This window comes from Melanotaenia boesemani, chromosome 4 (assembly GCF_017639745.1).
Source record: "Melanotaenia boesemani isolate fMelBoe1 chromosome 4, fMelBoe1.pri, whole genome shotgun sequence".
NCBI classification, from domain to species: Eukaryota; Metazoa; Chordata; class Actinopteri; order Atheriniformes; family Melanotaeniidae; genus Melanotaenia; species Melanotaenia boesemani.
Genome location: NC_055685.1, coordinates 14,932,571 through 15,180,825, shown reverse-complemented (window position 1 = coordinate 15,180,825; position 248,255 = coordinate 14,932,571). Strand labels below are relative to the sequence as shown.

The following is a 248,255-nucleotide window of genomic DNA, read 5'->3' as shown; positions in this document are numbered from 1 at the left end:
CCATTCCCACAGACATTTATACCTGAAAGGCACATCGGGAGCGGACACAGTTGGGCTCTCCTGTTGAAGCCATATTCCTTTCCACTAATATGTGCATTTATAGTTCCACAGTTTCTCCAGCAGATTGGAGAATTACCTTTATAGTGAAATTTCTGGTGAGGTGTAATAAAATATCTTTTCAGACTTTTCCAACTAAATTCTTTCCAGCTAAGTGAACTACTGCATTTCCTTTGATATGCCAATATTGCAATCCGTTTTTCTTCCATAATTTTCATTCCTCCCTCCTTTTCCTATTTAGATTTAATATATAGTGAATAGAATGTTTTTTTTTTATTTGAGTCCTTTATATATACCAGAAATAATGCCTCTATCTTTATCTGAACTATATGCTCTGTTAAACAGGTCTGACAGCTGTTTACTTGATTCTGCATCAGTTTTTATTTTTTCACCGATAAAATGTTATATCTGTAAAAATAACAGTAAAAATCTTGTGTTTCCAATAGGTATATTTCCTTGATCATTTCCAAACCTTCCTTCATTATCTTGCAAATAGCGGCCAGTCCTTTACATGTCTATCCATCCATCCATCCATCCATCCATTGTCTGCCGTTTATATACAGTTGGCTCAAGGGGGCAGCTGCCTAAGCAGGGAAACCCAGACTTCCCTCTCCCCGGCCACATTCACCAGCTCATCCGGGGGGATCCCGAGGCTTTCCCAGGCCAGCTGAGAGATGTAGGTCATCCAGCGTGCCCTGGGTCTTCCTCTGGGCCTCTTACCGGCGGGATGTGCCCGAAAAACCTCACTAGGGAGGCATCCAGGAAGCATCCTGACCAGAGCCACCTCAATTCATAGCCCCTCCTGAATCACCAAGCTTGGGTTACCGCCACAACAGGCACCGACAACCTTGCACCCACCGCTGCAGCTGGCCGCCATAACAATAGAGGCACAGAACACAGCCCACTCAGACTTTATGTCCCCCGCCTCACCCAGGACGTGGTTGAAGGTCTGCAGGAAAGAGAATTAAAACTCTTTCTTACAGGGGACTCTGCCAGACGTTCCCAGCAGACCCTCACAACATGCTTGGGTCTGCCAGGCCTGACCAGCATCCTCCCCCACCATCTGAGCCAACTCACCACCAGATGGTGATCAGTTCACAGCTCCACCTCTCTCTTCACCCGAATGTTCAAGACATGCTGCCACAAGTCCGACGACACGACTACAAAGGTGATCATCGAACTGCAACCTAGAGTGTCCTGGTCCCAAGTGTACATGTGGACTCTCTTATGTCTTAACAAGGTGTTCGTTATGGACAATCCATGACGAGCATAGAAGTCCAACAACAAAAAACAACACACGGATTTAGATCAGGGGGGACATTCCTTCCAATCACACCCCTCCAGGTCTCGCTGTCATTGCCCACGCAGCTATTGAAGTCCCCCAGCAGAACGAGGGAGTCCCCTTCCAAGGACTCCAAAAAGGGTGGGTACTCTGAACTGCCATTTGGTGCATAAGCACAAACAACAGTCAGGACCCATGCCCCCAGATGAAGGCAGAGGGAGGCTACCCTTTTGTCCACCAGGGTAAACCCCAACATACAGGCACCAAGTCGGGGGCAATGATCATGCCCACACCCAGTGTCCGAAATTAACTTTTTGCCTCACCGGTAGATGAAAAAATCCACCGGCCAAACATCTTCTTTTAATGGCCAAATTATTAAATTATTTTACACACAGATACCTCTACGCACATGTTATTTTCTATAATACTATGTTGTATTGTATCCAAACTGAAAGTGGAAGTCACAGCACATTAAACAAAGGCTACAAGAAAATGGTTTCATTTGATAAAGTGTTAATGTCTGAAATTATTAACTAAAACCTAATCAGACTCCTCCCTCTCTACTCTTCATTTACACAGTCTGTGAAGTCTGGCTTCCTGCTTCACGGAAAGAAAGGGAAATACAGCCTACCTGTGATGTTGAAGGCACCACCAACGCTTTTCTCAAGCTTTCATACTCCAAGCTCATTCAGCAGCTACTCTGGCAACAGCATCTCACGCAGACATTTGTTTCCCAAAAGCTAAAATCATTCTAATGTGTGGCTTTTGGTCAATCTGAAATGATGATGTTTTAAAGTGCGATTGAATCCATTTTAAAGCATTTGCTGATTAACAACTTTAGTCCCTTCAAAATTGGAGAAGATCAATAAGCATATGTCATACTGAGGCCTTGGTTGGTGTGGTCATGTGACTTTTGTCAACCTATCAGGACAATGCTTGCAACACTTCAGTGTCACATGCTCGATAGTAATATCACTAGAGTAGGGCAGTGGGCAATATTTATAAAAGTAACTTTTGGACTTGTATTAATTTTTTGTTTTTCAGGTCACCAGCTGCTGATTGTTTTTTTTTTTCTTTTTTTGTTTCTCTTTTTTTGGGGGGGGGGGGGGGGGGGGGTTGGTTTTTGGTTTGTTAGTTACAACTGTGTTTAGCTTATCTTTGGTAGTAGTTTCATTTTCTTTTTCTGTATAAATTGATCAATTTGGCTTTATTCATTCTGCTGTGGTTTTAATTTGTGGTCTTCTTTTAATAATTTGTGCTTTGGGAATCCCACTTTGTGCTTGGTTTGATGCACTGGGTACACAAGGGCTCCATGTTTAAGTTTGCAGTGAGGTTTGTTGTGTTCATGAGTTGAGAGTGGTGGCACACCTGAAGTTTCCCCTCCACTGTTGGCCACAGCTAGTCTCATATATATGTTTGGCTATTTAGCGTTTAGCCTTTTATTTGAATAAAGATTTTTATATTTGTGTGGTTTAATTTTAATTTAAGATATTTAGATTTTTTGTATTAAAAACATATTTAACCCGCACCCACATCTGTGTGTTCAACAGGAGCGAGCCTAGCATCCTTTAATTTCCTGGGGTCCTACACCCCAGGTGGCATTGTTAGTCACCCAAGTTCCACCTGTTGTAGAAAAAAATTACCAAGAGTCTGGAATGAGTAAAAGTATTAAAAAGTTTATTACAGGAGAATTATTGAATACAGAATTACTTGCAAGTAATGAGAGTGGTCATCCCAACTCGCGTGAAGTCAAGAGAGACTCTGGAGAGGCAAGAGGAAAAACAATAGATATACATTTCTGTAGAAAGAATCCTCCTTCCTGAAGACCTTGGGTGGACACACAACTCCAAGAGCTGGCGTCAAAACAACTTCATATAGTTGTGTCTCCACCAGAACCAGTCTGACTAAGGGTCTGGGGCAGGACCAGATAAAGGTCATCTTACCCTCGTAGTGAACTTTTAACAGAGCATGTTTATGAAGAGAATAAACCTTAAAAGTAAATAAAAGCATGATGAGTAAAAATGTACAATGTAAAAAGTGTAAATGAATATAGTAAAGGAAGTAATTATAGGTGTGATTATAATATTATATATAGAGCATAATAAGTATAATTTCTTCCACACACCATTTTATATAAAACATTAATAAACTTTAGTCTTCAATCTCTCCATTTTTGACAATACCACTCATACTGTACCACTATGCCACATATGGTATAAAAAACAAAAAAACTGAACATATGAAGAAGGCAAGCCTTGAGGTAAATCTGTGTGTGGTTTGGGGTTACCTAATTTATTTTACTGTTGGGCAGCCAACATGGTTAGGTTGACATATTGGATCACCATGTTTGCAGATAAGTCAGGACCTATCTGGTCTGATATGGAAGTAGGAGCTACACTCACACTATTTGCAAAATATTTCCTAGCACTACCTTTTCAATGTTAACTGTTCATTCCTTAATGTGATAGTGACAGGGTGAGACGACAACGCCAACTGGGAAATTTCACCCTAGTTGCCCCCCACAGGTTCTTACATGCACTAGGACAACAGATAGGGTTGCCTAAAAACTCAAGTTTAATACCAAACTTAAAAATAAGACAAAAAAGAACAATTAGTAATCCCCTCAAGTTATCACTCTTGGCCATTCTTACTTCTGGTTGAGTGAACGCTGGCATGTCTGTCGCCGCTGCTCACTGGTAAAAAGCACTGGTAAAGCAAACGTTGTTTGGACAGCAGTGGATGGTGTTACTGGCCAGCAACTACGGAGTTATCGGTCTTCATGAGATACCGACGCTGGCTTTCTGTAAGCAACCCTACCTGTGGCTAATTTTCCGACAAATTCCTATCTGGACCCTCTGGCTCATTTTTCTCTTCACAAGAAGCTGTGTGGATTCTCCAGACCATACGCTGGTTTGCAGTATGCTGGCTCCTTGTGTCTCTTGTCCACTTGCAAGCAGGCGCACTCCTCCAGCATTCTGCTGCTGAACTTTTAAAACTTCGGTGCCACACCTGCACTCCACAGCCACCACCTGGTCTTGACATCCACCCGGACATTGCCTTTCTGCCCCGTCAGAGATACATTCACCGTGGATCGCGCGGAAAGCTTCAGTACAATGACTCTTACTCCATAAAATCAACTTGGTCCACTACTCGCCGTCATCCCAGTAATGCTGGCCGGGGTGTTAATCACAGTGTCCTGGCCAGCCTGCCTAGGTCAGCTAACCCTAAGCCAAGAACAATTCCACCACTGTCAGCTTCGGCCTCCTTAACATCCGCTCTCTCAGCAGCAAAGGGCATCTGATCCAAAATGTTCTTATTGATCGAAAGCTAGACTTCTTGTGCGGAAACTTGGCAGCAACCAAATGACTTTGCATCGCTCAATGAGTCAGCTCCGCCTGGGTTTGTCTGCCCCGCGCATGTGGCAGGGGTGGAGGTCTCGCAATGTTACACCGCGAGAGTTGGAAAGTCGTACCTGTCCCTGCTGCTCCTGTGTTCTCCTCGTTCGAGTACTCTGCCTCACTGCTGCCTGGACCCTCTCCTACAATTGTTGCTACCATCTACCGTCCTCCAAAACATAACAAGGACTTTTTAAATGACTTCTCCAATCTTCTTACACTTCTCTCATCTCTGACGTCAAACGCAATTACTCTTGGTTACTTTAATATTCATATGGACAATAACAGTAATGCTCTCTCCAAAGACTTTTCATCTTGTCTAGAAAGTTTTGGTCTGCAACAATACATTAACTTCCCAACTCATTGTAAAGGTAATATTTTGGATTAAGTCTGCTGCTCTAGTATCACTCCCATTGACTGGAAACTTCATATGCTCCCATACACTGACTATAGACTCATTACTTTAAATGTCAACCTCCTTCTGTCCAGAATCATTCTCCTCCAGACCATCTCATTCCATAGTGTTAAGGACGTCAACATTGAGACTTTTTCTTCTGAAATTATCAGTTTTCCCAGTCCACATGCCAACTGTTCACCTGATGATCTGGTTCCCCACTATAACCACAATCTTCATACTCTTCTGAATATTCATGCTCCACTGAAAACCAGATCCTTCTCTTTCACCCGCTCTGCACCCTGGTTCACTCCTGCCTTTCGTCAGCTCAAATCCCAAGGACGACAACTGGAACAACACTATAACAAAACTGGACTCACTATTGTTACGGCCCCTGGCCTGTCAGTCTGGTGATGGAGCCTGTCAGCATGGTGATGGAAAGTGGATGCAGCTGTGCCTCGCTGAGAAGGTGATGATTTCCACCAGGAGCTGCACTTCTCCTCCCCTCTCCCCCGCCGGGATTGGCCAATGGCCGCGCTGGGACTTCCTGGAAGGGGCGGAGCTTCGGGCACAAAAGCCGGCAGTCTCCTTCACTCGAGGCGACTGTGTTCTTGGGCATGCAGTTCGCCGGCTTGGCTAAGAGACTATTCTATGTGTATCCCTGTGTGGGTTTGTACTGGCTGGAGTGTTTGTAAGAGCTTTTTCCTTTTGACAGATTCTTGGTTTAAAGAAAAGACTATCTGTGATTTGCAGTTTGTGCTTTGACATTTTGGATAATAGAATATTTGGTTTATAAGTGCTTTGTATTTTGGTTTGCATTGTCAACAGTAGATAGTACCCTCAATAGGAGGAGGTTTAAGTTAGTCATTAGTATTCGTTTGTTTTGTATATTATTGTTAACCTGAGAAAGGACACTTTATGTTGGTTTTATAGCCGGACATGGTATGTTTTTGTTTATAGGAATTCCTTTTGTTTAGTAGAACCCGGTAATTGTACTTTTGTTTATAGGAATTTTTTTGTGTATTGAATAAAAACGTTTATTTTATACCATTGGGGACGTCCAGTCCGGTTTTGTTACTGACCCTTATCCCCTGGACAAAAGGGGGTCATAACACTATACACAAAGAAATGTACAATAATCATGTAATGCTATACAAGGACAGTCTCCCCTTAGCAAAATCTGCTTACTACTCTGGTGTCATTCAATCCAATCAACACAACTCCAAAACTCTCTTCTCTCTCCTCACCAATATTACAAAGCCGTGTAGCATATGTGTTGCAGATGCTGGTAATGATGGTGATAACACAAGGTTTGGACTAGTGATCAGAGATCTAAACTCAGCTCAGGGAGGATAGGAATTGCATTCAAGAACACACGTAGTCAAGATGTGGTGCAAAAAGTGAAATATATTAGAGTTGAAAAGTATGTACAATATTTACACAGTGCACTCATATAAACCAATTCATTGTTCCGCGTAACACAAAGATGTAAACAGTAGTTTCAGAGGGTTTCAGAATAAAGGAATTACGGAATTTATCCAAGTCCGAATAATGCAGCTAATGTGTGTGGAGGAGAGCAGGCTGTAGCGCCTCCTACCGCACTCAAGTTGATTAGATAAATCTTGGTCTGTAGTCTCTAGATGCTTCAGGCTTGAGGCCTAGTGGTAGCTCGCCATCCAGGTAATAGAAGAAAGACTAGGGTAAAGGGGAACCTGGCCTGTATGACCAGGACCACAAATTAATACTGTCAATGGGTATTAGCAAGTGTAAATACTTTTAGCATAAATATTCATATCACTTAATTGACATTAACATATTCATAATCTACATGTACATGATTAACCATAAAACTGTTTGAAATTATCACAATATAAATTCACAAACACTAAATCATCAATAGAGTACTCTTAAATTAACGTTCATTATATTAACATGATTCAATGTTGCACCAGAACACAATGCACAAACATGTCAACAGTAACTGGTATTTAACCAATCATAGAATGAAAGTCTATGGGAAACAGAAACGCAGCTAGCGCCCGCGCTAAGCTAACGCTCCCAACACCATACCAAACAATATTAGCATTAGCTTCAACATTAGCCACAAACAATGACACTCACCAGTTCCCATTTGGATCTATACAATACACAGACACGGTTTCTCACGGTAGATAGGTAGAGGTATCTATGAACTGAGAACATACCAGTAAGTAAGGTGAATATTTTGGAAAAGGACGACTTTTAGAGCAGATTATGTCTTTACCTGCAGCAGCACCGAAACATTGTCCAGCCCCACACACGCTCTCTCAAACAGTGGGCGGCGGCATGTTTATTGAACCTACCGCGAGAGACACGCGAAGTCTCGCGGCAAATCCCGTACGTAGTCTCGCGGTAATTCACACTTAGTGCATAAAGCTGAACAATGAGAAGACGCACCAAGGAGAGAACAAAGCCTAAAAACGGCTGGGTTACACCCTCCCCCCGTTTGAACATGCACGTCCTCGCTGCATGGTAACAACACGACTCTACGATTAAGGGGCCATGTCAGCTGCAGGGACATAATTCAAAGCCTCAGTGCAGGCGTTAGACAAGCCTTGAAATAAGGTCTGAACAACAGAAATTAATGGATTGCCCAATGAGGCATAACGCAATCGATTTGGCGATTGCCGCTGCCTAGTGGAGCGTCTGAGGGTTGTCCCACCCTCCCCTGGTTCCCCAGGTACCGAGGAAGAAACATGAATCACAGGGCCCGATGATAACTCAGATTGGTCGGGCTCTACACCTTCAACCTCGGGCTCCACAGACAACTCAACATCAGGTGGTTCTTCTGACACATTAAGGGGTATTTCTTCTTCCACAGGCAGTTCCACAGGTTCCTCCGCCTCATCTCCAGAAGTGGACGGACTGTCTCCATCTGGCGATGGCAGAAACTCCTCAACCTTTGGTAAGTGGTTTTCAGGTGAGGTGGTAGAGGTGGAGGTCGTTACTGGGGCTGGCTGTGGGGAAGAATCAAGGTTAACCATGTCATTAGAGGGCGATGACGTGGAAAACCCCCCAGTGCCATTTGATTCAACCAGGGGTTCAAGTCGAACAGCTCTCTCCAAACTAAACTTAACTGGTAGTTGGACAGGACTGTCATAGACAACGGAATCAACATCCCCGTCATCTAAAGTAGCAACAAGATCAGGGTGTTGGGTTTGGCTGCGAGTTACTGGCCTGCGAACAGGAACAGTCACAGGAACATCTTCAGCTGGACTAATAGGCAGGAACCCACAGGGTAGCAGAAGATCTCTGTGCAATGTATGTGTGGGTCCATCCTTTGTCTCAGGCCTCACGGTGTACACAGGGAGGTCCCCTGCACGCTTGACAACAATGTACACCTCTTGCTCCCACCGGTCTCCCAGTTTGTGTTTGCCCCTCAGTCGGACGTTACGGACAAGCACTCTATCTCCCACCTCCAAACTGCAGGGTATAACACGCTTATCAAAGCGGCTCTTGTTTCTGTCAGCTGACTTGAGAGCATTCTGTTTAGCCAACTTGTAGCTTCCCTCAAGGCGGGACCGAAGATTCTTGACACATTCAGAGTGGGAAACAGATGGAGGTTCGCGGACAGGTAAACCAAAAGCAAGGTCAACAGGAAGACGTGGACATCGGCCAAACAGGAGTTCGTAAGGAGTGAACCCTGTCACCTCATTTCTCGTACAGTTGTATGCGTGTACAAGGGGTTTCACGTACTCCCGCCACTTTGACTTTTGTTTATTTTCCAAAGTGCCTAACATACTCAAGAGAGTTCGGTTGAACCGTTCAACTGGATTGCCCCGTGGATGATACGGAGTGGTTCGAGTCTTCTTAATTCCAATCATCTCACAAAGCTCCCGAATCAATTTAGATTCGAAGTCTGGGCCTTGGTCGGAGTGGATACGCTCTGGGATGCCGTAATAAACCATGAAATCAGCCCAGAGACACTTAGCGACCGTCTTGGCTTTTTGGTTGGGAGTCGGTATTGCAACAGCGAATTTCGTGAAATGATCCGTGAGTACAAGGATGTCTTTAACGTTGGCACTGTCAGGTTCGAGAGACAGAAAGTCCATGCATAGGAGTTCAAGAGGACGACTGGTTTTGAAATTTACCAGTGGGGCTGCTTTCTCGCTTAATGCCTTGCGTCGTACACATCGGTCACAGGTTTTAACAATTCGCTCCACATCGGCTGCCATTTTCGGCCAAAAGAACCTTTGACGTACCAGATCGAGGGTGCGTTCTATACCCAGGTGCCCCATATCATGGTGGAGTGCTCGAAGGACTATGGGACGAAGATTGGGGGGAAGAATCAGTTGGAGAGTGAGTTGGTCTTCCTCCCGTCTTCTCCTGTACAACACACCGTCCTCCAGCTCCAACCGGCTCCATTCTCGGAGCAGCAAGGACAGCTCTGGTAGCTCCTCTCGAGCCGTGGGAGGAATTTTTTCACCCGTCCTAAGCCGATGAATGACCTCACGAATGGAAGGGTCAGCCTGTTGTTCTGCTTCCAGATCACTATGGGACAGAGATGGAATGACTGGTAGGCCATGGCAATCCTCCTTGGTATACGTGTCTGGAATGACGTTAATGTTGGCCGACAGAGACTCAACCAAAGTAATAGAATGTGAAATGTTTGGCTGTAGCTGTGCCCTTACCAAACTACTCTGGCAGATGGCTTCCACAATGTCTGGAGAGATTTCCTCAGCATCAGCAGACTCACACAACTGCTTTGTGAGATGATGAACCATGTCCCCTTCTTCACAGGACTGGTCCTCAGCTGAAGTGTCTTCGTGAGACCGTCTTGACAGAGCATCAGCATCAAAATTATGTTTGCCAGCACGGTACTGTAGTTTAAACGAGTAGGTGGAAAGCGCGGCTAACCATCGATGGCTGGTGGCATCTAGCTTTGCTGATGTCAGGACGTACGTGAGGGGGTTGCTATCAGTAATGACAGTAAAATTAGCACCATAAAGATAGTCATGTAACTTCTCCGTCACACTCCATTTTAAGGCCAGAAACTCGAGCTTATGGGCCGGATATCTCGACTCACTCTGGGACAGGCCTCGACTGGCATAGGCGATTACCCGAAGCTTGCCTTCCTGTTCTTGGTATAACACAGCACCTAGGCCTGTGGTGCTTGCGTCTGTGTGGAGAATGTAGGGCAGCTTAGGGTTAGCAAATCCCAGTACAGGAGCAGAAGTCAGTTTTTCAATTACTGTCTCAAAGGCAAGTTGGCAGTCCGAGGTCCATCTTTCTCCAAAAACTAGCTTGGGGTCAAAATACTTGTTAGTAGGCCCCTTCAGTTTGGTAGACCGATGAACTGGTGGGTAGCCACGAGTGAGGATGTTCAGCGGTTTGACCAGGGTGGCATAATCCTTTATAAAACGTCTATAGTAGCCAGCAAAGCCCAGAAAAGATCTCAGCTCTTTCAGGTTGCGGGGAACTGGCCAGGATTTTAGTGTAGAAATCTTCTCTGGGTCGGTTTCCACACCCTGCTCAGACACGACGTGACCCAAATACCGCACACTGGTCTGGAAAAATTTGCATTTCTCTGGGGATAACTTTAAACCACATTCCTCCAACCGATTGAGTACTCGCAGAAGTCTTTCCTCGTGTTCCTCCAGAGAAGCAGAGTAAACGATGAGGTCATCAATGAATACCAGCACTTCCTTAAGGTGCAGGTCCCCCATGCATTTCTCCATCAGACGCTGGAAGGTACTTGGGGCATTGGTCACTCCCTGGGGCATTCGGTTCCATTCCCAGAACCCAAGAGGGGTGACAAATGCAGTTTTTGGCTTATCCTCTTCGCACATCTCAATTTGGTAATATCCAGATTTCAAGTCCAAGACACTGAACCATTTAGATCCAGTTAAAGCTGAGAAGGATTCCTCCAGGTTTGGAAGGGCATAGGCATCCTTCACAGTCTGCAGGTTCAACTTCCTGTAATCAATGCACAGCCTTACATTGCCGTTCTTCTTACGGACCACCACTATGGGAGAAGAAAAGGGTGACTCGGACTCCCTGATGATTCTGGCTTCAAGCAGGTCCCGCAGATGTCCGCGAACAGCTTCAAGATCTTGAGGGTGAATGGGACGTGCTCGATGCTTGAATGGAGTTTCATCTTTGAGTTTGATGTGATGCTGAACTCTGTCTGTGCAGCCAAGATCCATGTCATGATGGGAGAATACATTGGGCATGCTATTCAGCTTAACTGTTATACGATTCTTCCATTCAAGTGGGATAGGTGAATCACCGAAGTTAAACTCCAGGGTGGTTTTCTTGTTGTCTTTGGTTGTAGAAGCAACAGCTTGCTGTGACAGGATGGTTGGTGCTTCTCCAAAGTCAGCAATGATGGACAAGGGTGGAATCAATGCATCATGCTCTGACTCATTTTTGATGACAACTGGGACTTTATATGGTGAATGGCGTGGAAGAGTAATCAGGCAACTCTGGACACACAGACCCCCAGGTAGAGCCGAAGAGGGATGCTCGATGATAGCCCACTTGGCGGTAATCGGAGTGTCGACCTTGGCAGAGCCTTCCAAAACAATGGTTTGACCAGCAGGAATGGAAACTGGATTTTGGCTCATCAGTCGCACGTATCCGGCATTCCCTATCTGGTTCTGTCGATATTTCAGCTCCAGGAGCTTCAGCACTGCACGATAGCCATGGGTACTGGGCTGAAAGGTGTTGAACTCACTGCTGAGATACTGGGCATACAAGGTCTCAAGAGTATTCATGCCAAGGAGTACAGATGAGGGGCTCTCAGGGCGAACATCTGGAACAACCAGGGCAAGAGTTTGGACTTCAAACTCATATCCTAAAAAGTCCTTAGGAAATGTCACTGTTATTTCAACATAGCCCAGGTATGGCACAGACTGTCCTGCAGCGCCTTCCACTTCCAGCAGGTTATCCAGCGACTTCACAGGTTGATGAAAAAGGTTCTTGTTGTAGAACGAAACAGGAATAGTGGTCACCTGCGAGCCCGTATCTAGCAAACAGTTGCAGTGGAATCCAGATAAGTTAACGGTGGCAGAGCATTTCGAGCCGATCAGCCCCTTCGGTAGTCGATTGAGGACCCTCGCCTCAGTTGATTGCTCTGCACACTGCGCCATTCTCTTCTTTTTCTTGGGACTGGTTTGATCCCGGGCACCCCTTTGTCCCCCAACAGGCACCGGATCTAGTTTAACGGGTTCTGGCGAGAAAGATCCTGCTGCTTTTGGGCAAACTGTTTCTTCTTTTTGGCAACAAGTGCTGAATTCGGGTCATTCTCGCACTGTGGTCTTATATGTCCATCTTCACCACATCTAAAACAGTAACCTGGTTTAGACTGAGGTGTAGATCTACGTGACGATGGAATCACAGAGGTTTCAGGTTTACCAGGACGCTTGTTGTAGGTCTTAGTCTTGAGTGGAAAAGAGGTTGAGCGTGGCTGGTGAGTGGTCAGCAACTCCAACTGTCGCTGAACATCAGCTAGCTGTTGGGCCAGTTGCTGTGTGAGGCGGGTCAAGGCGGCTACAGCTCCCTTCTCCTCGCTGTTAATATGTGCAACCTGCGCGTGGGTGGTAACTTTTTGTTTTGTGGACCCCAGATGTTGCTTCATGCGGAAGGCTTTGGCAGCTTCCCGGTCCTCCTCTGTACGCAGAAGAAGCAACAGTTCAGTGAAAGGCGGTGGCTGTAGTTTTTTCTGTTTCAACTGAAGTTCTGTAATCAGATTATCGTCCCAGCACCCACGGCAAAACTGGTTCAAAAGATGGCGGCTGATGTCAGTTTCTGCAGCTCCTCCCCTTTTCACAGCAGCATTAAGTGCAACTTGGAGCCGTTGGAGGTAGACTGATGACTTCTCACCGGCGTTCTGGAAAGTGTCCATAAATTTTGCAAAAAGTTCATCTCCATCTTGCACTGTAGCGTATGCAGAGTCAAGTGTCTCAAGATATACAGTGGGCAGCGTATCAGGCTTTAGATGCTTGATGATGTCAGCAGCTGGAGGTAGAAGACTGTCCACTATCTGTCTCGAACGCTGAAGGTCAGACACGGATGGATCCTTTAATAATAATTCCACCCCTGATCTCCAGGTTTCGAAGTCTGCTTCATGGCTTGGACTGGGCACACGTCCTGAGAATACACGGAGTCGCTGATGGTGATTAGTAGTGTCCTCACTTTTCACAATGTGTTCCACGACGTAGCGCTGGACCTCAGGTGGGTGGAGATCCAGGGTGGACATAGGCCGTCGTGGCGGTGGTTGTGAAGTGGGATCTGGTGGTTGGCTTGGCTCACTTCTGGGGCTGGGCACCGCAGTAGGTGAACCTGGCACTCTGGCGACTTCGGTATCCGTGGCTTGCTCCTCCATCTGTGGAGCTGAGTGAAGTGCAGCAATGGAGAGACCAATCTGAGTCATCATAGCTTTAAGTACCTCCCCGTAATCCATGCCAGTCAACTTGGCTAGGTCCGACAGATCAGACAAGTATGATGTAGTTTTGGTTTTCGCCACATGCGCGGTGCACACAGTAGGTAAGTCCGAAATACAATAAGATGAAGTACGATCTTCAGATACTAAAGTATATGGTAACTCGGGACGCAATGCTTCAACAGCGGCACCGGAACAAAATTCAACCACAAGTGATGCGTCAAATTCAGAATCAGCTTCGGAAATAATTTCAAATTTATTTATCTTACCATACCGTTTTAAAAACTCAAAAACCTCATCATTTTTTTCTGTTACTGATATGCCCTCAACCAAAATAGCATTTGGTATTTTTATGTCACGCTCCAAAAACAACTCCATTATAATGAAAAATAATAAAATAAGTCACAGTGTGAGTTAAATACAATTGACCAATCCTCCTGGCTAGCTCGCCAGATTTATGTAGCATATGTGTTGCAGATGCTGGTAATGATGGTGATAACACAAGGTTTGGACTAGTGATCAGAGATCTAAACTCAGCTCAGGGAGGATAGGAATTGCATTCAAGAACACACGTAGTCAAGATGTGGTGCAAAAAGTGAAATATATTAGAGTTGAAAAGTATGTACAATATTTACACAGTGCACTCATATAAACCAATTCATTGTTCCGCGTAACACAAAGATGTAAACAGTAGTTTCAGAGGGTTTCAGAATAAAGGAATTACGGAATTTATCCAAGTCCGAATAATGCAGCTAATGTGTGTGGAGGAGAGCAGGCTGTAGCGCCTCCTACCGCACTCAAGTTGATTAGATAAATCTTGGTCTGTAGTCTCTAGATGCTTCAGGCTTGAGGCCTAGTGGTAGCTCGCCATCCAGGTAATAGAAGAAAGACTAGGGTAAAGGGGAACCTGGCCTGTATGACCAGGACCACAAATTAATACTGTCAATGGGTATTAGCAAGTGTAAATACTTTTAGCATAAATATTCATATCACTTAATTGACATTAACATATTCATAATCTACATGTACATGATTAACCATAAAACTGTTTGAAATTATCACAATATAAATTCACAAACACTAAATCATCAATAGAGTACTCTTAAATTAACGTTCATTATATTAACATGATTCAATGTTGCACCAGAACACAATGCACAAACATGTCAACAGTAACTGGTATTTAACCAATCATAGAATGAAAGTCTATGGGAAACAGAAACGCAGCTAGCGCCCGCGCTAAGCTAACGCTCCCAACACCATACCAAACAATATTAGCATTAGCTTCAACATTAGCCACAAACAATGACACTCACCAGTTCCCATTTGGATCTATACAATACACAGACACGGTTTCTCACGGTAGATAGGTAGAGGTATCTATGAACTGAGAACATACCAGTAAGTAAGGTGAATATTTTGGAAAAGGACGACTTTTAGAGCAGATTATGTCTTTACCTGCAGCAGCACCGAAACATTGTCCAGCCCCACACACGCTCTCTCAAACAGTGGGCGGCGGCATGTTTATTGAACCTACCGCGAGAGACACGCGAAGTCTCGCGGCAATTCCCGTACGTAGTCTCGCGGTAATTCACACTTAGTGCATAAAGCTGAACAATGAGAAGACGCACCAAGGAGAGAACAAAGCCTAAAAACGGCTGGGTTACAGCCGCCTGACTCTCTTCCCACCACATGCAATCCACTGACTTCTGTAACTCACTCATGTCTTTCTTTGTCTCCAAAATCTCTGACATTCACCAACGCCTGGCCTCGTGGGGAGCTGCAGTCTCTGGAGTGGACTTCACCCCCACCTACTCATCACCCATAACCACATTCTCTAGTTTTATTCTCCCCTCCGTCCAAGACATCTCTGAATTTTTCCTCAAATCCAATCCCTACAGCTCTTGTTAAAACCTGTCTCTCCTCACTTGCTCCCCTCATCACCAACATCATTCACTCATGCCTAATCTCTGGAACCATCCCTCTTGCATTCAAAACCGCTACAGTCACCCCTATCTTGAAAAAAAAAAACCTGGCTTGGACCCCACTAATTTCAATAACCTTCGTCCAATTTCTAATTTCTTCATTTCCAAAATCCTTAAAGTCTGTTGCTTCTCAACTTCATAACCATCTTATCACTAACAATATTTAGGAGCAGTTTCAATCTGGTTTCCATCCCCTTCACAGTACTGAAACAGCACTCCTCAAAATCTCCAACAACCTTCTCATAGCTTCAGATTCAGGTTTACTATCCATTCTCATCCTTCTTGACCTCACAGCAGCATTAGACACCATCTCTCACAGCATTCTCCTTGACAGACTATCATCCATTGGCATCTCTCACATCCCCTCGCCTGGTTCACTTCTTACCTTTCTGACCGCACACAATTCAGTCGACTGAAATCCCATGTATCAAACTCTTACTCTGTCTCTGCTGGTGTGCCCCAGGGCTCAGTCAAAATGGCGCTTTTGGCCTGATGCCAAGTTACTGCAGCAGATGAGAGATAGTGAGAGAGACAGTCCACCTGACAAAGGCAGAACCAATACAGGCTGCCCCAACCACGGCCAGCAAACTGCCAAACTGTAGACAAAATTAAGGATCTGTCATATCCAAGAAACAGGAAACCTTTTCTGAACACAGTCAACATTTATGACACTTACGGTGAATCGGCGGTCAGAGTCACCTGGCAAAACCCGCCACGCCAACTGCCAACATGCCACAGAAAGGATAAAGCCACATGCTGAGAAGCAGAGACCAAGTAAGCCATTAAGCTACCTGCTCCGCCCTACAATTACCACATGATGGGTCACATCTGATGGATGAAAATTGGAGAGAGAGTAAAGGGTGGACGCAGGGATGCCCACAGAGATTTTTTTTAGGGGTGGCCATATGGTGGCCAGAGAAAATAGCAGTGTGGCCAAAGGTTATTAAATCTATGATGCGTAACTACACAAGTCCATGCAGTCTGCTGAACAAAAACATGAAGTGGGTCAGTTTGAGCTTATGGCACATAAGAACTCCTGATCAGAAGTGTTCTTAAAAAAAGACTAAATGAAATTATCTGCCATTATATAGGGAAGGCTGTTTTCATTTATTACAGCCTTGGTTGTGTGGGTGGGGGACCAAATTCAGCTAGGGGGTCTGGAGGCATGCCATATAGGGTAATATAATAATGTTATATTATCCCATAATGGCATATTGGGAGGGACATTTTGGGCATATCTGAACAGACTTGTTCCTCTCAATATATATGGCGACTACAGCGTTGACCTACTCAAACAACCTTAATGCACAACAGCACACTGACTCTTCTCTCCATTAGATTGCACATTTATTATCAATTTGGATTTATTTACAATCTCATGTGTTTATTTTATCAATATTTGTGACCAAAGACAAAATTACAGGGGCAAAATGGCAAAGAGAGGGCAAAAAATCACTCACTCACTCACTCACTCACTCACTCACTCACTCACTCACTCACTCACTCACTCACTCACTCACTCAGGGATCTGTGTGACCAACAAGCAGTAAACATGGAAATTATTATACTCCAACCACTTATGAATGAAGAACCACTTGTTGTTGAAGCCCTGTCTCCTGTCGTTGTACACGGTCCAAGGGTAAACCTTTAGATATGGCTGTTTTGGTCCATCTGCTCGTGACTGGGACATGTCTAGAATTACAAAGAAAAACAGTCATTATTATAAAAATATAATGACAAGACCTTCTTTCAGAACTGATCTGCTAAACATCAATTCTACCACCAGGAAAACATCATCCTCACCTGCTGGGCAATGAGCAGGTCCACTATCTGGAGGCCTGGGCTGGTCGGGATCCAGCTGTTCTGAGCCCTCTACTGTAAAAGATATTGATCATCATATGCAAATAAACAGAGCCTTCTGTTTCTATAAGAAGATTTAGTCTCTGAGTGTTACTACAGCCCCCAGATTACAACATCAGGATATCATTTTTAACTATTACTGTTCATCCCCAAAGGGGAAGCTGGAGTAATAAACAAATAACAGTTATCGAAGAAGCACAAGGACCGTAATCTTATACTCCAAGAAAAGGTCTAGGATTCGATCAACTCTGTGATATTGTTCTGAGAAATAAATCAAGTATACCTGACGTCCGTAGTAAGTCAGGGAAACATTTGTGGTTGGCTTAAGTTGCCTTCAGGTGTAAACACAATGTCATTCTCTGTCTCTGGTTCTTTCTCTGGCTGACTAGCATTTGCCCTGTGCTGATCTCCTGTAACTAACTGTCTCTTAGAGAAGAAGGAGGCAATATCTTTGGAAGACTTTCTCTTCATTGTCTGCAAAATGACATAATGTTAGCACACAGTGACTAATTAAATCATGACTCTATTATAGCAAATTCTTTATAATGTTAGCTGCCTGGTCAGAGCCATTCAGACAGCTAACGTTAACTATCATTAAAGACAAGTTCACAAGGTTGTTAGAAATGTTCTCCATCTAACGAAGATAAGGTTAATAATGTTATCAACTACCTAACCTATGCAAACGTTAATTTATGAATGGCTTGATTTGCTGAACACTGGCTAACGTTAGCGTCGTAGCATTAGCGCATGTAACGGTAACTATATTGCCATTCATTCCAGGTCATCTACATCCAGATGTTAGCACTAGCCATCATCCCTGTAATTATTTAAACCCCACCAACAGCTGGCAGAAAACCATTAAACTGAAGTACTTGTGGTTTTATCATATACTTACTGATGAGCCTGTTGTAGAGCTAATTGTGTCCATTCTATTACCAGTGGCAACATCGCTCTTTGATCTTCCCGCTTCGGTGTCGTTGCTCTAAGGCCCTTTCAGTAGGACCCTACATGTGAGGTGCCCTCTGCGTACCTGATTAAGATACTTTTTATTTACTTTTTTATTAGCTTTTGAAATAGTTTGACTTTCAAATGTAAACAAAGTGTGCTGTGCCGTGTTAATAGTAAAAAAAAAATAAAAAATAAAAATAAAAATACAATATTTTCTGGGGTGGCCAGTGGGGTGGCCAGCTTTTTGTTCAGGGTGGCACTGGCCACCCCTGGCCACCACTTGGGGGCGTCCTTGGGTGGACGCCTTTCCCACCACATTAACATACAGTAAATCCATTTAATACAGGACCAATGTCAAAATGTATACATTAATTCTCAACAGCTGTCCTCATATATGGGACAAAGTCAAAGTAGCATGGGAGAAAGAAATTGGAGAAATTATATCAGCAGACACGTGGAAAATTGGCATACAGCGAATACATACAGACATACATCAGAGATAGCATGATCCAGTTTAAAGGTGACATATTATGCTCTTTACTTCCAATCTTAAACAATTCTCTGATATCTCAATGAAATCTTGGCACCCTGCTTTGGTCAAATCAGCATTTAGTTTGAGTGCAACAGCTTCTTTCTCACTCTACTGAAGCAGCTCCTCTCACTAAGCTCTGTTTAAATGGGTAAAGCTGGAGAGAGGGGGGCAGGCAGCTGCTGGCTCCGCCCAACCCTCCACTCCATCTTCCTGGAGGTGGGCCATTGCTGAGGTGATTGACACAGCTTAGCACCACCATGGTGAAACAGCTGATTGTAACATATTGGAGGAACAAAAACAGTCAGGAACAGAACCTTAAGGACCTGGAGTTAGACCCTAAGCTGGTCCTGATGAAGTTTGAGCATGAAGACCTCAACAGAACGTTGGTGAAAGGTTAGTTTGACATTTACTGATGCATCTGTATTATTATTATTATTATTATTATTATTTGTGTGTGGAAGTGAAGCGCTATGCAAACATGACGTAAACATATCTGATATTGGGTTATAACAGGAATCCCCAACTGCAGTCCTCAAGGCCCACTGCCCTGCAGGTTTCCTGCTTCAACACACCTGAATCAAATTAATGGCTCAATAGCAGACTTGTTCAGAGCTTGTCAGACATCCATTTAATTTGAACCAGGTGTGTTGCAGCACACACATAAACACAGAATACCTGAAGGATAGTGTGCCTTAATGACCAGCGTTGGGGATCACTGGGTTACAGGGTGACCAGACCTCCTCTTTTACCCAGACATGTTCTCTTCCTTTTTGTTTTAGCTCTCAGAGATGTCTACATGAGGATGTGTGATCACATTAGCAATGCATGTGTAGCAGTTATTATTGTTTTTAACTAATTTGCATTTTAAATTTAAAATATAATTGTTTAGTTATCACAAAATATTCCAATAACATACACGCATGTATGTTAAAATGGCCTAAAGATGTCTACAGAGCCTGAGAATGTCCAACAGATACCACAGGTTGGATGGATTAGTAGTAATCATGGCAAGATTTTCTTTTTTTTAACCTGTCCTGTCCAGCATCATAGCAAGCAAAATAATAATCTGGTTGCTGTATCGTGCTGAACAAATTTGCTCTGCCAAGGGGAGGCCTATGGGTAAGGCTCCTCTTGATAATCTGATCCATTTATTTACTTTGAATCACGGAATCGATGTAATCTTCCTGGACCTGAGCAGAAGGGACAGAAAAAGATGGAAAATAGCAAAAAGATGCAAAAGGGAAAGAAGAAAGGAGACAAAAACATCACAGACAGAAGGAAATAACGCTTCAATCCACACCATCACCAGACAACAAACTGTTACACCTGTACATGAACACACCAGAAAATTTCCTACAACTTTTACAAAAAACAAAGGCAAAAAACAAAAAAACAAAAAAACAACAGAGCTGCTAGTCATTAAGAGTTTTTAAATAATAACTAAATCAAAAAGACATATCATGAAAGTAGCATAAAAGCAACCAGATACTAACTCACAGGGAAAATTAAAAAAAGAATTATCTCTTAGTATATAAACCCACTGGACAACTCAGTGACTGTGTCAGCATGCATAGCATGAGGAATAAGGAGTGATCAGTGATGAAGAGTGGTGAGTGAGATCGTGCGACCACGCCTCTATGGAGGTCAAAGGCGTGGCCAGGGCAGTCCAGAGACCTGGGCCCTCAGCAGCAGCCCCCGAGCACGAACCCAAGCTACCCCACCATGAAGACGACTCCAGCCCCACCCGAAGGGCGGCAGAGGAGAGCCCCAGCAAGAGCCCCCTACGGTCTTAGGGCACAGGTCCCAATGGGCCAAGATCAGCACCCGACAGCCCCGCCAGGGACCGGCCACCCAGGGCAGCCCAAGCGAAGGGCCCAGGAGCCCAGAGGCGGCTGCCCCACCCCCCAAAGGTAGAAGGCCTGCACCATGCCTAGGAGGACCAGCCCCCCACCACCCCCACCCCTTACCCCGGACAACACACACCCTGATGTTCCAGCCGCACATCCCGGGAACCAGGGCGCCATCGACCCCCTCCCCCCACCCTCCACCTACTCCAATCTGCACCCCATATAACCCCACACTCACACCTTCCCCTGTGCCATACCCACAAGCACTCACTATCACACAGTCACATCACATATAACCCACCCACCATGCCCTTGGGAGACACCCCAGGGGGACCAGATGACAGTGAACCCCAAGCACCCCCCCCAACCGACCCAGCACCCACAGAGCCAGAAGCTCACTAGCGCAGGCACCCAGGGTCCCGGCACCTGGGACAACCGCCTCCCCCCGCTCGCCCCCGGGTGTGAGAGGTCCCTATTACCCTCTCCCTCCCCGCTCCGGACTGTTTATGTAGTGTGTGTTGTTTGCAATTAAAATTGAGGGGCAGTGAGCGCAATGTGCCGAGAGCCAGGCCACCTAAGTGGCCCTGCCCGACACACCCCCCAGGTGTTATTTGTGTGTTGTGTTTCTTGTGTTTTGATGTCTAAGTGCAATTAAAACTGAGAGGCGAGTCGCCACGGGGTGCATCCGAGGAGACCACTGAATGGCCCCCTCTGCTCCACCCCGCATGGCGTGCACGCCTCCCAAATCCCTACGTGTGTGTGTGTGTGAGACAGAGAGAGCGGGAAATAAGAGGGGTCTGGGGATGTAAGTCCAGAGGGAAGTTCGCTTCCCTCTGGATGTTGAGCCTCTAGTGGCATTAGGCACCCCTGCTCCCTGGGAGGTCCCCCAGGGCAAGACAGGCCAAGAGAGGCCGCCCCCCCACGACCGGGCCATAAAGGGACTGCCGCCACTGACTCCAGAAGGCACCCATCCCCCACATGCCTAACGGGGAATGAGAGGATGGGGATGAGGACAGCGGCAGAGCCCAGACCCACGGCACACCACCCCCAGGCCCGCCCAGGCCCCCCCACAAGTGCACACACACAGAAACACGTGCACGCACCTATATCCTTGTCCACTCCCGCTCATCCTAACACACACACACACCTCCTCACGCCCACCCACACAGAATAAACACTCACACAGCATACAACCCTCCCAATCTCACTCCCCGGCCCCCCCTCCTTCCCGCCATGCCCTGTGGGAGACATCCCAGGCAGACCAGAGAACGGCAAGCCCCAGATCGGGCCCCCACCGCCATCCCCAGCCACCCCCTATCACCTCCCACCCAGATGTGGCCGACCGGGCATCCCCCAAGAACAGCAGCCCCTCATCAGCGCAGCCGCCCCGGTTTCCAGCCCCTAGGGCCACCACCTCCCTCTGCCCACCCCCGGTATAGCCCTGGGGAAGAAGGGGAAGAGGTGTCCTCATTGTCCTCCTCCTCCTCCCCACTCATGACTGTTTGTGGTGAGTGTGTTTTTTGCAAGTAAAACTGGGGGGCACTGACCATATTGTGCTGGGAGCAACGTCATATTAGTAGACCCGCCCTCCATGCACCACATGACACGCCCCCCAAGAGGTTGTTTGTGTGTTGTGTTGGTGTTTGTCTAAGTGTGGTTTAAACTAAGAGGCGAGTTGCCACAGAGTGCAGCTAAGGAAGTCACTTGTGTCTATGTGTTTGTATGTAAGAGAGACAGAGAGAGTGGAGAAGAAGCGGTATCCGGGGATGTAAGTCCGAAGGGAAGAGAACCTCCCTCTGGATGGTGAGCTGCTAGCAGCACTAGGCACCCCCGATCCCCAGGAGGCCCCCCAGGGCAAGACAGGCCAGAGGCAGCCGCCCCCCCACAACCAGGCCATGCAGCAACTGCAGCCAACAAGCCGCCACCGACCCCAGAAGACACCCACCCGCCAGACACCCAGGGAGGAAGGAGAGGAGCAGAAGGAGAATAGCGGGAGAGCCCAGATCCATGGCCCACCACCCCCAGGCCCACCCAGGCCCATCCCACAGCGTCATGTCATCCCTCCCCACCCTACCTACTCACCTATGATCTTGCACACTCCCACTCATCCTAGCGCATACATACACACACACACAAACATACCCACACAAACATCATCCAAAGCATAGACACGCACAACATATAAACATCCCTGTCTCACACTCCAGCACCTCCCCCTATAATCTTTCTCTTCATTGCTGGGGCTGTGGCAGGCAGTATTTACACCTGGCTGTTTCTCTGTAGTGTTGCGGTCCACTGACTGCCCAAGCTGTGTTGAAAGCCACATACCATGCAGTTCCACCACGTGGTGTTCTACTTGGTGGTTAAGTTTAGTGCCAAGGCAGCTCATCAAGACCTGTCACAGTATTCCTGGTTTCTTCTCTCTCCCTCCCCATGGGAAGGGATGTTTTGGTAAGACGACATTCACTCTGCAGACAGAGCGGGATATTAATCTTCATAATATGATTAGTGTGTTTTCTTTTTTTAGATACAGGAAGTAGCGTGCCTGTGCTTGGGGTTGAGGCTACTGTTTTGTCTCTGCTTGGATTCACGCCCGCTCCTCCAGTTCATCAGCGAGTGTAGAAATAAACTTCTGTGCCTGATAATTTACTCTTGACACCCTGGAGCAAGGGGTAAATTACGGATTGATTGTTACTGAGGATGCAGCCCAGATCTTAATATTGTTTGGCTCTTTTTGGTTTCTTTGCTTCTAATTTTGATTTAATTATTTAAAGTGTGTTGTGCTGCATGTTTAACCCCTTTTTTGTTTACAGGGCTCAAAGCCGCTGCATGATCTAAACCCTGGCATATAGGGTTACTTGGGGAATTGTCAACGTTTATTTTTCTTCAACTGTGTTCTTTTAAAAAGAAAATTGTAAAATAAAATAAACTTTTTATGGGAATCCATCTGCCATGGTGCATTTTATTTGGACCTACTTTTTTAGTTTTTAGGTTTACTGGGGGTTTAACTCCCCCAGTTGGCGTTGTCACTTTTCTTTTAATATAGAAATCTTTTGGTGCCTTGGCACCTTGCTACATTTTGCCGTTTGTCAGCAGGATGCACCACTTCGGTAAGATTTGATTCCCTGCTTTGGCATTGCTTTTATTTTTGACAGTATACTGTGTTGGGAGACAAAACAGCAGCTGTAGCTCACTAATACACCAGCAGGTGGAGATGCACCAGCAAGAGCACTGACGGCCCAACCGGAGGAGCAGTCCAGCTATGGTTTGTACCAGTGTGGGGTATTAAGTAATTGGAACGGAATTTGTGGCCAGCTGATGGCCATTTCGCTAGACATAGGTGGTGCGGCCCTGACTCTCCAGCTTAATTTTTCTTTCTATTTATTTGGCGCACAATCAGCTACGTCAAGCAAATCGATCTCTATGGCAACGTCCCCAGGCAAGCACCGACACAGGCACCAGCATGCGTGTACAACTTAAAACAGATGAGAACTTTACACATTGGCAAACACGGCTCGAGTAACGCAGAAAAGCACATTACTGTAGTCCAGTCAAGTAATTTCGTTAGACAGATTTTAAGTGGATGTTACAACGGATAGTATCCAACTTTTTGCACATGCGAGGCACTGGTGGGATTAAAGCCCATGATCTCTTGTTTACTAGACAGGCACTTTGACCAACTAAGCCACAGCACCCAACCTATCATGCACATATACATTTTTGAGGATTTTCTCCGAAGTGAGGGACATAACCTTTGGTAGATGCTCAATGAAGAGTAACATTTTAAATAATCAGTTACTGACAGCCCAATTTCCCTTCAGATCAATAAGGAATGAAGATGCGCACTGCTTAATTATCACAACAGATGGGTAGAGGGCACCAAAAATCTTGCAATGAATGGTATTATCAGAAGACTGCCAAGAATCTGCAATGACATGTAGCACATCCACATATGCCATACACAATGGGCAAAAGTTGGACTTTCAAGCACCGGTCTGTAATGGGTTGCAGTGAAATTTAGCTGCTTAAGACTCTGGATGATGTGAAGGAGAGGGACTCCAGAGGGCCAGGAGATATTCATGTACAACTATCTGCAATCATGTGCATGCTGTAGCAATACAAAGTGTTGAGAAGGGAGCGTAGAAAACTTGCGGGCTATTGCGTCTGCCAGTCAGTTAACATTTGAACCCTCAACTATGGTGAATTCTGGAAAGAGCTTGTTAAAAAAAAAAGGCGTTCAGCGTCAACCTTGGTAAAGGTACATAGTACTTGAATGTATGGCAGGGTTTAAGCACAAAGTTGAATTTTAATGTGTACTTTCGTACTGTTGTTTGTCAGCAATGTTTGACCCATACCAAGGCCACAAACAACTGTGATGTGTAAGAAAGAGCATAATCCAGGAAATATAACACCTAATATCCAACTTTCAAACTTACAAGGCACTGCTGGGATTTGAACTCAGGATCTCCTGTTTACAAGACAGGCACTTTGACCAACTAAGCCACAGCGCCCAACCTATCATGTATATACACATTTTTCAGGATTTTCTCCAAAGTGAGGAACATAACCTTTGGTAGATGCTCAATGAAGGGTAACATTTTAAATAATCAGTTACTGACAGCCCAATTTCCCTTCAGATCAATAAGGAATGAAGATGCACACTGCTTAATTATCACAACAGATGGGTAAAGGGCACCAAAAATCTTGCAATGAATGGTATTAGCAGAAGACTGCCAAGAATCTCCAATGACACGTAGCACATCCACATATACCATACACACATCCACATATGTCATACGCAATGGGCAAAAGTTGGACTTTCAAGCACCGGTCTGGAATGGGTTGCAGTGAAATTTAGCTGCTTAAGACTCTGGATGATGTGAAGGAGAGGGACTCCAGAGGGCCAGGAGATATTCATGTACAACTATCTGCAATCATGTGCATGCTGTAGCAATACAAAGTGTTGAGAAGGGAGCGTAGAAAATTTGCGGGCTATTGCGTCTGCCAGTCAGTTAACATTTGAACCCTCAACTATGGTGAATTCTGGAGAGAGCTTGTTGAAGAAAATAAAGGTTTCCAGTTTCAGCCTTGCTAAAGGTACATAGTACTTGAATGTATGGCAGGGTTTAAGCACAAAGTTGCATTTTAGTGTATACTTTTGTACTGTTGTTTGATCCATACCAATGCCACAAACAAATGTGATGTGTAAGAAAGAGGATAATCTACAAAATACAATGGATAACATCCAACTTTTAGAGCATGCAAGGCACTGCTGGGATTTGAACCCAGGATCTCCTGTTTACGAGACAGGCGCTTTGACCAACTAAGCCACAGCGCCCAACCTGTCATGTGTATATACATTTTTCAGGATTTTCTCCAACGTGAGGGACGTAACCTTTGGCAGTTGCTGAAAAAAGAGTAACATTTTAAATAATCAGTTACTGACAGCCCACATTTCCCTTCAGATCAATAAGGAATGAAGATGCACACTACTTATTTATCACAACAGATGGGTAGAGGGCACCAAAAATCTCAAAATGAATGGTATCTTTTGAGAAGACTGCCAAGAATCTCCAATGACAATAAACAAATCCACATATGCCATACACAATGGGAAAAGGTTGGACTTTCAAGCACCGGTCTGAAATGAGTTGCAATGAAATTTAGCTGCTTAAGACTCTGGATGATGTGAAGGAGAGGGACTCCAGAGGGCCAGGCCATTGACAAGACCATTGTACAACTATCTGCAATCATGTGCATGCTGTAGCAATACAAAGTGTTGAGAAGAGAGCGTAGAAAACGTGCGGGCTATTGCGTCAGCCAGTCAGTTAACATTTGAATCCTCAACTATGATGAGTTCTGGATAAAGCTTGTTAAAAAAAAAAAAAGGCTTCCAGCTTCAACCTTGGTAAAGGTGCGTAGTACTTGAATGTATGGCAGGGTTTAATCACAAACTTGCATTTTACTGTATACTTTCGTACTGTTGTTTGTTAGCAATGTTTGACCCATACCAAGGCCACAAACAACTGTGATGTGTAAGAAAGAGCATAATGCAGGAAATACAACAACTGATATCCAACTTTTCACACTTACAAGGCACTGCTGGGATTTGAACCCAGGTTCTCCTGTTTACAAGACAGGCACGTTGATCAACTAAGCCACAGCTCCTAACCTATCATGCATATATACATTTTTCAGGATTTTCTCCAAAGTGAGGAACATAACCTTTGGTAGATGCTCAATGAAGAGTAACATTTTAAATAATCAGTTACTGACAGCCCAATTTCCCTTCAGATCAATAAGGAATGAAGATGCATCACTGCTTAATTATCACAACAGATGGGTAGAGGGCACCAAAAATCTTGCAATGAATGGTATTATCAGAAGACTGCCAAGAATCTGCAATGACATGTAGCACATCTACATATGCCTTACGCAATGGGCAAAAGTCGGACTTTCAAGCACTGGTCTGGAATGGGTTGCAGTGAAATTTAGCTGCTTAAGACTCTGGATGATGTGAAGGAGAGGGACTCCAGAGGGCCAGGAGATATTCATGTACAACTATCTGCAATCATGTGCATGCTGTACCAATACAAAGTGTTGAGAAGGGAGCGTAGAAAATTTGCGAGCTATTGCGTCAGCCAGTCAGTTAACATTTGAACCCTCATCTATGGTGAATTCTGGAAAGAGCTTGTTAAAAAAAAAAAGGTTTCCAGCTTCAACCTTGCTAGAGGTACATAGTACTTGAATGTATGGCAGGGTTTAAGCACAAAGTTGGATTTTAGTGTATACTTTTGTACTGTTGGTTGATCCATACCAATGCCACAAACAAATGTGATGTGTAAGAAAGAGGATAATCTACAAAATACAAAGGATAACATCCAACTTTTAGAGCATGCAAGGCACTGCTGGGATTTGAACCCATGATCTCCTGTTTACTAGACAGGCACTTTGACCAACTAAGCCACAGCGCCCAACCTGTCATGTGTATATACATTTTTCAGGATTTTCTCCAACGTGAGGGACGTAACCTTTGGCAGTTGCTGAAAAAAGAGTAACATTTTAAATAATCAGTTACTGAAAGCCCACATTTCCCTTCAGATAAGTAAGGAATGAAGATGCACACTGCTTATTTATCACAATAGATGGGTAGAGGGCACCAAAAATCTCACAATGAATGGTATCTTTTGAGAAGACTGCCAAGAATCTCCAATGACAATAAGCAAATCCACATATGCCATACACAATGGGAAAAGGTTGGACTTTCAAGCACCGGTCTGAAATGAGTTGCAGTGAAATTTAGCTGCTTAAGACTCTGGATGATGTGAAGGAGAGGGACTCCAGAGGGCCAGGCCATTGACAAGACCATTGTACAACTATCTGCAATCATGCGCATGCTGTAGCAATACAAAGTGTTGAGAAGAGAGCGTAGAAAACGTGCGGGATATTGCGTCAGCCAGTCAGTTAACATTTGAACCCTCAACTATGATGAGTTCTGGATAAAGCTTGTTAAAAAAAAAATAAAATAAAGGCGTCCAGCTTTAACCTTGGTAAAGGTGCGTAGTACTTGAATGTATGGCAGGGTTTAATCACAAACTTGCATTTTACTGTATACTTTCGTACTGTTGTTTGTTAGCAATGTTTGACCCATACCAAGGCCACAAACAACTGTGATGTGTAAGAAAGAGCATAATCCAGGAAATACAACAACTGATATCCAACTTTTCACACTTACAAGGCACTACTGGGATTTGAACCTAGGATCTCCTGTTTACAAGACAGGCACTTTGACCAACTAAGCCACAGCGCCTAACCTAGCATGCACATATACATTTTTCAGGATTTTCTCCAAAGTGAGGAACATAACCTTTGGTAGATGCTCAATGAAGAGTAACATTTTAAATAATCAGTTACTGACAGCCCAATTTCCCTTCAGATCAATAAGGAATAAAGTTGCATCACTGCTTAATTATCACAACAGATGGGTAGAGGGCACCAAAAATCTTGCAATGAATGGTATTATCAGAAGACTGCCAAGAATCTCCAATGACATGTAGCACATCCACATATGCCATACGCAATGGGCAAAAGTTGGACTTTCAAGCACCGGTCTGGAATGGGTTGCAGTGAAATTTAGCTGCTTAAGACTCTGGATGATGTGAAGGAGAGGGACTCCAGAGGGCCAGGAGATATTCATGTACAACTATCTGCAATCATGTGCATGCTGTAGCAATACAAAGTGTTGAGAAGGGAGCGTAGAAAATTTGCGGGCTATTGCGTCTGCCAGTCAGTTAACATTTGAACCCTCAACTATAGTGAATTATGGACAGAGCTTGTTGAAAAAAAAGAGGTTTCCAGCGTCAACCTTGCTAAAGGTACATAGTACTTGAATGTATGGCAGGGTATAAGCACAAAGTTGCATTTTAGTGTATACTTTTGTACTGTTGTTTGATCCATACCAATGCCACAAACAAATGTGATGTGTAAGAAAGAGGATAATCTACAAAATACAAAGGATAACATCCAACTTTGAGAGCATGCAAGACACTGCTGGGATTTGAACCCAGGATCTCCTGTTTACTAGACAGGCACTTTGACCAACTAAGCCACAGCGCCCAACCTGTCATGTGTATATACATTTTTCAGGATTTTCTCCAAAGTGAGGGACGTAACCTTTGGCAGTTGCTGAAAAAAGAGTAACATTTTAAATAATCAGTTACTGAAAGCCCACATTTCCCTTCGTTCAGCAAGGAATGAAGATGCACACTGCTTATTTATCACAATCGATGGGTAGAGGGCACCAAAAATCTCACAATGAATGGTATCTTTTGAGGAGACTGCCAAGAATCTCCAATGACAATAAGCAAATCCACATATGCCATACACAATGGGAAAAGGTTGGACTTTCAAACACCGGTTTGAAATTAGTTGCAGTGAAATTTAGCTGCTTAAGACTCTGGATGATGTGAAGGAGAGGGACTCCAGAGGGCCAGGCCATTGACAAGACCATTGTACAACTATCTGCAATCATGCACATGCTGTAGCAATACAAAGTGTTGAGAAGAGAGCGTAGAAAATGTGCAGGCTATTGCGTCAGCCAGTCAGTTAACATTTGAACCCTCAACTATGATGAGTTCTGGATAAAGCTTGTTAAAAAAAAAAATAAAATAAAGGCGTTCAGCTTTAACCTTGGTAAAGGTGCGTTGTACTTGAATGTATGGCAGGGTTTAATCACAAACTTGCATTTTACTGTATACTTTCGTACTGTTGTTTGTTAGCAATGTTTGACCCATACCAAGGCCACAAACAACTGTGATGTGTAAGAAAGAGCATAATCCAGGAAATATAACAACTGATATCCAACTTTTCACCCTTACAAGGCACCGCTGGGATTTGAACCCAGGATCTCCTGTTTACGAGACAGGCACTTTGACCAACTAAGCCACAGCGCCCAACCTATCATGCATATATACATTTTTCAGGAATTTCTCCAAAGTTAGGAACATAACCTTTGGTAGATGCTCAATGAAGAGTAACATTTTAAATAATCAGTTACTGACAGCCCAATTTCCCTTCAGATCAATAAGGAATGAAGATGCATCACTGCTTAATTATCACAACAGATGGGTAGAGGGCACCAAAAATCTTGCAATGAATGGTATTATCAGAAGACTGCCAAGAATCTGCAATGACATGTAGCACATCCACATATGCCATACGCAATGGGCAAAAGTTGGACTTTCAAGCACCGGTCAGGAATGGGTTGCAGTGAAATTTAGCTGCTTAAGACTCTGGATGATGTGAAGGAGAGGGACTCCAGAGGGCCAGGAGATATTCATGTACAACTATCTGCAATCATGTGCATGCTGTAGCAATACAAAGTGTTGAGAAGAGAGCGTAGAAAACGTGCGGGCTATTGCATCAGCCAGTCAGTTAACATTTGAACCCTCAACTATGATGAGTTGTGGATAAAGCTTGTTAAAAAAAAAATAAAATAAAGGCGTTCAGCTTTAACCTTGGTAAAGGTGCGTAGTACTTGAAGGTATGGCAGGTTTTAATCACAAACTTGCATTTTACTGTATACTTTCGTACTGTTGTTTGTTAGCAATGTTTGACCCATACCAAGGCCACAAACAACTGTGATGTGTAAGAAAGAGCATAATCCAGGAAATACAACAACTGATATCCAACTTTTCACACTTACAAGGCACTGCTAGGATTTGAACCCAGGATCTCCTGTTTACAAGACAGGCACTTTGACCAACTAAGCCACAGCGCCTAACCTAGCATGCACATATACATTTTTCAGGATTTTCTCCAAAGTGAGGAACATAACCTTTGGTAGATGCTCAATGAAGAGTAACATTTTAAATAATCAGTTACTGACAGCCCAATTTCCCTTCAGATCAATAAGGAATGAAGTTGCATCACTGCTTAATTATCACAACAGATGGGTAGAGGGCACCAAAAATCTTGCAATGAATGGTATTATCAGAAGACTGCCAAGAATCTCCAATGACATGTAGCACATCCACATATGCCATACGCAATGGGCAAAAGTTGGACTTTCAAGCACCGGTCTAGAATGGGTTGCAGTGAAATTTAGCTGCTTAAGACTCTGGATGATGTGAAGGAGAGGGACTCCAGAGGGCCAGGAGATATTCATGTACAACTATCTGCAATCATGTGCATGCTGTACCAATACAAAGTGTTGAGAAGGGAGCGTAGAAAATTTGCGGGCTATTGCGTCTGCCAGTCAGTTAACATTTGAACCCTCAACTATAGTGAATTCTGGAGAGAGCTTGTTGCAAAAAAAGAGGTTTCCAGCATCAGCCTTGCTAAAGGTACATAGTACTTGAATGTATGGCAGGGTTTAAGCACAAAGTTGCATTTTAGTGTATACTTTTGTACTGTTGTTTGATCCATACCAATGCCACAAACAAATGTGATGTGTAAGAAAGAGGATAATCTACAAAATACAAAGGATAACATCCAACTTTCAGAGCATGCAAGGCACTGCTGGGATTTGAACCCAGGATCTCCTGTTTACTAGACAGGCACTTTGACCAACTAAGCCACAGCGCCCAACCTGTCATGTGTATTTACATTTTTCAGGATTTTCTCCAAAGTGAGGGACGTAACCTTTGGCAGTTGCTGAAAAAAGAGTAACATTTTAAATAATCAGTTACTGAAAGCCCACATTTCCCTTCAGATCAGTAAGGAATGAAGATGCACACTGCTTATTTATCACAATAGATGGGTAGAGGGCACCAAAAATCTCACAATGAATGGTATCTTTTGAGGAGACTGCCAAGAATCTCCAATGACAATAAGCAAATCCACATATGCCATACACAATGGGAAAAGGTTGGACTTTCAAGCACCGGTTTGAAATTAGTTGCAGTGAAATTTAGCTGCTTAAGTCTCTGGATGATGTGAAGGAGAGGGACTCCAGAGGGCCAGGCCATTGACAAGACCATTGTACAACTATCTGCAATCATGCACATGCTGTAGCAATACAAAGTGTTGAGAAGAGAGCGCAGAAAACGCGCGGGCTATTGCGTCAGCCAGTCAGTTAACATTTGAACCCTCAACTATGATGAGTTCTGGATAAAGCTTGTTAAAAAAAAAAAAAAATAAAGGCGTTCAGCTTTAACCTTGGTAAAGGTGCGTTGTACTTGAATGTATGGCAGGGTTTAATCACAAACTTGCATTTTACTGTATACTTTCGTACTGTTGTTTGTTAGCAATGTTTGACCCATACCAAGGCCAAAAACAACTGTGATGTGTAAGAAAGAGGATAATCTACAAAATACAAAGGATAACATCCAACTTTTAGAGCATGCAAGGCACTGCTGGGATTTGAACCCAGGATCTCCTGTTTACAAGACAGGCACTTTGACCAACTAAGCCACAGCGCCTAACCTGTCAAGCACCTATACATTTTTCAGGATTTTCTCCAAAGTGAGGTACATAACCTTATGTAGATGCTCAATGAAGAGTAACATTTTAAATGATCAGTTACTGACAGCCCAATTTCCCTTCAGATCAATAAGGAATGAAGATGCATCACTGCTTAATTATCACAACAGATGGGTAGAGGGCACCAAAAATCTTGCAATGAATGGTATTATCAGAAGACTGCCAAAAATCTGCAATGACATGTAGCACATCCACATATGCCATACGCAATGGGCAAAAGTTGGACTTTCAAACACCGGTCTAGAATGGGTTGCAGTGAAATTTAGCTGCTTAAGACTCTGGATGATGTGAAGGAGAGGGACTCCAGAGGGCCAGGAGATATTCATGTACAACTATCTGCAATCATGTGCATGCTGTACCAATACAAAGTGTTGAGAAGGGAGCGTAGAAAATTTGCGGGCTATTGCGTCAGCCAGTCAGTTAACATTTGAACCCTCAACTATGGTGAATTCTGGAGAGAGCTTCTTGAAAAATAAGAGGTTTCCAGCGTCAACCTTGCTAAAGGTACATAGTACTTGTGTGTATGGCAGGGTTTAACCACAAAGTTGCATTTTAGTGTATACTTTTGTACTGTTGTTTGATCCATACCAATGCCACAAACAAATGTGATGTGTAAGAAAGAGGATAATCTACAAAATACAAAGGATAACATCCAACTTTTAGAGCATGCAAGGCACTGCTGGGATTTGAACCCAGGATCTCCTGTTTACTAGACAGGCACTTTGACCAACTAAGCCACAGCGCCCAACCTGTCATGTATATTTACATTTTTCAGGATTTTCTCCAAAGTGAGGGACGTAACCTTTGGCAGTTGCTGAAAAAAGAGTAACATTTTAAATAATCAGTTACTGAAAGCCCACATTTCCCTTCAGATCAGTAAGGAATGAAGATGCACACTGCTTATTTATCACAATAGATGGGTAGAGGGCACCAAAAATCTCACAATGAATGATATCTTTTGAGGAGACTGCCAAGAATCTCCAATGACAATAAGCAAATCCACATATGCTATACACAATGGGAAAAGGTTGGACTTTCAAGCACCGGTTTGAAATTAGTTGCAGTGAAATTTAGCTGCTTAAGACTCTGGATGATGTGAAGGAGAGGGACTCCAGAGGGCCAGGCCATTGACAAGACCATTGTACAACTATCTGCAATCATGCACATGCTGTAGCAATACAAAGTGTTGAGAAGAGAGCGTAGAAAACGTGCAGGCTATTGCGTCAGCCAGTCAGTTAACATTTGAACCCTCAACTATGATGAGTTCTGGATAAAGCTTGAAAAAAAAATAAATAAATAAAGGCGTCCAGCTTTAACCTTGGTAAAGGTGCGTAGTACTTGAATGTATGGCAGGGTTTAATCACAAACTTGCATTTTACTGTATACTTTCGTACTGTTGTTTGTTAGCAATGTTTGACCCATACCAAGGCCACAAACAACTGTGATGTGTAAGAAAGAGCATAATCCAGGAAATACAACAACTGATATCCAACTTTTCACACTTACAAGGCACTGCTAGGATTTGAACCCAGGATCTCCTGTTTACAAGACAGGCACTTTGACCAACTAAGCCACAGCGCCCAACCTATCATGTATATACACATTTTTCAGGATTTTCTCCAAAGTGAGGAACATAACCTTTGGTAGATGCTCAATGAAGGGTAACATTTTAAATAATCAGTTACTGACAGCCCAATTTCCCTTCAGATCAATAAGGAATGAAGATGCACACTGCTTAATTATCACAACAGATGGGTAAAGGGCACCAAAAATCTTGCAATGAATGGTATTAGCAGAAGACTGCCAAGAATCTCCAATGACACGTAGCACATCCACATATACCATACACACATCCACATATGTCATACGCAATGGGCAAAAGTTGGACTTTCAAGCACCGGTCTGGAATGGGTTGCAGTGAAATTTAGCTGCTTAAGACTCTGGATGATGTGAAGGAGAGGGACTCCAGAGGGCCAGGAGATATTCATGTACAACTATCTGCAATCATGTGCATGCTGTAGCAATACAAAGTGTTGAGAAGGGAGCGTAGAAAATTTGCGGGCTATTGCGTCTGCCAGTCAGTTAACATTTGAACCCTCAACTATAGTGAATTCTGGAGAGAGCTTGTTGCAATAAAAGAGGTTTCCAGCATCAGCCTTGCTAAAGGTACATAGTACTTGAATGTATGGCAGGGTTTAAGCACAAAGTTGCATTTTAGTGTATACTTTTGTACTGTTGTTTGATCCATACCAATGCCACAAACAAATGTGTTGTGTAAGAAAGAGGATAATCTACAAAATACAAAAGATAACATCCAACTTTTAGAGCATGCAAGGCACTGCTGGGATTTGAACCCAGGATCTCCTGTTTACTAGACAGGCACTTCGACCAACTAAGCCACAGCGCCCAACCTGTCATGTGTATATACATTTTTCAGGATTTTCTCCAAAGTGAGGGACGTAACCTTTGGCAGTTGCTGAAAAAAGAGTAACATTTTAAATAATCAGTTACTGAAAGCCCACATTTCCCTTCAGATCAGTAAGGAATGAAGATGCACACTGCTTATTTATCACAATAGATGGGTAGAGGGCACCAAAAATCTCACAATGAATGATATCTTTTGAGGAGACTGCCAAGAATCTCCAATGACAATAAGCAAATCCACATATGCCATACACAATGGGAAAAGGTTGGACTTTCAAGCACCGGTTTGAAATTAGTTGCAGTGAAATTTAGCTGCTTAAGACTCTGGATGATGTGAAGGAGAGGGACTCCAGAGGGCCAGGCCATTGACAAGACCATTGTACAACTATCTGCAATCATGCACATGCTGTAGCAATACAAAGTGTTGAGAAGAGAGCGTAGAAAACGTGCAGGCTATTGCGTCAGCCAGTCAGTTAACATTTGAACCCTCAACTATGATGAGTTCTGGATAAAGCTTGTTAAAAAAAAAATAAAATAAAGGCGTCCAGCTTTAACCTTGGTAAAGGTGCGTAGTACTTGAATGTATGGCAGGGTTTAATCACAAACTTGCATTTTACTGTATACTTTCGTACTGTTGTTTGTTAGCAATGTTTGACCCATACCAAGGCCACAAACAACTGTGATGTGTAAGAAAGAGCATAATCCAGGAAATACAACAACTGATATCCAACTTTTCACACTTACAAGGCACTGCTAGGATTTGAACCCAGGATCTCCTGTTTACAAGACAGGCACTTTGACCAACTAAGCCACAGCGCCTAACCTAGCATGCACATATACATTTTTCAGGATTTTCTCCAAAGTGAGGAACATAACCTTTGGTAGATGCTCAATGAAGAGTAACATTTTAAATAATCAGTTACTGACAGCCCAATTTCCCTTCAGATCAATAAGGAATGAAGTTGCATCACTGCTTAATTATCACAACAGATGGGTAGAGGGCACCAAAAATCTTGCAATGAATGGTATTATCAGAAGACTGCCAAGAATCTCCAATGACATGTAGCACATCCACATATGCCATACGCAATGGGCAAAAGTTGGACTTTCAAGCACCGGTCTGGAATGGGTTGCAGTGAAATTTAGCTGCTTAAGACTCTGGATGATGTGAAGGAGAGGGACTCCAGAGGGCCAGGAGATATTCATGTACAACTATCTGCAATCATGTGCATGCTGTAGCAATACAAAGTGTTGAGAAGGGAGCGTAGAAAATTTGCGGGCTATTGCGTCTGCCAGTCAGTTAACATTTGAACCCTCAACTATAGTGAATTCTGGAGAGAGCTTGTTGAAAAAAAAGAGGTTTCCAGCGTCAACCTTGCTAAAGGTACATAGTACTTGAATGTATGGCAGGGTTTAAGCACAAAGTTGCATTTTAGCGTATACTTTTGTACTGTTGTTTGATCCATACCAATGCCACAAACAAATGTGATGTGTAAGAAAGAGGATAATCTACAAAATACAAAGGATAACATCCAACTTTTAGAGCATGCAAGGCACTGCTGGGATTTGAACCCAGGATCTCCTGTTTACTAGACAGGCACTTTGACCAACTAAGCCACAGCGCCCAACCTGTCATGTGTATATACATTTTTCACGATTTTCTCCAACGTGAGGGACGTAACCTTTGGCAGTTGCTGAAAAAAGAGTAACATTTTAAATAATCAGTTACTGAAAGCCCACATTTCCCTTCAGATCAGTAAGGAATGAAGATGCACACTGCTTATTTATCACAATAGATGGGTAGAGGGCACCAAAAATCTCACAATGAATGATATCTTTTGAGGAGACTGCCAAGAATCTCCAGTGACAATAAGCAAATCCACATATGCCATACACAATGGGAAAAGGTTGGACTTTCAAGCACCGGTTTGAAATTAGTTGCAGTGAAATTTAGCTGCTTAAGACTCTGGATGATGTGAAGGAGAGGGACTCCAGAGGGCCAGGCCATTGACAAGACCATTGTACAACTATCTGCAATCATGCACATGCTGTAGCAATACAAAGTGTTGAGAAGAGAGAGTAGAAAACGTGCAGGCTTTTGCGTCAGCCAGTCAGTTAACATTTGAACCGTCAACTATGATGAGTTCTGGATAAAGCTTGTTAAAAAAAAAAAGGCTTCCAGCTTCAACCTTGGTAAAGGTGCGTAGTACTTGAATGTATGGCAGGGTTTAATCACAAACTTGCATTTTACTGTATACTTTCGTACTGTTGTTTGTTAGCAATGTTTGAGCCATACCAAGGCCACAAACAACTGTGATGTGTAAGAAAGAGCATAATCCAGGAAATATAACAACTGATATCCAACTTTTCACACTTACAAGGCACTGCTGGGATTTGAACCCAGGATCTCCTGTTTACGAGACAGGCACTTTGACCAACTAAGCCACAGCGCCCAACCTATCATGCATATATACATTTTTCAGGAATTTCTCGAAAGTGAGGAACATAACCTTTGGTAGATGCTCAATGAAGAGTAACATTTTAAATAATCAGTTACTGACAGCCCAATTTCCCTTCAGATCAATAAGGAATGAAGATGCATCACTGCTTAATTATCACAACAGATGGGTAGAGGGCACCAAAAATCTTGCAATGAATGGTATTATCAGAAGACTGCCAAGAATCTGCAATGACATGTAGCACATCCACATATGCCATACGCAATGGGCAAAAGTTGGACTTTCAAGCACCGGTCTGGAATGGGTTGCAGTGAAATTTAGCTGCTTAAGACTCTGGATGATGTGAAGGAGAGGGACTCCAGAGGGCCAGGAGATATTCATGTACAACTATCTGCAATCATGTGCATGCTGTACCAATACAAAGTGTTGAGAAGGGAGCGTAGAAAATTTGCGGGCTATTGCGTCAGCCAGTCAGTTAACATTTGAACCCTCAACTATGGTGAATTCTGGAGAGAGCTTCTTGAAAAATAAGAGGTTTCCAGCGTCAACCTTGCTAAAGGTACATAGTACTTGTGTGTATGGCAGGGTTTAACCACAAAGTTGCATTTTAGTGTATACTTTTGTACTGTTGTTTGATCCATACCAATGCCACAAACAAATGTGATGTGTAAGAAAGAGGATAATCTACAAAATACAAAGGATAACATCCAACTTTTAGAGCATGCAAGGCACTGCTGGGATTTGAACCCAGGATCTCCTGTTTACTAGACAGGCACTTTGACCAACTAAGCCACAGCGCCCAACCTGTCATGTATATTTACATTTTTCAGGATTTTCTCCAAAGTGAGGGACGTAACCTTTGGCAGTTGCTGAAAAAAGAGTAACATTTTAAATAATCAGTTACTGAAAGCCCACATTTCCCTTCAGATCAGTAAGGAATGAAGATGCACACTGCTTATTTATCACAATAGATGGGTAGAGGGCACCAAAAATCTCACAATGAATGATATCTTTTGAGGAGACTGCCAAGAATCTCCAATGACAATAAGCAAATCCACATATGCTATACACAATGGGAAAAGGTTGGACTTTCAAGCACCGGTTTGAAATTAGTTGCAGTGAAATTTAGCTGCTTAAGACTCTGGATGATGTGAAGGAGAGGGACTCCAGAGGGCCAGGCCATTGACAAGACCATTGTACAACTATCTGCAATCATGCACATGCTGTAGCAATACAAAGTGTTGAGAAGAGAGCGTAGAAAACGTGCAGGCTATTGCGTCAGCCAGTCAGTTAACATTTGAACCCTCAACTATGATGAGTTCTGGATAAAGCTTGAAAAAAAAATAAATAAATAAAGGCGTCCAGCTTTAACCTTGGTAAAGGTGCGTAGTACTTGAATGTATGGCAGGGTTTAATCACAAACTTGCATTTTACTGTATACTTTCGTACTGTTGTTTGTTAGCAATGTTTGACCCATACCAAGGCCACAAACAACTGTGATGTGTAAGAAAGAGCATAATCCAGGAAATACAACAACTGATATCCAACTTTTCACACTTACAAGGCACTGCTAGGATTTGAACCCAGGATGTCCTGTTTACAAGACAGGCACTTTGACCAACTAAGCCACAGCGCCCAACCTATCATGTATATACACATTTTTCAGGATTTTCTCCAAAGTGAGGAACATAACCTTTGGTAGATGCTCAATGAAGGGTAACATTTTAAATAATCAGTTACTGACAGCCCAATTTCCCTTCAGATCAATAAGGAATGAAGATGCACACTGCTTAATTATCACAACAGATGGGTAAAGGGCACCAAAAATCTTGCAATGAATGGTATTAGCAGAAGACTGCCAAGAATCTCCAATGACACGTAGCACATCCACATATACCATACACACATCCACATATGTCATACGCAATGGGCAAAAGTTGGACTTTCAAGCACCGGTCTGGAATGGGTTGCAGTGAAATTTAGCTGCTTAAGACTCTGGATGATGTGAAGGAGAGGGACTCCAGAGGGCCAGGAGATATTCATGTACAACTATCTGCAATCATGTGCATGCTGTAGCAATACAAAGTGTTGAGAAGGGAGCGTAGAAAATTTGCGGGCTATTGCGTCTGCCAGTCAGTTAACATTTGAACCCTCAACTATAGTGAATTCTGGAGAGAGCTTGTTGAAAAAAAAGAGGTTTCCAGCGTCAACCTTGCTAAAGGTACATAGTACTTGAATGTATGGCAGGGTTTAAGCACAAAGTTGCATTTTAGCGTATACTTTTGTACTGTTGTTTGATCCATACCAATGCCACAAACAAATGTGATGTGTAAGAAAGAGGATAATCTACAAAATACAAAGGATAACATCCAACTTTTAGAGCATGCAAGGCACTGCTGGGATTTGAACCCAGGATCTCCTGTTTACTAGACAGGCACTTTGACCAACTAAGCCACAGCGCCCAACCTGTCATGTGTATATACATTTTTCACGATTTTCTCCAACGTGAGGGACGTAACCTTTGGCAGTTGCTGAAAAAAGAGTAACATTTTAAATAATCAGTTACTGAAAGCCCACATTTCCCTTCAGATCAGTAAGGAATGAAGATGCACACTGCTTATTTATCACAATAGATGGGTAGAGGGCACCAAAAATCTCACAATGAATGATATCTTTTGAGGAGACTGCCAAGAATCTCCAGTGACAATAAGCAAATCCACATATGCCATACACAATGGGAAAAGGTTGGACTTTCAAGCACCGGTTTGAAATTAGTTGCAGTGAAATTTAGCTGCTTAAGACTCTGGATGATGTGAAGGAGAGGGACTCCAGAGGGCCAGGCCATTGACAAGACCATTGTACAACTATCTGCAATCATGCACATGCTGTAGCAATACAAAGTGTTGAGAAGAGAGAGTAGAAAACGTGCAGGCTTTTGCGTCAGCCAGTCAGTTAACATTTGAACCGTCAACTATGATGAGTTCTGGATAAAGCTTGTTAAAAAAAAAAAGGCTTCCATCTTCAACCTTGGTAAAGGTGCGTAGTACTTGAATGTATGGCAGGGTTTAATCACAAACTTGCATTTTACTGTATACTTTCGTACTGTTGTTTGTTAGCAATGTTTGAGCCATACCAAGGCCACAAACAACTGTGATGTGTAAGAAAGAGCATAATCCAGGAAATATAACAACTGATATCCAACTTTTCACACTTACAAGGCACTGCTGGGATTTGAACCCAGGATCTCCTGTTTACGAGACAGGCACTTTGACCAACTAAGCCACAGCGCCCAACCTATCATGCATATATACATTTTTCAGGAATTTCTCGAAAGTGAGGAACATAACCTTTGGTAGATGCTCAATGAAGAGTAACATTTTAAATAATCAGTTACTGACAGCCCAATTTCCCTTCAGATCAATAAGGAATGAAGATGCATCACTGCTTAATTATCACAACAGATGGGTAGAGGGCACCAAAAATCTTGCAATGAATGGTATTATCAGAAGACTGCCAAGAATCTGCAATGACATGTAGCACATCCACATATGCCATACGCAATGGGCAAAAGTTGGACTTTCAAGCACCGGTCTGGAATGGGTTGCAGTGAAATTTAGCTGCTTAAGACTCTGGATGATGTGAAGGAGAGGGACTCCAGAGGGCCAGGAGATATTCATGTACAACTATCTGCAATCATGTGCATGCTGTAGCAATACAAAGTGTTGAGAAGGGAGCGTAGAAAATTTGTGGGCTATTGCGTCTGCCAGTCAGTTAACATTTGAACCCTCAACTATAGTGAATTCTGGAGAGAGCTTGTTGAAAAAAAAGAGGTTTCCAGCGTCAACCTTGCTAAAGGTACATAGTACTTGAATGTATGGCAGGGTATAAGCACAAAGTTGCATTTTAGCGTATACTTTTGTACTGTTGTTTGATCCATACCAATGCCACAAACAAATGTGATGTGTAAGAAAGAGGATAATCTACAAAACACAAAGGATAACATCCAACTTTTAGAGCATGCAAGGCACTGCTGGGATTTGAACCCAGGATCTCCTGTTTACTAGACAGGCACTTTGACCAACTAAGCCACAGCGCCCAACCTGTCATGTATATTTACATTTTTCAGGATTTTCTCCAAAGTGAGGGACGTAACCTTTGGCAGTTGCTGAAAAAAGAGTAACATTTTAAATAATCAGTTACTGAAAGCCCACATTTCCCTTCAGATCAGTAAGGAATGAAGATGCACACTGCTTATTTATCACAATAGATGGGTAGAGGGCACCAAAAATCTCACAATGAATGGTATCTTTTGAGAAGACTGCCAAGAATCTCCAATGACAATAAGCAAATCCACATATGCCATACACAATAGGCAAAAGTTGGACTTTCAAGCACCGGTTTGAAATTAGTTGCAGTGAAATTTAGCTGCTTAAGACTCTGGATGATGTGAAGGAGAGGGACTCCAGAGGGCCAGGAGATATTCATGTACAACTATCTGCAATCATGCGCATGCTGTAGCAATACAAAGTGTTGAGAAGGGAGCGTAGAAAATTTGCGGGCTATTGCGTCTGCCAGTCAGTTAACATTTGAACCCTCAACTATAGTGAATTCTGGAGAGAGCTTGTTGAAAAAAAAGAAGTTTCCAGCGTCAACCTTGCTAAAGGTACATAGTACTTGTGTGTATGGCAGGGTTTAATCACAAACTTGCATTTTACTGTATACTTTTGTATTGTTGTTTGATCCATACCAATGCCACAAAGAAATGTGATGTGTAAGAAAGAGGATAATCTACAAAATACAAAGGATAACATCCAACTTTTAGAGCATGCAAAGCACTGCTGGGATTTGAACCCAGGATCTCCTGTTTACGAGACAGGCACTTTGACCAACTAAGCCACAGCGCCCAACCTGCCATGTGTATATACATTTTTCATGATTTTCTCCAAAATGAGGGACATAACCTTTGGCAGTTGCTGAAAAACAAGTAACATTTTAAATAATCAGTTACTGAAAGCCCACATTTCCCTTCAGATCAGTAAGGAATGAAGATGCACACTGCTTATTTATCACAACAGATGGGTAGAGGGCACCAAAAATCTCACAATGAATGGTATCTTTTGAGAAGACTGCCAAAAATCTCCAATGACAATAAACAAATCCACATATGCCATACACAATGGGCAAAAGTTGGACTTTCAAGCACCGGTCAGGAATGGGTTGCAGTGAATTTTAGCTGCTTAAGACGCTGGATGATGTGAAGGAGAGGGTCTCCAGAGGGCCAGGCCATTGACAAGACCATTGTACAACTATCTGCAATCATGCGCATGCTGTAGCAATACAAAGTGTTGAGAAGAGAGCGTAGAAAACGTGCGGGCTATTGCATCAGCCAGTCAGTTAACATTTGAACCCTCAACTATGATGAGTTCTGGATAAAGCTTGTTAAAAAAAAAAAAGGCTTCCAGCTTCAACCTTGGTAAAGGTGCGTAGTACTTGAATGTATGGCAGGGTTTAATCACAAACTTGCATTTTACTGTATACTTTCGTACTGTTGTTTGTTAGCAATGTTTGACCCATACCAAGGCCACAAACAACTGTGATGTGTAAGAAAGAGGATAATCTACAAAATACAAAGGATAACATCCAACTTTTAGAGCATGCAAGGCACTGCTGGGATTTAAAACCCAGGATCTCCTGTTTACGAGACAGGCACTTTGACCAACTAAGCCACAGCGCCCAACCTATCATGCATATATACATTTTTGAGGAATTTCTCCAACGTGAGGAACATAACCTTTGGTAGATGCTCAATGAAGAGTAACATTTTAAATGATCAGTTACTGAAAACCCAATTTCCCTTCAGATCAATAAGGAATGAAGATGCATCACTGCTTAATTATCACAACAGATGGGTAGAGGGCACCAAAAATCTTGCAATGAATGGTATTATCAGAAGACTGCCAAGAATCTCCAATGACATGTAGCACATCCACATATGCCATACGCAATGGGCAAAAGTTGGACTTTCAAGCACCGGTCTGGAATGGGTTGCAGTGAAATTTAGCTGCTTAAGACTCTGGATGATGTGAAGGAGAGGGACTCCAGAGGGCCAGGCCATTGACAAGACCATTGTACAACTATCTGCAATCATGCACATGCTGTAGCAATACAAAGTGTTGAGAAGAGAGCATAGAAAACGCGTGGGCTATTGCGTCAGCCAGTCAGTTAACATTTGAACCCTCAACTATGATGAGTTCTGGATAAAGCTTGTTAAAAAAAAAATAATAATAAAGGCGTCCAGCTTTAACCTTGGTGTTACGGCCCCAAGCTTGGACCGAATCTGCAGAGGGTGCTGGACTGCTGCACTCCCACATTTGCGCAGCATTGGCTGAAGACGTCCTCGAAGTTCCCTCCCTCCAGCGACCGGATTGGACGATGGCGCTTCGGGAAGGACCGCCCAGAGGGACCACGCGACCATAAAAGCTGGTCAATGTCATCCCAACAGGGCGGCTGTGTGGTTGGTTAACACCAGTGCGCCAAGGGTGGCTTTGGTCTGTGAGTGAAACTGTGTGGATTTGGAAGTAAAACTGGTAGATGGTAATATTGGACTTTGAGCATTTTTCTGGGTTGTGTATAAGTTGTGAAAAGACTCTCTCTCAGTTAAGTTTATTTATTGTTTTCTCCTGTTGTGCATCCCAGGGTTTCTGGTGGATTTTTTTGTTATTAATAAAGATAGTTACCTGAAGAAGGACACCTTTTGTTAGTTAGTTAGTTTTTTCTTACATAGGATCCTTTCTGTTATCTTTAAGGCTCCCGGTGTGATTTGTGACTTTGTGTTTTGTTTTGCTTTGTGCCGTGGTAAAGGAATAAAACGTTTGTTTTCCTTATATATTCCTGTGTTGTTCATCTTTTGCTGCGTCCCCCCCGACCCCTAGCGGGGGAGCCGTAACAAAGTGGGGCTCGTCCGGGAGCTTATTGATAACAGGTGTGCGGAGAGACTCTTTTCACTTACTTGTGAGTTGTTACATTCTGCAAACAGGAGTGGCTTGTGGGAAGATGGCTCTCTTTGACCTGGAGGCATTCAAAGAGAATCCCTCTTTGGATCAAGTGAACGCATGCCGAAAGGATGATTTGGCTGTGTTAGCAGACTTCTATGAGATCCCTCTGTCGCGCACTCTGAAAAAGGCAGAGATGAGGGCGGCAGTGGTGGCTGGTCTGGTGGAGAGGAAGGTGCTGGAGGCTGTGGGTGGGCAGACGGAGCTGGCATGTGTGAAGAGCCCGCCTGTGGAGGCGGGGCTCCAGAAGGCTGAGCCGGAGAATCTGCCCGAGGCAGATGTCTCTGATAATGGGTCAGAGGGAGTTGACAGGCCCGAGACTCCTGTCACTCTTCCCCGGTTTGAACCGTTCACCCTCGAAGGCAGCTCAGGCACTTCCCCGGTGGAAGCCCGGGTGAAAGTGAAATTAGCCAGGCTGCATTTAGAGGCCGAGGAGAAGGCCCAGCAACGGCAGCAGCAGCTCGAAATCCGGCGGCTGGAAATCGAGGCTGATAAGGCTGTCCGGTTGCGCCGCTTGGAGCTGGAAGCTCAAGCAGGTTTACCCGCAACGCCCCGCGCTGGTACCTCTGCCGGTCCCCCGCCTGTTGCCTCGTCTTCTGGGTTTTTCGACATCACTAAGTGCATACAGTTTGTGCCTAGCTTCAGAGAGTCTGATGTAGACTGTTATTTTTCTGCTTTTGAGCGCATCGCTTTAGCGCTGCACTGGCCACATGATGTGTGGGCACTCCTGGTACAATGTAAACTGTCTGGAAAAGCTCAGGAGGTGGTTGCCGCTCTTCCGCTGTTAGATAGTCAGCGGTATGAAATTGTGAAGGCCGCCGTCTTAAAAGCATATGAACTAGTACCTGAGGCATACAGACAAAAATTTAGAGGTTTCAGAAAAGACCAACGCCACACTTATGTAGAGTTCGCAAGAGAGAAAAGCATTTTGTTTGACCGCTGGTGTGCTTCATGCGGTGTTAACTCTCTTGGAACATTAAAAGAATTAATATTGTTGGAAGAATTTAAAAGACAACTGCCCGATAATATTGTGGTTCATTTAAACGAACAAAGAATAAGTTCTTTATCTAGGGCCGCGGTGGTGGCAGACGAGTATGTTCTTACACATAGAACGGTATTTCAGCCGACAGTGAAGTCGACTGTGTACGTGGCATCCAACCGAGGGAGAAATAAGCCCTTGCCGGATAGAGTTTGTTTCTGTTGCCGTAAGCCGGGACACTTAATTGCCCAGTGTCCGCAGCTAAAACAAAATGAGTCAGCCTCCCTTCCAAGGAAGGAAGTGGGCTTTGTACACAAACTGGAAAACACTACTGCCACGAATTGCGGAGTGGATCCCTGTTTTAAACCTTTTACTATGGTGGGAACGGTTTCAGTGAACATGTCTGACGCTGAGCAGAAGCAGGTCTGTATTCTGCGGGACACAGGTGCTTCCCAGACACTCATTCATGCTGATACGCTTCCCTTTACGGAGAAATCGTATGCGGGTTACAATGTGATCTTACGAGGCGTGGAGATGGGTTATGTACCCCAGCCAGTTCATTATGTGTGTTTACAAACTGATTTAATTTCAGGTGTATTTCCGATGGCTGTTTGTGCTGCACTGCCCATTGCTAATGTGGCTGTCCTACTAGGAAATGACATCGCGGGGGGAAAAGTTGTTCCTGCCCTGGAAGTCCTGGACAAACCCGATAAAGATAAGTTACGCGCTGTGGGCGTGGTTACACATGCACAAGCTCGAAGAAATAAGTCTAGAGATGAGGCTGTGGATCTCTCTGACTGTTTCCTCTTGTCTTCCTTTTTAGAGTCTGCTGTACCGTTTGAGACGGTGGAGGGGGAGACCGCTAAGGGGGCGGAGGTCCCCGACAAAAAGGCTCAGGAGTCTCCGCTGCCCCGGGCTGGTCCCTCTCTTCCGGTGTCACGTGACCGGTTACGTATGGCGCAGGAGGGGGATCCCACGCTGATACGTTGTTACCAAGAGGTGGTGAGTGCTGACAGTTTGACCACAGGTAACTGTAAGTTTTACATACAGGATGGAGTGCTTATGAGACGTTGGTGTCCGGTGATGATTCCTGGAGCTGACTGGAATGTGGAGACTCAGATCGTGGTTCCCGAGCTCTACCGTCCCCAAGTTTTAGCACTAGCTCACGATGATCATTGGTCGGGACATTTGGGCATACGAAAAACATACAGCCGAGTGCTAAAACATTTTTACTGGCCTGGATTAAAAGGAGATGTCGCTGCCCACATACGTAGTTGCCATGTATGCCAGATAGTGGGAAAGCCCAACCAGAAGATTCCGCGCGCACCTTTACATCCAGTTCCGGTAGCTTCAGAGCCGTTTGAACATCTAATAATAGATTGTGTAGGCCCGTTGCCACGAACTTGTGGTGGAAATGTGTTTCTGCTCACACTGATGTGTGTCGCCACTCGTTACCCGGAAGCAATACCGTTGCGCCGGATAACCACTCGCTCAGTGATCAAATCATTGCTAAAGTTCTTCTCCACTTTTGGGTTACCTCGGGTGATCCAATCTGACCAGGGGAGTAACTTCACGTCTAGAGTGTTTAAACAAGTGCTTAGTGATCTAAACATTAAACATGTAACTTCGTCCGCGTACCACCCTGAAAGCCAGGGGGCTCTAGAACGGTGGCATCAGACATTAAAGTCAATGTTAAAGAAATACTGTGAACAGGAAGGACGTCAGTGGGATGAGGGACTCCCTTTTCTGTTATTTGCAGCCCGCGAGGCTCCGCAAGAATCACTAGGATTTAGTCCCACCGAGCTGGTGTTCGGACATGAATTAAGGGGTCCGCTTAAAGTTTTGAAGGACAAACTGCTAGAAACTCCAATGTCCTCTCAACAAAATGTCTCGGAGTATGTGACCGCGTTCCGAGACAGGCTCAAGCATACACGCGCATTTGCATTAGAAGCGCTGACGTCATCACAAGTGGCTATGAAGCGCCGACACGACAAAAAGGCAGTTCTCCGAGTATTTCGCGAAGGTGATAAAGTGTTAGCTTTACTCCCTGTGACAGGCACGGCCCTGAATGCTAGATTCGCGGGTCCGTACGTCGTGAAGCACCGTTTAAGCGAAACCGACTATGTGATTGAAACCCCTGAGCTCCGCCGTAAGACCAGAGTTTGCCATGTTAACATGCTTAAAGCCTACACGACCCGGCAGGCCCATGCTCCGCCTCCGGTGGGAGATCTCATGACTAAGACCGATGCCGCTCATCGAAGTGTGGGGGTTACTGTGGCTGAACCCTTCACCTCCGACAATACACTGTGTGAGAAGATTGAGGCGAAATTGACGCCTCGATTGGCGAATTCGGAGATGCTGGTTTCCTTCCCAGGGACAACCAGTCATCTCGATCCTGAGTGTAGAGCCGATTTAAACTCACTGATTACACGCCATCGGCGTCTATTTAATGACATTCCATCACGCACTACTGTTATAACTCATGACATTGAGGTAGTCCCCAACACACCCATAAAACAGCATCCGTACCGGTGTAGTCCAAATAAGCGTGCCTTAATGAGACAGGAAACGGATTATTTACTGGTAAACGGGTTTGCAAAACCCAGCAACAGTCCGTGGAGCTCTCCCTGCTTGGTGGAGACTAAGCCCGATGGTTCACCCCGTTTCATTACGGACTACCGGAAAGTGAACGCCTTAACAGTTACCGATGCTTATCCGTTGCCGAGAATAGATGATTGTGTGGATAGTGTGGGATCTGCAACGTTCGTAACAAAGTTGGACATGTTAAAAGGATACTGGCAGGTGCCGTTAACCGAAAGGGCATCTGACATTTCCGCTTTTGTAACCCCGGATCGTTTTCTCCAGTATACCGTTATGGCGTTTGGAATGTGCAACGCACCAGCCACATTCCAGCGCCTGGTGAATACTTTATTCTCTGATTTGCCATATTGCACTGCGTACTTGGATGATATCGTGGTGTACACAAATACGTGGAATGAGCACCTCGCTGCTCTGGAGATGGTGTTTACACGTCTAGGTGACGCTTCGCTCACTTTAAACCTGGCGAAATCTGAGTTCGGCCAGGCGACTGTAACATATTTAGGGAGACAGGTAGGCAGAGGGAAAGTGCGCCCTCTGGACGCCAAAATAGCTGCCGTGGAGAAATACCCGATACCTGAAAACAGGAAAGCCTTACGACGATTTTTAGGAATGGCAGGATATTACAGAAACTTCTGCAGGAACTATGCGACGGTTGTAAGTCCGCTAACTGAGCTCGTGAGCCCGAAACGTGAGTACCGGTGGACCCAAGAATGCCAGCATGCCTTTGAGTGTGCTAAGGCGCCCCTTAAACATGCACCAGTATTGACAGCACCCGACATGAGTAAGCCCTTTAAACTGGAGATCGACGCTAGTGCTGTGGGGGCTGGCGCCTTGCTCCTGCAGACTAGTGACGATGGGACTGATCACCCCGTCAGCTATTTCTCCAGGAAATTCGCGGGACACCAACTGCATTACTCCACCGTCGAAAAAGAAACCTTGTCATTACTGCTCGCACTCCAGCACTTCGAGGTGTACGTGGGATCCTCCCGGTGCCTGTGCAAGTTTATACGGACCACAACCCCCTGACATTTCTTAGTAGGATGTATGACCACAACCAAAGATTAATGCGTTGGGCACTGGCAGTTCAGGAATATCATCTTGAAATTAAGCATAAAAAAGGAGTGGAGAATGTCTGTGCAGATGCTTTGTCCCGTGTTTACAGTGACCCCTAATGCCTGTGTATCACCTCGTCCTGTTTGATTAATTTATGTGTATATGTTGAGGTTGGAACGTAGAAAGCACCGCAGGCCAACATTTAAGTGTGGGGGTGTTACGGCCCCAAGCTTGGACCGAATCTGCAGAGGGTGCTGGACTGCTGCACTCCCACATTTGCGCAGCATTGGCTGAAGACGTCCTCGAAGTTCCCTCCCTCCAGCGACCGGATTGGACGATGGCGCTTCGGGAAGGACCGCCCAGAGGGACCACGCGACCATAAAAGCTGGTCAATGTCATCCCAACAGGGCGGCTGTGTGGTTGGTTAACACCAGTGCGCCAAGGGTGGCTTTGGTCTGTGAGTGAAACTGTGTGGATTTGGAAGTAAAACTGGTAGATGGTAATATTGGACTTTGAGCATTTTTCTGGGTTGTGTATAAGTTGTGAAAAGACTCTCTCTCAGTTAAGTTTATTTATTGTTTTCTCCTGTTGTGCATCCCAGGGTTTCTGGTGGATTTTTTTGTTATTAATAAAGATAGTTACCTGAAGAAGGACACCTTTTGTTAGTTAGTTTTTTCTTACATAGGATCCTTTCTGTTATCTTTAAGGCTCCCGGTGTGATTTGTGACTTTGTGTTTTGTTTTGCTTTGTGCCGTGGTAAAGGAATAAAACGTTTGTTTTCCTTATATATTCCTGTGTTGTTCATCTTTTGCTGCGTCCCCCCCGACCCCTAGCGGGGGAGCCGTAACACTTGGCAAAGGTTGTGTATACTTTTGTACTGTTGTTTGATCCATACCAATGCCACAAACAAATGTGATGTGTAAGAAAGAGGATAATCTACAAAACACAAAGGATAACATCAACTTTTAGAGCATGCAAGGCACTGCTGGGATTTGAACCCAGGATCTCCTGTTTACTAGACAGGCACTTTGACCAACTAAGCCACAGCGCCCAACCTGTCATGTGTATATACATTTTTCAGGATTTTCTCCAACGTGAGGGAAGTAACATTTGGCAGTTGCTGAAAAAAGAGTAACATTTTAAATAATCAGTTACTGAAAGCCCACATTTCCCTTCAGATCAGTAAGGAATGAAGATGCACACTGCTTATTTATCACAATAGATGGGTAGAGGGCACCAAAAATCTCACAATGAATGGTATCCTTTGAGAAGACTGCCACAAATCTCAAATGACAATAAGCAAATCCACATATGCCATACACAATGGGAAAAGGTTGGACTTACAAGCACCGGTCTGAAATGAGTTGCAGTGAAATTTAGCTGCTTAAAACTCTGGATGATGTGAAGGAGAGGGACTCCAGAGGGCCAGGCCATTGACAAGACTATTGTACAACTATCTGCAATCATGCGCATGCTGTAGCAATACAAAGTGTTGAGAAGAGAGCGTAGAAAACGTGCGGGCTATTGCGTCAGCCAGTCAGTTAACATTTGAACCCTCAACTATGATGACTTCTGGATAAAGCTTGTTAAGAAAAAATAAAATGAAGGCGTCCAGCTTTAACCTTGGTAAAGGTGCGTAGTACTTGAATGTATGGCAGGGTTTAATCACAAACTTGCATTTTACTGTATACTTTCGTACTGTTGTTTGTTAGCAATGTTTGACCCATACCAAGGCCACAAACAACTGTGATGTGTAAGAAAGAGGATAATCTACAAAACACAAAGGATAACATCCAACTTTTAGAGCATGCAAGGCACTGCTGGAATTTGAACCCAGGATCTCCTGTTTACAAGACAGGCACTTTGACCAACTAAGCCACAGCGCCCAACCTGTCAATCAGTTACTGACAGCCCACATTTCCCTTCAGATCAGTAAGGAATGAAGATGCACACTGCTTATTTATCACAACTAGATGGGTAGAGGGCACCAAAAATCTCACAATGAATGGTATCTTTTGAGAGACTGCCAAGAATCTCCAATGACAATAAGCAAATCCACATATGCCATACACAATGGGCAAAAGGTTGGACTTTCAAGCACCGGTTTGAAATTAGTTGCAGTGAAATTTAGCTGCTTAAGACTCTGGATGATGTGAAGGAGAGGGCACTCCAGAGGGCCAGGCCATTGACAAGACCATTGTACAACTATCTGCAATCATGCGCATGCTGTAGCAATACAAAGTGTTGAGAAGAGAGCGTAGAAAACGTGCGGGATATTGCGTCAGCCAGTCAGTTAACATTTGAACCCTCAACTATGATGAGTTCTGGATAAAGCTTGTTAAAAAAAAAATAATAATAAAGGCTTCCAGCTTTAACCTTGGTAAAGGTGCGTAGTACTTGAATGTATGGCAGGGTTTAATCACAAACTTGCATTTTACTGTATACTTTCGTACTGTTGTTTGTTAGCAATGTTTGACCCATACCAAGGCCACAAACAACTGTGATGTGTAAGAAAGAGGATAATCTACAAAATACAAAGGATAACATCCAACTTTTAGAGCATGCAAGGCACTGCTGGGATTTGAACCCAGGATCTCCTGTTTACGAGACAGGCACTTTGACCAACTAAGCCACAGCGCCCAACCTGTCATGTGTATATACATTTTTCAGGATTTTCTCCAAAATGAGGGACGTAACCTTTGGCAGTTGCTGAAAAACAAGTAACATTTTAAATAATCAGTTACTGACAGCCCACATTTCCCTTCAGATCAATAAGGAATGAAGATGCACACTGCTTATTTATCACAACAGATGGGTAGAGGGCACCAAAAATCTCACAATGAATGGTATCTTTTGAGAAGACTGCCAAGAATCTCCAATGACATGTAGCACATCCACATATGCCATACACAATGGGCAAAAGTTGGACTTTCAAACACCGGTCTAGAATGGGTTGCAGTGAAATTTAGCTGCTTAAGACTCTGGATGATGTGAAGGAGAGGGACTCCAGAGGGCCAGGCCATTGACAAGACCATTGTACAACTATCTGCAATCATGCACATGCTGTAGCAATACAAAGTGTTGAGAAGAGAGCGTAGAAAACGTGCGGGCTATTGCATCAGCCAGTCAGTTAACATTTGAACCCTCAACTATGATGAGTTCTGGATAAAGCTTGTTAAAAAAAAATAAAATAAAGGCGTTCAGCTTCAACCTTGGTAAAGGTGCGTAGTACTTGAATGTATGGCAGGGTTTAATCACAAACTTGCATTTTACTGTATACTTTCGTACTGTTGTTTGTTAGCAATGTTTGACCCATACCAAGGCCACAAACAACTGTGATGTGTAAGAAAGAGCATAATCCAGGAAATACAACAACTGATATCCAACTTTTCACACTTACAAGGCACTGCTGGGATTTGAACCCAGGATCTCCTGTTTACAAGACAGGCACTTTGACCAACTAAGCCACAGCGCCTAACCTGTCATGCACCTATACATTTTTCAGGATTTTCTCCAAAGTGACGTACATAACCTTTGGTAGATGCTCAATGAAGAGTAACATTTTAAATAATCAGTTACTGACAGCCCAATTTCCCTTCAGATCAATAAGGAATGAAGTTGCATCACTGCTTAATTATCACAACAGATGGGTAGAGGGCACCAAAAATCTTGCAATGAATGGTATTATCAGAAGACTGCCAAGAATCTCCAATGACATGTAGCACATCCACATATGCCATACGCAATGGGCAAAAGTTGGACTTTCAAGCACCGGTCTGGAATGGGTTGCAGTGAAATTTAGCTGCTTAAGACTCTGGATGATGTGAAGGAGAGGGACTCCAGAGGGCCAGGAGATATTCATGTACAACTATCTGCAATCATGTGCATGCTGTAGCAATACAAAGTGTTGAGAAGGGAGCGTAGAAAATTTGCGGGCTATTGCGTCTGCCAGTCAGTTAACATTTGAACCCTCAACTATAGTGAATTCTGGAGAGAGCTTGTTGAAAAAAAAGAGGTTTCCAGCATCAGCCTTGCTAAAGGTACATAGTACTTGAATGTATGGCAGGGTTTAAGCACAAAGTTGCATTTTAGTGTATACTTTTGTACTGTTGTTTGATCCATACCAATGCCACAAACAAATGTGATGTGTAAGAAAGAGGATAATCTACAAAATACAAAGGATAACATCCAACTTTTAGAGCATGCAAGGCACTGCTGGGATTTGAACCCAGGATCTCCTGTTTACTAGACAGGCACTTTGACCAACTAAGCCACAGCGCCCAACCTGTCATGTGTATATACATTTTTCAGGATTTTCTCCAACGTGAGGGACGTAACCTTTGGCAGTTGCTGAAAAAAGAGTAACATTTTAAATAATCAGTTACTGAAAGCCCACATTTCCCTTCAGATCAGTAAGGAATGAAGATGCACACTGCTTATTTATCACAATAGATGGGTAGAGGGCACCAAAAATCTCACAATGAATGGTATCTTTTGAGGAGACTGCCAAGAATCTCCAATGACAATAAGCAAATCCACATATGCCATACACAATGGGAAAAGGTTGGACTTTCAAGCACCGGTTTGAAATTAGTTGCAGTGAAATTTAGCTGCTTAAGACTCTGGATGATGTGAAGGAGAGGGACTCCAGAGGGCCAGGCCATTGACAAGACCATTGTACAACTATCTGCAATCATGCGCATGCTGTAGCAATACAAAGTGTTGAGAAGAGAGCGTAGAAAACGTGCGGGATATTGCGTCAGCCAGTCAGTTAACATTTGAACCCTCAACTATGATGAGTTCTGGATAAAGCTTGTTAAAAAAAAAATAATAATAAAGGCTTCCAGCTTTAACCTTGGTAAAGGTGCGTAGTACTTGAATGTATGGCAGGGTTTAATCACAAACTTGCATTTTACTGTATACTTTCGTACTGTTGTTTGTTAGCAATGTTTGACCCATACCAAGGCCACAAACAACTGTGATGTGTAAGAAAGAGGATAATCTACAAAATACAAAGGATAACATCCAACTTTTAGAGCATGCAAGGCACTGCTGGGATTTGAACCCAGGATCTCCTGTTTACGAGACAGGCACTTTGACCAACTAAGCCACAGCGCCCAACCTGTCATGTGTATATACATTTTTCAGGATTTTCTCCAAAATGAGGGACGTAACCTTTGGCAGTTGCTGAAAAACAAGTAACATTTTAAATAATCAGTTACTGACAGCCCACATTTCCCTTCAGATCAATAAGGAATGAAGATGCACACTGCTTATTTATCACAACAGATGGGTAGAGGGCACCAAAAATCTTGCAATGAATGGTATTATCAGAAGACTGCCAAGAATCTCCATTGACAATAAACAAATCCACATATGCCATACACAATAGGCAAAAGTTGGACTTTCAAGCACCGGTCAGGAATGGGTTGCAGTGAATTTTAGCTGCTTAAGACTCTGGATGATGTGAAGGAGAGGGACTCCAGAGGGCCAGGCCATTGACAAGACCATTGTACAACTATCTGCAATCATGCGCATGCTGTAGCAATACAAAGTGTTGAGAAGAGAGCGTAGAAAACGTGCGGGCTATTGCATCAGCCAGTCAGTTAACATTTGAACCCTCAACTATGATGAGTTCTGGATAAAGCTTGTTAAAAAAAAAATAATAATAAAGGCGTTCAGCTTTAACCTTGGTAAAGGTGCGTAGTACTTGAATGTATGGCAGGGTTTAATCACAAACTTGCATTTTACTGTATACTTTCGTACTGTTGTTTGTTAGCAATGTTTGACCCATACCAAGGCCACAAACAACTGTGATGTGTAAGAAAGAGCATAATCCAGGAAATACAACAACTGATATCCAACTTTTCACACTTACAAGGCACTGCTGGGATTTGAACCCAGGATCTCCTGTTTACAAGACAGGCACTTTGACCAACTAAGCCACAGCGCCTAACCTAGCATGCACATATACATTTTTCAGGATTTTCTCCAAAGTGAGGAACATAACCTTGGTAGATGCTCAATGAAGAGTAACATTTTAAATAATCAGTTACTGACAGCCCAATTTCCCTTCAGATCAATAAGGAATGAAGTTGCATCACTGCTTAATTATCACAACAGATGGGTAGAGGGCACCAAAAATCTTGCAATGAATGGTATTATCAGAAGACTGCCAAGAATCTCCAATGACATGTAGCACATCCACATATGCCATACGCAATGGGCAAAAGTTGGACTTTCAAGCACCGGTCTGGAATGGGTTGCAGTGAAATTTAGCTGCTTAAGACTCTGGATGATGTGAAGGAGAGGGACTCCAGAGGGCCAGGAGATATTCATGTACAACTATCTGCAATCATGTGCATGCTGTAGCAATACAAAGTGTTGAGAAGGGAGCGTAGAAAATTTGCGGGCTATTGCGTCTGCCAGGCAGTTAACATTTGAACCCTCAACTATAGTGAATTCTGGAGAGAGCTTGTTTAAAAAAAGAGGTTTCCAGCGTCAAGCTTGCTAAAGGTACATAGTACTTGATGCATATGGCAGGGTTTAAGCACAAAGTTGCATTTTAGTGTATACTTTTGTACTGTTGTTTGATCCATACCAATGCCACAAACAAATGTGATGTGTAAGAAAGAGGATAATCTACAAAACACAAAGGATAACATCCAACTTTTAGAGCATGCAAGGCACTGCTGGGATTTGAACCCAGGATCTCCTGTTTACTAGACAGGCACTTTGACCAACTAAGCCACAGCGCCCAACCTGTCATGTGTATATACATTTTTCAGGATTTTCTCCAACGTGAGGGACGTAACCTTTGGCAGTTGCTGAAAAAAGAGTAACATTTTAAATAATCAGTTACTGAAAGCCCACATTTCCCTTCAGATCAGTAAGGAATGAAGATGCACACTGCTTATTTATCACAATAGATGGGTAGAGGGCACCAAAAATCTCACAATGAATGGTATCTTTTGAGGAGACTGCCAAGAATCTCCAATGACAATAAGCAAATCCACATATGCCATACACAATGGGAAAAGGTTGGACTTTCAAGCACCGGTTTGAAATTAGTTGCAGTGAAATTTAGCTGCTTAAGACTCTGGATGATGTGAAGGAGAGGGACTCCAGAGGGCCAGGCCATTGACAAGACCATTGTACAACTATCTGCAATCATGCGCATGCTGTAGCAATACAAAGTGTTGAGAAGAGAGCGTAGAAAACGTGCGGGATATTGCGTCAGCCAGTCAGTTAACATTTGAACCCTCAACTATGATGAGTTCTGGATAAAGCTTGTTAAAAAAAAAAATAATAATAAAGGCTTCCAGCTTTAACCTTGGTAAAGGTGCGTAGTACTTGAATGTATGGCAGGGTTTAATCACAAACTTGCATTTTACTGTATACTTTCGTACTGTTGTTTGTTAGCAATGTTTGACCCATACCAAGGCCACAAACAACTGTGATGTGTAAGAAAGAGGATAATCTACAAAATACAAAGGATAACATCCAACTTTTAGAGCATGCAAGGCACTGCTGGGATTTGAACCCAGGATCTCCTGTTTACGAGACAGGCACTTTGACCAACTAAGCCACAGCGCCCAACCTGTCATGTGTATATACATTTTTCAGGATTTTCTCCAAAATGAGGGACGTAACCTTTGGCAGTTGCTGAAAAACAAGTAACATTTTAAATAATCAGTTACTGACAGCCCACATTTCCCTTCAGATCAATAAGGAATGAAGATGCACACTGCTTATTTATCACAACAGATGGGTAGAGGGCACCAAAAATCTCACAATGAATGGTATCTTTTGAGAAGACTGCCAAGAATCTCCAATGACAATAAGCAAATCCACATATGCCATACACAATAAGCAAAAGTTGGACTTTCAAGCACCGGTCAGGAATGGGTTGCAGTGAATTTTAGCTGCTTAAGACTCTGGATGATGTGAAGGAGAGGGACTCCAGAGGGCCAGGCCATTGACAAGACCATTGTACAACTATCTGCAATCATGCACATGCTGTAGCAATACAAAGTGTTGAGAAGAGAGCGTAGAAAACGTGCGGGCTATTGCGTCAGCCAGTCAGTTAACATTTGAACCCTCAACTATGATGAGTTCTGGATAAAGCTTGTTAAAAAAAAAAAAAGGCTTCCAGCTTCAACCTTGGTAAAGGTGCGTAGTACTTGAATGTATGGCAGGGTTTAATCACAAACTTGCATTTTACTGTATACTTTCGTACTGTTGTTTGTTAGCAATGTTTGACCCATACCAAGGCCACAAACAACTGTGATGTGTAAGAAAGAGCATAATCCAGGAAATACAACAACTGATATCCAACTTTTCACACTTACAAGGCACTGCTGGGATTTGAACCCAGGATCTCCTGTTTACAAGACAGGCACTTTGACCAACTAAGCCACAGCGCCTAACCTGGCATGCACATATACATTTTTCAGGATTTTCTCCAAAGTGAGGAACATAACCTTTGGTAGATTCTCAATGAAGAGTAACATTTTAAATAATCAGTTACTGACAGCCCAATTTCCCTTCAGATCAATAAGGAATGAAGTTGCATCACTGCTTAATTATCACAACAGATGGGTAGAGGGCACCAAAAATCTTGCAATGAATGGTATTATCAGAAGACTGCCAAGAATCTCCAATGACATGTAGCACATCCACATATGCCATACGCAATGGGCAAAAGTTGGACTTTCAAGCACCGGTCTGGAATGGGTTGCAGTGAAATTTAGCTGCTTAAGACTCTGGATGATGTGAAGGAGAGGGACTCCAGAGGGCCAGGAGATATTCATGTACAACTATCTGCAATCATGTGCATGCTGTAGCAATACAAAGTGTTGAGAAGGGAGCGTAGAAAATTTGCGGGCTATTGCGTCTGCCAGGCAGTTAACATTTGAACCCTCAACTATGATGAATTCTGGAGAGAGCTTGTTTAAAAAAAGAGGTTTCCAGCGTCAAGCTTGCTAAAGGTACATAGTACTTGTGTGTATGGCAGGGTTTAAGCACAAAGTTGCATTTTAGTGTATACTTTTGTACTGTTGTTTGATCCATACCAATGCCACAAACAAATGTGATGTGTAAGAAAGAGGATAATCTACAAAATACAAAGGATAACATCCAACTTTTAGAGCATGCAAGGCACTGCTGGGATTTGAACCCAGGATCTCCTGTTTACTAGACAGGCACTTTGACCAACTAAGCCACAGCGCCCAACCTGTCATGTGTATATACATTTTTCAGGATTTTCTCCAACGTGAGGGACGTAACCTTTGGCAGTTGCTGAAAAAAGAGTAACATTTTAAATAATCAGTTACTGAAAGCCCACATTTCCCTTCCGATCAGTAAGGAATGAAGATACACACTTCTTTTTTATCACAATAGATGGGTAGAGGGCACCAAAAATCTCACAATGAATGGTATCTTTTGAGGAGACTGCCAAGAATCTCCAATGACAATAAGCAAATCCACATATGCCATACGCAATGGGAAAAGGTTGGACTTTCAAGCACCGGTTTGAAATTAGTTGCAGTGAAATTTAGCTGCTTAAGACTCTGGATGATGTGAAGGAGAGGGACTCCAGAGGGCCAGGCCATTGACAAGACCATTGTACAACTATCTGCAATCATGCGCATGCTGTAGCAATACAAAGTGTTGAGAAGAGAGCGTAGAAAACGTGCGGGATATTGCGTCAGCCAGTCAGTTAACATTTGAACCCTCAACTATGATGAGTTCTGGATAAAGCTTGTTAAAAAAAAAAATAATAATAAAGGCTTCCAGCTTTAACCTTGGTAAAGGTGCGTAGTACTTGAATGTATGGCAGGGTTTAATCACAAACTTGCATTTTACTGTATACTTTCGTACTGTTGTTTGTTAGCAATGTTTGACCCATACCAAGGCCACAAACAACTGTGATGTGTAAGAAAGAGGATAATCTACAAAATACAAAGGATAACATCCAACTTTTAGAGCATGCAAGGCACTGCTGGGATTTGAACCCAGGATCTCCTGTTTACGAGACAGGCACTTTGACCAACTAAGCCACAGCGCCCAACCTGTCATGTGTATATACATTTTTCAGGATTTTCTCCAAAATGAGGGACGTAACCTTTGGCAGTTGCTGAAAAACAAGTAACATTTTAAATAATCAGTTACTGACAGCCCACATTTCCCTTCAGATCAATAAGGAATGAAGATGCACACTGCTTATTTATCACAACAGATGGGTAGAGGGCACCAAAAATCTCACAATGAATGGTATCTTTTGAGAAGACTGCCAAGAATCTCCAATGACAATAAGCAAATCCACATATGCCATACACAATAAGCAAAAGTTGGACTTTCAAGCACTGGTCAGGAATGGGTTGCAGTGAATTTTAGCTGCTTAAGACTCTGGATGATGTGAAGGAGAGGGACTCCAGAGGGCCAGGCCATTGACAAGACCATTGTACAACTATCTGCAATCATGCGCATGCTGTAGCAATACAAAGTGTTGAGAAGAGAGCGTAGAAAACGTGCGGGATATTGCATCAGCCAGTCAGTTAACATTTGAACCCTCAACTATGATGAGTTCTGGATAAAGCTTGTTAAAAAAAAAATAATAATAAAAGTGTTCAGCTTTAACCTTGGTAAAGGTGCGTAGTACTTGAATGTATGGCAGGGTTTAATCACAAACTTGCATTTTACTGTATACTTTCGTACTGTTGTTTGTTAGCAATGTTTGACCCATACCAAGGCCACAAACAACTGTGATGTGTAAGAAAGAGCATAATCCAGGAAATACAACAACTGATATCCAACTTTTCACACTTACAAGGCACTGCTGGGATTTGAACCCAGGATCTCCTGTTTACAAGACAGGCACTTTGACCAACTAAGCCACAGCGCCTAACCTAGCATGCACATATACATTTTTCAGGATTTTCTCCAAAGTGAGGAACATAACCTTTCGTAGATGCTCAATGAAGAGTAACATTTTAAATAATCAGTTACTGACAGCCCAATTTCCCTTCAGATCAATAAGGAATGAAGTTGCATCACTGCTTAATTATCACAACAGATGGGTAGAGGGCACCAAAAATCTTGCAATGAATGGTATTATCAGAAGACTGCCAAGAATCTCCAATGACATGTAGCACATCCACATATGCCATACGCAATGGGCAAAAGTTGGACTTTCAAGCACCGGTCTGGAATGGGTTGCAGTGAAATTTAGCTGCTTAAGACTCTGGATGATGTGAAGGAGAGGGACTCCAGAGGGCCAGGAGATATTCATGTACAACTATCTGCAATCATGTGCATGCTGTAGCAATACAAAGTGTTGAGAAGGGAGCGTAGAAAATTTGCGGGCTATTGCGTCTGCCAGGCAGTTAACATTTGAACCCTCAACTATAGTGAATTCTGGAGAGAGCTTGTTTAAAAAAAGAGGTTTCCAGCGTCAAGCTTGCTAAAGGTACATAGTACTTGTGCGTATGGCAGGGTTTAAGCACAAAGTTGCATTTTAGTGTATACTTTTGTACTGTTGTTTGATCCATACCAATGCCACAAACAAATGTGATGTGTAAGAAAGAGGATAATCTACAAAATACAAAGGATAACATCCAACTTTTAGAGCATGCAAGGCACTGCTGGGATTTGAACCCAGGATCTCCTGTTTACTAGACAGGCACTTTGACCAACTAAGCCACAGCGCCCAACCTGTCATGTGTATATACATTTTTCAGGATTTTCTCCAACGTGAGGGACGTAACCTTTGGCAGTTGCTGAAAAAAGAGTAACATTTTAAATAATCAGTTACTGAAAGCCCACATTTCCCTTCAGATCAGTAAGGAATGAAGATGCACACTGCTTATTTATCACAATAGATGGGTAGAGGGCACCAAAAATCTCACAATGAATGGTATCTTTTGAGGAGACTGCCAAGAATCTCCAATGACAATAAGCAAATCCACATATGCCATACACAATGGGAAAAGGTTGGACTTTCAAGCACCGGTTTGAAATTAGTTGCAGTGAAATTTAGCTGCTTAAGACTCTGGATGATGTGAAGGAGAGGGACTCCAGAGGGCCAGGCCATTGACAAGACCATTGTACAACTATCTGCAATCATGCGCATGCTGTAGCAATACAAAGTGTTGAGAAGAGAGCGTAGAAAACGTGCGGGATATTGCGTCAGCCAGTCAGTTAACATTTGAACCCTCAACTATGATGAGTTCTGGATAAAGCTTGTTAAAAAAAAAAAAATAATAAAGGCTTCCAGCTTTAACCTTGGTAAAGGTGCGTAGTACTTGAATGTATGGCAGGGTTTAATCACAAACTTGCATTTTACTGTATCCTTTCGTACTGTTGTTTGTTAGCAATGTTTGACCCATACCAAGGCCACAAACAACTGTGATGTGTAAGAAAGAGGATAATCTACAAAATACAAAGGATAACATCCAACTTTTAGAGCATGCAAGGCACTGCTGGGATTTGAACCCAGGATCTCCTGTTTACGAGACAGGCACTTTGACCAACTAAGCCACAGCGCCCAACCTGTCATGTGTATATACATTTTTCAGGATTTTCTCCAAAATGAGGGACGTAACCTTTGGCAGTTGCTGAAAAACAAGTAACATTTTAAATAATCAGTTACTGACAGCCTACATTTCCCTTCAGATCAATAAGGAATGAAGATGCACACTGCTTATTTATCACAACAGATGGGTAGAGGGCACCAAAAATCTCACAATGAATGGTATCTTTTGAGAAGACTGCCAAGAATCTCCAATGACAATAAGCAAATCCACATATGCCATACACAATAAGCAAAAGTTGGACTTTCAAGCACCGGTCAGGAATGGGTTGCAGTGAATTTTAGCTGCTTAAGACTCTGGATGATGTGAAGGAGAGGGACTCCAGAGGGCCAGGCCATTGACAAGACCATTGTACAACTATCTGCAATCATGCGCATGCTGTAGCAATACAAAGTGTTGAGAAGAGAGCGTAGAAAACGCGCGGGCTATTGCGTCAGCCAGTCAGTTAACATTTGAACCCTCAACTATGATGAGTTCTGGATAAAGCTTGTTAAAAAAAAAAAAGGCTTCCAGCTTCAACCTTGGTAAAGGTGCGTAGTACTTGAATGTATGGCAGGGTTTAATCACAAACTTGCATTTTACTGTATACTTTCGTACTGTTGTTTGTTAGCAATGTTTGACCCATACCAAGGCCACAAACAACTGTGATGTGTAAGAAAGAGCATAATCCAGGAAATACAACAACTGATATCCAACTTTTCACACTTACAAGGCACTGCTGGGATTTGAACCCAGGATCTCCTGTTTACAAGACAGGCACTTTGACCAACTAAGCCACAGCGCCTAACCTAGCATGCACATATACATTTTTCAGGATTTTCTCCAAAGTGAGGAACATAACCTTTGGTAGATTCTCAATGAAGAGTAACATTTTAAATAATCAGTTACTGACAGCCCAATTTCCCTTCAGATCAATAAGGAATGAAGTTGCATCACTGCTTAATTATCACAACAGATGGGTAGAGGGCACCAAAAATCTTGCAATGAATGGTATTATCAGAAGACTGCCAAGAATCTCCAATGACATGTAGCACATCCACATATGCCATACGCAATGGGCAAAAGTTGGACTTTCAAGCACCGGTCTGGAATGGGTTGCAGTGAAATTTAGCTGCTTAAGACTCTGGATGATGTGAAGGAGAGGGACTCCAGAGGGCCAGGAGATATTCATGTACAACTATCTGCAATCATGTGCATGCTGTAGCAATACAAAGTGTTGAGAAGGGAGCGTAGAAAATTTGCGGGCTATTGCGTCTGCCAGGCAGTTAACATTTGAACCCTCAACTATGATGAATTCTGGAGAGAGCTTGTTTAAAAAAAGAGGTTTCCAGCGTCAAGCTTGCTAAAGGTACATAGTACTTGTGTGTATGGCAGGGTTTAAGCACAAAGTTGCATTTTAGTGTATACTTTTGTACTGTTGTTTGATCCATACCAATGCCACAAACAAATGTGATGTGTAAGAAAGAGGATAATCTACAAAATACAAAGGATAACATCCAACTTTTAGAGCATGCAAGGCACTGCTGGGATTTGAACCCAGGATCTCCTGTTTACTAGACAGGCACTTTGACCAACTAAGCCACAGCGCCCAACCTGTCATGTGTATATACATTTTTCAGGATTTTCTCCAACGTGAGGGACGTAACCTTTGGCAGTTGCTGAAAAAAGAGTAACATTTTAAATAATCAGTTACTGAAAGCCCACATTTCCCTTCCGATCAGTAAGGAATGAAGATGCACACTGCTTTTTTATCACAATAGATGGGTAGAGGGCACCAAAAATCTCACAATGAATGGTATCTTTTGAGGAGACTGCCAAGAATCTCCAATGACAATAAGCAAATCCACATATGCCATACGCAATGGGAAAAGGTTGGACTTTCAAGCACCGGTTTGAAATTAGTTGCAGTGAAATTTAGCTGCTTAAGACTCTGGATGATGTGAAGGAGAGGGACTCCAGAGGGCCAGGCCATTGACAAGACCATTGTACAACTATCTGCAATCATGCGCATGCTGTAGCAATACAAAGTGTTGAGAAGAGAGCGTAGAAAACGTGCGGGATATTGCATCAGCCAGTCAGTTAACATTTGAACCCTCAACTATGATGAGTTCTGGATAAAGCTTGTTAAAAAAAAAATAATAATAAAAGTGTTCAGCTTTAACCTTGGTAAAGGTGCGTAGTACTTGAATGTATGGCAGGGTTTAATCACAAACTTGCATTTTACTGTATACTTTCGTACTGTTGTTTGTTAGCAATGTTTGACCCATACCAAGGCCACAAACAACTGTGATGTGTAAGAAAGAGGATAATCTACAAAATACAAAGGATAACATCCAACTTTTAGAGCATGCAAGGCACTGCTGGGATTTGAACCCAGGATCTCCTGTTTACGAGACAGGCACTTTGACCAACTAAGCCACAGCGCCCAACCTGTCATGTGTATATACATTTTTCAGGATTTTCTCCAAAATGAGGGACGTAACCTTTGGCAGTTGCTGAAAAACAAGTAACATTTTAAATAATCAGTTACTGACAGCCCACATTTCCCTTCAGATCAATAAGGAATGAAGATGCACACTGCTTATTTATCACTACAGATGGGTTAAGGGCACCAAAAATCTCACAATGAATGGTATCTTTTGAGAAGACTGCCAAGAATCTCCAATGACAATAAGCAAATCCACATATGCCATACACAAAAGGCAAAAGTTGGACTTTCAAGCACCGGTCAGGAATGGGTTGCAGTGAATTTTAGCTGCTTAAGACTCTGGATGATGTGAAGGAGAGGGACTCCAGAGGGCCAGGCCATTGACAAGACCATTGTACTACTATCTGCAATCATGCGCATGCTGTAGCAATACAAGGTGTTGAGAAGAGAGCGTAGAAAACGTGCGGGCTATTGCGTCAGCCAGTCAGTTAACATTTGAACCCTCAACTATGATGAGTTCTGGATAAAGCTTGTTAAAAGAAAAAAGGCTTCCAGCTTCAACCTTGGTAAAGGTGCGTAGTACTTGAATGTATGGCAGGGTTTAATCACAAACTTGCATTTTACTGTATACTTTCGTACTGTTGTTTGTTAGCAATGTTTGACCCATACCAAGGCCACAAACAACTGTGATGTGTAAGAAAGAGCATAATCCAGGAAATACAACAACTGATATCTAACTTTTCACACTTACAAGGCACTGCTAGGATTTGAACCCAGGATCTTCTGTTTACTAGACAGGCACTTTGACCAACTAAGCCACAGCGCCTAACCTATCATGCACATATACATTTTTCAGGATTTTCTCCAAAGTGAGGAACATAACCTTTGGTAGATGCTCAATGAAGAGTAACATTTTAAATAATCAGTTACTGACAGCCCAATTTCCCTTCAGATCAATAAGGAATGAAGTTGCATCACTGCTTAATTATCACAACAGATGGGTAGAGGGCACCAAAAATCTTGCAATGAATGGTATTATCAGAAGACTGCCAAGAATCTCCAATAACATGTAGCACATCCACATATGCCATACGCAATGGGCAAAAGTTGGACTTTCAAGCACCGGTCAGGAATGGGTTGCAGTGAAATTTAGCTGCTTAAGACTCTGGATGATGTGAAGGAGAGGGACTCCAGAGGGCCAGGCCATTGACAAGACCATTGTACTACTATCTGCAATCATGCGCATGCTGTAGCAATACAAAGTGTTGAGAAGAGAGCGTAGAAAACGTGCGGGCTATTGCGTCAGCCAGTCAGTTAACATTTGAACCCTCAACTATGATGAGTTCTGGATAAAGCTTGTTAAAAGAAAAAAGGCTTCCAGCTTCAACCTTGGTAAAGGTGCGTAGTACTTGAATGTATGGCAGGGTTTAATCACAAACTTGCATTTTACTGTATACTTTCGTACTGTTGTTTGTTAGCAATGTTTGACCCATACCAAGGCCACAAACAACTGTGATGTGTAAGAAAGAGGATAATCCAGGAAATACAACAACTGATATCCAACTTTTCACACTTACAAGGCACTGCTGGGATTTGAACCCAGGATCTCCTGTTTACTAGACAGGCACTTTGACCAACTAAGCCACAGCGCCCAACCTGTCATGAGTATATACATTTTTCAGGATTTTCTCCAACGTGAGGGACGTAACCTTTGGCAGTTGCTGAAAAAGAGTAACATTTTAAATAATCAGTTACTGAAAGCCCACATTTCCCTTCAGATCAGTAAGGAATGAAGATGCACACTGCTTATTTATCACAATAGATGGGTAGAGGGCACCAAAAATCTCACAATGAATGGTATCTTTTGAGGAGACTGCCAAGAATCTCCAATGACAATAAGCAAATCCACATATGCCATACGCAATGGGAAAAGGTTGGACTTTCAAGCACCGGTTTGAAATTAGTTGCAGTGAAATTTAGCTGCTTAAGACTCTGGATGATGTGAAGGAGAGGGACTCCAGAGGGCCAGACCATTGACAAGACCATTGTACAACTATCTGCAATCATGCGCATGCTGTAGCAATACAAAGTGTTGAGAAGAGAGCGTAGAAAACGTGCGGGATATTGCGTCAGCCAGTCAGTTAACATTTGAACCCTCAACTATGATGAGTTCTGGATAAAGCTTGTTAAAAAAAAATAATAATAAAGGCTTCCAGCTTTAACCTTGGTAAAGGTACATAGTACTTGTGTGTATGGCAGGGTTTAAGCACAAACTTGAATTTTACTGTATACTTTCGTACTGTTGTTTGTTAGCAATGTTTGAACCATACCAAGGCCACAAACAACTGTGATGTGTAAGAAAGAGGATAATCTACAAAATTCAAAGGATAACATCCAACTTTTAGAGCATGCAAGGCACTGCTGGGATTTGAACCCAGGATCTCCTGTTTACGAGACAGGCACTTTGACCAACTAAGCCACAGCGCCCAACCTGTCATGTGTATATACATTTTTCAGGATTTTCTCCAAAATGAGGGACGTAACCTTTGGCAGTTGCTGAAAAACAAGTAACATTTTAAATAATCAGTTACTGACAGCCCAATTTCCCTTCAGATCAATAAGGAATGAAGTTGCATCACTGCTTAATTATCACAACAGATGGGTAGAGGGCACCAAAAATCTTGCAATGAATGGTATTATCAGAAGACTGCCAAGAATCTCCAATGACAATAAGCAAATCCACATATGCCATACACAATAGGCAAAAGTTGGACTTTCAAGCACCGGTTTGAAATTAGTTGCAGTGAAATTTAGCTGCTTAAGACTCTGGATGATGTGAAGGAGAGGGACTCCAGAGGGCCAGGCCATTGACAAGACCATTGTACAACTATCTGCAATCATGCACATGCTGTAGCAATACAAAGTGTTGAGAAGAGAGAGTAGAAAACGTGCAGGCTATTGCGTCAGCCAGTCAGTTAACATTTGAACCCTCAACTATGATGAGTTCTGGATAAAGCTTGTTAAAAAAAAAATAACAATAAAAGTGTTCAGCTTTAACCTTGGTAAAGGTGCGTAGTACTTGAATGTATGGCAGGGTTTAATCACAAACTTGCATTTTACTGTATACTTTCGTACTGTTGTTTGTTAGCAATGTTTGACCCATACCAAGGCCACAAACAACTGTGATGTGTAAGAAAGAGGATAATCTACAAAATACAAAGGATAACATCCAACTTTTAGAGCATGCAAGGCACTGCTGGGATTTGAACCCAGGATCTCCTGTTTACGAGACAGGCACTTTGACCAACTAAGCCACAGCGCCCAACCTGTCATGTGTATATACATTTTTCAGGATTTTCTCCAAAGTGAGGGACGTAACCTTTGGCAGTTGCTGAAAAACGAGTAACATTTTAAATAATCAGTTACTGACAGCCCACATTTCCCTTCAGATCAATAAGGAATGAAGATGCACACTGCTTATTTATCACAACAGATGGGTAGAGGGCACCAAAAATCTCACAATGAATGGTATCTTTTGAGAAGACTGCCAAGAATCTCCAATGACAATAAGCAAATCCACATATGCCATACACAATAGGCAAAAGTTGGACTTTCAAGCACCGGTCAGGAATGGGTTGCAGTGAAATTTAGCTGCTTAAGACTCTGGATGATGTGAAGGAGAGGGACTCCAGAGGGCCAGGCCATTGACAAGACCATTGTACAACTATCTGCAATCATGCGCATGCTGTAGCAATACAAAGTGTTGAGAAGAGAGCGTAGAAAACGCGCGGGCTATTGCGTCAGCCAGTCAGTTAACATTTGAACCCTCAACTATGATGAGTTCTGGATAAAGCTTGTTAAAAAAAAAAAAGGCTTCCAGCTTCAACCTTGGTAAAGGTGCGTAGTACTTGAATGTATGGCAGGGTTTAATCACAAACTTGCATTTTACTGTATACTTTCGTACTGTTGTTTGTTAGCAATGTTTGACCCATACCAAGGCCACAAACAACTGTGATGTGTAAGAAAGAGCATAATCCAGGAAATACAACAACTGATATCCAACTTTTCACACTTACAAGGCACTGCTGGGATTTGAACCCAGGATCTCCTGTTTACAAGACAGGCACTTTGACCAACTAAGCCACAGCGCCTAACCTAGCATGCACATATACATTTTTCAGGATTTTCTCCAAAGTGAGGAACATAACCTTTGGTAGATGCTCAATGAAGAGTAACATTTTAAATAATCAGTTACTGACAGCCCAATTTCCCTTCAGATCAATAAGGAATGAAGTTGCATCACTGCTTAATTATCACAACAGATGGGTAGAGGGCACCAAAAATCTTGCAATGAATGGTATTATCAGAAGACTGCCAAGAATCTCCAATGACATGTAGCACATCCACATATGCCATACGCAATGGGCAAAAGTTGGACTTTCAAGCACCGGTCTGGAATGGGTTGCAGTGAAATTTAGCTGCTTAAGACTCTGGATGATGTGAAGGAGAGGGACTCCAGAGGGCCAGGAGATATTCATGTACAGCTATCTGCAATCATGTGCATGCTGTAGCAAAACAAAGTGTTGAGAAGGGAGCGTAGAAAATTTGAGGGGCTATTGCGTCTGCCAGTCAGTTAACATTTGAACCCTCAACTATGATGAATTCTGGAAAGAGCTTGTTTAAAAAAAACAGGTTTCCAGCTTCAACCTTACTAAAGGTACATAGTACTTGTGTGTATGGCAGGGTTTAACCACAAACTTGCATTTTAGTGTATACTTTTGTACTGTTGTTTGATCCATACCAATGCCACAAACAAATGTGATGTGTAAGAAAGAGGATAATCTGCAAAATACAAAGGATAACATCCAACTTTTAGAGCATGCAAGGCACTGCTGGGATTTGAACCCAGGATCTCCTGTTTACTAGACAGGCACTTTGACCAACTAAGCCACAGCGCCCAACATGTCATGTGTATATACATTTTTCAGGATTTTCTCCAACGTGAGGGACGTAACCTTTGGTAGATGCTCTATGAAGAGTAACATTTTAAATAATCAGTTACTGAAAGCCCACATTTCCCTTCAGATCAATAAGGAATGAAGATGCATCACTGCTTAATTATCACAACAGATGGGTAGAGGGCACCAAAAATCTTGCAATGAATGGTATTATCAGAAGACTGCCAAGAATCTGCAATGACATGTAGCACATCCACATATGCCATACGCAATAGGCAAAAGTTGGACTTTCAAGCAGAGGTCTGAAATGAGTTGCAGTGAAATTTAGCTGCTTAAGACTCTGGATGATGTGAAGGAGAGGGACTCCAGAGGGCCAGGAGATATTCATGTACAGCTATCTGCAATCATGTGCATGCTGTAGCAATACAAAGTGTTTAGAAGGGAGCGTAGAAAATTTGCGGGCTATTGCGTCTGCCAGTCAGTTAACATTTGAACCCTCAACTATGGTGAATTCTGGAAAGAGCCTGTTTAAAAAAAACAGGTTTCCAGCTTCAACCTTACTAAAGGTACATAGTACTTGTATGTATGGCAGGGTTTAACCACAAACTTGCATTTTAGTGTATACTTTTGTACTGTTGTTTGATCCATACCAATGCCACAAACAAATGTGATGTGTAAGAAAGAGGATAATCTGCAAAATACAAAGGATAACATCCAACTTTTAGAGCATGCAAGGCACTGCTGGGATTTGAACCCAGGATCTCCTGTTTACTAGACAGGCACTTTGACCAACTAAGCCACACCCCCCAAAATGTCATGTGTATATACATTTTTCAGGATTTTCTCCAACGTGAGTGACGTAACCTTTGGTAGATGCTCAATGAAGAGTAACATTTTAAATAATCAGTTACTGAAAGCCCACATTTCCCTTCAGATCAATAAGGAATGAAGATGCATCACTGCTTAATTATCACAACAGATGGGTAGAGGGCACCAAAAATCTTGCAATGAATGGTATTATCAGAAGACTGCCAAGAATCTGCAATGACATGTAGCACATCCACATATGCCATACGCAATGGGCAAAAGTTGGACTTTCAAGCAGAGGTCTGAAATGAGTTGCAGTGAAATTTAGCTGCTTAAGACTCTGGATGATGTGAAGGAGAGGGACTCCAGAGGGCCAGGAGATATTCATGTACAGCTATCTGCAATCATGTGCATGCTGTAGCAATACAAAGTGTTTAGAAGGGAGCGTAGAAAATTTGCGGGCTATTGCGTCTGCCAGTCAGTTAACATTTGAACCCTCAACTATGGTGAATTCTGGAAAGAGCTTGTTGAAAAAAAAGAGGTTTCCAGCTTCAACCTTGCTAAAGGTACATAGTACTTGTGTGTATGGCAGGGTTTAAGCACAAAGCTGCATTTTAGTGTATACTTTTGTACTGTTGTTTGATCCATACCAATGCCACAAACAAATGTGATGTGTAAGAAAGAGGATAATCTACAAAATACAAAGGATAACATCAAACTTTTAGAGCATGCAAGGAACTGCTGGGATTTGAACCCAGGATCTCCTGTTTGCTAGACAGGCACTTTGACCTACTAATCCACAGCCCCTTCTCTGCTACAGCTTCATAGATTGTCAGATAGACATGTCAGATGTTATTTATATACATGGGATGTTGAGCACCTTGCTATCGCCCAAAGAGCTAGTTCAATTTGCATTGTCAGCAGTGAGTCTGACTCTTTTCTGATGGCTGTTGTCCTCTGCCAAGCTAGCCCTTGTCAGTGATAATGATTATTGCCGTTATGAAACAGTTCCGCAGTTCTACTAAGGGTTGGTGGACTTGGAGTTCAGTTAGGATGGGCTTGCACCTTTGCTATTCTATAGATTATGTAGTTCTATTGGCTTCACTTCATGGGGAACAATAGTTCAAGAATCTGCAATGACAATTAACACATCCACATATGTCATCCCCATTTGGGAAATTATTTAGTTTTGCCAAGTAATTTTTTAATAATTTATTTAGCCATTTGGTTGCACTTTTTGTTGCATTCACAAATCAATTTCTATTCTATTCAAAGGTTGGATTTTTCAGTACCAGTCTGGAATGAATTGTTGTCAAATTGAGGCACAGAAGACTCTGGATAATGCTAAGGAGAGGGGCTCCACTGGGCGAGGAGATTGACAAGATTGTACAACTGTCTGCAATCATGCACATGATGTAGCAATACAAAGTGTTGAGAAGTAGGAGAAGCTGGAGGAGATGGAGGAGAAGAAAGTGGAGGAGGGAGAGTAGGAGAAGCTGGAGGAGATGAAGGAGAAGAGGCTGAAGATGGAGGAGAAGAAGTTCGAGGCCCAGAGGTGAGTTTGAAAGAAAAAACATATGTCATGACATTAAACATTGTGACAAACTTTAGAGTGATGACAATCTTTATCAGAGCTTCCAAAGTTCAAGCACCAGACATCCTGAGAGGCATGCTGTCTGAAGTCAGAGGTCTTTTTGATCGTGTGGAGGTCCTTGTGAGCAGGGACGAAGTTATGATTTCAGAAGTGGGGGGGACAGAAGTTTTTTTTTTGTTTGTTTGTTTTTTTTTTTTTTTTTTTTAATAAACCTAATCTTTCAGCTTTCTGTGTTTTCTAGTAGTTCTTCTAGTTTTCTTTTGCTACTTTTAAGCTTAATGTTCTCTTTTTTGGTTTGACTGGTTGTAAAGCATGTAGCAAAACATTATCACCCAGTCCTGTGTAATAATGATGATGATAATGATAATGTTTTGCTACATGCTTTACAACCAGTCAAACAAAAAAAACAAACAAAAAAAAAGAGGAACATTAAGCCTAAAAGTAGCAACAGAAAACTAGAAGAACTACTAGAAAACACAGTCAGCTGAAAGATTAGTTTTATAAAAAAGACGTCTGTTCTCAAGGGCTCATAAGCGGCAGCATCGATACGCTAACACTCTGATTGCTCCGCTCTCCTTCAGCTCTTCTCTTGGAACTAGCCTTCTCTAAAAGTTTTTCTTTTCCGACTCAATATAGGCACCTTTTCTGTCATAATGTCCTTACATTTAAGTGTGTAATTTATATATTTATATTTGTGTGTAAATATTGGATTGGGCTGTAAGCTCATGGACGCTGTTAGAGCATCTATTTTAAGGGTGGGGGTGTTACGGCCCAGGCCTGTCAGCTGGAAGGAATATGTAAATATGACTGTGTGAGTGCTTGCAGGTGATTGGCTGGGGTTCCTTCGGCTTCATTCCCTCCCTCCTAAGTCGTGGCAGTTGTGTGTGATTACAGCACAGCTCGCCACCTCCTCCGTGTGTTTAGTAACTGCACCTGTGTGTGCCTTTGATTGATCATTGTTACCTAGTGGAGATTTGGGTTTTGGTATTTGTGTGACTAGACTTGGTAATCATTGGTTTGAGTGCTTTAAGCCTCTAGACAGATATCTCTCCTTTTGTTTATGGTTTTGTATCTTTGTTCTCCTTTTTTTGTTGTTAAGTTGCCACTTTTGGGCTTGACCTGATTTCAGGACATTCTGAGTTGGTTTACTATTGTATAGAACGAGTTACACTTTTGTTGGTCGGAGTTAACAAGAAATGTTTATTGTTGTGCCTTCTTTTTCTTTTGGTAACTTTTAGTACCGGCACCCTACCTTGTTTTGTACTTTTATTTTATTATTGTAAATAAATTACTAATATTGTGAGTATTTGCCTCCAGCCTTATTTGTTGCTACCCCTCTTACCCCTAGACTACCGAGGGGTCATAATAGAAATGAATTTTAATGTAATAAGCTTGCCAAGCCCGGCTCTCGCTTCCTTGCCTTTGCAAGTGTTCCAAGCCTCTGAGAGTGCGTGATTCATGCAAGAAGAGGAGTACATGCAGACGGTTTTAGGGGGAGGGATAAATGGCAGATGAGTTTAATTGGTACTATCAACAACAAATCTTTAACAAGGAGTCACTTAAAATAGTTGAATGCTGTTTTTTCAGTCCAGGTGACTACCTTTTTTTTCTTTCCTTTTTTTGTGTTAGAGCATTTAATTAATTGGTTACAGTTGTGGCATAAAGAGAATTTTAGGCAATAGTAAAAAAAATGCTTTTGGAAAAGACCTCCTACCCTTAGTTTTAAGATATCTTCTGGTCAAAAATAATCATGGTTCATCAGCAGCATTGCCTAATATTTTCCTAATGTAAGTATGAATAAAACTCAAAATATAACAGATATGAAAAAGAATCTTTTTATTGCTGTGAATGTTGGAAACTGCAAATTGTCCCTCTTTAGGACTAAACATTACGTAGAACAAAGGGAAACCTCCACAAAAAATCCCCATGAAAAAACATTCATTCATTTCTTTTAGTCATTTAGTAACTGGAACAAATTAGCTTAAGAAATATGTGAAAAAAAGTAAATTTAATACTGATAAATATTTAAGCACTTGGATTACAGCAGACAAAACAGAGGCAGTTTAATTAAGTAGTGTATGAAAACCTGATATTAGATTAAAAAATTGAAACATAAGTAATTTTCCACAATAACAATCTACATTAAACCACAATTTGTTTATTCTTTGCATACTACTGTCCACTGATTTATGTGTTTAGGTGTTAAAATATCTAAGAAAAAATAATAGTAATAGAGTTCTCACTGCATCCACCCATCCATTTGCTGCTGCTTATCCAAGGTCAGAGCACAGGGGCAGCTGCTGCCTAGGCAGAACCAAAGTGCAGTTCTCGCTGCACTTTGGTATAATTCAAGAATAAAAAGATAAATATTAAATTGAATTATATGTATATTTCTAGAGAACAGCTTATTTATAATGAACAGCGATATGTTATAATTTGTGTGAGTCTTAGTTATTTTTAAAAAAAGTGCATTGTCTTAAAGTTGTTATAATGCGACTTTTGTTTTGATGTCATGGAAATATGTTCACATCACTTTTGTGGTCACTAAACAAATTTCTCAGGCATTGCACAAAATTAAAAGGCATATAAATTGCAAAATCTTTGAAAGATTAAAAAAAACAAAAACACAAGCAAAACAACTTTCATTTCAGTTTTGTTCAGTTAATCTTTTTGTTTTTTATTATTGTTTTAAATCACTGAATTTGGAAATTAATGACTACCAGCATTATATTGCCAGACATTTAAGCTTGGATTATACTTTAATTCTTCTTGTTATTTTTCTCTTTATGACCTATAGCTAATCCTTAGTGATAGATTGACCCATGTAGGACCACATTTCAAAGGTCAGTTTTCAGGCTATTCTGTTAGGACAGCTCACACCAAATATGAGGTAAGAACTGCATGCTGCATATTAATATTACTTCAGCGTCAGACAGGGCACATAGTAGATTCTAAAATATGATAAGGAACTTGCACAATGTTTAATGACACTACAGGAGGTTAGAGACTGTCGGTGACGCTGTTTTATAAATCAAGTACCACCGCACCTTATCTAGTGTACACTCAGCTAACAAACCTCTGTCACACTTCCGGGTCTCGAACCAATAGCAGCACAAATAGCGTGTCACGTGTTTAGCTCCACTGGCCTGTAACGTTCTCTCTGTGAGCTGAGCTGAAAGAGAGGTGAGTTTCCAATGTAAGTTCATGCGTACTAGTCCCTTTCTTTACTACTTTAACTGACGAGTTAATCGTCGAATGTCGTTATACTCTGCTCCATCAGCTACAGTACGTCTTTTTGTGCATTGTTTTTAGTATATTTCGTTTGGTCATGCAACGATCAGGTCCAGAAATGCAAGCAGTCCAAATGCATGCAGTGCCTCGCTCTTTCTATGATAATAGTCCTCCGCAGCTGTTCTATTTAGTTTTTTCTACTCTATGAAACGGTTAAAAATCCACTTAAAATTAATAAAACGCTACCTAAACTAAACTTCCTCGTGAAATTATATGTTTTAACTTAACCTTAACACAGGAAGTCACTGGTGATTATGTGAAGATCAATAGAAACACTGTGACCTGCTGCGCATTCTAATTTATGCTGGTTTGGTTTTAAACGGCCCACAAATTGCGAAAACACTCTTTCCCATTGTTACTACATCTATTTCTCACAACCACGATGAAGGCATAGCAGGGACAAATGTGAATTAAGTATGGTGTGGAAAATAAAGCTTTAAATTATTTAATTAATTACTTTTAATATCATTACTTTATTGATCTTTGAAGCACTTTATGCACGGATGCTCCCACCCATCAGTGTAGGGATCACCAACTCCGGACCTCTTGAGCCAGAGTATTGCAGGTTTCAGATGTTTACCTGCTGCAACACACCTTACCCAATACCCCAATTCCAAAGAAAAGTTGAGCAGCTGTGGAACCCCTAAAAGGGAGGGGGAAAAAACTGCAATGATTTGTAATCTCATAAAACAATGTTTTATTCATAATAAAATATAAAACAATATATTAGATATTAAAAGTTTGACATTTTATTTTTTCATGAAAAATATAGGCTCATCTTGAATTTTAATCTGATGGCAACAACAAATATGAAGAAAAAAAAAAGTGGGACAGGGTAAAGTTTACTACTGTGTAGCATCTCCTCATCTTATAACAACAATCCAATACTGTCTGGGAACTGTGGAGACCAGTTTCTGTACTTTTGGAAGAGGAATGTTGTCCCGTTGTTGTCTGATACAGGATTCAAGCTGCTCAACAGTCCTCAGTCTTCTTTGTTGTATTTTGCATTTCATGATGAGCTAAAATGTTTTCAGTTGGTAAAGAAGTTTAACCCTGAAAACTGAAAACCCAGATTCTTCTAATACAATATATATATATATATATATATATATATATATATATATATATATATATATATATATATATATATATATATATATATATGTCTGCAAAGGATGCAGTCTTTATAATTTCCCAGACAAAAACAGTAATAACACTAATAAAAAATAATATTGATAATAATAATTTCAGTTTGTCTAACCACTGAGCAGTTTTATATTTTTCCTCAGTCCGTAAAAACAAACAAACAAAAAAAAAAAAAGCCAGCAGTGTTCCTGGAATATGTTTATCTTATTCTTTGACTGATAGAGCTTTAACTTGCACTTTTGGATGGCACGATGAGCTTTGTTCAAAGACTATTTTTGAAAGTGCTTTTGAGCCCATGGAGTGATTTCCACAAGAAGAGTCATGCCTGTTTTAATGCACTGATGCCTGAGGGCCCAAAGTTCACAGGCAGTTACTTCTTATTTTCATCTATGTGTCTCATGCACACAGTCTTTTCTGGATTTTTGGAGTCTTTGGTGGTGTTGTGTACTGTAGATGATAGGATATTCAAAACCTTAACAATTTTACATTCAGGCAAATTATTCTAAAATTTCTTTGTGATTTGTGGACATATTTATTCGTAGATAGCTGACCCCCTGCCCATCTTTGGTTTTGGGAGACTCTGCCTCTCTAAGTTGCTTTTTTTATAATATCCAATCATATTACTGACCTCTTGCCAATGAACCTAATTGCTGTCTTTTCAATACCATTCACTTATTCAGCCTGTGTTGGTATCATCCCAGTTTCTTGAGGCATGTTGGTGTCAAATTCAGGATGATCTAATTCTTTTCATGAATTAGTAAAATTTCTTACTTGCAATATTTGATTTGTTTTCTGTGTTTAATTGTAAATGAGATTTTTGGTTGATGAAATTATTTACGTTTTACATAACACCACAACTGGTTATAGAATAATCTATGTTATATGATAAAATTACAGGTAAACTTATATTGTGATTGTTGGCAATAAGAAACGTTAGTGATATTATACTTTAGATGTTTTTTAACATCTATTTAATAACTTAATGACTAAAGTGACTAAATTTAATGTAGTTGACAATGAACATTTGCTGTAACTGTGTTTTGTAAAACATGACAACTGTTGGGTTGTTTTCTGTAGCTCTATAAAGTGTCTTCTCAGAAATGTTGTCATCATATATAGTTGCCAGTTTTCCATCTCAGCATATAAAAAAATAATAAATTAGATATAATGTTAAATAGATTTGGCATAACACCTTGCTTTCCAATATGTGAACATCTTGCACAGTCTACCGCAGACTTGGAGCTGAAATAATCTCTCTTACACAGAAGCAGTTTTATCTTATCAACTGACAATATTTATCATCAGAATTAGCCTGCTGCTGATCAGTACCCTGTTTCTTGTTTTGTCTTGGTCACAGCACCAGCCAAAGTTGCACTATGGGCCGCCTGGATGGGAAAGTGATTGTGTTGTCTGCCGCTGCACAGGGGATTGGACGTGCTGCAGCAATAGTAACGAGCTTTAACAAAACCTTTTTACTGATGTTTGTCTTTGGAATTCACACAACCTACTAGGTCCTGGCACAACATACTTCACATACTTTATTCAGTTTTTTTATTAACAGACTTTAATAATGTAAAATTCTCATGATGTTAATTTTTGAAACGACCCTTTGAGAAGGTGAAAGTAACCTTTTCCTTTCAGACCCCCGCACTTGGAAAACAGTGCCGTTTTGAAGCCCTTCTTACACAGATTAAAAAACAATGCTAATAGCTACTAGCATCCGACTTTTCAGTGCAATGGGATGTGTTTATTCAGCATTCAGTTCCACATCAAATATCTGCAAGTTTATCACTCGACTCATCAGCATTGATGGGAAAACAAAAACCAGGTTTTTGTCACAAAGTTTTGCTGAAGATGCTGGACTTGCAGCTGCAAGAATGCTTACCTCCTTTAGCAACTATAACGTCTTGTATTGGGGCTCTGAAACAACTTGCACTCAAGCATACAAGACAGATCAGTTTTAGCACTTTGCCAGACAGCTGGCAGCTCACTCTGTCTTGCTGTATGACATTAATATCTATGATAAACTACCCTTATTATCTCAGAAATCCACGTGCTTTTGGTCTATCGCAGCCTGCAGGACAGTGTAATGCCTTGCCCTCATGTTGTAGCTTATATGCTTGTTTTCTGGGACGTAGTGGCAACACTTGGATGTTCCTCTAGTTCTGTGTACATTGTAATGAATAGTGAGCATAAACAGACTACTTCTGGTAGTGTGAAGTGTTTTTTTTTCCTTTGGCTTGTTTTCACAGGTGTACCCATGTTCAAAAACTCATTTAAAAATGTTGTTTTTGGCATAAAGCAGTGTTGATATCTGTGCTTTATAAATAACATGCCGTGATTGCAGTTCTCAAGATAATGGAAACACATGTTCAGGTCAATCTTTGTGCACAACTTCTGGTGATGGTCTTGATACAAAGGTTAACAAAACACTTGAAAGTCTTGCATGCATCCTTGTCAAGACTGGGTCATCTGTCATCAAATCCATCGCCCCCTCAAGTGATTTCTTCAAGTGCTCCCTGGATTTGTCATCTTACATTGTGGCAGCACATTATATTCAAGTCACACAGGATTAAACAATGAAAACATGAAGCATGAAGGGGTTTGTTGGCCAATGTCTTTTACACTTTAAAATATGCCCATTGATTGGAGTTTAAATGACTTCCGGTTAGAAATTGACATTCTGTCTTTAGATGCTTCAGTGTTTGATCTTGACTTTGGATTTTCTGAATTATTCCCTGCATTAAGGCAGCAATTCAAATTTCTCAAGGAGGCAAACTAAACAAGCTCTCGTTGTTCCCTTACATTATTGTTTCATTAAAAACAATTAATTCATTTATTTATTTAAATTTAAAAGTAGATACACTACCAGTCAAAGTGTGGACACAATTTTGCATTAGATTTAATGGGAAAGTATGTTCAAACTTTTGATTAGTACTGTATACATTTATAAGTCACAGGATCAGAACAAGATGTTTTATCTCTGTAAGGTAATATTGGGATGCTTTTTGTGTGCCTTGACATGGAGACTTTAACCATTTGAACTGACTCAGGTCTTTGTAATTTCAGGCCTTTGCAAAGGAAGGAGCTCAAGTCACGGCGACAGACATAAATGGAGAGAAACTTAAAGAGCTGGATGGCATTGAAGGTAAGATCCATCACTGTTGGGCTCTAACTGCCATCTGCTGGGGAGCCAGGGTAGTGCAGCTGGATGCAGCTTGTTTGTTTTGACTGGGTACATGTGAGGAAGTTTATGACTTTGTTAAATCAGAAAATGAATCAAAATGTAAAAGTAAAACGTTAATAACATCCAAGTGAAGGAGCTAATTGCTGCTCATTGACTTCCGCGTTAGGTGAACTTATTAATTTAGTCATAAGCTGTATGCTATAAAGCTTTTTTTTCCACCATTCGTTTACAACAGCTTTTCTTAGTATTGACTCACGTGTTGTAGAGTCTGTGATACAGGTTTATGGTTCGGTATTGATTCCAGTATCTGTTGGACCTTGGACTGGAATAAATAGAAGAGTGTAAAGCCATTTCCTTTTGTCAACATGCTTCACTACTTAATGCCTAAATCTGTTATACTTAAGATGATTTAGGAAGTCAGAGGGCAGTGATGTATGATCAATGTAGCATGCAGGTATGTGTGACTGTAAATGTAAAACATTGTGATGACAGAGGACAGGGTAACTTTGGTTTAGTTGCTAATCTGTATTATATAATGCTCCAACGGGTTGTTGCACATAAAAAATAGGAAAACTAAATTGGATGAAGGTTATTATGAAGACAGGTAAGGGAGCAAATTTCTCAGCAAACACTACATCCTTCCCCTGCCTGTTGTTCATTCATTGATTCTTGTACCTACATAATGGCCCTAATTTGCAGAATTGTACTTTTCTCAAGACCGGTAAACCTCTGGCCAGAAAAAAAAAAAAAACACCTAAAAAATATATATATACCCAAAGCAAATGAAGAATTGCTCCATGATAATAAGGTTCATGTGCATGCTTTTGGTTTCTAGAGACATCTAAAAACCGCAGAGAATGTATTCCCTGTGTCAAAAATGTTGTGGTTGTTTCTACACTTCAGTAAATTACAATAATACCGAAGAGAAATTTGAGGTTTCTCCTCACCTTTTTACCCCTGTTGGACAGAAGACAACGCCATACTAAAAATGACTCCATGCACAAAGATGCAATTGATCACCTTCAGCAACAAAACCCTTTTTTTTTTTTAACCTGTGATGTCCAGCATCGTGATAGCAAAAAGATGATCTTTTGGATATTTTGGGGTGCCACTTGAATTTAAATGTTAATATTTATTATTATATTACTATTATTTTATTTTATAAATGTGTTTTTTGCCGAATTTGCTAATAACCGCTAAGCCAGACCAGAGAAACAGCAAAAGGAAAAAGATGGATAGAGGAGAAATGGGAAGAGAAAAGGGAGGACAAAACAAAAGGTAGAAAACAAACCACAACTACTGCAACCAAACCTAAACACAGAAACTAAACTGCTACACCTGTAAAGAAACAGTAAACATCCTAAAGGCTTCTAAGAAAACATAACAGACAATCATCAGGGGCACCTGTGAGAAGACAAAACCATTTCTAAACAATGTTTGTACTAAGATAGACTTTTGGGCTTTTTTTAACATGAGGATTTTAAGTATCTTGGGCCTTTAGGCAACAGTTGAAAACAAACCCCATTGTCCTGTAGATGATTGTAGGTGATTATGTCAATCGACTGTCTATTAAACTCTTTACTATTATGTTTTGCTATTATGATTAAAATAGCACCTTTTTTTTTTTTTTTTTTTTTTTTTTGTCTCTATCAGGAATCAGAACCAAAGTGGTGGATGTGACTAAGAGGGACCAAGTGGAAGCCCTGGCCAAGGAACATGACCATGTCGATATACTATTCAATGTTGCAGGGTACTTGTTTTTACACAAAACAATCCATCGTCTTTGTGTTTCTGAAACACTGTGACCACTTTAGGCATATTTGTCCATCTCCTTCTTAACTACATTTCTAAAATCCCTATACCATACAGTTAAGCCTCCACTTAACTGTTCTTCAGTCTCGTTACCACGGGTCCATTGTCACCTTTGGAGCTTAGTAATATGTATAGCAGTGGTTTGATAGTGTTTTTCAGAATTTTAATTCAGATTTAAAGCTTGGGTCATATATCCAAATGATTATTTGTCGAGTCTGTTTTGGCTGTTTTTCTGAATGTATTTATTACACACAGGTTTGTGCATCACGGCTCCATCTTGGACTGTGAGGAGTCAGACTGGGACTTTACAATGAATGTGAATGTGCGAAGCATGTATCTTATGAGCAAGGCTTTCCTGCCTAAGGTGACCCTTCTTCACTCTATCAGAAGCTTAACACAGCTTATCCCGTTGCCAAGAGCATGAAATACGTGCTGTTGAAAATCAAGCGACATATGCCTTTAATGTTGTTCTCATCCTTTGTCCACTTGGATTAGCTGAATTACTCTGAGCCCGTGACATGATGGGCAGTGACTGTCCAACTACTAATCCAGCTTTAGCCACAAACTTACCAAACTGCCTGCTTGAGAAATATAAGCTCAGATCATAGCACATTTGACAGTTTTTTTTAAAATTTTTTTTTTCCCCCATGAAAATGAAAACCTAATCCCATTAGATTCCTTCTTAATTTCCATTTATCAGTTATATCCTGTTAGTTAATGTGCCATCACTGTAGTTTCTTCTGTCTCCCTAGATGCTGGCAAAGAAGTCAGGAAACATTATTAACATGGCATCTGTTGCTTCAAGCATAAAAGGTAAAAGGTGATTTTTCATTCTTGTTCAACTTCTTGTAGAACAAATATTCTTCCAATGAAAAGGACATTAGGCTGTTGAAGTATGACCATTCATGGTAATCTTCTTACCTCAGATAATTGCTTTACGTCTGTGTGAGTGTGTACGTATGAGTGACAGATGTGCTTCCCGGACGCAGGTGTTGTGAACCGGTGTGTCTATAGTACCTCGAAGGCTGCTGTGATTGGACTCACCAAATCTATAGCTGCTGATTTCATTGAGCAAGGCATTCGCTGTAACTGTATTTGTCCGGGTAAGTCTTGCCCACCATGTAAAAGAAGATCCTGCCAGTGTGGATTTTTAGAAGGTCACTGGTATTTCAGTTTATGTTCAGTCTACCTGAGACCAAAGTTAATCAGTGTTATTAAAAGAATTACAGGGCTTACTGTGTGAAAGGATAGTAAGTGTTTTAAAAATACGCTGTACAAGTCTGCCTCTGCAAAGTCATTTTACATAAGTGTTGATCAATTTTATACTGGTGTGTTGTTAGTGCAACTTGATACTGTGATTCTGTATCCAGGTTTGTGTTATCAGGAAGGTTGCAAAGGTTTCTGATCTGCTGTTTCATACTTCCTCAGGGACTGTTGATACTCCATCACTGAGGGGTAGGATCCAGGCCCAACCCGACCCAGAGCAAGTAATGTGGATCCTGACTAACATTCTCTCCCTCTCAGTGTGACTGTAATCTCTGCATCAGCCATTTAACACATTATCTCTGGCTTCCACAAGAAGAAATTATGTTGAAGTCAATGAATGCTAAAACTGAAACTCCTCTACAGGCTTACAAGGATTTTATGGCAAGACAGAAAACTGGCAGAATGTGCACAGCTGAAGAGGTGGCATATCTCTGTGTGTACCTGGCCTCGGATGAGGTACCTGTGTAGTTTTTCTTTTTTCATATTTATTGAGTGTATCTACCCAATGTGTTCTCAGCCCTGTTGAGGTTTAGAGGCAAAGAAAGTTTTTATTACTTTATGAGTTGTTATGTAACCCATAATAACTGTGGTTTTATATGTCTTTATCCCCCACAGTCAGCCTACGTGACTGGGACAGAGCACATCATTGATGGAGGGTGGAGCCTGTAAAGAACTTGTAACAAACTCGTTGTGACAGTGTGGAGTTGTAGACACAACCAAAATCAAAAGGACGTGTATGTGATTGAATGATAACTTTAAAAATTCTGCATATTGATGCTGTCTTGGTTGGAATTGCCTTCTTTTTCTAATAAAACGTGTGCTGTACCTAAAAGATGCCAAATGTTGACACATCTTGCAATAAACACACAGCATATTAGAATGTCCTTTGTTTAAATTAGTTATTTTCTAAAGTAGTCTGTTTGGATTTTAGTGTGCATATGATGAAACATGTCACCATGACCACCTCAGACAGAGTAAGACACATGAAATGGTATGTTTGAATATACATATTAGTTTTTTGTTGAAAAATGTGGATTGGGTGATTATTATTATTTTTTAGATTTCATGTATCCTCATCACTATTATGAGTCATTTTAAAAAGGTAAACGACATGAAATGCAAATATACATAATAATAATAAATAAAAAATACAGTAGCCCCCCTCCCTACCCCCAAGGTCCTCCTAGACCCCTCAATCTCCAAACAAGCACCAGTGCGCACTATTTACTTGCCTGTTCACCACTAATCCGCTTCATTCCCATTTCCCAGCTGGTGTGTGAACCGAAGAAGTACCTGAGAACGCTGCCACTGGCAGTTTACAAACGATGGTAATACTTTCGATATGAGGTGAGGTGTTTTTCTTCTCTAATGTATTTTTGAAGAGACCTTTCTGGTCTGTGAGGGTCTCCGTACATATCTACCTACCTACCGTGATTTTGAATTGGAGGAAATGTTGACACTTGGTAAACGGAAGAACACAGTTAGCCAGTTACAGAGGAGACATCTAATATCGACCACGAGCTACCGTAAAAATATAACATGGTCCAGGAAACTGTGTTTGTTGAACGCTTAATGGGTTAATTACCTTTATTTGTTGTTAAAATGATGAACATGTAACTTAAAACGTAGCTTTCACTACATGTAAATCACAATGTGGGAGAAGAAAAGTACCACGGGATACTGCACTAAGTTAATGCAACCTTGGAAAAAGAGGGACAGTTAAAGGACAGAATAGGTCTTTTAAAACTACTTTTAAGAAAATTAGCAGATGTTAGTGAGGATGTATTGTCCGATAATGGATTAACAGGTATGGGTTATCGGGAGGCGCTGACTGAAAGGCTAGTTTATTAGCATAGCTTTGATTACAGTTGTTTCTAAATACGTGTATGCTACCTTAGTAAGCCTACACAAATAGCAAAGCAACATACCCAACAGTCTTACATCGCATTGGTTAACTGGATGGCTGCCGATGCTAGTTTTGTGGTCATCGACAACTCTAACCTACTTGCATTGGCACACAGTAACCAGTAACTAACTAGAATGTCAGTAACTAGATGTGCCATATGGTCGAGCTGTAAGCATTGATTAGTGTGGTCTGTTCTTAATTGGATTAACAAACGCCTGTTGCCAAAGGCACCCATCAAAACATTGTAGTAGCTTTACTTTGCCATGCACTACTCTGTTATAGCGGGAGCTAAAGCTAGCATATACTTTACACGTATAGTGCCCCATAATGCCCAATTTTTTTTAACTAGATAGGTAGCTGCAACTCGGTTATATTTTATACTAGTTCAAACTAGCTCAACTAGTAGGTGAGTTGAATAGAGGAAAATAAAATAAATAAAAAAAACGTCATTTTGACCAGTAACCATGTCAGTGACTCTTCCAAAAATAAACAATGATGAGTAAGGTAAATCTAAAAATAAATCAGTAACTGTGGCTAAAATATATGGTGAACAATAGTTAATTAGTTAATAAATTAATGGAGTGGAGCAAAAAGTTGGGAAGAGCAGGGACAATTGTAAAGAGTCAAAACACTTAAGTGATGATACACTGCTCAGCACATATTTTCTCTTTGCCAGATCACCAAACTGTCAATAAAATAGAAAAAAAAAATGTTATAGAATTTATTTGAGAGGGGGATTTTTTCTTCTCACAGATATTAACTTAAATTTTAGTTCTTATAGTTAGCATCAAAGCACAGAATGACAGTTGAAATTAGATCTAACATTTCACATTGTCCATTTCAACACCTACACCACTGTTGTCTGTTATTGACTCAGCAGTCATGTATTTAACCTCTGATAAAAATGTCTTGTATGAAAAGGAGCCTGAGGTCAGAGCTCAACGTCCAGAAGCAGAAGTAAAGGGACCACCCATCAATGGCCGATCACACCCCTCGGCTTGATTTACTGTGACAGAGAAACGAGAAGAACAGAAATTCAGTAGTGTACTGCCATGGAGGACTCTGAACAGAAACCCGCTACCTTGGAGCAGAACCCGGCATCTAGTCCAGCACACAGTCCAGTTCCCAGTCCGGTGCCCACTCCAGCACCCAGCCCAATGCTGGACAGAATCACTTTGGCCGCAGCAAACCATGTTGAGGTAATATATTACCACAATAATAATAATTTATTATTTTTACCAAGTTTACTCTGGTTCTTGTGTCTGCAAACAAATTCAGCTTTTTAAAAAAGAAAAGTAGTTTAAACTCCAATCCATTTGTGTGCAAGTGTGGAATCACAAGATTGAAAATGATAAACTTGTACATCTAAATGATTTGTTTTCACATTGTTTCTCAATCTCTTACACCACTCAACACAGTTATAATTATGCCTTGTGTCATACACTACACTCTTACTATGTCAGCATGCTGTGGAAACCACAGTTGTCAGCTTTAAGTCAAGCTCATATATTTTCTCAATCATTCCTCAGTATTTTAGTTAAAATGTTGTCAGGGCATCTTAACAAAAACATTATGTATTGTAGATAAATCACCGACATACTTTTCACCATGTTCTGATTTTCCTTTAAAGCACCTAAATGTGAACCAGATCCATGTTGTGGTACGGCGGTGTTCGACTCCAAATATAACAGAGGAGACCACTTATTTTATACCTCGCAACCCTGTGGTGGATGCTGGCACCAACACGGACCCACCTGTGGTTTGTTGCCCTTTACTTCACAGATTTTGTCCTTGTCCACCAAGAGGTCTTCTTGCTTCTATCATTACCAAAAGTAAGCATGTGAATTTATTGGTCACTGATTTTCTACCAGAGAAATACAGTCGTGTTTAGATGTATAAAGACATGGGTGTGTATGCAGACTCCAAATCGACAGTTTTTGCTGGCATTTAACCAAAATTCATAAAGGCAGGCATTCAGTCAATGCTTAGCTCATAGCATGTGAGTTCATTAAATGATTTGGCTTTAAAGATGTTTAAGAGGTTAAAATTATAGCATATCACTAATACATACCAGAAGTTCTTTTTCCCTCTCAATTTCTATAGTCCCTGTCAAGTCATGCTCACCCAGGATGGTGATGTAGTCCAGGTCTTCATAATTTACCTCGGGGTTTCCTGTTTCCTCTCTAGTCCTGTTGGCTGCTGTGCTCTTTGGGGTGGTTTGGTCCATAACAGAAGAAGAATGTCTTCCAGGAGGAAACCTGTTTGGCATAACAATACTCTTCCTTTGTGCACTCATTGGTGGAAAATTGGTCGTTCTCATCCGACTACCAAAAGTTCCACCATTCCCGCCACTTCTTGGTATGAAAAAAAAAAGTTTTTACTTTTTAAGTTAATGTTGTTTTTTTCTTCCAGACTAGGAGTAGGTGACTGCAGTCCTTGAGAGCCCTAGTCCTGCAGGTTTTAGATGTTTCTCTGCTCTAACACACCCGATTCCAATTAAATGGATCCAAGAGCTTAACAAGTTCTGCTCAGTGACTCATTCATTAGAACCAGGTATGTTAAAACAGGGAAACATCTAAAACTTGCAGGACTGCGGCTCTCGAGAATGGAAGTTGCCTACCCCTGTTCTAGGCATTTGTTTGTTTTATGTATGTGCACAGAGTGGTTCCTTCATCTGTTCAGTCAAAATTAGGCAAACTGAGGGTTTGCTGAATGGATAAAAATACAGTTTCAAACTTTGATAAGTATCCTTAAAAATACTTAAAATAGACAACATGGTCCTTCAGAATTAATTATTATATATTGTTCAGAACATTGAGACAAATGACATGGATAAGAACAGGGTGGATTATGGGTAGATTAAAGTGTAATTTAGTTTAGCTGATGCTATTAGTTTGCTGTGCATCCATCAGCAATGTATCAAATGTATTATAATTTACACATTTTTAGCTGTTTACACCTGAAAAGAATGTTAAGATTAATCAAGTTTAGAAGAAATATAGATTTATAGATTGTTTAAATCTGCATTATTAGTGTTCCCGAGCCACAATTTCCAGCATGCATGCCCTACATTCACAAAACAGATGAGCTTTATTCTGCTGTTCTGTAGCTTCGTGAGAAATAGTCTCAAAGAATAAACAGCACTTGATGATATAAAGGATAATCTTTCCTCTTCCCCACCTCTCTGCTCTGCTGCAGGTATGCTCCTGATGGGTTTCCTGCTGAGGAACATCCCTGTGGTAACAGATGGGGTGTACATTGACTACAGGTGGTCTGCTTCTCTGAGGAACATTGCTTTGGCTGTCATCCTGGCCAGAGCTGGTTTGGGGTTGGATCCCAAGGTGTGATTATATTCTACTAGTGAAGCACTCCACACTGCACTGAATTGTTTAGAGATACGATAATTATGGTGTAAAAAGTACTCACTGATTCAACAAATTCCAGTTAGAGCATCTCAAAAGTGATATATTTAGGTTGCTGGATGTATTTATACTAGTACTATATTTAGTTTCTGTTTATTCTAGCTCAGGTTTAATTGACAACCTGCATAGTTGTAAAGGCAATTTCAGATATCTTGCTTATTACTCAACTCATTGCTCAGCACTGTAAGACTTAAGTGTTTTGTTAATATTTTACATATCATTGCATACAACTGTTGAAATACCGTTAAAAGTGTGAAATCATGTATGTTTTCTTTTGCTAGGCTCTGAGAAAACTCAAATCTGTTTGCATACGTGTGGCAGCTGGGCCCTGCTTAGTAGAGGCCTGCACTGTGGCTCTCATCTCTCACTTCCTCATGGGCTTGCCCTGGGTGTGGGCCTTCATCCTCGGGTAAATATAACACTACTCACACTCTTTCTCACCTTAACTCGCTATTGCACATACTGTCACCAGCTGTAAAGAAACCTGGGAGCCACTGTAACCATCTGATTGACTGTTAGACTTCTTAATGGATTTAAACTGGAGGATTAATTGTGACTTGAGACCAAAGCAATATTGTTATCTATTGCTAGAATTTGGGTTATAACTTTTGGGATTTATTGCAGAACTTTATTTGAAAAGAAATTTTCTTGCAGTGTGTGTCTGAAATGTCAAATTTTACATTTTGATTTGCTTTGTCTGTGAAGGAGTTGGTTTAATAAAGTAAAATAAAAATCCATATCTTCTGCTTTTTAGCTTTGTTTTGAGTGCTGTAAGTCCAGCAGTGGTGGTTCCCTCCATGCTGCTGCTTCAAAAAAATGGATATGGCGTGGAGCAGGGCATCCCCACCTTGCTGATGGCTGCAGGCAGCTTTGATGATATTCTTGCCATCACAGGGTTCACCACATGCTTGGGCATGGCCTTTGCCACAGGTATTATGTGCAGCGACTAAAATGATTCAGTTTCATTCTCTCTGAAATGTAACACCAACTGATCTCCAGGGGAGAAGCAGCAAGTGGGTGAAGACTGAAAGAACTTAGGAAAAAATAAATACCGCTTGTAGTTTGTCAGGAGCTCAGCAGAGGGTGGAATTGTGCAGATTCTGTTGTATAACATCAGCATGCCAGTGTTGCTTTTGTGTAAGTAGTCTAAAAGAATAAACAACAGTAAAATTTCTATGAAAAGGACCTAATCTAGTTTATTTTCCCTTGTTTTTGTCACAACTTGTGTATTTTAAATCCTACCTTTACAGTAATAAAAAAGTGGTAATTTTGAACTTTGTAGTGCTGACTGGCTGTACACAGAACTCTATGAATAATATAAAGTTAACCTTCTTGAATATAAAAAAGGCAGGCAAAATATCTCTGCATAATGCGGCACTACAGTATTCAACACTAGATGGTGAAATAACTACAAATAAGCATCCCTTAAATTTATAATAAAATGAACTGGACTAGTCTCTGGTTGTATTTCTTGGAGGCTTTTTATATTAAACTGCATCATTTACAGACAAATTAACCTAATGAACTTGAAATCTAATGTAGTTGCTGTAACTGATTCTTTCAGGTTCCACTTGGTACAACCTCCTTCGAGGTGTACTGGAGGTCATTGGAGGGATGGTTGCTGGGATTGTCCTCGGCTTCCTGATTCAGTACTTCCCTAGTGTTGACCAGGTTTGCACTGTCACCCATCTTTACCTTGATATAAGCTTGGTGCTTGGAGGTCCTTACACTACTTTTAAACATACTCTGTAAAATAAACTGGGAGAAGTGACCCTTATATGCAGAATATTGTTAACCTGTTAGACTGATTCTTTTTTTTCTATTGAAATAATCTGAAATATAAACTTTTTCTTGTAGAAACATGTAGTGATGAAGCGGTCCTTCTTGGTGTTGGGTCTGTCTGTCTTTGCCGTGTTTGGCAGTGGAGTGGCAGGCCTTCCTGGCTCTGGAGGCCTCTGCACCCTGGTGTTGGCGTTCCTGGCTGGCCTCGGCTGGGGATCAGAAAAGGTGACTATATCTGCAAGCCACGTACTTTTTTTTTTTCCAGCCTCAATTAGCAATGAATCAAATTCAGTGTTTATTTTCAATAAGCTCAGTAGGAAACGCAGCAAGTGTCTCATCAGTGTCTGAGTTATTACACTGCTGTGCTGCTGCATGCCAAATTTGATTAACACTTTCTGTACACTGTGTGAAGGCACGTGTGGAGGAAGTGGTGGGGTGGGCGTGGGACGTGTTTCAGCCACTTCTGTTCGGACTGATAGGGGCTGAGATTCGAGTGTCGGAGTTGGAGGGACACGCAGTTGGTGAGACAACATAAAGCCTTAAAAACTAACAGTGTAATCATTGGAAAAAATGCAAATGTGACAGCATGAATGCATGTAAATATATTTGCGTAGCCAAACATGACATGAGAGACTGCTCTATCCTGTCCTGTAGATAATAAAATCCCTGTCTGTGTCGGCAACTCTTTAATTTACTCTCATGTTACTTTTCCTTGTAGGCTTCTTAGAAAACAGATCCTTGCTATCTTTCTTTAAAAAAAGTGTCCTATGGTGTCCTTGTGTGACTGTTGTCTACATGTCTTTCCAGGTCTGGGTATAGCCTCTCTGCTCATTGCTCTGCTGGTTAGGGTGCTGTTCACCTTTGTGTGTGTGTTGTGTGCTGGGTTTAACTTAAGGGAAAAAGTGTTCATAGCCCTAGCATGGATGCCTAAAGCAACAGTGCAGGTATGTTAGCATTGGAACATTGTTTGCAGTAAACCTATCTGTCTGGAAATGTTTTCAGTTTTCTGCTATCTTTATTTATTTATTTTTTTTTAAACTGTTTTTGTCCTTGTCCTCATCAGGCCGCAATAGGCTCCACAGCTTTAGACATGGCCAGAACAAAGGATGACAAGCTGCTACAGAAGTACGGCATGGACGTGCTGACTGTGGCTGTGCTCGCCATTCTCCTCACAGCACCCGTAGGAGCTCTTATTATAGGGCTCTCTGGGCCTCACATGCTCCAGAGACCGAAGAACTCAGTCTGTGGTGAGCGAGTCAAACCCAATTTATCAGCATTTTTCTTGGGTAGGTAAAGTCCGGCACTCAATCACTCAACTCAGCTCAGCAACCCTGCGTAACCTTGCTCGTAGTTGTGTTCCAGTGGTGAATATCCTTCCCTCGAGATGCTTTATCTACAGTACCTTTGTGATAGCTTTGCTAATAAAAGCAAGAATTTAAGTAGCTCTCGATCACTTGTGTTTACCTTTTCATTTGTGTCCACACAACTCACTGAACACTCGACAATTTCAAAATGACAACTCATGGCTGTAACCTAATGCTGAGCATTTGTTTTAGTTGTCTTATTACTAAAAAAAAATAAATAAATAAATAAATAAAAAATCTGTACAGTATCAGTTTTTCTTGACTCTTTATCATTTCTCTGTCACCTCTTCGTCTTCTATAGGGACTGCAGCAGGAAGTGAAGATGACAATGAAAGTCCAGTCACCTATGAGAGTACACTTTGACATTCAAATCCCTTGAAAGAGGACATTACATAAGACTTCTCACACCTCCGATGCTGAGCTGCTCTCTAGCCACCAAGGGTCTTTCCGATGGTCAGCGCCTGCTGTTTGAATCAGCCAGTATTTATAGCCTCTGGTGGTTTCCAGTCCCTACGTTCCGAACAAACGACCCATGTCCCACTATCTGCACTGTCATGCTGTATGAACGCTGTACAAGAGGCAGTAATGTGTTTAGCTCTAAATGAACATTTAATCAGCTATATGGTATTAGCATAAGGCAAATGGTTTACATTTTGTAAGGATGGACATAATCATATGTAATCTAGTGTTTGCCCATTTTTTATGACTAGAATTATTTGAACAATTTAAAAATTGTCAAGTTGAAACGTAACACTTATTTTATATTTATATATTTGTGTATAGCCCACCAAATCACGTTTTTGTGGGTTATGTGATGAAATGTTAATAGCAGCAGTAATTTGTTTTAATTAGATGACTCAGTTATGTTTTTCAGTGTTCTGCAGTCTTTATTTTAATGCTGTTGTGTTTTATTCACAAACGTGCTAGCCATGTGTGAGGGTAATAAGAATAGTTTGAATGTTTTATTAAGACTCAGGAGAGGTTAGTAATGCACTTTTCTTTTGTCTACAATGCTGCTGTAATATCTTCACTATCATCTACATGCACTGTGGTTTTCAGTGTCTGCTAAAGCCACATTTTTATAAAGAAATATAGTTTTCATAATTACATTTTTTACTGCAAAGTTAACAGTTTAACTTTGTTATTGTTTTCATTTATTTGAATTTTTATGACAGAAGCTGGAAGTTTGTGTATTAGACTATTTATGGAAAAAATGACAGTATCTTTTTATTTTCTTTTTTTTAAACCAAAGAATAAATAATGAATGTTTTTTATAGTCAATATTTACTGTTTGAAAAATGCTTTAAAACAGTTGTTTGTTAGCTCACGTCATGGTCAAGGAGCACCATCCAAAGCGGCATAACATAGAATTTTGATGACAGAAATAGTTGATTTTATTCTTTTTCCAGCACAGAAAATCCACTATACCATCTCTGTTTGGATCCGTTTTCATTAGACTGAAATGACTCAGACATTGGATAGATTGGAATGAACAGTCATGTCTACTTAAACTGAAAAAAATTCTTTGTTTTTCTTTAGCAGCATCACTGATTCAAATGTTAGCAAGAAAACATGCAAAGCCAGGTTGGTAAACAGCTGTAAAACCAAATGAAACTGGTCTTGGTTTTGTTCCCCTTAATAATGCAAGTCTCATGATGAAACTGATAAACAGAGGATAATGCACTTAGTAACAGTGTAATGAATTTAAACTTATTTAGACTCAGTCACATGAAGAGTTCTCCAAGCAAACAGCAAAAGAAACTAAAATCCTGTTAAAACTTTGAGTTAAACATGACCACTTTTTTTTTTCCTTTTCCCTTTTTAATTTAGCACAATTCATCCATAATCTAACAAAGATTCACCAACAGCTATTCATAAACATGGTCCTGAAAATATAGGTTTGACAATATAACCTAACTTATGAATTATTATGGATTAATCATAATGGAAATTCTCCAGCAAGAAGTCGGCTATATACAGTGATTCCTTAGGCAGCTCGTCTCATACTCCAATAGATTTGAAGGTAAAACTGGAGAAAGGATATTACTCAATAAGGCAGTGGTTTGAAATGCTTTAAGGCAAGAAAAGTAAAAAGACACAACTTAAACATTTAAATGTCTTTAACCAAAAAAGATGGACAAAATAAGTTGCCTCCCATACATACAATAACTTAGAAGAGAATATCTCACATCTTTAAAGAATGGGCATGGTAAAAATTGGCACACGTACTGCTTAAAGCAAGTGGGGGGAAAAGGCACATAAAACAGTAAGCTGTTTAATAAAGAATAGTCCAAAATAAAGATATATAGCACAAAATGTAAGAATTAGGTTGGACCACTAAATTGGAAATTTAATTCAAACTGCCATTTTACTGAAAAGACAACACGATGACTACAGAGGTCATCACAAAGTTGTCCGCTAAAGGTGGTCCCAGTCATTTTAATGGAGTCCAAAAAGACAGACACATGGACAAAATCCATTTTTAGTGATACAAAAAGGCTGTTTTGTGAACAATCTAATAAGTGATGAACAATACATAAAAAAAACAAAGACCTATATAACTTGCAAAATACAATGAAATAACTCGTCAGATTGTATTATTATTTAGAAAAAACATATATGACACAGAGACAAACAAAGTACAGACAAGTTAGACATAAACCCCCATCAGTGGTCATTTATAGTATCTTCTTCTTAAGTATGAGCGGTCCCACGTTGTCTCCAGTTAGTTCATTGTGCTTTAAGTGTGACTTGTCACAAACAGGAAACTAAAAAAGGAAACAGCTAAATGTTAACTGATTAGGAAGACGCAGAACCCCAAGATTTTGAAAAAAGTTGCTGCTTACATTATTTTAAGTGATAAGAATAAGTAACTAAAGCACAGCAACTCATTAATTGTCACATTAGATAAGCACATTTCACACAAAGCTGCATGTTGGAAATTGAACTTACAGTTTTGGAGCGCCAGCAGCGACAGTAACACACATTAGTGCAGTTCAGGTCCTCGATGTCTATCTCATTGACCACTTTAGGGTTCTCCTTCTGGATCTTCAGGTTGATCAGGCTGTCTTTCTGCTTTTTCTTCTTAGGCAGAAATGGACGAATGGTCAGATAGCCCAGCAAAGCCAGGATACCAAGCAAAGGCAGCAACCTGAGCCAATCAGACACTACAGACGAGAGATATGAAAAACACATTAGCAAAAAACACAAGACCACACGCATACTGTGTATTCATTATGAAGCTGTAAACATCCGTTACCATTTGCTTTGTACATGAAAAGTGTATGTGCAAAATATTAATATATTACTACTTTTTTAAGTAAAAAAACAAAACATTCTTACCAGGTCGACACAATCCAACATGAAAGGTTTTAAAATACTGCTGTATCTTGTGATATAACACTCATCCCAGCAATAACCCCTGATATACATGATCACTTTGTGCAATAATGAAACAAGACTTCTAAAATATTTAGTCTAGTTTATATTCTACTGCACATCCAGTCTGATGGTAAAGGAAATCACTGCATCTGCTGGACCAGCCATTCAGGACGGGTTCACATCTAGTCTGCATTTCACTTCTGCTGCATTATTACAGAGTATCATCTCACACCAGCAGGCAGCAGCTACCATGGGGAATGCCACTGTGAGACCTGGAAAGTGTTTTGGGAAAATCCATTGTACATGCCTCCCAGTACAAGTGTGTGTTTTTGGTTTTGTTATTTTATTGACACATCAGCTACTGTGTGTTGAAAAACTGGGAATCTGTTAAGATTCATCAGATGTAATCCATCCCTACTGTGGCCCCGTAGAGGTCGCTCTGCTCTCTTTTAGAGTTGGGATTGAAGCATACTTGGGTGTGTTGGTATTAGAGTTTAACACAGATGTACCTGTTTGCTTTATTCAAAGTACTGCAGCTGTAGCTCCCTCTGATGAGTAAATGGTGACCCAGTGGGAATGTATGTAAATTAAATGAAAGCGATTTCCAGTAGAGCGATAAATTGTGTCTGGAGTTAATTTTTGAGTTGATGAATTGGGGTTGATACAGTTAAGTTCATAGTCAAGTCATAAAATTGTCCCTTTTAACAAAGCTGCAGAGATATGAATATCTAGTGCACATAGTGCTTTATAGCGTTGTTGATGAACTGGTTTAACTGTGCAACCATCTACTGGTTAACTGGTGAGAATACCTGCATTTTTCTGTCACATATGACAAGAAACATGATATTTCAGTTTCAAACTGATTGACATTTTCATTTATGAATCTTATTGACAGACAGATCTAACTCTGGGCTGCAGACGGGCCTGTGGTAACTGGTAATCACTTGAACACAAATATTTGCAAATTTGTTACTGTCATTATTTGACATAATCACTTCCAATCATTTCAATTCACTTGTATTTTAACAGCTGGATAAAATTAACAAATGCCATCTTTCCAGTCACTATTTCCACCACAACATTCCTATTCTTTGGTTTAATGGTTCCTGTTGTTCAATGCACTTACCCTCAAACATTAACATTTTTCATAGTGTATGTTGTTATAATCATCTACTTGATACACCATGGTGTCACATCCAGCAGCCTGTCTTGTGTTCCTGTCTGCTCTGGAAACCCAGTTATGATGGAGGACCAGGATGGTCTTTGAAATAGCAATATAGCAAAAAAAAAAAAAAAAAAAAAAAAAAAAAAAAAAGAAATATATATATATATATATATATATATATATACACACACACATATTTGAAACCCACAATCAATACTCACTGCCAAACAACTAGTAGCTCAATGTTCCAACATCCACAGACGGCAACTGCTATCACAGCTTGAGATTGACGAGATACAACACAAATGCTACAGCGAGGGGGAGCCAGGAGGCCAGGTCAGGGGGGAGTTAACAACAACTCCCCATCCAGAAATTGGGTACGAAGCCCCAATAACACAATCACGCTGCACAAGGCAGCGACTGACCTAAGAGATAAGATCATGGCAAAAATGAACATCTGGCAACCCCGACGCCAATTACAGAGGCTGAGTATAGCACCATCAGAAAGTCTCCTGGAAGATGTGAATGCAGCTTTGAGAAAGATTCCTACAATGACCATCACTGAAACCAATGAGCTGATCTACACCTCAGCAGCAGTGATCCTTGAGGTGCTTGGCTATCAACCAAAGAGCAACCATAAAGATACATAACCACCATGGAAGAGGAGGTTGGAGGCTAAAATCAAGGCAGCTCGGAGAGAAGTGAGCCAACTATTAGAGCTCCAGAAAGGTGCAATGAAAAAACAGGTAACCAGGAGGTACAGCCCATACCTGAAGCACTAGAAACTGCCAACAATGACTCCAAGCCTTGGCCACCCGCCTAAAGAGGTACACAAGAGAAATTGAAGCAAGGCGAATAAACCGGCTGTTCTCAACTCAACCAGCTAAAGTGTACTCTCAGTGGCAGGGAAATAACAACAGGGCAGACCCGCCAAGGCTGGAGACTGAACAATACTGGAAAAGCATATGGGAGAAGGAGGCATCACACAACAGCGGTGCACAGTGGCTGATGGATCTAAGAGCAGACCACAGCAACCTCCCTGAACAAGAACCAGTAACCATCACAGCTGCAGACATTCAACAAAGAGTCTCAGGTATGAAAAACTGGACAGCACCAGGGCCTGACATGGTTCACACCTACTGGCTGAAGAAGCTAACAGCACTCCAAGAGTGCCTGGCAGCACAAATGACCCACCTACTAAAGGATGGGACCCACCCTGAATGGCTAACTTAAGGTCGGACAATCCTGATCCAGAAGGATCCCCTGAAGGGAACAGTTCCATCCAACTATCGGCCAATAACCTGTCTCCCCACCACATGGAAGCTCATGTCAGGCATCATAGCTGCTAAGCTAAGTGGGCACATGGATCAATACATGAGCACAGCACAGAAGGGCATTGGTAAAAATACCAGAGGAGCAAAACACCAGCTGCTGGTAGATAGAACAGTCGCTCGGGACTGCAGAACCAGGAATACCAATCTGTGCACTGCCTGGATTGATTACAAGAAAGCTTATGACTCAATGCCACACACATGGATCATGGAATGCTTGGAGATGTATAACATCAATAGGACTCTAAGAGCCTTCATTGCAAACTCAATGCGGCAGTAGATGACCACCCTTGAGGCCAACTACAAGCCAATTTCACAAGTGTCCATCAAATGTGGCATATGCCAAGGAGATGCCCTGTCCCCTGTGCTGTTCTGCATAGGTCTGAACCCCCTCAGCCAAATAATCACCAAGACTGGCTATGGATACCAACTCAGGAATGGGTCCACCATCAGTCACCTCCTCTACATGGATGACATCAAGCTGTACGCCAAGAGCGAGCGAGACATTGACTCACTGATCCACACAACCAGGATCTACAGCGATGACATCAGAATGTCATTTGGACTTGAGAAGTGTGGGCAGATGGTGACAAAGAGAGAGAAGGTAGTCTATACAGAAGCCGGTCATCAGATACCCTGCGGGAATAATAAGCTGGCCAAAGGAAGAGATTCAGATCACAGATGTGAAAACACGAAAGCTCCTGACCATGCATGGAGGGTTCCACCCCAAATCCAGCACCCTGAGACTGTACACTAAGAGCAAGGCAGGAGGCAGAGGACTAGTGAGTGTCAGAACCACTATCCAGGATGAAACATCCAACATCCTGGAATACATCAGGAAGATGGCCTCGGCGGACAAAGTGCTCAGTCTCAGGCAGTGGAAAACAGATCATGTGGTGATGGAGGAACCATCATGGGGGGAAAAGCCCCTCCACTGGATGTACCACCGACACATAACTGAAGTGGCTGATATTGAGAAATCCTACCAATGGCTAGAAAGGGCTGGACTGAAAGACAGCACAGAGGCACTGATCATAGCTGCACAGGAGCAGGCCTTGAGCACCAGAGCAATAGAAGCCCAGATCTACCATACAAGACAAGACCCCAGGTGTAGACTGTGCAAAGAGGCTCCTGAGACAATCCAGCTCATAACTGCAGGGTGTAAGATGCTGGCAGGGAAAGCTTACAAGGAGTGGCTGGTATATTGTACAGGAACATCTGTGCAGAGTACAGACTGGAAGCCCCGAGGTCAAGGTGAGAAACACCTCCGAAGGTGGTTGAGAATAACCGAGCTATGATCCTGTGGGTCTTCCAGATCCAGACCGACAAAATGGTAATGGCAAACCAGCCGGACATTGTGGTGATGGACAAACAGCAGAGGAAAGCAATACCAAGCGATTTCAACATCAGGAAAAAGGAACATGAGAAACTGGAGAAATACCAAGACCTGAAAGAAGAACTGGAGAAGGCCTGGAAAGTGAAGGCAACAGTGGTGCCCGTGGTCATCGGAACACTCGGGGCAGTAACCCCCAAACTGGAAGAGTGACTACAGCAGATCCCAGGACAAACCTCAGACATCTCGGTCCAGAAGAGTGCAGTCTTAGGAACAGCAAAGATACTGCGCAGAACCCTCAAGCTCCCAGGCCTCTGGTAGAGGACCCAAGCTTGGATGGATGAGACCGCCCACGGAGGGCGAGGGGACAATTTATTTTATATATATATATATACACTGCTCACAAAAATTAAAGGAGCACTTTAAAGAAACACATTAGATACATCAGATCTCAATATGAAGTTGGATATCTATACAAATAACGACAGGGCAATGTCTTAGGAACAAAAGGATGCCAAGTCTTTTAATGGAAATAAAAGTTTTCAGCCTACAGAGGGCTCAATTGTGTAGACACCCTAAAATCAGAGTGAAATGAAGATGTGGCAGGCTAGTCCATTTTTTCAAAAACTTAATTTCTGCAACTCAAAATGCTTTTCAGTATCTTGTGTGGCCCCCACGAGCTTTTATGCATGCTTGACAACGTCGCGGCATGCTCCTAATGAGACGACGGATGGTGTCTTGTGGCATTTCCTCCCAGATCTGTGTGAGGGCATCCCTGAGCTGTTGTACAGTCTGAGGAGCAACTTGGCGGCGCCTAATGGATCGAAACATAATGTCCCACACATGTTCTATTGGGTTTAAGTCAGGGGATCGTGAAGGCCATTCAATTGTTTCCATTCCTTCATCCTCCAGGTACTGCCTGCATACTCTTGCCACATGAGGCCGGGCATTGTCGTGCATTAGGAGGAAACCAGGACCTACTGCACCAGCGTAGGGTCTGACAATGGGTTGAAGGATTTCATCTCGATACCTTATGGCAGTCAGAGAACCATTTCCTAGGCAGTAGAGATCTGTGCGTCCCTCCATGGATATGCCTCCCCAGACTATCACTGACCCACCACCAAACCTGTCATGTTGAACGACGTTGCAGGCAGCATAACGTTCTCCTTGTCTTCTCCAGACTCTTTCACGTCTATCACAGGTGCTCAGGGTGAACCTGCTCTCATCTGTGAAAAGTACAGGGCGCCAGTGGCGGACTTGCCAATTCTGGTGTTCTTCAGCAAATGCCAGTCGAGCTCCACAGTGCTGGGCAGTGAGCATAGGGCCCACTACAGGACGTCGGGCCCTCAGGCCACCTTCATGAAGTCTGTTCCTGATTGTTTGGGTAGAGACATTCACACCAGTGGCCCTCTGGAGGTCATTCTGTAGGGCACGAGCAGTGCTCAGCCTGTTCCGCCTTGCACAAAGGAGCAGGTATCGGTCTTGCTGATGGCTTGAGGACCTTCTACGGCCCTGTCCAGCTCTCCGAGAATAACCACCAGTCTCCTGAAATCTCCTCCATGTTCTGGAGATTGTGCTGGGAGACACATTAAACCTTCTTGCTGCAGCACGTGTGGATGTGCCATCCTGGAGAAGTTGGACAACCTGTGCAACTTCTGTAGGGTTAAGGAATCGCCTCATACTGCCAGTAGAGATGATTACTCAAGCCAAAACCAGCACGAGTGAAAAATCAGCCAAAAAAGATCAAGAGGGAGAAACTTGAAATGACCTCCACATGTAAAACCAGTCCTGTTTTGAGGGTTTTCTGATTGTTGCCACTGTGGTGCACCTGTTGTTAATTCCATGAACACCAATACAGCTGAAAGTGATTAACGATGCCCTCAGCTGCTTAACCAACCAGAAAATTACCAGACAGGTTTAACTGATTTCATGCCAGGCCCAATCAAAAAAGTGTTCCTTTAATTTTTGTGAGCAGTGTATATACATATATATATATAGAGAGAGAGAGAGAGAGAGAGAGATTTTTTCCACTCCTTCTGATTCCATTTACATTCCATCAAGGCATGATAGACTCAGGTTGACTATAATGTGCATACTCCTCTTTATTCTTATCGTGTAAGGTGTTTTGGTAAGACCTGTACCCTATTCTAGGATAGGTAATTATTACTTCTCCTTCTTTGTTACCCATTCTTCTTCTAGCATCCATATGGATCATGTCCCAGCCCACTTTTTTTTTTTTTTTTGGCTCTTTGGTTACTTCATGACTGTTTTAAATTCTGCTTTACTTTGTGAAATCTGAGAAGAGTCAACGGTTTGTGAGGTTAGTGATTTTTGTGCTCTGATATCCACATCATCATTGACTCACCACACCAGTATGAGCAGGGACACAAGTAATATACTTCGATTGTCATATCTGTCTGATTTTCACTGTGAAATATGGCAAACAAGCTCCACTGTAGATTGATACACGATCTTTTGTATTATTAAGTGCAATATATGCTATAAAAAATTTATAGAATAAACGTCCAGTTTCAAAATCCTAATATTCCTTTAGGTTTACTAAGTATGTGAGCAAGAGTTTAAATCTCCTACTTACCATTTCTTCCAGTAAAGCTGTCAACTGAAAATGTTCTGCAAGCCCTGCTACATATATTCACCGCTTGTGCTTTTTCTACTTATAGATTTTTGAGGTTAATTCTGCAGCTGACATGTTGGTTTCACTTCAGTAATCCAATGTTGTTCTCATAAGAGCCAACTAAAAGCTCAGCAATGATCGGCTCACCAGTCCCAACCTGACAAACAAAACATAATTCATCTTCTTATATTTAGCTTTCATTTTATATACATGTTGCCTCTACGTTCATTTATTAAAATTAACCCCAAGAAACTAAACTATTCTAACTTGGAATGTTTGATTATATACTACAAAAATAAACTGATTTATGCATAATAGAAAAACAAAGCAGAGATATTTTGATTGATAACTTTAGACTTTATTTATTTGGCTATTGCTCTTCAGTCTGAATTGCTGTTTGTATTTGCATCTGTTTATATTTAACTCAGAGGGTCCCATTATCTGCATATAGGAATCTCCCTGCATATTGTTCCTCCTTCTCAAAAGTATAAATGATGATTATATTAAATAGCAAGGGGGAGCATACACAACCCTGTGGTGTGCCACTTTCTTCTGGATGCTAGAATATGTGTTCCATATTCTTATATCTATTGTTTTTTCATAGAAGAAACTGAAAATTAAATTAAATTAATCTGAACTCCTACATCTAAATTGACTTGATGAGAAGGTTTTCTTCTCAGAACATATCAATAGTTGTAACTATTTGTTTATTTGTTTGTGCTTTCCTGATCTCTGACTCCAGATAAACCAGAACACATGCTGTTTATTCCCTTTCTGATTCCATTGGTTTCCTAATTGAAATGTTAGTGCTATTTGGTCTTTAGATTGATGTGTCTGACAGGTTTGATTGATTGTTTCCACACAGTTGGCATTTTTCCAGTTTTCATTATTGTATTAAATCATTTTTCAAAACAACTGCAAATGAACTATAATTCACGTGTTTGTTATATAACAAACTCCATCTGTTTCTGAGGAAGTTTGCTGTGCAAACTTTGTGATGGCTGTCTTTTAACTTCATGGTAAATCCAAGATGTCTCCTGATGTAGTTCTTTCCATTGTAACATTTGGGATCAATTCAAGTGCACCATTCCTACAGTGATGAGCTGAAACTTATAAATTTTCAGAGTTGTGAGTCTTTACAAACACTTGTACTAAAAGTTCAGCCATGTCAGTTTTACTAATAACCACATAATTTGTTATGTAACACTACAATGTCATACTTTATGACATTCATTCATCTGTTCATTCTCCATGTTTCACCATAAACAACTGTTCACCTTTCTCTAAGCAACTGCAATAGTTTCTACAATATTCTTGTTTCGCCCTTCTTACAGTTGACTTCCGTCTCTTGCATCTCTAGTTAATGGTACTGAGATAATGATTATTGCCAAATGTTTTGCTAAATACTCCCTATGTTGAAACACCTGCTATATCAAATGAAGTCAAAGTCGGATCACATTTACTTTCTGTTTTATGTACTGTTATATCTTGTATCTTTCCATTATTATTACATACAAAACCCTTCTCATTAATAAACTCCCCCATGCTAATTCCATTTGTTCTGTATGTTAACTCTTCCATAGCACACATGCATTAAAGCTCCAACACCATATGACTTTAACCTTTACCTATCATCTAGTAATATTAAGTATATACTGATTTCTAGCCTATAATTTTACCTCATATAAATTAGCACAAATGATAATAATCAGTGATTCCCAGCTTCTTCTTTCCAGTCCAAAACCTGACTGTTATTGATCTGTGAACTTTCCCCAGATCTATCTTTTTATACCTCACCTCACTGTGCACAAATATCACCACACCTCTACTGTCTCCATCCTTTCTCTCATTCCTGACAGCAGTATAACCACACATTACCCACTCTGGTTTCAGTCATGTTTATCTGCATACATATCATGAGATTTATCTTACAAATTAAAAATAAGAATAAGTTAAGTATGGATAAGTTAACAAAAAGTGATGAAGAACTGTGTTTTTTAATTGCCTTATATTAGTAATAGGATTCACTGTAGTGCCATATTGTTGAAATTCTTGCTGAAACTTTGTTTTTAGTAAGTCCTTTTTCCCTCCTGCTACTTGACTGCATAACGCCTAACTCACGTCCTGGTTGATCAATTCCCTCTGTCCATTCTGTCCGTTGTCAAACCTGCTCTCATCTGTCCAATCACTGTCACCTATCATCACTTGAACCTGTCCTGTCTGTCCCAACCACCAGTCTGTTCACACCACATTATTTGTTCTCTTTTTATTCACTGTTTGAGCAATTGAACTGGGCATGAACAGGACTCATTGTGAATTATGAGGATCATCCTTTGGTAAGGCTTTGCATAATGTTTATAACCTTTAGTCTGGCACAGTACTGACATCCATGTGCAACACTTTATAGTATGGCACTATATGTTGTGCTGCATGACATTCCCAGTGGCTGGCTTTTAACAATTTATCACTTCAGACTGCAGTTCTTGACATTCAGGTTAATTTAAAAACCGTTTCCAAAAGCGACTGATGGGGGATGTTGACTTTAACCAGACTACTTTAAGGTCATTAGTAATTTGTTGATAGTGAGGAAGAAAATAAAACGATGATATTTTTGTATCCGGAAATGAGTACAAAAGGTGGGCTTTCTAAGTCGGGATGACAATTAGGTTCTCATTTGCATGCTAGCTGACTTAAGAGCTCTGTGCTAAATTTAAAATGTGTCATCTTCACAGGACAGTCAGAAGTAAAATAAAGCTGTTGTTATTAATTACCGGTTAACCTTGCAAATCCGCCGATCGTCTCTGGAAGCGGAAGCTTCTTGAGGTACGCTGGAAGCTGGAGTTTTATTATCCTTGAAATAGTTTCGAAAACCATCTTGAATTGCTCAGAAGGATAGGGTTTTCTGTTTGACTTGGATAGTTCCTGGGGTTCGTTTATGTCACTGCGTTCATTTCTGAGCGTAGCTTGGCGCCGGTACGTAAACCTCTTTGGTGAAACGTGAAAACTTAACCAAGCAGTGCGTAGATGGTTCCGTGAATCTACGTAAGAACAACGCGTGACTGTAGCTTGTGACCAATCAGCGTCGGAGGAGTTGGTGGTTTCTCATTGGATGACTCGAATAGTAAAAAAAAAAAAGAAAAAAGAAGAGTGGTCGGTGTCTGGAGTTCCTTATTATTATGAACAGCGTCTTTAAATACGCAAATACTGTTTTGAAAGAAACGTCTTAATGACGTGCCTCTCGGAAACAAAAACATGATTTAATCAAGTGTTGCATTATTTAGGGGGCCCCTTTTACAGTGAAGGGATGTACATACTTTTCCTCAAGTAATGCAAAACTACTTGGGAGTGGTTTTAACCCGTAAATATAAAACCACAATATGTTTTATTGTCTGCAGAGCATTACACACATATGATTATTGCAATGCAAATATTCCGAATATATTATTTATTATTTATTATTTATATATTATTTATTTAAACATTATTTAAACATAAACACTTTAGGTTGGTGTGTCCCAACCTAAAGTGTTTTTCTTTATAACATTCTTTGAAATTAATTATGTACACCAAGCTTAAGTTTCACATTTTAAGTTAAGTTTAGAAATATAAAGGGAACTTTTAGCAAAATCGTCTTGCTAATTACAAAAAAAAAGGGGGGGGGGGGTAAACTCAATTTGTTAAATTAAATTTGACAGGAACAAGATCAGAAATTGGTAAGTTTTAATTTTAGTTTTTTAAATACCATTCTTGCCACGTTTACTGAAATCATCAGCAAGATTGAGGCGCCCTCTACTGCTGACAAAATTTGACTCCTTTTAAGAGCTCCATTTGTGGAGGACTTCAATATCCAAAGTGCTTTGCGATTTCAAGGGTCCTACTACTTAGCCTGGTTAAAAAACAAAGAAAAAAAAAAACAAAATAAAACAAAATCAAAATATTGTCTGTGTTCCTCTAGCATCACTTTAATTTACATTTAACCGAAATGCTTGATTAGTAAAGTACATAATAAAGGAAATTGTTGTGAAACAATAACTTGTTTTCAAGCCCGTTTTCATGCTCCATGGGAATATCTGTAGTCAGCTGAATTGCGTTCGTAAGGTCCTCAGCCTCTTGTGTCATTGGTGAATGACCGAAGATGTCTCACAGCAGGTTGTTTGCAAGGCTGCTTTGTAAGTAATTAAGCAAACTTGACTTGAGATGAGTTGAGATGTTTGTGAGTTTTGTTTCTGTAAAACGAATGCACTCACGGTCTCTGTGCTGTACGTTAGCGGAGCGTTGCAGACCCATACAGTCTTGCCCTGACTAGCTGGGTTAGCTGTCAGTTAGCCTTCAAGCAAGTTAGCCACATTAGCCCCTCTATCGTAGTTGTATGAAGGTAAGCTGGTAAAGCTTACTGACAGTTAGCCACGTAGCTAACATGCTAACTTTTTGCTAACTTCCAGTGGAGACCCAGTTCCACCCCTGAAGTATTTGACCTTGCATGCTCTTTTGACTGAAAACGAATGTTTTCTCAGAATGTCAGTCAGAGTTGCATGTGCATTTTAATGCGTGTGGTGGTAGGGGACAGCTAAATTAGTTGTTCAGTCATATTGCTTGCAGATATGATTGTGATAACATGAACTTAAAATAGTTTAATTTAGAGTTTGTGTCAGCTCTGCTTTGCCAGCTGTGCAGCTGGTTTGTACTGCTAAACAATGCGAAAGAACTAATGTGCACAGTATTCACTATCGTCATTGTGTTAAGATATCTTGCTTTTGAGCAAACTGAACTTTGCACAGTGACATTGAGGCACTACAAGCAGACCAAAGTTCAGTCATCCATCCGGAGCTTGTACAATAGTTTATGTTTATCAGATATGTTGGTCCTGACCGACAAAAGGCAGAACCAAAATACATTAATCTGTCAAATTTTGATCTAAAGAAAATGCATCCAGCTAAAATCAAAACAAACAAAAAACGACAATACAGTCACTTCGTCACATTCTGTAAAAGTTTTACATTATTTTCAATTTATCTTTAGTATGTGACCTTTATTTTCAGCCTTTTTGTTACACACTTGAATCTGTGCACATCTCTATAAGCAAGTACTAGTGGAAGTGAATAAAAAAAAAAACATTAAAATGGATATCACTAGCTTCTCCTTTGCTCATTTATTGCTCTTGTAATTATGCCACACCACACACACCATTCAATTAAAAACAACAACAAACATTGAATTATTATCTAATCTCTTATCCTTTTAAGCCCACTGTGCATCACAAATGTGCTCTACAGTGACAGCTTTTGGTGTTGCAGCATTCAGCGACTGGATTTAGCTTGTGGAAGTTAGTGTGATGTCATCTGATTCTGCAGTAACATCTGAATAAAAACTGCGAAGCTGCAGCAAATTTCTTTGCTTTTTCAGTTATTGTTTAATAAATTAGTTTATAAAATGTCAGGAAGCAGGGGGAAGAAAAGGCCACCGCACATTCCCAGAGCTCATGGTGACATTTTAAAAGTTAGAGCCCGCAAACACTTTTATTTATTTATTTATTAACTGGATGCATTGATTCTAATTCTTTTGGCTGATTTAATTTCTGTTGATCCATAAATGGATCAATCAATGAGCGCCAAGTTATAATTTTAATCATTCTTGTTTTGATCAAAGGTATAATAAAACATGTATTGCATATGTGTGGCCGCACAAGTAAGAAACCTGCTCAGTCTTTGTCCTATCAGTTTTCTTGCAATAGTTGTGACAACACTTTTGCACTGTGACCCAGTCTGTCTGCTGCTTATTTAGTCTAAGTCCAGGTTTTGGAAACTGTTGTCTGTATCAGACCCAGACAAAGTTTGGAATAACTGGTACTAAAAGGAACCATAAAGCAAATGGGTGTGCTGCTGTCAAACGTGATATTTATTTATTTATTTTAGGTTTGGTACATCACTTTTAGTCTGTCTCTTCTCATTTTATAGATTTTTTTTTATTTACATCTTAACAGTAGGGCTGAATGATTAATTGTTTTGAAAATCAAAATCACAGTTTAAACATAATTGGCAAATTGCAAGGAACTCTATTCACTTTCATGTTACACAGCACCTAATTCAGGTTTTAATCCTGCAGCGTTTAAAAATAATAATTCCAGTTGTCTTTCCTGTGCAACAGTCATTTAAACATCATGTAACAGCTACACCCAGCTGTGAAGTTGAGGTGCATTTTCAAAACTCATCACAGATGAATTTTCCATAAATCACTGAAAAACTGTGACAAAAAAGACAGAAAACAACCCAACTTCTAAAATGTCCTGATGAAGTGAAAAAGAACGGTTTTACTGAGTGGAGTCACTCTAAATATTTGTAAAGTTCAGAACTCAGATAAAGCGTTAACCTACAAAGAATATTGGATCCATTTTAAGCCGTAATATGTCTCAAAAATAACTATAATAATGTTAGATTCATCTTGTTCTGCTGCTTCTCCATAATGGACATGAACTTTACATCATAGCACGACTGTTTCCATCTGAACCTCAAATTCAATTTACGGAGAGGGTTTAAAAATGCATATTTTTGTCTGACTTTCAGGTGGCTGAAGTGGTATATTTTCTGACACGTGTTGTCTGTCTGCTGGTTGTGTGCTCTCCTGCAATATTGTGCACCTGTCTGTCCATGTGCACCAGGGTAGAACTCTGCCATGTGCAATACAGAAAGCATGTAGCGAGACATGACACACTGAAGTGCAAATAATATAAAAGAAATCAGACTGTTTAGTTTTTAATACAAGGACCAAGTATAAACCTATTCTAAAGAAAATGTAACCTTCAGGCTTCAGTCTTTTGGCCACAGGCTGTACCTTGCAGATGATAAGTGAAGCTATGCATATTTCAGCATTGCATCCATGCATTAGAATATAGAGCAGTTCATGATTTGACTGCTCTATATTCTCATCTCGTGTGGTTATCCTCCATCTCATATTATAAATATATTTCTCTGTGTACACTGAGCAGAAGCTGGACATGAAAAGATTGAATCACAAATTAAATTGCAATATTTGTCAGAAATAATTCAGGCCTACTTGACAACTTCATAGCATAAACAACCAATTAAATGTATTTACAGTTCATCCTGGAAGTGTTTGTGGTCACATTTTCAGTGAATGGTAATGGCCGTGTCTGAAGGAAAGCTAATAGTGTTGCGTGGCAACAGTAAAAGAGGCTACTGCCAAAATACTGCAAAGTCCTTAAGTCTGTTGAGAATAATGCCTTCAAAGAAAAGTGAAAGCTCTTTAATCCTTCAACTCACTGGAAAAAGAAAGGTTTGAGTATTTTAAGATTTTTTGTTTAAACTTGTTGAATTTTCCTCTCTGCGATGACAGTTTATTACAGCAGGCTATAGTCATGTCTATACTTGGCACATTCAGTGTTGCTCATCTCATGAATTTAACATGTTTTAATGATTTTAGACACAAGGTCACTGTGTTCTTTCTCTGTCCATCAGTGCAGCAGAGTGGAGTGAGGCACTGTTATACAGGAACAAGAAAGAACCTCTACATCACCAAGAACACGAAGGTCATCTGCCAAGGTTTCACAGGGAAGCAGGTTTGTATTGACAACTTGTCCGTGTTATCACATGACAGCAGTTTATCTTACAGTAATCTTGTTGGGAAACTTAGTTTTCTCTTGCTGCACACAAATTCACTTATTTTCCTCATGTGAGGCTTTCTACATGACTAAAAGAGAAGCAGAGTCTCGGTTTATTGTTTACAGTACTCACCGTTGGTTTCCAGCTACAGTTTTTGTTGCTGTGGTTAAGCCTTCTTTTTCACTTAGGTAGATTTAGTTGCTTTTTTAAGTTTTTCTTTTTACAGCTTTATTCTTAAGTAGACAATTCATGGCACGTTCTCAAGTGAAGCACAGAGCTGACTGAGTTTTTATTTGAGCCTTTTTCTCAGGAGAGACAGACATCCAAGCAGAAGGAGTCTCATCACCACAGATATAAATATCATTTTGCATTGAACAGTTCTCACTGGGGCTGGTTTTGAAATTAGTTTTATTATCACACTAATTTTCTTGATGGTAAATGCTGAAACATGCTTGGCACTCTAGTCTGTTTTGTTGATGATAATGTAATGGTTGCCAGGCTCATCTCACGGTCTTAAGAAGGTGAAATTCAAACAATTCATTATCTCATACTGAAGAAAAGAAAAAGTCTTTTTTTGAGTCCCTAGCAATAACTCTGAAAGACAGATTGTCGATCCTTTTATATCTCTTTTTTTGTTTTTAATGCGCAGAAAAGTTTAGATGTCTCTGAACCAGACGAGGAGGATTAAAGTCATGACAAATGTGTTCAGCAAGCCAGAAACATGGATTGGACAGTTTTCTATCCCACCTCTGTCCTTATAGTCTTCAGCTTCCAATGTTAAGCTGTTAAATAAAGATTCTGTGAACACTGGGTAATTAGAAAAGGATGAGAAATGAAGCAAGTGCTATTGAGTGCACATTGCCGTGTCCTTGTCTGATAAGCCAGCCATTTCTCAAAATAACTGTCCCAACATTTGCGATTAAAAACGAGTGACCAAAACAGCAGAGTTAGCAGGGTGAAGGGCTTTATTACAAACGTGAGGGAAATGCTGATTCATAGCTTTTACTTATTCTTAATAGGCTAGTTATAACTTTTGAATCAGGTCATTTATTTGCACTTGCAGAGTGTCCTTCATCTCTCCTGCATCATCTATATTCTATTTGTAACTGAACGCCTTCTTGTTTAGCAGAATTTCCATTAAGAACAAGTTAAAACACCACTTATCTAACTATAAGTTACTTCCACTCATAATTGTACCTCCATTTCCTTTTGTCTACAGCTCTGCTTTTTTGTTTTTGTTTTGAATAGCCTCAAAAGTGACATTTATAAGTCCTGCAAGGAGTACAAGTAGACAGACTGCAAACACTGGGTACTTACATAAGTTTGTCCTGAAATATTTAAAATCTAAAGTGCATTTGTTTAGCTTGTATTAACAACACCTGAAGTCCAACCTGGAGTTTCTATTATTCATTTTTCCATCTAAGATGAATTTGTTTAAACATCTCTTCTTGTTTCCTCTGGGCTTAAACCAAGTTTGTTTGCACAGCACAAGTTTACATTAGCTGCCAATGGGATGATGAGTTCAAGGAAGAGGTTGTATTCAACTATGTAGCTTAATTTAGACTACAGGCTGATTATTACAGAGATATTGGCATCTGTTTATTTTCATTCAATAATTAAGACAAAGTTAATCAAAAATGCTCCTGTGTAAAATGTAGTTTGATGGGAGTCTGCAAACTGGGTTGAAGCAAGTAAATTTACATAATGTATCTGGAATAAAATGCACCAACTGTGGCAGCTCAGCTGGAACGCCTCCTCTACGGTTTACAGGGAAGTGATGGCTTGTGAAATATTCTTGCAAACTCTTTCGGGGAAGATGTTTTACAGTCCGTGTCGCCATTTTTGATTTGTTTTTCAAACGCTCCGCAAGGAGATTAAACTAAGCTTAGACCATTATTTATTTGTCAACAGTATTTTGATTCCTTTTCTAAGAATGTGTTTACTGGTAGCTTCATCCCCTACTAAAATCCTGCCTTAACCTAGCCACCAGGGTGATTAATCCCAGATGGAAGCACGTCTCCTTATAAGATTCTTTGCAGTGATATCTCATTATTGGTGCTGTAGACATGGCTGTATCCCACTTTTACTCACATATACACTTCTTCCATGCTTTCTCCTCCCATGTAGGGAACTTTTCATAGTCAGCAGTCTCTTGATTATGGCTCCCAGTTAGTTGGAGGTGTTTCCCCTGGTAAAGGTGGCAAGACACACCTTGGCTTGCCAGTCTTCAACTCAGTCAAGGAGGTATGTGCAATTCCCTACCCTTCTTTTAAACTAAGGTTTAAGATTTGAATTCAGTATCTTGAAAATTATTATTTTTATTTTTTTTTAAGAAACATTAGATGGCGCTATTTCACAACTTCAGGGTTTACATATTGAATGCACCACAAACTCCTTTTATTCCTTGCCTCAGGCAAAGGAAGGGACAGGAGCAGATGCCAGTGTCATTTACGTACCACCACCGTTTGCCGCAGCTGCCATCATTGAAGCCATTGATGCAGAAATACCCCTGGTGGTGTGCATCACCGAGGGCATTCCCCAGCAGGACATGGTGAAAGTTAAACATAAACTCTTGCGCCAGAGCAGCACCCGTCTCATAGGACCCAACTGCCCAGGAGTCATCAACGTAAGCACACACTCACTCACGCTGTCAGAGATTAAAGTAAAAATTCCTTTTTAATGAGCTATGGGTATTTGATATAATAGTGAAATGAAAACCTAATAGAAGTAGAATGTTTTTTCTTCAGCACTAGTTATCATATTCAGCTTTAATACATACATTAAAAATTATATTATTCCAAAAAAAATGAGTGTGTGCATTCATTCATTTTAGAAAAAGTAACAAAATAATCTACATAGAGATATGTTTGTTTACCAGTAAATATAAAATGAGTAAAGACAGATTTTAAGATTAGAAGTAGTAAAGCTACATTTCCAGTGTTAGAGAATATTAAATGTTTATATAATTGCTGTGGTATTGTACTATATTTTCATTCAGAATGTCTCTTTTTACAGCCTGGGGAATGCAAGATTGGCATCATGCCGGGACACATTCACAAAAGTGGAAGAATCGGTGAGGATCTCACACATCTAACTATCAGAAAAATATTTCCTTGTTTTACTTTATGAATGAAAGTACTTGGTATTTTTTAACACTAAAGGTTAATTACAAATACGTCTTGTGGCAGTAAACTAGTGACGTTATGCTTGAGTCCATCTGCTCGACTCTGTATTTCAATTTCAATAATTTTTTTTAAAGAATAGAGACCAGGCATATTAATGGACATTTCCACGTAAATATGCAAGATTATAGTCAATATCTAATCTCATATAATGACAATTCCAAGAATATATAACATACAGTAATGAACACATGATGGGAAACAACAACCATCTGTGTTGTACCTGGAGGGAACATTGTTGGTGTGTTTTTAGCCATTGCTTAGGACTATTTTTAAATAATGAATAATTATTGCTTTGCCTGATGATTACTGGTATTTTATTCCTAGATGGTGTACCTCTGAATTATCAGAATAACAGTTTCACTGAATTTGTTTTTACACTTGGGAGTTTTACAATCTCCTTTTATTAATAACCTTTTTTTTTATGAATATAGATGCTTAATGCTGTGGGACATTTCAGTACTTTATGAATGAGATGTGTCCAAGAAAATTTTATAACTGTCAAAATTGAGGGTGCTGTGTTTTTACATAATATCCCAGTAGTGGAAATGACACGTTTTTTTAGCCATGATTTTTATTGTTTGGTTTTTCGAACTGACAGGTTGTAGCCTGCTGGCAGTTGTTTGTAACCAGGTTCTATAGCAGTAGCTTAAATCAGAAAATATTGTGGCTTGCATAAAAACTTTGGCTGACTCTGTAGTCAGAGATGGTCGTATACGATGGAAGTTAGCTCAGTTATGTTTAATTGTTGTTGCAACATTCTTTATATGTTCCATAAATGTTAAGCAAGAGTCAAAAACAGCATCAAGGTATTTAAAAAATCCCACCACTTGAAGGTTATCTTGATTCACCATTACACTTGTGTCGAACCATTATGAAGCTCACGTGTTGCGAGCACTATTTTGATACATTGCTTCAGCATGCCAAAAGTCACGTGACCACCAGCCGAAGCTTTGTTGCGCCAGACAGGCTTCTAGCTGCTTCATGTGGATGTTTTAAAGGGGCTGCGCTTGCTAGTGTGTCAGTGTGTTTCAGTCCCTTACATCACAACTTAATTATATAGTAATGCAGTCACTTTCCCAGATGCATAAGTAATTTTTTTCTCCAGCTTTTCCTGTTTAAAGACACTGATTTAGCTGCAAAAACTTATTTTATGACAGATTGGTTATTTTAGCCTAAAGGCCACCTTTCATCATTTATATTAACAAGAAAAGAAAACAAAATCACTAGATTGAGACCCTATCCTTTATCAAACACTGAGTCAAAGATGAGAGAGACAGCCACACACTTCTACCTTCACTTTCCAGCTCAATGAACTAAGCTGATTTTTTTTTTTTTTTTTTTACAGCGTTGTACTAAAATGAGCTCTCGCTGTTTACTGCTTGATAATCAACACATTCTGCTGCTGGCTGGTGAACCTGTACAGTGTTTCTGTTTTACTGTCTTCATTTCAAACAGCATAATACCTGTTGGAGAGCCCTGTCATGATACTGATATGCTCTGTTTTTACTATGACGATAAGTCAATTTAATTTCATAAAGAGACTTGAAATAGCAGCTTGATCATTTTCATTATTTTATGAACCTTTTTCAAAATGTTTAGCAGCGTGTTTAGTGTGTGTGGCAACATGTACACACCCAACATGCTAAGATGTTTTTAACAAACTATCTTTCAGGTATTGTTTCCAGATCGGGCACCTTGACATATGAAGCTGTGCACCAAACTACGCAAGTAGGCCTGGGCCAGTCACTCTGTGTGGGTAAGCTACCAGTGACGTATTTTCTCTGTTAAAAAATGTCTTCAGTTGAAATTACTCTGGAAAAAAGTGCATATAGAGCCATAAGAAATAAATACAACAGATCTGAACAGACTTTTTTTTATTTATTTTTTTTTTTATTTCCTCATTTGAAAAATCAAATTCCCTGTTATATCAACAGATGCAAAAAATTAAACTGCACTGAACATCACTTTTCCACAGGTATATATTACATATAAAATATATTACACACACACACATATATTTATTTATTCATTTATTTATTTCATCATGCTGTACTTTGTGGTGACATTTAATGTGATTGTAGAGATTTGTGGTGTTGCCTTGCGGTGCTGCAACCAGGGCAAAACACACTTTATAAAGCAACTCGCACTGTTTGTCATCATCTGGCTTAAATCCAAAATACGTCCACATCGCTGCTAAAATGCGAACATTTTTTGGGTACAAGTTTGGTTCGGGTGAGGGGGTGACTCTCGCCACTACCACTTGGCTCCATTTAAACCTCCTTACTTTACTTTCCTCCGCTTTTACTCTCGCTCACTCTTTCCAAATACTCGACTGCAGGCCGGCTTCCTCCACTGAATCACATGTTGTAATGGCGCTTTACCATTGGTTGAGGGAGGAGGCAACAGCAGTGCTGCATTTGGGGATGCTTGAAAAAATCAAAAGTCAAATTTTTGATCTTTGCCTGTAAATGTTCTCAAAAATCTTAAGAATAGTATGTTTGTTTGATTTATGACCAAGTAAAGTGTGTGGTAATATTTCAGTTCTGTAGGTCACAGTTGTGTGAAATGTAAACAGCATATGCGTTCTGAGTGCTGATGTCATTTGGCTGGAATGGCCTGGTGACTTGAACCTACACTGAGATAAACATTACTTCTGTTTGGCCTTTTTGATTTGAACTTGAGTGCAATAGGATCACCATGTCAGGGAGGGGGAAAGAGGGTCAGAGTCTGGTGTCTCAGCAGTAAATGAGAGCTTAGCATTGTGACATCACCGCAGTCGTCAGCTGTTTAAGGGGGAATAGGAATTAGTTTAATCTTCCCTTGATTCATTTCCCCATCCTAAGCATACATGGGGAGGCAGCTGATGCTGAACAGGAAAAAGTTCCATTTAACAAGAAGGAAAACCTTCAGCAGAACCAAACTCTGGAAGGTCAACCATTTACCTTGACTTGTTGGGGGTTGGAGGGACTGGAAAAAGATTTATCAACAAGCACCACAACTTTAAGCCAGGGATACCTTCTGAGCAAAAATATGGGCAAATGCATGAAGTGCACTAAAGGGGACATGACAACATCTCAGGCAGGGATCTTTAGGCCTTTTGTTAAGCCATGTGGATTATTTACTTCCTTTGTTTTGTCTTTCAGCTGGAAACTCAAATCAAAAGCAGCACCATGAGAGAACGTATCATTAATTTCTCTACTGGTGAAAGAATTTTAACCAGTCACTGTCAGCCAGATCACATCATCAACCTAGAGAGCACGCAAAGTAGTGACCGTGTCCCCTAGTTCAAATTACACCACAAACTTTGAGGACATCTGTAATAATTAAGATGATTACCGCTGTGCTGCAGCTCTTTTCGATGTTGCTACTGTGACTGCAAACAAAACCACAACATAGACTTTTACTTAGCAACAGAGATTATTTAAATGTTTTAAAACCAGGTGACTTCTCAGAAGAATCTACGCAATCCCAAAGAGTTAATGTGGAAAACCTTCCATCATCTACCCATGTTTCCATTCCGCTTTAAGTTCTTTGATTCGTGCTGTGACTCGGTAACACGTGGATCTTTATAGTGTAATGGGAAGCTGTGGCATTACACTGTTCATTGTACTTGCTTGTAGTTGCGGATGCAGTTAGATATACTGTGAATACAAGCTTTATTTGTTTATATTTGATCAGCACCTTAAAACGGTTGCAGTGACATTGTCTGCATCTCTACACATTATGGCAATTCACAGGAAATAAATTAATCTTACTGAAAATTTATTTTGACCAATTTATGCACCACCAGAAAATGAATATTCAGGAGCAGCCTGGACAGGCCAATTCATGAATAACAACTTGACTCCATTATTATTTAAACATTTTAATTATGGAGTATCCTCCAGTCAGACTTCATAAAGCCAGTGCTGTAATGGTATTAAATATTGTAAAGTTCATTATGGGGGTTTATTGGCGGGTCAGCTTTAGACTTCTAAAGATTCTTGCATCTCCTCCAGGCAACTGCAAATTACAGTTAATACAATATTTAACATCACTTTCATCTTTGATGCTGGTAATATGATTCTCATTGCTTGTTATTCTTGTCTTCTTTATTCTTGGTGTTGCCGGTTGTTTTTTTTTAATTATCATTGTTATCATTAATATTTTTTCCCTTGTAGTATGAATCGAGGCCACATTGTTCCAGACTTGTTTTGTGGATGGCGATTGTGCTCTTTCACATGGTTCAAAATTTTTCTTCAAAATTTTTCTTCACTATTGCACCATTTTGATTAGCAAAAGCTTGGTAAAGTATGTTTATTGAATGTGGAAAGAAAGGCATAATTGGTGTTCAATGCTGAAATAAGTTTTGTTTGCACCAATTGGAGTAAAATGTAGAATTAGTGGAGAACGGTGCTTTGGCAAACTTTATACCAGTTTAACTTGATTCCTGACAGGAAAGACTTTCTCTTCGTTCTGTAGAGCTTTACTGCTTTTTTTCCATCTCATTGTAGCTTGCTCATACTACTACTGTTTCTACCAACCTCAACACCAATAAGGACACGAAATGCTATGTTGTGCAGTGGAAGGTTGCTTGACCAAGCTACACTGAATGTGGCCATGTGAAACAGTTTGGGTTGTGTCTTAATGCTGGTTGTCAGATTTTATTGACCTGAAGCCGCCTGTTTTTTTTGTTTTTTTTCATCTGACTCGTGGGCTGAATGACTAAGTGATCCTCAGATATTCACTTGAATTATCCTTTGAGAGTATTGAGTCATCCACTGTTTTTGTCTCCTGCAAGGTATTGGCGGGGATCCATTTAATGGTACAAACTTCATAGACTGTCTGGAGGTGTTCCTGCAGGATCCCAAGACAGAGGGCATCATCCTTATTGGAGAGATTGGAGGGAACGCAGAGGAGAACGCAGCCGAGTACCTGAAACAGCACAACTCTGTAAGCAAATAAGAAACTGGACAACCTTTATTTCACCTCACTCTCCTTGTAATATTTTCAGTGATTCACATATCTGTTCATATGAAAAATGTTTTGTTTTTTGGAATTAGCACTTAGTTATGCCCTTTTAAATCTATCCACTCCAGTGAACACAGCATCCCATCACACAGTGAGAACATGGTGGAGCTGCAAGCGTGTTCTGTCTCTTTGATCACAACCTCGGGCTTCCTCTCATTTCCCTGTGTTGATTTGTATGATCCAGGTAAACAGTGACAGATGGGATGCAGGTGTTACTCACAGGTCATGCTCGAGAAGTCTGCAGCGTGGACGAACAGTATACATTTCCTGATGCCCATATGTGATTAAAAAGCAGTAGGCAGTAGGGTGATGAGTTCTGTTGCTGAACGGCTGTGAGCTTATTGTTGGCATTTATAACTTCACCAGGACTGAAATTGGTGTTTTGCATTTTGCAGATTATTTTGCCATGTTAATTTTTCAGTGTGTATGTGTTTGTTTCTGTGTATGTGTGCATGCAGGGTGTGTTTCAGCTGAAAAATGGATTTGATTTGCCCTCAACTGCTCTAATGCATGCAAATCTCCTGCTGGCGTCTCAGGAGAATAACTTCTCTCAGTGAACAAATAAAGTACAAACACCCCCTCCCAATCACCCAGAGTGTTGACAGTGAGGGACAGTTCAAATGAATCACATGCATGAAAAAACCCAGTAGAGCATGGGAGTAAGCTGCAGATCTCACGTTGAAAGTCAGTTGTGTAGAAAATTGTTCATAAAAAGTGCTTTTAGACCTTATTTCTAATAGTCAAGGCCTGAACAAAGACGTCAGGACACATTGTTTTCACTTTGAATTGAGCTTAACTTTTTTTTTTTTCTTCATTTGAATACATTTGAATTCAGGTCACAGGAACACTAGTCTCACATAGCCAGACTTATCTTCACGGCTCTGTGCCAGCACCAGAGATTAGTCTGTCTGCACCAGTTATTATTTCTTATTTAAACTAAAAGGGGAAAAATTTTAATAATAAAAATAATACCTCTGGCTTGTTTAAATTTCAAACCAATTATAATCTTGTTGGGCAGTGCTAAGACCAGGATGCAGTAATAATGCCCCTGCAAAATGCTGTTGGGAAGCAAAACCTGCTGGAACATGACTTTCAAAAAGACAATCTGCAAAGTGTCTTCCCTAATGTAACATTACATTTTCTGCATGCAGATTGTTTTGGGGTTTTGAAAACACACAAGAAGAGAGAGAGACCTCCTTGTAATGTGTGTATATATATATATATATATATATATATATATATATATATATATATATATATATATATACACACAACTTTTACACCCTTTCTATTATCAGCAGAGGTTTACAAAACCAGAATTAATGTCAGTTAAATTTAAGATACAACAGTACAAATTATACTTAAAACGACAGTCTTCCCTGTTCAGTCTGCGTTGGGTTACAATTTCTGTTAATCATCAGTCTAACATAATTGAAGTAGTTTATTATTTTTCACCTGTCAGCAAATGCTGATTGGAGTTTTAGCTGAGGAGTATTTAGTTCTTCTTCAGTGTCATTTTGATGAAGGACTGAAGCGATTAAGCACCATCTAATTGCACCCAAAAGCCAGAAGTTCAGAATAAAAATCTAAACAGCAGAGCACACATCTTATGTATGAAGTTGAACACATTAGTAGTCAGAACATTCAAAAGTGAGTTGGTGTTTGATGAGATTTGAGTCATAGTGAGACTATCAGAAAGTATCCAACCCACCTCTGGATCACCAAACCAGTTAGTAAAGTGGTCCGATGTTGGAGGACAAACTTGCCAATAAGAACACTGCTCACATGCAAGAAAATGAGCTAATGTTTTATGCTTGAAAGAAAAGGCTTGAGATCGTCACAGCAAAAGTACACCAGTAAATTTATTTTATATAAAACATTTATTAGCCAGTGTCATAGATTTCATGCACACTGAAAATGGCATAAATGAAGCCATGTGTTAGAAAATACTGGCTGCTTAGGATAAAACAAAACAAAAACCAGAATCAGAGTTCAATACGAGCTGGTTTAAATCCAAAGTTTTAACACTGTAAAATGTAAATAAAAGCATCCCACGATTTGTAGGTATAATTTTGTTTATTTTATCATCATGAGATATTACCGACAACCCCCCCAATTAGCTTGTGCTGCTTCAAAGCAGTGAGGAAAACTCATCTTCCGACAGACACTAAAATATCATATAAAATACCAAACGTTTCGCTGCATTTAACATTAAATTAGCAAATTCTCACACACATGTATGTAATATCTAGTGAACCCTGTGTTAAATGAAATGTTGGGAGTCAAGACCGATTTGTGTCATAGAAACAGCAAAATATATTGTGCTCCTGTTTGAGAGAGACACATAACACCAAAAGTATTGATTTCATTATCCATCAGTGTTACAGCTGAGTTACAGCACACTGTTTTTCTACCAGCAGCTTCAATCTGTGAGGGGAAAACAACCTAATACTGTGAGTGTGTTCTGCTGTCAGACATTTATGGTGCAGGACATATTTTATCGTTGAGTCTTCATCTGAAGTGAGGCTCTATGTGTGCAATGAAATATAATCTTAAAAAGTCCCCCCCCCTCCTTAAAAAAATGTACCTTGCAGTAAAAGCTTTGTAAAGCCTACAGATCGGTGTAAGCCCGCATAAACATTCAGGAGTTTACTTCATGTAAATAAAGTGGGCTGGAGGATTTGGGAAAGAAGCTAACCTGCAGGTTTACTGGTTTATTTATTTATTTTTTCTTTCATTTTCAGCCTATTGACTTTTTGCCCAGCCTGTCTCCACTGACTTCAACTAAACTTGTTGTAATTCAGTAGAAAGGGAAAATTGGGGTGAGGTTGTAGTTAGAAGCAAGACAGGTTAGAAAAGTGTGTTATGTACAAATACATGCTACCCTGTCATGTTTTAGGGGCATATAATAGCACAAGTTTGACTTTTTAGTGATTACAATTCCTCACCTCTGAACCAGGTTTTTTAATTTTTGGTGTCTTCATAGAACAAAGCACTCCTCCAGTCATGCTGGCACACAAAGACAGGGGAACTCCCCTATTGGTCTTCTAATTACGGTAATAAATCTGTGCTGCTAACAGTGGAAAACAGAAGACGGGGAGGATGAATAGAAGTATGACTCTCCTCCCTCTATGAATTGTTACACAGTGTCAAGGGAGGCAGGGATTAATAGAGTAATTAAACCTTTTTCGTTTGAGGTAGATTTAAGGCTTGATTCACACGAGGGTGCTTTGTGTACTCAGAACGTGCTCTGACTTATGAGCAGGCCCTTTGCTGCCAATTTATTTTGTGCCCACATTCTCGATGCATAGAGCGGATGCTTATAACATATTTGGAGCATTTTAAAGTGATATTCCCTCTCTCACTCCATCTCCCCTTTTAACATTTTGTGTTTTAACGTTCTCGTTAGCGGTGCATTTTGAGCCGGGGCCCTCAACATTTCCCTGCTGTTCTTAATTATCAAAATTCATTACCAGCTTATTTTAATGGCTTCCATCTTCTTCCTGCCAGCGTCGTGTTTAAATTTGGTGCTGAGATGGTAGCACAAGTGAGTGTCTTTGAAGGACTTTGCTGTATTGCTTTGGCTGTTAAACATGCCACATTCGCTCTGCGAACGCAGTCTAGCAGATGAGCTACGACCTGCGCACACACACCCATACGCGCACACAGCCGTCCTCTGCAATTAGGCTGTTATTTCAAAGTATGAAATATTAGCTGCTGTAAATGCACACGAGCAGGCTTCATCCCTCTTGCTAGTTATGATGTTATTGCCAAAGATGAAATATTAGCTCTCTTCACCTTGGAAATGATCTTAACTGTTGAATGTAACATCCATCAATGAGCAGACAGCATAGACAGGCGCTGAGCTAATCACTGGCTGCATGACTAATTACCATTTCAGAAATGAGATGATATGAAATGGCAGGAGCCTGAGCCCCTATCTAGTCATACACCAGCCCATGCAATTAAATGTCTTGATTGACCCTTTGTTTTATTAATACAGGCTTAGACAGAGATGACTGGTTAGACAAGCCTGTTATCATGGAACTCTAATGGGAGGACATGAGGTGCTTTGTGTCTAATGAATGAATAAAATGCAGGTGTAGAAAGCTAATTCTCTGTTTTTGTACAACCACCCACTCCCTCCCCTTGTTTTGCTCATTTTCTTCCTCTTGCACCGTTTTGTTAAACATACTCAAGTCACACTTTTCCCCTGAGCTTTTCGTCCTTATGCTCATCATTTCATGCTGATGTGTTTTCATTTGTGTTGTTTTCTTTTTCGTTTTTCTCTCCATTGCCCAGGGAGCTAAGGCAAAACCTGTGGTGTCCTTCATCGCTGGACTAACTGCTCCTCCTGGCCGTAGGATGGGCCACGCTGGTGCCATCATTGCTGGTGGAAAGGGTGGAGCCAAAGAAAAGATTGCAGCCCTCCAGTCCGCTGGAGTTGTAGTCAGCATGTCCCCAGCTCAGCTGGGCAGCACTATGTTCAAGGTGAGTTAGTTTTGTCCCACATGGGAAGCGTCAGAGAGTTTTAATAGTTTGAATCATGTTCAGATATAGAAGTGTATGACTGATCATACCAAAGCATATTCCCTGCTTTTGAGCTCTCTGCTGTCACAAGGTGGTTTGGCAGAATGCCCACCAACACACACAAATGTTTTAAAGTCAGTACATAAGCCTTTGGTTAAAATGACTCCTATAAAGAGACAAAGGTGATCTACAGTAAGTTGGCTGGATTTATCTGAGATACAGAGATTAATGATCTATTTGGAAGCACCTTGTTTTGGCTGTTTTGTTTTGGTCCGAGTTGCTGCGGATCTCAAGGTTTTATTTTACGGACATGTAAAGTTTAAAGCTGTTATACCAAACCGTTAATGTTTAATAGCTACAATAAGCTCTGCCTTTAGGACCTACATCATAATATGTCAATAAGTCCATGATTTTTACTAAATAATCTGGGCAACAAAAAGGGCCATTCCACCCAGTTAACACGTTTCAGAGATTTTGTAATCCCAACAGGACTTCCCTGGCAAAATAAAGGTTCAATAAAATAAAAAAAATGTTAACTATTGATGCTTGATACAGTTTCCTAATATTTATTTAACCTAATGGAGTTTTTTGGTGTTGCCACTTTTAAATAAACTATGCAAGTACATTTTCCACCACTGATCTTAGTAAAGCAATGATTGTGATTTTGTGCATGCAAGCGAGCAAGACGGCATGCACAGATAAAATGTGGAACGCTTAATGAAATGGAATGATGAACAATCGCAGCTCTGTAAAATATCCCACTTGTTTTTGGAAAAGAAGTGAGACTTGCATCTCGTTAGTGATGCTAAGTTACTTTTAGAATTCTCATTTTGCATTTCCAGTATTACGTAAAAGGAATTTATTAATGCTCAGTCACAAAGTTGAGGGAAGAAACATTCAAAATACATTCTAGTCAATGTCTTATTTTTCTGCATCTTTCATCTAATTTCTGAAACAAAAACAAGCACTTTCTCCATCTAAGAAAGGCACTAAGATCCGAGTTAGTATAATGATGTTTGAACTATGCTTTACTTTAAGATCCAGATATCTGGAGGCGATCGTCACCTCAAGTACCATCTTTAATTACAGAGCTGTCACAAATCAACAACCCCTTTTTTTTTCTTTTTTTGTAAACATGATTTTGTGAGGGTGGTGAGAGTAAACCTTATAATGTGCTGCTAACAAAAAAACGCAGCAGACAAGAAAGTCCAAAATTAATAAGTGTGTGTTGACGGTGGCAGAGTTGGCGCTGCAGCTTCTTTATTTCAGTTTATCTCAAGGGAGGCACCATTAACAAGATGTATAAAAAGTGAAAGCATGTATTACAGCCATTCATCATCTTATATTTTCATTACCACTGCCGGGACTACTGCACACAGATATGGATTTACATGACATTTTTTTTCCCGGAGTTTAATTCATAATCATTTCACGTAATGATGAAAAACGTGCTTTGTGGTTGCTCATTTTGCCACACGTTGTATTCATACATCTCTGTTAATCTCATTGACCGCTGTAATCGAAGTAATAACACGTAAAAGCAGCAAGTGAATCTAACACTCCGGGTGTGTCCAGAGACGACAGTGGCTGTAGTCAGAGCCGTCAGGTGAAGTGAACATTTGCATTTGTTGACCTTCACGCCCCTCGACACAAGTGGTGCAAAGGTGCATCTGCAAAATGTGATATTTAATCAGCAGTAAATAATGTAAGGATTATACTTGCAGCATTGGCCTAACAAAAGGACCTCCTTTTCTATCTGCAGCAGGCTTGTGAATCATCAAATTTCTACTAAAATGTCTAAACAGGGCAGAGCCTGCTCATATGGCTCCTGATCAGTGTTGCAGTTAAAATATTTTTACTGTCATTTGATTTTGGTCGAACCATGTTGTCTAATGCTCATTTCAAGATGGAGAACATGAAGCTATGAGCAATAACTAATTGAATTCCTGTAATCTGGCAGCACTGAGTTTATTTGAAATGCTTTTCAGCCATGGACTTAGGAGGCATGGCCGCAGGGCGACGCAAGTGCTTCTTATCAACATGAAAAGTTCAAATCTAGGATAACAGGAGGAAGATGACACAGCAACCAGTTTGTGTGTTATCTAGAAAAACCTTCACGACTTGATAAAGTTCAAGGTGGAACTCATGCAGAGTCCTTTTCAGACCAGGGGGGATGTTTGCATGCTTCTCGCTTTTAAACCTGCTGCAAAGGGAGCTTGTTTTATATGATGTCATTGTTCTCACCTAGAAAATTATTCATTCATCCATCCATTGTATTTATGCATGTATGCTTTTTACTGTGGCAGGAAGCTGGAGTACCTAGCACAGTGAGAACGTCAGTGGTTCAAACTAGGAACTATCTTGCTGCGAGGCAACGGCTAATCTAGGCTAAAAAAAAAAAATAAATTTTCAGTAATTTTTACATTAGTTTTTTTTTCTGAAGTTGGAAGGAAAATTGCAAATCTGCAGTTTTAGCAGTAATAACATGGGCTATTAATAACTTTATAAGCAGCAGTCAAAATTTGAGTCAGAAAAATCAATATTTAGAGTCTCAAACTATAAACTAAATGTACCTGGTAAGTCAGAAGTGTGTGAGAGCCTTACTAATTTTAGTTTTGGTGTTTAACTGAGTTCTTCAGGTCAGGTTATAAAAGCAAAGGCAAAAACCACATTTGAGATCTTTGTCAGCAAAATATGATTCAGTGGAACGGTCGGAACATTTGATGATCGGAAGAATAATTAAGAACTTTGACTCCAAAATAGATTCACTCCATAGTGGATCTTATTTACGATGCCTAAGAGCTCAGGTGTAGCTACTAAAGCATTTTTAATAGCTAGTTTTTAAACGTCTTGTTTTTCTATCACATTTTTTTTTCTACTTGCCCTTCTCACTTTTAGTCCACGGCTGTTTTCATCTGTTGCCTTTGTGTGGCAACCTTTCCTTATTTTCCTCCTCCTCTTGCTCATGACATCTCAACTACCTTACTGCATGTCAGAAAATGTGTTTTCTTCCTCTATCCTTCACAAACAGCTCTGCTATTTTCCCTTTGAGTGATGACTGTTGTTGTGCATCTGCTGCCATTCACCATTGAATAATTTTTCTCCTTATGTCACAACCACCATTTTTCTTGCCATTCTTTCCATTCAATTAATCTTTCTTTGTGTTGTCATTTACAGTTTTCCCTGTAATTACTGAACCCTTTTAACCCAACTGTAAAGCAGAAATCTAGCGAACAAGGCCGCAGTATTCCACTTTTCTCTAAATATATCCAAAAATAATGTCCTTAAAAAACATCAGGATTAGGTGGTGAGGCAGCCTTGGGAGAATTTAAGATATTTAAAAACAGGAACCTCGTTCCTCCTCCGGGTGGCAGTAGATCTCCAGGTAACTCCAAGCCACAGAGGAATGGCCCAACATGTGCTTCTGTACTTGTGTGTTCTGTAGACCTGATAAATGGCATTTGCATTAAGTTACCCCCCTCCCTGCCACCCTCCCCGGAATGGAAAATTCTCAGGGAACAACATATTCTATCATCCAGCAATTTGTGTGATATTCTCCAAATTGAATATGTAAATAGCTACATCCTTTTTAATGGCTAACATAATGCCTTCTCATTTAAAGTCACATGGTTGGACTATGCAGATAAACACAGCAACTATAACCTCACATAAATCAGATTTTTACAGATGTATTGGCCCTATTAGTCACAGGAAGTGAGCTGTTTTCATATTGACAACTGGGACTTAACTGACACGTACATGCTACATGACATGATTTGCACTCTCCAGGATGAAAAAAAATGCACTCCAGAGCTGGAGTGCGCTCCTCCTTCCTCCTTCTACAGCACATCTGATACGCAGGATCAAAACGGGCCGTGTGAATTCCACATGAATAAATCATTCACATCTGTCTAACCTCATCTCACGTTGTTTCTCTTCTTCCTCTCTGTTGTTGTTCTTTGCAGGAGTTTGAGAAGAGGAAGATGTTGTGAATTGTGCTGTAAGACAACCGACCTTTTACCCTCCCCTTCGCTTCGAAACTGAAATGATTCTGGAGGTGGACAGGCCCAACAGTATCTCGAAACCCTGATAATTTCATCAACGAAACGCACATAAAGTGTTTATATTGTAATTTCTGCCATGATCTTGTACCTTGCACATAACAAAAGAATAAAACATTAGTGTCTTAATGGTATCATAAAGACTTCATTGTACACAGGATAAAAGCTCTGTGATTATTTTCTTTCACCGCATGACATCACCAGATAAAATAGGCAGGCCCCTGTGATCTGTTGCATTCTCTTATACTGTAAGATGTGTTTCATCACTGGTTGTCCACCTGAATAAGAAATATTTCTTATACCCGGCTGGGTTGTCTGTACTTTCACATGGCACGCAGAGAGAGCTCGTCTGTCTTAAGATTTTTAGCGTGAACATCTCACACAAATGAGGCTGCAAAAAGGTGTCAGCTGTGACAGTAACACACTGTATGTGCAGAACGAGTTAGTCGAGCACTTTAGATGGAGGTGCCATTTTTCCGTTCACATATTTTATTGTTCAAATGTTCCAACTAACATTTTCCTCCTCAAGAGGCTGGTGGTGTAAAATCATAGCATTTGATGGCAGTCATGGCTCCATCCTGAGCAGAAATGATTAAAAAGCCAGTTGATTAGTCCATCATGAGCTTTAATAGGTAGCACTTACTGATATTTGTCAGTTAACCATCTTTAAGTCTGGTCATGGCATCTTTTCAGTAATAAAGTTTTTACCGGTAATCTTTGCTTTTAGAATATGTCTTCAGAATTTGATAACGAATGACTGATGAACATATCACTTAGTTCTCTACAGTCCTGCTGTAAAATCCCATTTTTTATGTAATTGTTCTTTCTGACAGTCTGATCACAATCTCAGTCATCTGAGGAAGAACTGCTCTGTCATCAAACGGTTGCCGTCAGTTACACAGCTGGCTTTATTAACTGATGTCTTTTCCAAAGATGTCCGTGTATAGTCAGCGTTCCTGGTAAAACATGCTCCCTTTGAGCAGTCTAGTATGTTGCTTTCTGAGCTCAAACCATGATTTTTCAAAGTAACTATGATCTTTTCCACTTTTAATGTTGGTGGTAATTAGAAGCCGATTGGTCCTGCTCATCAGTTTCATACATGCTGCAGAGCGTGATTGGATGCTAATTGCTTAATTAATTCATGCACCTGTGTGGAAGCATTTATATTTGTTGTGTTTTCCTACTAATTTATTTTGGCTTTCCTAAAATTTGTCACACATCTGGAATGCACTTTTACTCTTTTTAAATTCACTTTCAACTCTTTAACATCTGCAGGCAAAAATAAAGCCTGTGTGAACATTCAGAGAAATGTTAGGTTAGTTTGATCAAGGCAGCCCAAGTTTTACTACAGGAAAAGGTTAAAGAATCAACTGATTGTACACAAGGTCAGATTAGACCAGAGGGGAAAAAAAAGCAGGAGATAAACTTCCAGTTGGATCTACTCCCACAACCTGTTTAAATGAACTCACTAAGAACAAAAGTGTGTAATGAAGCATATAATGCCCTCCACTGGACATCTCTACAGCCTTTTTATCTTCTCTACAGCAGTCAGCCAAGGCAGATTATTCTGTGTACACACTGTTAACAATTACTTTTTAATCTGCATTAGCGAATTAACATAATGACTGACAGTGGAACAGAAAGGTTATTTGTTTAGAGGCTCAGAAGTTCCTGCTTGTACTGAAGTTGCCAGACTTTGCTTTGCCATACTTTTGGCCTCTTTGCAAGCGGCACAGAAACCAAAGTTTACCTTTACACTTTAACTTTTGTTTTTAAATATTGTATCCATTATTACCACAATTAAATGAGTAATCAACCACATCTTATAATTATGGTGTCACACCAGCTCCAAAAGAAATCATTCAGTGTTTTCTTCTCATGAGCCAGGCAAAACAAGACACCTTGTTTGTATGATTAACATTGATTACTGTAATTGGAAGGTCTTTTTGGGTAGCGGTTGTTTTGTGTCAGTGATGAAGTGTATCACTGTGGTAGCTTGGACAACAATGAAACCTCTTGTGTAATTGACCGTGCTATAGGCTTGTTTCTGTGGTTGCCATGGACACAGAGTCGCAGTGGTTGCATGATGACGAAGGTCAGCTATTGTAAGCTGACTGTGGCGACCATCCTGCCGCTGCTGGCAGCTCCTGTAGACTTCAGCTGAAACACTGTTCTTTTGAACAGAATGAACTTTTATGGTAAAGTCAGGAGCTTTTTCTGCAGTATGTGTAGCTTGGCTCACGCATCCCAATTAAGTGATAGTCACTGATAGTTTGACAACGCTGCAAAAGAGACATAATCGAGTGTAATCAGACAAATTACTATGCTGAATCTAATTCATGGGGGACACTCACTTCTGCTTTTATGTTAATATTTAAGGGATGCAGAGTGACGTTTATCTCCTATCACAGCTTGCAAATGCTGAAGAGGATGTTTAGTTTTTACACTAAATATACTTGTAGGTAGAATTTGCTACCTCTCTGGGGGGAAAACAAGTCTGTAAGAAAAACAGATACAGAGGATTGAGCATTAATTAAACATTGCTTTATGTAAGTGAAAACAGTCCAAACACAACATGAAATAGAATAGAAATATTTTTACTTTAAAACCATTTGCATGCAATAAGGTGCCAGTGGCATATCAAAAAGGATACTAGCCCTTTAGGTATTAAGATTAACCCTGAAATTCCCTATGTACTCTGAAAGTTTGCAAGGGCAAATAGACCATTAGGAATAATATGTCTCAAGGAAAGAACATTTATCATTTATAAGGCATTGTATAACAGATTTAGAGAATCTTAACCTCAGGGACAATGGCTAAAATCATTACTGGCTGGACTTCAGGAGGCAAAGGTTCCAGTAACTACATCCTTATTTTGCATCGATAAATCTATAAACATATGCTGCCATCCAGATTACATCTTTTCAGCGAAGGCTTTAACACATTAACCAAGACAAATCCAAATCACATTCTGCTCATATAGGTGCTGAACTGGCTTGCTTGCAGTCCAGAGCTGTAACCCACTAAAAACATTTGACACATGATGAAATTAAAGAGCTGGTTTGAAGTTTCAATAAAGCATCATGATTGGATTGTTAGTTATAAACAGTTTATTGAAACAAAATGAACGATATGCTGTACTGATGAAAGCTGTATTGATGTCATTATTTTGGCTGGAGGGGCAATATAAACTGAGCCAACATTTTATTATTTTTTTTAATCAGACAGTTAACTTTATTCGCAAAGTCACATTATGGATGGCTGAACCTCACTAACAGCCCTACAGCAAAGTCCTCATTACCAGGAGAGTGCAAACCTCAGTCAAGTCAATTGTCAGAGTTGAAGACACAGGAATATTCCTGAGAGCAGACAGTAGTCTTAATGAACTCAGCAGGGTTCTCTGCAAGAAGCCCTGCATGCACTACCAAACCTTATAACTAATGCATGTAAGGAGACGCTGAGCACTGCCAAGGTGTCTAGCATGTAAATTATCTATTTAATTGAACAGTTGCTAATGAAACCAATGAAATAAATCTGTGTTAAGAGGTGAGAGCAAAGAAAAGAAAAAAAAGTTTTACACTGTGTTCAGGGAATGCATATTGTGTTCTGTGAGCCATTAACAATGAAATTTTACAGTGTGTCAGTCTGCCACCTGCTAATTTCTTTGTACAAAAAATGTGGAAGATGAACAGCTGCAAGTCAGGTTTGATGCTCTGCTTTGGTGTGCTGGCAGCAGCACCACATTGCTCTGTGTGTTTTGTTTTAGCCAGAAAGTGTTAGTAGCCATCATCGAATAGTTTTGTTGATACTATTGATTCTACCTGATGCTGCACAGTGTGGTTTCCAGTCTCCATAAAGCATGGGGAGTAGTGGTAAGGACATGAAATAAAACCAAGGGGCTTGACAGTAGCAATTTGCATGAGGCGATATTGTTTTAATAGAACCACTGACTTGAGATTGCTTTGGGAATTGAGGGCAAGAATGAGGATAGAGAAGCAGATGTACAGGGATTTTGGAACACAGCCCCATTCTTTTCTCTTTTTCATTTAATCAGCTTTGGATAGGTTTCTTCTCCTGATAGACGGAAGATGCTATTTATCTGGGTTATGTAGATAGAAGACAATGCTTCATACTCAAGGTAAGCTCAAAAAGTTATTAATTGAGTAATTTGTGATATTGTGATTAGTTTTCTAAAAGAATTCATGCTAGTAAGAAATTACTCTTTGATACACGATACTAATAATGAACAAATTAGCAACTTCTGCTGATCTCTTAAATAAATTACTTAGCATTTTGGTAATATGTTCTGATAAATTTCATACACACAGTGAAACAGGTAACTCTTCTTAAATATGTTAAATCTACTTTGTTTAAAAACAAACATTTGAAACACACCTTCCAACATCTTTCTAATTGTACAGTATAATAGTATTACTTTATTAGTTTCATCCATACAGACTATTTAACTAATATAATCGCAATAATAAAGACAGGAGTGTTATATCTACATGCTCTTCTTAATTAGTCATTTTGATTATAAAGGTGATGCTTCTCTACAGTTTATGGATGTCTTGATAGTTATTGTACATGATATAGGTAATATTAATCCATTTTATGTACAGGGTTACAGAAACATAGTCTCCAGTAACAATAGGGGAAACATGGGGTACATCCAGGGCAGGTCACCAGTCTAGCACATGCCATGCACTTTCGCACTATGTTTTGATTGTTCCAGGAAGCTAGATTATCAGGATTAAAACTCCTTCTTGTACTTCAGGATCATGGACAGCATCATTCTTTTTATTGTTAAGGAAACAGATGTTTCAAGGCCACGTTTGGGACCATAGATTAAAACTGACGCAAATACCCTGAGAAAAGATCAATGAGTCAGGCAGACTACGTTAACATGTTCACCCAAACAACCCTTGGCTTTGCCATTTCACTCTCACTGAAAGGAAAATTGGGGGAAATGAGTGTAACAAGGGAAAATGCTTACTGGCCATTTTGACAACAAGAGGAATGGCACCAAAAATCGTTTAAAATTTTGAAACTCAAATTTAAATATTTAAAACTCCTGTTTTAAAGAGTCCTGTTAATTTTTTCTCTATGGACCTCTACTAAATTAGTCCATTTTTCCTAAGTAAGGCACATTGGAGTGCTGGATTGTTTTTCTTTTTTCTAAATAATAACTAAGTCTTGGTAAAATAGAAAAGTTTAATAAGTAATTATAGTAGGAATATTCTAAAGAATAATTAAACAAATTAGCAATGAATTAAAATAAATTCAGAATACCTTTTTTTCTCCTTCTTATAAGCATCATTAGAAATAGTATAGCAGATGTTTTACTTTTTACATTTTTTTTCCCATTAGGAATCTGCACAGATTGAAATGACAGTAGAGAGAGATCACAGTCAGCTCTAAATAGGAGGATGTAAAATGATAAAGCATTAGTAAACTGACAATGGGTTACCACTTTGCTGGGTTATCATGTCCAACCAGTGTACGCAGTGGCCTCTTCACTGGGATTTCTCCCAGCTGGAACAGTGGCTGTTTAGATAAGCAGGGGTGTGCTTTGTGATACAAGCATGTAAAAACTTCAGTTAGCAAGAAACAGTGTTTTAAAAAATGGAAGCAGGACTGCAAAGAGTATTAATCCTAAAAAACAGAATAAGGCCATGACAGGATCATTATAATTCCTATCACACTTGCAGGGGTAACAATCTACCCCTAACACGACCCTTTCTCGTCATATTATTTAATGTCAGCATTTGTTCACTGTTCTTCCAACGAGTTGAAATATGATGTTCAGCAATACAATAATCTGTGGAGACTAAAATCCATTTAACTGAGGGATATAAGTATACAAGTTCCTCTGAACCTAAAACATTGAAGCATTACTTTGTTTCTCTGCAGCTGCAGGATGGAGGGATCTATTTTTATGTCACAATTAGACTCTTCTGGTGATGACTTAAGATGTGAGTTGCTGTAGGAGGAGCAATACTTTTAAGAAATGAAAGCTTTGAGAAGATGAATGAAAAAAACGGCCCAGTCAAACATATCCAGGGAACTTCTTTTGAGAAGCTGTTCGATAATGTCTGGGGTTTTATTGATTGCCCTTTTGCTGTTCAGTTGACAGTTAGAGGTGGGCTTGGGTCTTTCACCTGCTCTCCTCTTTAAAACCACCGCTCATAAACTCCTGCTTTATGATAAAGGTATTGTAACCTTTTCCTCACCAGAAGGATAGTGGAGGAGATGATAACTGCTAACAGCAGTCTTAAGGTGGATCGTCTCCTCCGATTGATGCATTGATCGCATCCTTGGAGTTCCTCGCTGCACAGAGTTGAATTTACCTGTGACTTTGATAAGAAAAAGATTGAAGAATGCAGCATTTTACCACATAATGGCCTCCTAACAGCCTGCAGTCTCATCAGAAAGGCAGTGATCTCCTTATGAAGCTTATTCAGTCCCTTAAAGCGGAATGTGGTGGAGTACCTCCTCTGCTGCCTATCCATCATACCCTGGGTGAACACAACAGTGTTAGGTTTAATGCAGTTTAAGCTTTTCTCTGTGTTGTGCCTTTATTAAATTTAGTACCAGTCCAGGTATGGTGTGGAGCCTCTAAGGATAGGTTGATCACTAGATGAAAGTCCAAAGAGTAAACAGCTCCTGTGTACTATCCCTTTGGGAAAAAAATAAGAGCTGTGAGAAACTCTCCTGTGATTTAAAGGTTACAGATTGAATGCTGGCAAAATGAAGAAAAGAGGAGCATTTTCATCACCATTAAGTCCTTTGGGAGTCTTATAACACCTTAGCTCATAAGATAAACCTGAACAAAAACTGATGCAATAAACAGGTTTCTTTAGTTTTCTGTGTTTTAGGATATGGAGAAAAAAAAAAAAAAAAAAAAAAGAGAGAGAGAGAGAGAGAGAGAGAGAGAGATTGCAGCCTGTTGCTTGAATTCAAATAATTTGATCAAGCAGACTTGTCTCACCTTTGAAACCTTTCCACTATTTTGTCATAACCAAGGCAAGATTACCTACTGCTCAAAGCAGCCCAGGTCCCTAAAAGCCTCAAAATTCACTATATAGCAAAAGCTTTGTGGTCATATGATGAAGTATAACTAAGTTAGGGATAATAGTAAAACTTTCTTCCATGGCACAATAACAGCTGGTCTTAAGCCCTATCTTGTATTTTTACCATTTTGACTCTATAAATAAACTTTTAAAGGAACAGAAACACACCCAGGACATACTCTGGGGTTTTCTGCTTAGATAACAATTTTGCAAGATGCACAAGCCACACATACTAATTTTATATATCCATGTTTCCCTGTTTTTTTTGTCCATGATTTACAGCTGATATCCAGCAGAGCATTTTGCTTCTTTCATAAAGTTGTTTTATATGCTGCTCAGCTCTTCATTGCTCACTTTAGGTGGTTCTGTGTTTCTCAGATGTCTACCACTGCTTTTTATGCTTGCTAAGTCTCAGTAAGATGCCTAAAATCTTATCTTAAACAGAAATCAATCCTTTACACAAGGGCATTAAAAGTTTCTTTTTTCAAGAAGTAAACAGCCATTTCATTTTCCTTAAGAAACTCTCTATTACAAAATAGTTATTAAAAATATTCTGTGGCAGAAGTCCACAGACGTGTCCAGTTTTAATCTAACAGCACACAATGAAATTTGAGCATTAAATGAGACAATTGCAATTGTCTGCTACATGCTACCACTATGTTCCTTTCCATCTGCCAACAGCAATTATTCTGATTATTCACCATAGGGGCTGTTAGACCCAGAAGTCAGGTGGCTGCTGCCTTGAAATTTATTTGAATACTTTGGATCTGAAGAGAGAAATAAGAAAAAAAACAAAAAATCTAAATCAGATTCATTTTAATCATACCCAACAATCCCCTATAGTTTCTCTGAAATGTACCGGCTATACTTGTCTTTCTATGTATTTTAATCTAAGCAGTGTCTGCATCATACTAACTGGCAACTAAAGCTTTGTTTCCACCAGCACGTCCGGGTTGGTATGGAACGTTTTGGTGTGGTAAGGTTCATTATATCTGGATCTCTGTTGTGTTTCCACAGCCTGTTCTGTTGTGTTACCATTACCCTGTCTGCGGCGAAGCAACCAGATAGTGATAGATGCATCAGCTATGTAATGGCGTGATGTTATAGTGGTGCAACACCTGCTTTGTATTATATCAAGGAAGAACACAACACAGAATGGAAGGAGAATAGTAGACAGCTTGTGTTCTTTCTTCTTGTTTTCTGGCTGTCAACAACAGAAATTCCAGCACATATTTAAACATGGCGCTGTTGCCACTTTGCTCTCAGCTACACAGTGAGGACAATAACTCCTTTGACCAATCAGCAGACAAATCATCAAACCCTGCATCATGCCAGCGTCCGTGTTGAAGTGTGCAACTTGTTCTCATGTTTTTAAGTCTTCTTTGTCGGTTTTTGATAGTAAATTCTCCATAATGTCATACAGTTATATTGACACTCTCAGTGTCATGGCTAGAAAAGGATATGAGGCGAAGATAGTGGCAGTAGGAGTGAATGAATGACTTTATGTCTGTCCACCATCAGATTGTGAAGAAGCTGCTAACAAGAAACATTGAGAACTTCACAAAAACCACCAACAGATGTTCATTATTGTTACTGTAGCCAGACATTTCATAGTATTTTGGCATCTAAATGGTTTTAAACAGTAATATCATAATAAACTTTTTACTCATCAGTCACAAAATGGTCACAAAATTCCATCAAAATGTGTCCATAACTTTTTGAGTTATGTTGCTAACAGACAGACAGACAGACAGATGTCACCAAAAACATAACCTCTGCCTTGTCAGAGGTAATTAGCAGATCAATATAGGCTGACTGCTTTTATGTTCAAATATAACTTTAAATAAGCTGTTTATGGTAAGAAAGGTGCACATCACTATATGCTGCAGTTTATTTTCCATAAAGCTTCATCAGAACACCTGACAGAGGAGACGTTGCAAATACAATTTCATTTCATCTTGTTTTTTTTTTTTGTTTTTTCCCCAGTCAATATTCAGGCTGCCTGTGTTTGTCCTAACCTTTTGCTTACAGCTTACCGTGTCAAAAATGACATACCTTTGCAAACCACTTTCTTTCCTTCCCTTCTTTCTCTCTGCTTGTCATGGGGAAAGTGAACAAAGCATGGTTGCTCCTTCCAACTATGCCCTGCTTAACATTCATGGTACAGTTGCACAGATTTACGCCTGGGAGCAACTCAGTACAGATGCAGTCTTCAACTGTTGACCATTCAGAGGCTCTAGGGGAGCAGCTGAGGTTAAGTGTCTTACTCAAGGGCACCTGGTTGAAAGTGGTGACAAGCCCTTCAAGGCCTGACCCTCATCTGTTTTACTTTTTATTTTCTCCAGCTTGTTGTAGAATAAACACAAATACTTGAGGGAAGGAGCATAAATTTTCTCAACCCTCAAAATAAAAAAAGAAAGAAAAAAAGAAAATCAAAAACCAAATTAATATTTATATGATTTTAAGTTCATGTTGAGGAAGGAGTTTTTGACCTGAAAGAAGAAAAAAAAATCCACAAAGCCTCAGTCTCTCTTAAGCATGTCTGTTTGTTCATCTTTTTTTCATTTTGCTGTGCATATCTTCCATGCTGGTGAGGTCCCTGAGGTGGCGGGCCAAAATTTTCCCTCACTAACTGCAATAATCATCTCTATGGTAACGCACTGAGAATGTTTTGCTGCATTTGAAGCAAAGGCGACAACAAGCAAGAGCGGGAGAGAGGCTCTGGACTTTTAATGTCATTTTCAGCTGGTCCCCAGCCATCAGTTATTCATCCAAGGTTTAAGTCCATCGCTTGCACTCACTTAAGAATCCCCAGATCACGTCAAAAATGGATTTAGGTGAATGCTGCTTTTCCTGTCAATGCTGTTCTGCACACAAAAAGGAAAAAATAATTCAAGTGGAGCTGTCAAAAGTGATCAATTCCAGGAGCATCTCTGACCTCTTCATGTCTGAAAGGAGGAGACAGTCCTGCTTGTCTTCCATGCCAGCCTGTGTTTATCAATTGCAGTTAGAGGAAAAATACATGTTCAGTAGATGCGCTGTCATATTTTAGGACAATACATTTACCTCATAAACATCTCACACTCTCCATCAATCAGTAAGCTAGTCAGTTTTACATTCTGCTCTGTTGTTGAGATATAAGGCTGTAAATGGTTGTGCTGGAGTCACAGATGAATAATCTATGTGTCTACTAAATTCTGCCTTCATCCTGCTGGGAAATGAATACCAAACCAGCAGTGCTCAGCGAGGTGTGAGACTCAAATCCCCGGCTCTTTACTTTTTATCTTTTGGTGCAAATATTTGTCTCATGAAATTCCCTGCCGAGTGTTCCCAGAGATATTACGTCCCCAAGATATAGCGCAGGTTCTCCTTGACATTTATTCAAATCTTTATCATCAGTTCAGCCTCTCCTTAAAGCTTTTAGCTCAGGGAATATTGCATTCATACATTTACTGTTGGAATATGTACACAGGGTTTTAGTGTGTCCTGCTGGTGTGAAATGTATTCATCTGCCATGAGTCTGAGCAGAGGGCTGTCTGCCTTTGTGACGTGTTGCTTCAGCCTCTGAATGTATGAGTCTTTTCTGATTAATTAGTGCTGCAGGGATGACTTAAATGTCACAGCCTGGGGATCGGTCAATAGGACCTATGTGGCCTTGGGACATTGCTGGACAAGTTGAACGAACATGTGAGGTCGGCGGTGGAGAGCTGGATCAACAAAGTGTTTGCGGTATGAAAGTGTGTATGGGTGGCAAGGCTCTCATTGGTGTTAAAAATCTGCGATTAACAGAATATAAAAGATAATAAATTTTAAATTGGCAATATAAAAAACATTTCGATGACTAGATTTATTTAATTGCTTTGACACATTGAATATTTGACTAATCTGAGTCAAGCTATTGATGAAAAACTATAATTGTGGACTCTTACAAGCTGTATTACAAAGCAACATAAATATACTTAATAAAAGAGAACAAAAATGGAAGCAGACTTTAGCATAATAAGATATTAAGCATGTAAGACTTGAAATCTGACTGTTGTACACAGACTGAATTTGCACATTTTATTATACTACAACAGCTTCACACAAACTTATTATCAGTGAAAACGTTCTGCTCTGCAAAATTTGTATATCTGGTTTTCAGGGTGAGTTTCTTGAGGGAAAAAACATGCTGAATAAATCATTTCACCACTGTGTCCAAATATGTTTTTATAGGTAGGTTACTCTTTGGGGAAAGAAAGCATTGAAATGGAGTAGTACTAAATGTAAAACATGCAGTTTAAGGGAATCAGGCCTTCTGCAGATGGCATTTGTGCCCATGAGATAGACACTCTAAACACGAAGCTATTAGAGTGCAACCTAGTTTCACATCATAATGGGAGATGTGCGTTAGTTCACAATGTTATTTTAAAATAAAGATATTTTAGCTTTACAATAACATTTCCAGTATGAAGCCTGTGTTTCTTTTTTTGTCTTTTCATATAATTTCTTGTTTTTTGTAGATCACATTAACTGTTTGCTGTCTCTTTCTTTGCAGAAGGAAACAGCATGAGCAGGTAAGAACATGTGGTCCTGATATAATTATCTTGGAACGTAAATATATATCTATTTATTTATTTATTATTTGTCTTTCTTTTGATTTTTATTTAGCTGTGTAATTGTCAAACTGCTAAAACCAGACCATATTCATGACCATGACATCCATATGTGCTGAACATGTGCAACAGAGATTGGTTATTAAGCACTTTAGATTTTTGTGGGAGTGGATGGCGTAGAAAGACATCATGATGCACGAATGTACTTTTATGAATTATATGATGCACTTTGCATTTAATCATTCCACAGTGCAATTCAGCTCTGACCAATGAACTTTAGCATTTGTAGTTTAAAATCTTAATTATTGTTTCTGGTTGTTTGTGTTGCATATTTCTGGCCTAAGATAAAGAATATTTCTTTCTTAACAGTTTTTTTGTTACTAGTTTTAATTTTAATCTCCTTATGCTATGGTTGCATTGTATTGTGTTGTTTTTGTGTGGCAGGCTTTGGCCTGCCAAGAAGCTGCAAGCCAATATTGACATTATTGATATTTAAAGTTAAATGAATATGCACAATCCTTTTAAAAATAAATACAACCTAAATTTAAACCTAAACCAGGAAACACGAGTGTGTCCTGCCTTAATCCACACTGTATTAGCACAATTTCATTTTATTAAGCCTTTGTTTTATTCACATTTGCCAATTATTATTTCTGTCTTATTGTGCCTACTCTACATTTAGCCAATCAAAAAATTCATTGGTGTTTGCAAAAGATTTAACTTTTAATATCTAAAAAAAAATTAAGTTTTCTGTCTGGAAATGTCATATTTCAAGTTCAACTTGAACTCACCATCATGGTACCGTCCATTCATTGTTGTTGCATTTACAGATAAATTCACTTTCCCACAAAAGTAGTATTACACACGTGCACTTGATGATCAATGTGGGTGAGTTACTGAAAGAACAAAAAGGGCTTACATGATACAAAGATAAAAAAAAAAGAAAAGGATGAATCAGACTATTTAAAAATTTGACCTTCAGCGTTGTAACTGCTGTTTAACTTGAAAGTTTAAAAATTGCTTTGAGGTCTGTTCTGTGTTTAAGTGTTTGTGCCAGAAAGTAAATGTATCAGGGGAAAGTTAAAATAGAAGCAATGTAAATGGCTGAGAGAGGAGCAAATATCTTTTGGATCAGGCAGTGGAATGGAATAGAAGCATCAAGCAAATGTAAATGTTTAAAGTCCAACAATTTCAAACCCAGTTTTTTTAAAAAGCATTTTCTGAAGCTAACTTAATTAAGTCTTGTGATCTGAACCAAGTAAAGGGAGCTAATGAAAAATAAATGCTAATAGTTTAATGTAATTTCATACAGTTGGGACAGATGTTGGATCTCTCACAAGACTAGTGCTTTTGTTAGATGTATTGATGAACAATACATAGAAAAAAAATAATATTTAAAGTCTTTGATGCAATTAAACATTATCAAATAAATAGCAATTAATGACAATTATTAAATATTAAGTATTTTCTATTAAGGATAAAAAGAAAGCTGGAACACAGTTGTCATAATTATATTTACTTGATTTAATTTTTTTTAGTGCCTGTTAAAAGAGTCATTACAGGGCAGTTCACAGTTAAAATAATTCTAGTCTAATTACAAACAACCCAGTTCACTTTAATTATAACAAAATACAATTAGAAAGTAAATAAATCCAGTTATATCCAATTAATTCCAATCTAAGATATCAATTATAAAATAACAGTTGGTAAATAAGTTGTTAATGAAAACAATGGATTACAGTGTACCTTCCCTTCAATGCAGTCCCTTTTCCTGCGCATGCATGGGGACAGTGGAGCACTTTCTTTAACAGGAAGAAACTTCTAGCAGAACCAATCTCAGGAATGGTGGCTATTCGTCGCCGGCCATCTGCAGTAGGGGACTATAGAGGAAGGGACAGTGACACAAACACAAAATGCTATGGAACACACAAAAACATGTCAAAGAAGCACAAGCTCTGAGCCCCTTTCAGATATGCAATGTCTAAAATGGAAACGGTCTACTATAGGGACCAGAAGAAAAGGATGGATTACCACTCTTTTGCAAACAGTTTTCTATAGGAGACCATTTCCATTTTAGACATTGAATATCTGAAAGGGGCTTAGAGGGGCAAACTTTCAACAATAAAACCGTCATTTCAGTAACTGTAAACAACCATATCTTGGATTAAAATTGTCAACCCAAATACTAAAATTTAGCTGCTTTTTCTTTGTACTCCTTCAAAAGGCCCATAAAAAGAGTCGGAGTAAGAAAAGCCTGTCAGTCATGCTGTATGTGCTTAGAACACAGCATGTGTGCACAAACTACAGATACTCACCTCCACAATTTGCCTTCCCTTTTTTTGGATAATATCCTGCATCTTGCAAGCATAAAGTTCTTTGTAACATGACTGATGGTAAAAAGGCAGAAGGAGACTTCATTATCAACACAAGATGGTAGTCAATGATGTTCCAATCAATATGGTTATATAAACAACAGAAAATTAATTTTACTCTTACCAAAGATTGGAAAATTGGAAAGGCAAGTTATCTGACATCCTCGTGTACTTGCTAATTAAATATAAATCATGATTTGACCCTTCTCAAATGACTTATTCAAAGGTGAAAGTCTTGATCTGGACAGTTATTGTATTGTTTTTCTCTTTAGTCAAGGTCCTGCAGCCTGAGAGTCAACTCATCAGCCAGTATTTTGGTTTATCCACAGACATTCATAGTGCCCTTTATAAATGTCATCTACAAAACGGTATCAGCCCCATTTCATCACACTTTGTTAAGGCCATGTATTCCTGTTAGCAATGTTCAAAGTAAATATGATGACCTCCATCTAAAATGAACTAACCTCGTTTAATCTTTGTCTCACATAACAAAATGGTGTGTCCCACTATTGATTCAGATTCTTTTCATAGTCTTCATAAAGGTTTGGCCTTGAAGGTGTCTGCCAAAGAGCAGGGAATGTGTTTTTCTTGGTCAAATGTTCGAATGTTGAAAAATTTATTCATTTTCCATACCTGGTTCATTCTATTCAGAGTCACAAAGGACCAACTACCATTTGGCAAGGGCCACGTTTAGACTGTCAGAGGAGGCTGGAGAACCTGGAACAAAGCCAGAGAAAACATGCAAACTCAACACAGAATTTGGAGCAGAAACCTTCTTGCAGTGAGATGTTGGTGCTAACCAACACACCACTGTGAAGCTCACATTGGATTATTTGGTTATTTTGAATATCTTTTTTAAATTAGTAAAAATCAGGAACCAGAAAAAAAAATGTTCCTGAGAGCCATGTTTTTTATACTCCTCACATAAGCACTGAGTCAGGTGCGTCTATTCCGCAGGTAAAGGATATTAGCCTACATATGCCTCAAGCTTGGTACAGACTTACAAACTCATAGTAGAGGGTAGCAGCTCGATTTACAGGGCTCTCAGGTTGTGATCAGAGTTTAAGTTTTGTAAATGGACTTAAAATATTTGTCATTGTTACTTGTTTTCTGTTCTCGTTTATTTATATTTCAATGGATTTCACTGTTGTCCAATATAAGGGCAACAAGACAAAAGACAACATTTAACTCACTGGAGGGAGCTCAGAGAGGAGGCAGTATGTAGGATGGATGCTGTCTTAACCCTCATCAGGGGGCGCTGAAGTGCAAAATTCTCTCAAAGCACTGAGGCTAATTTATCCTCTATGCCGAGCCTTCTTTCCATCTATTGTGTCTTTTATGTGCACATTTTGGTTTGTTTTCAGAGAGCTTGCAGGTGCGTAGCTGGACATGGCAAACAGAACAGTACCACTGGAAACTTCAGGGACACTTTAGCTGACATGTGACCAGCGAAAGGAACAAAGAAGAAGCCACAATGTATTTAATGGTCGGAGAGACCATCATTGTCTACTAAACTGTTTCTTTTTATGTCTCTTACTGAGAATGTGCATTATCATATCATCTTCTCTCGCCATGTTTTCTATTTTCTATGACGTCTGACCTCGAATGTGAACTTTGAACTGCCCTCCAGTGAAATTATTGCCTAACAACCATGCCAATGTAAAGGACGGATGTGAGTATGGTCAGAGACATTTGCCAATGTTTGACATGGGCATATCTATTTACCTACACAAAAGAAAACATAAATGAGCTTTTAGTCTGAAGAAACAGACACATATCTGGGATTTTTCCAGATCAGAGGCCAAAGAAACTGTTACATTTAAAAAAAAAAGTGGAAAAAAACAAAACAAAACAAACAAAAAAAACAAAAAACAAAAACAAACAAACAACAACAACAAGAAAAAAACAAAACAAAAAAAAGAAACAATTTTCATACAAGGATATATGGACTTGGTGGGATTTCAAACTGTAAATTGTTTTTAACAGCTTCTACTTTCTGTTTCTCTTTTACTCATGATTCCTTACTTTTCTGCCACGAGAGGTCTGAATTACAATAAATCCTCTTGGTTATGTCTACATGTTACAATATACATGGTACATGGTAACTGACATGGTTATAGCTTTCCATTTTTATGTTTATGTGTCATGTGCCATTGCTAGGCAACAAAGAACATCCTACAGATATATATTACATTCTTACAATTTACAACCTCGGATTGTGACACACTGGAGATGTGAACAGATGCACATATAATGTGTTCTAGTTTGGCTCAAATTGTGCTGTTCAATAACAAGATGAGGGAAAAACTTTGGAAAAGATCAGATTTAAAACTTGACAAACTCAGCTCAACTATTTTTGTCATTCATTATTCCAAGAGTAGAAGTGTACTTTTACTACATTCATGGTAAAATGTAGTAAAAACAACCTGTTTTTTTCCAGCTCGTCCGTTGCCCATCACCTGCCACCTGTATTATCATAACAGTGTTAAAGAAAACCCATAGCTGTTTGCAAGTCCCAAAGTGGATTATTATCGCAGAACCTTTTAACATTGACATCAAAAGATGACTTCTGTTCTCAGAAATACGTCTCCTGGTCTCTGAGTTTCTTTTTCCCCGTTTTTTTTTTTCTTTTCTGTTTCCTAAGAGACAGCAAAACTCTCTCATGTTACAGAAGTTTTGACCCAACGTTACTTGCCAGGTGTTCTTTGGAAATTATGCATTTCCACAACAGAGTGAAAATGAAAACAGTTTTCAGGCATGTTGTACAAAATGGGCCAATTAGGATGACTGGCTACCACACACACTGTGTTTTAATTTGCTTCTCACTATGCAGAGGTTTATCCGTTTACAGTTTGTTGATTGCCAGTAACTAAAATGCTGACATTGATGACATTAATAACAATATCGCTTCTGCCATGCTGGGCTCTTACATCAAGATAATAACACTAGAACTGCACCAACTGCATCCTTACAACACCCTGTCGGAGAATCAGGCAATATGAACACAATCTAAAAGTGACAAGAAATCAGTATTCTGATTAGGTAACTGCTGCCAGAGCACATAATCACTTCAGCACTGGCATCTATCTGATGTGTTGATAAAAATTAGTTTTAGTCACTAATGTTCCACACTTGACTGCCACTAACTAGTATAATATGTAGACAGGAATTAGAATAGTTAACATAATTTCTTGCTTCCTGTTCCTGTACGGGAGAAGATAACAATATAAACGCTGAATGCAAAATGTCCGCTAAATGAAAAACAGCCTGCTCTGGAAGTGACATGGAGCTTCACACATACCAGAAGGCACAAATCATTAGCAGGGTATGAAATGGAATGATGAAGACATATTTTGTGTTGTAGGACTCAAAATTACAGTTTGTGGGGGGCAGAGGAGAGGAAGGGGAGGTAGCTCGTTGGAGAGGTTTTGGTGTGTGTGGGTGCACAAGCAGTGAGCATGAATTGTGAATGAGCAAGTGTCTGAGATGCACACTTGCATAACAACTTAGCTGAGAGGAAAATGTGGCTCGCAGAAACTAGAAGGGAAGCACTGGGTGTTTTAAAGACATCTTGTTGCCTTGTTCACATTAAAGGATGAGAAACCTCTTGGCAAAATTACAGTTTACTCATTTAGGTTATTCATAAATAATTGAATGTTGTTATAAGTGCCATCCTCTAAAGATAAGAGATCTAAAATATATTCTTTATTAGGCTTACAGATGTTTATGGGACCAATTAGGTAAACTAATTTAAGAGACAACCTGTTCTCAGTGGAGAGGATACACCTGATACAGAATTGCTCTCACTTCACAGAGACTTTGTCATCCTGTTGCCAAACCATTGAAGAGGAACAATTTCCAGTCTTTCCACTGATGTGTTTAGTGATTTTTTTTTTTCTGTGTGTGTGTGTGTTCTGGTAAAATAAAGTGAAGTCATGTTAGTTAACATGGTTAACATAATCTCTTAGAGATACAGTATATTTTAGACCAAACTGGCTTAGCTGAATAATGACCTTATCTTGGTCTGGTACATATGATTATGTGGTTATATATTATAAAAGAAAATCCTACACATTTTTCATTTGCACAGTCGACGGTAGAGAAAAGGAAAATGTTGGACAAAAGGCAGCAGTTGAGTCAAAGGTGCTGCTGTTGCTGAGAACTGAAAAGGAAAACTGACAAGCAACTCAATACAGACACAACAGGATGGGTGACTCTGATGGTGATCTAACCGGGAGCAAGGAAACAACACAAATACCAAGACAGGCGATGAGGTGAGTGGATGCAGGTGAGTAATGAGTATAGGTGGTAACATGGTGACCGAGAACAAGACTAAGACATCAGAGAAAATCTGGGCATAACTGCTGGAACTAGTAAGATGATAAGAAACAACAGAATGAAATAATGCTCCACAAAATGAAATGAAATGGGTACAAATAGGAGCCAAACAAAGACAAAGGACACATAAAAACCAAATAACAACACAAAACTAGGAGATCTAATAAAAAACATTAACCCAAGCAACCAAAAGACAACAAATCAGAACTCAACAAAGTCCAAAGACCATGACGTCAAAAAAAGTTTTAGGCACTTAACCCTTTAAGTCCTACTGAATCGCCGGCGACAACAAAATACAGCTTTTCATTCATACGATGGTATTTAAGGGGTTAATGTGATTGGGTTATGATCCATTGAGGGATCTGATTAGTCCCAAATTCATGCTGCAGCCCGACAATGGCTCAAAACATGCAGCCAGACTTGTAACAAACCATCTTTCACCACAAGAGAAACAAGGACTCTTGCAACAGATGGTACAGCCCCCACAGAGCCCAAAATTCAATATCATCAAATCACTGTGTGATTACACGTCAAGATGGAGACAGCTGAGACTGCTTTAATCCACAGGAGGACTGGAGCAATTTCTCCATGATGCTTGAAACAACTTACCTAATTTTTACCTAAATAAAACTGCATGCACCAGATAAGTTGCTTAGTTTTCCTGCTCATAATAAAAACTACTTGTGCTATTTTGTTTTGAAAACAGTGTTACTGCCTGGTGACTGCGTAAAACACGTGTACAGTACTGCATCAGAATACTGCACACAGCAGCTGAGCACTGTGTGGAAACCTTTAACCTACCTTTAGATTCATGTCAGTTCTACCAGAGGAAACTGGTAAATGTTTTTTGTTTAAAAAATGCTGACTTCCAAAAAAAAGTTTATTTAACTGAATTCAATATTGTTACTGTATCAGCTAGTCTGTAAATTGTATGGGAGCATTTCAGAAAGGCAGAGCCTCTCAGGTGTAAAGATGGAGAAAAATGCAAAATGATCTAATGTCTTCCATGAAATGTTAAAATATTTCAGTATCAACATCTGATATGCTATTTATGTTGGGAATAAAATATGGGTTTCTGAGATTACCAAATAATTTCATTCTGTTTTTACAGTTTACACAGAATCGCAGCTTTTTGGGATTTGTAAATTTCTAATGCTCCAAAAACTTTAAATGCCCATCTACCCTTGCAAATCTTACGTTGTTTAGTTTTAAAGAACAGTTTGGACTTTATGTGCACAGAAGTATAGATAGCTGCATGATCAGAGAACAGGTGATCAAATGAGCATCCACAAAGAAAAGGTTACTGACTACAGATGAAATAAGTACATTATTTTAAATGCAGCGGTACTGATCTGGATGATCCTCCCGTGTGCAGATGAGAAGATAATTTTCCTCCACCTGATTGTGATTGCTTGTTGTTCTCTGATTATGAGTCCCAGTTTGTTCTGTCAGACATTCAGGACTGTTCACTATTTTCAGACGTTTCAGAGTAGATCTGCCATCAGACCCAGTAAAGTTTTTAGTAATAAATTAATATACTAGTTCATATTTTTGATTGCTTTCATATTTTTACTGCTCCTTTACTTAAACAAGATGCATTAAATTAATTAATCCTGTATATTTAGACACGTCTTTTTCTTTTAGAACGCCCAGAATATATTCATTTATCAGAAATGAATCCACACAGATCAACAGATTGATTTCAGAATCAAAATATATGAACAATAAATGTTTAATAAACATATAACAGCTCATTGTGATAATGTCGTTGCAACCAACAGTTTGTAGACTTGCAGGTTTTTATCCTGTGGTTTGTAAAAATGGCTGCATGAACATTTAATGATTGGTAGTTTTTAGATTCAGGACAGGTGGAGGAACTTAGACCAAACACAAGATAAACACCAACATCTGCGACTGAAACAGGTGGAAACACGTGTAAACCCGAACTTTGTTCATTGTTCAGCAGATTGTAACAATCTCACTTATTAATAATTAGTGTTTCTGCATCATAACGATTCTTTACCTCTCTTGTGAGCTTATCGTGGTAAGGACATTTCTATTGGTGCATGTCTTGAACACAGTTTACTAGTGAGAAACCCGAAAGTGTAGGAGTAAACAGTTGCCCAGCACCCCCAAAATGGTGGACAAAGCCACCTGACGTCACATGCTCATTCTATTCCACTTTTGACTTTGCTGTTGGTCATAAAAATATGGTTAGGGTGTGACATAGTAACAAACACATGTTTAAAGAATTGAAAAAAGGCAACGAAAAACATCTTTTTTCAGCTTTTGCCTTTTTTGTGATACTGGACAACTGTACCTATTGCATGTTTAGACCTGGCTGCTTATTCTTTACTATAAATATGTGGAGTGCCCCTTCAGTTGCCAGCAAAGCAACCCTCTCATTGCTCTACAGACACACCAACATAATGGTTACATAACTGCCTCTGTTTCTTTCATCCAAGTCGTGTCACAAATGTTTATCAGTGTTATCTTTATAAGGCACCAGGGTACTTAAAAATCATTTCAAGTCAAGCTATTTGTAATATTGGTTGGTTATAAATATGAATAGAAGCCACTAATTTTATTCACTCAGTCTTTACAGCACATGGCTACATGTCGCACTGCATTAAAGCTGTTGTGGTATATACGGTATCAAAACAAGGCATATAATTCATGACCTGCAGCATGTCTGCATACATTTTCAGCAGGGTTATTCAAGGATAAGTCTCCATCAAGCTTTTAATAGAGCTTTGATTATGCACAACAAAAAGAAAAGGAAAAAAAAATGTTATTGGTTTGTAGCTGGTCAGCTGTGTCCTTGTATTTCTCAGCAAATATTTTTAAAGTTTTGTTTATTTTGTTTTTTCTTCTCTACAGGCTTTGCCCTTTAGCATGCGCATAAGTGTCACTGGAGAGATACTAACTCTTAAATCATTTAGTGCTTTTTGTGGATCAATGATCTCCCCTCCCCACATTGGAGAAACTATGTGTACTGGATTGATGTTTCCCACAGCAACCCACTGAGTAAATATATCTGCATTCATTGAGCAGCCCGGCTCCATCACACTGCTTTGGCTGCAGCACTATAACACACACCCAGAGGGAGATACTGGCAGATTCTATAAGACATCTTGCTGACTGCTGAAGAGTCTTTATCTTTGCATTTCCTAATAGTGCTTGCACAGATTTCTATGTTAAAAGAGAGATAATGTTCAAAGTGTTTTTTTTCCCTTATGACTTAATTAGTGATAATCAGCCACAGAAGTGAATGTTTCCAAACTTGCCCTGAGTCTTCAGTTATTCTTTTAGGTTTTCTGTGAAGAAAATCTTCAAAAATTGATTGCAGTTCATCTTTGTATTTGAATCGAATTCTATTTTTTATCTTTCTTATTTAGAGCTGGGTTTTCCTTTCTGTGCCTTATTGTGCTTCTTGTTTGATCAGTTTGGAGTTAATTGTTAGATGTAATTTGAAATGGAAATAATTTTTGTTAAAATTTTTAAGGACAGAATTGCACTTTAACTTAAGGTGCCTCAGATTAGATGACTTCTAAGCCTCTATTTAACATCTTCTGCTGTCATTGGACAAGTGATCAATGAGCCCTTGTGAGAAGAACAGTCCCATATATACACTTTCACTTGTTAAATAGTTTGGCTTGTTTAAGGTGCTTGACAAAAAAGGACGATGCCATCTGTTTTATATTCGTATTGGCCAGGAAAGAAGTGTTAGATGGTGTTGTTTAAATCAATCAGACAAGAGACAGAAGGCATCTCATTATAATTATGCTGATCCTGGAAAACAACCATGACCCAGTCTATGTCTCCCCCAAAATTGGGCCAAATCATCCTAGTCATTACACCAGCTAAAATCAGAAATAATCAGTTTTGTTACTTTTTCCTATCTCAGTCTATCTTCAGTTTGATATAAAACTGTCTAGATGCACTGTGAGCTTTTACAGACAAATAACTACAAAGAAACAGCCAAGAATCAAACCAGTATGACTTGTGTTGTCACCTCCAGGCTTGATTCCCCCAAACACCTTGTCAGTCACTCCTGATGACTCCTGGGACTGACAGCAAAGTGAGTCCATCCACCAAACTTTCCTTCCTTTGAGGCCTAATTATTTCCCCCCAAAAATAAAAAAAAAAAAAAAAAAAAAATGAGCCACTGATCAAAAGGAATGAACTGAATCGTGACACTTTTTAAATCCAGCACCTGTTGACCCACAGTGGAATTGCAATTTAATGCATTTCAAGGCTTTACTTTTTCAGCTTGGAAGTTATTACAGTCTTTTGTGTCCACCTGATTGCTGCAATGGAACAATTCACTCTGTTTAAGCTGTTTCAGGCATCCATCATTACTAAAAAGAAGTGTATGCTATTAAGCTAATGAAGGTTGTTTACCAACGTTGGGTACACTATAATGCTAATTAATACATTATAAAAATATTCTCATACTGAGCGCAGCTGTAAGTGAAAGGATGAAAATATTGTCCTTTAAGAAGTTGGTGGGTGTAGAGAGCTCCTAAGGGTCTTATTTTATAAACAAATAGCTTATTTGGTCAATGTGTTTGGATCACTTATTTTTATGACTGTGTGCTGTTCTTCACATGTCTGCTGCCTTTAGCTACCCCTGTTATTTTGCCTTCACACAAAGATATATTTAGGGCGATTCACATGAAAAACAATGCTGCCAGTGTAAAATACTGAGCTCAAAATGCATGACACAAGATTAAAGCCCTCCATCTCCCCCCTTCCTCCCTGCTGGCAGAACACACACACATGCACACTCAGATACACAGAGTGTACAAACATGCACACACTCACACCAAGGCTTTGGATAAAAACTAATAAAAGGCCTGGCAGGAGAGCAATGTTTTGAGCCTCGTCTTTAAAGCGATAAGATTAGGGGCACATTGCAGGTCAGCTGGCATGCTGTTCCACGGTTTCGGGGCAGAGCAACTAAAAGCAGCTTCACCAGATTTTGATTCCATTTATGGAGCAACGAAAATTCCTGTAGTAGATGATCAGAGCAGTCTGCTGCTGATAAAAAAGTAAGCAAGTGAGAAATATATTATGGAGTCAGGTCATTCTGTGCTTTATAAACGAGAAGTGGACTCTTAAAAGAAACTTCAGTGGGATTAAAGGAAGCCAGAATAAAGGCCAAAGCACAAGAGTTGCAGGCTCAGTTCTTTATGTGGTAGTCTGAGCAGCAGAAGTGTAGTCTACTGGGGAAGACCAGGAAGAAGGGCATTCAATCTGAGCATGATGCAGGTGCAATGAATAATTAAATAAATATGTTAAGCCATGGAAAGTTTTTAGACCTCTTGTATTTACTTCCATTACCAAAGTTAGTAAGCTTTTTAGTAGATTAACACTATTGTTCTGACATTATACACTAAGGGGCTTTCATATGCAAAGTGGGCAACAGTTTACAGACTGGAACATGTCATCCTTCAATACACTAACTGTACAAGACTGTAGCATCCTCAGGGAAAGGTAAGAGTTACTGACTAGAATATGTGATCTGCATGCATCATGATTTACTGTGACAGGCATTCTGTGGTCAATTCATTGCACCTCCACTCTCTGAAAAACACTTCAAAAGTTCCCCTCACGCCTCGCTGGTTGAGCAGCCTTTGATTAAAGCTGAAGTGTGAAGGACCACTCCTTTCTTTTGGGGCCTTGAGGCGGTTTTCCGCTCTGTGAGACAGGTATAGCAGTGAGGAAGATGGATGTACAAGATGCTATAGCTACACCTAAGGAAGCAGGGGGCGGCAAAATCTGTTCGGCCACAGAAAAGTTGCTGTTATTTCAAGTTTCTGTAAAAAAGAAATATGTCCACTGCCTTTATTTTACAAGATAGCATATTCTTCTTCTTCTTCTTCATTTTCTTCTTCTTCTTCTTCTTCTTCTTCTTCTTATTATTATTATTATTAGTAGTAGTAGTATTAATTATTTCATACATGCAAGCACAGAGTGTCTAGATTCCTTATTTACCTTGTTTTTCTTATTTTACTTTGATGCACATACACACATGCACAACAGATGACTTTGGGATAGCATCTGAATGTCAACCAAATAATATAGCTTTATTTTAGAAAACTGATAGGCTGACATTCAGCGTACAGACACTGTTCAATTTCAGTAGGGAACAGGAAATATATGACTTGGCAGCTGTAAGTAAAGAAGGTGTGTACAGATGGAATATGCAGCCTGTAGCATTCTAGCAGATTCTCTGCAAGGTCCACGACTGAAATTGGCTAGAAACTTGCTGGCATTTGACTGGGAGAGACTTTTCAAAGCTGCTGCATCTTTAGACACTTGTGCATGTCTTAAAAACAACAATTAAAACAAAACAAACCCCCATTAAATATCTATGATCAGAGTCAGGCTCAATTCATGTGAAGTACACATTACAAGTGTGTTGACATGAACAAGCATCAGCAGTCAAGTTTCCATTGCCATGGCTTGCATTAGAAGACATAAAGAAGATAAAAGAAAGTAGTAAAGAAAAAAACACAAGTTCACTTGAAATGGTTTTTGTTGTGTTAAGGAAGACATAGTACACATATGCAGAATGAATAAAACGTCATAAATTGTGTCTGACCTAGCTAAGTTTAAAAAGATTTAAGAAGTATTTCTGTTTCAACTGGCAAACAGACCAACTTCTTCCCATATATGTTACTATATTCCACATATTCGCAAAGATGAAACAGTTATCTGAAAAAGAGTTCTTTCCATTATCTACTGGATGTCTATTAGTCACACTTTTTGTTTCTGCCCACCCCCCCCCCCCCCACTAGTTACAGTAAGAGTTAAAAGCTCTCGTTTCTGGTTAGGACAACTACTTCTACTATTGAATTGCAATTACTGGCTTTATGCTATACTGACACAATTGCTCCACAAGTAAATGAAAACCCAACAAGTCAGAACTTAAAATTTAAGTTGAAATGCTGCTTTCTAGTGACTGCTAGGGGGAAAAGAATCTTCTCATTGGTTTTGGCAGAATTCCCAATGGCACATTGAAAAGGACAAAATTACAAATGCTTATATACTCGCTAAAGACAGCTGCTAATCAGAGTAATGATGACTGACAGACCAGCTAAATGAGAATTCACCTTCTTATTTGACGAGAGTGACAATTCTTGTGTCTGTTCCAGCATTCACGTCAGCTTCTGCTGTCTAGGCATCATCCTGCTGAGGCTGTCAGTTAGCACACTGATAGACTAGCAAACCCTTGCATTGGACTGAAGTTATTTTCTGTGGTCAAACCAAACATTCCTGAATGGAATAATAAAGTTGATAACCTTGCATGTCTTATAAAAATGAGCTAATGTTAAACTCTTCTTTTGATCATGAAATTCTACGATCAATAAAGATTAGATTAGAAAATTAGATGATTCTTCCCTAAAACTTACATTACTTACAGTCTATTGATGAGACCTGAAGATAATCAAATTTTAAGTTAAAGTGTCTAATATCTATATTAAATATTGTCCAAAAATATATATTTAATTTTTAATGGTAACTTATATAGGAAGCACAGGCAGTGGAAATAATCTGGAATTGCACAATGTTTAATCAGTTTAGTTGATTTGTTTATTTAGAGCAATGTCTTTTAATCCAGGTCCTCAGGACCTACTGCCCTGCATGTCTTAGAGGTAACCCTACTTCCATCGTTACAATGCTGTTACTGCTACTGACAGTAATGTTCTTACAGTATGAGATTAATTTTGTTTTGGGTGAACGTATATGTTCACTTCACAACTGTGAAGCTTATATAAATGTTACAAAGGATTGGTGATTAAACTTTCGATATTAGTCATTAATTTAGGCCTACCTTTTAAACAGTGCATCAAATTTAGTTTAGTCTGGTTTAAAAATCACCATTTTGTTGAAAAAGTGGAAGTAACTTATGTCGCTCATGTTGTTACTGTCCAGGAGAAGTTATAGTTTCGAGTCAAACTGTAGCCTCTTTAGCTCTCACAGTGCTCTCTGCTTTGGGAACAATGTTAATCCGAATTATGTCCCTTTCTTTATTCGATAACTTCTTTGCCAATACCTCTTGTTTTTGGAGGTAATGTTGGAACCTGGTCGTGTACAGGTGAATGTTTTATTATGCTCTTCGCCATTTTGCTTAAAAAATATGAGTTGCCATTGTTTGCTTGATGTCGGCTTTTATCGGGAGGGAGGACCGAGGGCTCAGAGAGAAGGGAGGAAGCAGTGTTTCTAATAAACGTACATGAACTCACGGCCGGACTGGCTGGTAAACACGGGGCTGGAGTTCAACACAGAGAGATGGTGTGTGATGTCATGCTATACTCCTGATGAGTTCTTTATATAGTAATTTTTTTTAATTCCTTCAATCTAGAAATTATGAATGTCAGCTAATTGCCCCTTTAAATGTTCATATTTTAACTTATGTAGTTTGTAGAATAGGTGATTAATTTATCATATTATTTTAACTGGTCATGATCTGTGGTTTCATTGTGTGGTTAAGGTAAATTTAAATGAGAACTCTACTAGTAGCATGATAATGATGTAAGCTATTTATATGAGCCCATTGTTTTTATCATTAATTGTATTAATGCTACACCAGATTAACATAGAAACAGTAGTGGAAGTCACAGCTTGATAATGACTGAATTTATTTAAAAAGACAAATAGGAGCAAATCTCTGCCTCAGTACACAAACAGCTTTAATCAAAGAACTACAGACTTTTATGTATCAGGCATTAGCTTTTGTGAAATCCATGTGAAATACAATATGTAAGTAAAATGCTATCTGTTGTTTCTCTCTTGGTCTCCTCTCCTCCTTGAGGATGATTTGAGGATAATTTATACCAGAAATTCCCTAAAGGGAATTTAGGAGAACCCTTGTTTCCATGACACACTGACAATATGCTGTACATCACCAGCCACAAGTTTGGACATATGAGTGTACCTAAACCTTTGAGTGGTTGTATATTTATACAGTAGCTTTACCTTTGCAAAACAGGTTATTACTCACTGTGTGCGTCATCCATCATTGTCATTAATACAGTTTAGAAGTGAGTCACAATTTGTTATTCACCTCTGATGGTCAATTAATTGAGGGCTTTGTTGCCACATAATAGGAAATTGATAACTTAAGCAAAATATTTTTTTTCTCAGTGAAAGCTAGAAAAACACATTGAGGATATTGTAATGACTTTACAGTTTTATAAAAAGTTCTGCCTTTTAGCCTATTTTACCTAGAATTTTATTTTATTCCATCTTGGCTTTTTTATTTTTTATCTTTTTGCTTCATTAAGATTTGGTTCAATTTGTTATGACAGTGATTTAATTTCTAAGTGTTTTGGCTGTATTTTGCTCTTTTATTTCTGCTAAAAATTCCATGTTTTTACCAGCATGAAATTTCCATTTACCCCCTGTCTAAGCCCATACCACGCCTGAGTGTACTGGAAGATGTTTCCTTTTCTGTGAGTCGCTTTCTACTTTTTCTCTCATGACTGTTTTCTTAAAAAATGTTCTTGCTCATTTTCATGATGCACTGTTGGTTGTTTGTTTTCCTTAATGTAATAATTCAGTATAACAATATAGCAGAAACCTTTTTAGATGCCATAAGAAGTAATTTTTTGGATTGATTTGATTTGCATTGTATTTATGTTTTTTTTATTTATTTATTTAACGATTCTTTGTCAGTGATTTGGATCACATTTGACTGTGGCACCTATTATAAAGACTTATCCTGTACTTCACAATGTATGAACACCTTCTATTGTTTAGATTGGCCCGTGCTGCAAACGGAAAAGAGAGGTCAGTATGACAAAGCTGGATTTTATCTTATCCAGGTAACTTCAGAGTTAACCCTGGATTTCTGTACTACGAAGCTGGCTCACTTCTTACTAGGGTAAATCACCTCCTGACCAATCAGTTTTGTTGGAAAATGGTCCGCTCATTCAGAACGTCCGGATCGAGAGTGGAGCGCTTAGGAGAAAAAAAAGTTTTTAGGGATAGATGCATCCTTTTGATAATGAAATAAAGTCTTGTCACTGACCGCTTTAAATGATGTTTTTGTACTTGTTCTTGACTTGTTCCCAAGCTTCGCTAAAGCTGCATCTGAAATAATGAGATTAATAATAATGGTCACACATGGCAGAACTGCTGAGCCTAAAAAGTACTTCATGTAATATATTAAAGGAAAGGAAGGAACTGAGGAGCCTCTGCCTGAAACGTCTGGGCTGTAAGAAAATGATCAGAATACTGTCCATTTATATTGTACGATGAATTACTATCGTATCATCTGCTGCATTAACAGAGTCGGCTATGTTCTTCCAGCATTCCTTCCTGGCTTTTGTTGCGGCAACAGTGTTGCTTTTGGCCTGGATGATATGTTTGAATTCTTTGTATTTCTGAAGAATTTGTAGTTTATTTTGTGGAAGCAGGTGATGTGACAAAAATACTTTCAGGTAAAAAGTAGAGCTCCAGATATCAGCTTGATGTATAAGAAATGATGATTTATTACAAAAAAGTGACATCTTAAACAGATATGCATCTCTGTGGGGTCTCCAGCCTATTTTGAGAATCTCCCTGAAAACTTGTGTAAGGCATTCTTGTATACCTTTCAGACAAAGACATTCCTTAGTCCTAAAATGACCAATCCTGTGAACACACATATGTTTATACACATGGTGTTGTGCAGAATCCAGTTTCTAAGGCCCCCAAGAGCCTTATAGTAAAACCTATATGTGCCTTACATCAGCCTGTCTATACATGGAGTCTAAAATTAACTACTCTTAGCAATTTGTAGTCTGCTTACAGCTACAACCCAGTGTAAATCCTAATCTATGTAATTTTAATCAATTCTAATTATGAAATGCTGAGAATAAGATACTTCAAATTGTTTGCTCCTCCATGGTGCAGTATGTTGCTCAGTATGGTTTCTCCATGTCTGCGATTGGTCAAATGCTGCAAAGACCACCCCTTTTATGTGAGCACACACTGATCAAGGTTAAAAAACCCTGGGTTGAATTACAGAGTTAATAACCAGCCTGGTAGTACTACTTATCCAGACTCTGAATGTCTGGGTAAGTCAACCCAGGTAACAGAGAGATATCTAAGTTATGTTAATCACGCTTCATCGTACAGGCCTCAGGTGTTTAGCACTAAACATAATCATGGTCAACAAGCCACACATGTCTGAAACAAGAAGTACATCAAAATATATCAAAAATAATAATTCTAGTCTGTGTGTATTATGTGGGTGTTATAAAAATGTCATGAAATTTTAGAGAACATGTGTAGTTTACAAGGCTGTTGTTATATGAACTGCGGACTGTCAACCTGAATTACCTTGCAGGGATAAATAAAGTTGTCTTTGACTTTGGTATTAATGAAACACACCAGTCAATTCAAAAGTGTATCACTGCACAGAACAAGAAGCTGCATTATTCACTGGCCTGACATGAAGTACTAATATATGAAGTGGTATGGAAATAAGCTGATAGTAATAAAAACTTAAAATATTACTTGCTTCATCCTTAACCTGCAAAAATTATCTGCATTATTTCATCTGAGTCTCTTTAAATGCCAAAAAAAAAAAAAAAGAAGAAAAAAAAAAAGTATTCGGATTATTTAAAGTGGCACTTTGGTGCCCCCTAACAAAGGCTTGTTTAGCATGTGTCTTGCATCCTGTCTCTTCTCTGAGCCCTCTCCAGCTCTTTTTATTCATTTATTTATTTGGTTATTTTAGTGATTGTACTAATATTCGAAATACCTATTGATACACAAAACTGGTAGATCGGCCCCTTAGTCATGATTAAATCTGGGCTGGACCAATCAATTAATCAATCATACACAGAGAGATGAGAACAAAATAAACAACAGCAATAAATAGAAAGGAGGCGTGGAAAAATTTAGAGACAAAAAGAAACAGGCCCTTGAGACAGATGCTGACAAATGTGGTAAAATAACACAGATGTTTGTTGGTCGCTATGGCAGAGCTTCTTCTTCAGCAGCAGCAGAAGCAGCTGCAGGTGACGATGGTGGAGGTGGCTGGCAGGTGGATGAGGGGAAGAGGAGGCAGAAGGAGGAGAGACCAGCAGCGGCTGCCAGTGTGAGTTGGGGGAAAAGTTAACTTCAGGTATGAAGTAATGAACTTCAGTCTACCTGTGTCAGATATAAATCAAGTTTGTATGTAGTTTATTTTCATTGTGCTTGCGAACGCTACAGTCAGTAGTTACAAGTTGGCCATTTAACAATTTAGCTAGCTGTGGATGCTAACTAGCTTGTTGTTTCTCTACCGCTGGGCGGTTTCTATGATGTTATACCAGTGATAGTGATCTTTGTGCTTTAGTAATTTATTTTTATTTTTTCACTTACTTAGTTAACTATATAATTTATTAGTTAGGTAGTTAAATACCTTGGTGTTTATTAATTGATATAAGTGCAAAATGCAGTATTTTGTAAGTCAGAAACAGCTAAAACTTAACAGAGCGAAAATGTTCACATAAAACCAGATAATGATGACTAGGCCAGTATTCATCATTAACCCTTAACACTTGCAGATGTAATTTAGATTCAATCAAATTAGGATTTGCCAGCAGATGTGATGTTGTTCATTAACAAAAAGTTGTAAATAGCTTAAAGTAACTACTTTAATTGTCTTTTATACATAAAAATCCTCAATCCAAAGAAAATGTTTTACATCTAACTTGAGTGACAACAAGTAAAGTGCTCAGACAATGCTTACATTAAAATTAATTAAAATTAGAGCATCTTCATAAGATACTAGGTGAAATATGAGCATGAGGTATCGTGTGTATATATAAACAGCAGTTTTCTTCCAGCTTGAATCTCTCACTGTGTGTTATGTGATGCTGTCTCTCATTGTTAGAAGCCTGTCATGGTTTCCTCTTGTATAGAATACATGATTCAGTTATTTTTCTGGAGTATAGATACAAGTACTGTGATCATCTGGGCAAGTCCATCAAGTTTCATTCTCTCACCATTCTCTGTCTCCTTTCACATTTTAAAGGTTTCCATGTTTGAGGAAATATTCTGTGTTGGTGTCAGGGACCAAGCAGTAAAGCAGCGAGGACACAGAAAGTAATTTCAAAACCTGGGTTTTTATTGACCCAAAAATACAAAAATACAAAAGAGAGGATAAACTAGCCGGCCATTAAAAGAGGTCAAGAGTGGAATCAAACTTAACTGAGGGAAAACCAAATAACACACACGGGAAAACAAAATGGAAGACAACTAGACAAAGACTCCAAACTAACTAAACTTTAACATCCCCCCCCCCAAAAAAAAAGATCCAACAGCACATGGTAGAGCCTGACAAGCTGGCTCCCAGATTTAAAGCTCCTTAGCCTTTTGCCACGCCTTTCATCAATCAGGAAATGAAGCTTGTGCCACCACGGTAACTCAAAACAAGAACAACACATGTTAAAGCACATAACCTTCCATTGTTATGTGTGCACTCCAAATCATCAATGCAAGGTAAAACATGAATACAAATACTGTTTTAATATTTATCTGCAACTAAATGTATAATGAAAATATGTGACCAACATTACCATTGTGGGGCTTAAGCCATCACAGTTGGTGTGCTGAGTGTTGCTGCTGTGGAGGTCTAAGGTGACTTTTTATTGATGTGGTGAGAACACCGTGTGTAAAAAAACTTCCCTCAATCACAATCTGTCATTGATATATTTAAAATTTCCTCTCATCTCTGTTCCTCTGTGTCCTATTTTGTAGTGATCCCATCATACTTTGTTCATTATTTGTTCAGGAGGTTCCTCTAAGTAAGAACTAGAGTATGTGATGCAACTATTTTTCTAAATCCCAGTAGTGTGATTGTATAAGTATGTCCATCAAGTGTTATTCTTTCTCTGTCTCCTTTCACTTTTTTAAGGTTGCCATGTTCAAGGAAATATTCTATGCTGCTGTGCTGTTTATTGATGTGGTGAATAGTCTATGAAAATATCTCTAAATCTTTCATTTATTCATTTTAATAATTATCAATGATCATGTCTCACCTCTTTTCCTCTCTGTCCTAATTTCAGGATCCCATCATACATTGTACATTGTTCAGGGATTAACTTGACCAAGCAGCCTTTTGGTGTACACTGAGTACTGTATAGAATAACGGGACTGGGGGGATGGTTTAGACAAGTACATATACACCAACAAGACAGGTTACAAGCACTGTCACAAGACAGATTGTTTTCATTCATGGGCTTCATCATCTTTCCATCAATAGTCTCGGTTCAAAATGCCCGAGCTCATTGTTTTTTTTTGTTTTTTTGTTTGTCCCAGTCCAACCCTGGCATCCAGGAATGTGCATAATGAATGTCAGTGTGCTGTCACAACAAATCAGAAGTAAAGTTTTAAAGTTGGAAACATATGTAGTACTTCTTTAATGACAGTCTTTAACTTTTTACTTTTACTACAACACATACTATTTTAAACAATATGCATGAAGTCAGGTATTTTTAAACTGATCAGACTTAACAGGCATATCTGGATTTGTGATCCTAAATTACAGGCACATTCATATTAAATTTTCCTTGAACAGAGAATAACAGATAAACAGCATTTTAGAAATGAAAGAGGAAATTTATCTCCGGTGTTCCGGCAGTGGATGAACGCCCGACACAGGGTTCATCAGCATGTTGTGACAGTGAAATAAATAAAGAATGGTGGAAATGCGTTGACATTTTGAAAAGGGATAAAAAATAATTTATCACAGGCTCATATCACTACCTATCAATGTGATAGTGTGATAAACTCAAATTAAGTAAATACTGTAAATCCAAAATAATACAAGACTTGTTAATACAGGACTGAATATAATGTACCATTTAAAAGAGTTAATATTTTGCCTCAGACTTTAATCTTGCCTCATGTTGGGTTACTGTTTACCATCTGCTTGAGTCTTACGAAACATTCATTGGACAGAAAGGAAAAATATGATGCAGACAATGGGATTATCATTCAAATTCATTTTGTTTTCCGTGCAAGCTGTAACACTCCCTTGAGCATTTACCATATAAAGAGCCTTGCATGTACCTGTGTTATTACAACTGGAGCTTAGGCTGGTGCTCAGATGCAAACACTTATCAACAAACTGAAATTCTACATTTCTTGCCTCTACACTAGTTTATTTTTATTCCCTCATGCTTATTGAGGATTTTTTTGTTGCGCTGTTTAGCACTAAGCAAAGTGAAAAACATTTACCACTCATTAAATTTCAACACTGCAGGCACATGCAGAAGGAGGTTTTCACTAGGTGTGTTTGTTGGTGTGTGGTGTATTACTGGTTTTTACATCAAGTGTAAAAAACTGTGCAGTATAAAATTGAATAAAAGAGAATCCGTGTGATTCCTGACAAGGTGACACACAATTTCAACACAACTGCATACAATGTTAATATTGAAGTACAGGCTGCGTCCTAGATGTCAAACAAGGTGTCACTTAAAAAATTGTTGCCAGATCTGCTACTAAGTAAGGCTGTGTTGCAGTTGTTTAGTAGAAATTAACTCTAATGAAAATGGGTTCTTGCCTGAGCCTATCACACTCCCATTCCCTACATAGTTACATAATGATTTGATAAAAGCTCTCTGTGTAAAGATTAAACACTGGACAATGGTAAGTGACAAAGTAGAGAAAAAACTTCACATTTGTCCATGGAGACACATGGGCATCTAAATTCTAGCATCAGGATAACTCCAAATCAACTCTCTGGTGTAAATGATCTGTTCCATATTAATAGGAGTCATTTCTTGCCTGAGTCACTTCCTGCCAGCTGCCAGTCTCCTCAACAATTAATTTAATTCCACTCGTGTTGAAGAAGTGTTTGAGTAGGAGGCATGAAGACACAACAGTAGCAAGAGGCAACATCTTTTGACTACGTGGTCTTTGAAGTTTCAGAAGACTTTGAAATAATTATGAAAAGAAAGGAAAGAAGATTCAGTGCATATGCTGATACATTTCAAAGACAATGCAGAGTGAACCTGATATGCCTGTTGCTGGGTGATCACTTTCCCTTTTGTTGATACTTGATGATATTTAAGTCAAACGAAACCAGTTTAGTTGTTGAATTTTAATCATAATATAGTGTACCCAGTTGCTGCTCCTTTTAAGATAAGTGTCAGTTTTGTCATTATTGCTCTGCTTGAAACTGCTAGTTGCTGCATGTGTTGAGACTCTCAAAACACCCAGTTATTTTTCTGCTGAAATAAAGGTATTAGAGGAAATATTAAGAGAATATGTACAGTTGTGAGTACTGATGAGACCCACTGAGACAGACTTCACAAATCCTCCACAAAGTGTTTTGTGCTATCAGGCACTACAATGTTAGCTTATTAAAGCCATGCAAGTTGTGAAGACTTTTGAAAATCCGTCTCCTGATGCCTCTGGACACATCTTCAGTGATGTTTCTGGAATCATTGGATGTTTCTGTCTCCAAGGATCTCCTCTCTTGAGCCAAAGCCATCTTGAGGCTCTCTCTGCCACTTCGGTGGTATTATGAATGGCTCTCCTCTTCCTCTCTCCTTCAATTCCCAAATTGCTAAAGGCTTTGGCTAAAAATTGTTCCACGAAACCTCTGCAATCCACCTCCACTGGGAGGAACCTAGCTCTCCATCCAGCTGACCAGTCCCATGTACTTTGAGTTGAAAGTTTCCTCTCAAAGGCTTCTTCCAGGCGGTCTTCCCATGTGACTGTCAGCTCCAGCATCACGGCCTGTTTGGAAGTCTCAGACACAAGGACAATGTCTAAGCTCAGGGTGGCAGCACCATTGTGGCTGGGGAACTTCAGCTGCCACCTGAGGTCCACCAGCAAGCTGCCAGCCTCTTGCGGAGGTCAGGATGCCTACAGGTGTTCTTGCTGCAGGGGTTGCCTGCCCCCAGTTCTGACTAAGGCGATGGCTCTCTTGGAGGAGTGGTATTGCTTTGTCCACTCAAGTCCTGAACTGATGGCATCAGTGATGGTCTTATGAACTTGGTCATTCTTCCAAAGGTACTGTCCTCTTCCATGTGCCACAGTGCAGCAGCTGAGTATGTGCTCAAGCGTTCCTCGCAAGTTAAGGTTAAACAGAAAAAAATAACAATAAAAAAATCAGAAAAAGGAATTTGGTAGCACAATGGGGGTTTATATTGGTCAATTTTAATTTACAATTCAATTCAGTTCAATTAATTTAATTTCAGTTCAATTCAAAGTAGCACTATTGAATTAATATCAAAATACAGTATAAACATTCCAGACAGAAAAAGGTTATATCACTGTGTGCGTGCACTATAACAACTAGACTATTAATTTGATACTCCTGAGCTATTTTTATATTGGCCCTTGTTGAAAAGTATATGTCCAGTCCTCATTACAGTTGATATGTGGAGTAAAAATGATAACATACATGTGTGCACATGGATTAACACACTGTTATATAAGCTAAAATGTATTCAGATTATGTTTTAATATGTTCAGTTGTAAAAGGCAGGTAATATTTCACCAAAACAGAATCAATGGCTTGAGAGAATTGTTAGTAAAAGTGGTCCAAACCATCCTATTTTCTGAGATTAAGGTAAAGCAAACACATAATAAGATGCTGGAAGTTGCTCAAAGGAAGAATAAAAAAAAGCTAATTAAGAAAAGCTATTTATTTAGCTGGTTTAAAGTTTCATAGAGAATTTAATTACCACTCAGTGAATAATTTCCTCAAGTTTCCTCATTTCAGACAACCATGGCTATAAGTCTTCAAGTTAACCCCCACCCCAGCGCACCCTCCTCCTTCTCCTCTCTCTCGCAAAGCTCATTATCCACTGCTTTCCTGTCCTCCCTCTCTTCGCCTCCATCCTCTGGCTTACTTTATGTTTCAGCTCCACAGCTCATCTTGATCACTGCAGCCAATTTAAAAAGCAGCTTAATCCTGGTGAGAATTCTGTTGCTGCTTTCAGTTGCGCTCCTGTGATTGATGTCTGGCAAGATCTAATCTAATGTGCAACATTTGTGTGATTGACACCACAGATGTGCCCCTACAAAAGCAAGTGGATGCAAAAAGCACAAAGAGGGTTTACTTTGTGCCCATTGCCTGCACAGAGATTAGATGACACTTGTCAAGACTGAAATACATAAGCAAGTGCTTTCTGATTGTTTTTGAAATCAGCTTGCAGAGGTTCTCTTGTTGATATGATTTTACTAGTCGGGTCTTCTTCTTTTTTTTATTTTATTTGCAGCATTGTTGATTGGCCACAAGGGTGTAATGGCTGACATGGTGTGGGAAGAATCTGCAAGAAAGCCAAGTCAGTGACAGCTTCTCTGAAAAAACTCCAGCATTAAGTGGGACATGTAGCCGGAGGGTATCATTTTGTATAGCAAAGCTAATCTAGTGGGATCTGCAACAGACGGCTGTTGCATACAACAAACCACATAAGACCCACTCAAAGTAAACCACATGATGCAGGTTTCTGTTCATATTAGAAAGTATGCAAACAGCACACATAAAAATAATCTTTTACACACACACACACACACACACACACACACACACACACACACACACACGTTCTGTCTTTCTGCTTGATCTTAATAGAAAAGAAAATTAAGAAAATATCCCAGTTTAATAGAAATATAGCTTTCAGGACACTGCAACTGTATTGTAGCTTAGATAGTCTAATTACTTATATGTTTATGTCTGTGATGGTTACTCCACTACAATTTCATGGTTCATTGGTTCTCCAATGAGTGAATACACTGTAGAGAATTTGCTAGTTAATATCTATCTATCTATCTATCTATCTATCTATCTATCTATCTATCTATCTATCTATCTATCTATCTATCCGTCCGTCCGTCCGTCCGTCCGTCCGTCTGTCTGTCTATAATACAACTGAAAAGCCAAGAGTTCAACTGACAGATAGTTATATTGCAAAATGCAAGCATGCATAATGAAAAGTTTTTGGCAGATATACTTTGATGAGCAGCAATATTATATGAGGAATGGATTCCTAAATGAGGAGGCTGGGACCAGACCCCCTCTAGAGTCTAGATGATTACTGTCACAAAGTTAAGGGATTGCTCAAACAGTTAAAATGGATAACCCATGCGGGTTGCACAGAAAATTGTCTGAAAGGCAGAGTGACAAAATAACTTTGGCATTAACAGAATTTAAGCTAATGGCCAGAAAGATAATGAGCAGTGATGTGGAGATTAAGAATATAATTATTTTTGCTGTGTGGGAAAGTTGAAGTGATGAAGAGGTTATGGTATCTAGTACTTTCTGCTTATTTAGAAAAGGTTAGAAAGAATCATCTTCTTCAGTATTAATTTTTTAAATTATTGTTTTAATAAATTCCCAGAGTAATTGATGTAACATCACTATTTGCAGAAATAAATAACAGAACACACAACTTAGTACTACTGATATTATGAAGCTTTATGCAGCAGTGACACCTGCTTTACTCTCCCTTGCTGAGAGCCAGTTGGTTGGTGGATTAGATGGCAGTAAAGTTTACTCAGCTGGTTAGTTTTGCATCTCAATCCCAAGTTTTTTTTAAAAAACAGTCCACTAATTTAAGTGTGACAACAGGGATTATGATAAATTCAACACCCCACATTAGTCATGGTGTTACCAAATAAGAGTTAGACGGCTTTGTTAGAAAATACTGTTGTGTTAATTTTATTTAACCTTTACCAGGCAGATGCTTGAGATAAACAATACTTAACAATATTAAAACACACATTAAAACATTAAAACAGTACTAAATAAAAAAAAGAAAATTCACCATGTTACAGCATATCATGCAGCAAAGCACCTTCACAATCCCATGACTCCCATCAATGTCTTTGACATGGGTTTTAAACTGAAGCTTGATTATTTTTTGAATTCCATTCCAAGTAAAGGTAGTACAATACATGAATGTCCTCTTCCCAAACTCAATGCAAGCACTGAGGCAGACAGACAGACCTGGGATTGCAGATTGTGCATTGAGTTGTATTTAAACGAAAGATAAAAGCAGAGTTATTGAGGGAGTAGTCCAATAATAGCTTTACAGATCAAAATGTACCAGTGAGGAAGCCTGCGAGCAGACAGGGACAGCCAACCAACCTTAGCATACAATGTACAGTGATGTGTTTGTAATTTAGATAAAAATCATCATTTTTGTTCCATGTGCATTAAGCACAAGCCTCAAATGCAAAAATTTGGCCTCAATTTTCCTAAAGCAATTTTTAAAAGCAAAACATTTCACAGACTTCAACAAAGTTTCCTCACAGCAATAAATGATGGTATTGTCTGCATAGAAATGAAAAATTTAATTTTGGACACTTTTACCCAAATCATTTCCATCCATCCATCAATCCATCAATCCATCCATCCATCCACCCATCCACTGTCTGCCGCTTATCTGGAGTCAGGTTGCAGGGGCAGCTGCCTAAGCAGGGAAACCCAGACTTCCCTCTCCCCGGCCACATTTACCAGCTCATCAGGGGGATCCCGAGGCGTTTCCAGGCCAGCCGAGAGTGTCATAACTCAGGTGATTGGACTCAGTGAAACTCAGAATCCCAGGGATAGGTAAAAGGTCTTTATTGTACACAGTGAATATTATGAATGTGCAATTTGGTCTCTCTCCGATCAGATGTCTGTGGACACAAGAGACAGGGGTTAGGAAGCAGGTAGCAGAAGATGATAAAGAGTGGGTGTGAAGACCAGCGGAGGTAATTCCAACGTGTGACTGAGTGAAGGATCCAGAGACTGGAGAGAGGCAGCCGGGAGGGAGACCGCTGGGGTGCGGGATGTTAGTGGAGGAGTACAGACTGCAGGCGGGGGTACCATATGGGGTTGACAGCAGAGGGGTATCTGTGGATTCCTTATGGGGAAGGATAGGTTTAGTCCATGATCCAATATCCAATCCTGTTAAACAAATCAAGAGGTCAAAGAGCTAGGTGAGCCAAATACAACCAAAGCAGAGTACCAGACAGGGGGCAGGCCAAGACGGAATCCAGGTCCAAAATACAAGGTCGAAGACAGGCGGGCAGACAGGCAGGATAATAAAGGCTGGATACGTGCAGGGAAGAACCAAGATGATCTGGCACCGAGGGATTGTCACAGACCGGTATATAAAGCGCTCGGAACAGGTGGAGCGCATCAGCCCTAATCATGAATGGGAGGAGATGATGCATTCAGGGCAGCTGGAAAATCTGAGCATTATACCACGGAGCATGACAGAGAGATGTAGTCTATCCAATGTGTCCTGGGTCTGACCTGGGGCCTCTTTCTGGTGGGACGTGCCCAGAGCACCTCACCAGGGAGACGTCCAGAAGACATCCTGACAAGATGCCGGAGCCACCTCATCTGGCTCCTCTCGATGCTGAGGAGCAGGGGCTCTACTCTGAGCCCCTCCCGAATCACCGAGCATCTCACCCTATGCCTAAAGGAGAGCCCGGCAACCCTGCGGAGAAAATTCATTTTGAACAATGTTGTTCTTTTGGTCACTACCCACACTACCCACAGCTCGTGACCATAGGTGAGGGTAGGAACGTAGATTGACCGGTAAATGAAGAGCTATGCCTTTTGGCTCAGCTCCCTCTTCACCACAAAAGACAGATGCAGAGTCTGCATCACTGCAGACGCTGCACCGATCTGTCTGTCGATCTCCTGCTCCATCCTTCCCTCACTTGTGAACAAGACCCCGAGATACGTGAACTCCTCCACTTGGGGCAGGACCTCATTGCCGACCCGAAGAAGACACTCCACCCTCCACTCCATCTGGCTGAAGACCATGGTCTAGGATTTGGAGGTGCTGATTCTCATCCCAGCCGCTTCACACTCAGGCCATCAAACCGGATCCCCTCAACACCTGAGCTGTGCCTAGAAATTCTGTGCATAAAAGTTATGAACAGAATCAGTGACAAAGGACAGCCTTGTCAGAGTCCAACCCTCACCGGAAACGATTCTGATTTACTGCTGGTGATGAGGACCAAGCTTTGACACCAGTTGTACAGGGACCAGTCAGCTCGTACAAGGGGGTCCGGCACTCCATACCATACTCCATCCAGGAGTACCCCCCACAGGAGTCCCTGGGGGACGTGATTGAAAGCCTTCTCCAAGTCCACAAAACACACGTAGACTGGTTGAGCGAAATCCCATGCCCCCTCCAAGACCCTGAAGAGAGTGCAGAGCTGGTCCACTGTTCCCTGACTGCAAGGAAAACCACACTGCTCCCCCTCAATCCGAGGTTTAAATATGCAACGGACTCTCCTCTCCAGCACTCCTGAACAGACCTTACCAGGGAGGCTGAGGATCCCCCTGTAGCTGGAACCCACCCTCCGGTCCCCCATTTTGAAGAGGGGGACACCACCCCAGTCTGCCAGTCCAGGGGAACCGTCCCTGATGTCCACGCAATGCTGCAGAGACGTGTCAGCCAAGACAGCCCTACAGTGTCCAGGGCCTTGAGGAACTCTGGGCGGACCTCATTCACCCCCAGGGCCCTGCCACTGAGGAGCTTTTTAACCACCTCAGCTCCTGAGATAGGGGAGCCAACACCAGGGTCCCCAGACTCTGCTTCCTCATCGGAAGATATGTTTTTGGAATTGAGAAGGTCTTTGAAGTATTCCTTCCACCGCCTCACAACATCCCGAGTCGATGGGGACTCCCATCCCCACTTTACACAGTGTTGATGGAGCAATGCTTTCCCCTCCTGAGCCACTGGATGGTGGACCAGAGTCTCCTCGAAGCTGTCCAGAAGTCATTCTCGATGGACTCTCCAAACTCTTCCCATCCCCAAGCTTTTGCCCTAGCAACTGCCGAAGCTGTGTTCCACTTAGCCTGCCGATACCCATCAGCTGCCTTTGGAGTCCCACAGGACAAAAAGGCCTGATAGGACTCCTTCTTCAGCTTGACAGCATCCCTTGCTGATGGTGTCCACCAACTAGTTCGGGGGTTACCGCCACTCTGATGACCATGTGGCCACAGCTGCGGCTGGCCGCCTCAACAATAGAGGCACGCAACACAGCCCACTCGGACTCAATGTCCCCTGCCTCACCCAGAACATGGTTGAAGCTCTGTCAGAGATGGGAGTTTAAATTCTTTCTGACAGGGAACTCCGCTGGATGTTCTCAGGAGACCCTCACAACACACTTGGGTCTGCCAGACCTGACTAGCATCCTCCCCCACCATCTGAGCCAACTCACCACCACCAGTTGACAGCTCCGTTCCTCTCTCCACCCGAGTGTTCAAGACATGCGGTTGCAAGTCCAACGATACGACTATAAAGTTGAGTAGTCCTGGTGCCAAGTGCACATGTGGACTATCTTATGCCTGAACAAGGTGTTCGCTATGGACAATCCATGACGAGCAAAAAAGTCCAACAACAAAACACCGCTCGAATTCAGATCAGGGGGAGCATTCCTCCAATCACGCCCCTCCAGGTCTCGCTGTCATTGCCCACGTAGGCATTGAAGTCCTCCAGCAGAACGAGGGAGTCCCCCGGAGGGAGTGCCCTCCAACATCCCCTCAAAGGACTCCAAAAACGGTGGGTACTCTAAACTGCTGTTTGGTGGATAAACACAAACAACAATCAGGACCCGTCCCCCCACCTCAAGGCGGAGGTAAACCCCAACATACAGGCGCCAAGTCAGCGGGCAATGAGCATGCCCACACCTGCTCGACGCCTCTCACCAGGAGCAACTCCAGAATGGAAGAGGGTCCAGCCCCTCTCAAGGACAGTGGTTCCAGAGCCCAAGCCATGTGTTGATGTGAGTCCAACTATATCTAGCCGAAACTGCTCAACCTCACGCACCAGCTCAAGTTCCTTCACCGCCAGAGAGGTGACATCCCACGTCCCTAGAGCTAGCTTCTGCAGCTGAGGATCAGACCGCCAGGGTCCCCGCCTTTGACCATTGCCCAGCTCACACTGCACCCAACCCCTATGGCCCTTCTGAGTTCTGTCTGAAAGGCAATTAGTGAACCAGACCACAGAAGAATCTGAAAGTCCGATACTGACCAGTCTATTCCCTATCACCTCATGATTTACTGTATCAAAGGCTTTGGAAAAATCAATGAAGAGAGGCACAGCACTGTTAGGTTTCTAGTGCCCTGATTATATCATTCACAACTTTAGTAGCTTGTGTTAATGTACTGCAGGACTTTCTTAAGCCAGATTAATATGGGGATAAAATAGCATTGCTATCTAAAATACCTTTAGTAGATCACTCACAAGTATTTCCAAAATCTTTGCTTGAGGTGACAAATTAAAAATTGGCTTATAGTTATTAAGATTTGATGAGTCACCATTTTTTAAAAGTGGAAGAACAAATATCATTTTTCAAATCTTAGTAATTTCTTTAGTAAAAAAGGTTAAATTATAAATATAGGCCAGAGACTCAGCAATAAGGTCAGCAGCAAGTTTAAAATAAAATACATCCAGTTTGTCCAGCCCTGCTGTTTTTTTACATTTAGTCCTAAAAGGGTTTTGTGTACATCTGCAACAGTGATGGGCCATAGGTCAAATTAAGTGTTATTTAAATGAAATGAAATGAAATAAAATAAAACTGAATTAAATTAAATTAAATTCTCTGCCATGAATTTACAGAATGTTGTAGGATTTTCCGTATGCACGAGCATGTGTAAAATATTTGCTATGGAACAAACTTTTCAGACTACGGAATACTCAGTTTGAATACTGTCAAAAATGTTACGTTCAGGATCTGGGAAGTTTCTGAATTAATCTTCTGCATACCCACAAATCTGTCATGATATGACTAAAACGAACTAAGGTTTTACTGCTTCCAGGTGGAGGTCCAAACTCATGACCTGGAGGACTTCCTTCTACTTTCAAAACTTGCTTTTTCTAAGATAAGCTAAACCTCCCTACAGGTTTATTATCTCAGCTGAGACACAGACAGACCATCTGGTGAAATCCACCAGTACATTTGTTTATCTTAATATTCCATAAAGTAATTAAACTTTTAAAGGTTTTCTGCACTCAAACAGAAAGACTTCCTTTGTCTGAGAAAAGAGGGTAAAGATTCTGTCAATACATTTAGTCATGTTAAATATTGTCCAGATGCTGTATGCATTTATATTCATACAATCATCATCATTGGTACAAGGTTTAATTGACAAGTCTGATTCATCTGATCTGATCTGAAACTTTATTAACCATTTATTTATTTCTTTGTTTAATGTAAAGACTTTCATTTTTACTTTATTGTGTGATCAAGGTCCATTACAGTGGGTATCAATATATGGTCTTTAACAATGCATCATTTTAAGATTTTAATAGCTTGGAGTGTACAGATGTATTCACAAATGTTTAATCTGATACTATTACAAAGCTAATCAAAAGGTTTAATACTGAACCAAGCCCACAGAGCCGCCATTTGTTGAAATAGTCCACCACACTTATGTGTGAGCATGTACCAATCTAAAACTTTAAAAAAACTTAGGACAAAGGAGGAAGTGGAGTTTTGGAGTTGAGGAGAGATGTGTTTTGCCATTCAGAGATGATGGAGGAGAAGAGAGAACGATGATGAACAGATGGGGTAGAGAAGTCGCTTCAGAAATGGAGAGGAAAACAGGCGAAGTATGGGGTTTTAGCCCTGGCGCACCAAGGTACATCCCCATGGGCTAAGTTTCTGAGCCTGCATTTGTAAGTGCGTGAAGGATGAATAGAGCGGAAATCCACCTGCACATGTTTTTGTTTTTAACTAATTAAAACTTAGTTTAGTTTATGCTTTATCCCCTTTTATACAGATTTTTGATAACTGTTAAATCAAGTTTTTCATGCTTCAGCACCACTTTACAAAGTTTCCTTTTTCTTTTTGACTCATCAAAGCTGGGCTTTTGGATCTTTGGCCATATCACTGCAAAAATTCATTATCTACTATTTCTCGAGACCAAATAAGCAGACAGAACCTTCTGACCCAAACCTGGTAACCATCCCATGTGACAAATCTTCGGGCCTTCCTGAAAGCTCAGCTGGGATCCTAACCACCTGTCCAGGTTTTCACCCTGTGCACTGGAGTGTCACCACAATGGTTGTAAGTAGGTCGACTCAGTCCAAGGAACCGGACTAGTCCTACCAGTCTTGATCTCTGCTTGTCTGCTAAGAAATGGTTGGTGGTGGAGTTGGTAAAACAATTTGCTTTTGAGTTAGGCTTCAAGCTTAAACAGATGAGACTCTCTTAGCGTTCTTAGGATTTAGAAATACTTTCCATCCTTCTTTTAAACATTAGTTAAATTAACACTACATGTTAATTAACTTCAGTTTTCAATTTCCCTCCACATATTATATTGCCTTACAATACAATTCTGGTCTGAACATCATACTTGCATTTAACATGTTGATTTATGTTCTTCTTATTCAAACCTCTTTTGTAAACATTCCTCTGACAATATGCACATTTTTTGACTAGCTAATAAATATTCACATTTATTTTAACTGGTTGTGGTTTTGTGAATTTTCCCTTGGACTCATGTTATAGGTCCCTTCAAATAAGAACAATACCGTCTTGAGACTGATTGATTGATTGATTTGACCAGCTTGAATTAATTAATTTATTCAGGTAATTAATCTAGTACTTTAATGTTTCCATTAGATTAAAAAGTTGGTGGTGCCCGAGGTTTGTCTTAATATTAACCCACATTTTATACTAATTATTAAAATGAATATTTTAATCTAAATATTTATGTTTAATTATGCTAGATCACTACATAATCAAACACAGTATAAAGATTATTGTCAAATAAACTTTGGATTAAACATTAAGAAACTGCGTGGCAGAAATGTAAAATTTTAATTTAAGTTTTTTATTTGTAAACAATATAAAACAACATCAAGAATGTAACTAAATAACAAAATAACTCTGTTATTCCCTTTTATCACACAATTGTTTGAGAAAAAAAAAGTCAAGAGTGCAAATTAGCTAAACAAAAGCAAAACCTACAAAGGTTGGCTCTCAACCTTTGGCTTTTTGGCCCCAAAGCACTCTGTAAGAACAATATCGATCTCATGACACTGGCATCAATCTATACCGATACTAGCTCTGGTATTGATAATATCAATATTTGTATTGATCCACCCAGACCTACCTGCTATGGTGGAGAAATTAACTTCACTGAGTTCACAGCCACAAGACACTGGCGATATATGGCTCTACTGATAGAGGCCCAAAGGTCCTGCAGGTTCCTCAAGAGAATTTCACTGGACTGTCGGCACACAAAAGTTTCAACTTAGTTTTCAGGTTTTTTTTTTGTTTCTTTCTTTTTTTCACTGTTCCTGTTGGCTTCATTCTAATGTTTTCTTCCCATTTCTCTGCAAGCATCTGCTTCTTGTTTTGCCTCTAGAAATTGCTTTTGAAACTCAATCATAACTGGGGTCATACTTGGCCATGCGTGCTGTACTGTAGAAATTATATTTGACTTACCTCCTGAACTCATAAAACCATGTTCTTTAACAAAAAAGATTGAATGTGTAAAGCTTAAATTTCCATTTTAAGGTAATACTTCAACTTTCTCCTATTCCTTTAAGCTAGAGTGCCTTCCTGCCTTGTCACTTACTTTGATATAGCTTTTAGCCTGGGGCTGAAATAACCTGTTTCTGAAAAGATAGTTGTTAAAGATCAGCAGTAAACATGTTAAGGAAAATTTATAATCATTGCATTTTCCTTTCTTTTTATTAATTTAGCATCTTTTAATACACCCCTATGATGATGAGAAAGCAAGGACCAAGGTTTCCCTTGCCTGGATGTGGGTCACCGGGGCCCCCCTGTGGAGCCAGGCCTGGAGGTGGGGCACGGAGGCGAGCACCTGGTGGCTAGGCCTTTGCCCATGGGGCCCGGTTGGGTTCAGCTCGAAAGGGTGACATGGGCCTCTCCTCCCGTGGGCTCACCACCTGCAGGAGGGGCCATAGGGGTCGGGTGCAGTGAGCTGGGCGGCTGCCAGAGGCGGGGACCCTGGCGGTCTGATCCTCGGCTGCAAAAGCTAGCTCTAGGCACGTGGAATGTCACCTCTCTGGCGGGAAAGGAGCCTGAGCTGGTGCGTGAGGTTGAACGGTTCCGGCTAGATATAGTTGGACTCACGTCGACGCATGGCTTGGGCTCCGGACACTCGGGTGAAGAGAGGGATGGAGCTGTCAACTGATCACCACCTGGTGGTGAGTTGGCTCAGATGGTAGGGGAGGATGCCGGTCAGGCCTGGCAGACCCAAAAGCGTGTTGTGAGGGTCTGCTGGGAACATCTGGCAGAGTCCCCTGTCAGAAAGAAGTTCAACTCCCATCTGCGGCTGTGCTTCAACCATGTCCCATGTGAGGCGGGGGCATTTGGCTCTTTCCGACTGTAGATACCTTTTGCAGTTCCTATAACCTTTTCAGGAACCAGGCCGTTTTTTTCGCGCATTCCGACATATAGGAACTAGGGACCAAAGCCCTCAGTTCCTATAACCATTTTAGCTCCTGCTCCGAGGCAGGATCTAAACGGGGTTCTATAAGAACCCTCATGACGTAGGTGTTTCGTGACTGGTAGCTACGCCCCTTGCCAGATTTCCGCATTTTGTGTCCCCCCCACATTTAAAAAACACGGTTGCACATACGGACAAAAACAACCACAAAGCAAGCGATAAATGGACCGACGAGGAGGTCGAAGCTCTTCTGACCGTCTACACCACAGAGGATTTTCAGAGAGGTTTTGAAGGTTCGCAGCGGAATATAAAAATATTCCTGACGATCAGCTCTCAGTCAGAGAACGCGGGATAACGCGAAGCAGCGCATGTAGAAAACTCACACAAGACTACAAATAAATTAAGGACCACGACAACCGGAGTGGGACGAACGGAAAAAACAGTAAATTCGACAGTGTGTTCCACCGACATGCCTACTCGGGCAACGCCGCAGCAAATGACTCCTGCGTGCGGCAGGAAAAGCCAGTGTGATATGCAGAGCATACACTCACACACATGTAAATAATTATTTTTGCTCTGTTGTATTCACTATAAAAAAATAAATGACTTTGTAAAGAGTCTGAAGTATTCAGTTTGTGTCTGCTAGATGTGCTCTGGCCACATCTATAAAATATTAGCTAATAAAAATATTGAGTTGTTATTAACTTATCACAGCTATGAAATATTAAATAATCCATCTTTGGTCGCTACATTTTAAGTCTTATCCCTGGGTGTAAATTACGTTAGTTTATCAACTTTATAATATGCTCCATATCACAGAACGAAGTTTATCATGTTTAACCAAGATCTGACATCAAATACTTGTGGACACAAATTACACACCTGTAAACATTTCACCACCCTTTTTATATTTTTACCTTCATATACGCTAAATCTGTGTGACTATGTTCTCATAATTCTAAACCATAAGTCAGTCACAACCAACCCTCCAGTGACGGATTACTCCTTGACCTTTCTACTGATGATTCCATAAAACACACAAAGCTTAATAGCAGATGATGAGATCTTTATTTTGCACATAACACAAAAAAATGAAAAAAAAAAAAATGAAATTATGCATTTTCTATGGAACATTTTTTCTTTAAATGTGTACATCATGTATACATGTATGTTCATGTTTATTAAGTTAAACTTACACGTCGTCTCCTTTGTCCGTGGCGTATCTCCTGCTGCTGGATTCTTCATCTTCTGACTTTCAGGAGCCTTCCAGCCTCGACGTGAGATGCCTGGTTGTATCGTCCATCAGTAACATCTCCATCAAGCAGAGCATGAACACTACGATCTCTTCGTTCTCCATATTAGCTTGCCGAGTTGTTTTGTTTTTAGCGGGTTGTTTTGTTGTTATGTGGCGCTAAATCACACGTCACTGTCGCAGACGTATGCGTCGCATCGGTCCCGCTACCGCCCCCAACTCATGTGCGAATGCAACATGAAACAGTTCCCCTGGAGAAGGGCCGTTCTTAGAACTAGGACAGTTATTAGAACTGCGTTCTTAGAACTTCTCTGTCGGAATGCGCCTATTGAGTCTGAATGGGCTGTGTTCCGTGCCTCTATTGTCGAGGTGGCCAGCCGCAGCTGTGGCCGTAAGGTCGTCGGTGCCTGTCGTGGCGGTAACCCCCGAACTCGTTGGTGGACACCGGCAGTAAGGGATGCTGTCAAGCTGAAGAAGGAGTCCTATCGGGCCTTTTTGGCCTGTGGGACTCCAGAGGCAGCTGATGGGTTTCGGCGGGCTAAGTGGAGCACAGCTTCGGCGGTCGCTAAGGCAAAAACTCGGGCATGGGAGGAGTTTGGAGAGGCCATGGAGAATGACTTCCGGACAGCTTTGAGGAGATTCTGGTCCACCATCCGGCAGCTCAGGAAGGGAAAGCAGTGCTCTGTCAACACTGTGTACAGTGGGGATGGGGGGGGGGCTGCTGACCTCGACTCGGGACGTTGTGAGGCGGTGGAAGGAATACTTCGAAGACCTTCTCAATCCTACCAACACGTCTTCTTCAAAAAGACGGCCTGGAGGGTGTGCTCCAGCTATAGTGGGATCACACTTGTCACAAGGTCTATTCAGGGGTGCTTGAGAGGAGGGTTCATCGGATTGTCGAACCTCACATCGAGGAGGAGCAGTGTGGTTTTTGTCCCGATCGTAGAACAGTGGACCAGCTCTACAACCTCTTCAGGGTCTTGGAGGGGGCATGGGAGTTTGCACAACCAATCTACATGTGCTTTTTGGACTTGGAGAAGGCCACTCCAGGAGTATGGAGTGCCGGACTCGCTTGTACAAGCTTTCTGGTCCCTGTACGACTGGTGCCAGAGCTTGGTCCGCATTGCTGGCAGTAAATCAGAATCGTTTCCAGTGCGGGTTGGACTCCGCCAAGGCTGCCCTTTGTCACCGATTCTGTTCATAACCTTTATGGACAGAATTTCTAGGCGCAGCCCCTGTTGAGGGGATCCAGTTGGGTGGCCTCAGCATTGGGTCTCTGCTCTTTGCGGATGATCTGGTTCTGTTGGCTTCATCGGGCCGTGATCTTCAGCTCTCACTGGAGCGATTCACAGCCGAGTGTGAAGCGGCTGGGATGGGAATCAGCACCTCCAAGTCCGAGACCATGGTCCTCAGCCGGAAAAGGGTGGAGTAATCTCTCTGGGTCTGCAATAGGGTCCTGCCCCAAGTGGAGGACTTCACGTATCTCGGGGTCTTGTTCACGAGTGAGGGAAGGATGGAGTGGGAGATCAAAAGGCGGATCGGTGCGGCGTCTGCAGTGATGCGAACTCTGCATCGTTCTGTCGTGGTGAAGAGGGAGCAGAGCCGAAAGGCAAAGCTCTCGATTTACTGGTCGATCTACGTTCCTAACCTCACCTATGGTCATGAGCTGTGGGTAGTGACTGAAAGAACAAGATTGCGAGTACAAGCAGCCAAAATGAGTTTTCTCCGCAGGGTGGCCAGGCTCTCCCTTAGAGCTAGGGTGAGAAGCTCAGTGATCCAGGAGGGCCTCAGAGTAGAGCCGCTTCTCCTCCACATCGAGAGGAGCCAGATGAGGTGGCTCGGGCATCTGGTTAGGATGCCTACTGGTGAGGTGTTCCGGGCACGTCCCACCGAGAAGAGGCCTCGGGGAAGACCTAGGACGCGCTGGACGGACTACATCTCTCGGCTGGCCTGGGAACGCCTCGGTATCCCTCCGGATGAGCTGGGTTCAGACTGGGTTTCTCTGCTTAGGCAGTTGCCCCCCCGAACGACTCCGGATAAGCGGAAGAAAATGGATGAATGGATGGATGGATCTTTTAATATAATTCTGTTTCTATTGTTTTTGTTTCAAAACAGAAAATATTGCAAATCAACGGTGATGGTCACAGTTTTTACAAAAACAAGCTTTCAAGATATTGTCATTGTAACATTAAACTTGTTACAATGACTTTTAATCCAAAGTTTTCAATTCCAAATTACACTCCAGTTTTAAGTAGATGTTGAGGCAAAAATAAACCCTCATTGTCCATTTTAACCTAAGACTAGCTTAAGTTTGACTGAAATATTGTTTATCACCCAACAGGTGTATTATAAATCCTACAAAGTAAATGTGCATTCTGAGTCCTTAATGATGATATAATCCTGCACTAAGAATACCAGGAAGTGGCATGTAGCCTCAGTGTGAATGTCAAATTAAGGCTTCATGCTATCTAAATCAGACTGTGTGCCGAGCCTCTATATGGCAAGTTCATCTTTCATCTAACCTCAGCTCACCTCGTCTTCTAATGAATATGCAAAGTGCAAACACATAAAGTAATATTATATATTTTATATATATATTTTGTAAAACATATCAAGTAACCTTTAACGTTTATGTTGTTACCTACTGTCCTGGAGAGGTGCTAGCTCCGAGTCAAATTGTAGCCTCTTTAGCTCTCGCAATGCTCCACATTTTGGAAATACCAAGCCAGTGTTAATCCAGGTTATGTCCCTTTCTTTTTATTGACAACTTTGGCCACAACCATAGTTTTCTAGAGCTAATGTCAGATCCTGGTCGTCTGCAGGTCAATGTTTTGTTCCCCTCTCCTCCGTTTTGCTTCAATGTTGGCATTCCACTATTCATACTATTTTACAGTAGCTTTGTTTTTGTTGTCTAAGTGCTTCTGAGTGAAATAACTGGGTAAATGCTTTATTTCATTTAACAACTTGTCAGTAGCTATTTCTGTCTCATGTGTGCTGGTAAGAAAACCAGCGGCCTAGACTTACATGAAAACTTTAGTCACAAAAGTGGGGAGTGTGAAACAAAGAGGTGATACTCACTATGCATCTTTACATAGCTTTAGGTTTGTCTTGAAAAGAAACTTTTATTTTTATTTTTAGAATAATAAAAAACAAAACATATATTGATTTTTGCCATTATAACTGTTATTAGTGCATATAATCAATTCTCACAGTATTTAAAACCTCACAGACATGTATATTTACAACAAAAACTCACAGCATCTTGCAAGAATTTTAATAAAATCAACATCTAAATGAATTATATCGCAATAAAAGTGAAAGCCAGATTTAATGCAAAAATATCAGATAGGGCAAAATGCCAGTTTTTTAATGACATTTGAAGAACGTACTTGCAGGCAAAAATTTTTATATCATCAAGGGCAGCAGAGAATACTCCAAAATTAACATTTATATCTTACACTATTTGACTTCTGACACCGAAAAACTATTTTTAACAGTTTGTCTTTCTTTGAGAAAAAAAAATCATCAGGCATTAAATTAAAAATCCTGCCTGGGTCTATTTACCGGACATATCTGCCGTCCACATAAAAAAATATTTATAGTTGCCAAAGGAAATGCTATTATAAAATGCGGTGATAGAAAAGGGTTACATTCATTTGTATTTGAAGGACAGTCCCACTGTTTGTAAGCATGTTTTGGAAGATTTAATAATATTGCCCCCTCTTTGTTATTGCTGCGCTTAAATTAACAGCAAGAGGACTAATGTCACTTTCTGATTAACTCTATGTGGGTAAAATCCTGTGCACCACACTAATGTTCTTAATTAAGTGTTATGGTGAGAGAAACTGCTCTTGCTTATTTCTTCATCTACCCAACAGTAAATAAGTAGTGTACTTAAATTAGTGGGTTTTTTTTTTCCCCAAGTAAGTCCAGCATAATTTTGCCTTGAAACTGGGTGAAGATAAAGAGAACAGAATTAAAAAAATTGCTGAAAGGAAATTTGGACCTCTCACAGAGCTCACTATTTTGAAAGACGCTCCCAGTCTTCGAAATTCCAAGCCAGTATTCTTTGGAATGTTTCAGTTGGCAGTTGTTTATTTGACCAAATTGGTATTTTTTTTTTTTTTTTTATATCGTCCTTAAGATGCACTTCATTTAGTCAAAGCTTAGAAAAGTACGTCCAATTAATTGACTGATGGGTGGTATAAAGCTATGGCTAATTGTTGAAGAACAACTGATCCACTAAACAGAGGTGAAAATTTTAAACTGTGCAGTAACAGAAACATTTACAAGGGGTCATTCCCTCTTTCTTATAGCACTTTAAGTCATGATCACTACGGGTCACTACGGGTGGTTGTTCAAACGTAATCCCATCGGATTTAGGTTATTGGAAATGATCAAATCTTGAAAACGTGTAATTCAAAACGGAAATCCGGATTCCGAAATCCACTTAGATCACATAATCCAATCCTGGTTGTTATCCAGATAAAACACCCAGTTTGGGTTGTTCAAAACTTTTTAGCAGAATCCGGATTACTTTGATCCAAGAAAACAGGATTATCCTGATCCCAACAGAGATCAGGATTACAAGGCAGATTTCAGCAAAAAACTGCAACCTACAACCTAACAGCTGATCAAATAATGGAACTTTTTATTTGGTGAATATGCTTATATTTTTTTTTGCACTTGACTTATTTAACCGTTACAGTGATAAGGTGGTTAACATAGGGATAGGCTCCTATTAAGCCTTTCAGCATTGTCAAATAAAACAGTAAAAAATGGCTAAAATAAAAACGTGACATCATGTCCCCACAAAATAAACCCCCAAACAAATCCAGTAACAATATTCAATTTTCCTGTTATTCATCACTGCATAATCAGTAAAAAACCTGTCAAAAATAAATAAATAAAAAATTTCTACTGATTGCATCTCTCACTACACGTCCTGTCCATCACCACACGGGCTCACGTGCGTCATTAACATTGTCAAAGAGAGGGGCGCAATGTTATACAGGTCAATACATGCACATATTATGTTACATGCTCCGGGTGTATGGGGCTATTATTGTAGCAATATTATCTACAAATCCGTGTTGAAAGTCACAAATGCATACAGAGAGTCGTGTATCCGTATCTTAATTTGTGTGTGCACAGTTGGATTCGCAAATGTGTAAATAAATCCACAAATGTGTGATGAGATTTCTGTGTCTGTACAAGAATCTGCAAATGTGTAAAACAACTTGTGTGTAACCCGGTTTGCAAATGTGTAAAAAAATTCCACAAATCTGTATTTAAAGTTGCAAATGTGTAGACCAATCTGTAAATGCGTGCTAAGATCTGCACATGTGCAGACCGATCTGTATCCACAGAGAGACATGAATGCCTGGAGTATTTCAGCTACAAGACCCAGAAATACAGACAAATCGCTGGTTACGAGTCAAGCAGCTTCTGGATTGGCTCTCTCTACACACGTGGATTTTGCTACACTTGTTCCGTGAGAAATCCACAAATGCGTGTCAGGATTCGTATCCGTAACGCTTGGGTTTGCGTGCCCTGACCGCTGGCTCACAGGCTGCCTCACTCCGGCTGCCGTTGGTTCGCTTGCTCTGCTTCTACTGAGTGCGCGCGAGTTTCACCAGGGCAGGAAAGATGGCGGTGGCTGCTAATAGCGAGACGGATCAGATGTTTGGGGCCACAGATAATCCGTGGGTAAGTGACGTTCAGATTTTAAAAACAAATACAATGTAACATATATAATGAAATACAAATGTGAAGTTATGGAAAGGCTATTAATTTGGTAATTAGTAATGCAAGTGAACAGGGCTATTTGCCTCTAGCCGTTAGCTCTGCCATTCATGATCTTAGAAGTCACAAATATGTTCGATTGTATAGCATTCTTTGTGAATTTGGTGTAATTGTTAAGTCAAACCTCCGTTACATCTTAAAATATGGCAAATACAGCATTTTCCAACGCTGGTCCTGGTACTCTTATACTACATGTTGTAAATGTCTCCCCCCCTCAAACACTCATGATTCAAATGAGTGGGTTGTTATTAGGCTTTTGAAGTTCTTGATGATAAGTTGATCATTTGAATCAGGTGTGTTGGAAGAGTGACACATTTAAAACATGCAGGATAGTGGGCTTCGAGGACTAAATAAAGTTTTTCAGTTTTAGCTACTCTATTCCATTCGATTCTGTTTACTGTCATACTTGGACCGTGATTGTGGGTCTGCCAGGTCCTGGATCTGTACCAGAGGCAGTCTGCAATTAAAACAGTGGGCTAATAATTTACATCTTTCATTAGCTGCACAGTTACCGGTAGTTGGTGCAGAAAAACATTTCAATGAACATATTTTTTTTCTTTTTTTATTAGTAATTAACTTAAGTGGGCTCTAATATTAGAATTTTACCATGCCTTTAGTATGTTTAGAAAGTCAAAATTGATATAGTGTACTGTAAAAGAGTTGTATGTTAAACTAATGTCTTATCTTTTCTGTTTGATAGATTTTACTGCGACACAACATTCTTGAGAGGCTACATTCTCGACTGCTCCACATTTTAAATCACAGACCATTAGATTTGGACCGTATGGAATTTGTGTGCACTCAAGACCTTGTTTTCTGCAGTGCCGTTTCAAGCAATATTGGCATTCCAGTGTGTATAATGGACACACTGTCTGAACTGTGTAGGTTGATCAGGGATGAAAAGGAGCATGCCCAAAATCTCCAATCAAATCTTCTGGTACAAATGGGCACAGGTCATGCTGGACGTCCCAAGATTAACTTTAGTCAAGAGTACCTTCAGTATCTTCTTGGAATTCCCTTATCCGTCACAACTATTGCAAGATTGTTGGGAGTGTCAAGACATACAATCCACAGAAGACTGTCAGAAAACAACATGTCAGTGGCTTCACTGTATAGTCAAATGACAGATGATGAGTTGGATTCCATGGTCACAGACATAAAGATGACAATGCCACACTGTGGTTACAGAATGATGAAAGGGGCCCTTAAAGCCAGGGGTCACGTGGTTCAGTGGGAACGGGTAAGGGCTGCAATGCACCGGGTGGACACCATAGGTGTACTGACAAGACTGACTTCAATGGGATGTGTTGTAAGACGCTCATATTCTGTGCCCTGTCCAAGGTCTCTCATCCATATTGACACCAACCACAAACTGATCAGGTAAGAATGATCTTGTGTGTATACAGTTGTATAAAGTAATCTCAATTAAAAAATCTCAATTTTAACCTTGGCCAATTTATATATTTATTTTCATTTCTCTTTGTCTCTCTATCTCTACAGATATAACATTGTTATTTTTGGCGGCATAGATGGGTATTCCAGGAAGGTAGGTTTGTGTTAAAATTGAATGCAATTATTATGGCAAGTCTATTTTTTTGATCATGTATGATATTTGATTCAGTTATTTTGAATATCATGATTAAATGGATAATTATATTCTTTAAAATTTATCCTTTTATTCTATATAGTTTGTTTCTGATATTCATGCTATATAACTATAGACTTGTTCGGGACAAAACCATAGTGGGAATGACAATGAACAATGTATATATTCATGTATATATATGTATATATATATATATATTCATATATGTATATATACATATATATATATATACATATATATATACATATATGAATATATACATATATATATATATACATATATATACATATATGAATATATACATATATATATATATATATATATATATCAGTCTGTGTGATGTAGTTTACCGATCTTTGTATATTTACACAATGTATACGTATGCTTTTATAAAACATGATACACTTTATTATAGAATTGTGAACAGATTTCATTGTCATTCCCACTATGGTTTTGTCCCGAACAAGTCTATAGTTATATAGCATGAATATCAGAAACAAACTATATAGAATAAAAGGATAAATTTTAAAGAATATAATTATCCATTTAATCATGATATTCAAAATAACTGAATCAAATATCATACATGATCAAAAAAATAGACTTGCCATAATAATTGCATTCAATTTTAACACAAACCTACCTTCCTGGAATACCCATCTATGCCGCCAAAAATAACAATGTTATATCTGTAGAGATAGAGAGACAAAGAGAAATGAAAATAAATATATAAATTGGCCAAGGTTAAAATTGAGATTTTTTAATTGAGATTACTTTATACAACTGTATACACACAAGATCATTCTTACCTGATCAGTTTGTGGTTGGTGTCAATATGGATGAGAGACCTTGGACAGGGCACAGAATATGAGCGTCTTACAACACATCCCATTGAAGTCAGTCTTGTCAGTACACCTATGGTGTCCACCCGGTGCATTGCAGCCCTTACCCGTTCCCACTGAACCACGTGACCCCTGGCTTTAAGGGCCCCTTTCATCATTCTGTAACCACAGTGTGGCATTGTCATCTTTATGTCTGTGACCATGGAATCCAACTCATCATCTGTCATTTGACTATACAGTGAAGCCACTGACATGTTGTTTTCTGACAGTCTTCTGTGGATTGTATGTCTTGACACTCCCAACAATCTTGCAATAGTTGTGACGGATAAGGGAATTCCAAGAAGATACTGAAGGTACTCTTGACTAAAGTTAATCTTGGGACGTCCAGCATGACCTGTGCCCATTTGTACCAGAAGATTTGATTGGAGATTTTGGGCATGCTCCTTTTCATCCCTGATCAACCTACACAGTTCAGACAGTGTGTCCATTATACACACTGGAATGCCAATATTGCTTGAAACGGCACTGCAGAAAACAAGGTCTTGAGTGCACACAAATTCCATACGGTCCAAATCTAATGGTCTGTGATTTAAAATGTGGAGCAGTCGAGAATGTAGCCTCTCAAGAATGTTGTGTCGCAGTAAAATCTATCAAACAGAAAAGATAAGACATTAGTTTAACATACAACTCTTTTACAGTACACTATATCAATTTTGACTTTCTAAACATACTAAAGGCATGGTAAAATTCTAATATTAGAGCCCACTTAAGTTAATTACTAATAAAAAAAGAAAAAAAATATGTTCATTGAAATGTTTTTCTGCACCAACTACCGGTAACTGTGCAGCTAATGAAAGATGTAAATTATTAGCCCACTGTTTTAATTGCAGACTGCCTCTGGTACAGATTAGAGGTGCGCGGATGGGATATTTTTTCATCCGCAACCCAACGCAAAATTTCACAATCCGTCCGCTATCCATTTGCACCCAAGTTTTTGACCAATTTTCAAAACCGCACCCGCCCGCAACCCGCCGATTGATTTTAGGTCTACAGGTGATAAGTGGGCCACAATAATGCTGGCAATAGCCTACAAGCAAACTGGCACATAGCAAACAAACTGTGAAGCCTCGATAAGACTAGCTCATTCATTCCAAAATTATTTCCACCGCACAGCGTGCACGTTCACATTCTTAATTGTCCATATAGCAACCCCAAAAACGTATAGGCCTATTGCACCCCAAAGCTTGTCTTGACGGAGGAAAGCTGTCAAGGTGTTTGTGGAGGTTTGGGGTTTGACACAAGTGTGATGCACCATGTTAGACGTACCCGTCTTATGACTGTCATAAACATAGACAGCTTCACAGCTTTTGCATATGACATAACCTGCACTGGTGTCATCCTGATTCACCACCTCGAAAAATTTGTCCCAGGCAGCACTTTTTCGTCCTTCTTTTTCTTTGGTTTTTAGTTCTCCACTTTTAAGTTTGTCACGTACCACTTTCGCTGGCGTTGCCATCTCTGTTCTCTGATCTGATCTCTGGTCCAAACAAAGCAGCATGCGTAGAGCAAGTAAGCTACTAGGCCAAATTACTGCCTGATGAAAAGTGTGCTCAATTTTTCGAACTTAGGCTAACATATGAACAACGTAGGCGATATAGGCCTATATATATAGTTTTTCATTTGATAGTTCAACCGCCACCCGCCCGAATTTAATTAAAATATTATTTTTCGTCATGTCACCCGCCCGACCCGCGGATTAGCTGCGGAGTCCGCAGCTGTAACCGCCATCCGCGCATCTCTAGTACAGATCCAGGACCTGGCAGACCCACAATCACGGTCCAAGTATGACAGTAAACAGAATCAAATGGAATAGAGTAGCTAAAACTGAAAAACTTTATTTAGTCCTCGAAGCCCACTATCCTGCATGTTTTAAATGTGTCACTCTTCCAACACACCTGATTCAAATGATCAACTTATCATCAAGAACTTCAAAAGCCTAATAACAACCCACTCATTTGAATCATGAGTGTTTGAGGGGGGGAGACATTTACAACATGTAGTATAAGAGTACCAGGACCAGCGTTGGAAAATGCTGTATTTGCCATATTTTAAGATGTAACGGAGGTTTGACTTAACAATTACACCAAATTCACAAAGAATGCTATACAATCGAACATATTTGTGACTTCTAAGATCATGAATGGCAGAGCTAACGGCTAGAGGCAAATAGCCCTGTTCACTTGCATTACTAATTACCAAATTAATAGCCTTTCCATAACTTCACATTTGTATTTCATTATATATGTTACATTGTATTTGTTTTTAAAATCTGAACGTCACTTACCCACGGATTATCTGTGGCCCCAAACATCTGATCCGTCTCGCTATTAGCAGCCACCGCCATCTTTCCTGCCCTGGTGAAACTCGCGCGCACTCAGTAGAAGCAGAGCAAGCGAACCAACGGCAGCCGGAGTGAGGCAGCCTGTGAGCCAGCGGTCAGGGCACGCAAACCCAAGCGTTACGGATACGAATCCTGACACGCATTTGTGGATTTCTCACGGAACAAGTGTAGCAAAATCCACGTGTGTAGAGAGAGCCAATCCAGAAGCTGCTTGACTCGTAACCAGCGATTTGTCTGTATTTCTGGGTCTTGTAGCTGAAATACTCCCGGCATTCATGTCTCTCTGTGGATACAGATCGGTCTGCACATGTGCAGATCTTAGCACGCATTTACAGATTGGTCTACACATTTGCAACTTTAAATACAGATTTGTGGAATTTTTTTACACATTTGCAAACCAGGTTACACACAAGTTGTTTTACACATTTGCAGATTCTTGTACAGACACAGAAATCTCATCACACATTTGTGGATTTATTTACACATTTGCGAATCCAACTGTGCACACACAAATTAAGATACGGATACACGACTCTCTGTATGCATTTGTGACTTTCAACACGGATTTGTAGATAATATTGCTACAATAATAGCCCCATACGGGTGGTTCCACCCGCAAAGCCATGCAAACCGTCTCGTCTACCTGTTGTTGTTCTTCACATTGCACACATTGATCTACAAGCTGGAAATCCGGTTTTGGTGATCCTGAAAAACGGGATTTTGGATCAGGGTGATCCAATCCTATTTTGCTTTGAAAGACCGGGGTAAAAGTAAGCCAAATTACGTGATCCGCCATCCTGAAAAATGGGATTCCCAAATCCGGATAGCTTTTATCCGGATTAAACTTTTTGAACAACCTGCCCTACAAGATTAATGGGAGGACATTCCCAACTCAAAGTAATGAACCATCCATCTATAGCAGGACACATTTGTGTCTGATGGCTTCTGGCATTTTGTGTCTGCCAACAAATTACTGGAGGGGAGGACCACAGATATCTACAGTAATACTAGATGTTTTATGGCGGAGTTTCGAACGTCTTCACCCAGTGGCCATCTTGCCACAGCCTTGCTCTCTCGTAAGATCTGTTGTATCTGAGGGTGCTCTGTACAAACGCAAATACTCTTATTTCGCTGAAATCTTGATGGACTTACAAACGGTTTGGTTTCTTACAAAAGTTTTTAACATGGCTATAATTCTGGATACTTGAACATGTTAAAATTGCAGCTTTTGTCTTTGAAAAATTACTTAAATGTGCAGCAAAATGTTTTGTTGTTTTTAATCATTTTATGTTCAGCACTTCGTTCAGTGGCTGCTGTCGTGAAGTGCTTTATATATAAAGTTGGCTTGGCTTGGCATACTTGTGTTCTCCACCAGAAAGCACAGTAAGGGTCATCAGAGCAGCAGAGCGGCTCATTCGCCAGGCATCAGCAAGTTCCAGACAATCACAGCCCATCAGACTGCTGGAGGTCCTGTACATTGTACGGAAGAGGATCAGGTCAGAGAATGTGTTTTTGCTGGAGTAGCACATCAGCTGCACACAGTATGGCATAGACAGTCACCACCATATGCTGCTGACATTAGTTGTGTCCCTGTTTTTAAGCTAAGCCTGCACCATATTGCCAAGATGACGACGCTTAGCTTCCAGAGAAACAATGTGCCAGAAGCTCAACAAAACAGTCCTGTTTGAACAATATTAACCAAACCATGTCTTTTGGGCTGTTTATTATTATTATTATTATTATTATTATTATTATTATTTTATTTATTTATTTTTTTATTTTTTATTTATTTTCCTTTTAGTTTTGTTTTACAAGAGCCTGTACTTTGATTACTTAGGTATAGTTTGTGTTTGTTTAAATTTCTCTCACTCTGCTATGCACTGTGTATTTGTCCAGTTAAATCTTAAGTTGGGTAGTTTAATTGTATATCAGTGTAACTCAGAATTTTTTTTAATTCCACTGTTTTACTTACACATCTCTCTGTTTTTATCTCTGTCCTCAATGTAGAAATCTCCACAATAGTCTAGTTCTCTGTACAGGTTGGGGATTGCAACAAGCTGCATTCCTTCATGTAAATTTGTAAATCTTGTACCTATTTTGTATTGCAAATAAATGTCAGTTTTATGTCCAAGATGTCACAGACATGCAGCTGACCACCAGGGTCTCCACCTTTGGCCGCCGCCCAGCTCACACTGCATCCATCCTCCACGGCCTCTCCTGCAGGTGATAAGCTCACAGAAGGGGGACCCATGTGACCCTTTTGGGCTGTGCCTGACCAGGCCCCATGGGCAAAGGCCCAAACACCAATTGCTCGCCTTCGGCCCTGCCTCCAGTGACCTACTTCCAGACAAGGGAAACTTTAAACCAACATTGTTCTGCATTATCGGGGTCTTCTAAGCTGCAATCTGTCTGGTCTCTCCTCTAGAGACCTGTTTGCCATTGGTGACCCTACCTGGGGCATAAAGCCCCCAACATCAAGCTTTCAGGATCTTGGGGACGTGCAACCCTCTCCACCACAGTACGGTGGTCCGTCAGGGATGTAAGCTGTCAATACGTACAAACAACATTAGAATCTGAGGTTTTTCCTTTTTTTTTTCTTTTTGAAGATGATGCTTATGGTAATCTGGTTGTTTTAGAAGTTTAATGAATAATTGGTGAAAAAACAAATGCTCATAATCAGTTCGTAGGGAACAGATAAATTATTCTGCATTACACTATGCTAAGTAGAAGTGGAAGTAAAGATGCAGTTACATAATTCTGAAAAAAGCTGCCCCTATGTTCTCTTACCTTACAAAGGATGGTCTAGACAGTAAAATAAAATAAATGTCACCAGCTTTGATCATGGGAAAAAAGAAACCTGTAAAAGGGAATATTTATTATGGGCAGGAGCTCAATTTTGTGCAAATACCACAGTACTTAAACATTATAAGAAATCAAGCATGGTGTGAAATAGGGGAGGTCACCTGGTCAAGCTTCCAATACAAACTGCTTTAAAAGTAACCCGTCTCTACCACATCGTCTCTTTCTAAAACTGTGTTTGATTTAATTATTGTCATCACAGTCACTAATAGGGGAAAAATGACCCCTTACACTACAGAAATCAATTAGAGTGAATGTAATTTCAGTCTGGAGCTGGAAACAGAATAAATGAGTGTATAATTCTTTCTGATATCAGGCAACAAGTATACCAAAATTATGAAGTGCTTCTGTTGGCTGTAGACGCATTTTACCCATTTGTAATTTATTCTTGGATGACAAAAAGAAAGAAAGAAAAAAAGCTAACATCCTGTCCCAATGATTTTCTTTGGTTTATCATTTAAAAATTGAATAAACACTGGATGATTCATCTGCTTATACATAGAATCAAAATAAATGAAGATGAAGCAGTATGTGTTTCCTTTTAAAACTGTATGGGTTTCAGTTCACTTTTTCTGCCATTTTATTTATTTATGTATTTATTTTTCTTATGCATTTCACTCACTTTTGGTCAGCTTATGCAGTTTGTCATTGTTTATTATTTTTTTAATTACCGACCTTTATGCTAGGGGCAGGACATACGTCATCAATGTGTCCACACAGAGGAGACATAAACACCATGACACACTTTTTTTCAATCAGGCCTACAAACCTGGATGAGACCATCTGAAAACCATCACTTGCTTGTCTTGATGCCCTGCCAACATGTTTTTTCAAGAATATTTCAGGATGCATGGCCTCAGATAATTTTCAGGTTGTAAACATGTCTCTGCTTTCAGGTGTCTTTCCTCAGACCCCTAAAAACAGCCGTCATCAAGCCACTACTGATAAAGACTAAACTTAGACTCGTCTAAGTTCGGCTATAGGCCGATATCAAACCTTGCCTTTCTTAATGAGATTACAGAAAAAGCTGTATTTCAACAGCTACACAACTTCCTGAGACTAAATGACTGTTTTGATGTCTACCAGTCAGGTTTTCAGCACTAAGGCTGTTCTAGTTAAAGTCTTAAATGGCATCCGCCTGAGAGAAAGTGGAAGCATTTTAGTCCTGGTACTACTGAAACTTAGTGCTGCATTTGACATGGTCAACCATAAAATCTTACTAGACAGGCTGAAAAACCAGGTAGGACTTTCTGGCACTGCAATTAATTGGTTTAAGTCATATTTAAAAGACAGGCACTACTTTGTGTCTATAATAATAATAATAAATCTTTATTTTTATAGCACTTTTAAAAAACAAGGTTTACAAAGTGCTGAACAGCACACAGCAAAGTAAGGTAATAAAATCAACAATGAAAAGATACATGCACGAGTACATTTTGAAAATAAAGTAAATAAAAATGTTATAAAAAAGCCAGTCGATAAAAGTGCGTTTTAAGAATTGACTTAAAAGATTAAACTGATGGTGCCAGCCTTATCTCCTCAGGCAGGTGGTTTCAGAGTTAAGGGGCTCAGACAGAAAAAGCTCGGTCACCTCTGGTCTTGAGTTTCGACTACAAATCTGAGCGAACTACAATAACCTGTGGAGTTCCCCAAGGCTCCATCATGGGGCCACTGCTGTTCAACATTTACATGCTGCCACTCAAATGATAAAACAACAAATAATGTTACATAGCTATGCCAATGACACAAAAATCTACATAACATTCTCAACAGGAGACTATAATCCAATCGAAACACTGATCAACTGCATCAGTTAAATTAAAGATTGGGTTTAACAGAACATCCTTTGGTTAAATGAAGACCAAAGTGAAATAACAGGCCTCCCTTAAAAGTCCATTAGAACACTGCAGTTAGTCCAGAATGCTGCTGATCGAGTCCTCAATAAGATTAAGAAAGTGGTTCATATAACCTCCTTCCTGTCTGTCAAAGAATTTACTTCAAAATCCTGCTGTTAGTTTTGAAAGCACTGAATGGTTTAGGGCCAAAACACACTTAAGATTTTCTGGTTCGTTAGGAACCAACCAGATCCCTCAGGTCATCAGGGTCAGGTCTACTTTCTGTTGCCAGAGTCAGAACTAAACATGGAGAGGCAGCGTTCAGCTTTTATGCTCCTCACATGTGGAACAAACTCCCAGAAAACTGCAGGTCTGCTGAAACTCTCAGCAGTTTTAAATCAGGGTTAAACACTTTTATCAAAAAAACTGTTGATTCATCACACTGTAACTTATATTTCTTTCATTTAATCTTTTCTTTTTAATTTTAGCTTTCCTGTTTTATTTAAGTCTTTCTACTTTTTTTTTTTAAGTTTGCTTTTAATGTACTATTTAATTCTTCCTTCACCCCGTTGTAATGCTTTTAACGTTTAATGTAAAGCGCTTTGAATTGTCTTGTACATGAAATGTGCTATACAAATAAACTTGCCTTGCCTTGCCTAGAGTATTATTTCATAGTACTTCTTTATACTAGTCGGACATATGTCAATTAACTTCCAAGAAACAAGGTGATGAAATCTTGATGAACAAAATATTTAATACACTTTTTGTGTTTACTACAAAAAGTGAAAAGATAAGTCACAACCCAGCTTAGCCTAAGTTTGTTTCAGATCGTATTGCAGTATGGTTGTTTTTTTTACATGATATCATAATTTATATATATATTTATATATATATATATATATATATATATAAATATATATATAATGTATTTATATATATATTAGTGCTGGGGACGTTAACGCGTTAATCGCGCGTTAACGCAATGCTTAATTAATGCCATTAATTTTTTAAATCGAGCGTTAATTTTTTTTTTTTTTGCTGGCCACTGGCTTTGAAGACAGTAACATGGCGTCCATGTGTCCCTTTCCTGCTGCAGCGGTGCGTCTGACATGATCGGGAGAGAGCGGGTTTATTAAAATAAAGAGATGTTTTCTTTCTGTAACAGGAAGAAGAAAAAAAGAACCAACATTTCTCTTTGTCAAAATACATGCAGATGGACAGAACATCGTAATTTTTGGACGGGAAACTTTTTTATTATATTTTCTTTAATAAATGCGGTTTTAATTTATGCAAGACAGCAAAGGTACGACATGCTTTCTGACTTTTACAAACGTGACGCATAAATCGGGTCTTCTTCTACCTCTGGTTCGGTGAATCTTGGTCATAGCGAGATGAAACTTCCAGCTGTGGAACCTGTGAGATGTGAACTTTCAGTAGAGGAGTCATTTGTTCATGTTCATGCCGTGGGGTGGACACGGGGAGACATCATTTGTGTTTACATATTTTTCGGACTTTGTGTAGCTGCTCTTTAAATAATTTGTTGTCTTAACTGTGTTTGGTGGTGATAGAAATGGTTTTACTGAGCTGGTAGCTGAGATTCTGGACTTTCTGTGGATACCACACATGTTTAGAGTTACATCTACAGACCTGACGCTACACCTGGAAATGAGATGTTAACCCCTTAACTCCCGGTAGCGGAGGCTGAAAATTAAAGTTTAGAGAAATTATAGGCCAGAAACATGGATAATGAAACACTGAAGGTGCATGGATGGAAGTTATTGTGCATATTGTGAATATTTCTCTCTCCTCACCATCTAGAAGCTGTGAGATTATAATCCTGCTTTCTGTCTGTTCACCTGATGCTGATATTCATCACATATTGTTCCTTCTGTGATTAGAAGGAAGCAGCTTCACAGCTTTAAATTCATCCTGCTGACTTTTTACATTTTAGTTAGTAAATCCTGAACATTTCATCCTTCTTTGTCATAAATATTTGATTTTATAAATATATATGAAGAAACATTCTATCTGAAAATTGCTGCTAAACCTGTTTATGTGTTTAGTGCAGGGGTCTGCAACCTTTCCAATCCAAAGAGCCACTTTTCCCTTAGCCAGCTAAATAAAACTACTTTAGTGACGCAAATGTTACGGGACTTTTCAAAAAGGCAAGTTAATATATATTTTTAATGAAGAGCCACCATAGGATGTTTGTTATTTTTGAAGAACCACATTTTTATTTCCATTTTTAAGGTTTTAAAATGAAGAAAAACATAAAGCATTTATAAAATAAGAGGATAGTCAGACTTTCTGCTAAGGAATGTAGATATTTGTGGAAAATGATGTAAAAGAAAGGGAAAAAAAGTCCATGGTTTCCAACCTAATGACAAGAAAGATAGATTTAAACAAATTATTTTAGCCACATATTTAGAGGCATTTTGGAAGGTCCAGAAAGCCACTTGCAGCTCCAGAGTCACAGGTTGGAGACCCCTGATGTCGTGTTTGTAAACCAAAATATACTGCATTTTCTTTATATAGCTGTAGGCCTTCTTTTAAAGGAAAGAGACATTTTGCGCCTAACGATGCGATTAATCGCAGCATGTCATGCGATTAATCGCGATTAAAAAAATTTAATCGATGCCCAGCACTAATATATACATATATATATATATATGGGATCTTTTGTTAAAGACAATTTAAATTTTTTAATAAATATCTACTATAGGAAAGTTGTTATTTTTTAATAACCACATTTTATATATATGTATATATATATATATATATATATATATGTATATATATATGTATATGCTCACACTATGGTTTCCAACATGACAAGAAAAATAGAGAGAAATATTACTGGTGCTTTTAGTGTCATTATATTATGAAAATTCAATGCAATTATTCCATGAAAAAAAATGAAAATTTGCTAAAAAATCTGCATTCGTTATTATATCTTTATTTAAAAACATTAGTTAGTTCTTTATTTTGTACTATGGTGGTAACCCAGTTCACATCCACAATAGATAAAAAATTACCTTGTCTTGTCCAGAGAGCCATTTTGCAGAGCTTTAAAGCTTTGTGTAAAAGATGCATTATCTGTCCATTTTTGCTTTATAAAACAAGCGTATTTCTGCATCACTTCCTAAATGTAAATAATGTAATTTATTATTTTATTGTGATTATGTGTTGATGCCTTTTACTATTTCAAAATATCTGTAATGCTTTTGTTTTATGTTAAGCACTTTGAATTATCTTGTACATGAAATGTGCTATACAAATAAACTGCCTTGCCTTGCCTAAAACTACAAGTGCATGCACTTGTGTTAAAAAGAAAAAAAAAAAAAAAAATAGGAATAGAATTTGTGTTAAAGCATCATTAACGTATTTCCTATCAACTCTTTCGTTAGATGTATTATTTGCATGCAAGCACTGAAGCAAACAAAACAAAAACTAAGGGAAAAATAGAAAAAATAAACCTCACCTGCAGTGTGCATTCCTGTTTTATTTATGAAGGCTATGCCAGGCACGATGGAGACAAATTACCTTTTAACAATGTGAAATAGAATTTTGTTTACAAGGCTGCGCTTCTCCTTGCTTTTTTAAATGAGATTTTTCACAGCCTCCTCATTTGTATCTCACAACATTATCATCTCAATCTCTCAAAACCAATCAGTCTCAAGAAAAGAACAAAAAAGAAGGAGGATAAATCTCTGGTCTTCATAAAGTAAGCCTTTAGGTGTATTTATGAATGCAGACCATGTGAGCCTTTAGATGCTACCTTCCTCTGTTTTTCTCCAAATAACTCCTCTGTTAATTCATTCACATGACATACCCCCTGCAATTTGTATCTCGCCCAGTAAAGTCTGTGTCATAGTAGTCATGGTGAAAACATGGTTGAAAGGCCTTGGATAGATTTGACCAGTGTTTGCAAAATCTGAACAGAGACAGGATGCAATAAGAGGAGAGAGGAGAAACACTCAACTACAACACAACCATATCGGTGCATCACAGAGCTGCCGTGAACAACCTTTTCTGCTCCTGGAATCCATTCAGTCGATTATCAACTTCTGATACTTTAACTAATAATGAAAGTTTATCTTGTTTGCAAAACTTGCCAGCGAATTTCAAAAGGCAAAATCGGCATTTGTTAATTTTTCTTTAAATTTGCTATTGGTGTATTATATAATTAACAATGGTTACTTTTAACATGTATTATTACTGTGTTGCAATGGAATAGCTGCTTGAGACAATTTAACGATCATAAACGGCTTCGGCATCTTAAGCTACCCTGGAGGGACGTTAGTTGCAAACATGCAATCTCAAACTAATAACACAACTACAGTTAAACGTAACTAAATCCCATTTACCTTCATTTGTTGCAAGATATTAACTATGTGTACTCAGCACTATATGACTTAGAAAGCTTGTATTCATTGAAAAGAAGGAAATATTAATAACTCATAATGGCAATTTGATAAAAGTGATATTTTATCTTCATTCATCTCCAGATCTCTAACATTTTTTTTTTTTTGGTTGGCTTTATGTCTTTTGGTAGATGATATTTAGTTTAGCACCACTGACCTGTAGGACCTTTCTTCTTTGCTTTAGTGCAGAATTTTACAGCAGCATTTCACTTTATGGCACCACGCCAACCAGATATCAACACCCTGCCTTTCTTTCAACATGCACCATAGCTGATTCAGCAAAGAAACCCAAGAGGACATCATCGGGGAAGTAAGGAAAAGAAAGCAAGAAAACAACAAAGCAAGAGGAAAGAGTCAACATCGGACTGTCTTTGACTCACTGGAGAGAGTTTAGAGAAAAGGCATAACCTTCACTTTTATTTGAAGATTTGATTTTTGATGGAGTTTTCTTTCATGTAACATCATAAAAATTCTAAGATGCCTGCATTGGTCCATGGAAAAATACATAGCTGTTTCTCGATACAGGCTAAAATACTGACCAGGGTCTATGTTTTGCTCATGCATGTAATCTCTGCAAAACAGCTCCCATCCCGCTATCAATAACTTCACCACACATTTCCTTTCTGATATAATGATGTTGACTATTGCCACTCTTAACAAATGCCTTAGGTTGGTGTAGTAGATGGCATCAAGCCCCTGACCTTTATTTGAGAGAATGCTTTAAAGAGTCAAGTTAAGCTTTACTAGTTTCATTTGCATCTTTCACTTTTTAATAGAATAGCATGTTTGCTTTTCTACTTCTGCCACTCTTGCTTATCTACCTCACCCACACATGCTAATGGTTCCAGTTACCAGTCAAGTTAAAATTATACAACATTTTAATTTTAAAATACATGGTTAGCTTTAGATATAAAAATATATGGTTAGATTAGGAATATGTACAGTTTCACATGCTGAATGAAAAGTTTTAGGTTACAGTGGACCAAACAGTGCATGTGTGAATGTGCCGTTATACTCACTACATATGGTTCCCATTACATGATATGGCTAAAACTGCCACAGAACTATTAAATGAAAACATATGAATAAAAAAATGCTTCCACCTCAGAATTTGGAAGCTTATATCTGTTTATATTTTACAGATTCTCATGAGACTGAGCTGTTTTTTGCAGTTTTTATGTTATAAATTAAGACAAAAGTACTCAAATATTTACATCTTCCATTTAAAAACATGAAAAAAATGTATGCATATATATTTATGGTTAATTAAAAATCACATTTGTTAATTACATCCATTTCAGTACATCAGTACACATATTACACATCTTTAGGACAGCTTAGGTGTCCAAAGACAGTTATCAAAATCAAGTCATAATTAATATTAATTAAAATTAGTTATAAAGGAGTGTTACCTGACAGGTCATAAACATATAACTAAACAATAGTTTCAGTCAGTCTGTTGGTTTGTAGGTGTCAGTCAGACAGAGCAGACTGAATCTGGTCTTTACATTCAACAATTACCACGATACACATACACAATGATCAAAGCACTTTTGTTTTAAATCACTAAAACAAATTGATAAAAATCTGATAATTAGTGATGCTTCCACAATTGAACACTGCTGTCTGTGATGCTACCACACGAAGTAGTATACACAAGCAGCTACAATACAATACAGACACATGGATGTGATGGAGGTGAATAATGAACTGAATTGAATTCAAGGTTATGCACTTACTCCCCAAAGGGAAGAATCTGTATGCAGAGTCTGTATTTGACAAAATAATCACCCAAGTGACAATTTGTTGTAAAGCTGAAAGAGTAGGAAAGAGAAAGTTGTGGTTTAAATGCCTAAAGATCAGCTTGGACCCACTGGGTTGTCATTTTTGTACTTTCCCAAAAGTCAGCTCATTTCTGTGCACACAGTGTTGGCAGTAATGTTGGCTGACATATTCAGTATAAAGATATTGTAATAACGAATAACATGAAAAGGAACTCACATTCAACTGTTCAACATCTGGGGTGAAGAAATGCTGCACCTCAGCAAAATATCCAGGTTACACCCTCTTCACTCCTACTGCTCTGTCTGCAGTCAGTCTCTGCTCTTATAGTCAGGTAGGAGCATTCAAGTCTAGATAATGCTTCTGCAGACAAACAGGTTATTCTGCATTCCCAATAATTCTAATGTGTCTTTGTTTGCACCACAAGCTTGGCTATTTTATTGCAGGAGATCTGTTGTTTCTCATACTGAACAAAGGAAGAAGTGGTCTTTCTTCTTGTTCCTCTCCATTTTATTCCTGCCCCACATCCTCAACATCTCCTCTTTAACTTTATCTGAGGCACTCCCAGAGATAAAACAAATAAATATGGAGTTTGCATATCTGTTGAAGATTCCCACAGGAATGGAAGGACAGTCATTACATGCAAACAAATGTAATGTTTGTGCACTAGTCCACATTTCTTTTTTAGGGAATAAAACAAAGTTTTGTAGGAAACTATGACAAATCATACTTTCACTGGTCATAAACAGTAAACACTTGAAGTAGACAAAAACTGTTGCCACAAGGAAATTCTGTGCATTAAATGGTTTCTCAAATATTAATATTTAATTTAGTAATTTTAGTCTCTTCCATAGCATTTTGACTAAACGGAGCTCTTATGAAGTCTTTCAAAAAAGAAGAAAAAGAAAGATAAGTGCAGCACATCTTTGTCCTGACCAACCTCTCTCATGGCTGTGGTTTTTGTAAGAGTAATGAGTGCTGTTAAAATTTTACAACTCAGAGATGGTGCAATGTATTGCACATTTTTTATAATCTAACAAAAAGCTTCTTGATGATAGTTGTCGACTAAAAATGGGACAAGTATTTCACTGCTTTCTGCGTGTATCAGCAAAGAGAAGATAACATGTAGTTTCTTAACCACCACTCACTATTGTGCTAACTATAGTGCTGCCAAACCTGCTGTGCTGGATGGAACATCAAGATGGAAGAGGTAGCCGTAAACAGGAGCCCCCCCCCCCCCCCCCTCGCCCTTGCTCTCTCCCAGGCAATAGAAGAGTGCTGATGGACAAAATGAAAACCTGAAAACACGGCTCTCTTTTGAGCTTTGTTTGAGTCAGCAAGGACAAGAGGTGACAGAGGTAAATTGGGGTCATCAAACAATAGCACTTTGCTTTGTTAGCCAAGCATCAACAGCTGAGTGATTGATCTGTTGTTGACCAACTGATGCCATGACTTATATTCCCTGTCCCATGGCGTTTTTTCCCCTCACAGATTATTCATTAATGAATGCAAAGACAATGGTTTAAACCTCTAGCCAGGAATGAGATGTCAGGTGTGATGTTTGTGACAGCCTGTTACAGACTTTTTGTTTTTATTGTTAAAAAGATCCTGAAGTCTCAGACGGCAAGTAGTGGTGTGTTGGAATATGATTCTGCCAGAAATATTTCTTTAACTTTGACTCAGTTTAAAGGCCACAGTATTTTACACTGGAGATGTACAGACCTAATAATGATAATTATTTTCATAAGTGTGCATTACCACAATGAGACTTACAGTAATTTAATCCTGAAGCAAGTTCATGTGCCAGAAAATTGGTTCAACCATACTGTTTCTTGCTTGTCTTCTTTAAACATATTTCATTGTACTATACTTTGCAAAAGAATAGGTCTTTTTTCACTAGATGATTTATAGTTCACCCCCACCCCCTCCCTCACCACACACACACCTCATCCAGCATCCAAGCACTGAACAAGCACTGATTTTTAATCGGTTGGTCAGTTAGGTGAGTTTACTGCTTGAGTTTCTGTCTTGGTTTCTGGTTATGGTTTACATTGCTGGTGTGGGGCTCTGTCGTTAGCACCTTCTCTCTACAACCAGTTGGGGCCATGACTCGGGTCACACCCACTGTGTACTGCTCAGGGCAAAGCAGACCCATCCCTGTCAGATATGGGTACAGGCCAAGACATGTCACCCATAGACACAGCAATCCGCAAAACCTAACCTTTCCAATGGCATGCAAGTCTGCCACACCCTCTGTTACCTTTGGTCTCTGGAACTGTCAATCTGCAGTGAACAAAACAGAATTTATCAGTTCATTGATAAATATCTCTGACATTCAGGTCCTAGCCCTGACTGAAACCTGGATCCGCCCAGAAAACACAACTACTCCAGCTGCCCTTTCTGTCAATGCAAACACCTCGCTCAGCTGGACGAGGAGGTGGAGCGGGCATTCTTATTTCTAAAAAGTGGAACTTTACCTCTCTCCATCCTATGGCTAACTGCTCATTATCACGCAGAGTATCACGCAGTAAAGGTCTCTACACCCATCACTGCATACATTCTGGTCACCCGCCCTCCGGGTGGCAGTATAGATGAGTTTGTCTCTGAAATGGACATGATTCTCTCTGAGATTCCTGATGATGGCACACCACTAATTGTCATGGGAGACATGAACATTCACATTGGCAAACCATAGGCAAATGACTTTCTGGCTCTCATCTACTCTTTCAACTTCAAACTGGTACAGACTCCTCCAACACACAAAGCTGGCAATACTCTTGACTTGGCACTGACCAGAAACTGCTCCACAGCCAACCTCTCCGTCACCCCACTGCACCTCTCAGACCACTTCCTGGTTAAATTTTCTGTCTTGCTTCCTCATGTCACTCAAGCGGCTCCAAAAATGGTGTCCTACCGCAGAAACTTGAGATCCCTCAGACCTACACAGCTGTCTGATGAGGTTTACTCTACCCTCCCTTCCCACTCAGACTTCTCCTTACTGTCTGTTAATGAGGCTACAGGAACACTCTGCTCCTTTCTTGCCTCCTCTCTGGACAAACTCTGTCCTCTGGTGTCAAAACCAGTTAAACAAAGTCGTCTCAGTCCATGGCTCTCAGAGGTTCTAAGGGGGCACAGAGCCGGACTCAGGGCTGCAGAAAGAAAGTGGCACAAATCAAAAGAGTACACTGACTTGTCTAAGTACCAGCAAAAACTTGAAACTTTCACATCCAGCCTAAAGGCAGCCAAGATAGCCTTTTATCAGAACAAGATCCGCAATGCTCCCAACACCCGACAACTGTTCATGGTGTTTAACTCTCTTCTATCTCCACCACCTGCTCAGCCTCCCACTGTGCTGACTGCAGAAATGTTTGCTTCCTACTTCACTGAAAAGGTTGCTACCACCAGTAACCAATTCACTGAGCCTGACCAACTCAGCCTTGCCAAACCAGCTACTGGTGCCTCACTCTGCTCTTTCCGCTCTCTAAATGAGGACGAAGTCTCTAAACTTCTAGTCAACTCAAAACACACGACCTGTCCTCTTGATCCTGTTTCCTCTGACATCCTGCAGAGCATTTTACCTACAATCAAAACTGCAGTAACCCATGTCAACTCCTCTCTTATATCCGGTGTCTTTCCCTCTGCCTTCAAGCAAGCTCGGGTTACCCTAGTGCTGAAGAAACCCACACTCAACCCAGCCCAGGTTGAAAACTACCGGCCGGTCTCACTGCTTCCATTCATGTCTAAACTACTAGAGCGTGCCGTCTTCAGTCAGGTCTCACAGTTCCTCCAAGACAACAACCTGTTCGATCCATATCAGTCTGACTATAGGCAAGGCCACTCTACTGAAACTGCTCTACTGTCAGTTACTGATTCCCTACAGGTTGCCAGATCCGCTGGTCAATCCTCAGTCCTTATACTGCTGGACCTGTCTGCTGCCACCTTCAGCTAAATCTGTCCAAGACTGAGCTTATTGTCTTTCCAGCTAATCCTTCCTTACCGCCACAGGTAAGCCTGCAGCTTGACTCCTCTATCACGCTTGTGCCTACTGTATGTCTCCTACCAGGAATCTTGGTGTCATGGTAGACAACCAGCTGACCTTTAAGGACAATGTTGCCTCTGTTGCTCAATCTTGCCGATTTGCACTCTACAACATCAGGGGGATCAGACCCTACCTGACTGAACACATGGCACAGCTCCTGGTCCAGGCTCTGATCATTTCACGCATTGACTACTGCAACTCCTTACTGGCTGGCCTGCCTGCATGCTCAGTTAAACCTCTACAGATGATCCAGAACGCAACAGCATGTCTGGTCTTCAACCAGCCCAAAAGAGCTCATGTCACTCCGCTGCTAATCGCTCTTCACTGGCTTCCAGTTGCAGCACAAATCAAATTCCAAGCTCTGCTTCTGGCTAACAAAACAATAACCCAAATGGCTCCTGTTCTACCTTTAATCCAGAGCTACACTCCCTCTCGCTCTGCCAGCAAAAAACGCCTAGTGCTTCCACCACAACATGGCGCAAAATCAGTCACTAGACTCTTCTCTGTTGTCCCCCAGTGGTGGAACGATCTACCAAACTCTGTCCGATCCGCAGAGACCTTATCCACTTTTAAAAGCAAGCTAAAGACTCAGTTGTTTAAGGAGCATTTCCACACCTAACTTTTCTACTCAACAGAATGAGTTAGAAAGATTTGTCCAGCTCTTTGGCTCAACCAAGTACTGAATAAGCTGTGTGCACTTATGCCCAAGATGATATTGTGTGATAAAATTATGCACTTATGCCCAAGTTGCCATTGTTTGATTAAAGTGTGATGTTGTATTTAAACAAAATGACTTACGAAAAACTACAAAAAACAAAAAAAAAAAAAAATTATATGCACTGCCTCTAGCACTACATGGCAGCACCTGTGTCCAACTGGACTCAAAGCAGTCTGACTATACATTAATTACGATGTCCCATCTTGTTTGAATTCTTGCTTGTGTTGTTCTTACTTTCAAATGTATGTCGCTTTGGATAAAATGGTAAATGGTCCGTCTTTATATAGCGCTTTACTCTACCTGGAATGATACCCAAAGCGCTTTACATTATACATCACATTCACCCATTCACACACACATTCACACACTGATGGCGGAAGCTGCCATGCAAGGCGCTCGACCACGACCCATCAGGAGCAATTAGGGGTTCGGTGTCTTGCCCAAGGACACCTCGACATGAACCAGACTTGGCCGAGGATCGGACCGGCAACCCTCGGGTTACGAGACAACCGCTCTACCTTGCTGAGCCACGCCGCCCCTCTTTGAGGATAACACAGCTGGAGAAGAGGACTGAAACACTGCAAGACATTCGTGTGAATGAAGAATTTATTGACTCTATTGCAGCTTCTGTACAAGCTACTGAGTTGTCAAATGGATCGAGTCAAATCTTCATACGCGAAGGCATGTTGAATGTGGAGCCTCCCGCTACAGACCTGGCTGATACACTTCCCTTGATGTGTTCAAATGACACTGGAATAGCCTAGGAAGATCCCAAACCGGATCATCACACTGATCTCTCCTACTGGAACAGTGTTGGTGCCAGACCAAAGTCATCAACCCCGGCCAGAACCTGGTCTGATGTTATTCATCGCAGAGGTAAATCCAGCAGGAAATTTAAAGCTCCAGCACTCACTCCACCACCTGAAGTCTCACTACAAAATAAATATGATGTGTTGACTCATATTAAAATGAATGATGATGAATGTAATACAAGGATATATAAAAACTCAGCCAAGGGCTAACCAGACCAGGAGGAGAGGCCAAAATTCCACAAACAGGAGGACTAGAGAAGCTATCGGCGTCTCCACACAAAAACAAATAGACACAATTCTGATTGGGGACTCTATAACACAAATCTAACACTTTTTGATACATCAGTCAGGGAACTGACAGAGATCTTGCCAACCATTCTGTCTTCACATCCAGATGGTATGAAGATTATTGTCCACACAGGGTCTTTTGATAGTCTGAGGAGGAAAACTGGCTCTGAGATCCCAAAGAAAGACTTTTCTCTGCTGTTGGAGAGACTGTGTCAGTTTGGAGCACCATGTTCATATTTCAGGACCCATTCCTACAGCGGGTAAAGGAAATGAACTTTTCAGTAGACTTCTTGGCCTGAACACATGGTTATCAAATGCTTGTATCACCCATGGGATAAAGTTTATTGATAACTTCAATATCTTTTGGAACTGTAAGGAGTGATTCAGACCTGATGGTGTACATCCAAATCTAACTGAATGCAGATTACTTGGTGCACACTTGCGTCATGCTGTTGGGATGGCAAACCCAAACATGAGTGTACAGATAAGAGCGAAGGACACAGCAGAGAGGCAATCAACTCCCAGCCCCCTCACCAGACCCTCTTCTCCACATCACCCAAGGTCTTCAAATGTCTCTATCCCGGTCTGAACCTCAGTGACCACCATCTACCAAGAAATACAGGGCTCCCCCTCCTCCCCCTCCTCATCCTCCTCTTAGATCATCTGTCTTGACAGAGCAGGGCACGGGAGGATGTGCAGGAGGTTCCCAGAGCAGCAGAATTCACAACAAAGATAACATGCCATGATGCTTTCAGGGACCTTGCTGTAGTTTTGCTACTACTGACAGCTGTTCTGAGATCAAACCTGGACCCAGTAGGATTCCTGTGTTAGTAAAATAAGGAATCAAACACGGTCAGCTTGTGGGGTTAATCGATCTAATCTGTTAACTATACCGTGTATAACTCAAAATACAACAGAGACCAGCGTAAACTTTATAAAGCTAACTGTACTTAATGTTAGATCTCTGTCCAATAAGTCACTGTTAGTTAATAACTCACAGTTTAGATTTTCTTTTTCTATAGGAAACATGGTTAACAGAAGACACAAGTGCTACAGTTCTTAATGAAACAGCACCCCTTCATTTTAGTTTTATGAATAAATGTTGAATCGGGAGGAAAGGGGGAGGAGAAGCTGCCTCTTTTAAAGATTCATTCCAGTGTAAAGAGATTTCATTTGGTGACTTTACTTCTTTTGAATATCTTAGTTTTTTTTTAAGGGGAATTCATAAAATCCTATTTCTAATCATCTACAGAAGTCCAGGACAATGTGCAAATTTTATTGGTGAATTTTCTGAATTATTGTCGTTTATCGCTACTGATTTGAACCATTTCATCTTAACTGGTGATTTTAACATTCACATAGATAACATGATCGATGGTAATGTCAAGGAATTTTCTTACATATTGAACATGTTTCGTGTGTGGCAACATGTAAAAGAACCGACCCACATTTGAGGTCACATTCTAGACCTGGTTATTTCAAAAGGTGTTGATATTTCTTCTGTTGCGGTCAATGACTTGGCCTTGTCTGACCATTTTTGTATTTTGTTTGATTTACTGATCACTCAGAAAGTCCAAACAACCTGCTCCTTGGATAGGAAGAGATACATTAATGAAAGAACAAGTGCTAAGTTTGTGGGGGCCATAGCTATGTTATCAACAACCAGTGCAGTCAGTTGATGGTCTCTTGGATCATTTCAATGTGAAAATCTTGAATGTAATGGATGCTGTTGCACTGATAAGAATCAAGAGCACTTTGAGCAAACAGAAAACACCATGGAGAAACACCCCTGTGGTCACCAGCCTAAAAAGAGAATGCAGAAAAACTGAGCAGAAATGGCAGAAAAATAAACAGTATGAGCTGTACAAACAAAGCCTGCATAACTATAACAATGAGCTGTGCAAGGCCAGAGAGCTACATTTATCTGAAATGATTAACAAGAACGTCAACAATTCTCGCACTCTATTTAATATGATTGAAAAACTTACAAATCCTCCTATACAGATAAGCCCAGAGCTCCTTTCCATTGAGAAATGCAACCAATTTGCCAACATTTTTAGCCAAAAAATGAACACAATTAGGCAAAATATTAATTTCACACAGTTAAACAAGAAAACTAGTCGGTCTATAAAACCCAGAAATAATTCTGATGTTATGTCGCAATTTAAAATGGTTGATGAACCTGCACTCTTGACATGATACCATCCAACTTTTTAAAAACAGTTTTTACCTCAGTAAAAAGTGATCCCTTACTTATTGTTAACAGCTCACTGGCATCAGACATTTTTCCCAAGTCACTAAAGATAGCTGCTATTAAGCCACTCCTAAAGAAAAGGACTCTAGACGCCTCTATAATGAACAACTATAGACCTGTCTCTAACCTCTCTTTTATTTCAAAGATTGTTGAGAAAGTTGTATTTCACCAGCTTTATGACTTTTTAAATGAAAGTGGAAATCTTGATAAATTTCTGTCTGGCTTCCGACCTCATCACAGCACTGAACCAGCTCTGGTCAAAGTATTAAATGACTTAGGTTCTGGTTCTGCTTGATCTCAGTGCTGTGTTTGATACTGTAGATCACATAATCCTGTTGCACAGGCTGGAAAACTGGGTTGGACTTTTTGGAGCAGTCCTTAACTGGTTCAGGTCCTATTTAGAAGGCCGGAGTTTTTTTGTTACGATTGGTAGCTATGAATCCCAGCGAGTGGCCATGACTTGTGGAGTCCCCCAGGATTTCAGTCCTTGGACCTCTTCTGTTCAACTTGTATATGCTCCCTCTGGGTCAAACTATAGCATTAATTTTCAAAGTTATGCAGATGATACACAGCTTTATGTGTCTCTGTCACCAGATGACTGCAGTCCAATAGACTTATTGTGTCTGTGTCTGGAGCAAATAAACACCTGGATGAGGGAGAATTTTCTACAATTAAATAAAGACAAAACTGAGATTATTCTGTTTGGTAGAAAAGAGAGGAGGGTCAGCATTGGTAAACACCTGGAGACTTGGGCTCTTAAAAACACTGACCAAGTTCGTAACCTTGGAGTGTTGATAGACTCAGACCTGACTTTCAGCAGCCACACCAAAGCTGTCACTAAGACAGCTTTTTACCAGCTCAGAAACATCAACAGAATTAAAAAATTAGTCTCCCAGAAAGACTAAGAGAAACTCATCCATGCATTCATCTCCAGTAGGCTGGATTACTCTAATGGTCTTTGAAACAGGACTTCCTAAAAAGAGCATTTAACATCTGCAGCTCATTCAAAATGCTGCTGCTACACACACATCACACCAGTTTTGAAATCTTTACAATGGCTTCCAGTCAGTCACAGAATAGATTTTAAAACCCTTCTGATTGTTTACAAATCCCAGAATGGTTTAGGCCCAGAATACATCTGTGATATGTTCAGAGATTATAAACCTAGCAGAGCTCTTAGATCCAAAGACTCAGGTCAACTAGTCCAGACCACAGTACAGACTAAACATGGAGAAGCAGCATTTAGCTCTTATTCTGCAAACAAGTGGAACAAACTGCCAGTAGAGATTGAATTTTCACCAAATCCAAGTTAAAAACATTTCTTTCTCATGTGCCTATTCATGAAACCTGCATGTTAACTTTTTAACTTATTTTGCTTTTAATCATTTTAATGTAATTTATTATTTTATTGTGATTATGTGTTGATGCCTTTTACTGTTTCTATATATCTGTAATGCATTTGTTTTATGTAAAGCACTTTGAATTGTCCTGTACATGAAATGTGCTATACAAATAAACTGCCTTGCCTTGCCAAAAAATTTCCAGTCTACGTGATCGAAAGCTTTCTCATCATCCAAACTGAGAAGTCAATGCAGTTCCTTTGTTTTCTTTGCCACAAAGGATTGTAAATTTACTGCCCTCTTGATATTGTTTATCCCATAGCGACCCGGCATGAATCCAGTTTGATCTGGGTTTATTAGTTTCTTAATATATTTTTGTATCCTAGTTGCTAAGATTGATCTTAGTAATTTGTAATCAGTGCACAAGAGGCTTATAGGGCAATAACTACCACATTGCAGTGGGTCTTTTCCTTCCTTTTATAACACTGTGATGATAGCCTCTGACCAGGATTCTGGAGAATTTCCAGCATTTAACACGTAATTATATAACTTACACAGTACGGGGGTAAGGTCATTGATAAACACTTTATAATACTCTCCAGCAAACCCGTCCATCCTTGGTGATTTATTATTCTTTAAATTAAGAATTGCTTCTTTAATTTCTTTTTCCTCAATCAGTCGCGCTAAGGCAGAAGCTTCATCAGTAGTCAGTTTGTTTAGTTTAAAGAAAATCATATATTTTTTCATTTTTTGATTCTTGTTGACTCTTATATAATTGTTCATAATATTTAGCAAAAATGTTGGATATAGTTTCAGGGCTGGTTTTGACATCCTTACCGGCAAGTTGTTTAATTCGAGGAACTGTACGACTAGCTTGTGCCTTCCTTAAATGAAATAATAATAGTCTACTGGCTTTATTCCCCAATTCATAATATTTCCTGTTAATAAACCTGAGGGCACCTTCTGCTTTGTATGTCAATAGCTTATCTAATTTGGTTATGTTCTCTCTAAGTTTATTCAATATTTCTCTATTTCCATGTTGGTTGTGTTCACCTTCTAGTTTCTTAATTTTAGTTTCTAATTCCAATTGTTCCTTTAGTCTATCTTTCTTTATAGATATTATCTTTCCCCTTATTGTGGCTTTTCCCGCATCCCATAAAACATAAGGTGAGACCACTCTATTGTTGTTTAAGGCGAAATATTCCAGTATGGCCGACCTTATTTCTTCTCTTATGCTATTGTCTGTCAATAACGAGACATTAATTCTCCAATATTTCATTCTCTGCTTTAATCCCAATTCAAGCATCATTATAACCGGGCTATGATCTAAAATGGTCATTGGTTCAGTTACACAATTTTTAACCCGATGTATGTAATTTCTTGAAATTAAGAAGTGGTCCAACCGTGAGTAGCTCCCATGAGTTTGTGACATAAAGGTGAAGTCTCTCTCCCTTGGGTGGAGGTGGCGCCACGCATCTATCAACTCCAGCTCCTCCATCATATTCAGCAGACTTTTAGACATTCTGGTTTGAGGCTTCGAGGAGTCTCAGCACTTTAGGAAGCAAACTTTTTACAAAAGTAACCACATCTCCTTGTTTGCTGCCTTCTTGTATTTGGAATATTCGAATGTTGTTTCACCTCAGCTGGTTTTGTAGGTCATCACAAACCGTTGCTAGTTGTTTGTCATGCTGCAGCAAGAACCGCAGAACTCCGTGCTGCCCATGTCTTCAACTTCACTCCACTCATTCTCCCTTCCAACTCGCTGTTGGTGGTCTCCCAGTTGCTCTTTAATTTCAGTCACAGCCTTCTCCAAGTGCTCCAAAGTCTGTGAAGTTTGTTTATGTCCCTGGACGATTTCTTCACGAAGTTTCCTCATTTCCTCTATAATTGAACTCTTGGCGTCTTGGCTAGTAGCATATAAGCTAGCACTGTCTGAGGTCGATAGATTATCTGTTTCTCTCAAAGTTCCCTTCTTCCCAGGTCCTTTGTTTTTCGAGGAGGATGCCGTCCCGTTCAAAAGTTGTTTTTTTGGTCTAATGTTCTTAAATATCTATAGTTGCCACCTTTTCCTATGTTTTACTGATGTTTTACTTATGTTACTTACTGTATCCTCTTTCATTCTGGACAAAATCACACACCTACACACACCACTTCTTCATCTGCAACAGAAAAGGGTACACTTAATATTTTTACATTATATGCAGCTATAGCTGCTCCAATTCCAATCAGCAGATGCTAATTGGGGCTGCAAGACTGAGCACAGGTCACTGTCTCATATTCATGTCTGACTATTATACACACTGAGATTGAGGCTCCGACAGCACAAACATGAAGATGACAAGACATGCAATGAATCCATTTTACCAGTTTGCACTCTGTGCACAACTGTGCAGGGCTGACTCCGGATGACCAGTGAGAATTAAACTGGAAAGCAGTGCTTAATGCCATTTCTTCCTTTTGTAGGAACTGATAAGACTTTTACTGGATGCAACTTTAGTTTGCCAGGTCTGTGAGTGTGTGGTGAACTTAGCTAAAGATGTTGCTGCTGACATTGGATTTAATTGGTACACACTTACACAGTTCCTTTTTAAACATTTTTAGGTTTTGGAAAGTTTGGTTTTGTTTCTCACTTAACTATTTTTACAAGCAGGACTTCTCATCTGTTTACTCTTTATTCAATATACAATGTTTTGTTTTTTTTTCCCCCTCTGCAATCACACACCAACAGGAAGGGACTGGGTTTCCTGAGGTCCCAGTGCCTGAGTAATTAATTTGTCCACATAGCACAGAACTTTCTTTCCTGACCACACAGCCCATGAAACACAGTGATCTGTGCCATATTGGTTCTTTTCTTAACTGAAAACAGGCAGAACCAATCAGATGCTTTAAACTCCTTTTGGCTTTGTGCCAGGATGCAGCTACCTGTCAGAGCAGAGGAGAGAAAGCAGGGAGGAGGCACAAGGAAAACTGTGATTAAAAAGAAAAACATGCAAATGTCCAAAGATGATGAACATGTTTGCTAAAGCAAGACCTTCATCACCTACCATGGATGATGATGATGACGGTGGCATCCTGTGGTCCTGTTTTGAATAAACAAACCAATTAAACACAAATATATAGAATAGATTTTTTTTTCACATGGTCAAACAATACACTTTGTTACCTCTGCCGAGGCGAAGGTCATGTATTTGTCATCATTAGTTTGTCTGTCTGTCTGTTAGCAACACAACTCAAAAAGTTATGGATGGATATTGATTAAATTTTCAGGAAATCTCAGAAATGGAATAAAGGAACAAGTGATTAGATTTTGAGGGTGATCCGGATAACTGCCTGGATCCAAGAATTCTTTAAAGGATTTTTCCTATGGGGCGATAGGGATAATTTTGCCATTAGAGCTTTTAACTTAAAAATAATGCCCTTGGTGGAGGTCTGCGCTCTTTGAGTGCTTCTAGATGCATAATGTTTTCAACTTGTGTTGCTTGTTTTTACCTCACGTGTCTGCATCCAAGAGGAAATGCTGGAAACTTCTTATGAAATAATTTATATCTTCTTCTCTGAGTCAGAGGGTAACAGGAAGAAAAACTGCCTTAGATAAAATAAATATAAATAATAAATAGTATATATTCATGAACAGCTTTATTTAAAACATGTTTAGATGTTTGTGAAACATATTTTAGTTCTAAACTGTCACCTGAATGCTACCCCAAACTTAATCAGCTGATGTCTGTTAATGATAATTTTATAAGGATTCATTACATATAATATATGATTTATTTACTTAATTAATTGGGAATATATATATATATTTCTATAATTTAATAAATTGCTGTTTTGTTCAAATTTATTTATTTTGTATTAATTATTTTTACATCTGTTATGCTCCTGCTCCTGACTCCTATTGAGATCTGACACTTTGTAAAAAACATAAACAAATATATATATATATATATTCAAAATTTTCTGTTTTTTTTATCAGTTAAATAATTCATTTATTTATTTTTCTTAATTATTCAGTCATGTGGATGATAAAACATATTTAGCCAAGTTGGAGCCACCCAGTGGGATACAGTGTTTCAAGGTGTAGTACTGCGGGCATACTTTTGATACCGCTGGTCCGAACATTTTAAGCTAAAGCTATTTCTACTTTTCACACATGTCCTGTTACAACTTGTTTTCATCAGCTTTGATATAGTATTGTTTGACATATAGTTTGGTGAACATGATCATTTTTAGGGACATAAAGTTCACCCAGTGTAATAAAAAACAAACAAAAACAAAATGAAAAAAAAAAAAAACCTAAAAAAAATCACTGATGCTGAAACTTTAATAATATGCATCTGATTAAGAGTAATTTTTCATTCCATTCAGTGTTATTTTGCAGATTAGCTTCTCTTCATACATGTGACCTGAGCCTTAGTAACTGGAGATTAGATGCAGGTCCAACTGGGGTTGAATAAGCACTTTGGGCTGTGTTCAGCAGAGCATGTTATACATAGCTTTTCATAGATGTGAGAAATAACTTCAATACTTTGAATGAATGAATAATAATCTTTTAAGAGCCCAGAGACATTGTTGTGACATGACTGACAATTTCAGTCATCACTGAGGTATTACCTGTTCTGTTTTGCTTTTTGGACCAAAATTGTCAAAAATACTCAAATATTTTTCCTCCAAGGAGAGGGCCCATGCAAGATGAATGACTGCCTCCTGTCATCTAATGTCATTTTGCTGAAGGACCTTATGGAAAATCTGACATGAAAAGAAGGTAATCCAATTTTAGTGACATAGGACAAACAAGGAGTGGGTAATGTCACCAACTATTATACACTTTTACAATGTCCATAGTATAAATATTTTAGGTCAATCACAAGACCATACCTTTGTGCAAATAGCGATGCCTTATTTTATTTTCAAGCACAGACAGGGAAATATAAAGTAGAGGTATTTTTGCCATAATATTTCTGTTTGCTTTTCCCCCCAAACTGTCTGCTGCTTTGCCTTTTTCTCTCTGCTGCAGTGTAGTTACACTCTGAATGGGAATGGAAACAAGACCCGCCTCCCTGCCTCTCTGCCACCAGATAGTGCAGTGTTGTTATTCTGTCTGCCTCAGCTTGAAACTGGATCTCTGATGATTAACTTAACGACAACAGAAACAGTTAAATATTAAATAATTAATTATGATGCAAGTATAAACTGTTATGAACAACTGTCACTTGGTCACTTTTTGTGTTTTATTAAAATTCTGGTCAGTGAATTTTCCTTTCAGGACAAGCACAAACACCAGATTTAACCTGTCACAGCTGATGAAGACTCCCCTCATTCATTCGGATTCAGTTAAGTACATTTTCAGAAATTATTATTTTGATGCACAGCTCCTACTTTCTCTCTCAAATCGAACTTAAAGCAAAAAAGCGTACATGTGTAAGTATGTGTCATGATTACAAAATAATGTCCATGTACTGTAGCAGGTGGCATCTGTCTGGATGATAGATTTGTTCTAGTCGACATCATGATGTCGTCACTTGGCAAGATGTCATGAATTTACAGTTGGTTAGTTAAAATGAAATGAAAAGCCAAATTCAAAGCCATTCGGGTGACTGGATCACATACATGCCTGTTTAAATTTGGACTGCAAGTAATTTTTTTGGCCTCAGCCTGCAGTAGGCCAATTTCGTGAGCAGACAAAGACTGATTCTTCAAAAATCTCCATGCAATCCTTCCTCCAGATTTCAACTACCTGAGAAAAACACAAACTGGTCATGAAAAATGACCACATGACTCACTTTTAGACTTATCTGGTACTTCTTTTTTCTAACTGGTCAGCCAGTAGACTTTCCTTGCAGTGATTCACCTTTGAAGGCTTGATTGACAGAGTCTCTTCCATTGTTGATTTGTGTCTGCCAACATGAACTGGAAACAGTGATATGAGCTGTAATCTGAACGGCTGTTTCTTGGTGATATCAAAAGCCAGTAGCTTTAAAGAAGTTCCCTCTGCAGCAGAAGTAAGTCCTGGTCTTACTTAACTGGGAGAGTACTCATGAGAGTCAGTTTGACACTGTGGGCTTTTGACTGCTGAAAGAAATGTTCAGACTTTGGGTCGACTGACCAACCCAGTGATGTTCTACTTAGATGGCTGTTTTCTGCCTTAACACAGAGTGTCTCAACATTTGAGCTGGGCCAATCACCTACACTATGGAAGAGCTTTAGACTGGGTATTGTGTTAAAATATAAACCCCATTTAGAAAAGATAGGAAAGCAAGTAAAGTGTGAAAACAAACTTTAAAATAAAACAACAGCGTTTCTTAATTTAAGTTTGATGTAGTTATATGCATTATGAACTAAATCTGTTTTGTCTCTTCGGCTTCTATTGTTTGTTAATCAAAATATTTTATTTGTATTTGAGGCCTGGAAACACTTCCCTTTAAAAAGCTGGGATAGTTGCAATTCAGTGCAATGTTTCTGCTTGATAAATAATGTTGATGTACGGACTTTATTACAGTTCTGTAGATAACTGCGCATTAATATAATTCCTCAAACAACTGCCAATATTATGATTCTTTCCAGCAGCTCTAGGCAGCAAAAATATGTTCCCATCCCAAAAATTTTAATTGCATTGTACTTATTTGTTAAAAGACCTTGAACAGACACTGTTGCTCTTTGCACACTACAGCCTCAAAGAAATGCATACAAAATCATGTCTTTATTCTTACTATTTTATTATTTTTATAATCAATTTTGCCCTGAATGATCCAGGTCTCTATTGTTTTGGCAAAGCCTGTTCCAACAGCAAATACTCTCCCCTCCATTTAAACAGCAAACTCCTCCTCCGCCATTGATGCTGAGGTGAGAAAATTATATCTTGGGGATCTGTCCACACCAGGAACCACCTCACTAATGACCAATGAGGGCATCACCACAGGGACCACCCAGATCAGTGCAAGCCAGGGCCCACACCACAGCCAGGCCTGCAGTGCAGGACCCCACCCCCACCCGAACAGGGCGATCTATGCAGCAACAACCTTGCAGACCAAGTAGGCCCCGATGGGGAGGATCCCCATAAGAAAAAATACTGGAGTTTAAGGTAAAAACAAGATAAAAATAAACCTAAACTCACTAAGAAAAAATAAGAACGATAAAAATAATAATAAAATAATAAGTATATAAATAAGTAAATAATTAAATAAGTAAAAGACAGATATATAAAATAATAAAGAGATAAAAATTGAATCAAACAAACAAAATAAATACATAAAAACACCAACAGTCTCTGCAGCACTGAGGTTCCCTGGTAGGCTACCAGAGGACCTCATGGTCCACAAGAGTTCATAATTTAAAATGAGGTCAGATAAATTAAAAAGGATGAAGACTATGAAGACATTTATAAACAATTAAAAGGACCTTAAAATCAATCCTGAAACTCACAGGGAACCAATGCAACGATTTAAAAACTTGTGAAATGTGTTCCCGTCCTCTGGTCCTTATCAGAACAGAGCAACTGAATTCTGAAGTCATTTTAGGTTAAAAATATACTTTTTGGAAAGTACAGAGACCGTGGCATTACAATAATATAATCCACTTGGTATAAAAACATGCACTGATACTTCTTTATTAGCCACACATGTGTTAAATGCTTATTGATGTGAGATGTGATTTTTCTCTTCTTTTTATTTTTCCACAAGGTACAAGTCCTTTCCCACACACTGCTCTTACATGCAGACACCCACACACTGCCATGTTACTGCCTGTGTGAAATTTGGACTGAATGCGTTTTGTTAATGATTGCACTCAAGCTACATTACTGTGAGGTCGATACTATGCAGAAAGTACCTGTATTATCCACAGGCGTTGGACTGAAACGATCTTGTAAACTGCATTCTTTCCTCTTATTTGTGATCAATGCTGGTTTACATTTATTCTCTGTTCTATCAAGATATTGCACAGGTTGTGTAGCTCACAAAAAAGTCAAGGCATTCACTTTTTCAAGCTTCAAGTGGGCTGCAAGTCAGACCAGCAGTGGGTGGCATGCAACCTTGGAGAGTAATGGTATCACAGGAGACCAATCAATAGAAAGGCTTTTTCTGTAATGTCAGTCTCTTGGACTACTTACTGAACTGATTGAAGAGTGATCCTCTCACCAAAGCCAGCAAGACTGGTTGCATGGCTAGTGTTATGGTTTCATATTTAACTTTATTTTTTCATAGAAAATAGGCAAAGTCATGAAATTATTTGGAAACTGTGACCATGCATTTTTATGACTTTTAGGTCAGAAGTGACCATATTTGGACTGACTGTTTTATTTATTTATTTATTTATTTAGTTTAGGAATGATTTGATTGTATTTTTCTTTTATTTGTCTCTTTTAATGGAAATCCACTTGAGTAGCAGCACCTAGAACAGATCTGTTCAAAATATTTCAACATCACCTTCACTTTTGACAGTGATCCATTAACTCCAACTATTTTTTATTCTGCATTGTTAATTATTGAGTCTTGTTCTTGTTTGTTCCTGGTTTATTTTATGTCTTGTCCTGATTACCTTCCTGTGTTTGTTGGGTTTCCTCCCTTGTGATGCTCTTGATTGTTCCTCACTTGTGCATACAACAATAATCAAGCAGATTTCAGTGCCTATGAAACAAACAAAAAAAAAAAAACAACAAAGCTTACTGATAACACTCAAATAGCTTTTTAAAAGCACTGTATATTTTTTAATTAATTTAAAGGAAAAGTAAGGCTTTTGTGGACCGTGTATGGGGTAATTTTAGAGTCTCTTTCAGGTGCAGATAAAAGAAAAAAGAGAAAAGACAGAATATGTCAAAAGACAAAAACCAACCAAACGTCTGTTGGGAATATACAAAGTTTATATTTCTTTTGTTACTGGCACAAGCAAACTCCTGAACCACTACACTACAACATTAAATGATGCTGGAAGAGATCTCAATAAGACATACTTTTATTCAGTGTTTTTGATGATGCTGTTGAACATCTGGAAAAGTTTTTTGTTATGTTTAAAGCAAATAGACTGCAAACACATTCTCTGCGTGTGTATAATCATGCTGCTGCAGTTAACCTCAGAAATATCCAAGTGTAATGGGAAGGTCAACTCTCTGGAGTATATAAACTTTAATAACATTCCCAGTACTTTGCAGCAGTTTTTTATTCTTTGCAAAACAAAATTACCTTACTTCTTACTACACCTGTCAGAAGATGACAGAGAAAGAAGGACTAGTTTTGGGACATCTTAGTTTCAATATGTGGAGCAAGGATACAAACAAAAATGACATTCTTGCTGTTAAATGCGCACACCAAGCAGTCATGTTGCAGGTAAACTGAAAGCAGGCTAGACTTGATATTTGAGTGTTTATTTACACAATATGATCTTCTGATCATTTCATTCAGTTGAGCATTTGTTATTAATGTTTTATTAAGTGTAAGAATTGCAGCTCAAAAATTAACTTTGTGGCAAAATACCAAAAAACAAAACAAAAGAAAAAAGATTTAATTAGCTCATCAGCAAGTATCATTGAATATTTATCCAGACTGGATGAAATTGAATGAGATGTTCTAATAATTACATGTTCATGAAAGTAAAACAGACAGGCAGATCTGGGACAGATGGTATGAGTGACGAGCAGAAACCTAATGCCTCCGGCCACAGCAGAGATCTTTGGCAACAAGCACCACTTCATTTATTGGAAAGCAAAATGCCTTAACTAGGTCATTTAAAAACCTTTGATTACTAATTTTGAGCTTCATTCTCTTTTCAACTAGAGCTATAAGTATAAAACCTAAAGCAGTTTAAACATCAGTTAATCAATTCAATCATCATAACAGATAGTTTAATAATGCAAAAGGAAATTTTATTATGTTCTAACTTTTGCTGAATGTCTCCAGCTAATATCAAATTATTTCATTTAGTACATATATTGCCACAACCTTATTAAATCCCACTTTTGTATTCTGGAAATCAGGTTATCACACTTTACCAAATAAATTTTAAAAAATGTACTTGCGGATAATTATTTTTAAAAATGATGGCTAGATAAATCATTTTGTTCAGCTAGAATAAGCATAAATGCAAACCCAAACGTTCATGTCATGTTTTTTCTGTGCCCAAGGTGCATGTTACTTTGGTTTATCATGATCACAGACTATATCTACATCTCAAATCTGATGCTTCTGGCTGCTGTCTTTCCTAAACATACTGTTTATAACACTACTTTGCCTCAGGGTCTTGTCATGGGATTAAAACATTTATGTAAAAAGACACATACAATATGTTAGACATGAATACTTTATGGAATGCTGAAATATGACTTAGTTGTCCAGATACACAGTATCTCATCATTGATTATAAAAATAATTTATTAATCCCAAATCATGAGCAGTGATTTTTCTCTATAGGAACATCAGGCAGTTGAAGTTAAGGCTTTTGTATCCTCATTAGCTGCTTGGCTGTGTACTCCTTGGCAGAGTAGATAGGCCTGTTGCTTATCAACAGAGGAAAATGCTCCCCTTCTGGAGCGCTTGATGATGTTACTGTAGCCCGAAGAGGAGAGAAACAGTAAGCAGTTAACTTTTGAAGACCAAACCACAGATCAAAGAGAAGAGACTGCATGTTGAAGCCAGAGTATTGTGGATGTATATGTGTGCTACACAAGTGGGTGGATCTGCTTTCACTTCAGTTTTCTTCTCTTTGACAGCCTTGAAAGAAAATTGCTTTGCTGTCAAATACTGAAAACTATTCAAACAAGCATTCAAGCCTTTATAATGTATGTTTTCATTATAGAGTATAACAAAGAGAAGAAATTCACACTGTCTGCCACCAAGAACAGACAGGAAAAAGCCACTTCTTTGTTTTCCACTGTCTTCGTGACTGACTGCTCTCTCTCAGGCCTCTATCTTTGAATCTGTCGTTCTCTCCTTCTCTGACATAGCTGACACCTGCTGGCTGAGTACCAGTAATACTGACTAATAAATCCTGACAGCTTCCCTCCGGAGCCAATATTAATGCCCAGCTACCTGGCAGGCCGACCTGTGAGTGTTTCAATAAAGCAGTATACTCAAGACTTCTTATTTACTGACCACAGACAAGCAGATTAAAGCCTGGCTGGATTTTTATTCTCTTTTTTTGCCACAGCTTTGGGGCTAATTACAAGCCAGAGCCTCAGGCACTCTTGCTCTGAATGCTACAACAAGGCTTTTGGTAATAGATGGCAGGCTTTTAGACTTTGAGCAATGGTACAAACTAGGTGTGTCACATCTGGATTGTGGTTTTTGTCAGTAGATGTTAAGTGGAGGTTAAACCCCTACAAAACATGTAACCACCACCTCTCCATCCCGAATGCCTCTGTTTTGGTGTCCACACAATCTCAGTGAGGTTGCTCTTCCTCTCATTTTACATTCCTATCACTGCGTGTCTGCTGCAGGCCTCCTGGGTTTGCTGTCCCTCTGAATCTCAGACACCACAGACAGCTCTTGGGTTATCCGGCCGCAAAAAAAAAAAAAAAAAAGTGGTGCAGCCTTGGCTCTTTTATTTTTTTGTTGTTTTATTAATTCACATCCTGCCTGCCTACCTTCTTATGTGTTTGCTCCTGATTTGGACTTGAAGCTGTCAGTAAGTGAATAAAGAATCATCTAGAGGTTAAACTGGATTGTTTTTATCAAGTCTGTCAGGATTATGATATTTTACTATATGATTATAAATAATTTAAATTTTTATTTATTTTCCTCATTTTTATTCAGTTCAATCCTGTGTTATTTGTATATCATTTCATGATAAAAGTAATCTCAATGCACTTTTACAGACACATTACAAACCAAGCATAATCTCATTAAAGTCTGTTCTCTGTATTCCACATTGACAGTTATTTCAGTCAGCTTTATTATGACTGACTTTTGGTATAGTTTATTAGGGTCTGAGCCATACCAAGTATGGAAAGGATCCTATTGTTGTTGAAATGTTTATTATTATTCTTCTAAGCATTTTGAGCGCAAATATGACCCACTAAACACCCATGAAAAGTTGTGAAATTTGGCACACACATCAAGCCCTGCAAAAATTTCTATATTCTTAGGTCCACATAGAATTCAATTAAAAAATGGCTCAACAGCCCCACCTAGACACAGAAAATTCCAAAAACGAACTGTGTCCTAAACATCTACTTTGACGTATGAAGACAAAATTTGGCACACATGTGTAACACCCCAAGATGAGCAAAAAAGTCAATAGAACAGATGTTGCCATGGCAACGGGGTGCCCGCCATCTTGGAGTTCACTTCCATTTTTTGCCCATTTTTTTCACTTTATATGTATCATATTTGAACAAACTAGTCTGCAGGGACTTGTGCAAGTGACTCCAAACTCTGTGGGAAGCTTCCTGATAAGTTGGGGACCAAAATCTATTCAAATCTTTCTAATAGGACAAAGCATGTTACCATGGCAACCGACGGAAAAAAGGCTTCTCGCCATGAAACAACTCATATCTGCATAGAAATACATGGGATCTGCACCAAAGTTGAGAGTATTCATACTTGTTAGGTCCTTAACCCGTTCCAACATATGTTGCCATGGCAACATAGCATGTTAGCTAGCATGTTTGCATGCTAGCAAAAAATGCTAACTAGGTATATCAACTTTTCAGATTGTCAGTTAGACATGTTAGCATGTTAGCACATTAGCTAACATGCTAGCAAAAGGTGTATGAGACTGGTGGCGGGGGCCACGAGGCTCGGACCTGATGAATGCCGCTTGCGGCTTTAATTTAAATTATGTTCATAAAAAACTAAACAACAATTCATAGAGGTTGCCTAACCAAGCAAAACCAACAGATCGCATCAGATATTATCTTCAGTTCAATCATCTGTCCTTTTATAATATTATTCTAAGATTTGTAAAAACACAATAATTCATCTGACTATTTTAAAGATTAGACATACATTTAATTAAAACAAATACAAGAGCATAAACAATAAAAATTCATTCATTTTACATTTTGTAAACAAATCTGCACATGGCAGATATGGTATTTCCGGAGAAGAGAACAGACAAGCAACAAGTCAATAACTTTACAATGTGAAATAATATTCAAATCACGTTTAACCAAACCCACATTAACTTAGCCATAACTGTATAGTTCAAACAGCTATATTTATATGGTTTACCAGGTCACAATGGGAAACACCTCCTGAGATGGTGGAGAATGAGGCAGCTAAGATCCTTGAGACTTAGATACAGACCAGACAGTGATCATAAATAAGCAGCAGAGCAAAGCCACTGTGATTGATGTAGCCATCCCTGATGGAACAATCAAGAAAAAGAAACTGGAGTAATTCCAAAGATTCAAGGAAGACCTAGAGAAAGCCTGGGAGGCAAAGGTAACACTTGGGGCCGTGTCCCCCACTGGAGAAGTGGCTCCAACAGATACCTGGAAAAACATCAGACATTTCAGTCCAAAAGTGCACAATCCTATGAACAGCTAAGATACAGCTAAGAACAGATACGTTGCTAAGCACCCACAAGCTTTCTTGCCTCTGGCAGAGGACCCAAGCTCAAGATGAACAGCCACCCATTCCACCCAGGGGAGATGGGGTGAGTGAGGGAAGTTTTTAAAAAAAAAAAAACAATTATGATTGTTAATATTGATAATGATAAATCAATTATAATTATATCCCTGTGTGAACCAAAGAAAATAATTTACCTCTAATTTCTTTTGTGTGTGTGTGTGTGTGTGTGTTATTTCCTGAATACATAGCCCTAAAAGCAGAAAGTTCTGCCTTGTGTGTGTGTATTTATCAGAACTCTAGAAACACCTGGCAACAAAGTCTGTCTAAGCTTTAGTGTTTAGACGCAGTGTACTGGCAGAGGTCTCCCTTCTGATTTTGGACACCCCACACACCATACATTTGGTTTTATGTTTTTATTTCTCTTGGTTTTCACCATCCACAAGGTCATGAAGGCATAAAAGATCATTGATGGATTTGCTTTGATTTGTTTGAAACATTTTGTTGGAAAATTGCTTGCAATGTGGCAATTGAGTGTCAAAAGAACATCTGTATCACACGGTTGGATTCATGGCCAGTGTCATTTCCAGTTAGACGACCACAAGTGTAGGCAGATTACACACACACACTCACACACATTATCACGCAGACAAACAAGCATACCACCACCTTTGTCAGCAGTATTGGCGAACTCTGCTCACTGTATCCCCCCGCCCTCCTGCTGTGTTTGCTTTAAACCACTGCAGTATGCTCCACAGCTTTTTGTGGTACTCAAGTAAATTCCTGTGTTGCCAAAGCTTCAGTGCCCAGCTCAAAACTGGAGACTGTGTACATGTTAGTTAAAGAAATGTTGCAGATATAGTCACTATGAAGTGTTGCATTACTTTGAGTTTTTAGGCTTCAATAGACATATTTAACAAACATGGTCTCTAATGTATATTTAATCATAATTTTACAAAGTTCTGCGACTAAAACAAATGAGCCACAAATAAACACTTAAACCTCTTTTAAAGTGTGAGATATTTTCACTTGGGGAGTAATAAAAAAGGCTCCTGGAAAAGGTCAAAAAGATGTTATGCTTCCTTTTAAAGGCTTATTCTACTAACAATCACATTGGTAAAACTATTTAGATAAGAGACCAGTGACCAATGTAAAGGAACATGATTAGAAAAAAATGCTTTGACCATGTAGGTTTTTACTCATTTTTAGGTTGCTGTCTTCTTTGGGCATGTTTATTTTTCATTCAGATTTTCAGAATATTGTTGCCCTAGGCTGGCATGATAAACCAACCAATGTGTATCCTATATGATACTATTTTTTTTTTTTTTTTACAGTAGGTCTTTGATCTGTGTGTAGGTGGGGTTAGTGTTTACGCTGTAAGTTAAATCTGCCAGTAATGCAGGGCAAGAACCACATCTTATGTCTCTACTTGCGGCATCCAAGCATGAAGATTAAAAATAACAGGCAGGATACCAACAGTCAGGGTTGCATAAATTTCTGCACAGAGACCTCAAGCCTTTGCTGAGATCGCCGCAGCAATTATAACAGAAGGGAGGGCCCCTGTTTCATTTTATGTTACTGCAGCAAGGGCTTGGAGAGCACCCACTGTCTCTTGGCATGCCGCTCCTCATCAGCGCCGCAATAAATCAATTTTCATCCTCACACCATCCCTGCATACACCCTCCCCACCTCCTGCTCCCGTTTCTCTCCACTTCTCTACTCCCATTTGGCTCCTTCTTCCGAGCCCTCTTCCGTTCCCCACCATGGTTCACAGTTCTGAATAGGAGACAGGAGAAGGTAAAGTCATCGCCATCATCACCTTCCTTTTCCATATTGCCCTCTTTAATAAAAATGAAGCTAAAGGGTGTTTTCATGAAATTTTGAAAATGCCATTCAGCTTAACCTCAAGCCAACACTTGCATGTAAATGTTACTGTAGTGACTGATTGACAAGCTGTCATGCTATGCATCCACTCTCTTCTCATGCAGCAAGGATACAGTGATATAACCAAGCCTGAGAAACCCTGTGAGCACTGTGACAGAAGAAAAAAATGTTAAGTACTCTGACATAAAATCAAGCGAGAGCTAGTCTAAGACTTGTCCCTGTCAAGTGGAGATCCCAGAGAGCTATGAAAAGAGAGAGAGAGCCCAATCCAAGTCCCTCTTTTCAAATGTCAGCTGAACTTCAGCCTCAGGACAGGTGCTGAAGGAGAGTCATTGTCAGTGGCCTCTGTGTGTGAATTGTGCTTGTTCAGCTTTGATCTCATCTCTGTATTAACCTGAGGGCATTTCTTGATATTTGAAACAGACATAATAGCACACACATTTTGTGAAGCACTGTGGTAAAAGATCTTTCTTTTTTTTATCTCCGGTAACATAAAGGGGGCATTGTTTATGAGAACAATGGACATTATATTTCAAATAAAAAAATATTTATCATTAAAGGCCATTTTATGTATGTGTTAAAACAATTAGCTTTCAACTAATAGATGTAAATGTCAGTTAGTAGTTTGTTTTTTCCATGTCATTCAATGATTTTAATTAGGTTATACAGTAGATTCACTGATATGGGATTAGACTGCAGCCATTTTGGGACTATTTTTAGAGAGAGATATTTTACAACCTAAATTCCAAAAAAGTTTGAATGTTGTGTAAAATGTAGATAAAAACAAAATGCAGAAATCTGCAAATCTCACAAACCCATATTCTAATACCAACAGAATTTGAAAAAAAAATGTTAGAAATGTTATAATTGACACTGTTGTTTTAGATGGCTGCAACACATCTCGAAAAAGTTGGAACAGGGGCAACAAAAGGCTGGAAAAGTAATTAGCACAAATCAAAATAACTGGAATCACATTTGATAACTAAGTGTGTTTTTTGGCAATACATCAGTAACATGACTGGCTATAAAAGGAGCATAATAGAGAGACAGAGCCTCTCACATGTTAATATGGGTGGAGGTTCAACAATCTGCTACAAATAGAAATGTGGGTTTATGAGATTTGCAAACTATTGAATTCTACTTTTGTTTACTTTGTACACAGTGTCCAAACGTTTTTGGAAATGGGGTTATAACAGAATAGGAGCACCTATACAATAGGAGAGCTTGTGAGACTTACAAATTAATTAAACCAGACCTGTTGAGAGTCAGAAAACTCTTGTCATTTATCTGTGTACTACGCTACCTCGTTTTTACACTGGGCCCTTCAATTACTACTTTACTTTTCTAAAGAAAAATCCCAAAAGCATCCTAAGGAATCAGCAGGTAATCTTTTGTTAAAAGCTACTCTTTCCAAAAGGAATGACTTTTTCATGTGTGATCTATGTGTTAATATACAGAAATAATGTCTATGTGGCCCAGCACTTGTAGAGAATTGCAGCAGCTTAAAACAGCTTTTGAAATTGACCAGAAACCTTTAACACATAACCTTTTTTTTAAATCACACTTACATTGTAAAACATAAACTATGCAAGGACAAATGCAATAACAGAACAGCAGAGGTTCTGCCAGCAGCATTTCAAAGAGATGTACTAATCAATCTGCAGACAAGGATGAATTTGCAATGAAATTCAATATAGCCTACCACATTTGGAATGAAAAGCTGAAATTCGCAAAAAGACTGTTGAAAAATGAGTTCAAATGAATCTCAACTACAAAAACAAAGCAGCTGGAATGCAGTTTATTGGCAATGAAAGTGACTCATCACCAATGAACATAAGCTCTGCATCCAAATCTGCAGTTTTAGAATTTTCCATCTTTATTCAGTATTAGTGATAAATGTTCTGGCAATAATTTACAGAATATGATGAGTTTGTAGTTTAGTTTAGTTTAGATAGTGATTAATTTATCAGGCATCTGTTTAAAAAAGTTTGTTTAATGTGATTTATTTTTTTTCTCTGCAACTATTACTTTACTTTGTGACTTTTTCCTCCATAATACAATGTTACATTGACATGAATTTTAACTGAACTTTATTTTTTATTACTAGTTAAGGCTGTCACAATTACAAATGTCCATTAAACAATAAGAATGGACAAGAACATTAACACTGAATTACTCTCAAGATAGCAGGTAAGGAACTTCAGGAACTGTACAAAAAAAACAATATGTTTACATGTAACTAAGACAAAACAAATAAAAAGCACTTGCCCTCTCATCATCAGACACCTCGTGTTGCACACATTAAATGGTACTGGATAAGAAAACTGCAGTAGAATAGAATAGAAGCCACTCAAAGCTAACTGCACAAGTCTCTCATTAACAGTGTTGGGTAGCCATACTGTTAGGCTATTAATTTTGTCAGTGACTAATACTCTAACGCATTACTTTTTAGATAAAATAACTCAGTTACTGCTACCATATGGTGTGTTACTCTGTTACCAGCTAAATGAACACATTTTAGTCAGCAGCTATGAGCTTCTTTCTGTTTACAGCGGCGATGCAGCATGACATGGGCAGTATTTCAAAGTCCGTTTGTTGGGCTGCTTTTCTCTGCAGTTCCTTGTAAACAGTGTCAGTCGCAGGTTGAGGGTTCCACTGCGTCCTTTGAGAAGCTCCTGTTTCTCTCACAGCTGTCTCAAGGAATAACCCCTGGATGCAGAAAGGGAAACATGAATGCAACAGTCCTTTTTTTCGGTAACTAGTGTCCACTGCCCTGTTACTTTGGTTGCCATGGGTATCCGAACAGGCACACCCTACCTAACGCACAACTTCACTTGACAGATAGCGACAATGCCTGTGAATAACTATGAAATATGTAAATTACTTTGTGCTTGAGTTTGTTTTATATTTCGCACAACACTGTAATTAAGCTATAAGTTATAAATTTTAACAATGTTCTTTTACAAAAGTAACTAAAAAGTCACTTTTAACAGTAACACACTACTTTTCTGTGTAAGTAATCAACAAAGTAACTGAGTTACTTTTTGAATAAAGTAACTAGTAACTGTAACTAGTTATTTATTTTTGGTAACTAGCATAACACTGTTCATCAAGTGTGGCATCTGCCAGCAACAAGCTCTGTCCCTGCTGTTCTGAATAAACTTGAACCCCCTGAGCTGGATCATTAAACGGACTGGCTACAGGTACTGGATTCAAAATCAAGTTCTATGCCAGGTCTGAGCAAGACGTCCATTCACTGATCCACCTCTGTGAACAGCCAAATAGCAAGTACCCATCTGATACAAAAGTCAGGCTAAATGAAGAAATAGAAGCCACTGACATCAATACAAGAAAGTTCTTTATGGTGTATGGAGGACTTCACTGCAAATCCAGCACCATGGGACTGGGGGAAGGAGGAAGACTAGGGGTTTGTGAGCATCATAGCCACTAGCCCTTATGAAATAACGAGGATCAAAAAGTACATCAAAAAGAGTTTCTCAACTGATGAACTGCTAAGTGAAAGCCTCAAGCAGCTGAAAACCAATGTAGGGGAAGGAAAAGGAAGAACCAATAAGAAGCATAAATCCCTGCATGGCATGTACCAAAAACAGATTGAAGAAAATGCTGTGTGAGGGTGTAGTGTGATAGCTCCCTCAATAAGGTGAAAGAGTTTCATATATCGTGACACTGTTTAATATTTTTGTCCAATTTTTGGTTTTCTGATTATTTTGGAAATAACTAACATTTATCTCTCTCTCTGAGGTCTCAAACTGGTGGAGCTTACTTAATATTCACCTGGGGCCTGTAGCACAAAAGTAGGATTCCAACATCCAGGATAAATAACTTAGCTGGGCTCATCTAATTCAAAACAAGGATGTCCAGGCTTAACTGGCAGTAAAACGAGCAAGCCAGGATGAGCAGAAACGGATTCATCAAGCCAGGTGAAACTTATCCTGGATAAGTGCGCACTTGCAGCTTCCTCAAAAAGACCCTTGCAAGCTCTCATAGAATCACTGATCTACCATGGCAATGACAGGAGCATACTTCTCTCCATCAGAAGAGGAAATCCTTCTAAAAGCATATGAAGAAGTCAAGGAACAAATAAAAGAGAACAGAAATACTCCCACGCTTAAATAAACAAAGAGAAAGCATAGCAAAGTACTGCCTACCGCCTGGATGCGTAATTAGGGCGCAAAAACACACTCACTACTCTGTTGAAACATCACAATTACAATTTAGAGTACATAGTTAATTAACATCTACGGAAACAATAGTTGTCCTCTGATTATGAATCTGCTGAAATTGCAGGGGAAATTGCAGATTTGAGTGAAATGATGTAAATGTGTGTGGCTATCGAAGCAATATCAGATGTCTAATCTCTTTCCCTGGAAACAGAATACCCTGCAACTTCAAAGAAGATTTAATAGGATTGCAGGTAAGAGAAATTACAAATTATAGGACAAGTGTTAACGTTAGGAGACTCATTGCTATCTGTTACAAGTTTCAGCAATGTTTTTGGTTCACACACACACATACACACACACGCACACATATATAAATATATATATATATATATATATATATATATATATATATATATATATATATATATATATATATGTATAATGTATATTGTATATTGTACATGTTATCTTGGGCGCCATGGCTCAAAATGTTTGGGAATGCACTCTGTACCCTAACTGTTAAACAAAACTCATGGTTTAATTGCCTCAGTTTATCCTTATTTAATAAAGGAACATCATGTTACTCTGCTTTTTTTTTATTAGATCAGCATTTTATTCAGTGTCTATGGAAAACTGTAACTTGTCTAATGACTGCAAAACCATTACTCAAGTGTTTAAAAAATGACAGTGGGTCTAGTTGAATGTTATAATAATGTGCAGCGGGCAGTAGAATAAATTTTGGTTTCCATTTGGGACGACTGGTGACTAAGGGATGAGATTAAATAAATCCTGGAACTTAGCCTGATCTGGAGCAAGCTAGCTCCACATAATCAATCTCCATGGTAACTTACATCATAACTGGGAATTTACATTAGTTTTTTTGTTTGGATGTTTATTATGCTTCTTTATTAGTATTTAATTTGGTAAGTCACAGTGTTCTATAGTATGTAAATAATTTACATGGAGCTGGATTGTGAACAGTGGTTTGTTTATATGTTTGGAAAGCGAGGGCCATTCACCCAGTATAATGGCTTAAGCTGTAACTTAACTATAAGTAGCTATAAGTGATGTATAAGGGAGGTGGGGCAGGTTGGATGTCTGATGCTGTTAAAACCAAATTTTGTAATGCCTGCTGTGAACTACCCTGCCATTGATGAACAGTTTTGTAAAAAAAAAAAAAGACTGATTTTCAAGTAAAAGAAAATTGAGGGCTCTGAAAAACAACTGTGAAGATTTTATCATTTATGTGTAATGATTTACCCTTCAAGACCTCTGACTGTTTTCCTGTTTTGAGGGTTCCTTAACACCTTATTCCTTAACACCATAATAGAGACCAGGGTCTACCACACCAGAAAAGGACCCTAGTCACAGGTTGTGCAAAGAGGCATTCAACACAGTCCAGCACATAGTAGCAGGGCACAAGATGCTGGCAGATAGGACATGCATAACCAAGTGGCTAGGACAGTACTGGGTTTGGGTTGGAACTCTTAAAGTCAAAGTCACAGACATTGCCAGAGATTTTGGAGTGAAAGAGTCAAGATCCTGTTGGACTTTCAGATTCAGACTGATAAACTGGTGATAACTAATCAAGCAAACATTGTGGTGGTCAACTACAGAAGAGGGCAGTAGTGATGGATGTAGCTATCCAGAGTAACATCAACATCAACAAGATCAAAACACAAGAAGCTCAATAAATATTATGGGTAAGAGAGGAAGCCACAAAGATGTAATAAGTGAAGGCAACAGTGGTGCCATTGGCTTTTGTAGCGCTTCAGACCACTTGGGACTATGAACCCTCAAAATTATCTCTGTTCTCTGTCCTGTTTACTGTTCCAAAGGTAACAGTCCTGTCAGAGACTACTAAAATATAGCAGAGAATCTTCAAGCTTGCAAGCTTGAAAAGGAAACTGCCAACGTGGGGAATAGGGGTGAGTATGCAGTAGTTTATATACAAAATTTATACAATGAAATTGTCATATAAATTTTTACACACCACTATGAATAAGATTTACATTTTTTATGACAACTGCAGTGCCATCACAAAAATATGAGAGGTTCTCTACACACAGTAGATTATCCTATGCATATATACTATAACAAAATATACTTAGCAAAAATATACCCATGCTCATTTTTCACAATTAGAGTGCCTAGAATTTATTTCTCTGTTGAACTCTCCTCACTAATTTTAAGGGAAGCAGTCACTGGCTCTGGATTGCATTTTATTCAGAAAAAAAGAACATGAACCTCTGACACATAACACTCAGAAAATTGGAAAAAAATTAGACATGATATTTCAACTATGAGGAATGCTAGTAGTTACAGAGGTGGGCTTTGGACTGGAGGACCTGGGCTGACAACAGAGGTGAACAACTGTGGCCCCCCTAACTTAATATTGTGATTCCATGACTTCACTATTTGTCGCATTGTCACTCAGTATTGAAATGTAAATTACTAGTGACAATTTATGAATGCAGTTCATAAAGGAGTAGCGCAGGACGTTGCATAATACTGTACAGTGCGTTGTTTTTTCATTGGATTCCTTAATGTTGTAAGAGTGGTTGTAACAATAAAAATATTTCTTTGTATGTTAGTTTGCATGCACTCTCAGGCATTTATCATTTATAATAACATGTATGTTGTTTCTGTTAGTCTACTCACAAATTCATTTGCAGTGTGAACTGAATTGAAGGTCTGACTGATATGATTTAATGTGATATGATATATTGCAAACATAGGGTAGTGAACAGAATTTCCTTTGTCATCACTATCTGCTTTTTACCTTGCACTAAACCTGGCCCAGTGCAAGGATTGCAGACTGTCATAAAAGAGATTAATGCCTTAAGCCCTGGTAGATGGTGAGGCCATATCAGAGTGCAGTTTAACCTGTGTGCCTGTGTGACATATCCGGCTTCTATATCTGCCACATGAGGCACTAACAGTTTGACAGAAGTTGTTTGTCAGTCCCAAGCTAATGAGATTGGTTGTGTCCAATGGTTCGCTCACCCATCAAGGTTTTATACTGGTAAAGGACTATAAAATAGCTGTCTTCTATTCTTAGATAGTTTGTAGAAAAAAAACACATTCTGTTTTTTGCTTTTTTCTTTTAGGTCAGTGAAAGAAAACTCAATTATTTGATATTAATTCCGGATAATGTTTTATTATTTTCTATTTAACATAATGTTTTCTTCAGTGTACAATTTTCATTACCAATGTAGTTCTGAGACTGTTTCTTATTGGGCAATATACATGATCTGATCTCACCACACTTAGAAGGTAGAAGGGGGGTGGGGGGTTTGATGGGTTTGTTTTAAAACTGTGTAACTGTTGTGCTTTGCTGGTCAAACATCTTCAGTGTTGCTCTCCGAATTTGCAGGAGCCACTTCCTCAGCCCTGAGTGCTTAGGTTGCCACTGACACCATTGTTGCTTTCTCTTTCCACACCTTTTTTGTACTCCCTTTTTGAGTTCTTGGCATTTTTTAAGTTTATTACATCCCTACATCTTAATGTTAATGATGCTTGGGGAATCACTATGGTCTTCTGGCAGAACTGTCACTAGTTTATTGGTCTCTACATAGAGGACAAATAAGATCCGCCTCTCTCTCACGCTTATGTGTAAATGATACACAATATCCCTATTTCTCCTATCAGGCACTAGATGACATGTTACGGGGGTTTTCTACATGTAACAGGCGTAGTGTTAAATATTCTAAATGTTGACAGAGTGACTGTTCAATGGATTTTTTATTCAATTTGAATAATTGTATAGATAAGTAAACAGGAAAAGAACATGATATATTGATATATACTGTATATTAAATAGGCATATGTATAGATATAGTTTGTGTTCATGTGTGTAGAATATAATATAAATATTTAGACATTAATGATATATTAAATGGGGCTATCATTACATTAGCATTAACTTCTTCAAACCCCTTACCAATTTATTTATTTTTTTTATTTTTATTTATTTATTTATTTATTTATTTTGTGATGACTGGACATGGATTTTTCTTTAAGTTTTTAACATCATCACTTACCATGTCACTGTGATAGCTTTTCTTTTATTTCAAATTTTTATTTTTGTGTTTGTTTTGTTTTTATGTTCATAATAAAGAAATCTAATTCCAACTTTTTAATGATGGTTTTTGGCTGAGTTCACAGGTAAATGTTTCATAAAAACATTTTTCTGTCTACATCTAATATCACTTACAACTAAAGCATAAAGGCACTGACACACTGGACAGAATATCTGACAACCTAATATGACAGTTTGTTCCCAAAATGCATTACATGAGTATTTAAGTGCTCTGAAAGATTAAACCGAATCTTTGTGGGCACTTTCACAGTACATGTAACAGGCGTAGTGTTAAATATTCTAAATGTTGACAGAGTGACGAACACATTGAAATAGTGTCACATGTCATTAATTTGTATACTGTTCCTGCAAAAATTTCAAATATTGTATTGACTCTTGAGTGGGTTAAATTAGTAAATGATAAGAATAAACAAATGTAAACTAATATAGCAAATTATTAAGCACTCACATGTTCACAACAATCACATAGTAGCCCTGACAATGAGTTAAACAGCACTGAATTCAAGCCCAGCATTGAGCTGAATTTGAGGGTACATTTAGTTCAGACTTGCAGCTCCTTCACCAAGCAAAGTCTTAAAAGATTTAGATTTTCTTGCACTACTCACAGGATGCTACAAAAATACTAACATTGTTCTAGCACTGATAAAGTGAGGAGAGAGGAAGAACATGTCATAAGTCTAGTTGATGATGATATATTATATTTAGAGGCTTCAAATCAAATAGTACTTTGTTTAAACCCAGATACTATTTTTCAACCTCATTCCATCCAAAGAGGTTAAAATTAAGTTTGAACTAAAATGGGATGTACAAACAAATAGAATATCTTGGTGTAACTGTGACTAAACAACAAAATGTCAATGGTCAATAATCACACTGGATTTTAATTCAAGAAATAAAATTAATACCCTCCCATGGCTGTTGTACCGCTTCCAGTCCCAACCAATTAAAACCCGAGCAGAAAAATTTAGATGCTGGGATAAAATAATGTCTGGAGTCTTAGAATATAATACGCTGTAACCGTTTTAAGATGCTGGAACAACTACATGCAGAACCATGCACGCTGTCCACTAAGATCCTCTGACCCTGCTGGATTTATCAGATGCTTTGCTGCTTTTTTACCACATCTCTGCAGGCTCTGTGCCACAGTGAAATCCCTTTACTGTCCATTAATCTCACTGTAAAGATGATGACAATGCTCCACACTCTGCCCCCTCATTTTCTCTCTCTGTCTAACAGATATACACCCATGGCCAGTGCCCTCCCCCCATCTCCTGCATTTTGCAGTCCCTTGTGCTGAAGACACTGAAGATTGGGTTTAAATCTCTGATGCCATTTTTGTTTTTCATTTCCCCCTGAGGGCTCTTTGTCAGCTTCTTATCAGAATGTCAAGCTGCTGCTTCAGTAAGCAAACAAACAAGCAGCAGCAGAAGTGATGTATCAGAGAGCTGCCACTGGTTGAGGATGAGCTGTCAGTTGCTCTGTTGAGCTAATGATCACTGTTGGCTGATGTGGGAATTGGGGTCTTTAATTCGAGCCACATTCTTTATTAGGTTTGGCCAGGGGGTGTTTGTCCAGTGGTCTTGGTCACGCATGTGCCCTTTTGCTCTTGCGGTCTTAATAACTTGTACCAAGTAAAAATTAATTTGGTGTGGTATTGAGATCGTCCTGCAACCAGCAAAGCAGATTTCTAGGCCACAGCACCTTATATAAAAGTAAAGCCATTCTTGCGTTAGTATTCTTTTAAAATGAATCAGTTATTCTGTCAGTAAAACATAGATGTGCTACTTGCCCTTCACTCTTTCCCAGAGCACAACATAACACTATGAAATTGGATCTGTCATTTTACATTAAATTATAAACAATATTAAGGAGTTCTTATGTGCAAAACTGAACAAAAGAAGCTTTTAAGCTTTTTTTTTTTCACAGTTATATAAAAAAAAGAGACTATAAATACATAAATGAAGAAATGGTTTGAGCACGACACTGTAACTTATAATGTAGTCTTATTATAAGAGCAGAATGTAATATTATTTTTAAAAAGTTGTGATTTACAGTAGCATGCAGTAAAACAATTTTCTTTATGTCTTTGTAACTAGCGCCAATCAACATAAAACATTCATAGAAAAGAAATAAAACATACTGCATGACAAAGCCAGATACTTTATGGCACTTATGACTGGTCACTGGTGACTGTTAAATATATTACATAAACTGGAATGATAAAAATGTTCCTGCAAGATGTAAATTTAGGAAGTCGGACCAAAAACATGACGGTTTGTCAGTAGCCAGGGCAAGTGTTGTTAATCACCACATCTTGGCTGTTACTTTCACACATCATTTGATAAGTGGAGGTCACCAATAATTTCTGCTCTCCCAGCATGATGACAGTCTGAATAATGATTTTTCGGTGCTTCATTACCAAGAAAGAAAGGTTATTGCTCAGATGATTTTTCACTTTTGAAGACTTGTACATAAATGACTGCATTTAGAATGTTGTTGCTTTTTGATGGTTTTTATATGTTTAACTAAAGACATGGCTGATTATACAGGATATTTTGATGCAATATGTCATTACGATGATTGTTTAAATGGAAGCCACAAAGTTCTCTTTATCTTAACCATATGGTTTTTCATTTTGACCTTCAGTGCCTATGATGATACTGCTCCTTAATAGTCTGAAATAGAGGCATTAAATCCTAAAATGAAACTTAATAGGAAAGTCTGTTATTAACATCATTGGTTGGGACAGACGTCAAACCCAGAAAATCTACTTTATAGTTGTGTGCAGCACCATCCCCGACCCCTCCAACCTCCACACACATTTTTTTTTACCTCTTAAATGTTTAAATATAAATTTCAACATACAATCTTTGAAATGTTTATACAGAAGTAAATTGTTGTTTGTTATGAGGAGTAACTATGTTCTTATTTTTGCACATGTGTTCTTTCTCTGTGTGCCTCATACTTACTTTCATTAGTACTGTGTTTGGGAAGCTGGGATGGTAACACATGCAGGTTAATGCTTGTAAGTCAGTCACTTAATAAATTGTCATCTCCAGCTAAAGTTCACTGACCTCAAATAAAGATTCTGGGCGTGGAATTCATAACTCCAGCAAGACTGCACATCACTTGAAACAACCCTGTGCCTTCCTAAATCTTGTGGTTTTCCACAGCCTTACATTCATGAGGAGTGCAATATAATGTAACCCCTCCTATCTTAGGTCACCTGTTCTGTCTCAGTGAGCTTTTCTCTTCTTTGGTATAAATACCTCAACCTTGGTATATTGGAGTAAGGGGGACTAATACAAATAGTTGTGAAGCATCACAATGACAATAGCTTCACCCAAACAAGGGTATGCTATGCTGCATGTATAAAGTAATGCAGATGATGAGGTAGAGCTGGAAAGCAGGACAGACCTTATGCTAGGATTTTTATGGTTTATGAGAATTCAATGAAAATATCATGCAGTGTCAGTGATCCATGAATTTGTGGTCTGACATAAGCTGCACAAGTTATGTGGGGTGTGAGGGCACAGTACATGATCGTAAAATCAGACACAGGAGATGAATTATGTGACAGTCATGGATATGAAACAAAACTGACTGCTTCATCACTGATGCTAACTGCATGGAAGCTCCTTGTAACTCATGTTCTTTGGGGTTCTTTGCCAAATAAAGCAACCCTTGTGAAAAAGAGATTCAGTGAAAAACGTATATAATGTAATGGTGGGTTAGTTAGCAAAATCATGCTTGGCTAATAAGAAATTTAGAGCTGTTTTAGTACAAGATCATGTTTATTCGTGCTTCTAAAAAAATAAAATTTGGATTATACTATGTTTAATGGCATTTTCTTGGTTTGCAATCAACTTTGTGAGATTATGATGTTTCTCTGTACATGTTATCAATCTGGTAGTCATCCCCTAAACTTAGTCAATGTGAATAATTAAGTTAGAATTTCTAATCCAAATTATTTCAGTTGACCAGACTGAAACAACATTTGTCAGTGAATAATAAGTATCATTTGGAAATTTGTGTTGCCGACAAGAATTTATCCCTTTTGTGTTTATTCAAGTAGTTTAAAAGATCTCAGAAATGTCTGGTTATGAGCAATAATGGACAAAACTGCACATTTACCTGATGCCATAGAAAATAACTGAACCAAAAGATTATAATTATTATATAAATACATCTACACAACAAATTTTACACAGTTAATATCAACATATCAGGACCGCCTGAACTGAACATGCATCAGAAATATTTTGTAGCACAGCAGAGGTGATTGCTTGCTCATTAGTTGTTATGTTGTGCCAGGATTTTATCACCTGTCCCCCCTGTTACATTCTGTACAACAAAGCAACTTATCTCTGGTCATGTGAGTGTCTTATAACCTTAACTGTATTTTTTAATCACAGGAAACCAATGAGTCATTGGTTATGCTTCTCAGGCAGTAATACTTCACCCCAGTTTCTGTCAAAGAGAAGCAGAGAGGAGAGAGTTGAGTGGTATAAATAGGGAATAGCTCACCCATGCATATGCATGAAAATTCTGTTCCCGCCTCACACGGTCATTTATTTCTAACTTGGTGAACATTTTAAATTTGCTGGAATATTATTCAAATCACAGAGCCATGTGAAATGAACACATTTGAATAAATTGTATGAAAAGTAAATGTGTGGAGGGATGGTGGTTAGAAGTACCTGGTTTACATCTCTTATCTTCAGTCTTTCTTAGAGTAATTTACTAGGAAGTAAGATCTTTTTTCCTTTTCTTAGAAGCAGGTACCTGTAAGGTTCAGGCAGTGAATTGGACTTTTTATCTTAGTTTTGACGACAAAAATGAATCAAAATGATCTTTTTTTATATGAAGTCTTTTCTTGCTTGTTCTATGCAAATACTATGCATAAAAACATGTTGAAGTGTCCATCAGGAAGAATACAATAAATTTTATTTCGGTCCCATTTCTTGTTTTGCTGTGAAACTCAGCTGGCTATTCTGTGTGTGTGATGTATATATTAAACATTACTCACACTCTTTAAAACATTACTGAGAAAGCCAGTTAAGAATTAATGCTTGTATTCTCTGCACTTACTAGTCATTTAACACTACTTCTGTCCTCATTAATTAGACCAACTTCATGCTTTTGCCAGACTAAAGATTTGCACTGAATCTTCTATTGTCTCTATTATTTATTATATTATAATTTATTATATCGCCTTTTATGTATTAGTTTAGTATTAATATGACACTTATCTTCCACAGTGAGAGCAAAAAGTTTATCCAGCTTAGTGAATTGTGTTGTCGGAGGCACCTATTTTAGATTTTAAAAGGAAAGTTTATCTAAGACAAAATGCATACAACAAAAGAGAACATGCCTGAAGCAGTTGTGTACAGCCATTATCATTACTGTGAATTACTGGTTTTGTCAATATTTGTTAAAAAGAAAGGACAGCTAACATTTGGGTTTCTTTGTTCCTGATTTAGAATGTTTTTATGGCAGGTTACCATTTAAAATTGCTTCAGGTATATAATTTAATTCATGTTGTCTATTGAGTTCTTTTCATAGTTACAGATGATGTAGACTTTTCAGTGTATGTAATCCTAATTCCATAGAAAATGCTTTTTTTTTCTTTGTACTCCATCCTTTTGTTGTTTTTGTGATCCTTTTGTTGCAATGTTGTGTATGATGGTATGCATATGTTTGGTCAATTGTACACAGGGACAGTTGTAGCTTCACACCTAGTTCTAAATATTACAATTGGTTTTAATGCAATAAGCAGGACAGGCTGCAAACTCCTGCTACGATTCTACCTGCATTATGTCATTGGCGGAGCGGGGGGGTGGCTTTGGGGGCTTAAGCCCGGGTAGTTTTTTCAAAAGCCCCGGATATTTTTTTTTTAGTTAGATGCCTTACAAACTGCATAAAACAAAACCAACTACACACCATACTCGACACAACGCACACAGTGCACAGTTGTAACTTACCCCTTACCCCTAACTAACCCCTAATTTTGGTATGATCCGAATCCGGGCGCGCCACTTGAGTGTTTGTGCACGGCGCGCGCACGTAGGGCAGAGACGCTGCTTAAACAAACAAACCGGTGACCTGCTGAATGAGTCGGATAGAGGAGCGCTCTACTTCCAAAGTACTACTACAGTACAGCGGGTGGGTATTACGCAAATATGATGAGGAATCACAAAGTTGTGTTGAGATTGATGTCACGCTGCTCACCTTACCGGACACGTATTACGTTACTTGTATAAGTCTTTGCTAGCTCTGCCGGGGCTAATCATCAACGATGCTGTGTTTTCTAGCTTACATGTGTGTTGTCTATGAAATTGGAGTTAATAAACAATTAATATACTAATAAAATCATTGTCGTGTTACTAAATAGATTGTATATTTTTAGTTGCTACCTGCCATGGCTAAATTAAGTACCATCTAAATCTGTTTTAGTTCTGTACTGATATGAAAACAACCAACCATGGACATCAGGGTTTTCTTTCAAAGAAAAAACACAGGTAAATGTTATTATATTAATCAAGCTTTATGTGTAGTTCGTTATATTTGTAGTAGTAGGTGAAATAAGTGAAATTTCATTACAACAGTAGATTTATATTGATGTTCTTGATGTTTGGTTTGACTGCTAGCACAAAGAGAGAGGAACATAGAGGGAGACAAAGAGAGTGAGCAGAATGAGAACAGCAGCACAGAGACGGAACAAGATCCAGGTGAGAAAGACAATGTTAGTCGAGACAGTTCTTTGCCAAAATCTCATTAGCACGTTAGACTAGTGTGTCCTTTTAGATTTATAATTTTACGCTAATTCTAGATTTATGGTTTAATACCAACTAGTAATTAGAGAGATCAATATAGAGATACGTATCTAATGACTCTCTTTCTGATCATTTAGATAGGTCAGGAGAAGTCAGGGGAGAGAGAGAACACCAAAACACAGCAGCATTACAGCAAGAAGCAGCAGGTCGAATGACAGGAAGTTATCCAGGGACAGCTGAAAGGGTACAAAATGAGACAAGGGAAGAACAGGAATTACTGCAAGGAGCAGCAGGTGGAATAGCAGGAAATGACTTAGGAACTGCAGAAAGTGGTCCAAGACAAACTCTACTCCAACAGTATCCACTCAGCCAGTTTGGAGGCCAACAGAGAGCTTTTAATAGCAATTGGTTCCAACAATTTAAATGGCTAGAGTATTCTGTAGCAAGGAACTTGGCTTTCTGCTTTTCATGTCGTCTTTTTGGGAAGCAGAACACTATAAAAAAAGATGGCCTCAGTCGTTCAGGGTTCTCTAACTGGAAAAGGGCTTTGGATACATTTAGGGAGCACGAAACAAGTTCCACCCATGCATCATCAATGATATGCTGGCATAGCTTCAAAACCACCAAAAAACAAGGTGATGTGCTTGAGCAGCTTAGATCAGCAAATGCAGCAGAGATCTCAGACAGACGCCAGTACCTCCACAGGATCTTAGCTGTAACAAGCTTCCTTGGCAAACAAGGAATACCATTCCGTGGCCATGTTGAGCAGGAGTCCAGCCATAATCAGGGAAACTTCCTTGAGTGCATGAAGCTCCTAAAAAAATTTGATCCTTTTTTGCAAAATCACACACCTCCCTCACATACCACTTATCTTTCTCATTTTGCACAAGATGAGATGATCACTAGTATTTCACATGAAATAACAGGAAACATAGTTAAAGAGATGAAGGAAGCAAAGATATATTCTGTTATGGCTGATGAGGCTAGAGATGGGCACACAGAACAGCTAGCTGTTTGTGTACGCTTTGTGTCAGGTGAAGGCCATATCAAAGAGTGTTTTCTTGGTTTACGGAAACTTGAAAGGTTTGATGCACAGTGCATTACAGACACAATTGAGGAGCTATTGCAGTATTACACACTCAATGACTTACTTTGTGTTGCTCAATCTTATGACGGGGCATCTGTCATGAGTGGCGCGGTGGGCGGTGTGCAGGCCCGTTTTAGACAGCGACACCCTGAAGCAGTATACATTCACTGCTATGCACATGAGCTTAACCTTGTCCTTTGCCATACATGTAAAGCTATCCCTGCTGCTTCTGACTTCTTTGGACTTTTGGAAAATGTGTACACATTTTTCAACACCTCTCTGGTAAACCACACAAGGTTTAAAGAATTGCAAAAGGACCTTGGACTGGTTCCTTCTGAGCTTGTTCAGCTTTCTAACACAAGATGGGCCTGCCAAGTAAAATCAGTTACAGCCCTTCTTAACAACATTTCTGCTGTTTTAGCGACTCTCGAGGCCACAAATACCCCTATTGCAAAAGGGATCTTGTCCAAACTGTCAAAGCCCAAGACTGTGTATATGTTGATTATGTTCTCACAGGTACTTGGCGTCACTGAAGGCCTGCACCGCTACCTGCAGGGAGAAAGGCTAGACATGGGCAAAGCTGTGGAGTACAAGATGTCAGTAGTTGATACACTCACAAATCTGCGCACAGAGGCTGCTGCTGAGGAAATATTCAAGAAGGCCATGGATGTTTGCAGGGACTGCAACATCCAGATTCCTCAGGGACCGCGGCACAAGCAGAGGAGACTCGATGGCTTTGTGGTGGAGTCCAGCTGTGGCGCAACACCAAGTCTCACAAGCTCAGCAGAGTTTAGGTGTGAGATATTCTTTCCTTGTCTTGACCGAATGTTGAAGGAACTAGCAGACAGATTTTCAGGGGCAGGACAGAAAATAATGGAGGGGATTCAGGCCTGCAATCCATCTTCCCCAACATTCCTCTCTGAAGATGCCTTAAAACCCATTGCAGCCCACTACCATGTGACCATAAAGCCCGAAGAACTCCTTGTGGCAAAAAACTTCATAAAAAGAAAAATGGAAAAAGAGGACATTCACAACATTACAACAGCCTTCCACTTGCTGGATGAGGACATGTTTCCAACTCTGAAGGCCATCTTTAGAATTGCGTTAACCATTCCTGTCAGTAGCTGCAGCTGTGAGCGTTCTTTTAGTGCCCTGCGTCGTCTCCACACATGGCTAAGGAGAACCATGGGACAAGAGAGGCTGAATGATTTGGCCATATTATCTATTGAAAAGGAATACCTTAATAACATTGAACCTGAAAATGTCATTGATAGGTTCGCAACACTCAAGCCTCGAAGATACAGTCTTATATTGCCAAAGTAAATGGTTTTGTCAGTGTAGTGCAGGTCAAGATCTATGATGATGTTCAGTGCTACTATTGTATTGTTTTTATTCTGGTTTTGTCTTGGTTTAGTCCTCAATTGTCCTGATTTTAAACTGTTTTGGTTCTGGTTTATATCTGGTTTAATCCTGTATCAGTCTGGGTTTTGGACCTGGTTTTTGTTCTGTTTTATAGGAAATTTTGTACTGGTTTAGTCATGGTGTAGTATGGATAAATCCTGGTTTAGTCCTGATGTAGTGTAGTGCTGCATAAATCCTGAGTTAGTCCTGGTGCAGTATGGATGAATCTTGATTTAGTCCTGGTGTAGTGCAAAATTTGCCCTGATACAGCCCTATTTTGTTTGTTTGTTTGCTTTTTTTGTAGTTCTGCATTGTTGTTTAATGCCAGTTCAGTGGTTTTATCCTGGATTGAAGTACTTACTGTGTAAATGTTAAAAGTTACATACATTTTGAAAAATGTTCAGCATCTTTTGTATTGATTATCATTCTCCTTCTTATTGTTATTATTATTATTATTATTTATGTGATACAAATGTGATATTTTTTTTCTAGAGTAGATTGTGCTGGCAATAAATCTAAAATTGTACTCTGCAACTGTACTTTTTTCAGTCTGTTTTTTTTTACCCTAACCCCTTCGGCCATTCTGGTCTAAGCCCCGGGTGTTTTACAGGTCTGGCTCCGCCCCTGCATTATGTGATTTTATTGTTGATTATTTAAACAGCAGGCTGAAATCAGCCCTCAAGCAGCTCCACTTTGAATGAAAACGATAAGATCCAAGCCCACACCACTGTGGTGAAATGAGGAAATCAGAGACTTTTAATGAAATTGCAGGAGAATAGAAAGAAAATGGAGGAAAACAAAATTTAGTATTTATTTACAATTTTTTCAGGGACAACTCAAAATTCATAAGAAGACAGTCAAACAGGCAAGAGCATTTCACTTTTTAAATTTTATTCCAAAAAAAAAAATAAATAAATAAATAAAATAAAATACATCCCAAATTCCTCTTCAAAATAATCAATCTTTTAATAAACACATATTTTAACAAGTTCTCCAGGCCACCATCAGATGCTGCTTTTAGACATAGTAAGTTACTCTCTGTTTTCCCACCTGCCTTAAAAACACCAGTGGTGAGGCCCCTTCTGAAGAAGAATAATTTAGACCCAAACATTCTGATAATTACCGACCTGTATTAAACTTACTGTTTTTAAAGATGTTTCTAAATAAACATAGCACTTTAGAAAAATATCAACTTGGTTTTAGTTAGACAGCCCTTTAAATGATTGTTAATGGTGTAACTTGGACTCTACGAAAGTCTCTGTCCAGGTATCATAGATCAACAATTTTTTGTAAGTATAGATACCATCCATCCATTATCTATACTGCTTTGTCCAGTGAAGCGTTGCAGGGCAGCTGGAGCTGCAGATCACCAGTCCATCACAGGGCCAACACAGAGAGACAAACAACCCTTCACACTCACAGTCACTCTTAGAGAGAATTTAGAGTGACCAATTAACCTAACTTACAGTTCTTTGGACGGTGGGAGGAAGCTGGAGTATCCAGAGAGAACCCACGCATACACTGGGGGAGAACATGCAAAATCTGCATATAAAGGCCACTGTTCAAACCTCCCAGACAAGGCTCGAACCATGCAACCTTCTTGCTACGGCACTGTTTTTTCAGAGCTTTGCTGATAACACTCAGCCTTGCTTCGCTTGGAGCCAGTCATTGTATTTTGCATATAAAGTCATAGATGGCAGATCATTTCCTACAGCTTAACCAGGCCAAAACTGAAGTTTGAATCATCTGCCCTGAAAACAAGAGAGAGATCTTTCTTTGGCCAACAAGGCTCTCTACCTTTCATCTCCTGTGGTGGCTGGGGTTTGGTGTGGCGTCTTTTGTTTTGGCATGCCATCGGGTAAGGTGCCACAGAGCGACTGGCTACTGGCGTAGAAACTGTGGAAACTGACTGCTCTGCTGGATGCTGTGTGCACTGCTAAATGTCTGCTCCAGTACGTTGTTTGCTGATTTTATCTTTGCCTTTTGCTCAGCTTCCAGCTGATTATTGTTATAGATCAAGGCACAACTGAGCCGCAACATTTGAGGCTCTCCCCTGCACGCTTTATGGGCCGTGCCCATGCCACTCAAGTGGTATGGATAAATTGATTTCCTATTTTAAAATTTTACTCAATTCCTTGTTAAATAAACCCTGCTGCCTCTTCCAGAGGTGCCAGATCTTGGGCCGCTTTTGGCCGCCACTCCTTGGAGGACTGCTGCTGATTTGGCTCTTTATAGCTTCCTGCTCTGTCAGTTCAGCCTGTATTCTGCTTGCTTCGGCTGTGACGTGGGCTTGTCGGCCAGACAGACCGCTGCATGAGCAGTGTCAATTTTGCTTGGCTGCCTTACAGCATGGACTAAATGTTAAAAGGACTCAATTTAATTTTCCCTAATTTGCATTTGCTTTCTTAAATGTTTACATTATTTCATATTGGTTTATTATTTTTCTTTTGCATGTTGTTTAATTTGCATGTTATTTGGTCCACAAATGTGTTGCCCTGTAGCTGCTTTTTGAAATTGTCCTTCCCTTTCTTCTCAGGAGCTGTGGGCCCGCAGTTCAGTCCCTGTTAGTGGTTTACTACTAAATAAAGTATGGTCTGTATTAAAACCACTGATGTGCAAATTACAGATTCTCTGTCTAAGGTAGCTAGTCTATACACTTTAGACCCTAAAATGAACAACTCTTTAGCAGCAAACTATCCTCATTGCTAACAGCCAAAACAACAAATGTTACATTTTTTAAAGGTGCTTTTATAAACCAAAGTCATTTCATTTGAGTTAGCTTGCGGAGTTATGTTCTATAAACAGTTTACTAACCCTCCTTTTTAAAAAAATGAGCTTGATAAGTGGTCATGATAATGCATGCTACTTAATAATGAGATGCCTTAAAAGTGGAATGTTTTACTGCTGCATATCTATAACATACTATGACATCTCAATGCATTAAGATAACAGAAGGCAATTAGATTCCATCCAAATTTTTTTCCCAGTTCTGCCTGTTTCTTCGTGCCTTATTAGCATTGATCCTAATTGCAAACTGCACAGCTGTTTTTGCTTTTTTTTTTTTGTTTTGTTTTGTTTTCGCACAGAGGTGCCTTTTGAGACATGGTTTACAATGTGTTGTCAGCTTAGTGAATTTTCCTCCTCTCATAATGATGATTTGGCAAAAGTTGTAATATAAACAGGATCTAGTATTTTTATAGCAATTAATTCTTGCCATTTATGTTATTTATTTATTGTAGTATGAATATGTGTTGTGACAAAGTAGTTATACTGGATACACATGGTAAGCACTCAGTCTGAAACTAAAGGACAGCATATCAAGAGGGTTGCTCTGTGAGAAGCACAACTATATCAATATTATATTGTTCATATAAGATTAAACTGAATTCACTGTATTTGTCATATTTGAAAATGTAAAAGCTTCTACTGTCAGTTTTACAGTTACTAAACTAACACACTCTGACTCTGTCTCTTTTAAATATTACATTCATGAATTTTTACAGTAACCCCAGCTAATGCTCCTTCTTACTATAGAATGTGAAGCAGCTTTATTTAGCATTTCTCTCCATCCTCAATTATTTATCTTGCAGTTACAAAGAGTAAGATTATACTGACTTGTTATTACATTTAAATTTTGACAAATCAGAACACAATTACTGGCTGAAAAATAACTGAATGCACAATTTCCACTGTTGTGCCATAATACTTCTCCTGTGAGCCTCTTGCAACTGTGCATAGGTATACAGTTCAGGCTCGTACTCAGACAAATCTGGTGAAACTTTTTAATCTTTTAAACATATTGTGTGCGGACATCCGAAATATAGATTATGCATTTGAATGATCTTATAGATTTCAGTTTTTTTCCTTAGAAACAAGAGAGTAAAAAAGAAGGGATGAATAAAAATTCAAACTAATCTTAGTTGCCTGTGTGTGAGGAAGAAGCTTTAACCAGCTAATATTTTGTATCAAATTCATATATAGAGTTTCAGATTGAGTTTATTTACACAACCTGTCAAGAGACCTAGTAAACATGACGTGTGAGTACACACTGACGCCCCTCAACATGATATATGACATTTAATTGATAACATAACAGCTTAGAAATATCTGACATAACACTGTTCCTATCTCTTAGACTTTTCAGTCTTGAAACCACCTTAAAAAAAAAAACAGGGGAATATATATCCACAATGTCAAAGCTACTAACTGAGTGGTTCGGGATCTTGACATGTGAAAGTCAGGGATCAAACCACCTGCATTTCATTTGGTGGACAATCTCCTCATCTCCATAGCTGGTTGCAATTGCTACCTTTTTTTATACTTTAACAGCAAAAAAAAAAAAAAGAAAGTCTATGTTGTTTATTACTTTGGTAGGTAATACAACATCAGATAATTGTTGGATCAGTGTGAAGTTATTTAGTCCACTGAATGGTTCCAGGATGCTGGAATGCAAGAAGATTATATGCAACTTTATCTTATTTTAAAGAGCTCCATCCATCCACCAAGTCAAGAGAATCAGCTGGAGCAAGTTACAGGTTAGATATAAATATGTTATATTTTATGTGATTAGCTGGGATTAAGATACAGAAAGTAATAATCAGAAATCAAAGTCACAGCTATATCAAATTTGTCAGAAAATCTAAAGACAAACACACAAAACACACTCATGTCATGTATAAATCCAACAACAGCATTATTTCATACACAGCTAACGAGTTCCTAGAGCCATTTTGCTTATTTTAGTTTCATGCCATTTTGGCTGTGTTGAATATAAATAGCTGAAAATTGCCAAAGGATATTCATTTAAAAAAAAATGTTTAAAATTGGCATTTAATTTTCTAGAATTAGCCTAAAATAGCTAAACTACACAAAAACCTACATATTTGATCCTAAGGCCATACTATTCTGCATTGAAAACCATTGAAAATGTGTTTTTGATGCCACATTAATATTAACCTAGATTAATGCATTATTTATCCAAAGTTTCTATTTTGAACGACAAGTATTATGATGTTCATGGAACTACACCAGATAATGTCATTTTTTTCATTTTTTTTACAGCATGCATCAAAATATCACTTCGTAATTTCTGCAAGGGTACCATAGTACTGAAATGATAAGTGGTGTTGGATAATGGCGTGTGTATAAAAACAGAAGTCTTTGCATTTATGTGTGTATGCATGTGTGTGCATAGATGTACGTGTGTTTACACATGCACACAGGTCTTTCATGTTTAACTTTATAAGTCTTTTCTCTTAGAAGGCCACACTGTGTTATAAACTAATGCAATAAAAAAATTCTGAAAAGCCTTTTTTTATCATCACTTCAAAGATGTCTCAGCTGGCAGAAATTGTGCTTGTTTTGCCAGGTTCTTTGCCAGATGTTCAGCCAGCACCAAAGCCAATTTGGATTTTGTTTTGGTTTTTGCTCAAGTACTGTTAAGTCAGCTGCAGCCAGCACCAATACTAAATTGGACTTTGTTTTCGTTTTGCTCAAGTAGTTTATGCAAGGTTATAAATATGAGCAGTACTGCAGGAGTAGTCATTTTGAAGATAGCAAGATACTACAGCACGCAGGAGGCTCTTGACATCAGCATGCACTGTGAGGGTGAGGACAGCTCCTCATCCACCAAATTGCATACTGAAGCAGAGGACGAAGGGAGGTGGAAACAGACCAGCTGGAATGCAGCTCTGACTTCTCTGAAGATACATCTGAAGACTCATCTAAAGAGCATGGAATAGATGGATAAAGTAGCGGCAGAATCCAATAAAATGACAAATTATTTGGTCTCAGACAAGTGCTGAGATGCTTTGTTATGTCCCAGTACCAACAGGTTTGATCCTGGGATCTAACCATACACCCAAATCTGGGTGCTGGTACTTGCTGGCAGAATATGGACATGAAAGGGCTGCAGGCTTATGTGGGGATGTTCATTTTATCTGGTGTTTACTGGACAAAATATTAATCAACCCTTTTTTTTCTGGTTAAAACTAATCTTGTTTTTTAACTTTTTTTTTATTTATTTGTTTTTATATCAGGGCTTAAGTATTTAGTTTATCAATATTTATTATACATGGTGTTGTGTTTATATATATACATATATATATATATACATATATATATATATATATATATGTATAAACTTAGACTTTGAAAGAAATAATGCATGGAAATAAAGGTTGCTGCCAATCATTGAACTGACTCAGGGCCTAATAATAATAAATACTAATACTAATTCAAATTTATTTCATGGAAATTATTTAGTTAGTTTTTAATAATATCTTTTAGAGCAGTTTTTGCAGGGTTGTTTAGTTTGGCCCTGGGATCAAATTTGTTAGGATTTTAAAGGATCTACACAGGGAAAGTAATTAGAAATCAAAGTCACAACTATATCAACTTTGTCATAAAATCTAAAGAAAACACAAAAAATATGTCATGTATAAATCCAACGGCAAGATTTCATACACAGCTAACAGGGATTTATTGTGTCCGCATAGCCTTAAATAAACTCGACACTGCTTTCATTCCTGTTGCCTGCTCTCTGTGTGTGCATGTGTGTATTCTTTCTGCTCATTATCACAACCCTTCTACATCATACAGAGCAGGACTATTCAATTCACAACAGCCACAGACCTGCAGATTTTTAATGTGTCCCTGCAACAGCACACCTCACTGAAATGAAATGGCTCCAACAGTCTATGAAGTTCTGAACAATGACTCATTAATTTGAGTCAGGTATGTTGGAGAAGCAATACACTGAAAACCTGTAGGATTGTGGCTCTCATATGACCGAACTGAGTAGCACTGATATAAAGAACCACAGACCTCAGATTATTCCCAGAGAAATGAAACTCATTAACCACTGGGTGGAGCTGTCACACTCCTTCCATGTTTTTTTTTTTTTTTTTTTTCTTTATCTTTTTGCCTCTGTCTCCCTCTTAGACTGGTCTCCCTTCAGTCTGTCTGTTGGCCCACTTACCAAAACATCCTTTCCCTATCAATAAATGTCTTTCTCATCTCATCCCTCTTTTGTTTTCCTGTGTCATGGTTAAAAATGCACATACCAATGAGGCTTTTGCTCACTCTCCTTCTTCTTTGTATAGTTTCATTTCTCGAAATGACCAAACTGCTTTTTTTATATGCACTATGGGATATCTCAACGTACCAATATACAATTTATTTATCTGTTGTGAGTAGCATAACAGGGTACTGGTGGAGTTATGGTTAAGGAGGTCTCATCTACATCAATAATATTCAGGATTAAAGCGGCAAAAAATGTTACTTTAGTAAATACTGACATATGAAACACATCCTAATAATGCTTTTTATACTAGTGGGTGGATATTGGTATGTATAAATATGAGCTTATGAATGTTATAAATGTTTTGATTAATATCATTTTGTAACTTGGAATGTTGATGGATGTTTGTAATTTTATATCTTATTTTATTTGTGGTTTTGATCGACTTGTAACTAGGTTTGCTGCTGTCTTGGCCAGGAAGCTCTTGTAAAGGAGATTTTAAGTCTCAATAAAGTTTTTCCTGGTGAGATAGAGATAAATAAAAAGTAAACAAATTTATTCTTAAATAGCTCAGTCTTAACAGAGGATATATATATATATATATATATATATATGTGTGTGTGTGTGTGTGTGTGTGTTATAGTCCAAGGTATAGTCAAAGCTAATATTAAAAATGGGAAAAATAAGAAATAATTTGTGCTTACATATTTACGCATTTGCTATAAAGCCCCAAGTAATAATAAAATGAAATTATAAGGAGATATACATTAAAAATAACTTTGACTAAATACATAATAACAAAAAAAGCATTAGGAAATTGAATAAATAAAGCATCATGAAAATCCTACCAAACTGTTACAGCAGTTTTCACTGTATGCAAACATATGCGTTGAAGTCCATATGTGAAAACATAGCTTTGTAAATCTGCCAGCTGTTTTCTGCAATCTTTGTTCTGCAGTTTACTGCTACTGAGTCCTCTCTGTGAGAGAAGCCTTTTAGTTAAAGGATAAAGATTAAATCTTGGCACCTATCTTAGTTGTAACAGTACAACTCACACAAGCATGTTTCCTTCCTGTCCTTGTTGAGAACTGTTAGTATCAATGACGTCAGTGGCCTCAATAAAAGCTATCTCCCCTGTGATTTGTTCACTGTTCTTCAGTGACTCCACATATCAAATCACTGATAGTTTCATTTTATTCAGTCTGTCTCATCTGATCTCGATTGTCAGCACTCAGTCTCCTCCTTAATCAATTAAAAAGAAACTGCTGCCAGATTGCATTTTTGTAGGAAACCCACCTCTCAGATACCGAACATGAGAAACTAAAGAAATCTTAGGCAGATCAGATATTTTACTCATCACATCCATCTGGCAGGAAAAGAGGCAAATCTATTATAAAACACAGATAGGTTAATTTTGTACCATCCAAAGTTCATAATGATTCCAGAGGAATATTTATTATGGCAAATAGACTAATTTATGAGGTTGAAATATGCGTTATGAATATATATGCTCCTGCAGCAGCACAGTTCTGGTATCTTAGGAGGAATTTTTAAATACATAATGTAGCAACATTTAGATAACCTGCATCAAAAACTCCCACTTCCAAGATTAACAAAATGGTCAGACATTTATCAACAGATTCTGGTCTAGTCTGGTGGAGTAAATTTTTAAAAAGCAGTTTTTCCCTTTTTTTCTCTAACAAGAATTCTTCTTAGGCAAGGCAAGGCAAGGCAGTTTATTTGTATAGCACATTTCATGTACAGGACAATTCAAAGTGCTTTACATAAAACAAAGACATTACAGATATTAGAATAGTAAAAGGCATCAACACATAATCAACACATAATCACAATAAAATAATAAATTACATTAAAATGATTAAAAGCAAGATAAGTTAAAAAAAAGTTACCGTGCAGATTTCATGCATAGGCGCATGAGAAAAGAAAAGTTTTTAACCTGGATTTAAAAATGTCTACATTTGGGGAAAGTTTAATCTCCACTGGCAGTTTGTTCCATTTGTTTGCAGCATAACAGCTAAATGCTGCTTCTCCATGTTTAGTCTGGACTCTGGCCTGGACTAGTTGACCAGAGTCTTTGGATCTAAGAGCTCTGCTAGGTTTATATTCTCTGAACATATCACAGATGTATTCTGGGCCTAAACCATTCTGGGATTTGTAAATGATCAGAAGGGTTTTAAAATCTATTCTGTGACTGACTGGAAGCCAGTGTAAAGATTTTAAAACTGGTGTGATGTGTTCAGATCTCTTAGTCCTGGTTAAAACTCTAGCAGCAGCGTTCTGGATGAGCTGCAGATGTTTAATGCTCTTTTTAGGAAGTCCTGTTAAAAGACCATTACAGTAATCCAGTCTACTGGAGATGAATGCATGGATGAGTTTCTCTTGGTCTTTCTGGGAGACTAAACTTTTAATTCTGTTGATGTTTCTGAGCTGGTAAAAAGCTGTCTTAGTGACAGCTTTGATATGGCTGCTGAAAGTCAGATCTGAGTCTATCAACACTCCCAGGTTACGAACTTGGTTGGTAATTTTAAGAGCCCGAGTCTCCAGGTGTTTGCCAATGCTGACCCTCTTCTCTTTGCTACCAAACAGAATAATCTCAGTTTTGTCTTCATTTAATTGTAGGAAATTCTCCCTCATCCAGGTGTTTATTTGCTCCAGACACTGACACATTAAGTCTATTGGACTGCAGTCATCTGGTGACAGAGACACATAAAGTTGTGTATCATCTGCATAACTTTGATAACTAATGCTATAGTTTTGTAATATTTTACCCAAAGGGAGCATATACAAGTTGAACAGAAGAGGTCCAAGGACTGACCCCTGGGGGACTCCACAAGTCATGGCCACTCGCTCGGATTCATAGCTGCCGATCGTAACAAAATAACTCCGGCCTTCTAAATAGGACCTGAACCAGTTAAGGACCGCTCCAGAAAGTCCAACCCAGTTTTCCAGCCTGTGCAACAGGATTCTGTGATCTACAGTATCAAACGCAGCACTGAGATCCAACAGAACCAGGACTGATACTTGACCAGAATCGGTATTCAACCTAATGTCATTTAACACTTTGACCAGAGCTGTTTCAGTGCTGTGATGAGGTCGGAAGCCGGACTGAAATTTATCAAGATTTCCACTTTCATTTAAAAAGTCATGAAGCTGGTGAAATACAACTTTTTCAATAATCTTGGAAATAAAAGAGAGGTTAGAGACAGGTCTATAGTTGTTCATTATAGAGGCGTCTAGAGTCCTTTTCTTTAGGAGTGGCTTAATAGCAGCTATCTTTAGTGACTTGGGAAAAATGCCTGATGCCAGCGAGCTGTTAACTATCAGTAGGAGATCACTTTCTACTGAGGTAAAAACTGTTTTTAAAAAGTCGGATGGTATCATGTCCAGAGTGCATGTTGTTGATTTCAAATGCCAAACTGTTTCTTGTAGGACTTTTAAATTCACCATTTTAAATTGTGACATGACATCAGAATTATTTCCGGGTTTTAGACACAGACTAATTTTCTTGTTTGACTGTGTGGAATTAATATTTTGCCTAATTGTTTTAATTTTTTGGCTAAAAAAGTTTGCAAATTGGTTGCATTTCTCAGTGGAAAGGAGCTCTGGGCTTATCTGTTTGGGAGGATTTGTAAGTTTTTCAATCATAGCAAACAGAGTGCGAGAATTGTTGACATTCCTGTTAATCATTTCAGATAAATGCAGCTCTCTGGCCGAGCACAGCTCATTGTTATAGTTACGTAGGCTTTGTTTGTACAGCTCATAGTAAATTTGAAGTTTATTTTTCCGCCATTTCCGCTCAGTTTTTCTGCATTCTCTTTTTAGGCTGGTAACCACAGTGGTGTTTCTCCATGGTGTTTTCTGTTTGCTCAAGTTGCTCTTGATTCTTATCGGTGCAACAGCATCCATTACATTCAAGATTTTCAGATTGAAATTATCCAGGAGTCCATCAACTGACTCTGCACTGGTTGTTGGTAACATCGCTATGGCCTCCACAAACTTAGCACTTGTTCTTTCATTAATGTACCTCTTTCTAACGGAGAAGCAGGTTGGTTGAACATTCTGAGTGATCAGTAAATCAAACAAAATACAAAAATGGTCAGACAAGGCCAAGTCAGTGACCGCAACAGAAGAAATATCAACACCCTTTGAAATAACCAGGTCCAGAATGTGACCTCGAATGTGGGTC

At 39.5% G+C, this 248,255-nt stretch overlaps 6 protein-coding genes, 1 long non-coding RNA gene and 48 other non-coding genes across 61 annotated transcripts; 4 read left to right on the top strand and 51 right to left on the bottom strand.

Annotated features, from left to right (window-relative positions):
- Nucleotides 1-5,487: 5,487 nt before the first annotated feature.
- Nucleotides 5,488-6,355, bottom strand: LOC121637628. Its single transcript, XR_006009911.1, has 3 exons — nt 6,242-6,355; nt 5,673-5,675; nt 5,488-5,503 (listed from the first exon to the last, which is right to left on the bottom strand). It is a non-coding gene; the product is annotated as an uncharacterized LOC121637628 (long non-coding RNA).
- An 18,804-nt stretch (nt 6,356-25,159) lies between these two features.
- On the bottom strand, nt 25,160-25,233 carry trnat-ugu. Its single transcript has one exon. It is a non-coding gene; the product is annotated as a tRNA-Thr (tRNA).
- A 753-nt stretch (nt 25,234-25,986) lies between these two features.
- trnat-cgu lies at nt 25,987-26,060 on the bottom strand. Its single transcript has one exon. It is a non-coding gene; the product is annotated as a tRNA-Thr (tRNA).
- A 1,562-nt stretch (nt 26,061-27,622) lies between these two features.
- Nucleotides 27,623-27,696, bottom strand: trnat-agu. Its single transcript has one exon. It is a non-coding gene; the product is annotated as a tRNA-Thr (tRNA).
- Nucleotides 27,697-28,458: 762 nt separating this feature from the next.
- Nucleotides 28,459-28,532, bottom strand: trnat-ugu. Its single transcript has one exon. It is a non-coding gene; the product is annotated as a tRNA-Thr (tRNA).
- Nucleotides 28,533-29,264: 732 nt separating this feature from the next.
- trnat-agu lies at nt 29,265-29,338 on the bottom strand. Its single transcript has one exon. It is a non-coding gene; the product is annotated as a tRNA-Thr (tRNA).
- Nucleotides 29,339-30,100: 762 nt separating this feature from the next.
- trnat-cgu lies at nt 30,101-30,174 on the bottom strand. The gene has a single exon. It is a non-coding gene; the product is annotated as a tRNA-Thr (tRNA).
- A 753-nt stretch (nt 30,175-30,927) lies between these two features.
- On the bottom strand, nt 30,928-31,001 carry trnat-ugu. The gene has a single exon. It is a non-coding gene; the product is annotated as a tRNA-Thr (tRNA).
- Nucleotides 31,002-31,733: 732 nt separating this feature from the next.
- On the bottom strand, nt 31,734-31,807 carry trnat-agu. The gene has a single exon. It is a non-coding gene; the product is annotated as a tRNA-Thr (tRNA).
- Nucleotides 31,808-32,569: 762 nt separating this feature from the next.
- trnat-ugu lies at nt 32,570-32,643 on the bottom strand. Its single transcript has one exon. It is a non-coding gene; the product is annotated as a tRNA-Thr (tRNA).
- Nucleotides 32,644-33,375: 732 nt separating this feature from the next.
- trnat-agu lies at nt 33,376-33,449 on the bottom strand. Its single transcript has one exon. It is a non-coding gene; the product is annotated as a tRNA-Thr (tRNA).
- A 762-nt stretch (nt 33,450-34,211) lies between these two features.
- Nucleotides 34,212-34,285, bottom strand: trnat-ugu. The gene has a single exon. It is a non-coding gene; the product is annotated as a tRNA-Thr (tRNA).
- A 752-nt stretch (nt 34,286-35,037) lies between these two features.
- Nucleotides 35,038-35,111, bottom strand: trnat-agu. Its single transcript has one exon. It is a non-coding gene; the product is annotated as a tRNA-Thr (tRNA).
- Nucleotides 35,112-35,873: 762 nt separating this feature from the next.
- On the bottom strand, nt 35,874-35,947 carry trnat-ugu. Its single transcript has one exon. It is a non-coding gene; the product is annotated as a tRNA-Thr (tRNA).
- Nucleotides 35,948-36,679: 732 nt separating this feature from the next.
- On the bottom strand, nt 36,680-36,753 carry trnat-agu. Its single transcript has one exon. It is a non-coding gene; the product is annotated as a tRNA-Thr (tRNA).
- Nucleotides 36,754-37,507: 754 nt separating this feature from the next.
- Nucleotides 37,508-37,581, bottom strand: trnat-cgu. The gene has a single exon. It is a non-coding gene; the product is annotated as a tRNA-Thr (tRNA).
- Nucleotides 37,582-38,313: 732 nt separating this feature from the next.
- trnat-agu lies at nt 38,314-38,387 on the bottom strand. Its single transcript has one exon. It is a non-coding gene; the product is annotated as a tRNA-Thr (tRNA).
- A 762-nt stretch (nt 38,388-39,149) lies between these two features.
- On the bottom strand, nt 39,150-39,223 carry trnat-ugu. The gene has a single exon. It is a non-coding gene; the product is annotated as a tRNA-Thr (tRNA).
- Nucleotides 39,224-39,975: 752 nt separating this feature from the next.
- On the bottom strand, nt 39,976-40,049 carry trnat-agu. Its single transcript has one exon. It is a non-coding gene; the product is annotated as a tRNA-Thr (tRNA).
- Nucleotides 40,050-40,803: 754 nt separating this feature from the next.
- trnat-cgu lies at nt 40,804-40,877 on the bottom strand. Its single transcript has one exon. It is a non-coding gene; the product is annotated as a tRNA-Thr (tRNA).
- Nucleotides 40,878-41,609: 732 nt separating this feature from the next.
- trnat-agu lies at nt 41,610-41,683 on the bottom strand. Its single transcript has one exon. It is a non-coding gene; the product is annotated as a tRNA-Thr (tRNA).
- Nucleotides 41,684-42,417: 734 nt separating this feature from the next.
- trnat-cgu lies at nt 42,418-42,491 on the bottom strand. Its single transcript has one exon. It is a non-coding gene; the product is annotated as a tRNA-Thr (tRNA).
- Nucleotides 42,492-43,246: 755 nt separating this feature from the next.
- On the bottom strand, nt 43,247-43,321 carry trnat-cgu. The gene has a single exon. It is a non-coding gene; the product is annotated as a tRNA-Thr (tRNA).
- A 6,928-nt stretch (nt 43,322-50,249) lies between these two features.
- Nucleotides 50,250-50,323, bottom strand: trnat-agu. Its single transcript has one exon. It is a non-coding gene; the product is annotated as a tRNA-Thr (tRNA).
- A 761-nt stretch (nt 50,324-51,084) lies between these two features.
- Nucleotides 51,085-51,158, bottom strand: trnat-ugu. The gene has a single exon. It is a non-coding gene; the product is annotated as a tRNA-Thr (tRNA).
- A 680-nt stretch (nt 51,159-51,838) lies between these two features.
- Nucleotides 51,839-51,912, bottom strand: trnat-cgu. Its single transcript has one exon. It is a non-coding gene; the product is annotated as a tRNA-Thr (tRNA).
- A 761-nt stretch (nt 51,913-52,673) lies between these two features.
- On the bottom strand, nt 52,674-52,747 carry trnat-ugu. The gene has a single exon. It is a non-coding gene; the product is annotated as a tRNA-Thr (tRNA).
- Nucleotides 52,748-53,479: 732 nt separating this feature from the next.
- trnat-agu lies at nt 53,480-53,553 on the bottom strand. The gene has a single exon. It is a non-coding gene; the product is annotated as a tRNA-Thr (tRNA).
- A 763-nt stretch (nt 53,554-54,316) lies between these two features.
- trnat-cgu lies at nt 54,317-54,390 on the bottom strand. The gene has a single exon. It is a non-coding gene; the product is annotated as a tRNA-Thr (tRNA).
- A 761-nt stretch (nt 54,391-55,151) lies between these two features.
- Nucleotides 55,152-55,225, bottom strand: trnat-ugu. Its single transcript has one exon. It is a non-coding gene; the product is annotated as a tRNA-Thr (tRNA).
- A 731-nt stretch (nt 55,226-55,956) lies between these two features.
- trnat-agu lies at nt 55,957-56,030 on the bottom strand. The gene has a single exon. It is a non-coding gene; the product is annotated as a tRNA-Thr (tRNA).
- Nucleotides 56,031-56,794: 764 nt separating this feature from the next.
- On the bottom strand, nt 56,795-56,868 carry trnat-cgu. The gene has a single exon. It is a non-coding gene; the product is annotated as a tRNA-Thr (tRNA).
- Nucleotides 56,869-57,624: 756 nt separating this feature from the next.
- Nucleotides 57,625-57,698, bottom strand: trnat-ugu. The gene has a single exon. It is a non-coding gene; the product is annotated as a tRNA-Thr (tRNA).
- A 731-nt stretch (nt 57,699-58,429) lies between these two features.
- trnat-agu lies at nt 58,430-58,503 on the bottom strand. Its single transcript has one exon. It is a non-coding gene; the product is annotated as a tRNA-Thr (tRNA).
- Nucleotides 58,504-59,267: 764 nt separating this feature from the next.
- trnat-cgu lies at nt 59,268-59,341 on the bottom strand. Its single transcript has one exon. It is a non-coding gene; the product is annotated as a tRNA-Thr (tRNA).
- Nucleotides 59,342-60,104: 763 nt separating this feature from the next.
- trnat-ugu lies at nt 60,105-60,178 on the bottom strand. The gene has a single exon. It is a non-coding gene; the product is annotated as a tRNA-Thr (tRNA).
- A 731-nt stretch (nt 60,179-60,909) lies between these two features.
- Nucleotides 60,910-60,983, bottom strand: trnat-agu. The gene has a single exon. It is a non-coding gene; the product is annotated as a tRNA-Thr (tRNA).
- A 763-nt stretch (nt 60,984-61,746) lies between these two features.
- Nucleotides 61,747-61,820, bottom strand: trnat-cgu. The gene has a single exon. It is a non-coding gene; the product is annotated as a tRNA-Thr (tRNA).
- A 755-nt stretch (nt 61,821-62,575) lies between these two features.
- Nucleotides 62,576-62,649, bottom strand: trnat-ugu. Its single transcript has one exon. It is a non-coding gene; the product is annotated as a tRNA-Thr (tRNA).
- A 731-nt stretch (nt 62,650-63,380) lies between these two features.
- On the bottom strand, nt 63,381-63,454 carry trnat-agu. Its single transcript has one exon. It is a non-coding gene; the product is annotated as a tRNA-Thr (tRNA).
- Nucleotides 63,455-64,217: 763 nt separating this feature from the next.
- On the bottom strand, nt 64,218-64,291 carry trnat-cgu. Its single transcript has one exon. It is a non-coding gene; the product is annotated as a tRNA-Thr (tRNA).
- A 754-nt stretch (nt 64,292-65,045) lies between these two features.
- trnat-agu lies at nt 65,046-65,119 on the bottom strand. Its single transcript has one exon. It is a non-coding gene; the product is annotated as a tRNA-Thr (tRNA).
- Nucleotides 65,120-65,871: 752 nt separating this feature from the next.
- Nucleotides 65,872-65,945, bottom strand: trnat-agu. Its single transcript has one exon. It is a non-coding gene; the product is annotated as a tRNA-Thr (tRNA).
- A 761-nt stretch (nt 65,946-66,706) lies between these two features.
- trnat-cgu lies at nt 66,707-66,780 on the bottom strand. Its single transcript has one exon. It is a non-coding gene; the product is annotated as a tRNA-Thr (tRNA).
- Nucleotides 66,781-67,541: 761 nt separating this feature from the next.
- On the bottom strand, nt 67,542-67,615 carry trnat-cgu. Its single transcript has one exon. It is a non-coding gene; the product is annotated as a tRNA-Thr (tRNA).
- A 755-nt stretch (nt 67,616-68,370) lies between these two features.
- trnat-ugu lies at nt 68,371-68,444 on the bottom strand. The gene has a single exon. It is a non-coding gene; the product is annotated as a tRNA-Thr (tRNA).
- Nucleotides 68,445-69,177: 733 nt separating this feature from the next.
- On the bottom strand, nt 69,178-69,251 carry trnat-agu. Its single transcript has one exon. It is a non-coding gene; the product is annotated as a tRNA-Thr (tRNA).
- A 733-nt stretch (nt 69,252-69,984) lies between these two features.
- Nucleotides 69,985-70,058, bottom strand: trnat-agu. Its single transcript has one exon. It is a non-coding gene; the product is annotated as a tRNA-Thr (tRNA).
- Nucleotides 70,059-70,791: 733 nt separating this feature from the next.
- trnaa-agc lies at nt 70,792-70,865 on the bottom strand. Its single transcript has one exon. It is a non-coding gene; the product is annotated as a tRNA-Ala (tRNA).
- Nucleotides 70,866-74,503: 3,638 nt separating this feature from the next.
- On the top strand, nt 74,504-83,160 carry bdh2 (3-hydroxybutyrate dehydrogenase, type 2). 4 transcript variants are annotated; one of them, XM_041982686.1, is made up of 10 exons: nt 74,504-74,542; nt 77,447-77,537; nt 79,159-79,237; nt 80,930-81,026; nt 81,344-81,452; nt 81,841-81,901; nt 82,078-82,191; nt 82,517-82,543; nt 82,718-82,810; nt 82,970-83,160. In XM_041982686.1, exons 1-9 carry the CDS (start codon nt 74,538-74,540, stop codon nt 82,768-82,770), a joined length of 636 nt encoding a protein of 211 aa, XP_041838620.1. In that variant the 5' UTR covers nt 74,504-74,537; the 3' UTR covers nt 82,771-82,810; nt 82,970-83,160. The 4 variants fall into 4 exon arrangements, with proteins under 4 accessions (XP_041838620.1, XP_041838617.1, XP_041838618.1 ...); XM_041982683.1 differs by having other exon boundaries at nt 74,514-74,542; nt 82,517-82,575; XM_041982684.1 differs by lacking the exon at nt 74,504-74,542 and adding an exon at nt 74,743-74,835 and having other exon boundaries at nt 82,517-82,575.
- Nucleotides 83,161-83,333: 173 nt separating this feature from the next.
- On the top strand, nt 83,334-92,108 carry si:dkey-162b23.4 (sodium/hydrogen exchanger 9B2). Of its 4 annotated transcripts, none has more exons than XM_041982682.1 (13): nt 83,334-83,701; nt 85,182-85,459; nt 85,891-86,092; nt 86,448-86,618; nt 87,459-87,601; nt 87,964-88,091; nt 88,437-88,612; nt 89,247-89,353; nt 89,540-89,689; nt 89,877-89,985; nt 90,272-90,408; nt 90,528-90,711; nt 91,130-92,108. In XM_041982682.1, exons 2-13 carry the CDS (start codon nt 85,313-85,315, stop codon nt 91,189-91,191), a joined length of 1,716 nt encoding a protein of 571 aa, XP_041838616.1. In that variant the 5' UTR covers nt 83,334-83,701; nt 85,182-85,312; the 3' UTR covers nt 91,192-92,108. The 4 variants fall into 4 exon arrangements, with proteins under 4 accessions (XP_041838616.1, XP_041838613.1, XP_041838615.1 ...); XM_041982679.1 differs by having other exon boundaries at nt 90,528-90,750; XM_041982681.1 differs by lacking the exon at nt 83,334-83,701 and adding an exon at nt 83,710-83,930 and having other exon boundaries at nt 90,528-90,750.
- A 226-nt stretch (nt 92,109-92,334) lies between these two features.
- On the bottom strand, nt 92,335-103,625 carry cisd2 (CDGSH iron sulfur domain 2). Its single transcript, XM_041982687.1, has 3 exons — nt 103,445-103,625; nt 93,781-93,995; nt 92,335-93,596 (listed from the first exon to the last, which is right to left on the bottom strand). Exons 1-3 carry the CDS (start codon nt 103,545-103,547, stop codon nt 93,507-93,509), a joined length of 408 nt encoding a protein of 135 aa, XP_041838621.1. The 5' UTR covers nt 103,548-103,625; the 3' UTR covers nt 92,335-93,506.
- A 1,112-nt stretch (nt 103,626-104,737) lies between these two features.
- Nucleotides 104,738-125,204, top strand: suclg1 (succinate-CoA ligase GDP/ADP-forming subunit alph). The gene is made up of 9 exons (XM_041983461.1): nt 104,738-104,842; nt 108,146-108,246; nt 110,417-110,533; nt 110,703-110,915; nt 111,305-111,362; nt 113,147-113,230; nt 116,255-116,406; nt 120,787-120,975; nt 124,980-125,204. The coding sequence occupies exons 1-9, from the start codon at nt 104,809-104,811 to the stop codon at nt 125,004-125,006; spliced, it is 975 nt and encodes a 324-aa protein (XP_041839395.1). The 5' UTR covers nt 104,738-104,808; the 3' UTR covers nt 125,007-125,204.
- A 53,359-nt stretch (nt 125,205-178,563) lies between these two features.
- Nucleotides 178,564-180,477, top strand: LOC121638631. Its single transcript, XM_041983515.1, has 3 exons — nt 178,564-178,798; nt 179,595-180,274; nt 180,395-180,477. The coding sequence occupies exons 1-3, from the start codon at nt 178,739-178,741 to the stop codon at nt 180,453-180,455; spliced, it is 801 nt and encodes a 266-aa protein (XP_041839449.1). The 5' UTR covers nt 178,564-178,738; the 3' UTR covers nt 180,456-180,477.
- A 629-nt stretch (nt 180,478-181,106) lies between these two features.
- Nucleotides 181,107-183,854, bottom strand: LOC121638632. The gene is made up of 3 exons (XM_041983516.1): nt 183,687-183,854; nt 181,310-181,989; nt 181,107-181,189 (listed from the first exon to the last, which is right to left on the bottom strand). Exons 1-3 carry the CDS (start codon nt 183,744-183,746, stop codon nt 181,129-181,131), a joined length of 801 nt encoding a protein of 266 aa, XP_041839450.1. The 5' UTR covers nt 183,747-183,854; the 3' UTR covers nt 181,107-181,128.
- Between the last annotated feature and the right edge of the window lie 64,401 nt (nt 183,855-248,255).

Bases quoted from the DNA above. Each gene is read 5' to 3' on its own strand.
- bdh2 (XM_041982683.1), top strand. The intron at 81,453-81,840 runs GTGACCCTTCTT...CTGTCTCCCTAG, and splicing joins GCAAGGCTTTCCTGCCTAAG to ATGCTGGCAAAGAAGTCAGG. The intron at 82,811-82,969 runs GTACCTGTGTAG...TATCCCCCACAG, and splicing joins TGTACCTGGCCTCGGATGAG to TCAGCCTACGTGACTGGGAC.
- si:dkey-162b23.4 (XM_041982679.1), top strand. From the start codon at position 85,313: ATGGAGGACTCTGAACAGAAACCCGCTACCTTGGAGCAGAACCCGGCA. The intron at 87,602-87,963 runs GTGTGATTATAT...TTCTTTTGCTAG, and splicing joins GTTTGGGGTTGGATCCCAAG to GCTCTGAGAAAACTCAAATC. The intron at 90,409-90,527 runs GTATGTTAGCAT...TGTCCTCATCAG, and splicing joins TGCCTAAAGCAACAGTGCAG to GCCGCAATAGGCTCCACAGC.
- cisd2 (XM_041982687.1), bottom strand. From the start codon at position 103,547: ATGGTTTTCGAAACTATTTCAAGGATAATAAAACTCCAGCTTCCAGCG. The intron at 93,996-103,444 runs GTAATTAATAAC...TCTCGTCTGTAG, and splicing joins CGGATTTGCAAGGTTAACCG to TGTCTGATTGGCTCAGGTTG. The intron at 93,597-93,780 runs GTAAGTTCAATT...TTCCTTTTTTAG, and splicing joins GCTGCTGGCGCTCCAAAACT to TTTCCTGTTTGTGACAAGTC.
- suclg1 (XM_041983461.1), top strand. From the start codon at position 104,809: ATGTCTCACAGCAGGTTGTTTGCAAGGCTGCTTT. The intron at 111,363-113,146 runs GTGAGGATCTCA...ACTATCTTTCAG, and splicing joins TCACAAAAGTGGAAGAATCG to GTATTGTTTCCAGATCGGGC. The intron at 120,976-124,979 runs GTGAGTTAGTTT...TGTTCTTTGCAG, and splicing joins TGGGCAGCACTATGTTCAAG to GAGTTTGAGAAGAGGAAGAT.
- LOC121638631 (XM_041983515.1), top strand. From the start codon at position 178,739: ATGGCGGTGGCTGCTAATAGCGAGACGGATCAGATGTTTGGGGCCACA. The intron at 178,799-179,594 runs GTAAGTGACGTT...TCTGTTTGATAG, and splicing joins GGGCCACAGATAATCCGTGG to ATTTTACTGCGACACAACAT. The intron at 180,275-180,394 runs GTAAGAATGATC...CTATCTCTACAG, and splicing joins ACCAACCACAAACTGATCAG to ATATAACATTGTTATTTTTG.
- LOC121638632 (XM_041983516.1), bottom strand. From the start codon at position 183,746: ATGGCGGTGGCTGCTAATAGCGAGACGGATCAGATGTTTGGGGCCACA. The intron at 181,990-183,686 runs GTAAGTGACGTT...TCTGTTTGATAG, and splicing joins GGGCCACAGATAATCCGTGG to ATTTTACTGCGACACAACAT. The intron at 181,190-181,309 runs GTAAGAATGATC...CTATCTCTACAG, and splicing joins ACCAACCACAAACTGATCAG to ATATAACATTGTTATTTTTG.